Source organism: Dama dama, chromosome 28 (assembly GCF_033118175.1).
Source record: "Dama dama isolate Ldn47 chromosome 28, ASM3311817v1, whole genome shotgun sequence".
Taxonomy (NCBI): domain Eukaryota; kingdom Metazoa; phylum Chordata; class Mammalia; order Artiodactyla; family Cervidae; genus Dama; species Dama dama.
This window is the reverse complement of record NC_083708.1, coordinates 61,159,030-61,447,387: the sequence shown is the minus strand read 5'-3', so window position 1 is coordinate 61,447,387 and position 288,358 is coordinate 61,159,030. Positions and strand designations below refer to the sequence as shown.

General features: G+C 41.5%; 5 protein-coding genes, 2 long non-coding RNA genes and 3 pseudogenes across 13 annotated transcripts in view; 3 read left to right on the top strand and 7 right to left on the bottom strand.

Moving 5' to 3' along the window:
- The first annotated feature begins 70,298 nt into the window (after window positions 1-70,298).
- LOC133048197 (ribosomal protein eL22-like) lies at window positions 70,299-101,211 on the top strand (annotated as a pseudogene).
- Window positions 101,212-112,992: 11,781 nt separating this feature from the next.
- On the bottom strand, window positions 112,993-117,832 carry LOC133048196 (heat shock protein HSP 90-beta-like; annotated as a pseudogene).
- Window positions 117,833-126,202: 8,370 nt separating this feature from the next.
- Window positions 126,203-127,162, bottom strand: LOC133048226 (uncharacterized). Its single transcript, XR_009690975.1, has 3 exons — window positions 127,073-127,162; window positions 126,582-126,672; window positions 126,203-126,301 (listed from the first exon to the last, which is right to left on the bottom strand). It is a non-coding gene; the product is annotated as an uncharacterized LOC133048226 (long non-coding RNA).
- Window positions 127,090-190,276, top strand: NT5E (5'-nucleotidase ecto). Of its 2 annotated transcripts, none has more exons than XM_061131865.1 (9): window positions 127,090-127,443; window positions 155,690-155,912; window positions 159,419-159,607; window positions 177,166-177,363; window positions 178,068-178,222; window positions 181,601-181,706; window positions 182,732-182,881; window positions 184,194-184,394; window positions 188,345-190,276. In XM_061131865.1, exons 1-9 carry the CDS (start codon window positions 127,105-127,107, stop codon window positions 188,506-188,508), a joined length of 1,725 nt encoding a protein of 574 aa, XP_060987848.1. In that variant the 5' UTR covers window positions 127,090-127,104; the 3' UTR covers window positions 188,509-190,276. The 2 variants fall into 2 exon arrangements, with proteins under 2 accessions (XP_060987848.1, XP_060987849.1); XM_061131866.1 differs by lacking the exon at window positions 127,090-127,443 and adding an exon at window positions 143,076-143,324.
- LOC133048004 (POU domain, class 5, transcription factor 1-like) lies at window positions 130,290-134,604 on the bottom strand (annotated as a pseudogene).
- A 4,395-nt stretch (window positions 190,277-194,671) lies between the features above and the next one.
- LOC133047975 (ubiquitin-ribosomal protein eS31 fusion protein) lies at window positions 194,672-195,225 on the bottom strand. Its single transcript, XM_061131476.1, has one exon. The coding sequence runs from the start codon at window positions 195,173-195,175 to the stop codon at window positions 194,705-194,707; it is 471 nt and encodes a 156-aa protein (XP_060987459.1). The 5' UTR covers window positions 195,176-195,225; the 3' UTR covers window positions 194,672-194,704.
- A 2,052-nt stretch (window positions 195,226-197,277) lies between these two features.
- Window positions 197,278-271,896, bottom strand: SNX14 (sorting nexin 14). Of its 5 annotated transcripts, none has more exons than XM_061131471.1 (29): window positions 271,600-271,896; window positions 262,002-262,122; window positions 260,788-260,864; window positions 260,628-260,706; window positions 256,620-256,663; window positions 254,654-254,741; window positions 250,123-250,207; window positions 245,519-245,675; window positions 244,131-244,206; window positions 243,378-243,422; window positions 243,195-243,275; window positions 242,982-243,096; window positions 237,624-237,779; window positions 237,146-237,270; window positions 236,592-236,650; window positions 233,342-233,368; window positions 231,304-231,436; window positions 229,071-229,272; window positions 226,395-226,478; window positions 224,704-224,804; window positions 222,816-222,927; window positions 209,795-209,835; window positions 209,551-209,670; window positions 204,472-204,595; window positions 204,042-204,206; window positions 203,239-203,334; window positions 200,901-200,992; window positions 198,392-198,448; window positions 197,278-197,491 (listed from the first exon to the last, which is right to left on the bottom strand). In XM_061131471.1, exons 1-29 carry the CDS (start codon window positions 271,737-271,739, stop codon window positions 197,453-197,455), a joined length of 2,841 nt encoding a protein of 946 aa, XP_060987454.1. In that variant the 5' UTR covers window positions 271,740-271,896; the 3' UTR covers window positions 197,278-197,452. The 5 variants fall into 5 exon arrangements, with proteins under 5 accessions (XP_060987454.1, XP_060987455.1, XP_060987456.1 ...); XM_061131472.1 differs by having other exon boundaries at window positions 245,519-245,672; XM_061131473.1 differs by lacking the exon at window positions 233,342-233,368.
- LOC133047976 (large ribosomal subunit protein eL37) lies at window positions 247,066-247,428 on the top strand. The gene has a single exon (XM_061131477.1). The coding sequence runs from the start codon at window positions 247,087-247,089 to the stop codon at window positions 247,378-247,380; it is 294 nt and encodes a 97-aa protein (XP_060987460.1). The 5' UTR covers window positions 247,066-247,086; the 3' UTR covers window positions 247,381-247,428.
- Window positions 271,897-274,402: 2,506 nt separating the features above from the next.
- On the bottom strand, window positions 274,403-280,908 carry LOC133048126 (uncharacterized). Its single transcript, XR_009690958.1, has 2 exons — window positions 276,985-280,908; window positions 274,403-276,848 (listed from the first exon to the last, which is right to left on the bottom strand). It is a non-coding gene; the product is annotated as an uncharacterized LOC133048126 (long non-coding RNA).
- Window positions 280,909-285,766: 4,858 nt separating this feature from the next.
- Window positions 285,767-288,358, bottom strand: part of SYNCRIP (synaptotagmin binding cytoplasmic RNA interacting protein) — a 28,638-nt gene continuing 26,046 nt past the window's right edge. For both annotated transcript variants that reach the window (XM_061131726.1, XM_061131727.1), the window contains exon 12: window positions 285,767-288,358. This exon is cut by the window's right edge. The gene's annotated coding sequence lies outside the window, so the exon portion shown is untranslated.

Below are 288,358 nucleotides of genomic sequence, written 5' to 3'. Positions count from 1 at the left end.
TTGTAAAGGAGCCTTCTTAAATACTGAGAAAGGGCAGCAGGTTTCTTGGCAGGGTAGAAATTAGGATTTCATTAAGCGTGTTCTCAGAAGTTGTAAAACCATGTTATGGTTACTTTTCTGTGTTTCTGTTTTTAGCACTGAATAGCAGTAAACAACCAAGCAACCAATAAGGGATTTAGAGACAGTAAAGAAGGTTGAATGCTTGACTGAAAGATGATTGATTATTCCTCTTGCTGAAGGCTTATAAAACCATAAGATGTAGACTCCTGCCTCTAAATTATATCTCCAGCTCCAACCCTGTCTTCTTGGACAGTGCAGCTGAATGTCTTTCTCATTGTGTTACCTGGGCTCTGTTTCCAAAAATCAGTCAACCATATATGTATGGGTCTATTTCCAGGCTCTGTTATGTTCCACTGACATGTGTATCTATCCTTACATCATGTCCACACTGTTTCGTCATATAGCCAATTATAGTCTCTAAGTTTAATCCTGTCTATATTTTGTTTCGTACAGCCTATGGGCTAAAAATGGCTTTTATATCTTTAAAGAGTTGTATATGGTACACAAAGCCTTAAATATTTACTCTCTGGCTTTTTACAGAGAAAGTTGCTAATTTTGTGGCAAGTCTTGAAATTAGCTGTATAATGTTGTTCTGTGTCAGATTTCCTCTGGATATTCTGGGTATATTGCATTCACATACATTTTAAAATCATATTAATTTCTTAAAAAAAATTGCTGAGATTTTGAATGGAATTACATTGACTTTCTGGTCAGTTTGGGGATAACTGACATTTTAAAAATATTGAATCTTCTTACTTCAAGGGCATTTTTTTGCACTTAAAGAAAGCTGAACTTCTAATAAATAAAGTGCGTACCACTAGGGACGGTTAAAAAAATAAATAAAATAAAAATATTGAATCTTCTAGTCTGTAACCATGAATTATCTCTCTATTTACTTAGGAATTCTTTAATTACTCTCAAAAGTGTTTTATAGTTCTCTGTATCCTGGTCTTACACATATTTTGTTAAATTTATCCCTAAGTATTTGTGTTGTTGATATTATCACATATGGCATTTTAAATTTTATTTATAAATTGTTTGTTATTATTAAATATAATTGCAATTGGGTTTTACTGATTACATTGTTTCCTAAATTTGCTAATTCTGGAAATTTTTTTGAGTATTTGTTATGATTTTCTATGTATGTAATAATATCATCTGATAATAAAAAGTTTTACTTCTTCCTTTTCAGTCTGTATTTCTTTCATTTCTTTTTATTATCTTATTGTATTTACTAGACTCTTCAATAGATTGTTAAATAGAATTGATGAGATTATCCCAGTCTTGAGAAAAGCACTCAGGCTCATATCACTGAAGGGTTTCGTTTGTTCATTTATTTGCTGCAGATTACCCTGACATGTTAAAGATGTTTCCTTTCGATTCTAGTGTTCTGAGAGATAGATGTCATATTTTCTCAAATACTTTCTCTAGCTCAAAAAAATACTTGCATTGGTTTTTTTTTTTTTTTTTCTGTCAATACTGTGAATTATATTGCCTGATCTTCCAGTGATAAACCAATCTTACATTCCTGAGATAAACCCTGTTTTTTTTTTTTTAACTATATTTTCCAAGAGTCAATTCATTCAGGTTTATTGCTTTTATTTAAAATTTCTACTGTGTTATCATTCTCTATCTCATTGATTTCCACTTTCATTTTTATTATTTTCTTTCTACTCCTTACTTTGGGTTTAATTTGCTCTTTTTTTCCCTCATTGTTCTTAAGGTGAAATTTTAGATAATTGATTTTAGGCCTTTCTCTTTTTAAAAACTATAAGAATATATAGGCATACATTTCTCTCTAAGCATTGATTCAGCTGCATCCCACAATTTTTCTTATGTTTTACTTTTATTTCATTCCATTAAATTTTTCTAATTTCTTTTATGATTTATTCTTTGCCTCTTGGAATATTTACATGTTTGTTGCTTAATCTACAAATATTAGGTTTTTCAGATATCTTTTTGTTACTGATTTATACTTTAGTTTCATTACGTCAGAGCATATATCCATGTGATTGCTGTCCTTTTAAATTTATTTAGTCTTGTTATAGCCCAGCATATCATCTAAGAGTGTTTCCATGTGCACCTGACAAGAATATATATTCTGCAATTATTGGGTATTGTCTAGGGTCTACTGAAGGTCATCAGTTTTCAGTATGTTCTCTCTGCTCTGGCTCATAGAAACTCAAATGTCTCCCAGCTATGTGTGAGCTATGGAAATTGTTCCATTTAGAGCTCTCCAGCAGCTGTTCTTTGCACAGTCCTGTAGAATTTAACTCTGTGCATACACAAATTAGCATTCATCCAAAGACAGAAAAGGGAACCTTATACAGATTTGGGGAGGATTTTCTCTGCTTAGCACTCTCCTTTCTGTTATTCTTCCCCACAAATTCCAGTGAGCTCTGTCTTCTATTGTTCTTATCCTAGTCTCTTCAACTTAGCAGGATTTTAGTTTTAGTGTGGGCTTTTCCTGCCTCTTCCAAAGTTCCAGAAATTAACCCCAAACAGCCAGTGCATTCATAAAGCCCATATAATTTTATTCAAACTCAGCAGAAAGCCAGTGCCTTCCTAAAACTCATCCTTACTATTTCCTACTCTCAGTAACTTTGCTGCTTATTGTCCAATGTCTAAAATAAGTTTGTCTTGCTTTTTAGGTGTTTATGGTATAGACATGGGATAGTTCTTATATGTGTGCTTTGGACAAAAACTTTAATGAAATGAACAAGCAAGCCATGTAGGTACCTATCTATAGGAAAAAGCATTCTTGAAAGAAGCAAGAACGGGTTAAAATCTCTGAGGCTGACCCATGTGTGACTTAGGTTCTACTATTCCTGCTTCATATTTAGGAGCCCAGGAATCAAAGAGGTTAGCCATCTATCTAATCCCTTTTACAGACAGAAAATGGCAATTTCAGCCCACACTTGAAAACAGTATCTGAACTCCTTCTCTTGGGTCTTATTACCTTCCCTGAAGGCTGTCCTGTTAGTGAAGGCGAGATTTATGGACTATGACTAACAGGTGGAACTTGTTATTCCAGTAAGTTTTATGAGCTGAAAAATATAAATTGCTTAAAAACGTGCTTAGACAAACTCAAGGTTGGTAGATTTGTAATGGCTTATGGGCACCAAGGGACTTTCCAGTGAACGTTTGTTAGTTCTGGGAATGGCACCCTCTCAACACATTTTTCCTCTGCAGTGCTTTCAGCTTGCTTGCTGGGTGGAGGCAGAGCACCTCTCCGACTCAGTAGAGATGAATGAGGTCTGCGCATTAACAACAGCTCCAGAACTTCAAAGTCCAGCGTGCTCCAGGTGCTTTACATGGATTATCTTGAGTCCGCCAACAGCTCTGTGCAGTAGCGTTGTTACACCAGTTTGCAGAGCAATAAAGGAGAGCTCTGAGAAATAACTTGTCAAGTCCATTCAGTTTGCAAGTGGTAGAATCAAGGCTTAATTTTGCTTACCCTGTTTTTGCTATATTTCGTTCCAGTGTTTACTAAACACTAGACAGAAGGATGTTGGGACAGAAGAATACAGAGGGATTATATTTTGAGTCACTTTATCAGGTATGAGACTCTACTTTTTTTCTCTTATTTTTTTCTGTGATTTCTGTGAGAAGGTTAATAATGAGAAAAATAAATGGCAAATTCAAGGAAAGTTGAAGAGACGTGTTTCTCCCCTCTTCTAAGACTGTGGATTTTTGCTGTTGTTGTTGTTTATTTTGTGGGGAGAGATTGCAGGTTTAGGATGATGAATCAGGAAGAGCACAGAGTCCAGGTTATATCGTATGGGAGAAGAGTTATCGTAGATTCTCAGATGTGTGAGGTGGTGTAGGTGCCACAATCCCAGAAAAGAGAGAGAGGCCAGATCCCAGCCAGTCGTGTGTTCACCTACTGCAGAGAGCTTGGGAGAACAGAAAGAACCCGCTACTGGATTTCTTCTGCCCCCGGCAGAGAGGAGAAGGACTGTGTGGGTGACTCTCAGCATCCATAGATAATGTGATCACTGGGAAGTTTTTCACTGTTTCTTTTGAAGCATAGTATTAGGACTGCTTTCAGTGCTTGGGTACAGAGTGAATAAGGAAGAGGACACTGCTTGTTCAAGCTACGAGACATTTCTAGGTATACCATGTGTGCAAGCAATGTGAGAAATCTCTAGAAGTAATAATACTTTTACAGACCAAAGGAAGACATCAAGGTCACTTTTTTTCTTTCCCCACTTATCATTTATGAGTAAGGAGCTTTCTCTCACTTTATGGCATTCCCTCCCTCCTTTTCTTCCTCCCTCTCTCCACCCCTCCCTTCCTTCCTACCTTTCTTCCTCCTCCTTCCCTCCTCCCTTCTGTAATATTTATTGAATTACCTGTTGTGTGCCAGGCCATGTCCAAAACATAGCTACCTCTCAGTGTTCATAGATGTACACCGCAATCTGGCCTACACTACCGTGCCACCACTGAGCTCAGCACCCCTTTCCTCGTGGCAGCAGTCCGCAGGCCGTGCTAAGTGCCTGGGAAGTAACTGAAAAGGATGAGAAGCAGAAACTCACAAGACCCGTTAAAACGGGTCTTCAGCTGGCCTATGGCCTATGAGCAGTTTGCAGATGGACCTGGGATCTTTGACATTATGGCAAAGGAGGGCTGCCCTGGTCCTCCATCATTAATAAATAAGATCAACATCAAAACTGCAAAAACCTTACACATCAACCAGGGGAAAGGCGGGGCAAGTTCATTGACAATGGAATATTGGTGCAGGCTTATTGCTCAATGGCCTTTTTTTTTTTTTTTTTTTAATGTAAGAAAATGCAAAAACTGAGAGGAGAGAATACACTGCCATCACCTGGTCAATTGACCAAAGATAATTTAACTCTAGGCTCCTGTCATTTGAACCATTGATTTTGATTGCATCTTCTCAACATTATCACTTATTTTTTAAAAAAAGATACAAAGTAATTTACAGTAAAATCAAATTAAAAATAAGGTAAAATACAATAACAGGATAAAGAATCTAGTGAAAAGTACCCCCAAAAATATGAAAAAAGTGCCTCTATAAAGTCTGTAGCATTTGCACACAAAACTTAGTTGTGAGCTTCCTGACAACTTTGGAAAAGAAGGAAATGTTAAGGCTGACACAGCTCTGACAGTCTGGTGGAAGGATGGCTGCAAATTATTCAGAATCACAGCCCTGAGCTGTGGGAGAATCTTTCACCTGACCCCCTATATTGGGGCATCGAATTCTATAATCTTGTGGAAAGATTTATTTGCAAAGATACTCCATGCAACTAATGATCTCAATACTGGTATGCAATGAAAATACTAGTATTTCTGTATTCATTTCATTTAATACCAAGCTATATTTTTATTTTTATTTGAATTAGCTAATTAATTTAATTATTAATATAATGATTGAAATTCAATTGAAGTAAAAATGAATAAATGCAATACATAGACATTTACCATAATTCACATAAAATTTATTCACATTTCAAAGCATAAAGTCAAAACATCTATAAAAATGCTACATCCATTATGGGCTTCCCAGGTGGCACTAGTGATAAAGAACCTGCCTGTCAGTGCAGGAGATCTAAGAGATGTGGGTATGATCTCTGGATTGGAAAGATCTGGAGAAAGGAATGGCAACCCACTCCAGTATTCTTTCTTGGAGAATCCCATGAACAGAGGAGCCTGGCAGGCTACGGTCCTTAGTCTCGAAGAGTCAGACACGACTGAAGTGACTTAGCATGCAGGCATGTAGTGAGTATCAAGCATAGGAGAAGGGATGAAGGAGAGAAGAATTATAGACAGAACAAATGGTGAACAGAATTAAAATATGTGGCCCAGAAATATTGCTTTGTCCATAAAAATGTCATTGTTTAGTAGAGTCAAAAATATTCAAATTTGCATTGCAATCACTAATTGCACCATTATCTTTAAAGAGAAATAATTTATAATCTTGCTTAGATTAGTATGTGTCCAGATGATGAAATATTCAATGACCATTGGCATATAATGTCAAACAATTTTTTATGACTTGAAAAATGTTCACAATACAACTTTAAGTTAAAAAAAGTCAGAGTCAAAAATTCTATATTCATCATTATCTAACTAAGAGGATCCTGGAAAAGATTGGGAAAAGTAAAACAAATGTTACCATGGAAAGCAAAAAGGGGAAAATTGAGCCAAAGAATTTGAGCTAAAAAAAAATGAGCCAAAAAAAATTTAAACCTAAGAATTGCCATCAGGGGCTAGGCTAGGACCTTGCCCAAGACCCAGAACCATACCTGGGACAAAACATGTTGGCCAAGTTTCTATGGCCTAGAGCAAGAAGCCAAGGCAGTATGGATTTCCACTTCTCCATTCCTAAGAAGACAAAAAGAGGACTACATCTCCATCATCTTGGCACCACTCTAATGGGTGTCAAGCACCATTTGTTCATGATCTCAGGGGTAATGCAACTTTTTTACTGTCATTTAAACCATGGATTTTGATTACATCTTCTCAACATTACCACTTATTTAAAAAACAGATATGAAGTAATTTACAGTAAAATCAAATTAAAAACAAGGTAAAATACAATAACAGGCTAAAGAACCTAGTGAAACTTGACTTGGGTGGGTTGAGTCTGAAGGTGGAAAACTTATAATACATTTCTGTCCCTGACTTTCTTTGTTCTAAGAAGGCAGCGTCCTAGACAAATGAAATCATCTTAACAAAAACATGTTCAGTTAAGTTCTGATCATTTAACATGACTATGTAGGCATCGTCACATTCTTGACTCCTACTCAGACAAGCATTACATACACCTGGTCCCAAAAACACCCCCAAGATTTCTTTTATCTTTGAAGCTCTGGTCAAGACTTCTTTTTCTGACTTTGGCCACTAGAAAAATTCAATCCTGTGGGACATGGTCGAGGATTTAAAACAAGTTCTTGGCTTTTAGGATCACAAGGTCTACATTGTATTCTTCTCTTTTAGCGTAAGTTCCTCCCATGGTTCTTGGCACCTATCAGATGCTCAGTGGAATCGGTTATTTCTGTAGTTACCAGGAGGGCTCAACAGAGTTCATATGCCATTGCTTGCTCAATTGCTCAACCTAGCTTGTCCAAAACAGAACTCTAGACTTCCAACCCAATGACTTCTTCCTCAAGTTTTCCCTACCTCCACTCAACCAATGGCTCAAACCTGATCCTAAGAGTCACCCCTGACCTTGACTCTTCTCTCCTTCATGTCCAGTCTATCAGCAAATTTTGTTGGCTCTGCTTCCAATAGATCCTAAATCTTACCACTTCTCTTTGCAACACCATCATCGCTCAAATAGACCATGAACTACTTGTATTAGTTTGCTGGGCTGCCATAACAAAATACCAGAAATTGGGTGTCTGTAGCAATAGAAATTTATTTTCTCATAATTACGGAGGCAGGAAGTCCAAGGTCAAATTTTCAATAAGGTTCATTTCTTCTGAATCCTCTCTCCTCAGTGTGTAGATAGCTATCTTCTTCCAGTGTCTTCACATAATCGTCCCTGTGTGTCTGTGTCCTAATCTCTTTGTAGTTAGTATTAGTCACTTAGTCCTGTCCAACTCTTTGCGATCCCATGGACTGTAGTCCACCACACTCCTCTGTCCATGGAATTATCCAGGCAAGAATACTAGAGTGGGTAGCCTTTCCTTTCTCCATGGGAATCTCCCTGACCCTGGATTGAATCCCGGTCTTCTGCATTGCAAGCAAATTCTTTATCATCTGAGCCACCAGGGAAACCCAATCTTTTCTTATATGGACATCAATCTCATGGAAATAGGGGCCATCCTAATGACCCCTTTTAACTTAATTACCTTTGTAAAGATCCAAATACATTCTGAGGTACTAGGGGTTAGGGTTTCAAGATGTAAATTTTGGGAGGACACAATTCTGCCCATTACACAGGTATCCTTGCTTTGATTCTTGACTCCTAAAGTCTGGTTCCCACAGTGAATTAGAGTAATCTTTACGTATCTTGGCACTTCGCCATTCTGAAAATTCTCTGGCGGTTTCCTATTGCACCTGTATTTACACCAGAGATTCCCTGGTGGCTCAGATGGTAAGTGTCTGCCTGCAATGTGGGAGACGTGGGTTCAATCCCTGGGTCAGGAAGATCCCCTGGAGAAGGAAATGGCAACCCACTCCAGTATTCTTGCCTGGAAAATCCCATGGATGGAGGAGCCTGGCAGGCTACATCCCATGGGCTCACAAAGAGTCGGACACGACTGAAGCGACTTAGCATGAGTGACTTCACTTTCCTTACATTTAAGATTTCTTCCTCAGCCTGTGAGGCCAGCCGTACCCTCTGCAAGCTCATCAGTTCTGACCCTGGTCTGCTCAGCATGACCTAAATCTCTCCCCCACGCATGCCTAAATCATCCTCACCTCAGTGACTTTGCACCTGCTGTTCCTGTTGGGCAAAGCACACTTCCTCCAGCTGTCCCTCAAGGCTGGCATCTGCTCACAATCTGGTTCACCCCAGAGTTGCTATCACATTCCTGGGTGCTCCCCTCTCCCTCCTGCCCAGCCAGTGTCAGCTTCAGCATGCAGACCCTACCGAGACCCTCATCCTGTTTGACTTCTTTCATAGAATAATCACTTTCTAAAGTTTTCCAATGTTTAAATTTGTTTTTTTAAATTGTCTACCTCCCCCATATTAATGCAAATTCTAATGTAAATTCATAGTTCAGTAAGTAATATTTATTTAATTATCAAAGGGAACCTTCAAAATGTGGACACAGCACTTTTCTTTTGCCAGTAAACCAGCATTTATTTACTGATGCTCTTCACAAACGACATCATTCATTAAGTCATTCAACAAGTATTGATCAAATGCAGGATGGTAGAGCAGACAGATCAATGGATTCTGCAGTAAGCAGATGGGTAATTTAAATGCTATTTCTACCACTTTGCCATGTTGCCTTTTGCAAAATGTTCAACCTCTCTAAAACTTTGTGAATCTGTAAAATAAAGACTGAAAATATATTTGTCCTTACTTTAAGATGCACCAAAAATAAGGTGGATTGACAAATATAGCAGGATGAACAGATGGAGAGTGTGTGATAAAGCAAGCAAGCAACCCCATGAATAGTCCAAGGAATTCTCCAGGCCAGAATACTGGAGTGGGTTGCCATTCCCTTCTCCAGGGGATCTTCCCAACCCAGGGATCGAACCCAGGTCTCTTGCATTGCAGGCAGATTCTTTACCAACTGAGCCACAAGGGAAGTCCATAAGCAAGTATGACAAAATGTTCATTGTAGATGGGTGGTGAGTCTATGGGTATTCATGAAAAAATTCTTTCAACATTTCTGCATGTTTAGAACTTTTCATAATAGTATATCAGGGTTGGGGGGAGCAAATCAAACAACAATCTTGCAGGTTTGTTTTCAGGATTAAAGGATATGGTGTTTATAAGGTACATAGGCGTGGTTGGAGTGCTATCAGTTCAGTTCAGTTCAGTCACTCAGTCGTGTCCGACTCTTTGCAACCACATGAATCGCAGCACGCCAGGCCTCCCTGTCCATCACCAACTTCCGGAGTCTACTCAAACTCGTCCATCGAGTCAGTGATGCCATCCAGCCATCTCATCCTCTGTTGTCCCCTTCTCCTCCTGCCCTCAATCTTTCCCAGCATCAGGGTCGCAGAGAGTCGGACACAACTGAGTGACTGAACTGAACTGAATGTGGCAAGCAATAGGGAGGGGAGTGGGATGGGTAGATTTACTGTAGCCTTTGCCCTCTAAATAAGGAAGATCTGATCTGATCAAATCAACAGAATTGATCGTGGATGAGTGTTTTCCTCCAAGGAACTTGCAAATAAACTGAATATATTCATTTCTTACAACTGATGTTATTATTTCTTCCTGGAAAACCCAGGCAAAAGAAATGTCTAAATGCAGCATAAAATTCAAGGCAGCCAACTGTCAGCCAGGGAAGACGTGAACAAAATCTTTCCAGGTCACATAGCTGTAGCTACGTTCCAGGCATTCCCTCATTCCCTCAGCAAACTCGCACAACCTTCTGTTCTGAGTCAGGCCTTGTGCCAGAACTTGAGAATGTGAAGGTGACTTTGTGGGGGTTCAGAACAGGCCTTCCCAAGATGTGCCACCTTGACATGTGGCCATTGAGACCCTCTGGACTCAAGAGAAGCTACTTCCACTCCCTTAACTAACCTAGAAGAATTTAAACTGGAGATTTTTCCCAGGAAAAGAGTTCTTTTCAGGGATAAATTTGATCTAAGTTGCTGTCTGTAAGGCAGGGCAAGCACTTAATTACCAAACATGTGCTCTTCTTCTTGCCGCCCTGTGACTGACCCTCCTGTCCTTGAGAGCCCCAAGTCCCTATCCCATTCCTTAGCTCAGGATGGCATTTTTACCTGGTTTTACTTTTCTCTGAACCTCTCACACATGTGGGATTCTCGTACCCAAGAAATTAAATTCAATTTTCTCCTGTTAATCTGTCTCATGTCAATTTAATTCTTAGACCAGCCAGAAGACGCTACAAGGGTGAAAAACAGTTCTTTTCCATCCTAACAACTTGGACACGTGCCAGTTCCCCAGGAGCCCACAGGCTAATGGGGTGGACCAATGCATGTGGACAGATATTAACTATGTGAAGAGGGCCAACATACATACAAAACATACCAAGGGGTGGGACAGAATGAAATTGTGTTGGACATATATAAAAGCTATAAATTCATTCTTATGAATCAAAAACAGAATATCTTTGTTCTTTTCCTTAGAAAATCATCAAAAGGAAAGGCTTTGTGCCTGTTTTCAAGCAGACCATGTCAAACATACCAAAAAGAGCTTTAAGACCTAAGGGACTTGAAAAGAGATTTCACCAAGGTTGTGGTGATAAAATAAGGGAAGGGAGACCCAATGAATACAGAGCATTCATCCTGGGCCAACTCTTAACAGAAAGCATTTCATATAATTCTCACAACAACAGTAGGACATATCACAGGAGGAAATGAGGTTCAGGGAGCTTGGGTGCTCCTCTCAAGCACATGGACCAGAGCTGGGATGCTAACACTAATCTTCCAGTCCCCAAAGCCCATACTCCTTCTGCCAGACTCTCACCTCCAATTTTAGAGAGAATTCTTTTTTTTTTTTTTTTTTTTTTTAGGGAAAGAAGGGCGTTATCATCTTTTCAGGGGCAAATCTATGTCTTGTGAGGTTGCTTCGGAGGTCAGGATAAAGGTCACTGCCCTTGACCATGAGCCACAGTAACCTCTGGAAACTGAGGGGATGAGGTATAGGGAGAATTGAATGGTTGTATCTTTAGGCAAAGGCCCCTCCAAACTAGGGTTTCCCAGGGGGTGTTAGTGGTAAAGAACTCCCCTGTCAATGCAGGATACTTAAGAGACACAGGTTAAATCCCTAGGTTGGGAAGATCCCCTAGTGGAGGGCGTGGCAACCCACTCCAGTATTCCTGCCTGGAGAATCCCATGGACAAAAAAGCCTAGTGGGCTACAGTTCATAGGGTTGTGAAGAGTCGGACATGACTCCAGTAACTTAGCATGCATGCCTCCAAACAAGGCTGGGATTTAGAGCTCTGTTGTATCATTTTAGAGTCTCTTTGGTATTTCTCTTTGGGTTTCCCTTGTGGCTCAGACGGTAAAGAATCTGCCTGCAACGCGGGAGACCTGGGTTCGATTCCTGGGTTGGGAAGATCCCTTGGAGAAGGGAATAGCTACCCACTCCAGTATTCTGGCCTGGAGAATCCCATGGACCATATAGTCTATGGGGTTGCAAAGAGTCAGACCCAACTGAGCGACTTTCACTTCACTTCATTTAGTATTTCTCTGAAGAGGTTCAGGGATGTAGACAACTAAAGAACCCCTGGGTCAGCTGGGATGTAGTCATTGTTAATTGGGGTGCTTAGGCATGAAGGGAGGGTAATGTTGATATGGGAAGGTACCATGGACAAGGACCAAGGCAGGAGTGCTCAAATCCCGTTCTGTCAGTCACCCTCCACCCCTGGAAAAGTACCTAAGGCAGCTTTACACTGAGCATTAAGAGAAAAGCTAAAATTAAAACCACTACTTTGTCAATATCTGATTAAGTATGTGAAGAGTTTTCTGGGAAAGGTTTCTCCAAACCAGCTCCTCTTCTTCAGATCTAACTGAGGGACCAGAATGTCCATGTGGGCTTGCTATGGAAGAGAGAGCTACCCAGACCCATGGGAGGTCCACTTCTCTGAGTGGTAGAGAAGAGGCTGACCTTCCCTGAAGAACTAGACCCATTAGGAGATGTGAGGGCATGAAGAGGAAACATTTAAGATATAGCTTAAATGGTGGTCATGTATGGATGTGAGAGTTGGACTATAAAGAGAGCTGAGTGCCAAAGAATTGATGCTTTTGAACTGTGGTGTTGGAGATGACTCTTGACAGTCCCCTATCCACGTGGAAGTAGCCAGCTCCACATAAATGTGAACAGAACTTACATATACTTTTGTGGGAATAAACTTAAAAAGCAGGTTCAAGCTTCATCATATTTTTTAACATTGAGTACTGGTGACAGGTCATATTTCTGCAATGTGTTGCCAGTCTATATGAAGGATTATTATATAAACATGGAATTTTGAAACATATAACTCTAGAAATAGAACACACAACTAATCATTACAATTTTCCGTGTCCAAATTTATTGTTTGTTGTTTTGATTACCTGAATAGCAAAACTTATTATAATAAACTGAACAATCTCAAAAAAAAAAAGGGAAAAAATAGAACAATTTACTCTGTGGTTTCCATAATTAACAATGATGATCATTTTTATATTGATCATTTCTAATATGAGTATATATGTAAGGTTTGAGGTGGACAACACTTGTGCTTTTATAGCAGATACTTACTTTTACAAAAATTTAAATCCTTTCCCTTTCCCCCTAACTTTCCTATCCCCACTATCATCTCTAGGAAAATATATTAAAAAACCATGACTTGTGAATATCCCCATCAGTTTTTTCCAGTCTCATCTTATACATGTAAATATTTTAATGATATCTTTTGTTTTATAAATTCAACAAATCATATTATTATTTACTCTGATATGCACATAAATGATGCCTAATATTTATTAATATCATTGTGCAACATCATTTGTTAAACTACATTCCCAATGAAAGGTGCTTTTTACTCTAAGAAATAATTTCCCTGTAGAATAATTGCTAGGCCAAATTATATGCAATATTTTAATTAAGATCCACTACCAACTTAGTTTTAAAAATTTCTGCAACAACTCTATGGAAATGAATAATATACTTTCAAATAAGTGATATAACTGAGTCTGTATTACAACTGGGTCTGTTAGAGCAATTCTTGTCTGAAGTTCTTACTACGAGAGAACATTTCACAATAAGGTTACAGAATTCCCAAATGAATGATTTGCTATTTGTTAACCTATATACAACTGTATAACTGCAGACAGAAATATCTTTTAAAGTTATAAGCAATTTTTATTTTGGTAATAACTACCACTTTATAGACAGATAAATTGAGTTTAAGATAAATATTTATTGAAAATTTATAACAAATATATAAGAAATCAACTTCTGAAATACAAGTCACTTTTTCAATGAACTAAGGTATTTGCCAAAGCCTTTGACTGTGTGGATCACAATAAACTGTGGAAAGTTCTGAAAGAGATGGGCATACCAGATCACCTGATCTGCCTCTTGAGAAACCTATATGCAGGTCAGGAAGCAGCAGTTAGAACTAGACATGGAACAACAGACTGGTTCCAAATAGGAAAAGGAGTACGTCAAGGCTGTATATTGTCACCCTGCTTATTTAACTTATATGCAGAGTACATCATGAGAAACGCTGGGCTGGAAGAAGCACAAGCTGGAATCAAGATTGCTGGAAGAAATATCAATAACCTCAGATATGCAGATGACACCACCCTTATGGCAGAAAGTGAAGAGGAACTAAAAAGCCTTTTGATGAAAGCGAAGGAGGAGAGTGAAAAAGTTGGCTTAAAACTCAACATTCAGAAAACTAAGATCATGGCATCTGGTCCCATCACTTCATAGGAAACAGATGGGGAAACAGTGGAAACAGTGTCAGACTTTATTTTTGGGGGGCTCCAAAATCACTGCAGATGGTGATTGCAGCCATGAAATTAAAAGACGCTTACTCCTTGGAAGGCAAGTTATGACCAACCTAGATAGCATATTAAAAAGCACAGACATTACTTTGCCAACAAATGTCCATCTAGTCAAGGCTATGGTTTTTCCAGTGGTCATGTATGGATGTGAGAGTTGGACTGTGAAGAAGGCTGAGCGCTGAAGAATTGATAAAACTGTGGTGTTGTAGAAGACTCTTGAGAGTCCCTTGGACTGCAAGGAGATCCAACCAGTCTATCCTAAAGGAGATCAGGCCTGGGTGTTCATTGGAAGGACTGATGCTGAAGCTGAAACTCCAATACTTTGGCCACCTGATGTGAAGAGTTGACTCGTTGGAAAAGACCCTGATGCTGGGAGGGATTGGGGACAGGAGGAGAAAGGGATGACAGACGATGAGATGACTGGATGGCATCACTGACTTGATGGACATGAGTTTGAGTGGACTCCGGGAGTTGGTGACGGACAGGGAGGCCTGGCGTGCTGCGATTCATGGGGTCGCAAAGAGTCAGACACGGCTGAGCGACTGAACTGAACTGATACCATGTTCATATTTTTATACCTTATTTCACTTTAGTCAGATTTAAGATACCCATGTGTTCATGCTAAATTGCTTCAGTCATGTCTGACTCTGTGCAACCCTATGGACCATGGCCCACCAGGCTCCTCTGTCCATGGGATTCTCCAGGCAAGAATACTGGAGTGGGTTGCCATGCCCTCCTACAGGGAATCTTCCCGACCCAGGGACTGAACCTGTATCTTTTACATCTCCTGCATTGGCAGGTGGGTTCTTTACCATTAGCACTACCTGGGAAGCCCAAGACATCCATATGTATATATTAACATGAAAAGTAAATTTAGAAAATATATTGACCTACAAGATATACGCCAGTTTTTCCCACACTCATGGATGTTCCAGAAGAGATGTTTCCCCACAGCACCAGCCTTGTGAAGAACAAAGACCAGGACTTCCTTAGTTTCTTCTGGGTCATGATTTTCTGATCTTAGCATGAATTTTATGTAATGGAGGGCTATGGGAAAGTTTTATTTTTTAATATTTATTTTTATTTATCTATTTTTTTGGCTGCTCCAGGTCCTAGTTGCAGCAAACAGGATCTTTAGTTGCAGCACATGGAATCTAGTTCCCTGACCAGGGATCGAACCTGGGCCCCCTGCATTGGGAGCTCGGAGTCTTAACCACTGAACCACCAGGGAAGCTCCGAGGAAAAATTTTAACATGAAAGTGTTATTCTCAAATTCATTAAGTTCTAGGATTTTTTTTAGTTTTTTCTTCTACTTTTGGCTGTGCTGGGCCTTCACTGAAGCACATGGTCTTCTCTAGCTGGGGCACACAGGCTCTAGAGCCCACAGGCTCAGTAGTTGCTGCTCTTGGGCTGCTCTGACCCACTGCATGTGAAACGCTTAGTTCCCTGACCAGGAATCGAACCTCTGTCCCCTGAGTTGGAAGGCAGATTCTTAACCACTGGATCACCAGGGAAACCCCAAATTCTGGGATTTAAATATTGAGTCTTGTCATGATTGAAAGAGCAATCTACCCTACCTTTACCACAGCTGAACCTGATTTCTAATTGCTTCTCATGTCACCCAATCAGAACTGGCTACATCATTTGCAAGGCCCAGTGCAAAATGAAAATATGGGGCCCTTTGTTCAAAACTTAAGAATTTTAAGACAGCAATATCAGAGCTTAAAATTAAATGTGGGACCCTTCTAAGCACACTGGCCCCATGCAACCGCATAGCCTGTGTGCCTGTGAAACAGACCCTGGGCATGTGTATTTGAAGTGATCATACCAATTACACATTTTGCAATGGCGAAAATATCATTAAATTGCTTATGTTGGTAAAAGTTTTAGTAGAGGGTACAGGGCACAGTAGACAGACCTCCCCAGTGATCCATGAAACAAGGAGACTGTACTATTGGTCAAGGTTCCATGAACACTTTGTGGTGATGAGGGGAGACAATATTTCAGAGGTTCACCTCAGGTCTATCCCTTGTTCATTTCACCACTGGAGGCAGGTCAGGCAATAGTCCCCTGATGATTTACTCTGAGCATCTCTGGAGCTTCCATCTTCCAACTCTACCATCTTGGAGTTCTTTGCTTCTAGTCACAAGGAGGGGAGAAAGAGTAGAGGAAGCCCTTTGCTCATGTTCTCATTGACCAGAATTCAATCCAATATTCCCAGCCTAACCTCATGGAACCTGAGAAATACCATTTTCTTGTCTGTTCCCCAAAAAAGCAAAGAATTGTGAACATCTAGCTTGACTTTGCTACAGAAATGGAAATATGGAAGTAAAATAAATTCATCAACTACATATTAATTAGTGTTGACTAAGTAGATAGGATTGTGCTGCTCTTTGAGAAGACATTAGAGAAAATATTAGTGTACCTTCTGTCAAAAAGCCTAATGTTTCATTATGGATATAAGACACACAAACACCAAAAGGATTCATATCAAAGGAAGCTACTATATCAGTGTAGCCTGAAGAGTTAGGCAATCTCCTTGCAGGAAATTACTTAAGAGCAAGGATAAATGAAGGCCATTCAAATGCGAACAAGCAAAGGCTTTTTTAAATTAATTTTTTATTGAAATATAGTTGATTTACAATGTTATGCTAATTTCTTCTGTATAGCAAAGTGATTCAGTTATACATATATAAACATTATTTTATATATATCTTTTCCATTATGGTTTATCACAGGATGTTTAATATATTGATATTTTCCTGTGCTATTCAGTAGGACCTTGTTGTTATCATTCTGTATATACTAGTTTGCATCTGCTAGCACCAAACTCCCACTGCAACCCTTCCCCACCCCACTTCGGCAACCACAAGTCAGTTCTCTATGTCTGTGAGTCTGTTTGTGTTATATTTTAGATTCCACATATGAAGATATCATATGGTATTTGTCTTCCTCTTTCTGATTTACTTCACTTAGTATGATCATCTCTAGTTCCATTCATGTTGCTACAAGTGGCATTATTTCATTCTTTTTTAGGAATGAGCAGTATCCCATTGTATATATGATCACATATTCTCTATTCATTCATCTGTTGATGGACATCTTTTTTGTGAATTAAACATTTTGTGAATTTATTTTTTTATTCAAAGCTAACTATAGCAAGAGAGTTAGCCACCATCACTTGCATTTGGCAGGGACTCAAAAGCAGGTGGAGTAGCAGGAAAGTTTCACTGTGGAAAAAGAGGAAGGCTTCATGTATGCCCTGGCTAGAGGCTGCCAACCTAGGACAGCTATAGGTGAGAGAGGTGGACAAGGGACACTGGCTGGGTAGGGGTGTATATTTGACTGTCTCCAGTTGGCCCTAAGTTGGAAGTGAGGGGTGAGGGATGAGGGAAGTGGTCAGTTATGAATCAAGTCTTAGCCGTTTGGGCCATTGGTCACAGGGGTTTTGGATTCCTAGACTGGCTGCAGGAGACAGAGGGCTTATTTCTTACAAGTTGTGGATAGTAAGTTAGTTTCCTGGGTTGCTTTCTACAGATTGTGGGTCGGAGTTCTATTTTTACACATGGTCTGGGTATTATCTGTTTGTGTATTCAGTCTCTCAAGGAAATCTCAACCACAGGACTGAGCTATGTGGATCTTGGAGCCCAGGCCCAGTTTCAGAAAGCTTCAAGTGGGTGTGTATCTGGTTCTAACTTAGCCTCATCAGGAGGTGGCCATGTGTATCCCAGAAGAAAGTCAGCTTCAAGTTTGCAATCTAATTCTACCCCTGATGAGCTCTGTAACTTTCATAGCTGAGTCTACTGGTCTGGGTCTAGTTGCTTCATCAGTAGAAAGAGAGAAAACACACTTGATAAGGTTTTGGACAACTGAAAAGAAATTACTATTTAAAGTAACTGAGAGGGAGGACTTCCCTGGTGGTTCAGTGGTTAAGACTCTGTGCTCACAATGCAGGGGGCCTCGGTTCCATCCCTGGTCAAAGAACTAGATTCCACATGCTGCAATGAAGATTGAGGATCCCATGTACTGCTACTAAGACTCTACAGATCCAAATAAATAAATAGATATTTTTTAAGAAATAATAAAGTAACTGAGAGGGTACTGAGCACTTGCGGGATCTCAAGAATCCTTGGTTCCTCTCCTTTTCCTGCCTCTTTGTTCATGTGCCACCATGAGGAGGTTCCAGTTCTAAGGATTTTCTAGGCGGGAAACATCTTAGCAGATCTAATCTCATCTCAGGTCCAGCTCTGAGGACTCTGTGACCCACAGTGACCTTGGGCTATTGAACACAAACTGTTCCCTTCTCCTGGGCTGACCTTCTCTTGAATATGCAACTCTGGATAAAACGTGCCCTCTGCAGGCCAGACAACATGGTGGATCATGTGCCCCGTGTTTTAGAAGCTTGTTTCCAGTCAGTCAGTTTCACTTGAGGAAAGAAAGACTTCATTAAAGGAGGCGGCCAGAGAACAAAGGAGTCACTCGCTCCCCCAGTGCAAATACCTCCGCCAAAAGGATTTAAAAGGGCCAAACTCCCAGGGCCCCCGCCAAGGTCCAAAGTCACACTATGCCCTTTTGTACACTGACCCTTGAGTGCTCAGATTCATAATGAGATTATTACACCATCAGCTCCCTGGCATCCACTGTTCTGACTCAGAAATCTAGTTCCAGACCACCTGACCTGCCTCTTGAGAAACCTGTATGCAGTTCAGGAAGCAACATTTAGAACTGGACATGGAACAACAGACTGGTTCCAAATAGGAAAAGGAGTACGTCAAGGCTGTATATTGTCACCCTGCTTATTTAACTTATATGCAGAGTACATCATGAGAAACGCTGGGCTGGAAGAAGCACAAGCTGGAATCAAGATTGCTGGAAGAAATATCAATAACCTCAGATATGCAGATGACACCACCCTTATGGCAGAAAGTGAAGAGGAACTAAAAAGCCTTTTGATGAAAGTGAAGGAGGAGAGTGAAAAAGTTGGCTTAAAGCCCAACATTCAGAAAACTAAGATCATGGCATCTGGTCCCATCACCTCATGGGAAACAGATGGGGAGACAGTGGAAACAGTGTCAGACTTTACTTTGGGGGGCTCCAAAATCACTGCAGATGGTGATTATAGCCATGAAATTAAAAGACACTTACTTCTTGGAAGGCAAGTTATGACCAACCTAGATAGCATATTAAAAAGCAGAGACTTTACTTTGCCAACAAAGGTCCATCTGGTCAAGGCTATGGTTTTTCCAGTGGTCATGTATGGATGTGAGAGTTGGACTGTGAAGAAAGCTGAGTGCTGAAAAATTGATGCTTTTGAACTGTGGTGTTGTAGAAGACTCTTGAGAGTCCCTTGGACTGCAAGGAGATCCAACCAGTCCATCCTAAAGGAGATCAGGCCTGGGTGTTCATTGGAAGGACTGATGCTGAAGCTGAAACTCCAATACTTTGGCCACCTGATGCGAAGAGTTGACTCGTTGGAAAAGACCCTGATGCTGGGAGGGATTGGGGGCAGGAGGAGAAGGGGACAACAGAGGATGAGATGGCTGGATGGCATCACCAACTCTATGGGCACCAGTTTGACTAAACTCAGGGAGTTTGTGGTGGACAGGGAGGTCTGGAGTGCTGTGATTCATGGGGTTGCAAAGGGTCGGACACGACTGAGTGACTGAACTGAACTGAACTGAACTTCCTTTGGAGCAGGGAGTCATGGTCCCTCACAGGAGCCTCTCAGAGCACACAAACCCCTATGCTCCCATGCTGCTCCACAGGTTCCTTGCTCCCTGCATTTCTGAGGCTGGAGACACAAGTGAAATCTTCCTCTTCTCTATAATACACTCCTTTCTTTCTCACCCACCAAACATGGCTGGCAGCTCTGATGACCACAATGAGCACTGTGCAAAGAGAACCAAAGTGACTCGCTCCCCCGCAACTCAGCAGCCAACAGGCCCTGAGACCCACTTCAGCATGTGGCTGTGTTTTCTCAGTTGGGACTGGGATAAAGCCTCTTTATACAGTTGTGTGGATTGCACATTGGCATGAGGCTATATCCACCAAGAAGACATTAGACGTCTTTGCCTAATCTGCAGAGCTATGGCAACTCTGAATGTCAAGTTATATGCATTCTACATTCTAAAGTATTAGAGCCAAAAGAAATCGACCTATTTGAAGGCATTTCAGGATGGTGAGTTGCCATCTCCACCAGTCATGCCAACACACGTCTGCATCAACCTGTATATCATTTCAGAATCCAGTGGCCTCGTGTAATGTCAATAGAAGGCAGGACTTGGTGTCAGCTGGACTGGGTTAGACCCTTGGATCTTTACCTTCATTCATTCATTCAACAACTATTTACTGAGGACCTCTTCCATGCCAAGAGTGGGGCAAAGCGTTAGGGACACAACAGTTAATAAAACAGACAAAAATCCCAGCCTTCATGGTGTTTACAAACTATCTGAAGTAGACGGACAATAAATAAAATTAACAAGTGAATATGTTAGAGGGTAGAAATTGCTGTGGATAAAGTAAAAATGGGAAAGGGGATCAAGTGTCCTGGAACAGAGGGCATTTTTATATATGTGGTAGATAAATGGGGGAAGAGCATTCCGGGCAGAAAGAATAGCAAAAACAAAGGCACTAAAGCAGGAGAACGCTGGGCTTGTTTGGGAGACAGCCAGGAGGCCACTGTGGCTGGAGCAGCATGAGGAAGGGTTACCAAAAGTAGAAGATGCAGTTTAACTATGAGGTTGTGAGCTGTCTTGTAGCCCTTTTAAAGCCTTAGTTTCCTCCTCTGTAAAAAGGGACCAGGGATATCATTTCACAGGGAGTGATAAAGTACTGGAATACATGTGGGAGAGCTTTGCACACAGTAAGAAACTGTAAGGTATTTGTAAACTGGGACAGCCACTCTGTCCCCACTCCCATCCTGTGGCCATTCTCATTCCTCCTTCTCCGTGTCCCTACCCAGCCACAGGTACCACACAGAATGGAAGTGTATCATCCCAAATTCTCCCAGAATGAGGTCTGGAATCACCATCCCCATCATATCCTGACTCTGTGGAACATAGAGCTTTCTCACACCCAGTGCTTGGTCGGCTTTAGAGAAGGAAGAAAGGAACTACCCACCAGACACACTTGGCCACCCACCAGCTACTACAAGACGTCACTCAGCCCCACACAGTGCCTGGAACACGGAAGAGACTCAAAGATGCCCAGTGAACTGGATCCAACTGAAGGAGGTTAAGGTGCAGATGAGAAGACAGAATGATAAGAATATTCACAAAACAGAGGCAAAGAACTAGGGAAGGTCTCTACAGACACTGATAATCAGGATGAAATCTGCAGCTAAAACTATAAAATCTGGGTCTATCACAGAAACCCTTGTTGCCCTGTCCAGCACATCAAGCTATACCTTTATGTCAGATGGCTCCTGTGTGCATCTGCTCCCACACTGAGGATACATCTCTGCTGAGGTTGAGTAGACTTACAAGGGAGTTGGGAAACCACCGGAATGGAGAAAATCCCAGAACATCAAGGCTTCCACTCACATCCTTCTACAGAGCCAATCCATGTTTATTGTCTCACCTTACAGGAAGGCTGGTTCCAGCATTTGACCCTCAGAGGGGCCAGTTCCCCACTCATGGTGGGGCAGTGGCCGAACCAGACCGGTTGTCAGCTAAGAGGGCTGTGGCAACCGCCAGGGATGATCCAGTCAACAAGGGAAAGGATGAGGCTATATCCACCAAGAAGACATTAGATTTCTTTGCCTAATCTGCAGAGTTACGGCTTCTCTGAATGTCAAGTTATATGCTTTCTACATTCTAAAGACTCTTCAGACCTCGGGGCGATCAAATTACAAACAGCAGATCCAGATGCAGAATCAGAACAGGAGTGAGGAGCCAGGAGCTCACATCTGGCAAACAAAGGAAACTATAAGTAAGGTGAAAAGACAGCCCTCAGATTGGGAGAAAATAATAGCAAATGAAGAAACAGACAAAGGATTAATCTCAAAAATATACAAGCAACTCCTGCAGCTCAATTCCACAAAAATAAATGACCCAATCCAAAAATGGGCCAAAGAACTAAACAGACATTTCTCCAAAGAAGACATACAGATGGCTAACAAACACATGAAAAGATGCTCCACATCACTCATTATCAGAGAAATGCAAATCAAAACCACAATGAGGTACCATTACACGCCAGTCAGGATGGCTGCTATCCAAAAGTCTACAAGCAATAAATGCTGGAGAGGGTGTGGAGAAAAGGGAACCCTCTTACACTGTTGGTGGGAATGCAAACTAGTACAGCCACTATGGAAAACAGTGTGGAGATTTCTTAAAAAACTGGAAATAGAACTGCCATATGACCCAGCAATACCACTCTTGAGCATACACACTGAGGAAACCAGATCTGAAAGAGACATGTGCACCCCAATGTTCATCGCAGCACTATTTATAATAGCCAGGACATGGAAGCAACCTAGATGCTCATCAGCAGATGAATGGATAAGGAAGCTGTGGTACATATACACCATGGAATATTACTCAGCCGTTAAAAAGAATTCATTTGAATCAGTTCTAATGAGATGGATGAAACTGGAGCCCGTTATACAGAGTGAAGTAAGCCAGAAAGATAAAGACCATTACAGCATACTAACACATATATATGGAATTTAGAAAGATGGTAATGATAACCCTATATGCAAAACAGAAAAAGAGACACAGATGTACAGAACAGACTTTTGGACTCTGTGGGAGAAGGTGAGGGTGGAATGTTTCGAGAGAACAGCATGTATATTATCTATGGTGAAACAGACCACAGGCCCAGGTGGGATGCATGACACAGGTGCTCGGGCCAGGTGCACTGGGAGGACCCAGGGGAATCGGGTTGGGGGGGGGGGAGGTGGGAGGGGGCATCGGGATGGGGGAATACATGTAACTCCATGGCTGATTCATGTCAATGTATGACAAAACCCACTGCAATGTTGTGAAGTAATTAGCCTCCAACTAATAAAAATAATTGAAAAAAAAAAAGAAGAAGACCAGAGCAAGAGAAGCCGACCCAGGAAAAAAGAAGCCCAAGTTACCTGGAGCATGAAATGAGTGTGGGTCAGTCACCGTGGCTTAAAGGGCAAGAAGCAGATTCCACACCAATTTAGGAAACAGGCATCCTTCTAGTCTTCCTCACTGCAAGTGCAGTGATACCCTGTGAGTCCACTTGAGCTCTCTCCTTTCCCCTAGTTACATTTACCCATGCCTATCAAATAATAGAGAAGAGTATGGAGATTCCTTTAAAAAAAGAGAGAGAGAGATATAACTAGGAATAGAACTACCATATGACCCAGCAGTCCCACTACTGGGCATATACCCTGAAAGTGAAAGTCACTCAGTCATGTTCAACTCTTTGCAATCCCATGGACTATAGAGTGCATGGAATTCTCCAGGCCAGAATACTGGAGTGGGTAGCCTTTCTCTTCTCCAGGGGATCTTCCCAACCCAGGCATCGAACCCAGGTCTCCTGCATTACAGGCAGATTCTTTACCAGCTGAGCCACAAGGGAGGGAAGCCACAAGGGAAGCCAGAATTGGAAAAGACACATGTACCCCAATATTCAATGCAGCACTGCTTACAATAGCTAGGACATGGAAGCAACCTAGATGTTCATCATCAGACAAATGGATAAAGAAGTTGTGGTACATATATACACGATGGATATTACTCAGCTATAAAAAGGAACATATCTGAGTCAGTTCTATTGAGGTGGATGAACCTAGAGCCTATTATACAGAGTGAAGTAAGTCAGAAAGAGAAAGACAAATATTGTGTATTAACACATATATATATATATGGAATCTAGAAAGATAGTACCAAGGATCCTACATGCAGGGCAGAAAGGAGACACAGATATAAAGAACACACTTCTGGACACAGTGGAGGAAGGGGAGTGTGGGATGATTTAAGAAAATAGCATTGAAGCGTATACATTACCATATGTAAAATGGATGCCAGTAGGAGTTTGATGTATGATGCAGGGAACACAAAGCCAGTACTCTGTGACAACATAGAGGGGTGGGATGGGGAGGGAGGTAAGAAGGGGTTTCAAGGGGAGAAGACATATGTATACCTAGGGGTGATTCATGTTGATGTACGGCAAAAACCAGCACAATATTGTTAAGTAATTATCCTTTAATTGAAAAATTTTAAAACTAGGAAAAAATAATATTAATTTCCCAAAAAGTCCTTTACACTTGCATGGGACTTCATATTTCACATCTATGTGACATGTACAGCTACGCTGTGAGGTCAGCCCAGCAGGCAGCAGTAGTCCCATTATACAGATGTGGAAACAAATCCCAGTCACACAAGTCCAGTGGAATTCTAACTGGAGTCTGGATCTCCTGGGCACATCTCACTCAACATGGGATTGGAGCTTAGAACTCCTGGACTTCATGCTTAACATGCTAACAGAAACAAAACAATGACTTCATTGCTCATGTATCAGCATTTTGACTGTGCATTTGATAGATACTGGGTTATGCTAACAGAAGGCTGACCTCTGACCAGCAGCTGAAGTGCCCATACATCTGTACTGACTGACCGGCGAACAGTCAGTCAGAACAAGTCTCCACATATATGCATCAGCATACGATATTTGTTTTCTCTTTCTGATTTCACTCTGTATGACAAACTCTATGTCCATCCACATCTCTACAAATGATCCAATTTCATTCCTTTGAGTGGCTGAGTAATATTCCATCGTAAATACAGATGAACCTATTTCCAAGGCAGGAACAGAGAATAGACATGTGGACACAGCCAGGAAGGAGAGGGTGTGACGAACTGGGACAAGCGGACACATATACACTACCACGTGTAAGTTGGAGAGCTAGTGGGAAGCTGCTGTATAACACAGGCGGCTCAGCTTAGCGTTCTCTGATGACCTAGATGGTGTGGGATGCCGGGAGAGGTCCAAGAGAAAGGGGTATATGTACACATGTAGCTGATTCACTTCATTGTGCAACAGAAATACACCATTGTAAAGTAATTCCGATTTAAAAAGAGAGGAAAAAAAGAACTAGTCTTCACTCACCCTCCATCCTCATCAAACAGACAACAAAGGAAACGTTTCATTTTAAAGACAAAGGACCTTAATTTTTCTAGGAAATCTTGAGCCAAAAGCTTTCTGGCCTCCTATGAAAGCAGGCTACAAGGATTCAAACCAAAGGATGAAATATTTTCTCCCCAATTACTACCACACAAGCTTAGAAAAAGGCAGTCATGCTTTCTTTCACTGAAGAAAGAAACATACAAGAACGGAAATATAAGCATAAGTACTCATGTGCTCCACAAAATCCAGCTGCCACCACCACCAAAACACACCTTCTAATTCAAGTAGTTCTTTGAGTGTTTTCTCTCCATCAACATTGCTTTATTGCTCATTAGATCGGATTCTGCCTTCACTAAGGTTGGGAATTTGGGAAGAAACTGATTTTTCCCAAGGTCTGCCCCCTCCAAAGATGGCACATTCATTAAGCTCAATCTTTCGAGACAAAATCATTTAAACACATTTCTGTGGCTTCATCTGAAACATGGGTTCTTCCACCTGCCTTTTCCCAAGTCTGTTTAAGAAAATCAAAACATTGTCCTTAAATAATGCATGGCCCTGAAAAGGATGGTTGTGGTAGAACCAACAAATTCTTGACTTGAGGAAGGCCAATAGAGAATACTGTACTATTTCTAAGATAATTTCTATGATTTTTTTATTATGATTTTTTATTTCTATGATTTTATTTCTATGATTCTGGACTGCTACCAGCCCCCTGTCTCCAGCAAATGGTTTTTACAAGTAACTTGAATGTATACATTTAACACTGATTACTTTCTTTTTAATAAAATACTGCCACATTTAGACTTCCATGGCGTATTTTTGCCTTTATAAAGATATTAATAACTTTTTCTCTGATACGAGTCCCGAGAACCTCTAGGTAAGTGAAGCTGGCATGGGACCGTGACATGTTAGATGTCCAAAGTTAACAGCTATTGGAAATTTTTATTTACTTTCTTCTGTCTGAGTGGACTTAATGCTATCAAAGTTCTGTCTGGCAGCAGAAAAGGGTATAAACTTGGCTACTTAAGAAAAGCAATTCGTGTAAATCCATGGCTGATTCATATCAATGTATGACAAAACCCACTGAAATGTTGTGAAGTGATTGGCCTCCAACTAATAAAAAAAAATTAAAAAAATAAAAAAAAGAAAAGCAATTTGGCCATTTGTGACAACAGCTGCCTGTTATTGCATTTTATTTAATTGGAAAAGGATGCAGGAAGTCTGTGGCACATTAAAGAAACTCAGAGTTTGAAGATCATAGGAATTTTCTCCTCTACTTTCTTCTATAAAATTAACATTATTAAGTAATTTATTGAGTGTCAAAAACATACTAGACACTTTTTAAATTATTTGAAATGGACTGATTTAGAAAAAAATTATGCAAACTCTATAAGAAGGGCTTTCCTCAGACCTTGCAGGGCATATGTTCAACTGACAGGGTGACACTGTCATTAAGACCATCCCCCCCATAGCTGTTGAGTTAAAGCCAAGACCCTAAGCCAGCACGTAAGGCTCTGCCTTCACCCTCTAGTGGGACACTGTCTCCATCCTCTGGCTCTGCCTGGCTCCAAACACTTCTCTACCATTCAGTCTCCCAACAGCAGCAACTGTCTACTGCTCCCCAAGGCTCAGCCCCTCTCATTTCCTAGCCTCGGCACCCACTCTTCCCCCTGCATGGCACTCCCTTCCCGACTGGTCTGCCTAGTGAATTTCTTATCCATTAAAATACAGGCATCAGATCTGGCAATTCCCCTTCTGGGGATTTGGGGATACACCCAAAAAGAACTGAAAGTGGAAACTCTAAGAGTTATAGGCACACCCATATTCATAGCAGCACTATTCACAACAACCAAAATGTGGACACAGCCCAAGTGTCCATCAGCAGATGCCTACATAAAGAAATGGGGTGCAAATATAAAACGGATTATTATGCAGCCTTAAAAAGGAAGGAAATTTTTTAAAAAAGGAAGGAAATTCTGACATATGCTACAAAAATGGATAAACCTTGAGGGCATTATGCTGAGTGAAATAAGTCAATCACGAAAAATAAATATTACATGATTCCATTTTAAGGAATCTAGAGTGGTCAAACCATAGAGACAGAAAGTAGAGCTGCAGTTGCCAGGGCCTCGGGGAGGAGGGAATGAGAATGTATAGTTTACTGGGTGTGGAGTTTCAATTTTGTGAGATGAAGGCTCTGTGGATGGATGGTGGGGATGGCAACACAGGAATGATAATGTATTTAGTAGCACTGTACATTTTTAAAATGGTTAGAGTGGTATATTTTATGTGTGTTTTACAATTTTTTAATTTAAAAACTGGAACATTAAAAATAATTTTAAATGTTTAAACCTCAAGTATTAACATCTCTGTGAAAATATTTCCCACTTCCCAGAACCAACAGAATTTGCCCTTCCTTCCTCTGAGCTCCTACTACACCTAGTACCTAATTAGAATTATTGGTCTCACAAATACCATATGATACCACTTAGATGTGGAATCTAAAACACGACACAAATGAGTTTATCTAGGAAACAGAAGCAGATTCACAGAGAATAGACTTGTGGTTGCCAAAGGGGAGGGAGGGTGGGAGTCTGGGATTAGCAGCCGCAAACTATGACACATAGGACAGAAAACAACATGGTCCTACCGTATAGCACAGGGAACTATAGACAATACCCTGTGATAAACCATAATGGAAAAGAATATAAAAAAGGATATATGTATATGTATAACTGAATCACTTTGCTGTATAGCAGAAATTAACACAATGCTGTAAATCAACTATACTTCAATTTTTTAAAATCTTAAAAATAAAATAAATCTTTTCATTAAAAAAATAAATAATTTGTCTTAGTGTTGTTCTTCCCTCCCTCCAACTGGGAACGCCTTCAAAGTCAAAACCATGTCTTTTTCATCTTTATATTCTGTGGTTGTCACCAGGACAGTTAAATAATCCAAGTATCTCCTTCCCAATAGGATGGCTCTTCTCTATCATGAATTTCTTTGGCCAGTGAATCAATGTGCATTTGCCACATGCTCTTTCCCCTCTGCCAGAGAGTAACTACTCTCTCACTATACCCCAAGTAAAGACTAGATGACTCAGAGTGACCCCCAAGGGACACACAGTGAGAGCAAGAAATAAGCCATGTTGTTTAGACCACCAAGATTTTAGATGCTTTGCCACCACAGCTTGGCTCCACCTATCATGATGGATAAATCCCTGAGGCTCAGCATAATCCTTATAATAGGGCCATTACCTGAAAAAAAAAAAAAAAGTCCTTTAAAGATATGAGTAACTGCATTAATAACTTAATGAATAATAAACTATCTCTACAGGATAAAGTCAAATATAGAGAGTTTAAATGTATTTTAATTCATTTAAACTTAGTTTGTAAATTGAGGTGACCACATTAGCAATCAAGAGAAATAATGTAATGATCTGCAATTCAATCTCCAGCCCTTTATACCATTATTTATTAATTATAACAATAAAAGCTACCATGTATTGAGTTCTGATAGCTGTTAGAGATTGCATTATGAGTTTTACATGTATTTCATCTAATAATTGCAACAATTTTACAGATTTTAAGACTGAGAACTAAAAAAGTTAACTAACTTTCCCAAGACCACACAGCTAGGAATTAGTAGAGTCAGGACTTAGATCTATCACTTTTTTCCAAAGCCCAGAAGAGTTCTTCGTGAGAACTTACAGATGAGAAAAACAAAGTAAAATCAGCAAGGAGAAAACATCACTCATTCATCTGTCTGGCAAGAATAGAAAAGACTGATTCCAACCAATGCTAGCAAGATTGTCAGAAACAGACCTTCTTATACTGTGGATCAGAGTGTGAAATGTGATCATGTTTCTGGAAAGTAAATTGGAAGTATTTACTAAGATACACATATTCTGTTGCCCAGGAATTCCACTTTGGGGAATCTTATGCTACAAAGAATATGCACAGATGTTGTGTGAGAACATTTTTAGTGTCAAAAACCTGGCGGGGGAACTAAGGATCCATTCGTAAGGCAATGACTACATAAAGTTCAATAAGTCCTAATCCTTGAACAGAGCACATAAGATCCATAGTCATATTGCCCAGAGAGATGTCCATGATATATGACTGAGCAAAAGCAAGTGTCACGAAATGTTTATGGCATAATTCATTTTTGTGAAAACAAGCCAAACAAGATCAACAGTAAGAACAACACGTGTGTCTCTACATGGAAGGAATAGCACCAGCTGTTGATTGGTTAGTCATCCCGAGGAGATGAGAAAGGAGAGAACAAGGTCATATTTGTCACTTTTTCTTTATTCAGGTTGAGCATGTTTTACTTGTGTTTGAGATAAAAAAACTAATCTAGACTTTTTTTTAAGATATGGATGGCATTGAGTTTTTTAGATGTTAATCTACATAAAAAGGGAGAGTATATGAGGTCGTTCTTTTCTATTTCTTTCCTCCGCACCACGATGCTGGGTGAGGAGCCCGGCTCCTCTCCTCACCTTCACGCCCAGTCCTCAGGACCAGACCAGGAAGAGCTCTGATGATGAGATTCACATCCTAGTCTGTACAACTGGACCCACTACCCAGTGCCCAGTCTCCTCCACTTGCCTCAGTCCCCTGAAACTAGACCCTGCTCTCCCTTGGGTCTTCCAGATGAGGCCCTCAGACCATTGACTGATGCCCCCATCCCGGAGACAGTGCAACTCTGGTTCCCAACAGGCCAACCTAAGAACAGTCAAAGGCACTGCAGCACTCTGCTGAAACTGCTTGGCTTTTAAAGATGAGGCATTAAGTGCTAGAGAGGGTGTGGGGGGAAAGGAAACCCTCTGACACCGATGGTGGGAATGTAAATTGGTGCCGCCACTGTGGAAAACAGTATGGAGGTTCCTCAAAAAACTAAAACTAGAAATTGCCATGTGATCCTGCAATCCCATCCCTGGGCATATATCTGGAGAAAACACTAATTTGAAAAGATACATGTGCCCCCGATGCTCAGAGCAGCAGTATTTAAAATAGCCAGGACACGGAAGCAACCTAAGTGTCCATCAAAAGATGAATGGATAAAGAAGATGGGATACATGTATACAATAAAATATGACACAACCATAAAAATAAGAATGCCATTTGCAGCTACATGGGTGGACCTAGAGACTATTATACTAAGCAAAGTAAGTCAGAGAAAGACAAATATCACACAGAATCATTATATGTGAAATTTTAAAAATAATCCAAATGAGCATATTTACAAAACAGATTTATAGACATAGAAAACAAACTTAAGGCTGTCAAAGGGGAAAGGGAGCAGGAGGGATGAGTGAGCAGTGTGGGATCAGCAGATACAGGTTCCTATGTGTACAATCGATAAACAAGAAGGATTTACTATGCAAAGCATAGGAAACTATATTCAATACCTTATAATAACCTATGATGGAGAAGAATCTGAAAAAGAATATATATGTGTGTATCCCTGGAGAAGGAAATGGCAACCCCCTCCAGTATTCTTACCTGGGAAATCCCATGGACAGAGGAGCCTAGTGGGCTACAGTCCATGGGGTTGCAAGAGAGTTGGACATGACTTAGCAACTAAACAATGTGTGTATATATATATATATTTTTTATATATATTTTATATTTAAATATATATATGAATCACTTTGCTGTACACCTGAAACTGACACAATATTGTAAATTAACAACAATCCAATTTTTAAATTAATTAATTTTTTTAAAAAGATGAAGCATTAAGGATTATTCCAAACTTTCAGCGGCTAGAAGTAAGGCGGGTAACAAATACCTAAGTATCCTCTTAAAAGGCTAATGTTCCTGACTTATAAGAAGGTCAAGAATTCATCCATTAGAATTAGAAGCAACCTGATTAACCACATCATAAAATATAAACTGCACAGGAAGTGAATTTTGTTTGCAAGGTGGGGGTGGGAATGGGTAGTGATGACAGTAATAATTTTAGAGCATAGCCTCTGCTCTGGAGTCAGGCAGAGTTAGGCATAGGGTTAAAGCACGTGAAGGAGGAGGATGTTGGCCAAAAAATGTTTTTAAAAAAAAGTTAGGTCTGGTTGGTTCTAGTAATCTATTTGAAAAATGTAGGTTAAGTTTCAAACTTTGTTCCATTTGTTCAATAGAAGACCTACACTGAATGTAGTCAGAGAGTTATAAGCTAAAGAACAATTTGAGATGAAATACCAAGAAATAACATCCTCTGTGTTAGTTTCATAGGGCTGTTCCAACAAATTACTACAAATGTGGTGGCTTAAAATGACAAGAAAATTCATTCACTCACCATTTTTGGAGGTTAAAAGACTGAAATCAAGGTGTCAGGGGCCACACTCCCTCTGAAGGCTCTTCCAGCTTCTGGTCCCTCCCAGCAATCTGGGGCACTCTTTGGCTTTCAGTTGGTTCACTCCATCCTCTGCCTGTCTCTTCACACAGCCATCATCCCTGTGTCTTTTGTCCATCCAAATCCTCCTCTTCTTTCCTCTATAAGAACACCAATTGTTGCACTTAGGACCCATCCACCCTAAATCCAGGAGGACTTCATCTCAAGTTCATTAACTAATTTCATCTGCCAAGGCCCTATTTCCAAATAAGGAACATTCTGAGGTTACAGATGGACCTGAATTTGGGAGAGACACTATTAACTCACTAGAGCCTCCAACCGTGAAGCCAGTAAACATGAATACAGAAGTGAGATGAGTCACCTACAGGAATACCCCATTGAGAATGAGATGCTTCCCACAGTTCATACAGGGAGAGGAGTATCTTCCAAATCTCTATAAGGAAACCACAATGTAAGCTGTATATTATCAACTATCTCTATGATTGAGATGTGTATCTGCACAGAAAGACAGGGCTCTTTGATGCCAGAGGAGAGAGAGTCTATAAATCCCATGGTAATTTCTGGTGCCATCCTAGAAAGAGAAGGTTCTGATTACAATGACCATTATTTGTCACCAAGAACAGAATTTCTCAAATTGATTTTCAAGAAAAAGTAAATCTATGGCATGTTAGTAGAATTAACTCCCAACACTCACACATTTGCATTTCAGGGGGAGCCAAGCTAAGCTTGTGGTTTTGGAGAAGACTCTTGAGAGTCCCTTGGACTGCAAGAAGATCAAACCAGTCAATCCTAAAGGAAATCAACCCTGAATATTCATTTTAAGGACTGATGCTGAAGCTGAAGCTCCAATACTTTGGTCACCTTATGTGAAGAGCCATTGGAAAAAACCCTGATGCTGGAAAAGATTGAAGGCAAAAGGAGAAGGGGGCGACAGAAGATGAGATGGTTAGATGGCATCACTGACTCAATAGACATGAATCTGAACAAACTCTGGGAGATAGTGAAGGATAGGGAAGACTGATGTCCCACAGTCCATGGGGTCATCAAGGGTCAGACACAACTTAGAGACTGAACAAGAACAACAAAGCTAAGCACCTGCCCTGGGCCCTCGGTGGCTGCACATGAGGCGTGTCCTGGGAGTGCCTTCCTAGGCAGCCAGCTGTGCTCCTCCTCAACCCCACCCCCTCTCTGCAACCCCTCTACCCCTGCAAATGCGCACACATTCCACGTGCTGACAAACCATTAACAAGAGATCGAAAATATCCAGCCAAGGGTTTAGTCTCTTTCCATCAGTGAATTGAAGGAAGCAGCTGTTCTCCTAAGAGAATATAATTCACCCTAATTTATAACTAAATTACAGAATCTACTTCAAATCACACAATGAACTTCTTAAATAACTTTAAAAATCTTAAAAATGACTTTTGAAAATGTGGCTGTGCTCTGAGGCATTCTGAGTTCCACCTATTTAAAAATTCATTAAAGGTAAAAGAGATTTCTAGGGGAACTTCATTTAAAAGTTGGAACTCTGGGCTTTCTGCACACATACATATGCATACTTGCACAAGTACCATACACCCCTGGCCTGGCAACACACATGCCTTCTCAATGCCAGGCACACCTATTCACAAGCAGGAAGAGGGGGACAGGAGAGAAATGTAATCAAAACCTCCAGTATTGAGAGTGGATACATGTGTATGTACGGCTGAATCACATTGCTATGCACCTGAAACTATCACAACATTGTTTTCGGTTACACTCCAGTACAAAGTTAAAAGTTTTTAAAAAATCCAATACTTACTAAAATTCCATTCAGAGAGTCTTCTCAATTACCCTCACAATTGATACCCATTCTCATCACTGACCCTAAACAAGCTCCAGTAACTTGAAGCCATAGTCTTCTGGCAGAGTAGAGACAAGCTGACCATTAGTGGCTAGTTGGCCAAGGAAGCTGATACCCAGGTAGGATGTGTTTCATAAAGCAAAGTTGTCAGGGATGGGGACAGGAGGGAGACAGACATACAAGGCTCTAAATAAATGTGTTTTGGGTTCATGGATGGACAAATGGATGAGTAACTGTCCCAGGAAGATGGAAGAAAGTTGTTCACATTGTCAGTCCCATAATAAAGTGGCTAATGAGCTCTGTGTTGGACCACAACTTACACGTTTACGTTTTATGAAATGAGACTAACTGTTAATTACCAAAACCCTTATATAATTGGAACAATATATCTTTGGTTTCAATAAGTCACTATGTATGTGTACACTCAGGACCTCTATTTGTATGTGTATTGCTATTCTTTACCAGATGAGTAAGAAGCTCCAATACTTTGGCCACCTGATGCGAAGAACTGACTCCTTAGAAAAGACCCTGATGCTGGGAAAGATTGAAGGAAGGAGGAGAAGAGGATGACAGAGGATGAGATGGTTGGATGGCATCACCAATTCGATGGACATGAGTTTGAGCAAGCTCTGGGAGTTGGTGATGGACAGGAAAGCCTGGTGTACTGCAGTCCATGGGGTCACAAAGAGTTAGACATGACTGAGCAATTGAACTGAACTGAACTGAAGAGTCCAAATACTCCCAAATTTCAGAAAGTTACCCCCTAACTTAATACCTTCTAAGAATACGTGATAGCTGGTCTCTTGCTATTAAGTAAGCTAAGAATATTTTTAACCTCATACTCACGCAAATTCAAAACGACAGAGAACTACTCTTTCTGTGCCCTGGCCAAATGTATAACAGATTTCCAGGTCACAAAGCTGAGACTGGGGATCTGGGGGTGTGTGACGCAGGGCAGATGGCTTCAGCCTTTCTGAATCTCAGTTTCCTTACTATTAAGAGTAGAATAGACTATAATGGATTAGGAAAACTTCTTAAATTATATTTTAAAGTATTTCTATACAGTGAAAACAAAAAGTAGTATGACAATAATCATGTACCTAAAAAAACAGACTTCACAAATGTATTGGTAACCCTGTTACCTGGGATCATCAAAAAAGTCCTGGACTGCATATATCCTGAGAATACTGTAATTTGTACCCCAGTGTTCATTGCAGCCCTATTTACAATAGCTAGGACAAGGAAGCAACCTAGATGTTCATCAACAAAAGAAGCTGTGGTACATATATACAATGGAATATTACTCAGCCATAAAAAAGAATGCATTTAAGCCAGTGCTAATGAGGTGGATGAATCTAGAGCCTATTATACAGAGTGAAGTAAGTCAAAAAGATACAAATAAATATTGTATATCAAGGCATATATATGGAATCTAGAAAGATGGTACTGATGAACCTATTTGCAGGGCAGCAGTGGAGATGTAGGCATAGAGAACAGACTTATGAATGTGGGGCAGGTGGGAGGAGATGGTGGGATAATGGAGAGAGTAGCATGGAAACATATACACTACCATATGTTAAAAAGATGACCAGTGGGAATTCGGTATATGACTCAGGGAACACAAACCGGGGCTCTGTGACAACCTAGAAGGGTGAGATGGGGTGGGAGGTGGGAGGGAGGCTCCAGAGGGAGGGGACCTGTGTATAACCTATCACTGATTCAAGGCAAACCATTCAATATCACAGTAATCCAAGTCTATGCCCCAACCATTAACACGGAAGAAGCTGAAGTTGAACAGTTCTATGAAGACTTACAAGACTGTCTAGAACTAACACCAAAAAAAGATGTCCTTTTCATCTGAACTGGAATGCAAAAGTAGGAAGTCAAGGGATACCTAAAGTAACAAGCAAGTTTGGCCTTTACAAAATGAAGCAGAGAAAAGGCTAACAGTTTTGCCAAGAGAACGCACTAGTCATAGCAGACACCCTCTTCCAACAACATAAGAGAAGACTCTACACATGGTCATCACCAGATGGTCAATACCAAAATCAAATTGATTATACTCTTTGCAGCCAAAGATGAAGAAGCTCTATACAGTCAGCAAAAACAAGACCAGGAGCTGACTGTGACTCAAATCATGAACTCCTTATTGCCAAATTCAGACTTAAGTTGAAGCAAGTAGGGAAAGCCACTAGGCGATTCAGGTATAACCTAAATCAAATCCCTTATGATTATACAGTGGAAGTGACAAATAGATTCAAGGGATCTGATAGAGTTCCTGAAGAACTATGGATGGAGGTTCATAACATTGTCCAGGAGGCGGTGACCAAAACGATCCCTAAGAGGAAAAAAAGGCAAAAAGGCAAAATTGTTTTGTGAGGAGCCCTTACAAATAGCTGAGAAAAGAAGAGAAACTAAAGACAAAGAAGAAAAGGAAAGATATACCCATCTGAATGCAGAGTTCCAAAGAAGAGCAAGGAGAGATAAGAAAGCCTTCCTCAGTAATCAGTGCAAAGAAATAGAGGAAAACAACAGAATGGGAAACACTAGAGATCTCTTCAAGAAAATTAGAGATACCAAGGGAACATTTCATGCAAAGATGGGCTCAATAAAGGACAGAAATGGTATGGACCTAACAGAAGCAGAAGATATTAAGAAGAGATGGCAAGAATACACAGAAGAACTATACAAAAAAGATCTGCATGACTCAAATAACCACGATGGTGTGATCACTCACCTAGAGCCAGAAAGCCTGGAGTCTGAAGTTAAGTGGCCCTTAGGAAGCATCATGATGAACAAAGCTAGTGGAGGTGATGGAATTCCAGTTGAGCTATTTCAAATCCTAAAAGATGATGCTGTGAAAGTGTTGCACTCAATATGCCAGAAAACTTGGAAAACAGCCGTGAGCACAGGAATGGAAACGGTCAGTTTTCATTCCAATTCCAAAGAAAGACAATGCCAAAGAATGCTCAAACTACTGCCCAACTGCACTCATTTCACATGCTAGCAAAGTAATGCTCAAAACTCTTCAAGCCAGGCTTCAACAGTATGGGAACTGAGAACTTCCAGATGTTCACTCTGGATTTAGAAAAGGCAGAGGAGCCAGAGATCAAATTGCCAACATCCACTGGGTCATAGAAAAAGAAAGAGAATTCCAGAAAAACATCTACTTCTGCTTCATTGGCTATGCTAAAGCCTTTGACTGTGTGGATCACAATAAACTGTGATCCCAACTTCAAGAGTTTGGAATACCACCTTACCTGCCTCCTGAGAAACCTGTATTCAGGTCAAGAAGCAACAGTTAGAACCGGACATGGAACAATGGACTGGTTCAAAACTGAGAAAGAAGTATGTCAAGGCTATATATTGTCACCCTGCTCATTTAACTTATATGCAGAGTACATCACGCAAAATGCCAGGCTGGATGAAGCACAAGCTGGAATCAAGATTGCTGGGAGAAATATCAATAACCTCAGATATGCAGATGACACCACCCTTATGGCAGAAAGTGAAGAGGAACAGAAGAGCCTCTTGATGAAGGTGAAAGAGGAGAGTGAAAAAGCTGGCTTAAAACTTAACATTCAAAAAATGAAGATCATGGCATCCAGCCCCATCATTTCATGGAAAATAGATGGAGAAACAATGGAAACAGTAACAGACTTTATTTTGGGGGGCTCCAAAATCACTGCAAATGGTGACTGCAGCCATGAAATTAAAAGACGCTTGCTCCTTGGAAGAAAAGCTATGACAAACCTATTCAGTGTATTAAAAAGCAGAGACATTACTTTGCTGACAAAGGTCCATACAATCAAAGCTATGGATTTTCCAGTAGTCATGTATGGATGTGAGAGTTGGACCATAAAAAAGGCTAAGTGCTGAAGAACTGATACTTTTGAGTTGTGGTGTTGGAGAAGACTCTTGAGAGTTCCTTGGGCTGCAAGGAGATCCAACCAGTCCATCCTAAAGGAAATCAGTCCTGAATATTCATTGGAAAGACTGATGCTGAAGCCAAAGCTCTGATACTCTGACTACCTAATGTGAAGACCTGACTCATTAGAAAAGACCCTTATGCTGGGAAAGATTGAAGGCAGGAGGAGAAGGAGATGACAGAAGATGAGATGATTGGATGGCATCACCAACTCAATGGATATGAGTTTGAGCAAGGTCTGGGAGATGGTGAAGGACAGGGAAGCTTGGTGTGCTGCAGTCCATGGGATCGCAAAGAGTTGGACACGACTGAGAAACTGAACAACAACAATGGCTGATTCACATTGATATACGGCAGATACCGACACAATATTGTAAAGTAATCATCCTCCAATTAAAAATAAATAAATTTTAAAAAAAGGGCCCAGACTAATACTGGATTGGCCAAAAGGGCCGTTTGGGTTTTTCCATAACATCTTACAGAAAAATATGAACAAACGCTTAAGCCAATCCAATAAAAGGTGGAATGGTGTGACAATAGCCCTGAAGAGTATGGAACTCATGTGCTTATAGCTGGAAATTATAGATACAGGATTGTAGGCGGAGATCTGCCACTTGGACCTGGGTGCTTGCAAGAGCACAAGCACCTGGCCAAGAAGTGACTGACTAAAGGGATGTGTTCAAATGGGACTCTGGACTTCAGCTGAGAACACAGAATACTATGTGTCACCTTTTCTAAGAAGAGGTACAAGGTCATTGATGCAGGACTGACTGAGGGCATCCCAAAATATGTTCTTCCATTTAAGTCCATCAACCTCCAGGCTATGAAAGGAAGAGCTAAAGGTCCCTAAGACTGGCAGAGAAGAGCTCTGGTCAGAGAGATGTCAGAGGACTGAGCTTCCCTGGGACTCACACCAAGGGTAGGCAGGTCCAACTTGCACAGAGAGCTTGCCTGAACCCCGGGAGTCTAGTGGACACACCAGCAGGTTAAGGAGAGAGTGTGTGCTGCCCCAGTGGCCAAGCGAGGGGAGGAAATCTTGCTGAGAGCAGCTGACATCAGGCAGTGTGTTTCCCCTGGCCAGAAGGGACCCGTGAAAGAGAGTGGGACCCCAACAGAAAGGCCCTGGGCCAGAAGAAGTACCAGAAGGATAAGCAGAGGACAGCACCAGACAAAGGTATGGTGGGAGATTCCCTGATGGGGAGGATACTCCAAATAGCCCAGATGTGTCCCACATCAAGTATACATCTGCTCAACCAGGGGGTATCAGCACACACCACAAACTGAGCGAGTCAGATCGAATTTTTCTGTCTTGACCTCTCCTTCCTGCCTCTGCTTTGCGTGTGCATAGGCATGTGTGTGTAAGAGTGTGTGCATGCATGTGTGTGTGCAGCTGTCCTTGTGCTCAAGGGATAGGAGACAGCAAGAGAGATGCTGAGCCTGTAGTTCCAGGCACCAGACACGGCAGGGGGATGCTTAAAGGACATGTTAAAGCTTTTGTTTAAATCAGATTGAGCTTTTTGAGAACTTTTAAAGGTATTAAAATTTTTAATTTTATTACTGGAGTATAGTGGTGGATCTGACTGTAAAGAGTCTGCCTGAAAAAAAAAAAAAAAAGAGTCTGCCTGAAATGCAGGAGACCCGGGTTCATTCCCTGGGTTGGGAAGATCCCCTGGAGAAGGGAATGGCAACCCACTCCAGTATTCTTGCCTGGAGAATCCCTTGGACAGAGGGGACTGGCAGGCTACAGTCCACGGGGTCGCAAAGAGTCGGACACGACTGAGCGACTGACAGATCGATAGTTCCTTTACAAGGCTGTGTTAGTTTCTGCTGCACACAAAGCGAATCAGCTGTATCTATGCATATACCCCCTCCCTCTTGAGCCCCCCTTCTGGTATTCAACGTTTAATGCCTAAAAGTGACAGCAAAAACTCTGGAATCTGCCCAAAATATTATCTATGGGTAGGAAAAGGAGATTTACACACACACATGAAAAAAAGTGGTGTGAAAACATAAAAGTATCCTGTGAGATCTACCTTCACCAACCCCAGCTGTTACTAAATATTTTGTCATATTGTCCTCCATTTCTGTCCTCAGATCTTTCTATTCAATAAATAAAATTTAACAAAGTCCCCTCTTCAGTCCCCAGTGGTTCAGCGGGTAAAGAATTCACCTGCAGGAGATGCAGGAGATGTGGGCTTAATCCCTGGGTCGGGAAGATTCCTTCAAAGTGGGCATGGCAACCCACTCCTGTATTCTTGCCTGGAGAATCCCATGGACAGAGGAGCCTGGTGGGCTACCATGCACAGGGTTGGACATGACTGAAGGGACAGCACGTACGCCTCTTCAGAATACCACTTACCTCTCTCCCTCCCCAGGAGCAACCTTCACCCTGAAGTTGATATGTGCTGCTTATGCTTTTTTTTTTAATTTTCTCACAGTGTAATTGTTTATTTGAAAGCAGTATATGGTATTTGTTGGAGATTTTTGGAAGGCTGTCTAAGGTCTTCTGTAAACTGTAATTCTAGACTATAGTTTAGCTTTTTTATTATAGTTATATAACAAGTGAATGGACTTTTTAAATTCTGTCTCTTCACTTATGTCTTATTAATCATGAATGAAATACCGAGGCTCGTGATAGGAGACTACAAAGGAGTTCGCCTGAGGAAGTGGCAACAAGGCAGAGGGTGCACTGGAAAGAAACCACGGTGCAGACACAGAAGGCATCCAGAAGAGGGCGACATCACCTAGTAAAAAGAGTACAGATGCGCGGGGAGGCTTTGGACAACTGGATCCTTACAAGAGGCCTCTGACAGATTTTAAGTGCTAGAAGGTAAAAATCAGAAAACACAAACTTGATCGTGTGAATTTTTGCCCAAGGTCACAAAGCTAGTTAATGTTTACCCTCTTTGACTTCCCGTTCAGCACTCTGGGAGGTCTGTTCACAGCCCTGCACAGAGTACGGCAGACACAAGAAATCAGATGAGCCTAAATCGGATCATGGGTGATATTTACACTAATGATTCCTTGTGCCAGTTGTAAGATCTCATCGTGTTCAACTGGACGCTTGGTTCATCATGAAAATGACGTTAAGGCTTGAGGAAAGAATCAGAGATGATATAATTATAGAATTGGGCTGAAGCAGGGGTATTTTTAATCCCTCCTCCCCAAAAGAAACCTTAAGCTGTAATTCTTTACATTTGTCTTCAGTGCATGTAGATAATGTTTGTGTGAAATATCTGGAATGATGTCAAAGGTACATTCTGTTGACCACCCAGTGGAGACAGAAGCATTAGACAGATCAGGATGGTTTATGCTGACACCACAAGTACTGCAGAAGCCAACTCCATAAACCAGGGTTCAGCAAATAGGCCCAGAGTCTATTTGTGCAATGAGCCTTAATGGAACACAGCAACACCCACTTGTTTACACATCATTTGTGGCTGCTTCTGAGCAGTTGAGTCATTGCCACAGAGACACACAGTCGCTTCGATTTGGTCTCTTAAACCTGCAAAGCCTAAGATACATATACTGCCAGGTCTTTTATTGAAACATTTGCCAACCCCTCCTATAAAGCAATGCCATCCAGTAAAACTCTCTATGGTAATGAAAATGTTCTTTATCTACACCATCCAATATGGTAGCCACTGACCACATGTGGCCACTGATTCCCAGGACTTGAGGCTTATGGGAGTTCTAATGCCCCTGTGACTGTTAACCACTCCTTGAACATTCTGCCCAGACTCAAGCTTGGAGACGCCAGGGTCACTTCCTGTAAACCAACACAAATCAGTCAGCAACTTCTGCAAGACTTCTTTAGGGTTTTCCATCTGACCCCTAAAGTCCCAAAAAATACATTACAAAGCTTTCTAATTCCCAAAGTTTAATTTTCCTGGAAAACAACTGTTGGCTATGGATATTTTCCCGTGAGACTCAACTGTGTTTTAATTTTGAGCTATTAATACAAAAAATATGCCAATGAAAACTGTATCCTTTTTGGAAACTGCTTTCCATTTTCAAATCTTATCTGTGTTATTTTAATAACTGTAAGTTTCAAATTCTTTATCTTATCTATAACATAAAATGTTTAGAGCCATGAAGTCTTAGGTACCATGATTTCTGGGATTCTGGGATTTCTGCCCTTTGAGCTTAGAACTTTGGGCAGAGTCCACACCACAGTGTAAACAGATACTCAAACTCCAAGTCTCAAACTGTCATTGACTGATGAGAATGGATTCCCATAGGAAGCTTCCTAGAACTTAGCTCTACTTTTTAAATGACTGGAGGCAACAGAAAAGTGTACTGCTGGACTTTGGAAGAGGAAGAGGTTGAACCTTACTTAATGGCCTGAAGAATCTGTATAAGAGCCATAAAAATGATAAGAGACCAGGGGAAAACAGAAAAGAGGCAGGGGAACTCCTCCCCAGAGCATTCACTCAGATGAAATGGGCTCTGATGCAGGAAACCAGAACTCCTGGACTGGTCAGATTGATCTTCTCCATCCACATCAGAGCCTGATTGGAAGACTATCAAACACAGACTAAAGGTAGGGCTTGTTTCAGGTAACATGGGTCTTCTATCACTGTAGCTGCGTTTTCAACGAGATTTCAATATGTACCTTATAAATGGAAACCTGGAAGTCAGCCCAACAGATATTCCAATTAGTTTCACCATCCTAAAATTCCTGTGCACTGCCTATTAATTAATACCAATCCTTGTCCCTCAAACTCTGATAGCCACCAATCTTTTTACTGTCTCTATATTCTGCCTTTTTGAAAATTGCCATATAGTTTGAATCATATACTATACAGCCCTTTAATATTGGCTTCTTTCACCTATTAACATCCATTTAAGGGTCCTCTATGTCTTTCCATGGCCAGATAGCACATTTCGTTTTAGCACTGAATAATATTCCATTGGTTGGGTGTACCACAGTTTATTTATTCACCTACTGAGGGACATCTTGATTGCTTCCAAGACTTGGCAATTATGAATAAAGCTGCTATCAACATCTATGTATAAGTGTTGTGTTGTTTTGGTGGGAGGGTTTGTTATATTTTTGTCTGTTCTGGGTCTTCGCTGCTGCGCAGGTTTATCTCTAGTTGAGGTGCACGGCCTTCTCGTTCTGGTGGCTTTTCTTACTGCAGAGCACAGGCTCTAGGGCGGTGGGCTCAGTAGTTGCAACTCCCAGGTTCTAGAGCCGCACAGGCTCAACAGTTGTGGCACATGGACTTAGTTGCTCCACGTCATGTGGGATTTTCCCGGACCAAGGATTGAAACTGTGTCTCCTGCATTGGCAGGCAGATTCTTTACCACTGAGCCACCAGGGAAGTACTGTGTATAAGTTTTTGCATAGACTTAAGTTTTCAACTCATTTGGGTAAATACCAAGAAGTACAACTGTTGGATCATATGCTGTGCTCCTGTTTTAATAGATATGGAAATAGGTCAAAGGAACTTAGAGTCAAAGGCAGAGCGGACTTCCACATTACTCCCTACTTCTCTGCTCCTCTTAACAACCACGGTCTTTATGATTCACCTGCAAATCACCCAGGTTCTGCTTGTTTTCTTTGTCTAATCAACAGGCGTGGAGAGCTTTTGCTTTCATTTGTCTTTCATTTCATCCTGGGTTGTTAAGCCTTTTTCAACTTTTAGTTTAAATTCTCGGAGGGCTTTGCTCTGAGCCTTCGGTAACTGTGTGCATACTTGATTCACTCACAGCTCCTGAGGGTCACAGCAAGACTCACAGGGTATTTGTATTTTTATCAAGAACAATTATTCAATCTTTCAGATCTTCAGACACATCCCTATTAGTATGAATCATTAAGCTCCTTGTTTGCTAAAAATGTACAATTATTGTAACTAGAAATGTACATTTGAAAGCATACAATTTGACTCTAATAAGACCAAACTTGAGGAACATAATTTTCTCTTTAAGAAAAATAATAAGGTTGAAACCATTTTGTAAAAACTTCCTGGCACTATTAGTAGTTGCTAGAACTCCAAATTTTGTTCACCTCACTTTTACTGCACACATATCCCTTCCCTCCTCCAAGTAAAACCAAGGTGTATCTCAACTAGAAGAAAAGCACATCAGATGCCAAGTGCTATGATCTTTTTTAAGATTTCATTCCCCCTCCCATTGTGAATGCAATTGCTACCTTCTAACACAGTGGCTTGTTTGATTGAACACCTGTATAGAGTCCTTTCCCTCAGGTGAGCACCATGTCCCTGAGTTATAGACACCAAAATTTCATTATGCAACCCCTGGATCTTTTTTTTTTTTTTTAATATAGTTGCTTTACAATGTTGTGTTTATGCTCTACATCAAAGTGAATCAGCTATAGATATACAGGCATGCATGCTCAGTCACTTCAGTCATGTCCAACTCTGCAACCCTATGGACTGTAGCCCTCCAGACTCCTCTGTCCATGGGAATTCTCTAGGCAAGAATACTAGAGTGGGTTGTCATGCCCTCCTCCAGGGGGTCTTCCTGACCTGGGGATTGAACCAGTGTCTCCTCCATCGCAGGGGGATTCTTTATCCACTGAGCCACCATAAAGCCCATAGGTATTCATATACACATTCTTTTTTGGATTTCTTTACCATTCAGGTCACCACAGAGCACTGAGTAGAATTCCCTGTGCTATAACAGTACATATATACACATACATATATACATATATATATATACATACATATATACATATATATATACATATACATATATATCTATCATTAACAGACTCTATATAGAGAGTTACATATGTGTGTGTATATACACTATATATACCTGTATAGTGTATATGTAAATCCCAACCTACCAGTTCATCACACTCCCACATCCCCTTTTGGTATCTGTAAGTTTGTTCTCCATATCTATGTCTCTATTTCTGTTTTGAAAGTTCATCTATACCATTATTCTAGATTTCACAGAGTGATATTACACGATACTTGTTTTTCTCTTTCAGACTTACTTCACTCTGATGACAATCTTTAGGTCCATCCACACATCTGCAAATGGCACTATTTTGTTCCTTTTTATGGCTGAGTAACATAAACAATCAACAAGGGATTAATCTCCGAAATATAAAACCCCTGAATTTTTTAACTGAAAGCTCATTAATTTTCACTCATTGTCCTTCATGAATAATCACCATGCAGATTACTTTTAAAATAAGCATCAGTGGGTAGAAGTAACAACAAAATTTTGGTTCAGTAAAGGAAGTGCGTGAGCGCATGCTCAGTCATGTCCGACTCTTTGTGACCCCATGAACTGTAACCCACCAGGCTCCTCTGTCCATGGGACTTTTCAGGCAATGGTACTGGAGTGGGTTGCCATTTCCTTTTCCAGGGGATCTTCCCAACCCAGGAATTGAACCCCCATCTCTTGGGTATCCTTCACTGGCAGGTGGGTTCTTTACTGCTCTGCCACCTGGGGAAGCCCCAATAAAGGAAGAAAGTCTTAGAATTCAGAGCTTTTAAAAAATCAAATAGTCGCATTCATACACAATCAAACTGAGGGATATTCTACAGAACTCCTGGTCAGGGCTTTTCAAAAATGTCAATGTCAGGAAAGAAGAAAAAGTAATAAGCAGAGAATTTGTTTGTAAAAATGAAATTACATCAACTGGATTAACTACAGGCTAGATTAAAGGAAATACAATGCAAAATATTTTGTCAAATTCTGATTTGACCAAAAAAGAAGCTACAGAGAACATTATTTGGAAAAGTGGAGAAACAAGTATAGAAATACAGTTCACATTAATAACAGAAATGTATCCATGTTACATCTCCTAGGGGAGAGTACATTGGTTCCCCAAAGTCATAGGAGGGACGTAGGGTTGGTTAAGGCAGAAAGAGAAAAACAAATATTGTATATTAGCGCATATATGTGAAATCTAGAAAAATGGTACAGATGAACCTATTTGCAGGGCAGGAATAGAGATGCAGATGTACAGAATGGATGCATAGACACAGGGTTGGGGGGGTGAAGTGGAGACTGGGATTGATATACACACACTACCATGGGTAAAACAGACAGCTGGTGGGAGCTGCTGTATAGCACCGGGAGCCCGGTGATGATCTAGAGGGGTGGGATGAGGCGGGGAGGTCTAAGAGGGACACGTGTGTACACATGGCTGAGTCACTTTGCAGTGCAGCAGAAATTAACACAACGTTGTAAAGCAACTATTCCCCTCACCTGAAAACACTCAGCAGTTTGGCTCCAAAGCAGCTTAAAATTTTCCCATCATAAAGGTGTTTAAACAAAGACGATCAATCACTGGAAGTAAAATTACCAATTCAACTCACCTACCCAGGGAAAGCTTTTCTACATGCTACCCAGCTGTAGTGACCTCATTTTGTAAAGAATGTAAAGAAAGGAGTCTGCTTCATAGGCAGGGACAAATATGTATCAAGGATTTATTATGTGCCAGGCATTAAGCCATGCACTTCCATACATCATCTCCTCTAATCTCTCAGTAGAGAATTAAAAGGAATGAAAAACATATCTTATTAGGCAATAAATTAGTGTGCTACAACCCAGGAAAGAAAATGGTTGCTCATTGCAATGCCCAGAGGAGACAAGTCCCCTCACTCCCTGTGCACACTCTCTACAATACTCTTTCAGCTGTCAACCCCGATTCAGCAGCCTCACAGGTTCACTCACGGGCTTCACTCTTGGGTGGTCTCAATGGGCTTGTCTTTTTCCTCAGGCCTGTGGCTTGTCTCCAGACCGGCTTACAAGCCTTAGACCACTGGCACTGAGCTCTGACCCTGCCCCCCACCGTCCACAGCACTGAGTAGATGCCCTGATCCCAGTAGCTGCTCCACCCACACTTATTGAAAGAAATTCCAGTTAGAGGAGGTGAAAGGAGCCTTCACTGAAGAGGGATTCCCAGAAAAGTGCCTCACACAATTAACTCAGCTCTAATTTCTTAACTGGAGCAATGGCATTAAATAACTTAATTAAGCTATTCAAGTAGACTCCAGGAGGCACTGTAGCACCTTTCCTTGCTGCAAAGCTAAAATAACTTTTCATGACTTCATTGAAAACATGTTCCTCAACTCAAGAGCTGCTTCAGTACAGCTCTGCATCTAAATGCAACTCCTGAATTCTACCAGGGGTGCACCTAGGCCTGTTGATTCTGCAGCTTAATTTTTCCAAAGGTTTGTGGAGCCTCCTGAGGATATTGTTATGCTTGTCTATGTTTTTATTCTGTGAGATAGATCTGGACTAGTCCCTCTTCCCCTTGCACTTTTATCCCCCCGCCCCCTTATTTTTATTAGCTGGAGGCTAATTACTTTACAATATTGTAGTGGTTTTTGCCATACATTGACATGAATCAGCCATGGATTTACATGTGTTCCCCATCCTGAACCCCCCTCCCTCCTCCCTCCCCATCCCATCCCCCTGGGTCCTCCCAGTGCACCAGCCCTGAGCACTTGTCTCATGCATCCAACCTGGACTGACGATCTGTTTCACACATGATAACATACATGTTTCGATGCTGTTCTATCAGATCATCCCACCCTCACCTTCTCCCATAGAGTCCAAAAGTCTGTTCCATACATCTGTGTCTCTTTTTCTGTCTTGCATATAGGGTTATCATTACCATCTTTCTAAATCCCATATATATGCGTTAGTATACTGTATTGGTGTTTATCCTTCTGGCTTACTTCACTCTGTATAATGGGCTCCAGTTTTATCCATCTCATTATAACTGATTCAAATGTATTCTTTTTAATGGCTGAGTAATATTCCATTGTGTATATGTACCACAGCTTTCTTATCCATTTGTCTGCTGATGGGCATCTAGGTTGCTTCCATGCCCTGGCTATTATAAACAGTGCTGTGATGAACATTGGGGTATATGTGTCTCTTTCAGATCTGGTTTCCTCGGTGTGTATGCCCAGGAGTGGGATTGCTGGGTCATATGGCAGTTCAATTTCCAGTTTTTTAAGGAATCTCCACACTGTTCTCCATAGTGGCTGTACTAGTTTGCATTCCCACCAACAGTGTAACAGGGTTCCCTTTTGGATTAAAGATCTAAATGTAAGACCAGAAACTATAAAACTCCTAGAGGAGAACATAGGCAAAACACTCTCCGACATAAATCACAGCAAGATCCTCTGTGACCCACCTCCAAGAATATTGGAAATAAAAGCAAAAATAAACAAATGGGACCTAATTAAACTTAAAAGCTTTTGCACAACAAAGGAAACTATAAGCAAGGTGAAAAGTCAGTCTTCACCTTGCTCTTAGATTTCCTAGAGGGACTTTAGCTGCAACCAACAATAGGTGGGGCTTCCCAGGTGGCGCTAGTGGTAAATAAGCTGCCTGCCAATGCAGGACACATAGTAGATGCAGGTTTAATCCCTGGGAAGGGAAGATCCCCTGGAGGAAGGCATGGCAACACTCCAGTATTCTTGCCTAGAGAATTCCACAGACAGAGGAGGCTGGTGGGCTACAGTCCGTGGGGTTACAAAGAGCTGGACACAATCGAAGCAACTTAGCATGCATGCAACAATAAGTTAGCCAGTGTGCAATTTCGGGGTGGGGGTGGGGGCGGCGCTGAAGACTGTTAGATTTGAATCATGTGTGATTTTCTCAAGCACTACAATTAAACCTACTTATAAAAATATGTTGATAATTCGATGTCATTAACACTGACATGTCACAACATACATACAAAAACACATAATGTTGCAACATCTTCCATAGTCATCAAAGATTTAACTGTAATTCCACATGTGGACTTGGATTTACTGACACTGAGTTTTCTTTATTTATCTTAGCCTTTGACTTTTGTAATAATTCTTTTCCTAGGAATTATAAGTGGAGGCAGGTAGGACTGTGATAAACTAGAACAGATTGTTTCATGTTCCTGATCTCATGGAGCTTGGCAATGTTTGAACTGAAATCAAAAGGGGAAGAGGAAATAACTGGGGGATGGGGTGGATTGGAAGAGACAAGAACAGCATTTCAGGGACTATGAACAATGTAAATTATGGTCCCGAGGCACTCACTTCAAGATGTCAATTGATTAGATGCAGGAATCTCCAGAGTCATTCAAAATACAAAGGAAATAAAACATATATTACAATATCCAAGACATGGAAGCAACCTAAATGTCCATCAGCAGATGACTGGATAAAGAAGCTATACATACATATATATATATTCACACACACACATAATGGAATATACTTCTCAGCCATAAAAAGGAAAACATTTGAGTCAGTTCTAATGAAGTGGATGAACCTAGAGCCTATTATACAGAGTGAAGTAAATCAAAAAGAGAAAAACAAATATCATATATTAATGCACATATGTGGAATCTAGAAAGATGGTACTGATAAGTGGAGAGCAGAGCAGCAGTGGAGAAGCAAACATAGAGAACGACTTATGAACACGGGTTGGGGGAGGAAGGAGAGGGTAAGACGAACGGAGAAAGAGGCATGGAAGCATGTACACCACCATGTGTAAAACAGTCAATGGAAATTTGCTGTACGGCTCAGGCAGCCAAAGCTGGGTCTCTGTAACAACATGAAGGGGTGGGAAGAGTGGGAGGTGGGGGGAGGTTGAAGAAGGAGGAGACAGATGTACCCTTATGGCTAATTCATGTTGAAGTGAAAGTTAAAGTCACTCGGTCGTGTCCAACTCTATGCAACCCTGTGGATTATACAATCCATGAAATTCTCCAGGCCAGAATACTGGAGTAGGTAGCCTATCCCTTCTCCAGCGGATCTTCCCTACCCAGGAATTGAACTGGGGTCTCCTGCATTGCAGGCGGATTTTTTATTCACTGAGCTACCAGGGAAGCCCAATTCATGTTGATATATGGCAGAAATGAAACCAGTATTGTAAAGCAGTTATCCTTCAATTTAAAATAAATTAGAAAATAAAAAAAGAAAGGAATGATATTGGGTCATTTGTAGAGACATGGATGGACCTAGAGTCTGTTATACAAAGTGAAGTACGTCAGAAAGAGAAAAACAGATATGATATATTAACAATATGTGGAATCTAGAAAAATGGTACACATGAACCTATTTGCAGGTGAGGAATAGAAACACAGACATAGAGAATGGATGGGAGGATGGGAGGTGGGGGAGGGGGGAGACTGACGTATGCACACTGCCATGTGTAAAACAGATAGCTAGTGGTAACCTGCTGCATCACGCAGGGAGCTCAGCTTGGAGCTCTGTGGTGACCTAGATGGTGGGATAGGTGGGGAGAAGGAGGTCCAACAAGGAGGGGATGTATATACACATAGAGCTGATTCATTTTGTTGCACAGCAGAAATTAACACAATATTGTAAAACAACTTTAGCCCAATTAAAAATATATATAATATTACATAACGTATATATATTATTGTTTCATGTTAAAGTCACAGCTGAGCTCAACAGAAAAGGACATCTTCATATGCCAGAAATGAAGAGGGAACACATAATTATTAAAGTATGCAGTTTTTAAAACCACACAGTCCTTGGAAGAAACTCAGTCAGTTCAGTTCAGTTCAGTCACTCACTCATGTCTGACTCTTTGCGACCCCATGAATTGCAGCACACCAGGCATCCCTGTCCATCACAAACTCCTGAGTTTACTCAAACACATGTCCATCGAGTCGGTGATGCCATCCAGCCATCTCATCGTCTGTCGTCCCCTTCTCCTCCTGCCCCCAATCCCTCCCAGCATCAGGGTCTTTTCCAATGAGTCAACTCTTCACATCAGGTGGCCAAAGTATTGGAGTTTCAGCTTCAGCATCAGTCCTTCCAATGAACACCCAGGACGGATCTCCTTTAGGATGGACTGGTTGGATCTCCTTGCAGTCCAAGGGACTCTCAAGAGTCTTCTCCAACACCACAGTTCAAAAGCATCAATTTTTCAGCGCTCAGCTTTCTTCACAGTCCAACTCTCACATCCATACATGACCACTGGAAAAACCATAGCCTTGACTAGATGGACCTTTGTTGGCAAATAATGTCTCTGTTTTTTTTAATAAACTAGACCTGATAAATATCTTAAGGGATAGCAAGCTCATACCTTTGTGAGAAAGGAATTTAAGCCACAGGCCTCACATGTGTCAAAGAATAGGATGGGCATTCTCTTAGCACTGATTTTCCAAGAATGCTGACAAGCTCAAAAACATTACCTGAAAATCTCCTCCAATATGACCAGGATTGCAGGAAGAAGTGAGCTGACTTTCTCAGGCTCTCAGAGACAGAGATTTCAACAGCTACTCCTACAATAAGAGAGATTTGGAATGTTGAGTCTACACCAGTACATAACCAACCACCTTTCCATTACCAGAGCAATATGGTAATCTGGAGCTCAGAACCTAGTGTCAAAGTTGGTTTGGAAGAAGTAGACTCAGTAGGACTTGAGCAAGAACAACGGTGAAACTTGTCATCAAGAGGACTCTCTAACCCAGGGCATGGACAGAATTCTCTCTAAAGATAACTCTTCCCGAAGATGAATTTATAGACATAAATTAACAGATGCAAGAGGAAATATGAAGCAAAAAGAGAATGTCCAAAAACTCCAAAATATAAGAACTAATAGAGTATCATTATTGTATACTAATTTACAGAGAAAAGAAAATATAAGTATAACTTTTTTAAAGGAACAAACAACAGGTTGACTTGAAAAATGAACCAACTAGAAGCTTCTAAGTGTGAAAGATACAGTAGACAAAATAGAAAGACTCATTAAACTTGTTAAATAATAGACTAGACTCAGACGAGGAAATAATTCATGAATTGGAATATGGATCTGGGGAAATCACCAAGAAAAGAGTAAATATAGAAAAAAAAGTGAAAAATAAGAAACAGAAGTTAGGAATATGGCAGATAAAATGATAAGTTCTAATCTATGTTTAATAGATGCTCTAGAATAAAGGACTAAAAAGACTTGGAAAGAGGAACATTTGAGATAACAGTGGAGAGTTTTCCAGATTTAAAAACAGGTATAAGATGTTGGATAAAAAATACACAAAACCGAACAAAATAAATAATAACAAAGATTTATTTACACATCACTCATTATCAGAGAAATGCAAATCAAAACCACAATGAGGTACCATTACATGCCAGTCAGAATGGCTGCTATCCGAAAGTCTACAAGCAATAAATGCTTTAGAGGGTGTGGAGAAAAGGGAACCCTGTTACACTGTTGGTGGGAATGCAAACTAGTACAGCCACTACGGAGAACAGTGTGGAGATTCCTTAAAAAACTGGAAATTGAACTGCCATATGACCCAGCAATCCCACTCCTGGGCATACACACCGAGGAAACCAGATCTGAAAGAGACACATATACCCCAATGTTCATCACAGCACTGTTTATAATAGCCAGGGCATGGAAGCAACCTAGATGCCCATCAGCAGACAAATGGATAAGAAAGCTGTGGTACATATACACAATGGAATATTACTCAGCCATTAAAAAGAATACATTTGAATCAGTTATAATGAGATGGATAAAACTGGAGCCCATTATACAGAGTGAAGTAAGCCAGAAGGATAAACACCAATACAGTATACTAACGCATATATATGGGATTTAGAAAGATGGTAATGATAACCCTATATGCAAGACAGAAAAAGAGACACAGATGTATGGAACAGACTTTTGGACTCTATGGGAGAAGGTGAGGGTGGGATGATCTGATAGAACAGCATCGAAACATGTATGTTATCATGTGTGAAACAGATCGTCAGTCCAGGTTGGATGCATGAGACAAGTGCTCAGGGCTGGTGCACTGGGAGGACCCAGGGGGATGGGATGGGGAGGGAGGAGGGAGGGGGGTTCAGGATGGGGAACACATGTAAATCCATGGCTGATTCATGTCAATGTATGGCAAAAACCACTACAATATTGTAAAGTAATTAGCCTCCAGCTAATAAAAATAATGGGGGGGGGGAGGTTTATTTACTGCCAAACCACCAAGATTAAACAGAAAATCTTGGAAGCTCCCAAAGTAAAAAGATAGGTTGCCTGAAAAGGAGCAACAATAAGATAGAATTCTTCTCATCAGCCATTATATATGCTTGAGACAATGACTGAATATCTTTAGAATGATAAAGGAAGGGATTTCACTGGTGGTCCAGTGGTTAAGAATCTGTCTTCCAATGCAGGGGACACAGGTTCAATCCTTGGTGGAGGAACTAAGATCCCACACACTGAGGGGCAACGAAACCCATGTGCCGTAACTACTAAGCCCTCACGAAGCTAGAGAAGCCCATACACCACTACCAAGATCCCATGTGCCACAATTAAGACCTGATGCAGCCAAATAAATAATTAATTTTTTAAAGATGAAGGAAAATAATTGTCAGTCTATAATTCTATATCTGGCTTAGTTATACTCTAGGAATTTAGAGGAAACAAAAGCATTTTTCAAACATACAAAGACAAGGAGATAACTTTCCTGAGACCTCACTGGAAAAGACTACCAAAGGATACACTCCCAAAAAATGGATATGAGTAGGTTACACAAAGCCAAGATGGAAGGAAGGAAGGAGGGTAGGAAGGGAGAGAGAGGGGCAGGGAGGAAAAGAAGGGAGTTATAAGTTGTTGGGAAATATCATTTAAAACAAAATCTTCTTCCAACCCAGAAAATCTCTCCACAGAGATAGGAAAGAAAGAAAAAAAGTTTTTTTAATTATCAAATAACCAGTAAACAAGAGTATAATACTCATCACAGGAAAATTGCTAGAGGTCACAAAGACAGAAGAAAATCTCACTTTTTTGTTTACCTAAGTAGATACAACCCATTATATTCATTTTTCAAGATGAAATTGTTAAGCTTACTTTGCCTCATGATTAGAAAGGGGGTTTGCCATTTGGAGCCAGAGGACGACTGAAGTTAGGTGCGTTTTCTCCCAGGTTATTAGCAGCTGTGTTCCAGAGGCATTTTTATCTTTGAAGGCTTTTTCGTGACTCCAAAATCATATCTTGAAATGATTAGCTTCTCCTCTTGCTCAAAAAGCAATTCAAGCTTAAATGTTCAAATTTGTATGTTCAACTCAGACGTTCAAAGCGTTTTAGATTAGTAGTCAGGAGATTATCTTCTTTGTCCTGACTGTGCCATTAAGTGAGCTGTGAGAACTCGAGCAAGTCATTTCATCTCTCTGGCCTGAATGCAAAATGAGGGTGTGAGGCTGAATAATCCCCGGTCCCTCAGCTCTCAGTCTGTATGCCTCTGTTTAGGATACAGTTCAAATCAGCTATGTGTGATGGACTCTTATTCCTGTTCCTGAAGAGCTTTAAAGTAGTTCCATCCTGAAGAACAGAGCTCCTTTCAGTCCAAATGCAAATAATACACATGAGAGTGAGACTCAATGAGCAGCTGCCATCTATTCGGCCCGTGGGTAGTGGCAAAGCATTGAGAAGACAAAATCATAGACTCTGGTTTGATTCCAGAATAAGACTTTGATGTTCACATAGGAAAAAAATCATTAGTGCACCAAACCCTAAAAGTTAGTGTCTTAAAACAACAATCACTTTATTTGCCCGCAATTCTGTGAGTCTACATTTGGCCTAGATTCAGCTAGAAGTTTCATCTGCCGGTCTTGGCTGAAGTCACTCACACAGCTACAGTCATCCGAGAGCTCACCTGAGCTGGACTGGTCTAGATAGCATGAGTCTAATATCTGAAAATTGGTATTGTTGGCCAGGGGGTCTGCGTGTCCCCAGCAGGTTGAGCAGAGCTTCTTCATTTAAAAAAAAAAAAAATCTATTTATTTGGCTGAGACGGGTGTTAGTTGGGGCACACAGGACCTCCGATCTTTGCTGAGGCATGTAGGATCTTTAGTCGCAGCCCAGGAACTTAGTTGTGGCATGTGGGAGCTAGAGTCCTGACGAGGGACTGAACTCGAGACCCCTGCACTGGGAGCTCAGTCTTAGCCACTGGACCACCAAGTCCCTAGAGGATTTCCCTGGGGGTGCAGTGGTTAGGAATTCACCTGCCAATGCAGGGAATGGGGATTTGATCCCTGGTCCAGGAATATTCCACATGCCATGGTACAACTAAGCCCATGCGCCACAACAAATGAACCCACACTGTAGAGTCCACTAGCCATAACCACTGAACCTGAGTGCTGTAACTACCAAAGTCCACTTGTGCCTAGAGCCTGTGCTCCACAACAGAAGCCACCACAAGGAGAAGCTCACACACTGCAGCAAAGAGTAGCCCTTCTCACCACAACTAGAGAAAGACCTCGCACAGCAACCAAGTCCCAGTGCTGTCAAAAATAAAGAAAGGGGAAAAAAAGAAAGTTCCTAGAGCTTCCTCATTTGACAGCAACATTCCTAGAGGGTGAGAGCTCCTGGTCAGGACCTCTTGAGGTATAGTCTTGATTTTTGAATGTCGCACATTATTCCCCTGCCTTCTATGCCTCAAGCAAGACTCAAAGCCAACCAGATTCAAGGGGGAAGAGACGTAGACTCCACCAAAATGGACAGAAGAGGCAGAGGCACATTGCAGGGGGGAGTGAGGGAGGGATTGAGAGGTATTCTGCAAATCCTTTGTAAATAAGTAACCTCATTGATTACAAGCAGCATCTCTAGCCTAGCACAATGCAGGCACTCACTAACACCTGACTAAAGGATGTATGTCTTCAGCTGCAAAAACTTATGGGTCCTTGCCCCTCCTGGGAGACAGTAACAGTGATGTAGATTAAAGATCTTGCCAGTGAAGAATCAGTGGGGCCACCACTGAGTACAAATTCTGGTGCACATCATTAGAGGAGTGGGTTTTCTTTTCCTTTGGTTTGCAGTGGAATTGTCATTTCCCTTTGCTCCGTGGATACAAACCATACTGACATGGAACATTGATACCATAATAATACCTTAATAATGATAGTTATATTTCTCTAAGAGAGATACCACAGGTGAGATTTGATTACCATAGATTCACTTATGGCAAATAATAATAATAAAAGTGAAGAACTAAAGAGCCTCTTGATGAAAGTGAAAGAGGAGAGTGAAAAAGTTGGCTTAAAGCTCAACATTCAGAAAACTAAGATCATAGCATCCAGTCCCATCACTTCATGGGAAATAGATGGGGAAACAGTGGAAACAGTGGCTGACTTTATTTTGGGGGGCTCCAAAATCACTGCAGATGGTGATTGCAGCCATGAAATGAAAAGACGCTTACTCTTGAAAGAAAAGCTATGACCAACCTAGACAGCATATTAAAAAGCAGAGACATTAATTTGTCAACAAAGGTCCATCTAGTCAAGGCTATGGTTTTTCCAGTGGTCATGTATGGATGTGAGAGTTGGACTATAAAGAAAGCTAAGAGCCAAAGAATTGATGCTTTTGAACTATGGTGTTGGAGAAGACTCTTGAGAGTCCCTTGGACTGCAAGGAGATCCAACCAGTCCATCCTAAAGGAGATCCGTCCTGGGTGTTAATTGGTAGGACTAATGTTGAAACTCCTATCCTTTGGCCACCTGATACGAAGAGCTGACTCATTGGAAAAGACCCTGATGCTGGGAAAGATTGAGGGCAAGAGGAGAAGGGGATGACAGAGGATGAGATGGCTGGATGGCATCACCAACTTGATGGACTTGGGTTTGGGTGGACTCCAGGAGTTGGTGATGGACAGGAAGGCCTGGTGTGCTGCGGTTCATGGGGTCACAATAAGTCGGACACGACTGAACTGGACTGAACTGATCTTCTCTATTTGCTGTACTACTCTTTTATCTTCACGAGGAAAAAAAATTATCAAAATCAATCAAATTCACCAAATAGGTAAGAACTTCCCTGGTGGTCCAGTGGTTAAATTCCAAGCTTCCAATGCAGGAGGCACAGATTCAATCCCTGGTTAGGAATTTAAGATCCCACATGCCACATGATTTGGCCAAAAAAAAAAAGGGGGGGTAATGAATGCCTCTTTAGAGCAGGAACATAGCACCTGGAAAAAAGGTGACATGAAAAAAATGTGTGTGCCTCCTAGCCCATGCCTAGACTAGGTTTTGTTAGTTCTGGAGATACTAACAATGTTTTTATGTATGTAAAAATGAATGTTTCTTACTGTTCAAACTGTTGCTGGCTCAAGAAGTACATCTGCCAGGATAATTTGCTCTAGCTACCTTTTCTTTCTGATATAAAGTTATTAATAAGACTTAAACAACCACTTGCTTTGGTTGGGCAGTAGGAGAGGGGTGGGAGGGTAATCTGAATTCAGAAATACTATTCTTCTTTTGGAAGTTTCTTTTAGAAGTTTCATGTTATATTGGCATATAGTTGACTTACAATGTTGTGTTAGTTTCAGGTGTACAACAAAGTGATTCAGTTATACATATATCTATTCCTTTTCAGATTATTTTCCCATATAGTTTATTACAGAGTACTGAATAGAGTTCCCTGTGCTATACAGTAGGTCTTTGTTGATTATCTATTTTATAAACAGTAGTTTGTATATGCTAATGGTCCAAAGGTTGTGGGTTGTTGTTAAACTATTCCTTTTGAATGAAATGCCTTTCCCCTTTCCTCTGCTCAGCTCAGTTTTCCTTCTCTGAACCCACACCCTAACCCACCAAGTAGCTGGCCATCCATCTTCCAGGCTTTTCATTGCCCTCTGCATGGCTGCATTACACACCCATCACACCTACCATACTATCAAGTCTACGTGGTAATCTCTCCCAGGACTTTGAGCTTCCTGAGAAAGATATTTTTATTTATCAGTACAACTCAAGGCATATAATAAATGTTTGATCAATGATTTAGGAAATGATTGAAAGAAGAAATTAACAGATAAGTTAAGAGCAACAGGTAATATTCACTAAACTTCTGAAGCCCTCAGCATGAGCTGACCTCTACTTCTCATCTCAAATCCACAGAACCCATTCCTTTTTGTTTCTGCTTCCTTCATATTTTCTTCCTCTAACACACCTGAAGCAAATTTTTTAATCTATAAAAATTTTTTATGTTACCCTCAAGACAACACAGATGACTTGCTATGAAAAGAAAAATCCCTGTTCTTGACTTTGATTTTTTTTTTTTAACCAAGTGATTACATTTCACCTTTAAACACCTAAATTGTCTCCTATGTTGACAACAGCTGTTGGGTTTACTTTGCCAGAAATGGGGCATAATTTCACTGGAATTCAGAAAGCATTCTGGAGAGACTGGTTTTGTGTGTTGCTCAGTCATGTCCAAGTCTTTGCAACCCTCTGGACTGTAGCCCAGCAGGCTTCTCAGTCCATGGGATTTTCCAGGCAAGAATACTGGAATGAGTTATCATTTCTTGCTCCAGGGGACCTTTCTGACCCAGGGATCGAACTCAAATTTCCTGTGTCTCCTGCATTGTAGGCATATTCTTTACCACTGAGCTATTGGGGAAGCCGCCAGACACTGGTTTTAATCAGATACAAAATCATATCTAGGGAGGATTGTGTTTGTGTGCATGCATGCTTAGTTGCTTCAATCATGTCTGACTCTTTGCAACCCTATGGACAGAGGACTGTGCTTAGTAAACCTTTGAAATTTGCTAATTCATGGTTCTACCACTATGGCTACAGCTGTGCTAGGGACAAAGGAACTGGGGAACTCAAATCAGTCTCTCAAGGTGGCAGCTTCAAGGCACAGAATCTAGGTGGCCGATCCCTAGTTTAGTCATAGACTTACTAGTGAATGTGTCAGCATAGCTGGGTAATAAAAGACCCCAGTCAAAACAACCCAAAACACAGTAAGTCTCCAGTGATATGATTTTGTTTAATAAAATGGAAGAGTTAGGAGATCATGTCTTTGTTAATTTAACAAAGAAAGTTTCTAAATTTCTTGAGGACAGACCTTACTCCACCCTTCTTTATGTCATCATCATCTACCATGACTGGCAGACACAGCATAAATTAGATACCTAGTTGATACTTGTAGTTGAGATAGGAGTATATGAGTCAGAAATTATTTGGAACATAAATACAATAGATGAAGCTAATTAAATCATAAAACTTGGACTGGAATTTGTTGGGTGCCTTAAGAGCTTCAGTTCAGCTTAGTTCAGTTCAGTCGCTCAGTTGTGTCCAATTCTTTGCAACACCATGGACTGCAGCACACCAGGCCTCCCTGTCCATCACCAACTTCTGGAGCTTGCTCAAACTCATGTCCATTGAGTTGGTGATGCCATCCAACCATCTCAACCTCTGTTGTCCCCTTCTCCTCCTGCCTTCAATCCTTCCCAGCATCAGGGTCTTTTCTAATGTGTCAGTTCTTCGCATCAGGTGGCCAGAGTATTGGAGTTTCAGCTTCAGCATCAGTCTTTCCAATGAACACCCAGGACTGATCTCCTTTAAGATGGACTGGTTGGATCTCCTTGCTGTCCAAGGGACTCTCAAGAGTCTTCTTCAACACCACAGTTCAAAAGCATCAATTCTTCAGCACTCAACTTTCTTTATAGTCCAACTCACATCCATACATGACTACTAGAAAAACCATAGCTTTGATTAGATGGATCTTTGTTGGCAAGTAATCTCTCTGCTTTTTAATATGCTGTCTAGGTTGGTCATCAAAGAATTCACACAAAAATGAAAAGCAGTGAAGACAGGAAAAAAAAAAAAAAAAAAAACAACCATGAAACCAAATGATAGAAAACAGCACACTTTGAGAGGAGTCCTCACCAGACTTGATCTTTCTAGCACAATAAATAAACATCCCAGGAACTAGAATAGTGTAGTGGTTCTCAAACCTGACCAATTGTCTGAATTGTGTGCTCAGTCGCATCTGACTCTTTGAGACCCCCTGGACTATAGCCCACCAGGCTTCTCTGTCCACGGAATTTTCCAAGCAAGAATACTGGAGCAGTTGCCATTTCCTCCTCCCGGGGATCTTCTTGGCCCAGGGATTGCACCCTCGTCTTGTGTCTCCTGCATTCGCGTGTGGACTCTACCACTAGAGCCATTTGGAAGCCCTAGTTACCTGGGTTTTTTTTTTTTTTTTTTAATGTATAGATTTCCATTCCTGTTTCAGACCCACTGACTGATCTCTTGGAGACCATGCAGGCATCTGTATAGTTCAGTCTCCCCAGGTAATTCTTTTATAAACCACTCATAGCAACATTGCTTTAGACCAGTGATTGAAAAAAAAAAAAAAGACAAACTTGAAGGCGTACTATGATGGGCTCAATTGTATTCTCCCAAATTCATATGTTGAAGTCTTAACACCAGTACTTCACAATGTGACTGTATTTGAAGGTAAGGTCTTTAAGGAGGCAATTAAGTTAAAATGAGGTCATTAGATTGGATCCTAATACAATACAACTGGTGTCCTTATAAGAAGAGAGAATCAGGACACAGAGAGGCATAGAGGGAAGACCCCCTGAAAACAGGGAGAGGAGAGCCACCTTCGAGCCAAAGAAAAAGGCCTCAAAAGGGACAGCCTTGCTGGCATCTCAGTCACAGACTTGCACCTTCCGGAACTGCGAAAAAATAAACTTCTGTTGGTTAAGCCACCTAGTCTACGGTACTTTGTTATGGCAGCCCTGGCAACTAATACATGTACCTTCCACTGCTAATTTGCCAACTGGCAAATCTGAACAGCAAGAAGATACTGTAAAGGGTATCTTGTGTGAAAAAGAGAGATTATATTTGAGGTGGATGAACCTACAGCCTGTTATACAGTGTGAAGTAAGTCAAAAAGAGAAAAACGAATATTGCATGCATGCTAAGTCGTTTCAACCATGTCCGACTCTTTGCCACCCCATGGACTGTAGCCCAGCAGGCTCCTCTGTCCATGGGATTCTCCAAGAATATTGGAGTGGGTTGCCACACCTGCCTGCAAGGGATATTCCCAACACAGGGATGGAACCCGCATCTTCTGCTGCTCCTACATTGCAGGCGGGTTCTTTACCACTGAGCCACCAGGGAAGCCCAGATGTTGTATATTAACGCATATATATGGAATCTTTAAAAATGGTATTGATGAACCTATTTGCAGGGAGGGAATGGAGACGTAGATGTAGAGAATGGACTTGTGGACACAGTGAGGGAGGGAGAGAGTGGGACAAATGGAGGAAAATAGCATTGACATATACACTCTATCATGTGTAGAGTGGATGGCTGGTGAGAGGCTGCTACACAACGCAGGCAGCCCAGTCTGGAGCTCTGTGATGACCTAGAGGGGTGGGATGGGGGACAGGAGGAAGGCTCAGGAGGGAGGGGGCATACGGGTAATTATGGCTGATTTGCATTGTTGTTCAATAAAAACCAATACAACATCGTAAAAATTAAAAAGTAAAAAAAAAAAAAAAAATTAAGGAAACAGTAGTCCCTCTCAAATAGTGACTAATTGTTAAGCTTCAGTATTGTTTCAGACTTCAGTACATAGAGAAGTTGCTGTGGGAGGAGGGGAAGAGTACAGGAGAGAAATGAGTTCAAATAGAAAAGAAATAATGAAGAGCTGGTAAATGGGAGAAAGGAGGGACATTCCAGAATATGAAAACCATAACCCTGAGGAATGCACTCTATTACAATGACATTATTAGGAAACAGCCACCCCAGGAAGGAAACAATGAAACACGTGCCCACAAACACCTTCAAAGTACATAAAGAACAAAGAGCTTTTCTTGCTCACCACTCAGTACTATTAAGAACTAAGTCATAACCTGCTACAGTCACTGACCAACAGGGAACCCTGAGAGGAAATTAAGATGTTAACAGGATGTTATGTATTTTGGACAATCAGGCTCCTTTGATAGTTAGATGAATATCTCAGGAATAATTTTAATTATTTTAAAATTATTTAATTATGATTATTCTATGCATGGGAAGAGTCTTCCCCAAAGCCCTAAAATCATTACCTTGAGAGGTGCATTCTGTGTGACTAGAAGTGATTTTTTTACCAAGATGAAAGCTTGACTCTGTGTGTGTGTGTGTGTGTGTGTGTGTGTGTGTGTGTGTGTGACTGTACATATTCCCCAGCCAAAAATCACATATATACTGGCTTCTCCCTCTCCCTCTTTGGAATAGCTCCTCAGAGTTACAGAGCAGCTGCCTCCCAGACCATAGTTCTCAATAAGTTCCTTGAATAAATTTAAACCCTCAACTCTTGATGTTGTGATTTTTTTTCAGTCGATAAAAGGTCATATGATTTTTGCCTCTGAGTCTTTCCTGATCAGAAGGAAAGTTAATTTCTTTTATTCATTTAGTCAAAGACCATTTAGTCTACCTACTACATGTTAGAAACCCAGGTGTAGTCTGGCTATGTGAAGATGATTCACACAGGAGCCATGCCATCTAAGAATGCCAGTCTATAAGGAAAGAGTTCTAGGCCTTCCTCAAGGCCCAGTCAGAGGAAGACAAGCTGATACTTTCTTTAGGGGATTTTAAATTCTACAGCCATTGATCTCTCTGTAGAGCTCCCAGGTTTCCAGGCTGGGAACCCACAGGTAATTCCTGTCCTAGAAACCCAAGAAGCACATGTATTTTCAATCACTGTGGCCCCCAGTGGGTTGTGATCAAGAACTATATGTCTCTGACATCCTGACTCTAGCACAGAGTGGTAGAGTACAAAATAGGTACAGTGGTAGGCACAAAGTAGGTGCTCAATAAACATTGAATAAATTAATTAATGGCTCAGACAATCAAATCTATCAATAAAAGAAGCCCGTCTAGTGAGTCTAGAACACATTCCCCATCTCTTGCACCCCAGATCCTTTCCAGAAGCATTTTGCTTTATCAGACTCCCTAAAAAGAGGTCACATATAGAGGAAGTATAGTTAAAAAATAAAATTTCCTTCCAACCTAGAAAACCTCTACACCAAGGTAAAAGAGAAAGAAAACAATCTTATTACTGAATAAAACCAGGAGGTGATACCACAGGCAATTCTCTAAAGGGATTGCAAAGACAGAGGAGTCTTTTTTATATAACTCAGTGGATACAATCCCCTGCATTTATGTGTTCAGGATAAAATTGGTAACTTTATCATATCTTTATAGCTGGAGGTCAGATTTGCCATTTGGAGTCAAAGGGACAGCTGAAATTAGGCCCCTCTTCTCCCAGGAAGCTGGATGTAGGGCCTTACCTTCTTTGATGGTTATATTTCAAAGAGATGTGCGCTCAGGTCCATAAGGGAACACACCTGAGCTGCAAGCTGGCAAGAGGTTCATTTAGCATTTGAACTTAGTAGCAAGGCAGCTCAGTTCTCCTGGAAGCCTCAGGACTGGCCTACCTACCTATATACAAGCACCCTAGAGCAGCCCCAGGGACCACAAGTGTTCTGTTAACCAGGTTTTCTAGTCATGGCCCTGGACGCTAAGGCCAACTCTAAGGACAGAAAGCTGAAACCTCTTTCTGAAAAGCTACTTGATAGCCCATAAAGCACAAATTTTTTAATCTGAATTGCACTAAAAGCCATCATTTATTTTGTCTGATTTTGAGGCCAACTGATGAGTCAGTTTTTCCAAAACTCAAAGTCCTTATCTATAAAATGGAGCTGATCCCTTCCACAGAGAGCACATAAGAGCTATTAAGTACTTTTGTCACTATATTTTTAATACTTATCTATTTATTTGACTGCACCATGTCCTAATTGTGGCACATGAGATCTTTCACTGAAGTGCACAGACTCTCTAGTAGTGGTGCATGGGCTTCAGTAATTGCAGCTCGGGTTTAGTTGCTCCATGAAATGTGAGATCTTAGTTTCCAACCAGGGATCAAACAGGTGTCCCTATCATTGCAAGGCAGATTCTTAACCATTGGACCACTGGGGAAGGCCCCTATTATTACTATTATTGAAGCAAGAGAGTATAGAGGCTTAAAGCACACACTCTGAACCTGCCTGGCTTTCATTCCAGACTAACTTTATCAAAAATCACTGATTATATTCCTCAGTTGCTTCATAAGTAAAGTATTTAGAAGACTGGAGAGCCCATGTAAGAATGTAATCAATGTTAGCCATTATTTTTTTATTCTCATTAGTGCTTCCAAGACACTGAAGTAAACCTTCCATCTCACTCTTTCCTCTTTTCCTTCTATTTCTCTCCTCAGCTTCACCTCCCTTTTGCCCATGGGGATGGAGAAAGAGTGTTACAATTATATCCCACCATGCTTTCAAGTTGTTTCTGTCATTTTTAATTAGGTAGAAACCCCATGACTTGCAGTATCTCTAGACAGATAATTATCCAGATTAAAGTCACCTCAAAGCAAATGGACATAATTTGAAAACCTAAAGAAGCACAAAATTTCACCTTTTCTTTTCTTGGCAGTTTCTGAACTAAAAGAGAAAAGCTTAGCTTTTCACAGCTATTGCACACTGATTACCAGTTGACAGCACTTTTAACAGAGCCAACTATATTCCCAGACAGCAAATGATCACTAATTGTTTTTCAAATATATAACAGCAATCATTCAAGGTGACTGACTGCCAACAAAGATGATGTTCATTATTTATCCCCACTCTAAAGTTCTGGCTTCTTATATGGCCAAGTCAAACCTAATAGACAATTTTAATCATGATTACTCAACAAATGAAGGCCTAAGATCTGGGAGTTAACACTATTGGTTCCAGGACACAGCATAATTTTTTAGATGGAGAGACAGTTAATTCCCATCTCCACAGACACTATGAAAGATATTGGGGCTTTGATTTATATTTGGTTTCAACTAGAATAAATGGCTTGCATCTGGTCAACTAATAGAGATGTTTAAAAATATTGTTTATCTAATACTCTAGTTTGTTAGTGGACCTGATTAGGGTTATTGTTTAGCTGAACGTTGCCCCCACACCTGGTCTTCTGGGTTCTTCTGCAAGAAACCCTGAGGCAAGGACTTCCCTGGTGATCCAATAGCCATGACTCCGTGCTCTCAATGCAGGGGCCTAGGTTCGATCCCTGGTCAAGGAAGTAGGTCCCACATGCTGCAACTAAATCACAGGCGGCAACTAAAAATCCTGCATGCCGTAATGAAGATCAAAGATCCCATGTGCTGCAACTAAGACCTGGTGAAGCCAAATAAATCAATAAAAGTATTTCTTTAGTGCTAAAACAAAAAAAGAAGAAGAAAGAAACCAAGAGGCAATCCTGATTTAGGTAGTTTATTGGAAAGATGATCCCAAGAAACACAAGTGGGGAAAGCAAGGCAGGCCTGGGAGGAATGACAAGGATGTGTGTTTCCACATTAACAAATTGAAAGATATAAACCACATGATTATCTCAGCAGATGCAGAAAAAGCCTTTGACAAAATTCAATGTCCATTTATGATAGAAACCCTCCAGAAAGCAGGAATAGAAGGAACACACCTCAATATAATAAAAGCCATGTTCGATAAACCCACAGCAAACATTATCCTCAATGGTGAAAAATTGAAAGCATTTCCCCTAAAGTCAGGAACAAGATAAGGGTGCCCACTCATAGTTTTGGAAGCTTTGGCCATGGCAATCAAAGAAGAAAAAGAAATAAAAGGAATCCAGACTGGAAAAGTATAAGTAAAACTCTCACTGTTTGCAGATGACATGATCCTCTACATAGAAAACCCTAAAGACTCCACCAGAAAATTACTAGAGCTAATCAATGAATATAGTAAGGTTGCAGGATATAAAATTAACACAGAGAAATCCCTTCCATTCCTACACACTAACAATGAGAAGACAGAAAGAGAAATTAAGGAGACAATTTCATTCACCATTGCAACAAAAAGAATAAAGTACTTAGGAATAAATCTACCTAAAGAAACAAAAGACCTATATATAGAAAACAGTGTTTTATAAAACACTGATGAAAGAAATCAAAGATGACACGAATAGATGGAGAAATATACCATGTTCATGGACCGGAAGAATCAATATAGTAAAGATGAGTATACTACCCAAAGCAATCTATAGATTCAATGCAATCCCTATCAGGCTACCAACAGTATTTTTCAGGAAACTAGAACAAATAATTTCACAATTTGTATGGAAATACAAAAAAACCTAGAATAGCCAAAGCAATCTTGAGAAAGAAGAATGGAACTGGAGGAATCAACCTGCTTGACTTCAGACTATACTACAAAGCAACAGTCATCAAGATAGTATGGTACTGGCACAAAGACAGAAATATAGATCAATGGAACAAAATAGAAAGCCCAGAGATAAATCCACACACCTATGGACCCCTTATCTTTGACAAAAGAGGCAAAAATACACAATGGAAAAAAGACAATCTCTTTAACAACTGGTGTTGGAAAAACTGGTCAACCACTTGTAAAAGAATGAAACTAGAACACTTTCTAACACCATACACAAAAAGAAATTCAAAATGGATTAAAGATCTAAATGTAAGACCAGAAACTATAAAACCCCTAGGGGAAAACACAGGCAAAACACTCTCTGACATAAATCACAGCAGGATCTTCTATGAGCCATTTCCCAGAGAAATGGAAATAAAAGCAAAAATAAACAAATGGGACCTAACTAAACTTAAAAGCTTTTGCACAATGAAGGAAACTATAAGCAAGGTGAAAAGACAGCCTTCGGAATGGAAGAAAATAATAGCAAATTAAGCAACTGACAAAGAATTAATCTCAAAAGTATACAAGCAGCTCCTGCAGCTCAATACCAGAAAAATAAATGACCCAATCAAAAAATTGCCCAAAGAACTAAACAGACATTTCTCCAAAGAAGACATACAGATTACTAAAAACACACATGAAAAGATGCTCAACATCACTCATTATCAGAGAAATGTAAATCAAAACCACAATGAGGTACCATCTCACGCTGGTCAGAATGGCTGCTATCAAAAAGTCTACAAACAATAAGTGATGGAGAGGGTTCGGAGAAAAAGGAACCGTCTTACACTGTTGGTGGATATGCAAACTAGTACAGCCACTATGGAGAACAGTGTGGAGATTCCTTAAAAAACTGGAAATAAAACTGCCATTTGACCCAGCAATCCCACTCTTGGGCATACACACCGAGGAAACCAGATCTGAAAGAGACACATGTACCCCAATGTCATCACAGCACTGTTTATAATAACTAGGACATGGAAGCAACCTAGATGTCCATAAGCAGATGAATGGATAAGAAAGCTGTGGTACATATACACAATGGAATATTACTCAGCCATTAAAAAGAATACTTTTGAATCAGTTTTAATGAGATGGATGAAACTGGAGCCCATTATACAGAGTGAAGTAAGTCAGAAAGAAAAACACCAATACAGTATATTAACACATATATATGAAATTTAGAAAGATGGTAACAATGATCCTATATCCGAGACAGCAAAAGAGACACAGATGTACAGAACAGACTTTTGGACTCTGGGAGAAGGCGAGGATGGGGTCATTTGAGAGAAATAGCATTGAAACACGTATATTATCATATGTGAGATAGATCGCCAGTCCAGATTTGATGCATGAGACAGGATGCTCAGGGCTGATGCACTGGGATGACCCTGAGGGATGGAATGGGGAGGGAGGTGGGAGGGAGGTTCAGGATGGGGAACACATGTACACCCATGGCTGATTCATGTCAATGTATTGCAAAAACCACTACAATATTGTAAAGTAATTAGCCTCCAATTAAAATAAATAAAATTTTTTAAAAAAAGGACATGTGTTTGATGACTGATGACTCCTGAGAGTAGCTAGAGTTCAGTCTTGCTGAGGACCCCCTGAGAAGTAGCCTTCAGAACTATCCCATTGAGGGATGACAAAGCTGGAGTATTTATCCACTGACCCTCATCCTTCATTGGTTAAGGACCGACCTACAGGTCAGCAGATTTCCAGCACATTCATTTCCAGGCATTCATTTCTGGCAGCCTTGCACATGCACTGTACAAACACTTTTGGCTGCAGGTCCTCCTTGCTTTGCTTCTCTTGAAGCAAAGAGACATGAACACTTAAGGTGGGAGGCTGCCAGTGTGCACAAGAGCTGTCTGTTGTGGCTCCAGGTGAACTCAGGGCTGGGGTTCAGTAAAAATCTAGCTGGCACTGAATGAATGGAAAAATAAATATTTCATAAACACTGTGTATATCTTAATGTAAAGTCACCCATCTAGAAAAGTTACATCAATTTTTTTCACCCACTATTCTATTTAACTTACTTAACATATAATATTCTAAGACCCAATTCTGGAATGTTCTAGAATAGAGATCATGGATATTTTACTTTGCAATTCTGTTTAGGACATTGTCAAAGTTCCTGGTTTTGAAGAAGACAAACAGGAATGTGGCAGCTAGTGGCTACCAAGAATCTTTCTCAATCACCTTTCAAATGTTCTTTACGAATGTACACTGACTTTCCAGATCCAAACAGGAAGCCAGTTCTCAGGCTGCAAAAACAACTCTGAATTTCTCAAGTTTTCCAAAAGCCCAATCAAGAGAAACAAGTAATTAACCATTCACACAACCCACATCCTTGACACTCCACCTTGCTCACCATTCCATTCATGCTTCCATATTTTTTTCCTCCTACAAACACCATGACTTTATGTTTCCACAGAGCTGCTGCTCCAGGAGGATCACAGGACTGTACAAACAACTCCAGAATTCTAAATAGCTTCTCTTTATCCCTCACAGCTTCTCCCAAGCACAGTGGGCTGGAAAAGTAGAGGCCAACTTTTAGTGGTGCCAACATGTAATATTTTTAATCAAGCTTAACAAGTCACACAGGAATTTCTTGGGAGAATGTCAACCTTTACATCTTACATTTTCCACATTAATAGTGGGAAGATTAGCCTAAAATCAACTAACAAATAAATACAAAAGGAGTAATAAAACAGAGTTTCTTATCAATTATTATCAACTCCAGCTCTCTTGTTTTGTAATAGTTCTAATTTGACACCTTATATTAAAACAAAGATTCTCAGGTCAGGCTCAGAGTCTTCAAAGATACATTAAAATTTGACCAAAGCTTAGCACAAACCCCTGCTCAGAATGAGACCTTAAATAAACATGAGGAACTCTGGGAAGTCAAGTACACTCTCAAAATAACCTCCAAACCAAACCAAAGATGACCCTGTTTATGAACTACTATTCTGGGGCAAAATAAAAATATGAAATGTGTCCTAAGGATTCAACTTTCAAATTATCCCTGTTTGAACAGTTTCTTTTTTATTGTTTTTTAACTTTATTATGGTGCCAAGAGGAGATCATTTTATTCAGGTAAACTGGGATCTCCTACCAGTCTTAATCAAAAATATAAAACTGCTGAAAAATGAATGCCAAACATTCTCAGGACCCACGTTTTATGACTACTTTCAAGGAACAGAATTTTCAGAATCATGTGAAAGCCAGGAAACCTTGAGCAAAGGGTTTACTAACTGTACCTCTCCTTGGCTACATAAGAAAAAAAAAAAGAAGAAGAGGAAGGAGGACCAAAGAACACAAAAGGGAAAAGCAAAAGCAAAAGACCTGTGAACATGCCAGGTGCAGACTGAGGAAGGTTTGAGTGTAGTTAAAGCAGAAGCGTGGTGCCTGCTTTGGCAGCATATTATGAAAATTGGAACAATACAGAGAAGATCTGACTCATTTGAAAAAACCATAATGCTGGGAAAGATTGAAGGCGAGAGGAGAAGGTAACGACAGAGGATGAGTTGGTTGGATGGCATCGCCGACTCAATGGACATTGAACAAGGAAACAGAGAGAGCTGGACTCCATCTAAGGCCAGGCTGTGAATATTAGGCTACACGCATTAGTCCTCCCAATGGACTCTGAACTTTGTGCCCGGTGTCTATAGAAATGGCATACCAATGGGAAACCAGACCCCCCCAAAAAAGAGCCTCAGGACTTGTACTTGGACTCTCCGTTGCCTAAAAGAATATGCTAATTATCTCTGTAACAGAACAAAGTGGTTAATTCCATTATGTTTATCGGGATATGACCACAGGCCTATTGATAAATATCCACTGTTTATGTAGTCTTCTGACACATGAATCATGGGTTAACTTTGATCATATCTCTCTTTTATCTTGTCCAGACTAGTTTCAAGGAATTTGGGGAGGTGTGTTTGAGCAAGCACACTTAGGGTATGTAAGGTTTTCACACAAACTGGTCGGGGTCCTTGGCTAAGAGGAGACTCTGCCTTGGGCCCGCCAGTATAATAAACTGCACTCCCCTATCTGCATTGTCCTTCTGAGTGAGTTTGTTTCCTGGAACACATGGCTACATTTGGTGCATTGGCTGGGAAACTCCTCACTTTGAGGAGACAAGTCCCATTTGGGACTACTCCAAGGCCTTGTGACTTGAATCTTCTAGAGGGGGTAGGCACCTCGTCCTTCTGGAAGGCTTCTGCTTCTCAAGGCCCGGACCTTTCACGTTAGCAGGTAGTGGACGACAGCAGGGAAACTGAACGCTCAGGTGAGGAGGAACCCAACCGGCACGGTGGAAGAGGGGGCCTGATCACCCCCCCAGGAGGGACTAGAAGGAGCGGGGACCCACAGGAGCCTGGAATAGGCAGGCAGCAGCGATTGCTTGGCACACAGGTCAACGAGCGTGCTAAGGTTTAGGAAGGGAATTTGCGAAGGTTATTTAGGAGGTGTGTCCACGCTGTCTCAGGGAAAATTATTACCAGCGATCGCCAGGGGACTTTTAGGGTAGGAAACTGGTCCCTGTATGCTCATATTCTGCCCTCCCCCAGGAGGTATCCCATCTGCTGTGAAATTCTTGACCCCCTCGGGATTGTCAGGCTAGAAGGAGGGGGATACATAAGTGAGTATGAATTGGCTTTTCCAGAGATGGCCTGGGACATGGGATATTTAACCCATCTATGTTTTCATCTGCACCTGATCAAGCCCACCAAGGCAGAAGGAACTTTAAAGGAGAAACAGTCTTGGGCCACGTGGTGTTCTGGTTTGGCTTTGCTGACTGGCAGGTGAAGACACGCCGATCCCCTTTCTCCCTCTGGGATCTGGCAGGATTTGGACAAGGATGACCTACCCCTCCCCCATACTGGATGATGACGTGCCCGCCCCCCAGTGCTCCACCAGGACCGGAGGCTGCCTTAATGTCTGATCCACGGCCAGGTGAATTTCCTGCAACAGCCGCTGCTCCTCCACCAGCTCTCCCACAGGTCGTAGAGCCGCCACCTCTTCGGGCTCCAATCCCGGTGACAGAAGCCTCTGGCCAACACTTGCAGGATCCGGCTCCAGCTGAACCACCCAAGCTATACCCGCCTCTCCTAGTGAGTACTGACAGGAAGGGGAGGGAGATGCTGGAATTAAGCAGAGACTGCACTCTGCCAGAGAGCTGGAGAGAACAAAACAGAACAGACAAGAGATTTGCAATGCTAGCTGCTGCTCTGGGAAAGTCTATCTCAGGCCCTTCAGAAAACCTCCTCTGCCCCAGGGACAGGACAGTCCTTCAACCGGTCCCAACAGAGGCCCCGGGCCCCGGTACAGCCAAAGCAGTGTGCCCGGTGCCAAGGTTTTGGCCACTGGAAGAATGAATGCCCTAAGGCAAGGAAGGAAGAGGAAGCTCCCGTAGTTGTGGGGCTTGCTGACTTGGAAATTAAATAGGGCTGCCGGGGCTCTTCTCCAGTGGACCACATTCTGTCAGACCTCTCCACCATGACCTGTCCTTCTTGGGTGGCCCCACAGGGCATGGCTTAGTTTCATTGAGTTAGACAAGAATGCGGTCCATGTGATCAGATTGGCTAGTTTTCTGTGGTTATGGTTTCAGTGTGTCTGCCCTCTGATGCCCTCTCACAACACCTACCATCTTACTTGGGTTTCTCTTACCTTGGACGTGGGGTATCTCTTCACGGCTGCTCCAGCAAAGCGCAACCGCTGCTCCTTACTTTGGATGCAGGAGCATGGCAGAGAAGGGAATGGCAAACCACTTCAGTGTTCTTGCCTTTAGAACCCCATGAACAGTATGAAAAGGCAAAAAGACAGGACTCTGAAAGATGATCTCCCCAGGTCGGTAAGTGCCCAATATGCTATTGGAGATCAGTGGAGAAATAACTCCAGAAAGAATGAAGGGATGGAGCCAAAGCAAAAACAATACCCAGCTGTGGATGGGACTGGTGATAGAAGCAAGGTTTGATGCTGTAAAGAGCAATATTGCATAGGAACCTGGGATGTTAGGTCCATGAATCAAGGCAAATTGGAAATGGTCAAACAGGAGATGGCAAGAGTGAACATCAACATTCTAGGAATCGGCAAACTAAGATGGACTGGGATGGGTGAATTTAACTCAGGTGACCATTATATCTACTACTGTGGGCAGGAATCCCTTAGAAGAAATGGAGTAGCCATCATGGTCAACAAAAGAGTCTGAAATGCAGTACTTGGATGCAATCTCAAAATTGACAGAATGATCTCTGTTCATTTCCAAGGCAAACCATTCAATATCACGGTAATCCAAGCCTATGCCCCAACCAGTAATGCTGAAGAAGCTGAAGTTGAACAGTTCTATGAAGACCTACAAGACCTTTTAGAACTAACACCCCCAAAAGATGTCCTTTTCATTATAGGGGACTGGAAAGCAAAAGTAGATAGTCAGGAAACATCTGGAGTAACAGGCAAATTTAGCCTTGGAATACAGAATGAAGCAGGGCAAAGGCTAATACAGTTTTGCCAAGAGGACTCACTGGTCATAGCAAATACCCTCTTCCAACAACACAAGAGAAGACTCTACACATGGATATCACCAGATGGTCAACACTGAAATCAGATTGATTATATTCTTTGCAGCCAAAGATGGAGAAGCTCTATACAGTCAGCAAAAACAAGACTGGAAGCTGGTTGTGGCTCAGATCATGAACTCCTTATTGCCAAATTCAGACTTAAATTGAAGAAAGTAGGGAAAACCACTAGACCATTCAGGTATGACCTAAATCAAATCCCTTCTGATTATACAGTGGAAGTGAGAAATAGATTTAAGGGACTACATTGAATAGACAGAGTGCCTGATGAACTATGGACGGAGGTTCATGACATTGTACAGAGACAGGGATTAAGATCATCCCCATGGAAAAGAAATGCTAAAAAGCAAAATGGCTGTCTGAGGAGCCTTACAAATAGTTGTGAAAAGAAAGAAGTGAAAAACAAAGGAGAAAAGGAAAGATATTCCCATTTGAATGCAGAGTTCCAAAGAATAGCAAGAGAAATAAAAAGCCTTCCTCAGCGATCAATGCAAAGAAATAGACGAAAACAACAGAATGGGAAAGACTAGAGATCTCGTCAAGGAAATTAGAAATACCAAGGGAACATTTCATGCAAAGATGGGCTCGATAAAGGACAGAAATGGTATGGACCTAACAGAAGCAGAGGATATTAAGAAATGGCAAGAATACACAGAAGAACTGTACAAAAAAGATCTTCACAACCCAGATAATCACGATGGTGTGATCACTCACCTAGAGCCAGACATCCTGGAATGTGAAGTCAGGTGAGCCTTAGGAAGCATGACTATGAACAAAGCTAGTGGAGGTGAGGGAATTCCAGTTGAGCTATTTCAAATCCTGAAAGATGATGCTGTGAACGTGCTGTACTCAATGTGCCAGCAAATTTGGAAAACTCAGCAGTGGCCACAGGACTGGAAAAGGTCAGTTTTCATTCCAATCCCAAAGAAAGGCAATGCCAAAGAATGCTCGAACTACCACACAATTGCACTCATCTCACACGCTAGTAAAGTAATGCTCAAAATTTTCCAAGCCACGTTTCAGCAATACATGAACCGTGGACTTCCAGATGTTCAAGCTGGTTTTAGAAAAGGCAGAGGAACCAGAGATCAAATTGCCAACATCTGCTGGATCGTCGAAAAAGCAAGAGAGTTCCAGAAAAACATCTATTTCTGTTTTATTGACTATGCCAAAGCCTGTGACTGTGTGTATCACAATAAATTGTGGAAAATTCTTAAAGAGATGGGAATACCAGACCATCTGACCTACCTATTGAGAAACCTGTATGCAGGTCAGGAAGCAACAGTTAGAACTGGACATGGAATAACAGACTGGTTCCAGATAGGAAAAGGAGTACGTCAAGGCTGTATATTGTCACCCTGCTTATTTAACTTATATGCAGAGTACATCATGAGAAATGCTGGACTGGAAGAAGCACAAGCTGGAATCAAGATTGCCGGGAGAAATATCAATAACCTCAGATATGCAGATGACACCACCCTTATGACAGAAAGTGAAGAGGAACTAAAAAGCCTCTTGATGGAACTGAAATAGGAGAGTGAAAAAGTTGGCTTAAAGCTCAACATTCAGAAGACTAAGATCATGGCATCTGGTCCTATCACTTCATGGGAAATAGATGGGGAAACAGTGGAAAGAGTGGCTGACTTTATTTTTTGGGGCTCCAAAATCACTGCAGATGGTGATTGCAGCCATGAAATTAAAAGACGCTTACTCCTTGGAAGGAAAGTTATGACCAACCTAGATAGCACATTAAAAAGCAGAGACATTACTTTGCCAACATATGTCTGTCTAGTCTTTTTTTAAACCTTTTAAACTGTGGTGTTCATCGCTGCACTATTTATAATAGCCAGGACATGGAAGCAACCTAGATGCCCATCAGCAGACGAATGAATAAGGAAACTGTGGTACATATACACCATGGAATATTACTCAGCCATTAAAAAGAATTCATTTGAATCAGTTCTAATGAGATGGATAAAACTGGAGCCCATTATACAGAGTGAAGTAAGCCAGAAAGATAAAGACCAATACAGTATACTAATGCATATATATGGAATTTAGAAAGATGGTAATGATAACCCTATATGCAAAACAGAAAAAGAGACACAGATGTACAGAACAGACTTTTGGACTCTGTGGGAGAAGGCTAGGGTGGGATGTTTCGAGAGAACAGCATCAAAACATGTATATTATCTAGGGTGAAACAGATCACCAGCCCAGGCTGGATGCATGAGACAAATGCTCAGGCCTGGTGCACTGGGAAGACCCAGAGGAATCGGGTGGAGAGGGAGGTGGGAGGGGGGATCAGGATGGGGAACACATGTAGATCCATGGCTGATTCATGTCAATGTATGACAAAAACCACTACAGTATTGTAAAGTAATTAGCCTCCAACTAATAAAAATAAATGAAAAAAAAAAAGAGGATAGAAACTATCTGTTTAAATGGCTGTTAAGATTAAGAGATGGTTAATGGGTGAACTATTTTTGTTTTGTTTTATTTTAAATAAATTGAATAAAATAAAAAAATTTTTTAAATAAATAAAAAATAAAAAAATAAACTGTGGTGCCGGAGAAGACTCTTGAGAGTCCCTTGGACTGAAAGAAGATCCAACCAGTCCATCCTAAAGGAGATCAGTCCTGGGTGTTCATTGGAAGAACTGATGTTGAAACTGAAACTCCAATACTTTGGCCACCTGATGCGAAGAGTTGACTCATTGGAAAAGACCCTGATGCTGAGAAGGATTGGGGGCAGGAGGAGAAAGGGACGACAGAGGATGAGATGGCTGGATGGCATCACCGACTCGATGGACATGGGTTTGGTAAACTCTGGGAGTTTGTGATGGACAGGGAGGCCTGGCGTGCTGCGATTCATGGGGTTGCAAAGAGTCGGACAGGAGCGACTGAACTGAACTGAACTGAACTGCCAGGGTTCAGAGATGTCACGTCCTCAAGAGCCCATGATAACCTTAAAAGTGAGGGACCAAAACATTGATTTCATGCTGGATACAGGAGCAGAACTGTCAGTAGTAACAAAATCCTGTGGCACCACTGTCCAAAAAGACCACTGCTATAACTGTGATAACAGGAGAAGAGATGATTAAATCGTTTTGCCAGCCCTGAAAATGTCATATGGGGGGGGGGGGGTGGTGAGGGCACCAAGTGATTCATGAATTCCTCTACATTCCTGAGTGCCCAGTACCCCTGTTGGGAAGAGACTTGCTCTCCAAACTAGGAGTACAAGTGACTTTCTCCCCTGAGGAGAGGCTCACCTTCTGGATGAGTACTATGACTTATTTACTCTCTCTCTCATTACCCTCCCGCCCCCCCCCCCCCCAAGATGAGTGGAGGTTGCATGAGCCTCCGAAGGAAGAACCTAGTGGGCCAGAAGAGCATGCAAGAGAGCTAACTCAATTATTCCCTGAGGTCTGGGCAGAAGACAACACCCCCTCCCCCCAGGCTGGCTAAACATCAAGCCCCAGTGATAATAGAGCTCAAACCAGGCACCATCCCAGTTAGAAAGCGCCAGTACCCACTACCGACAGAGGCCTGGGCTGGCATACTGCCCCACATCAATAGATTGAAACAAGTGGGCATTCTAGCAGAGTGCCAGTCGGCTTGGAATACGCCAATCCTGTCAGTCAGAAAGGAAGGAGGACAGGACTATAGGCCTGTACAAGATCTGAGGCTAGTCAACCAGGCTACTGTGACTTTACACCTCACTGTTCCAAACCCCTATACCTTTAGCCTCCTGCCACCAAGGACTAAAGTTTACACTTGCCTAGATCTCAAGGATGCCTTCTTCTGCATACGCCTCGCCCCAGCGTCACAGCCCATCTTTGCCTTTGAATGGGAAGATCCAGTCGGGAGCATCAAACAACAGCTCACTTGGCTTCCCCCACAAGGTTTAAGAACGCCCCAGCCATCTTTGGGGAAGCCTTGGCTTCTGACCTGTACTCATTCCATCCGGAAGAGTATGGATGTTGGCTCCTACAATACAGGGATGACCTGCTACTGGCTGCCGATACCAAGGAAAAATGCTGGAAAGGGACAAATGCACTGCTCCAGCTGTTGATGGAAGCAGGTTACCGGGTGTCGAAGAAGAAGGCACAGATCTACAAAGAGGAGGTAAGGTATCTGGGGTTTGTTTTAAAGAAGGACTCAAGGTTCCAGACCCTAATTGGGTCCTATATACTGATGGCACTAGCCTGATAAATCAGGGACAACGGCTGTCAGGTTAGCCAAAGCAGAAGGGGCCATCAAGACTGAAAAGGGATGGTGGGAATTGCCAAGTGGCAAATTATTGGTACTAGAGGACCTGGCACACACTCTGCTAAGCCAAACACACCAAGCGACCCACCTAGGCCATGCTGCCTGCTCATAGGTTAATGCTGCCTCTCGGGTATTCAGACAAAAACCTCCAGGTATTCAGCTGAAAGGCATGCTGCCCCTTGAACACCTGGGAGTGGACTTCACTGAAATGAAACCTCACCAACACTACCGTTACCTGTTACCGGTCATGGTATGTACGTTCTCGAGATGGTAAAAGCTTTTCCTACCTGGACTAAAACAGCATCAGAAGTAGCCCGGTGCCTGCTTAGGGAAATAGTTCCCAGATTTGGATTTCCTACCAGCATTGGATCAGACAATGGTCTGGCTTTTGTAGCTGATTTAGTATAACAAGTAAGCAAAACTTTAAACATCAAATGGAAACTGCACACTGCATATAGGCCCAGAGTTCTGAGATGGTGGAATGAACCAACTAGACACTTAAAGAGACTCTCCAAGTGGATCAGAGACTGACTGCTCCTGGGTGGACTTGCTTCTGACGGCTCTGCTCAGACTCAGGATGACCCCACAGTCCCAAGGCTATTCTCCATACGAAATTGTGTATGGGAGGCCCCCTCCCATAATAAAACAGGTGTCAATAAATTTGTCTCAAGTAAGGGGAGATAGGATTTCACAGCAGGTGGAACTGGGTAAGGTAATAAATCGGGTAACTAAGTTTGTACAAGAAAGGGTGCTGTTCCCCCTTGGGGAACAGATTCATGAGTTTATGCTTGGTGACCAAGTATGGGTCAAAGATTGGAAACTTGATTCACTAGCCCCTCAGTGGAAGGGTCCTTATACTGTTATTCTAACTACCCCTACTGCAGTTAAAGTTGCAGGTATTGCCCCCTTGGATCCATCATACGAGGGTGAAGAGAGCATACCATGCAGACCCAGAAAATGTTGAGTGGACTGCACAGAGGGACCCTGCTGACCCTCAAGAGACTAAGATCATCCTTAAGAAGAAGGAAAAGAAGGTCCTGGACCAGCCCCTTGAGGATGAAGCCGTGTAATCAACTCCTGCTGCTAGATGCTCATAAGGTTGCTAGTAAAGTGTCAGTCGTTTAAAGTGATAATACCTTTTAAATATTTAGTGTTTTAAATATGTGAGTCAACTTCATTGAAATGTGGTAATAATAATGAACAATAAACTTCTGTGGAAACTCCAACAGAAAAATCTCATTCCTCTGCCATGAGAAGGCAGTTTCTTTTAATTAGCACTGAAACTAGGAGCCACTTTGGTATAATGAGCAAGAACTCTGCAGTTCAGAGGAGAAGGGTAGGATCCCAGAGGGGCTGGGGGGCCAGGAAGCTGTTACAAGAGGCAGCCAGGCAGGAAGCAGCTCCTGAGGGAACACTTGTGTCTTGGTGAGAAAGGTCTTGGCAGTGCCTTCCACACAAGGAAATCCTCGGTCTTCACAAGAAGCTGAAGAGTCACAGTCCTCAGGGTGACCACCTGAAGGTCCTCATAAAAGACCTGCTTTAGCAGAGTATCCATACCCAGAGCTGGCCCCCTTCCCTGATTTATCAGACCTCCATGTGCAGCCTTGGATCAAGGCACAGAAATGTGGCTTTAGCTGTGATTCCTCATGGTCAGGAAATACACGTCTCCAGCTCCAAAAAGAGCCTGCTTGCCTCTCTTCACTGAACAGAAAATCCCTCCTTTCTCAGAGACTCAGGCTGCCCCCACAAGTTGTCCTCATATCCCCATTTGCAGCCTCAAAAAACCTCATCTCAAACTCTTTCCCCAAAGAGAAATGCCAGAAACATCCACATCATACTGTAAAGGACAGTTTGCCAAAAAGAATAGTTTTATCCACCCCTCCTTAAGTGGCCTTTCAAATGTTGTTTTTCTGCCTCTGCTGGGTATGAATGAATCACATTCTCCGGAAATACAACCCGTTGAGTAAATCAGCACACTGAAATATCTTAAGAAATAAAGCTAGTTTGGTTGACTCATTGGATGGAGGCAGCTTTAGCCAAAGACTTGAAACCCTGGAACAGGCATCTTCTGATACTGATTCAAGGTGAGTTTTACATTGAAGCTCAGGTATTTGTCCAAGTGAAAGGGCAAGTCAACTTAATATAGAGCCCTTAATCAGTGACTCATTTACCTGAAAAATTGAAGAGAGTCAAAGTAATCTGGGAATTCAGCTTTAGGAGCAGCATGGCTGAAATTCCTTTTAAAAGAACAATAGTAGGGAGCTACCAAGGAGAGGTTGTATGCAGTTCAGAACATCCTTCATCAATGTGGTGGAAAAATTAAAGAGATTTAGAACTCTGCATCCAAAGATATATATATAGATAGATAGATATAATTATTTTATGGTCACACAGTTTGCCCCTGTGTTTCAAATTGATGGACTAATTGGGCATTACTGGGAAGGTGAGTAAAACTGGGGACAGTTCAGGAAACTGGGTGAGGCCCATCTGCCCTATGCAAATAAATAATACTCCCAGACATGGGAAAGACTTTCATTCCCTTCTAACACTGGAATGCACTCCTGGATCTAAGAATGAGAGGCAGTGGGGTCACAGTGCCATCTGAGAGAGATGGCGTAAACCAAGTTACTCTTCCCGTCTGTGTGTGTCACAGCCAAAAGACACCTGGCTGAGTAAAGGGGGTCGCAAGTACCAGAACACAGGTGAGTGCTCCCCGGCGCCCCCTAATTGATGGAAGGGAATTACAAGTGTCAGTACTCACTGGGCACAAAAAACACACCAAATCACAAGAGAAAATTTCATTTCTTTTCTTAGCTAGAACAATACATCCCTCCAAACCACAATCCCTCAAATTTCATTCCAGTCAATATCCTTTCAGTCCAGTTCAAGCTGTGGCTAGGAATTCAAAATAAATAGTGCTGATTTTGAGAGCCACAAAACTTTGCACACAAGAATAAAGTCAGTTGTTATTGTCAGGGGAAAAACTACATACATCTTTGGTTCAGAAGGTAAAGAATATGCCTGCAATGTGGGAGGCCTGGGTTGGATCCCTGGTTCAGGAAGATCCTCTGGAGAAGGGAATGGCAACCCACTCCAGTATTCTCACCTGGAAAATCTCATGGACAGAGGAGCCTGGCAGGTTACAGCCCATGGGATCACATAGAGTTGGTTATGACTGAGATAGTAACACTTTCAGGGGAAAGATGGGGCTGAAAGTCAAGTAGTACAAAATGGAAAACTTCCTCTTTATAAGGGCAGTCAAAGTGAAAGTTGCTCAGTTATGTCCAACTCTTTGTGACCCCATGGACTGTAGCCTGCCAGGCTCCTCTGTCCATGGAATTCTCCAGGTCAAATTATGGAGTGGATAGCCATTCCCTTCCAGGGAATCTTCCCAACCCAGGGATCAAACCCAAGTCTCCCACATTGCAGGTGGATTCTTTACTGTCTGAGCCATCAGGGAAGAGCAGGTAGGTTGGTCTTAATAAGTTAATGACTGATCAGTTCAGTTCAGTTCAGTTGCTCAGCCATGTCTGACATTTTTCGACCCCATGGACTGTAGCACACTAGGCTTCCCTGTCCATCGCCAACTCCCGGAGCTTGCTCAAACCCATGTCCATCAAGTCGGTGATGCCATCCAACCATCTCATCTTCTGTTGTCCCCTTCTCCTCCTGCTTTCAATCTTTCCTAGCATCAGGGTCTTTTCCAATGAGTCAGTTCTTCACATCAGGTAGTCAGAGTTTTGGAGTTTCAGCTTCAACATCAGTCCTTCCAATGAATATTCAGGACTGATTTCCTTTAGGATGGACTGGTTGGATCTCCTTGCAGTCCAAGGGACTCTCAAGAGTCTTCTCCAACACCACAGTTCAAAAGCATCAATTCTTCGGGGCTCAGCTTTCTTTATAGTACAACTATCACATCCACACATGACTACTGGAAAAACCAGAGCTTTGACTAGATGGACCTTTGTTGGCAAAGTAATGTCTCTGGCTTTTAATACCCTAAGTTGGTCATAGCTTTTCTTTCGAGAAGCAAGCATCTTTTGATTTCATGGCTGCAGTCACAATCTGCCATGATTCTGGAGCCCAAGAAAATAAAGTCTGTGACTGTTTCCATTGTTAACCCATTTATTTGCCATGAAGTGATGGGACCAGATGCCATGATCTTAGTTTTTTGAATGTTGAGTTTTAAGCCAGCTTTTTCACTCTCCTCTTTCACCTTCATCAAGAGGCTCTTCTGTTCCTCTTCACTTTCTGCCATAAGGGTGGTGTCATCTGCATATCTGAGGTTATTGATATTTCTCCCGGCAATCTTGATTCCAGCTTGTGTTTCATCCAGCCTGGCATTTCACATGATGTACTCTGCATATAAGTTAAATAAGCAGGTGACAATATGCAGGCTTGACATAATCCTTTCCCAATTCGGAAACAGTTCATTGTTCCATGTCCAGTTCTAACTATTACTTCTTGACCTGCAGACAGATTTCTCAGGAGGCAAGTTAGGTGGCCTGGTATTCCCATCTCTTTAAGAATTTTCCACAGTTTGTTGCAACCCACAGTGAAAGACTTTGGCATGGTCAATAAAGCAGAAGTAGAAGTCTTTCTGGAATTCTTTTGCTTTTTTTGTGATTCAACAGATGTTGGCAATTTTATCTCTGGCTCCTCTGCCTTTTGAATCCTTGCTTGGAGAATTTTGAGCATTACTTTGCTAGTATGTAAAATGAGTACAGTTGTGTGGTAGTTTGAATATTCTTTGGCATTGCCTTTCTTTGGGACTGGAATGAAAATTGACCTTTTCCAGTCCTATGGTCACTGCTGAATTTTCCAAATTTCCTGGCATGTTGAGTGCGGCACTTTCACAACATCATCTTTTAGCACTTGAAATAACTCATCTATTTGAGGAATAGGTGAGTTGATGGAGGAATTCCATCACTTCCACTAGCTTTGTTCATACTGATGCTTCCTAAGGCCCACTTGACCTCACACTCCAGGATGTCTGGCTCTAGGTGAGTGATCACACCATTGTCTTTATCTGGGTCATTAAGATCTCTTTTGTATAGTTCTTCTGTGTATTCTTGCCACCTCTTCTTAATATCTTATGCTTCTACTAGGTCCATACTGTTTCTGTCCTTTATTGTACCTATCTTTGCATGAAATGTTCCCTTGGTAGCTCTAATCTTCTTGAAGAGATCTCTAGTCTTTCCCATTCTGTTGTTTTCCTCTATTTTTTTGCACTGATCACTTAGGAAGACTTTCTTACCTTTTGTTGCTATTCTTTGGAACTTTGCATTCAAATGGATATATCTTTCCCTTTCTCCTTTGCCTTTAGCTTCTCTTCTTTTCTCAGCTATTTCTAAGGCCTCCTCAGACAACCATTTTCCTTTTTGCATTTCTTTGTCTTGGGAATGATCTTGATCACGAACAGAGATCATTTTGTCATTTTTGAGATTGCATCCAAGTACTGCATTTCAGACTCTTTTGTTGACTACGATGGCTACTCCATTTCTTCTAAGGGATTCCTGCCCACAGTAGTAGATATAATGGTCACCTGAGTTAAATTCACCCATCCCAGTCCATCTTAATTCGCCGATTCCTAGAATGTTGATGTTCACTCTTGCCATCTCCTGTTTGACCACTTCCAATTTGCCTTGATTCATGGACCTAACATTCCAGGTTCCTATGCAATATTGCTCTTTACAGCATCAAACCTTGCTTCTCTCACCAGTCCATCCATAACTGGGTGTTGTTTTTGCTTTGGCTCCATCCCTTCATTCTTTCTGAAGTTATTTCTCCACTGATCTCCTGTAGCATATTGGGCACCTACCAACCCGGGGAGATCATCTTTCAGAGTCCTATCTTTTTGCCTTTTCATACTGTTCATGGGGTTCTCCAGGCAAGAATACTGAAGTGGTTTGCCATTCCCTTCTCCAGTGGACCACATTCTGTCAGACCTCTCCACCATGACCCGTCCATCTTGGGTGGCCCCACACAGCATAGCTTAGTTTCATTGAGTGAGACAGGGCTGTGGTCCGTGTGATCAGATTGCTGGTTGTCTGTGATTGTGGTTTCAGTCTATCTGCCCTCTGGTGCTCTCTCTCCACACCTACCGTCTTACTTGGGTTCCTCTTACCTTGGGCGTGGGGTATCTCTTCACGCCTGCTCCAGCAAAGCGCAGCCACTGCTCCTGACCTTGGATGTGGGGTAGCGCCTCTCGGCCGCCGCCCCTGACTTCGGGCGTGGGGTAGCTCCTCTCAGCCACCGCCCCTGACATTGGGGTAGCTCCTCTCGGCCGCCGCCCCTGACCTCAGACGTGGGGTAGCTCCTCTCTGCCGCGCACCGTTGCAGCCGCCTCACTCATGCACCATCACTTTGCTTCTCCGAAATTTCTAATGTTTCTGTGCTTCTAACTGTCAGTGGTATAAATGCTGTAAAATTCAACGTCTTAACATGGTAGGGGGAAATGTCAGTGACCTGGCCCCTGACTGCAAGCTGCTCTCATCCTGTACCATCCTGGGGTCATATTTTACCCTCAGAACCATGTAGGAGTTTGCTGCTCCCCCATATCATGATGTGCTCACCTCCATGCCTCTGCTCACATGCTCCCCTCCACACCTGTCCCTATTCTTTTCATCTCTCTCAGATCTACTTATCCTTTGAGAATTTACTCAGCTCTTACACCTATCAATTCTCCCTCTCACCCCAGGCCTCATCAGTTTGGGAAAGTGCTCCAGGTCTTTGGAACTAGGTCTAGGGGAACTTGAATAACTGGGCCAGTTGTAAGGGCAGGAATTCAGCTATGAGAAATCAGGTAGCCTTAATCACTGAAAAGAGGTGGAGCCCCAGGGCAAGGGGTCAAAGAGATTCCAGCAGCAGGGTTGGTTTCATTTTCATGGTTAATATTTATTGAGCACTTACATGACACACTCTGCAAAATGTTTTACATATTTCAATTAACTTAATCCTTACAAAGAGGCTATAAAGTAGGGACTACTATTGTTCTTGTTTTATAGATGAGGAAGTTGAGCCATAGAGAAGTTTTTCGATACCTGGTTTCATAACCTCTCCAAGGTCCCTCAGCAAGTAGGTGGTGAAAGCACTGCCTGGCTCCAAGTCTAAGCACCTAGCCAAGGCTGCATAGCTTCCTGCACAATGATTTACAGACATTAAGCTGGTCATAATTTGGACATGACAGCACCTAGATTCATCAGGTCAGCCAAGAGATGAACTTCTCTTTATCCCATAAAGCTGAATATTTATTTGCTCTGAGATCCAAACTCATTAAGCAACTTTTTAATTAATGTTGATACCAAAAGGTACCAGAACTAGTGGGAGGCCTGGATCACAAATATAAATATTCATGTAAAAAAAATTCACACTCTTGTAAATAGATAAAGTGACTTTCTGATTTACAGATAATCTCTCTTGTACCTGATCAGATTGACTCTGCTCAAGACAAAGTCTGCATGTAATGACATTCACTCTGAGAGACCATATTCTGAGCCATAAAACATACCTTAACAATATAAAAGAATAAAAATTATATAATACCTGTTCTCAAACCACAATGGAATTAAACCAGAAATTAATAATAGAAAGGTAGCTGGATAACCACCAAATACTTGAAGATTAAATGATATATTTCTAAATAAATCATAGGCCAAAAAAGAAATCTCAAGACAATTTTAAAATATTTTGAAGAAAATAAAAATGAAAACACAAGTTATCAGAATTTATGGGAGTTTGTGAGAGCAGTTCTTAAAGGGAAATTTATAGCATTGAATGTATTTATTAGAAAAGAAGAAAGATTCAAAATAAATTATCTAAGCTTACACCTTAAGAAACTAGAAAAAGATGCAAAACTTAAACCCAAAGTAAATATACATAAGCAAAAACTTTAAAAAGCAGGGGTGGGGGAGACTTCCTTGGTGGTCCAGGGGTCAAGACTCTGAACTCCCAATGTACGGGGCCTGAGTTCGATCCCTGGTCAGGGAACTAGAGCCCACATGCCACAAATAAAGAGCTCACATGCTACAACTAAAAATCCTGCATGTCACAGCAAAGACAGAAGGTCTCACATGCAGCAACTAAGACCTGGCACAGCCAAATAAATAAAACTAAATGTAAGAAAGAAAGAAAGAAACAAGCTAAAGAGTCATGAAAAGATGTGAAGGAAACTTAAATGCATATCACTAAGTAAAGAAGTCAATCTGAAAAGCTGACATACTATTTGGTTCTAACTATATGACATTCTGGAAAAGGCAAAACTAAGGAGACGGTAAAAAGGTCAGTGGTTACCAGCAGTGGGAAGAGGATAGAAAGGATGAAAAGGCAGAGCACAGAGTATTTTTAGGACATTAAAACTACTCTGTATGATACTATAATGATGGATTCATGTCATTATACATTTGTCGAATATACAAGAGTGAAGCCCAGTGTAAACTGTGGACCTCGGATGAGTACAATGAGTCAATACAGATTCATCAATTGTAAAAAATGTACCACTCTGGTAGGGGAGACTTATGCACATGTGAGGACAAGGGATATATGGAACTCTCTATACTTTCTGTTTGGTTTTGATGTGAACTCAAAGTTGCTCTAAAAAATATTCTATTTAAAAATACCTGGGTTCTATATGCACTAAGCTGAGAGATATATAATACATATCTTAGGGTGGGAAACATAACCTACCTGCCTAATATGTAGAAATAAGTTCAGAGAATTAGGCAAAATTAGGAGACAGAGGAATATGTTCCAAACAAAAGAACTAAGCAAAGTGGAAATACTTAGTAGAATTCTAAGTATTTAAATTTGTTAAGGTTTGATTTATGACCCAGGATATGGTCTCTCTTGGAAAATATTCTATGTGCATTTGAAAAGAATGTGTGTTCTGCTGCTAGATGGAGTTTTCTATAAAAGTCAGCTAGATTTAGTTGGTTAATGGTGTCGTTCAGCTTTTTAATCTTATTGACATTTTGTCTATTTTTTTTAATTACTGAGAGAAAAACGTTTATCTCTCCAACTATAATTTTCATGTATTTTGAAGCTTGCTGTTAGGTAATACACATCAGAAAATTTTATTTTCTTGGTAAATTAGCCTTTTTATCCTTATGCAATATTCCAGGGCTTCCCGGTGGCTCAGTGGTAAAGAATTAGCCTGCCAACACAGAATTCAATCCCTGGATCAGGAAGATCCCCTAGAGAAGGAAATAGGAACCCACTTCAGTATTCTTGCCTGGAAAACACCACAAACAGAGGAACCTGATGGGCTACAGTCCAGGGGGCTGCAAAGCACCAGACACAACTTGGTGACTAAACAATAACAGCAAGGTTCCTTTTCATCCCTGAATTTTCTTTCCTCCAAAGTGTGGTTTGGTGTTAATATGTTCATTCCAGCCTCCTTTTTATTTAGTTTTTGCATGGTATATCTTTTCCCATCCTTTAACTTTTAGGCCACCTATAGTATGGATGTGAAAGTTGGACTATAAGGAAAGCTGACTGCCGAAGAATTGATGCTTTTGAAATGTGGTATTGGAGAAGACTCTTGACAGCCCCTTGGACTGCAAGGAGATCCAACCAGTTCATCCTAGAGACCAGTCCTGGGTATTCATTGGAGGGACTGATGTTGAAGCTGAAACTCCAATACTTTGGCCACCTGATGCAGAGAGCTGACTCATTTGAAAAGACCCTGATGCTGGGAAAGATAGACAGTAGGAGGAGAAGGGGATGACAGAGGATGAGATGGTTGGATGGCATCACCGACTTGATGGACATGGGTTTGGGTGGACTCCAGGAGTTGGTGATGGACAGGAAGGTCTGGCGTGCTGCAGTTCATGGGGTTGCAAAGAGTCGGACACGACTGAGTGACTGAACTGAATTGAAATAGTATTGCATTTGAAGTATTTTGTTTACATACAGCATATAGTTTAAACATGCTTTTTTAATATATTCTAGCAATCTGTTTATTAATTGGTATATTGAAAGTATTTACATTGAGTGAAACTAAAGATATGCTTGGATTTGTTTACCATTGTATTACAGTGTTCTTTTTGTTCTCTTATTTCTCATTTTTCTGTTTCCCTTTCTTGCCGTTTTATTTTTTTGGGGGGGGGGGGACATTATTTGAGCACATTTATTGTTATATTTTATTGCTGTATTGCAATTTATAGCAATAAATATTACTCTATTTTATCTATTTTATTACTATTCTACTCTATTATGATTTTTAACAGTATCTCTCTATATAGTTCTTTAGTGAGTAGTTGCTCTAAGGATTACAAAATATATACTTTTTTACAATCTACTTAGACTCAATACTTTGTCACTTTTATTGCAAACTTTAACACCATAAAGTCCCCCTTCCCCTGCCCTTCTTTTTGCTATAGGTATTATCATAAATATCACATATACTGAAAACTTCATCAGACCATGTTATACTTTTGCTTTCAACCATAAAATGTATTATAAAAAGCCCAAGAGAAGAATAGTCTATGCTATCTATCCAAATATTCACCAATTCTATTCCTCTTTTTCATTCTTGATGTTCCCTGCTTCCTTGTGGTATCATTTCCCTTCCATCTGTAGAATTCAGCAATTCCTTTATTTTACTTTCATCCCTGAAAGTTATTTTTGCTATACACAAATTCCAGACTGACAATTCTTTTCCTTCAGTACAGAAAAATGTACTACTTCCTTTTGATATCTATGATTTCTGATGAAAGAATCATAGTCATCAAATCACTGTTTCTCAAGGAGGGATAAGTCAGGTACTTGGGATGAACATATACACACTACTATTAATATATATGTATATATATAACAGATAACCAACAAGGAACTACTGTATAGCACAGGGAGCTCTACTCAATATTCTGATAACCTAATGACAAAAGAATGTAAAAGAGACTGAATATATGTATAACCAAATCACTTTGCTGTACACCTCAAACTAACACAACATTATAAATCAGTTAGACTCCAATAAACTTAACTTTTTAAAAAAATCACTGTTTCTCTCTAGCTGTTTCAAGAATTTGTCTTTGATGTTCCAGAAATTTAAGTATGATGTGTTTGGCCATAGAGTCCTCTGATTTTTGTCCTACCTGGAGTTCACTCCACTTCATAACTTTGTAGGTATGTGTCTTTCTCCAAATTTAAGTTTTCAAACATTTTTTAAGCATCACATTTTCTTGTCTCCTACTGAGAGTCTGATGACACAAATACTAGACCTTTTGCTATTGTTCCATCAGACCCTGAGGTTCTGTTCTTCATTATTTTCCATCTTTTTTTTCTCTGTTGTTCAGATTGGGTAATTTTCAATAATATGATATCAGGTTCACTATTTCTTTCCCCTATCATCTTCATTCTGTTACTGAGTCTCTCCAGTGAATTTATAATTTTGGTTATTGTGTTTTTCAGTTCTAAAATTTTTCATTTGGTTCTCTTTTCCATCTTCTATATCTGTTTTTAACTTTGTTTCCAAAAGTGCTCATAATTGCTCCTTTGAGCATATTTATAAAATCTGTTTTAAAGACTGTCAAATAATTCCAACATCTGTATTATCTCATCATTGGCATCTGTTGATTGTCCTTTCCAAAACAATTTGAGACTTTCATAGTTCTTCATACTTCAGGTAATTTTGGATTGTATCCTGGACATCTTTAATATTACTTTATATGACTCTGGGTCTTATTTAAATCCCATCAGAGAATGTTAATGGTTCTGTTTTAGCAGGCATTTGACCTGGTTAAGTTCAAGTCATAAGTTTCAGCTCACTCTCTGGGTGTTGTAGTCACAACATCAATTCAGACTTCAAAGGCTTTATGTGCTATTCAGATATGTCCTGTACGTGTGTCACCCAGAGATTATTCTGGAACAAGGCAAGAAGTTTGTCAGCTCAGTTCTCATAGCCTTTGGAAGACTAATTAGGGGCAGACCCACTATGCACAGGTTGGAGACCAGCCCAGAAAGACAAACAATTTCATGGGATCCATTTCCTGATCTCTTCCTTCTCCGCTGTCTCCCTAGTACTGTCTGGTTTCTTAAACCTCCTTTTTTCAGTCCATCAGCCAAAAGCCTCTCGCTTCTGTGACTGAATCACATCAGGTGTTCAAATGACAAGAGGCCAGACAGAGGTAGGGAGAGGAGGTTTGGAACTGCAGTTCCATCAGATGAAAAAAATGAGGGTCCCTCTTCCTCAGAATTTTGACTCCTGCGGTTTTCCACACAGGCTGCTTTGTTGTCATTGCCCCCACCACAAAATTGCCTGGGATCTGGGCTGAAAGTAAATGCAGAAAAAGGAGAAGGAAAAGAAAGAGGGTGATTCCCTCAGTCTCTGAGTTTTAAGAGTTCTTTTCGGCTCCTCAAGCCAGAACTAAAAGAGGTTTCCTGGGTCCCTCTCTGTCTGTTCCATAAAGCTTACTTCTGAATTTTGATGTTATGAGATCAGGCTAGAGATACCTGAGGAGAGAAAGAGAGTAAACAGACTTCCCTGGTGGTACAGTGGAAACAGGTTCAATCCCTGGTCCAGGAAGATCCCACATGCCACTGGGCAACTAAACCAGTAGGGCACAACTACTAAAGCCCATGCACCTAGAGCCTGTGCCTTGCAACAGAAGAAGCCACGGCAGTGAGAAGCCTGCCTACTGCAACTAGAAGAGTAGCCTGCACTTGGTGCAACTAGAGAAAGCCTGTGCACAGCAACGGAAAACACAGTGCATTCAAAAATAAACTAATTAATTAATTAATTTTAAAATATTAATTATTTTTTTAAGGAAGAGGTGGAAGTAGTGACAGATGTCCTCTTCTTGGGCACCAAAATCACTGCAGATGGTGACTGCAGCCATGAAATCAGAAGACGATTGCTTCTTGGCAGGAAAGCTATGAAAAACCTAGACAGTGTGTTGAAAAGCAGAGACATTACTCTGCTGACAAAGGTCCGTACAGTCAAGGCTATGGTCTTCCCAGTGGTCACGTATGATTGTGAGAATTGGACCATAAAGAAGGCAGAACACCAAAGAATTGATGCCTTCAAATTGTGGTGCTGGAAAAGACTCCTGAAAGTGCCATGGACAGCAAGGAGATCAAACCAGTCAATCCTAAGAGAGATCAACCTTGAATATTCACTGGAAGGATTGATGCTGAAGCTGAAGCTCCAGGATTTTGGTCATCTGATGCGAATGGACAACTCATTGGAAAAGTAGCTGATGCTAGGAAAGATTGAGGGCAGAAGGAGAAGAGGGCTTCAGAGGACGGGATGGCTGGACGGCATCACTGATGCAATGAACATGAACTTTGGCAAACTCCGGAAGCTGGTAAGGTCCAGGGAGGCCTGGCATGCTGCAGTCCATGGGGGTCACAAAGAGTCGGACACGACTGGGCAACTGAACAACAACAACAATATATAAATATAGATAGATAGATGTAGACAGAGAGAGAGAAGAGAGGGTAAACTCTCTGCTAGTTTGGTGGTACTTCAAAGTCTGATATTATTTCCTGATCTGCCTACTACTGCAGAAGGAAGGAAGGAGCAATAGGGCCATCCTTTGAAGAGACTAACCAGCCACTTACAGGCAAGCTGACTTAATTCAACCCCTTCAACCCTCCAAGGGGCAGCAATGCATGCTGACTAGTAATCTTCCTTTTATAAGTTCCCTAGGAACATACACTATTCAGTATCCTGAAGGAGATATTCCCAGAGTATACTATACCAAAAAAGGTACATCCAAATGGCTCAGGAGCTGAAGTATAACCAATGCTGTGGTGTGCTGCCCAAATCCCCGCATTGACTCTAAAACACCCATTCCTTCCGCCACTAGGCCTGCTGGGACCTGATGATGCTCAGCGAGTCAGTCCGGGCATTGCCCTGGAAAGGCAAGCCAAAAAACTCACATTCCCCAAGGCCACACACTATCCCTGGAGTTAGCTCACATCCAGGGATGGTCAAGATGAAGAGAACAAAGTGAAAAGCCCAGCAGTATTGATGCAAGGAAGGACAACTCTGCAGAGCCCTCTCTGCTCATCAGAGTTCCCTGGGGAATTAGCTGAATCTTTTATTTAACCCTTTCCTTTCCCCAATCCGACTTCCTTCACTCCCCAACAAGCACTGATTGGAGGACACCCTCCAGTAAGCCTCCTGCACACAAACTGTCTCAGAGTTTGCTTCCCGAGGAATCTACCCTAAGACATGTATTAATACCATGGCTGAGCATGATAGTCCCCTGCGACAAGAACTGGTTCAGAAATGGGCACATGACTCAAATCAAATTAATATGAACTGAAGGGATTTGGTTCTGGGATATTCTGGGTAATTTTCTTACCACTAGAGAGAACCATAGGAAAAGATCATTGCCCTTCCAAACTAAACCTGAATAGGCAACCTCCAATTGCTACTGACAAGTGTATTTTGATCCCCAGGTCATCCAGTCCTAGACCAAAGTTCATACCATGATTGACAGATGGTGAGATGGAAAGAGGCTGAGGCCCAATGACATCACTGAGTCACAAAGCCAATGGACCCCTTTTTAGATTTCTCATCATATAAGCCATACATTTTATCATGGAAGACAGGTGTTTTTTTTTTTTTTTTGGGGGGGGGTCTGCTTGTTTCTGCTGGTGGATGGGTGTTCAGTCATTCAGTCATGTCCAACTCTTTGCAACTCTATGGTCTGTAGCCCTCCAGGGTTCTCTGTTCATGGAATTTTCCAGGCAAGAATACTGGAGTGGGTTGCCATTTCCTACTCCAGGGGATCTTCCCGACCCAGGGATGGAACCTGGGTCTCTTGCATCTCCTGCATCAGCTGGTGGATTCTTTACCACTGCCCACTTGCTTCCAAAGCATCTCATTAATCAGGATGTGCATTTTACTGACTCTCTCTTTCTTAACAGCTTCTGCAGAAGGTTTTCATATTCATCAAAAAGAGCTTGAAAAATCCATAACCAATACAATGGACCAAAAAACTGAACTGTGACTAAGTGCAAGTGGCTGATGATGATTTTCTTTTCCTCCCTTCCTTCCTCCTTCCATTCTTCTTTCTTCCTTTTCCTCCCTCCTTCCTTTTCTTTCTTTCTATAGGTAACTGAAAATACATTCTTTAAAGAATGAAAAAAGGAGACCTAATTGAACAAATATACTTCATGTAAAAAAAAAAAAATCGATACTTGCAATTTGGTTGAGAAAAGTTACCTTAAATTCTGTTTTTAAGATCAAAGTACATCTAAGCCATAACCTGCAATTTGGTATATAATTGGAACTTCTGAAAACTCTCTGTAATAGATGAAGACAGACACCTGGTAATTGCAAAGAGTATTTATACACCTGTGGAGGAGGCAGAGAGAGATTTTTGCAAAATGACTTCAGAAGGAAAAAGCCTATACAAAAAAAGATATAATTCCAAAAGTGATTCAGTTTGCAATTTTAAAGACAAACAATCCATTATGACAACCCAAGAAAAAGTTACTTATCCCAAAACACATAGTATCTTGACTCAAACTCTGAAGGTCAAAGGGCTATGATTTTGGAAGATGAGAGAGGAGAGTTTTAAAGAAGCAAAGGGCTCTGCCACACTTGTCCTGTTTCGAGATTCAAGGATATGACAGTGGAACCCTAGTGCTCTGATTTTAACAACTGTTGAGAGTCTCTTGTGTCTGCTTAATTAATCGTGTTCTCTTCTTCCCTGTGTGCGTGTGTGCCTGCTAAGTCGCTTCACTCGTGTCTGACTCTTTGCGACCCCATAGGCTGTAGCCCACCAGGCTCCTCAGTCCATGGGATTCTCCAGGCAAGAATACTGGAGTGGTTTGCCACTTTCTCCTCCAGGGGATATTCCCAACCCAAGGATCAAACCCACATCTCCTGCACTGCAAGAGGATTCTTAACCACTGAGCAATGGGGGGAAGCCTTCTCTTCTTCCTTAGCACTTGTCATTTTAAAACTGTTTCCTCAAGCATCTAAATACAAAATCTAATGACTCTATCATTATGGATAACAGAGAAAGCACAGGGCTGGACTTGGGAGAAAGGCTTTAATCCAGGGTCCACCCACCAGCGAGTTGGGTGTCATCAGTCACATCACTTTCCTCTCTGGGCCTTCATTTCCTCATCTGCAAAACAATCCCTTTGGTCTCCGTAATTACAGATTTCTGGGGAAATAAGAGGATCTGCATAAATGCTGGAGTGGCAGGTGGCAGTTATAACCCATTCTTCTGTCCACTCCACTCACCTGACAGTTCACAGCTCAAAGCCTGAGCCCAGTTTATAACCTGCAGTATGTCTGTCTGTTACAGGCAAATACCCAAGATAAAAACAACAATCCTCTTCTTCCAACGCTGTATTCAACCTATACTTTACTTCTGGTGGCTTGAGAGCCCACATCATCACTGCAGAGGAAAAATGAATCAAACACCCTTGTTCACTTTCTGTTTCACATTTTAGAAATGATTCCAGTGGTGGCAGTATGTTGAATATGACCGATTTTGTGGAAACACAGGTTAAGGTGGTGATGATTAGGTGCTGAGTGAACGTGGAGTCCTTTGGGGGGCATATTAACAAAGCTGGGTCTTCGAATGTGTAGAAAAATAAATTCAAAAAAAAAAAAAGAAAAGAAAGAAGGAAAAATAAACTCAGTTGCCTTAAGTGCTTACCCTAAACATCCAGTAAGGTTATTGGGCTAAAACATCAAAGACAACCTCATGACTCATAAGACCAGGGCTAGAAGGACTGGCTCAGAAATACAGCCAACATGAAGCAGCGGCAGGGACCCATGGAGCACTCTGCAGGCCACCTGGCCTGGACAATGCCGAGACAGCATGAAAGAGCAGAGGGAGACGGCAGCTGTTCTAGACTGATGCCTACTAAAGAAATACAGCAGCAAATGCAAGGCATTAACCTGGACTTAACATTCTGGAAATGATTTAGGAAAATTGATAATGGACTATGTATTTGATATTATTGAATTACCCTTTTCTTAGATGTAGAAATAATATTATGATTATTGACCAGGAAAGTGAAAATGTCTTTGTTTATAAGAAATGTATTATTTAGAATCATATAGGAATGAAATGTCATGATACCTGTATACTACTTTTGAATGGCTTACAAAAGAAGTGTGTGTATGCACATGTGTGAAGACATTAACAGACAGTGAAACTAGAAGGCCAGTTGTTTAGTCATTAAGTTGTGTCTGACTCTTTGCACCCCATGGACTGTAGTCTGCCAGGCTCCTCTGTCCATGGGACTTTTCCAGGCAAGAATACTGGAGTGGGTTGCCATTTCCTTCTCCAAGGGATCTTCCCGACCCAGGGATCAAACCTGGTTCTCTTACATTGGCAGGTGCACTCTTTACCACTGAGCCACCTGGAAAGCCCAGAAGACCAGTACAAGAGTGTTAATAACTTTGTCCTTTCAATTTTACTCAGATTTTGATTTTTTAATTGAAGACAGGTATACAACCCAACCAGATTTAGAGAGCATGTAGGGCTCCAGGAAGTCTCATGGCTGCATACTCCCAAGATTTTTCCCAGGAGCAAGCTTGTTTCCTGGACTCCTACTAAAAATCATACTAACCCCTGTTGGAGCCAAATACATAACTTACAATTGCTAAGAAAAGGTATGGAGGAAAACATTATAAACCCCGCTTTACCAAGGAGAAAACCGAAGCACACCCAAGTCAGCCACCTCACGAGAGGTCTCTGAGGGAGGCACGTTGATATTCTGCCTGAATACCCTGGAGTCTCTCTGCCCAATTCTGTGTGCCTTCACTCCCAAAAGCTCTCACCTGCCACCTTCTTCACAGGACTAACCTGGGTCTGCCAGAACCTCTGCATCCAGACTCCAAACTCGCAGAGCCCAAAGAGCTAGGGAGTCAATGTCTCTCCAAGATACCCAGACCTACCACTGCCTCATCAGTTTCAGAAGACTAGGAATTCCTTCCATTTCAGCTTTTTTCCCAGAAAATAAATCCTCATCTCATTGTTGCCATTGCACTTATGAAGTTCAACTGCATATTCCCAAAATCAAACCACTTCCTTCCCACACATCCTAGTATCCCACACACAGGCTTTTCGTTTCATCCCACATTCTCTGGGTGGCCACAGATGAGCAGGGCTCCCAGATAGTCCCGTAATTACAGACTTACACTGTGTTCATGTGAATAGCGAGGCCACCAGATGTCTAAACCCAGGACAGGCAACCAGAGGCCTTAAGACACCTGGTTCTTCATTTATTTAGTGCTTATGAATCTCATGGAACATGCTAGGTATGCACTTTCTGAAAGAATCTACCAAGTTTATGATTTTTTTAAATAGAAACCTTGGAAGGGGGCTTGGAGGTCATTCCAGTCCACTTTCAGTGACAGGAGGCTCAAACTTCAGCAGGACAGCTGAGTCTGGATTGTGACCATCTAAGTCATCAAGAAGTTCTTCCTTATGAGGAAAGGGTGTGGTCATTAGTGCTTAGACATTGAAGAATCTATCCTCACTGTTCAGCTATTTCTTGTGCTTCCTTCACGAATCTGGGCTGAATTCCAGGACTAAGACTGACCTGATAACCATTTACTCTCTGTGTTAAGTTCTTCTATTTTCAGGAGGTGATGCCCAAAACGTGTACAGAGGGTACGAACTAAGCGGAGTAGATGCAAGGAGGGGTACACTGCCCTAGGGCTCCAGGGGATCCTTCCCAAGCTATGCAGGTATGAACCTGCAGGTAGCTGGACTGTGTGAAGGCCCCTTGGCAGCACAGGAGAATTCAGATGGAGTTTGTGACAAAAGTTATTTGTCATCAGGTACAGAAGCATTTCCATATTTGATAGTCACCACAGCCATATCACTGTGCAGTGTGCAAACATCAGTTCTGGTTGTTTTAACTGCAGGAGAAATAGAACACAAATACTTTGAAACCATGAAAAAGAGAAGGTGAGAATGAATGAATGCAAACATAAAAGACAGCCCTAGACACAGACATCTACAGTCTCTCTCCCTCTCTCTCTTCACATGCACACACAATTAGATAAACAAGTGAAGTTCCACATCTGTGGCAACAAGAAAGAATTTGTGGTCAATCTGTTTGCCCTCAGCTTTAAAACTTCAGTTCCCTCAGGCTGTGTTTTAAGGCCTTCTAGAGAAAGGCTATTGTGGTTCTTTGTACTGCTGAGATTCCTGGCCAGCCAACTAGTCCTTGACCTCTGCAAAATGTGAAACATTATTTATCAAACAGGGTGGAAACTGGTCAAAGCAGGGAGGAGAGCACTAAAGATAATAATATTATCTAAGAGAACACTAAAGGGGAAAAATCTACCCTGAGCAAGATAAGCCAGGAGGGACACAGCGGCCCAGAGAACAGAGTTTTCCCAGCCAGGCTATCTAGAAAATGCTCCCAGTCCTTGAACCCTAGAATCATCCCTGGTCAGCAGAGCCCACGAGGACTGACACTGAAGTCTTACTCCTCAGTCAACAGCTGCTGTAGGCAAAGCAGGACCAAGACGGCGAAAGGAAAAGGAGCGCTGACTTTAGAGACGGATTCAATCGTGCTTCTCAGCTGAAGTGCATACAAGGTGTTCCACGTTGTCACTCACTCATAAACTGTTTAAAAACAAACTTACAGTTACCAGGGGGAATGGAGGGAGGGATAACTGGGAGATTGGGATTGACATATACCCACTACTATTATAATAAAATAGATGACTAATGAAGACCTACTGTGAGCTCTGCTCAAAACTCGGTAATGACCTACATGGGAAAAGAATCTAAAAAAGAGGGGAATATACAAGCATGCTGCAGTCCATGGAGTCACAAAGAGTCGGACACAACTGAGCGGACAGAATAGCAACAATGTATATGTGTAACTGATTCACTTTGCTGTATGCTTGAAACTAACACAACACTGTAAATCCCATACGCCAATAAAAATTCCTTAAAAGTAAAATCTACACACAATGAGAGATTAACTAAACAAAGAATGATCCATCTGGCCTGGAGGTAAAAACCTGTGCAAATTCCAGGTGAGGATTTCCAATCATCCAGTCAACACAGAATGTAAACCCTCACCAGGAGAGCTCAAAAACTGCACATGAGTGACATAGTTCACTTGTTTCTCTGTGACTCTCCGTCACACCAAACATTCACATGGATCTAAGATTTATCTCCAACAGAACTGTCACAGGAAAGGATTTTCCTGATTTCAGAATGATGCTATTATAACAAGAAAAATGAAATGACCATCAGGTCATTTGCCTTTTCTTGATGACCTCAGAGACAGGAATAATGCCAGGGGCAGCTGTCAAATGTGCATTTAGGGTGATCGCACTAATAGATAACCTAAGCAAATTTAACCACGCCACTGGTTCTGTGTCAGGCATTAGACAACCTGGAGCAGGCAAATGTAGGAAAAATAGCCATGAACCTATGAAAAAATGTGGGAGTGCTTGACCTTCTAGTCTTCTCTTCCTTTCAGGAATGTGAAGTGGAGTTTGTACAAAAAAGAAGCCACTCACAGACACCAGCGTCAATAGAAGAAAGGGCAAGGAGAATCAAGACTTTCAAACTTGACTCTCGTCTCTAAGATAAAGAAGCTGTGCTGAGACTTACACAGAAAGGCAAAAGCTGATCATTGACTTTTGGGAAATTCTTCACAGTCCCTCCTGGTAATGAGGTAGTTGCACTGGATGGAGCCCACCACAATATTCACCCTTGTTTCCAGGTGGTTCTTGTGAAACAGCATAAAAGTTCTGACGTGATACTATGTCCTACGCGAAGATCCTCAGTAAATACACAGTCATTTTCAGTATTTTAATTTAAATAACCAAGAACTCACAACTTTCAATATAGTTTGTTTGCTGTTTAGTTGCTCAGTTGTGTCCAACTCTTCTGCAACCTGATGGACTATAGTCCACCAGGCTCCTCTGTCCATGGAATTCTCTAGACAAGAATACTGGAGTGGGTTGCTGTTTCCTTCTCCAGGGGATCTTCCCAACCCAAGGATCAAACTCACATCTCCTGCATTGGCAGGTGGATTCTGTTATGCCCGATGTCCGAATCCCCGAGCGGGAAGAGAGAAGGCTTCCAAGACAATGCAACTCGCAAAAAGGGAAGTTTATTACTGACTCGAGCCAGGGCTCCTGCCACATCCAACGCAGTGGTGCAGGGTCAGAGAGCCCCGAGCCCCAGCTGTTACACCAATTTATAGGGTGAACATAAGCAGTTGGTAGCTGGCTTAAGCGGATTGGTTACATGTTTGCAAAGCAATTTTATTGGTCCAAACTTTCACAGGCTTTTGTTAAAACTTAGGCGTTCGCGGGCTTTTCAGCTTTCCCTCGATATGTTCCCTTTTGGGCGCCTGTTGATTGGCTGGCTCCAGGCGGCCTGATAGGGGTAGGGAATATTACCATTTCAGGGAAAACCAAAACTTAGGTCCGGGCCGCCTGTCATAGTGTTAGCCCTGGCAGCCTCACAGATTCTTTACTGCTGAGCCACCTGAGAAGCATAGTCTGTTTAGATAAGAGGAAATATTACAATCAACTAACTTGGACTTCAAGGAGGATGCTTCCTAGGTGGGCCAATATGAAGAAGGTCAAGTTCATTAAAATGTGCTAGGAATTTCAACCTTAGATACTCAATTTGCCATGAAAAATACTACTCAGAGTATTATAGCTTAGTATATAGTATAATATATACTAATAATATAATATATACTATAATATATACTAGTATAGTACATAGTATAATATTGTACAATTATAGTATTATACTATTATACCTGCAGATAGTACTTTCAGAAAGATGTATTTTTTAACTACATATTGAGTAAAATTCTAAACATAATCAAAATCTGTTCCAGAAACTCAATATTTCACTTTGGACAATAAAGAACTTTAAAAAGTATAAGTTTAGGGACTTCCCTGGTGGCCCAGTGGTTAAGAATCCACCTTGCATTGCAGGGAATGTGGGATTGATCCCTGGTCAGGGAATTAAGATCCCACATCCGTGGGGCAACTAAGCCCAGGAGCTACACGTGGAGAACGGGCGCATGGCAATGAAGGTCCTACCTGAGGCATCAAAAGTCCTCCATGACACAACTAAGACCCAACTCAGCCAAGTAAATAAATAAACATACTTTTTAAAAGGTATAGGTCCAGAAAGAACTAGTCCGGGTCTCAACAATATTTGTTTTTTTTTTTTAAGAAACAAATAAGACTACCTCAGCAATTGATTCCTGATTATTCTACAAGCTCCAACTGCCCTGGAATATCTTTTCCCCTCTAACCACCTGAGACAATGAAGACCTCGCCCTGTCCTGAATTTATCCTATGATTCTTATACTCATAGCCCAGTGTGCACTATGTGAGGTCACGTTTTTGTCTTGCTGTTGTTCAGTAGCTGAGTCGTGTCTGATTCTTTTTGACCCCATGGACTTCAGCACACCAGGCTCTTCTGACCTTTACTATCCTCTGGAGTTTGCTCAAATTCATGGCCACTGAGTCAGTGATGCTATCTAACCATCTCATCTTCTGCTGCCCTTTCTCTTTTTTCCTTCAATCTTTCCCAGCACCAGGGTCTTCTCCAATGTGTAAACTCTTCACACCCTTATGTGTGAATATGCTTATTAAGAGTTTGATCCCTGGGTCAGGCAAATCCCCTGGAGGAGGACATGGCAACCCACTCCAGTATTCTTGCCTGGAGAATCCCATGGACAGAGGAGCCTGGTGGGCTACAGGCCATAGGGTCACAAACAGCCAGACACCACTGCAGCGACTTAACATGCATGCACACATACTTATTAAGCATGTGCTTCCTTTATTAAGGGCTTCCCTGGTGGCTCAGACAGTAAAGAATCTGTCTGCAATGCGGGAGACCTGGGTTTGATCCCTGGATCAGGAAGATTCCCTGAAGAAGGAAATAGCAACCCACTCTAGTATTCTTGCCTGGAGAATTCCATGGATAGAAGAGCCTGGAGGGTTACAGTTCATGGGGCAGCAAAGAGTCAGACACAACTGAGTAACTAATACTCACTCATTCACTCACTGATTCATTAAGTCTGGGATGGGGTTTGAGATACTGCATTTCTGACAAGCTCCCTGGCCAAGTTGGTGCTGATGGTCTTGGGACCATACTTTTAAGCAAGACTCTTGACTACATTGGTTAAGAAATTGAAAGAATGTGGGCTGATCCCAAAAGCATGGATCTGATTGAATGCTAAAAATGAACATCCTATAACAGAGGTATAAGGTTATAAATTCATCAAGGACAAACATCTGCTGTGGTCATCTCTGTATCCTCCACTACCCAGCACCATGCCTGGTGCATGGTAGATGTCTGTTGGGTAACCGATTGATTAGTGCTACTGGGGGCCCCAGAGAGAGTCCAGAGAACAATGGGAAGTAGAGAAAAGAGTATAAGACAAGAAGGGGAATGAGGAAGGGGAATGGGACAGAGAAGGAAGAAAGCCACATGTGGAGGACCTGATCTAGAATCTGGAACGCTGTTACAGGAGTCCTCTTAGTGACCTCAATGACACAGGAGGCCTAACTCAGTCCAAGGCAATCCCCTGATTCCAGAAAGGTGTGGCTATAAAACAACCTGAGAAGCACCTGTCTGGTTGATAAGAACTTAAAGGAGTGAAATTAATCAAAACCTGCTCTCAGAACATTTCCGATGTCTGTGGAACAAGACACTGACGATTTCTCAAACACGTCAGTTGAGTAGACTTTTCATGCCAAGATTATTTCATATGAGAATTCAGCCTCCTCCAGGCTATTGATTAGACCAAGAATCAACATTTTTGGGGGAGGGAGATAAACAAGAGTTACACCTTTGCTGAAGTGCTGCTGATCTGTATACAATGACACTACCTGATTGGGTAACTGGACAGTCCCTGTAAAACTGGGTTGCTGTGCTCCATGCCCTCCTGGCTTCATTTGAAATTCTCCCTTGCCAGAGATATCCCTAGAGTTATTGGTTGACAAAAATTAAATGCCATAGCCTAGGAGGGCTAGAACACTTGCCCTGTTTTTAGACGTTAGACAGTCCCCTTAAGGAAAGTCCCTGAGGCCTGGCATGATGCAGATGTAATATTCTGATGAATTGTATCTGACAGGCCCCAATTCCTGAGATGCCTGGTACTTCTGGTTTGACTTGGATCGAGTCCCAACCCTTTAAGCTCTTCTGTGGCTCCCAAGTTGCTGGCTATTCTTTGCCCCCTACTTTCTAAGGTTTCCTGGGGTTGCCGGGCTGCAGGGAAGATAAAAATGTGCTTCCTGTTTGTTTCTGTTGCTGCTCAGCACTTGGCACTTGGTCTGGCCGTGCTGCCTGGTGGCTTGAGCTCAAGTCTGAACTTCCCAGAAAAACATACAAACAAAAACATCATTCTTACACTTGATTTTCAAATCAGATTTGATCTGATTTAATGACAAAAGAGGAACATCCTATAGCAAAGAGTTTAAATCATTTGCCCCTGAAATATTTATTAATACAAAAAATCAATCCTACCATAGAGAAAAAGTATATGAATTCCAAAAGTAGAAACAGTACAGATAACATTCTCTGATATCAATACAATAAATATAAATTAAAAGTACAAATACAGCTCTCTGATCATAGAGCAAGCCTTCAAGATAGCGCCAAAGAAAGATAAGAAAGTTAAGAAGTCAACCTGGAAGTTTACTTTGGATCTTACTCATCCAGTAGAAGATGGAATTTTGATTCTGGAAATTTTGAACAGTTTCTACTGGAGAAGATTAAAGTGAATAGAAAGACTGAAAATCTTGGGAAAGTCATTCACATTGAACACTTCAAGAACAAAATCACAGTTGTTTCTGAGAAACAGTTCTCTAAAAGGTATTTGAAATACCTTACCAAGAAACAGCTTAAAAAGAACAATCTTTGTGATTGGCTTCATGTGGTTGCATCTGACAATATGAGCTTTGTTACTGCCAGATTAGTCAAGATGGAGATGAATCTGAGTCTGAGGACTAGATGAAGCCATCCTTTATAGGGCTTCACTTGCTAATAAAACAAATGAAGCATACAAAAGAAAGAAACATCTTGAAATGGACCTTTAGCTTATCAGGGAATAAAAAACATTACCCTGTATGCTAAGCATTCATCTCTTTTATTTAAGTGTATGCTGTTTATATGGTGCTGGCTTTCCTTAAACACTTTTCCCTTTTAAATTTTTATTGGAGTATAGTTAACTTACAATGTTGTGTTACTTTCGGGTGCATAGCAAAGTGAATGAGTTATACATTCAATCGCTGGGATGGGAGGAGAAGGCAATGGCAACCCACTCCAGTACTCTTGCCTGGAGAATCCCATGGATGGAGGAGCCTGGTAGGCTGCAGTACATAGGGTTGCAAAGAGCTGGGCACGACTGAGACTTCACTTTCACTTTTCATTTTCATGCACTGGAGAAGGAAACGGCAACCCACTCCAGTGTTCTTGCCTGGAGAATCCCAGGGACAGGGGAGCCTGGTGGGCTGCCGTCTATGGGGTCGCACAGAGTCGGACACAACTGAAACAACTTAGCAGCAGCAGCAGCAGCCTGGGATGGGAAGATCCCCTAGAGGAGGGCATGGCAACCCACTCCAGTATTCTTGCTTGGAGAATCCCCATGGACAGAGGAGCCTGGCAGGGAACAATCCATGGGGTCACAAACAGTAGGACATGACTGAGCAAGTAAGCACACAGCGCACGTGCACACACACACACACACACACACACACACACACACATACACACACACATACACAACATACACACACATACATACACACACATACACACACACACACACACAGTGTATATATGTCAGCCTCAGACTCCCAACATATCCCTCTCCCTCAAGTCCCCTAGTAACTATAAGTTTTCTATATTGGTGACTACTTCTGTTTTGTAAATAAGCTTTTATTCCCCCTTTAAATACTTTGTATATAAGTAATACTTAAATAGCTTATAGCTAGTGGAATTTCTTTCAGGATTTCTGCAATGTACTGATTTTACAGATGTTCTCAAGTTAAATTATATAGTGAAAAAATGAAGCACAATTTTGGGTATAACTATGTAATAAAATAAATTCTCAAAAAAATAAATGTACAAATACACAAAATTAAGAATGAGAAAGTCATGCCTCGGAGTAACTAAGCTTGTGAGACACGACTACTGAGCCCAGCTGCTACAACTACTGGGCTTTGCATGCCCCAGAGCCTGTGCTCAGGACAGAAGAAGCCATCGCAGTGAGAAGCTCACACTATAACAAAGAGCAACCCCTGCTTAACTGCAACTGGAGAAAGCCCACGAGCAGCAATGATGACCCACCACAGCCAAAAAATAAAAGAAAGAAAAAGAAATCCTAGAAAAAAGAAAAAGAATGAGGAAGTATTATCTAGCACATGGATTGTGTGTGTGTGTCTGTGCTCAGTCGCTCAGGCATGACCAACTCTCTGCAACCCTTTGGACTGTAGCCCTCCAGGAGCTATACTCAATATCCTGTGACAAACTATAATGGAAAAGACTATGGAAAAAAATGTAGCCTCTTGATGAAAGTGAAAGAGGAGAGTGAAAAAGTTGGCTTAAAGCTCAACATTCAGAAGACTAAGATCATGGTATCTAAGATCATGGCATCAGGTCCCATCACTTCATGGCAAATAGATGGGGAAACAGTGGAAACAGTGGCTGACTTTATTTTGGGGGGCTCCAAAATCACTGCAGATGGTGATTGCAGCCATGAAATTAAAAGACGCTTACTCCTTGGGAGGAAAGTTATGACCAACCTAGACAGCATATTAAAAAGCACAGACATTACCTTGCCAACAAAGGTCCATCTAGTCAAGGCTATCGTTTTTCCAGTGGTCATGTATGGATGTGAGAGTTGGACTGTGAAGAAAGGTGAGCACTGAAGAATTGATGCTTTTGAACTGTGGTGTTGGAGAAGACTTTTGAGAGTCCCTTGGACTGCAAGGAGATCCAACCAGTCCATCCTAAAGGAGATCCGTCCTGGGTGTTCATTGGAAGGACTGACTGATGCTGAAGCTGAAACTCCAATACTTTTGACACCTCATGCGAAGAGTTGACTCACTGGAAAAGACCCTGATGCTGGGAGGGATTGGGGGCAGGAGGAGAAGGGGATGACAGAGGATGAGATGGCTGGATGGCATCACCGACTCGATGGACAGGAGTTTGAGTAAACTCTGGGAGTTGGTGATGGACAGGGAGGCCTGGCGTGCTGCGATTCATGGGGTCACAAAGAGTAGGACATGACTGAGCAACTGAACTGAACTGAACTGAACTGAAGACATCCTCAAAGACACAGAGACTACAGAGTTTTACAGATGAAGTCTTTCCAGTCTTCAAGGAATAAATATTTAAATGTTTGTTAACATTTCCAGGGGAAAAAGTGTAAAACTCTAATTATTTGTACAAAACCATGTAACACTGATTCTAAAATATAACTGAAAAATATATATCCCAATTTTTATCTTATAAATATTGACACAAAAACCCTAAATAAAGTATTACAAAATAAAATCAAACAATATTTTAAAAGACCATAACCCCATGACCAAGGACAGGTCAGAATAGCAATGCAAAATTAGTTCAGTATCAGCAAATCATCATGGTTAAAGATCAAAGGAGAAATACAATTTCTTTGCCTGAATATATGATGCAAAGACATTTGTAAAATCCAATATCAACTGTTTTTTAATTTAAAAAGTAGGAATCAAAACAAAAACCCAACATTCTGCATAAGACTAACATTCTGGATTTCAGCCTGGGGCCTTTTCCTTGGGCAGCTCTCTCAGCTGCAGGAGGAGGGGCTGCTCCTTATATCTGCTATTTCTATGTTCCTAAGAGTTCTGTTCACTTCTTACTAGCCAATTCCTTCTTACTCCAATCCTCTGTTGTAGTTAACAGGTATTTATATGAAAAATTCCCTGTTCACCTTATTGTGTGGTTTCTCTCCTTTGACTGATACACTAACCAAAATACCAAATAAGATTCTTGTGAACTGGATACAATTATTCTAAAGCTTTTATGAAGAAATAAACAACTGAGAATAGCTTGAAGCTTTGTGGAAAATGAAAATAATGTGCAGAGATAGATTTGCAATGAAGCTGATAAACTTCAGGGTCCCACACCTGCCTGGTCCACTTTGAAGGCCCTGGGAAGAATCGAGCAATGTATCCATATCGATATGCATGCTGAGTGACTTCAGTCATTTCCGACTCTTTGCAACCCAATAGACTTCCCAATAGCTTCCCAGGCTCCTCTGTCCCTTTGATTCTCCAGGCAAGAATACTGGAGTGGGTTGCTGTGCCCTCCTCCAGGGGACCTTCCCAACCCAGGGATCAAATCCACGTCTCTTACATCTCCTGGACTGGCAGGCGAATTCTTTACCACTAGCAATATCTGGGAAGCCCCCATATGGTTATATGTGTTTATAAAAACTTGGAATGTAATGTATTTTAACCAACTTTGGTTAAGATCTCTATCTCTTTTCACTCCAACTTCCTCTATATAATACTTTCTCTTATGATGGATGGTACCAGAGGGGCCATAATGGAAACCAGATAAGGGAATGCTGACTTGAAGATCCACTGAGTTTAGGTTTAATGGATATATTTATGTGATATCCAGTCATTTTGTATATAGTTAAACTCATTGTTGCCGTCTTTGTATAGGTATGGCTGCTAAGAATATTTCTGCTGTCTGTTACACCAGCTCCCTCAGATTCAGGACATAAAGGTACAACGTGACTATGACAACATCAACAATCAGTTTATTGATTAGGGCCACCATTTTGAAGAAGATACAAGATTAGTCACTGAAATGAAACAACTTAACATGCCCTGAGCTCTTGCAGGTCTAGAAACTTTCTAGAGGTTGATGGACATTGAGAGTCAAACTTGAAGTTTCCTCCAATTTACATGACATTACCAGTCATGGTATGTCTGGTATACCAGACAAGCTATGAAGCTGAAAGAAATTTTATTTCAATTATAAAAATTTATAAACTTCAGAACTATGGAGATGCCTCAGAAAGATAAGAATAGAACTACCCCCATTTGATCCAGCTAACCCACTTCTGGACATTTATCCAGAGAATACAGAAACACTAGTCCAAAAAATATATATGCAGCCCTATGCTCATTGCAACATTATTTACAGTAGCCAAGATATGGAAACAACATAAGTACCTATCAATGGATAAATGGGTAAAGAAGATGTGGTAATAAATACAGTGGAATACTACTCAGCCATAAAAAGGTGAAATCTTGCCATTTGCAACATATATGGACCTTGAGGTTATTATGCTAACTGAAATAAGTCAGATGGTAAAAGACAAATACTGTATGATTTCACTCAAATGTGGAATATAAAAAACTAATAAATAAACAATAAAGAAAACAGATAGACAAAAAGAACATATAGTGGTTACCAAAGTGGGGAGGTGAAGGTAAAACTGAGGTAAAATGTATGTCGATGAAAGTAAATTTTTGGTGATGAGCATGTTGTAGTGTATATAGAACTAGAAATATAACATTGTAAATGTGAAACCTAAATAATGTAACAGTATGAATCAGCGCTACCTCAATAAAATAAATTTTAAATAAGTTAAAAAATTATAAACTTCAATTATAAAAATGTTTCAATCATAAAAAATAAATTTCATCTAAATATGATAGGAAAAAAATGATTTTTTCCTATAGAAAATTATAAAATCATTTGACATGAAGAGATAATCAGAGGACACTGCCAAAAAAGTAGGGGAAATATAGAAAGGTCAGAGGCAATGAATAGAAATATTGCTTTTTCCAGACTTTATGATGTTTGTAGCATTTATGATCATTTAAAACTCTGTAATTTGTGATTTTTTTTTTCAATTTTTCTTTTTTGTACTGATTTTATTTCCATAACTTTTGTATCCTTTTTGCTAAAACTTCAGGTCACACAAAACCGGTATCAACTTGGTAATGAACTAGTAGTTCTACTACATTTTAGTAGCAATAATAATTGATAACTTTGTCAAGACTTAACAATAAAACATAATCAAGACTAAAGCACATATAGAAATTTCTTTTGAGAAAAGTTGCATTATCTATAAATTGGGGAAAGGTAAAACTATTCATGATAGAATTGAGTCACCTGGAAAATCATTTGGGAAAACAGCAAAAGTGAATCCCTACCTCACTCCTTAGACTAATAAATTCTAGTTGGAACAATTATTAAAAATGAAACTATTAAGACTCTGGAAGAAACTACAAGAAAACTTGACTTATAACATGAAACCCAGAACCAAAGGGAAAAACAGATAGACTAGACTATATTAAAATGTAAAAATTTTACATGCCTAAAAACACCAGAAACAGAAGTCAAGGACAAGAACCAATATGTGAAAAAAATATTTTCAATCTGGTACTTAATAAACAATACTAGATAAAGTACAAAGTCCATTCAGACAACACACAAAATATCAATGAATTTCTAGATGCCCAATCTCCCTAACAATTAGAAGAAACACTACATTATTCACAAATGGAAAAAACTGACAACAAAAAAGAAATATAAACTAAACCACAATAATAATTAGACACTATTTTCTTATTAAAAAACTGAAAAATATTTTCTGAAATACTCAGCTTTTGATTAAGACAGGGGAGTATATGGTTCTCGCCACATTGTTGGTAAAAGTGAAAATTGATACAACATGTTGAGGGGTGGCACTTTGAATTAACTAAAAACCAAAATCTTTTCTCACCCAGATGCATGGATAGTAATGTATAGGTTGTTAAGGTTGATAGAAACATTGTCTGCAATACTGAAAAACTGTAAACCATCCAAGGATCTATTAAGAGAAGTAAATAAATTAAGATTTTTTTGTTTGTTTGGGTTTTTTTTAAGGATATTTTTATAGTATGGAATACTAAACAGCTGTTTGTGTTTTGTTTTTTTTTTAAGGTAAAATCTCTGTGTATTCATATGGAAAAATGATCAGGGTACATTAAGTCAAAAATGTAACTTGATACCAAGCAAGATACTGGGGAGCTCCTGGACACAAAACTATTCTGAGTTCCCCAGTTCTTTGATTATAGGAGATTCAAGTGGGGAAGGAAGAGTATGGGAGACCAAGGATAAACAGTCAAGAGAAATAATAGTGCAGCCTTCAGGCAAGGTCCTGGTTTCCCATCAGTACAGAAAACAATATTTCTGAGCTGTTTTGCTGACACTGAAACACCCTCCAGGTGGGAGAAGTTAAGGATTAACAATGGTAAGCTGCCGACAAGCAAGACCCCAAACTGTCTGGAAACTGTAGGCTGATGATGCTGACTTCTACTTATCTCACCTCCAACCCAGCAGAAGAATGTCCACGAGCTGATCACACCCTCTCTGAACCATTCCTATAAAACTCCTCACTATGGATGTGTGATTGAGGGCAATCTCTATAGTCTAGGAGGCTGGAAAAAAGAGTAAGAGGAATAAACTCAGAGGAAGACTCAGAGCTGAAAAATGCTTACTTAGTAAGTAAGAGCCATAAAAGAATTTACAGTACTCCAGTGTTTGGTCTAACATTGACTGCTCCTTTTCCATGAGCTTTCAACTCAATTTTTTTTTTTTTCATTAAAAAATAACTCAAATGGTTAAAAAGAAGTGAATAAGAACTCATTACTCAGAAGATTTTTTCCTTGTTCAGCTTTGGCTATAAGACACCCATCCATCAAAGGAAGTGATAAGTGTATTAACTTGCTCTGTGCAATGGTTACATATTAGTAAAATCAAGGAGAGGCAGTTACATTTAAAATTTTTTAAGACATATAATACATAATAATTCCCTAAAATCCAAATTGAAGTCATGGAAAAATAATTAAAATCCTTAACTATCAAACCTAAGGGGACATTAACACTTCAAACCCCTTTCTTTTTTAAGAGTTAGGGGATTGGATGAAGGATCAGAAAATCATGTGACTTTTTTCAGATAGCTATTATGATTAAAATTGAACAATAGGCTTGAGGGTGAGGAAAGGCACAGTGAAGTGGAAAATTTCTGTTTTTCTCCTGGACAGGTTTCAATATAACTGCTTTTAAAAAATAAATTTTAAAAAAATCAGGAAAAGCACTCTCAAAAGGGAAAAAAAAAAAAAAAAAAAAACCCTCTCAAACTCATTTCTTTATAAAAACAGTAAGTATTGGCAAAAAGAGTCAAAATTAACTTTTTCATTATTCTGGACATTAAGTAAAGGCTTGTAACAATACAATTTTTCTTGTCTCCTCAAGAAAAATGACTCAATCTCTGTAGGAAAAGAAAATCATGTGCAATTTTAACTTGCCCTATTCCCATTCCCACAGTAATCTTGAAATGTAACAATCTTGCTATCAGCAGCAACCTAGAAATCACTGAGGGAGGCAGAACAGATCTGACACTCCCCTGAAATCTCCATTCCCAAAGAACTGTATTTCTATAACTTATCTGGTAGCTCCCTAGAAACCCCCACTCACAGAACTGGTTTTTATTTGACCTAACCCAGCACATTCTCAGTGGAATAGCCTTGCCCCCACCCCAACACCAGTCCAAAACCATCTTTGGGTGGCCAAGCTGGTGGGGTTGGCAGACACTGAGCTCACCTCCCCCACAGGCACACCAAAATCACGATTATTTCCAGAGTTAACGATTTATGACTGGTTGACTAGACTAGAAGAAAAGCTTTTCCACAACTAAAGATATAAAGAAGGAAGAATGAGACAGGTAGGAAGGACAGAGATCCAGTGTAGTCAAGACCCACACACACAGGAGACCTGAGAAGAGGAGGAAAGTCACAACTGCAAAGGTTCTCCCCAAGGAACAAGGAGTTCAAGCCCCAAACTAGGCTTCCCAATCCGGGGTCCCACACAGGGAAGATGAGCTCCCAGAACGTTTGACTTTGAAGGCCGGGAAAGCCAGAGAGCAGAAGGGAACAGCAACTCCACTCTTAAAAGGATGCACATGAAATTTCACATGCTCCGAGCCCCAGGACAGAAGCTGTATGTAAAGGAGTCTGGGTCAGACCCACTTGCTAAACTTGGGGCACCTCCTGGAGAGGCGGGAGACAAGGAGGACCCTCCCTCCCAGCGACATATACACTGGCACTAGCCATTTTCAGGTGTTCATTCTACCATGAGGACACTGTGCTGGCAAGCCCCATTTTGGACTTCTCCCTATAGCTTGTTAGAACCAGAACCCCGACCCTCCCACTGCTAGGTGGACACCAGTCCTGAGATGACCCAGGCCAAGCAGCTAACTGGATGGGGACACGGCCCCACCCACCATCAAGAGGGCTACCGTAGGACCCTCTTGAGCGTCAAGCTGCCAGGGACTCAGCCCCACCCACCAGAGGCCCCAGGATCCAGCTCCACTCCCGTGGGCTAACACTAGCCCCAGGACTCGCCACACCCACCAGTGGGTTGGCACCAGCCCTAAGCTAACCCGGGCCCTGGTCTAACCCACCAGCAGACCAGCAGCAGCTCCAGACACTTTGGGCCCCTCAGCCAGCCTCCCTGGGATTCAGCCCTAGCCCGACCCACCAGCAGGTTAACACCAACTCCAGAAAATTCAAGAGCCCACGGTGAACTATGTTGGGACCTGACCCTGCCTACCAAGGCTATTATCAAAAAAAAAAAAAACCCATGAATATCAAGTGTTGGTGAGGATGTGGAGAAAGGGAACGCATGCGCACTGTTGATGGGAATGTAAATTTGTATAGCCACTATGGAAAACAGTACAGTGATTTCTCAAAGAAATGAAAATAGAGCTACCATACTACTCAGCAATTTCACTTCCAGACATTTACTTCCCCGCCAAAAAAAAAAAACCAAAAACTAAAAACACTAATTTGAAAAGATATATATGCCCACTGTTCATTCTAGTACTATTAACAACAGTCATGAAGGGCACTCCTTGGTGGCTCAGTGGTTAGGACTCCAAGCTGTCACTGCTGAGGTTCAGTCCCTGGCTAGGGAACTAAGATCTTGCAAATCATACAGTGCACCAAAAAAAAAATATATATATATAGCCATGATATGGAAGCAACCTAAGTGTTCATCAATAGATGAATGGATAAAGAAGATGTGGTATCTGTATACAATGGAATATTATTCAGCCAAAAAAAATAATTTCATTCTTTTTACTCATCCATTTGTGACAACATGAATGGATCTAGGGTATTATGCTAAGCGAAATAAGTCAGACAAAGACAAATACTGTGTGATTTCACTTATATGTGGAGTCTCAAAAACAAAACAAATGAACAAGCATAACACAGACTAGTCATAGATACAGAGAACAAACAAGTGATTTCCAGAAGGGAGAGGGATGGGAAGAGGAGTGATACAGGTAGTGGAGATTAAGAGGTACAACCTTCTATTTATAAAATAAATAAGTCACAGGGGTCTAATATACAGCATGGGGAATATAACCAATAATAATATTCCACTGCTTTTGTATAATGATAGATGATAACTAGACTTCTGATCCTTTTATGATGCATAAAAAATATAAAATCACTCTTATATACCTGAAAATAATATAATATTGTAAGTCAATTATACTTAGACTTTAAAATATCACAAACCCTCACTGGCAGAAAAGAATAAAACCAAACAACAAAACCTCAGAAAAATCCATGGCAATTAACATCCCAGGTGCCTATAGCAATAGGAGTTGGGCAAATAAGGGGCTGTTGAACAAAACATTTTAAAAGAAAAATCTGGCGAATAAGAAGTTTTGGGGGGCTTTTAAAAGCTCAACCTACTCCTTGGAATCTAGAAAGCCACCTGCATGTACCAGGCTCTGACTATGTCCAGGGAAGACCTGAGAAGGTCCTAATTTTTCCACCTCTGACTAGCTGCGAGATTCTGCACAAGAAGAGAATGAAGGCTAAGGTGGGGTTGTGAAGGGCCTGTGAGAACACTGCAAGCAAGTCCCGAAATGCACAGAGGACCCCTTGGGGTTCCTACTGGGAACATACTGGCTGGGAGACTCGCTGGCTCAAGAAATTTAAGGACATGCACCTCCAATCATTAGCTGTTCACCAGGCTAACGGAGCAAAGACTTCAGTGGCTGTACACAGCCAAGAATATCGACTCTATAACTAGTCCAGGGAAGTCACTAAAAAAACAAACAGCAACTACAGTGACACCCACAATCCCAAACAGCGACCAACAGCGAACCCTGGTTAGGGGGAGGGGAGGGAGGGGATGGTCTGATTATCAGAGTTTTCACAATACTTTATTTTAAAAGCAGTATGTAACCAACAAGAAAAAAAAAAAAAAAAAAAAACAACTACGAGACGTGCAAAGAAACAGGAGAATATGTTTCACACTCAGGGGTATTTGAAGCACATCAGTGAAGAACTGGCAACCTCTCGGTTCCCCTGCACCTGCAGGACATCTCTTATAATAGGCACCTCCTTGTTTTATTCACGATGTGCTTGCTGGTGCCATCAAAGAACTTTCTCTTTTTTTAGTCTGTTTTAGGGATTTTGATGACTGAATGTTTTCAAAATGACTTTTCTAAGAAAAGAAAGAAAAGAAGAAGAATTGCCAAACACAACTTTTGGCTGAAAAGAAACTCTTTGCACAGATAAAATTCTTGCCACACTTCATCATACAACTTGTCCTGCTACTTTCATGAAAAGGGGACCTCCTCAGGTCATTATCAGTCATCATCTGCTACACAGACCGGTGCTGATAACAGAGACTCCTCAGGTTACCCGGAAGACATTTTTTAGCCCACCAGGCTTCTCTGTCCATGGGACTTTCCAGGCAAGCATACTGGAGTGTGCTGCCATTTCCTCCTTCAGGGGATCTTTTTAACCTAGGGATCAAACCCACATCTCCTACATTGGCAGGTGGATTTTTTATTGTATAGGCAGGTGGATTCTTTATCGCTGAACCACCAGGGAAGTCCTTTAGTTACAGAGGCAAGACCATTATTAGAACCAGATCTCTGAATTGCCACATCTTTTAAAGGATTTTGTCAGGAAATGGAAACATGGGGGAGATGACTGCTCTACCACTCAGAAGAGGGAATCTTTAAAAGCACTTGAACTAAGCTGAAGTTTCCTTTTCTCTATGAGAAAAAGAAACCCCATTCTTGTTTGACTTGCGGGGGAGGAATATCCTTTAGTTGCATTACCTGCCAGTTAGTTACACTTACATGAATGAAATAAATCTTTCCATTAAAATCTCTACAGTCACCATCATGGATGCTATTGAAAAATTATATGCTTTCTCAGCCAAGCTGCTGAGATGAAACAAAGAGAGCAGGACGGGCATCCTTCTAACTTTCTCATAAAAACAGTTTTTACAGCAGTTTTAGGTTCACAGCAAAACAGAGCAGAAAGTACAGAGATGTCACATACGCTCTCAGGCTCCACATACACACAGTCTTCCCCGCTTGTCAACACCCTATACCAGAGCGGTACACCGGTTACAATCACTGAGCCTGCACTGACACATAATTATCACCCAAAGTCCATACTCTGCATTGTTTAACTCTTGGTGTTGTACATCCTATGCATTCTCACAAATGTATAACAAATCCACCATTATAGTATCATACAGAGTAGTTTCATTGCCCTAAAAATCCTCTGTGCTTCACCTCTTTATCCCTCCCTCTACACTAACCCATGGCAACCACTGATCCTCTTACTGTCTCCAGAATTTCGTCTTTTCCAGAATATCATACAGTTGGAATCATATAGTATCAGACTTTTTGGATTAATATCTTTCACTTAGTGATGTACATTTAAGGTTTTATAACTCATTTCTTTTTAGCGCTAAATAACATTTCATTGGTTATGGAATGAAGTTGGTTTTATAGTTCCACATCTTTTCATGGTTTCATAGCTCATTTCTTTTTAGTGCAGAATAATGTTCCATTGTCTGAATGTATCACAGTTTATCTATTCACCTACTGAAGAACATCTTGGTTGCTTCTAAGTTTTGACAGTTCTGAATAAAGCTATTATAAACATCCATGTGCAGGTTTTTGTGTGGACATAAATTTTCAACTCATTGGGGTAAATTATCAAGTAAAGAGATTGCAGGATTATACAGTAAGAGTATGTTTATTTTTTGTAAGAAACTACCATACTGTCTTCCAAAGTGACTATACCATTTTGCATTCCCACCAGCAACAAATGAGAGTTCCTGTTGCTGCTTACCCTTGCCAGCACTTGCTCTTGCAGCATTCTAGATCTCGGCCGTTTCTAAGAGGCATGTAGTGCTATCTCGCTGTTTTGTTTTGTCTTTCCCAATACTTTAATTTCAGAACAAAAAAAACCACAACACACAATTTTCAAACCCCATGTCAAACATGGATAGGGATAGGGCTTGCTTGAGGCCTTTATATCCTGTCTTAGACAGAAGTACAGAAATAAAACCACTAGACATCAGCAGAGGGAACCACGTGGGCCAGGGCCACTAGGGCTGCTGCTGGGGGAGCCACGGGGATGCTATACAAAGGGAGCAGGCTGCCAGTAAAAACTCCTAATCTACTTCTTTCATGTGAGAGGCATCCTCGTCCCCCTCAAGGCGGGGAAGCTCATCAGGAACAGCAGCACTGGGCTCCTCTGCCATCACCTCGTCTTCATCAGTGCCCAGGCCAAGCTTGACTATGCAGTAGATGTGGCTGGAGTGGGTCTGGGCACGCTCAGCGGGAGGCCAGAGGAGAGCAGTGCCGTTTCAACAGCAGCAGCACCAGGTCCCTGACGGCCTTGTGTTTACGTCTGCCTCTCGCCTTCTGCTGCAGGGTCTCCATGATGGGGTGGTCAGGACCGATCTCCAGGTGCTTTTCGGCCATCACGTGGTCCACGGTCGAGTTGTCCCAAAGGGCCTGAGCTTTCATGATGCACTTCATGTTGGCTGTCCGGCTGTAGGTGCTCGCCACAGTGCAGCAGGGTGAAGACACCACCTCCTCTTGGAGATCGTCGCCTTCTCCACCTTCTTAGCCAAGACCTCTTTCATGAGTTTGCAGAGGTTCTCAAACTTGGCCTTGCTCTCCTCCATCTTCTTCTTCTTCTCCTTGTGCTCAGGCAGCTCCAGGCCCTCCTTGGTCATGGAGACCAGACTCTTCCCATCAAACTCCATGAGCTGCTGCACACAGTGCTCATCAATGGGCTCCATCATGTACACCACCTCAAAACCACGCTTCCACACGTGTGCCACAAAAGCAGAGTTGGCAACCTGCTCTTCGCTCTCACCAGTGATGTAACAGACGGATTTCTGGGTCTCCTTCACGTGAGACATGTATTCTGAGAGAGAAGTCATCTCATCTCCAGACTGGGAGGTGTGATAGCGCAGCAGCTCAGAAAGGCATCGCTGGTTAGTGGAGTCCTCACGGATTCCAAGCTTCAGGATTTTAGAGAATGCCTCATAGAATTCCTTATATTTCTCCTTGTCTTCTGCCAGCTCAGAAAAGAGTTCAAGGCACTCCTTAACACTGTTCTTATGAATAACCTTCAAAATTTTGCTCTGCTGGAGCATTTCTCTGAAGATGTTCAGGTGAAGGTCTTCAGAGTCACCCACCCCATGGATGAAGTTGAGATATTCTGGAATCAACTCATCACAGCTGTCCAGATGGAAACACGACAGACACACAGTTTGGTGTTGCTCTTTTCCTTTTTGTTCTCAAAGAGGTCAAAAGGAGCCTGACAGGGGATAAACAGCAGTGCTCTGAATTCCAATTGACCTTCTACAGAGAAGTGCTTTACTGACAAGTGATCTTCCCAGTAATTGGTAAAACTCCTGTAGAACTCACCATATTCCTCCTGGGTGATGTCATCAGGGTTTCTGGTCCAAATGGGCTTGGTCTTGTTCAGTTCTTCCTGATCAATGTACTTCTCCTTTATCTTCTTTGTCTTCTTTTTCTTATCTTTGCCACTATCATCCCCCTCATCTGAACCCACATCTTCAATCTTAGGCTTCTCTTCATCATATTTATCTTCCTCTTCTTTCTCACCTTTCTCTTCTTCAGCCTCATCATCACTGATTTCCTTCTCACGTTCTTTCTCCAGATAGAGTTTGATGGGATAGCCTATGAACCGTGAGTGCTTCTTCACCACTTCTTTGACCCACCTCTCTTCCAAGTACTCTGTCTGGTCTTCCTTCAGGTGGAGAATCACTTTGGTACTCCGGCCAATAGGCTCACCATGGTCAGCACGGACAGTGAAGGAACCCCCAGCAGAAGACTCCCAGGCATACTGTTCCTCATCATTATGCTTTGTTATCACAACCACTTTCTCTGCCACTAGGTAGGCAGAGTAGAAGTTCAAAGTTCAAAGTGAAGTTGCTCAGTCGTGTCCAACTCTTTGCAGCCCCATGGACTGTAGCCTACCAGGCTCTTCCATCCATGGGATTCTCCAGGCAAGAATACTAGAGTGGGTTGCCATTTCCTTCCCCAGGGGATCTTCCTGACTCAGGGATTGAACCCAGGTCTCCTGCACTGTAGGCAGATGCTTTAACTTCTGAGCCACCAGGGAAGCCAAGCAGAGTAGAAGCTCACACCAAATTACCCAATCATGGAGATGTCTGCACCAGCCTGAAGAGCCTCCATAGATGCTTTAGTACCAGACTTGGCAATGGTTCCCAACTTATTTACGAGGTCAGCTTTGGTCATGCCAATGACCATGTCTACCAGAATTGGAGTATGCTCCTGGGGATTTGGGATGATGTCAATTTTCAGCTCTTTACCACTGTCCAATTTGGAAGGGTCTGTCAGGCTCTCATAGCAAATCTTGTCCAAGGCATCTGATCAACTCCAGAAGAAAAATTTCCTTGTTGGAATAGAAGGTATTAATAATAAGAGACATGAGTTGGGCATTTTCTGCCTCTAAGGCAAATGGCTCCACCTCCTCCTCTCCATGGTGCACTTCCTCAGGCAAGTTCAAGGATAGGGATCCAGGCACTAGAGAGCACTGAGCAGGCAATGGCTGCCTCAGGCTCACTTGCCGCAAGAAGGCTGCAGAGGAGTGACTCAAGAGCCTCAGTTCAGCTCAGTTCAGTCGCTCAGTCGTGTCCGACTCTGCCACCCCATGAATCGCAGCACGCCAGGCCTCCCTGTCCATCACCAGCTCCCAGAGTTTACTCAAACTCATGCCCATCGAGTCAGTGATGCCATCCAGCCATCTCATCCTCTGTCATCCCCTTCTCCTCCTGACCCCAATACCTCCCAGCATCAGGGTCTTTCCCAATGAGTCAGCTCTTTACATCAAGTGGCCAAAGTATTGGAGTTTTTTTCAGCTTCAACAGCAGTCCTTCCAATGAACACCCAGGACTGATCTCCTTTAGGATGGACTGGTTGGATCTCCTTGCAGTCCAAGGGACTCTCAAGGGTCTTCTCCAACACCACAGTTCAAAACCATCAATTCTTCAGCACTTAGCTTTCTTCACAGTCCAACTCTCACATCCATACATGACCACTGGAAAAACGATAGCCTTGACTAGATGGACCTTTGTTGGCAAGGTAATGTCTCTGCTTTTTAATATGCTATCTAGGTTGGTCATAACTTTCCTTCCAAGGAGTGTCTTTTAATTTCATGGCTTCAGTCACCATCTGCAGTGATTTTGGAGCCCCCAAAAATAAAGTCTGACACTGTTTCCACTGTTTCCCCATCTATTTCCCATGAAGTGATGGGACCAGATGCCACGATCTTAGTTTTCTGAATGTTGAGCTTTAAGCCAACTTTTTCACTCTCCTCTTTCACTTTCATCAAGAGGCTCTTTAGTTCTTCTTCACTTTCTGCCATAAGGGTGGTGTCATCTGCATATCTAAGATGATTGATATTTCTCCTGGCAATCCTGATTCCAGCTTGTGCTTCCTCCAGCCCAGCGTTTCTCATGATGTACTCTGCATATAAGTTAAATAAGCAGGGTCCAAATATTTGCCATGCCCCAAATTCCCAATTTTGAACTCTGTAATAACTGCATATATCATTACAGAATGAAACACAAAATCATATTCTTTAAAAATCAAGGTAAATCCACAGATTTTCTAGTTTCATTGCAATGCTTTTTAAAAAATCTTTTGAGATGTAAAGGGCCTTCAATACAAAAATCCCCAAATTTGGAAACAACATTTTTGTTAGAAAAAGAAACATTATTTTTAAATCACCACATTGACAAAGAACAGAAACTCCATTCTCTTTCCCAGAATCTAGACTTTTTGCCTTTGGAAGATTGTAAGTGCTTGGTCTCAAGCCCAAACTTCTTATCAAGTCCTTGGTTTCTTCTTATTGACCCCAATTAAATTCCCTTCCTGACTTTTAAACTCTGCCAGGAGTGAGGGGGCAGTGAGGATCATTGCTTTAAACTGAATTAAAACCAGTTTAATTCACCAAACTGATAGAATTTCATTCACAGACCTTCTAGCTAAAATTCATCAAGTACAGGAAATCAAAATGGTCCCATCCATGGTCTTCTTCCCAGAGCAGTTCCTCGTGACTGGGGCGACACCTGGAGCGACACAGATGGGAGGTAGCAGGACCAGGGAGTATACTCCAGTGTAAGACCTTCTGAGGGGTACTTCACAGCCTCCTATGTTGCCAAGGATTCTGGGGCTTTGCTCCATCTCTTAGCTGTTTCCAGTTGAGAAAGCCTGCATTCTACAAGATGAAGAGTTAAGGATGGGAAGAATATGTCCTCTTCTGCAGTTTAAAAAAATAAAAATAAAATTTCTTCATGTCTTCTGCCAGATGGAAAGGTTCTCCTGGCTTGTGACCCAGGGGCAAATCTAAACCCCTTTCATGGGCCCTCAAGGCCAGTAAGACATGGCTTCCACCTCACCCACACCACCCTCCGAGGCATCACATATATGCCCCATAGATATGTCACACAGTTTTGTGATTGCTTTGTTTTGCCTTCACGTATTAGTTTCCCAGGGCCGCTGTAACAACATGTCGCCAGCTGAGCAGCTTAAGCAACAGACATGTACTGGCAAACTTCCCTAGAGGCTACAATGAGATCAAGGTGTCAGCAGGGTTGGTTCTCTCTGAGGGCCATGATGGAAGATTTTGTTTCAGACCTCTCTTGAAGCTTCCGGTGGTTTTCAGGCCATCTTCAGCATACTTCAGCGTGTGGAAGCATCACTTTGCTCTTTGCCTTCAAGTTGATGGGGTGTTCTCCCTGTGCGTGTCTTTATGAAAAACAAAATTTAACTGAGTAAACATCAAAGATCTTATTGGCTCTGTACAAAGATTCATGATTCAAGATTCAAGCAGCATCAACAATCTAGCAGATGGAAAGTTTCCCTGAACAGTTATACAAGGCTAGAGATTTTATAGGCAGACTAGAGTGGGAATAAAGAAGTTGTACTAGGCAAAAGAGCAGATTGTTTGTTGCAAGATGACTTTCCTTAGAGGGGATGGCAAGGGTCTGCCAGGCAGATTACCTGACTAATGTTGGTCAAGCGATTCTTGATTGACTATAGTAAGATTCCACTTCTGGAAGAGCTGAAACTATAATTAAAGTCTTAGTTTGGTGATTTGGGGCTTAGCATAAATGACTGCATTAAGGGCCTGTTGTCTTTTCAAGATCTTCATACCATCTCCCTTCTATGTGCATCTGATTCTGTGTCTAAATTTCCCTTTATAAGTACACCAGTCATACCGACCACGTGTGTGTGCGCATGTGGACAGCTGCTCGGTCATGTCCAACTCTTTGTGACCCCATGGACTGTAGCCCACCAGGCTCCTCTGTGCATGGGATTTCCCAGGCAAGAATACTAGAGCGGATTGCCATTCCCTTCTCCAGGGGATCTTCCCTACCCTGGGATCAAACCTGGATCTCCTGCATTTCAGACAGACTCTTTACCACCTGAGCCACCAGGGAAGCCCTTATTGCCTAATAAGGCCACACTCTGAGGTCCTGGGGGTCAGAGCTGGTGGGACACAGTTCAACCTGGACACTTGGGCGCACACTGAACAGTAAGAGCTTTGAGGACAGGTCTGTCCTGCCGCCCACTTTAGCCCCAGAGCCCCATTAACACCTGTCACATGTGTCAAACATTCAGCTAAGTATTTGCTAATGGGCTTCTCTGGTGGCTCAGACAATAAAGAAGCCGCCTGCAATGCGGGAGAACTGGGTTCGATCCCTAGGATGGGAAGAACTCCTGGAGAAGGGAATGGCAACCCACTCCAGTACTCTTGCCTGGGAAATCCTACGGATGGAGGAGCCTGGTAGGCTACAGTCCATGGGGTCGCAAAGAGTCGGACACGACTGAGTGACTTCACTCACTCACTCACTCACTCACTCAGAACTTCCATGCACAATCCAGCGATTCTACTTCCAGACATAAACCCAAAAGAGGTGAAAGCAGAGACTTGAACAGATATTTGTACAGCACATTCATAACAGCATTATTCACAGTAGCCAGAGGTGGAAACAACCTCCCACTACATATCTTCTTCTATCTGAATTACTTGACCAGATGCTAGCACTTTTTTCTCTTCCAATTCTTCCTCCTCCTGCCGCTCCCCTTTCCCCAGTAAAGGAGGATTTAAAAATTCAGAAGTGGTTATCGTCGCCTTAAAGAGAAAATTATTCCAAGGAGAAGTGAACCATCCTCAGTGCTTACATGTACAACCAGGACTGGAGCAGAACTTTGAGCCTTGGTTGAGGAATTTCCCAATTCAAGTCAGGATCCATTGGAATTTGCTAATAAATTCAAGTTAACCATCTGCTCCTATGAGCCAAGGTTTTCAGATGTATATCAGTTAAAATAGCTGTTAGTTTCTGAAAGTAAAGCAACGGCATGAAAAAAGAAAAAAGGATGGAAACACCTCTTAGTGAACTTTGAATCACATACTCCAGAGGCTCATACTGAATACAAAGGATTAGCTCAAAAACTACTTGAACTTAATCCAGAGCTTTTCCCAAAAACTGTAGACTGGACAGAGATTCAACAGTGTAAGCAAAGATCAAACGAATAAATTCTGGACTATTAAGAATGGTTTGGGGGAAAAAAAAGAAAAAATTTAAGCAATATTATGGCTTGAAACCTGAGTCATTCTCTAACCACCAATATGACCCTTTGCTTAATTCTGTCTTTTCAGAAGGCTTAGATGAGGATTTGGCTACTTAGTCAAAAGACAATCTAGGTTGGTCTGAGTTATACATACATGCTCTTGTTATACTGGCTGACCAACTTTTCAAAACCATTAAAAGAAAAAAAGGAGGTATCTACGAAAAGTATGAACCTTCAACTGCACCAATTAAGTACACAATGCCTGTTGAAGGTTCAGCGACCCCCAACTGGTTTAATTCCCAACCAGCAGAGAAGCTAGCTTGAAAGAAAATAGTAATAAGTCCTGAGGAAAAAAGTCCTATTTGAAGAACCTGATTTTTGCTCCCTGATACCTGAGACCAAAGCTGTCAGGATCACTTACCTAGACCATCTCTAATTTTTGAAACTGGAGGGGGACAAAAGGGTATGAAGCCTTCAAAAAAATTTTTTTACTCCAACTGCTATTTACAAACTAGTGAGTTATACATTGTCATATCTGACTCATGACTAGGTTTAGAAAATGAAGTTAGGTCTCTCATTGTATCTGTCTGAATATATGTATGTCTTAAGAGTAGTCAATATAATAATCAGTATAATACTTTCATTGTGCCTAGGTTTAATATAAGCTAAGATTTTATTATATGTTGCAAATTTGTCAGCAAGGAAAATAACTCAATGTGAAGAAACTTTTAAGGAAAGAAAACGTGATAAGATAAGAATTGTAAAGAGATAATGTAAAGAGATACAAAAAAATGGAATAAGAGAAAGTTCATTGAATAGCTAGTCTCTCCTAAACAAGATAAGGCACTGAAACATTTAACACCAAACATTGTTTCCCTCTTACAGAAGACCTGAAGGTGTTTTGGAAAACTAATGAGTATGTTTGGTGCCATCAGGAGAGGTTCTCTACAAGAAAGCAAATATTTTTAGACATTTTTTCTAAATTATCTAAATTAATATCACAGGTATTTATGTTCATCAATCTATAGAATACTAATATAAATGACAGTTGATGGTTGCTTAAGGAAAGTAGGATGCGTATTCTCAGTAAAGATGGCATGTAAATGGAATTGCATTTTATTAAGAAAAAAGGAAGTAGGTCTGGTTTACAGATGACTGTTTCTGAATGGGCAAATTAAGTGATAGCTACAGAAAGTGAGGAAGGTTTGCAGAAAGCAGACCCCAAGAAAAGAATTTCATGCATGGTACAAGTTTTCTTAAGATGCTGAACTGCCTTTGATAACAGATTTTAAGTTTATTTACCTCTTAAGTGATCTGTTCTGTAATTGGCCTTTGGAAACTTTGGTACTTTAGCTAAATGAATAACTGTTGTTTCACAGTGACCTATGATCCTATCTGACTGAGTGTTCTAAACTCTTCTGATATTTATTGACAAAATTTTCTAAATCAAAATTTAATGAAGTCCTTTGACTTCTAGTTAACTTTGGGATGCTTCAAAGGGCCCCTGAAATATCCCAAAGAGAGATATTAAACTAATTGGGTTTTTTTGGCACATTAAATAACATGGGAAGTATTGTCAATAAGTAATAAATCTTCTTAGGTTATGTTGTTGTTTAGTTGCCCTGTTGTGTCCAACTCTTTGTGACCCCATCGACTGCAGCACACCAGGCCTCTCTGTCCCTCATCATCTCCCAGAGTTTGCCCACGTTCATGTTCATTGCATCAGTGATGCCATCCAACCATCTCATCCCCTGACTCCCTCTTTTCCATCTGCCCTCAATCTTTCCCAGCATCAGGGACTTTTCCAGTGAGTCAGCTGTTCCCATCAGATGACCAAAATACTGGAGTTTCAACTTCAGCATCAACCCTTCCAACTAGTATTCAGGGTCGATTTCCCTAAAGATTGACTGATTTGATCTCCTTGCTGGCTAAGGGACTGTCAGGAGTCTTCTCCAGCACCACAGTTCAAAGGCATCAATTCTTCAGAGCTCTGCCTTCTTCAAGATCTAGCTCTCACAACTGTATGTGACCACTTAGGTTATATTGTACAGTAAATATTAGTAATGTAGATATCCTAGAAATTATATGGAGTTTCTAAAATTCTGAAATGGAGTAAAATGTTATCAGTCATAATTCTAGTTACTGTCTACAAGTGTTGTATGTCACAGCAGTGACCAAGTTACTTTGTCAATTGAATTGCCATCAGATTTTAAATGTGCCTTTTTAAGTCTGTTGTCATTGTGGTTTCACTGATGCCTTTGCAAAAGCACTTCCTTTTTAAGATTAACAGAAAGAACCTTCTGAAGTTTCTAACCTTCAGGACCAGAATGCTGAACTGAGTGAGAAATGAAAGAATCCTAATGGGAAAAAACCTGATAGCTTTATAAAGCTGTTAACAAAAAGAGTTAGTTACAGAAGACAGTGAACAGATGAACATCATTACAATTTTTATGGTTTCCATCTGAAAAACTGTTGGGTTGACTCTGTGTTTTCCAGGTATAAGGAAAACCTTCCCCTCCAACTAATCATGGCTTACAATAATTTGGTAAATTATACATTTGTAAGCAGAATTGAAACATTTATCCTTTTTCTCTATCTGCTCCTCCAGAGATTAGAAACCCTCAGGTTCCCAGAAGCTTTATCACGTAAATTAGGAGGGCTCCCTCACTAACAGGTCAGAAATTTCAAGGTATATTGGGTACCTTGTTAAGGGAGGAATTCACCTAGATCTCTTAAGTCCTTGGCATGACTCTCCCGGCCCAGAAAGGTGTGTTTTGGTTGTTTTTTTTTTTTTTAAGTTCAGTCTGCGACTCCTTCCAAAACTTTCGGCAAAGCAAAAAGCCTATATGATAAATTATAGTTACATAAATTATCAGGCCATGGTTTTTTGAGACCAGACTTATTTTGCAACAAATTAGGTCTTCCCCAATGGCTCATCAGGTAAAGAATCCACCTGCAATGCAGGAGACACTGGAGATGCAGGTTGGGAAGATCCTCTGGAGGAGAGAGGAAATGGCAAACCATTCCAGTATTCTTGCCGGAAAAATCCCATGGACAGAGAAGCCTGGCAGACTACCGTCCACGGGGATGCCAGAGAGTCAGATGCAACTGAGCGACTAAGCACTCAGGTGTGACAGCTGGCTTCCCAGGCGGCGCAGGGGTAAAGAGGCCACCTGCCCGTGCAGGAGATGTGGGTCCTACCTGTGGGTGGGAAGATCCCCTGGAGAAGGCAATGGCAACAGACTCCAGTTTGTTGTTGTTGTTGTTTTAATGTTTTAGTTGTGTGTATCTTAAAAACCTAAGTACAGAAGGTTTACTTTGTGAGTCAAGTATTTTTTCTTTATTTGGGTCCAGGCTGTAAATCATCTTCTTATAGGAGCTCCCTTCTTATAGGATGGTCCAATGTGATTTCCTCAAAGGAGGCAGCCAGCCAGCCTCATTGTGGCTCTTTACATCATCAAAGAGTATGTCTCTTGCTCAATGGTGTGCAGCTAAAGGGATTGTTTGGGAGAAATGAGACCTTGCTGGTGCTGGAGGATCTCCTGTGGAGGTGTGGCTCAGCAGCGGCTCGCCATGGGAATGGGGGCACTGGCAGCAACAATCCTGGAAGATGCCCCTTCACCCACTCCATATTCTTGCCTGGGAAATCCTATGGACAGAGGAGCCTGGCAGGCTACAGTCCATGGGGTCGCAAAAGAGTCAGACATGACTTAGCGACTAAACAACAACAAAATGTGGACATATTTGGTAGAAATTAGGGTAATTTTAGAAAGAAAGAGATTATGTTTCAAAAAAATGTTAAATTACAGTTTTGTTCATGGAGGTCTGCACTTACTGACTCATTTCCCAGAGAGTTCCTTGTTGTTATACTATATTATCGTAAAGGTAATTGAATTACTAAAAGGACACTCTAAGCTTTGTTTCTGAAGCTTATCTCAGTAATCTTTGAATGAAAATCAGATGCCCCAGGACCTGCAAACAGGGCGATCATGTATATTAGAAAAGATACAATATAAAGGATTGTTTCCAAACTGGATGGAACAACTTTTTATCAGGTGCTCTTAACTAGCTCATGCACAGTGAATCTGAAGGGAAATTGACTCTTGGATTAATTCCCACTTCTAAAGGCCCCTACATCAGACTGGTCTATAGAGAGGAAGGCTGACCTCAAACCCACCTTAAAATAAAGCTCAAACAGAGGAAACTACACCCACACCATGAGAAGAAGATGACATCAGAAGTGACAGCTTACCCAAGATGCTGGACCTGATCATAAGATTATTTATAATATTCTCTGGACTTCTTGCTGCTGCTGCTGCTAAGTCGCTTCAGTCATGTCCGACTCTGTGTGACCCCATAGACGGCAGCCCACCAGGCTCCCCCATCCCTGGGATTCTCCAGGCAAAAACACTGGAATGGGTTGCCATTTCCTTCTCCAATGCAGGAAAGTGAAAAGTGAAAGTGAAGTCGCCCAGTCGTGTCCGACTCTTAGCAACCCCATGGACTGCAGCCCACCAGGCTCCTCCGTCCATGGGGTTTCCTAGGCAAGAGTACTGGAGTGGGTTGCCATTGCCTTCTCCATCTTGACTTCTTAGATCTTTGCATATAAATCAAATGTTTTTCTATCATGGACACGATTCTATGCTAATTTTAAAAATCAATCCAATTGTTGGGTTTGCAGCCAATTATCTGTATCTAATACTTCTAGACTACTTTGATGGATTTCTCCATTCCAAGGCTCTAATTGGCCCTAAGGAACTTCATTTAAAAAGAAAGGAAATTCAGTCCTGTTCAGGCTACTTTTCGTATTACTAGAATTCTCTCACCTGGCCAGTTAGTAATACCTGCTCTGATTCTGGCCATAAATATGAATTTTCCTCTAAAGTTACTCAAGCTCAGTCAGAGCAACAAGCAAAAATTCAGCCAAGGAATTAAGGAATAAAAGCTCCCACAATTATGGGATGGGTTTATGTGATTAACACCAGGCTATCATCATTTAAGTTTTAAGGCCTTCCTTTATCTTGAGAACAATTAAATCATACTAAGAATAACCATCCTAGTAACACTAGGAAATTGGGCTGGGAGGCTATGGACTGTGCGGATATACAATTTCCCTGAAAAATAAAGATTGGTGCAGAATAAACTAAGTCAGACAACCTGAGACTATATTGGGCTATACTTAATGAAAGTTCTCGGCTTTTCTTACTTATGACTTTAATAATACTGCTAGCTATGTTATTGTACTTTGCCTGTTTTACAAGATTGTTGTTTCTTGCATTACCAAATGTGTGACAGAAACTTTAATGAAAATAATGATGACTAGGTGATTTAAAGAAGTTGATCAAATCTATAGTTCTATATGCAGTCAATTGGAGAAAGAAATGGCAACCCACTCCAGTATCCTTGCCTGGAGAATTCCACAGACAGAGGAGCCTAGTGGGCTACAGTACATGGGGTCTCAAACAGTCGGACACAACTGAGCAACTAACACTATGTGATCAATGATTGTAATGGTGTAACTCTAGATATGAGAAGATACAACAAGAGGGAATTTTTCCTGGACCATACCAGATTAAGAGAGGTAGGTGGTCCAGAGCCCTTTGGTTACTGTTGATAGACCTAGCCCAGTAACAGCACACTGAGCAGCCCATCAGCAAAATCTCTGCCAGATCCAGGAACGAGCCTTTGGAGCACTGTGGGACGAAATGGTCAGGAAATGTCTTCCAAGGTACAGTCGGATTTATGACCATGAGAGAGCCCTGTCAACTACAAACTGGCACTTGCCATCTACCTCTACAAGGATTAAACCTCGTACTGCTGCAGCTGCTGGCCTTCAACACCCCCTGAAAGGAGTTCAGGGTGGAGAGCAGAAATGAGGCGCTCTGTGTCGGAGGAGGGGGGATGTTGTGGGGAGATGGGGACTGGAAGGACAAGTCTTCAGACAGATATTCTCAGGAGCTGATTTTATGAGCCCAATTCTTGTATTTCTTCACATCTAGAAAAGCACTTAAGTCCTTCATAGTGACGACTATTTCCTGTGACTCGTGAAAGCTTCCAGAGACAAGCAGAAATTTTCTGGAAAAAATAGGGACTTGATTGCATGTACTCTCCCTTCACCAAAATCACATATTCTCCTCCCCACCCCCCCCCCCCACCTCTTTGGAGCAGTTTCTCAGAGCTATTTGAGGTGCTATTTCCCAGGCTATAGTCCTTATTTTTGCCCCAAATAAAACTTAACAGCCCCCCACCCCCAGAAAAAAAACCTTAACAGCCAGCTCTCAGGCTGTGCATTTTTTTTAAGCCAGCACTCCCACAGCCCCCAAAGCACACCGCTGCCCTCGCTCCCTCCTCTCACCTCTTTTCCTTTCCACCTCCTCTCTCTTCCCTCTTGCCCTTCTTTCAAGTGACAACTGGCAACCACGAGCCCACAGAAACAACGTAACCCTCTTTAGAAAAAATTTAAAGAGGCGAGATCAGCGAAGACCTAGAAGCGGAGTGGACCCTCCAAATCCTCCCGCCACCCCCCAAAGAGCAGCCCATCACCGACAGCGGGACCACCAGCGCCCAGGCTCCCTGGTCGGGCCGGGACCGCGACCGATGCCCTCTCCCCGCGGGGAACAACCTCGTCACTGTTCCCGCCCGGAGCGAGCGCCAGCCGCCAGCCGCGCCCGAGCCGCCCCGCCGGCCAGGGTCGAATGGGGTGACCGCGGGGGTGTGCGCCTGGCCGTGTGGGGCCAGCCTCGGGAGAGCCCGCCCCGGCCCGGCCCGGCCCCGCCCGCCGGCCCGCGCAAGCCTCCTTCGACTCGCCGCCGCCCTCCTCCGACCGCCCGTGTGGCTCGCTCTCACCGGCGCTCGCACTCTCGCCACCAGCCGCAGCCATGGATCCCCGAGCCGCGTGCGCCTCGGCGCTGGGACTCCTCGCGCTGGGCGCGCTGCTGTGGCCCGCGGCGCGCGCCTGGGAGCTCACCATCCTGCACACCAACGACGTGCACAGCCGCCTGGAGCAGACGAGCGAGGACGCGAGCAAGTGTGTCAACGCCAGCCGCTGCGTGGGCGGCGCGGCGCGGCTCGCCACCAAGGTGCACCAGATCCGCCGCGCCGAGCCCCACGTGCTGCTGCTCGACGCCGGCGACCAGTACCAGGGCACCATCTGGTTCACCGTGTACAAGGGCGCCGAGGTGGCGCACTTCATGAACGCCCTGGGCTATGACGCCATGGTAAGACCGAGAGCCCGGCAGGCTGGGGAGCCCCCGGGGTGGAGTGCCCGAGCGAGAGAGAAGCCCGGGTGAAGCAGCCGCCGATGGCGAGGCCGTGGGTGGCGAGCCTCGGACCCGGGCGCAGAGCGATGTGGAGAGAAAGCGAGACTCCCGTCGGTCTTCCAGGTGGATGCAGACAGAGACGCCCCTTGGCTGATTCTTCTTAAATGGACTGATGTTGTACCTCCACCAAGAGATTGGGTATTTAGAGGAGCGGGACTCGGACTTGCCAATGAGGAGGTTCAGCTGGGATGTGTAGGACCCCAGTTACCCTGGGCCCTGGACCGAGGTAGACCCGTCACATATCTTTCATTTACTGCTTGGTCTTTGGAAGAAATGCTTTATCTCCAGTTAATTGGAAGGGAGACAAACTCAGGGTCAAAGAGCTTAAGGGCATTATCCGGTCGCCTGCTCCAGGACAGCGAGCAAGACAGAACAGCAGGTCCCAGATCCCTCTGACCCCAGAGCTTAAGCATAGTTAAGCTCACCGTCTTGGGGAGAATCCCAGCTGGACACCTTCTCTGTGCAGCTGACTTTCTCTGTGTCTTAGTTCCTGCCTCTAGAAAACAGGATATTAATCCTGTCTGCTTTCAGAGGGTTGTCTGACACATAGTTGTTGTTTAGTTGCTAAGCAGTGTCCGACTCTTATGCGGCCCCATGGATTGTCATCTGCCAAGCTCCTCTGTCCATGGGATTTCCCAGGCAAGAATCCTGGAGTGGGTTGCCATTTCCTTCTCCAGGGCATGTTCCCCACCCAGGGATCAAACCCGCATCTCCTGCGTTGGCAGGTGGATTCTTTACCACTGAGCCACCTGGGAAGCCCGCTTCAGAGGGTTGGCTGGCATGTGGTATGGCCTCTTTAAAGGTTAGTTATTATTATTACCAGACACTGTCATAGAGGTTTACAAACAGAAATAAAGAGACTTCCCTAGGGAAGCCAAAATGCTGAAAGCACTGGGTTTCAAAGAATTTCAGTAAAACCAGTTTGGCAGCAGAGATGTAGGAAGAGTCCCACCTAAGAGATGAGAGGCTGTTAAAACCTGTGCAAGAGTTGAGGTGCCAGTTCCCCAGTGCTCTGTTAAAGGTGATGCCTTATTTGTTGGTCTGAATTCTAGAAAAGGAGCAGAGAGGAGTGCCACAGTAATAAATAGGTATGACTTTTGTAAGTCAAACCAATGCCCGAGTTTAGCCCTGTGTAAAATACTAGAGTGAAGGGATTCTGTGTGGTGAAACTGGGGGAAGAAATCCTAGGAGTTTTACATGAGGAACAGAGCACAGGGTCCAGGGAGATGTGGTATGTGGATATGGGAAGGCGGGGAGATGTGTGGTCCTGCCTGGGATATAGCAGGCTAACGGTATACTTTGTATCAGAGGAACACAGAGGTCGAAAAAGCACAGTGCTGTATTTCTCCCCCTGGAAACTTGGAGAGAGGAGGACAGGAAAGATATAGGAGGGTAGACTTTTTTTTTTTTTTCCAGGAAAGCGCATTGTAGGGAGATGAAAGGACAAAGAGGTCCTCTCTATCTGATTGTTGGTTTTAAGGTTATCAGGAACACTCAGAGCCGCTGCAATTCAAAGGCTTTGAGCCCCATAGCCTTTGTGTTTATCTGAGCCCCAGCGTTTATCTGGGGGACTTGCCAGCGTCTGGACTGTGCCAAAGACTCAGGGTCTCAAGAATTCTATGTGTGGCCTCTTAGTGTTCTTATCTCAGCAGCTAGACCTGCCTGATGCTTTGTCCTAGGTAATGACAGAATGAATATTTATAAAATTGAATTGTTACTAGCCCGCAGTTACCATTTCCTCCTAGAAAGAATAAACCTTACGTGAGTTTGTTTTGATTTCATCTACAAACCACAACTTTCTAAACCTTTCTTTTCGTGACGCTCTTTTTTCCACAGTTGCATAGACTCCTTTCAGTGAAAAAAAAAGTGGATAATTCCCAGTTTTCCCAAGTGATACTGTTTTCCTCTTTCAGATGAATTAAGCTCACAGTGTTAATCAAGTGTTTATGATAAGATGCTGGGTGAAGCTGAAGCAATCTGCTACAAGTTACAGCCCATCACCGCCAGAAATGTTTAGAATACTCATTGTGGATGGATTTACTTTCTTTTAAATTTCACTCAAAACAACTGGACCAGGGCCTGAGGAAAACTAGGCAACTTATGTAATGTTGGCAGGTTGTGAAAGGGGAGGAAGGCCAAAGGTAAGGCTGGTGGCCAGATAGTATCTCATCAGATTCACTCCCTGCAGGTCTGACAAACATGATTTGACCTGCGTAAAATCTTGGTTCTTGTGATGCTTTAGTCAGGGGTAAAGCTCCGCCACAGTCGCTGTGTTTGGTTTTCCAGTGGCTTTTCAGTCATTCTGCTTACACACCTTTCAGGGAATTTATTGCTGTTCTGCTGTTAAAATCCAACCCCAGCCCACCGACCGGCTGCCACCTCTTGACTCTCAGGAAGCTGGAGATGTCGATCAGGGTGGAAAACAGTCGTGAAAGGATATTCTCAGTTCTCTAGAAACTGGACCTGGTTAGAGGAGCCACATCTAAGGATGCATGCGTTTGGAGCGCAAACACGAAGTGACTAGAATTTAACTTAACCCCAGGAGTTCCCTCAACCTCTGGACCTGAGAGCCCTCGTGAGAACGGCTGGAGGGGCTCTTTTTTTTTTTTTCTTCTTGGTAGCTAGTTGCTTTAGAGTGTTTTGGTGGTCTCTGCTATATATCAACTTGAATCAGTGATAACTGTGTGTGTATACATATATATATATATACACACACACACACACATATATATCCCCTCCCCCTTAAGCCTCCCTCCCCCGACCCATTCCACCCCCCAGGTCATCACAGAACACCAGGCTGGTCTCCCTGTGTTACATAGCAGCTTCCACTAGTTATCCATTTTACACATGGTAGTGTATAATGTCAATGCTACTGCTCAATTTGTCCTACTCTCTCCTTCCTCCGCTGTGTTCACCAGACCATTCTCTATGCCTGTGTCTCCATCCTTCTCTGTAAATAGGTTCATCTGTACTATTTTTGTAGATTCCATATATATGCATTAGTATACAATGTTTGCTTTTTTCTTTCTGACTGACTGCACTCTGTATAACAGGCTCTGGGTTCATCCACCTCACTATACCTGACTCAATTTCTTTCTTTTTTATGGTTGAGTAATATTCGATCGTATATATATACTGCAACTTCTTTAGCCATTCATCTGTTGATGGACATCGATTGCTTCCATGTCCTGGCTATTGTAAACAGTGCTGTGATGAACATTGGGGTACCTGTGTCTTTCAGAATTGTGGTTTTTTTCAGGGCATATGACCAGTAGTGGGATTGCTAGATCATATAGTAGTTTTATTCTTAATTTGTTAAGGAATCTCCGTACTGTTTTCCACAGTGGCTGTACCAATTTACATTCCACCAGCAGTGCTGGGGGATTCTGATAGTGCTGGAGCCAAAGACAAGCTTAGAGACCTCTGGACCCAGCTGCCAAGCAGAAGACTCTAGAGTGAGGACGTCACAAGCTGCTAGTTAGTGTCGCTGTGCTGGTGGAGGCACAGAAGACAGCTCTGATGTACTCACCATGTGAGCTGGGCGGGTTGCTTTCTCTGAGCTTCCTGTTCCCAACTGCAAGACTGGCGGGATCAACCACCACCCCGCCTCTCTGTGTAAGACTTTTGCAAGTGATCCATGAGATGGCAAATGTAAAACTCCCTAGCGCCCTGCTGGCTCAGAGTAAATACTCAGTAAAGGTTAGTTCCATGTGTCCTGCCAAAAAAAAGCGAAAGGTGTGAGTAAGGGAGGTTGGGGTTTTAAGCTCTCAGTGTATCTGATTCTGACTGCCTGGCACAGCCTACCACCCTCCTCCGCCCACTCCACCAACTTTTCTATGTCCCATTTCTGAACTATTCTTTTTTTTTTTTTTACATTTTTTGTTTTTATAGAAAAAATTATTTTTAAATGCTAATCATGTAACATTTTCCATCACGGAAGTGGTTTATATTTGCAAGACTCACTTGAGGTTGGATTTTTTCTTTTTTGCGGTTTGGGCTATTCTTCATGTTTACTCATTGAGCAGACTTATGTGAACCCCCAAAAGCACAGAAGCAAAGGGATTCATCTCCAGGGATGGGATTCTTACCACCAAGGTGGGCTGTGGGGAAGGGCAGCCTCCTTTGGGCCCTATTTTAAGGCCCTGGTCACTGAGCCCACTTTCTGTCTGACAGCCAGCAGCCTCAACCTGAACAGATTACTCCCTGATGCCAGAGCCAGCAGCCTGAGTGGGGCCGTGGCCCCTGACTTTACCTCACCCAGGCCCAATAGATGCCCTTTTGTCTACATGCCTCACCTTCCATTTCCCATGTAGGCAGCCTTCCTCACGTGTTGATGTTTGTGTTTGATTTCTATGTGCGCTTGTAGAACCTTTGTTATAGTTTCAGTTGCTTATACTTTTAAGTTATGCAACTCATTCTGTTACTCAGCTCATTGTTTCTTCTGCCCTGAGCTGGTCCTGCTGAGGGTCTGTCGGTGTCTCTCGGTGTCTAGCATGTACACGCACTGTACCTCATGCTCCACAAAGACCTCCCCCCATTTTAGCTGTTGCTCCCCTTTGATGGGTTTGGACATGGTACACATCATGCTGCAGTTCCACAAATGTGCTGCCCCAAATAGCCTCCTGCAGGTCCCACCTGTGAGACTTTGTCTAGGATCCATAGCCATGGGCAGGATTGCTGGGCACAAGGATGTGTACAGTTACTCAAGAACTGACCACCAGATGACTTTCCTGGGGCTTTCTATTCACCCCACCCGCTCCCAGGCAGATATGACCCCCCCACACACACACATCCTTACCCCTACTTTGCATCATTCTCCAGCTTTCCAAGAGGTGTAAAATGACATCTCACTATCTGAGCTTGTGTTTTTCTTTTCTTTCTTTCTTTCTTTTTTTTTTTTTTAAGGTCCCAGGCTTCTTTATTTAAGAACAAAGTGATGAGTGATGTGGGGATTAAAGTCAAGAGCATCATTGAACTTCACCTTCCCTCCAACCAGTTTCCCCAAACTCCCTGCCCCCACACCCATTGTGTTCCCAATTCCTTTCTTCGTGAATGAAAAACTTAATCCCAAAGCCCTGGCACAAACTCCAGGGTTCTCTCCCTAGCTCTCCCCTTCCTCTGCCCCCCATTCCTGGGGTGAGCAGGCACCTCAGTTTGAATGCATAGGAGAGCCCAGAGCGGTGACAGACACCGAGGGAAAGGCCTCACCCTCAGGGAATGGGACCGAAGAGTACAGCGTAGTGAAGTGAGGGCCCCCGTAGCCTGGGGTACCAAAATGGGGCCCTGGCGCCAGAGGAAAGGATAGGGGTCCCCCTGCGAAAGGAGACCCAGCAGCCTCAAAATCCTCTCGTTGGGAGTAGTCACTGCTTGATCGTTTGCCCTTCTGGCGACGGTTGCAGAACCACACTCAGACCACGTCCTTCTCCAGCCCGAGCTGCTGGGCGATGTGGCTAATTTGCTGCAGGGTGGGCTTCGGGCACTGCAGGAACATGCTCTCCAGGTTGCCTCTCACTCGGTTCTCGATACTCGTCCGCTTTCTCTTCCGGGCCTGCACAACGGTCTCTGCCTTGCATATCTCCTGCAGATTGTCGTTGTTGTCAGCTTCCTCCACCCACTTCTGCAGCAGGGGCTGCAGCTTACACATGTTCTTGAAACTGAGCTGCAAAGCCTCAAAACGGCAGATAGTCGTTTGGCTGAACACCTTTCCAAAGAGAACCACCAGGGTGAGCCCCACATCGGCCTGGGTATATCCTAGGGTGATCCTCTTCTGCTTTAGGAGCTTGGCAAATTGTTCAAGGTCTTTCTGAAGAGCTTTGATGTCCTGGGACTCCTCAGGGTTCAGCTCCATCTTCTCCTCTTCCAGCTTCGCGGCGCCTGCGGGGGCGGCGCAGGGGTCCGGGGAGGTCCCCTCAGAGTTGCTCTCCACCCCGGCTCCGCCTCGCCCTCGGGTTGAGGGGTCTCCAGGCCACCTGGGGGCACCGGCCCCACTCCAACCTGCGGCGCACAAGTCATAGGGCAGGGGGCACGGAGGAAGCCCCCACACCTCAGCGCTGGGCACAACCCCCGGCCCGATCCCCGACCCACCGGGAGGCCCTTGGAAGCTCATCTAGGTCCGAGGATCAACCCAGCCCAGCTCTGACCCTCCCGGCCCATCGCCTCCACTGCCCGGCGGGGCGAGAAGGCGAAGTCAGAAGCGAGGTGTCCCGCCCTGGGGAAGGAAAGCACCCCGAGCCGGGGGCCTAGGAAAACGAGGGATCTCCCAGAGACTGCTCAACACCTCTCCGTGTTTTTCTAATTATTAGTAAAATTAATACGTTTGTTAACTTTATGGGTTTCCTCTGCCCTAACTGCATGTTCACATGCTTTGCTCTTTCTTTATAAATTAGGTTTGCTCTAGTTTTCTTACTTTTCAAGAGTTCTAAGTATTGATCCATAATCAATTTTATTTTTTCTAATTTTTTTTTGGCCTTGCCATGCAGCATGTGGGATCTTAGTTCCCCGACCAGGGATTGAACCTGTGGCCTGTGCAATGGAAGCACACAGGACCTCACAGGAAGTCCCTGCAGTCAGTTTTAGACATTGATGTTTCCTCCTCCAGGGGATCTTCCCAACCCAGGGACTGAACCTAGTTCTCCTGCGTTGCAGGTGGATTCTTTACCATTTTTAGATCTATTAATTTTGCCTGTAGCATTGTCAACTTGTTTTATTGGGTGGGATTTTTAGGACATTAGGCCCAGACCTGGGAGAGAGCATCTCAAGTGACCCTGAGAGAACTGCCTCAAGGAGGCAAGGGGAGGAGCCTGGTTTTGCAACAGAGGGTAGATAGTCTGAACATCAAAAGAGTTATATCAGTTAAAGAAAACTAGATATCCCAAGTCAAGGATTGTAGTGCTTTTCTATGTATGGGAAGTTGCAAGAGTCTGGCTCACTGAAATCATTCCTTTGATGTGTACCTCTGATATCTGGGGCCAGTACCTTTGTTTTCATATCCTGATCTTCCTCAGGGCTCACCCTAGGGAATGGCTGCAATCTGATGGCTGCTAAATAGCAGGTATTCATCTCCTCGAATTCCCTTAGGGCCCACATTGAGGGCTGCCATCTCTGATGACTGTGACATCCCTGTTTACTGATATGGCAGAAAATACTCCATTTTTTAGTGTCTTTTCATTGAACAGAAATCCTCCACTTGGTATAATCAAATTAATTTTTGTTTTTTTGTCTTATGGTTTGTGCTCTTGAAATGTTACATGAGATTTTGGTAATCTGAAGCTTGTCATCCCAAGCACTCATCACTGGAATTCAGACATGAGTACTGTTCTCCCTGCCTTTGAGAGACAGTGAATCTATAACTGGGAGTATGCCATTCAACTCTCTGAGCCATCAATTCCTCATCTGTAAAGTCTGAGGGTCCTCACATCTCTAAACCAATGGCATCCTGAGAAATATTTTGATTCCATTTCAGTTCAGTGGAGGGACAGGAGAATGCGGCAAAGGTGCAGAGGCAGGAATCTGTAAGATGGACCAGCCTGGACCAGAGCGAGGTGGCAGGAATCAGGAGAGATGGGATCGCATGCAACTTACAGGCCACCCTGAAAAGTGTGGGCTCTGCTCTATTGTCATGGGGAGCCACTGGAGGTGTCTGAGTGGAGGAATTGTGGTTAATAAAAAATAAATATTCTGTCTTTGTCTACAATTCCTGGCACATAGCTCCCCAAACTCTTGGGGATACGTGATCAGTGTCTTCTATATGTCAATGAGATGATTGATGGCTGGAGACTCCTAGGCAGCTTCAGAATGAGAGCTGGTGGCCAGAAAGACTCCAGAATTAGAGAGTAGGGACTATTAACCTCTGGGGAGAGGCAGGGACCCAGAGACTGAGTTAATCACCAGCAGTCAGGGATTTGATCAATTATGTCAATGTGATGAAACCGTCATAAAAAGTCCTAAATGGTGAACACACTGAAGTGGTGGCAAGGTGGTGTGCCCAGAGAGAGCAGGGAAGCCCCGTGTACCCTTCTGCTTGCGAACCTTGCCCCGTGCATGTCTTCCATTTGGCTCTTCCTGAGTTGCAGCCTTTATAGTACACCAGTAACCATAAAAGCAAAGTACTTTCCTGAGTTCTGTGAATCTTCCTAGCAAATTATCAAAACTGTGTAGGGTCTTATGGGAATCCCTGATTTACAGCCGATGTATTACAAGTGACCCAAGACTTGCAACTGGCATCTGAAGTGGGGGCAGATGTGGCTCTGAACCCAGGATCTGTGATCTGATGCTCACTCCTGGTGGACAGTGTGTGTGTGCTAAGTCGCTTCAGTCGTGTCCTACTCTTTGCAACCCCATTACTGTAGCCCTCTGGGCTCCTCTGTCCATGGGATTCTCCAGGCAAGAACACTGGACTGGGTTTTACTGGAGGGGATCTTCCCAACCCAGGGATCAAACCCGTGTCTCTTGAGTCTCCTGCATTGGCAGGTGGTTTCTTTACCACTAACACCACCTAGGAAGCTCCAGGTAGATAGAGTCAGCATGGAATTGAATTGTTGGACACCCAGTTAGTAACTTCAGAGACCTGGACAATTAGCTGATATGAGAAAACACTTCTCAGCCACAGAGGGAATTCACAGTTTTGGAAGAATGAACAGAAATGGATGGGAGGGCAAAGATACCAGAAAAGAGGAAGGGAGAAGGGGCTGGACAGCATAGTCTAGTGGAGAGGTGATGAGCACAGACTGTAACTGGGCAAAGAGCTCATGTGCCTGCAGTGCAGAAAGCTGAAGTCTTAGCAGCAGACATTGGTGGCAAATAAGTGTTTATTGCAGGGCACCGAGCAAGGAAGTAAGAGGGAGCCTCAGATCCACTCCCATTTGGGCTTTGAGTTGAGGGTGTTTTTAAAGGGAAAGAACAAAGAAACTGGAATTAATCATCATTTTGTGACGTTTGTTAGTCACAGTTTCGGGAGCCAATAAGTCTCTGGTTTAGGATTCTCAGGCCAGGTAGTCTGTGACTTGGGGGCCTAGTAGAAGAACAACCTGAAATTGTATGTTAATGATGAAATCTACAACAGCAGTTCCTCCAATTCTGGTTGATTACTGTTCTGTTAGCCCGTGGTTGAGGTCGGAGGGGACAGGAAGGGAATAAAGTTTTCAATAGAGAGATTTATCATTAACTTGGAAGGAAACTCGGTTTGGGGGCACTCCAGGTCAGAACTATGGTGATGGGGAAAGAAAGGCTGAATCCACCAGGGCCATTTTCAGTAGGCAGGCAGCATGGCACAGGGCTAGGAGGGTGAATTCGGGGTAACTATCTGAGATCAGGTCCCCTCCCTGCCACTTAAAATCTATGGAGTGTGAGCAGGTTCTTGAATCTCCTGGAGGCTTTCTTTGCACAGGTGTAAGGCGGGTGTGGTCGTGGTCGTCTCCCCACAGGTTGTTGTAGGTTTAAAGGAGATGACGGGGACTTCCCTGGTGGTGCAGTGGCTAAACCTCCACTCTCCCAGTGCAGCAGACCCGGGTTTGAGCCTTGGTCAGGGAACTAGATCCCACATGCCACAACTAAAGATCCTGCATGCTACAACAAAGATTCGGCACAGCCAAGTAAATAAATATTTTTTAAAAGAATTTTAAAGGAGATGATAATGTGTGTAAAGTTCTTTGTACAGTGCCAGCTACCATCAGGGGTCAGTAAGTGCTGACCGTGCTCACCTTCTGTTGGCAGAGGTGGCTCAGAAGGAGCTTATAATCAAAAGATGACTAAGAGGGTTCAAGCCCGGGACATGGGGCGAGTCTGTGGTGTTTGACACTGCATCTCAAGAGTGCAGAGGTGTGGTAAGGTTACCCCCTGACAGCTGAAGCCTCCTCTTCCAGGCTTTTCCTGACTTAGTGGGCATGCTTGTGCCCATGGGGTTGTGGCAGACAGAAGCAGTAGAAAGAGATCTGGAAGGACCTCAGGATACCCAGGTTTTACTTCTTGGCTTTTCCAGCTCCTAGCTGTGTGAGTTTGGGCAGCGGATTCCTCATCTATGAAACAAGGGATTTGGAGGGGTGACCTGCCCGTGTTGTTTCCCAGTGCCTCAGGCCCTGCCCAGCTGTATGTCATGCTTCTAATCTGCCAACACAGCTCAATTGGTCCCAGGACTTAATAGTACTCATGGGTCTAAGTTGGCCTGACAACTCTTGTTTCTCCTCCACAGTTCCTTTCATAGAAGCTATTTCCTTATGGAGGGATGGTTTGGGTCTTCCCCCAGGTACCTCGAGGTGGCTACTGCTTCCAGACAAAGAGGTTCCCAGGATTTTAGATGGAGGGTTATCCTTTTGTAATAGAAAATGATGGCCAAAACGGGAGGGTGATGAGCCCAGTTTCAAGCCTGTTTTCTGTGAGGTTTACTTTTTCAGTTCACAGATACTCACTAGGGGCTTCCCTGGTGGCTCAGATGGTAAAGAATCCACCTGCAATGCAGACCTGGGTTCTATCCCTGGGTTGGGAAGATCCCCTGGAGAAGGGAACGGTACCCACTCCAGTATTCTGGCCTGGAGAATTCCATGGACAGAGGAGCCTGGCAGGCTACAGTACATGGGGTCACAAGAGTCGGACATAACTTGACGACTAAACAACCAAGCCTGTGCCAGACTCTGTGCTGAGTACTTTGGACAGTAAACAAGACCTGCCAGAGTGAAACTTATTGTTCAGTGAGGGGATCGTGCACATCTGACCCCTTCTTAACCACAGAGAGGCTGCTTAACACCTATGAAGGGGGGTGAGCAGGGAGAAGCAAAGCAAAGCAAAAATGACTGGAATTCTAACGCCTGTGCACAAGGCTTCTCCAACTGCAGATCCTGTCTGCAGAAGATGATGCTCAGGTACCACATGTGTCCAGATCGACAGTGGGTGTGTCTCCCCTCCTCCCAGAAAAGCAATCCCTAAGCAAAGAGAAGTCACCTTATATCCAAGTGCTTACAGAGTCTCTCATATCAAGGAAACTGAATTACTTTATCGTTGATAACAAAGTCACCTGGTATTCAAGTGCTTACAAAGTCTCTCATATCAAGGAACCAGAGTTACTTTATCTTCAATAAAAAAGCAGCATGTTCTGGGGAGACAGATTAGTAGTGCTGGTTTGGAAAGCTTGAGAGAGATGTCTGATGGCAGTGTTTTGTTGTTTTGTTTTGTTTAAGCATAGAAAGCTGGTGGTTATTCCTGGAGCTCAGACCTTGAGAGGTGTGCATGTCTGTGGATTGTGGATCCTGGGGTCTCAGTGCTATGTGTGAACAGCCCCACCCCCATCCTGTGGCTGTTGTCCCCAACCCCTGCTTCCTCTGTTCCGGTCTGAGTTCCGCGTCAGGGCTGGTCTGGGCAAGACCAGCCTCAGGCAGGGGGAATGTAAAAGCAGCAGCAGCTTCTGAGCTCATCTTGTCCTAGCAGATGTGCTTCCTTAACTGAAAACGGGAGAAGAACCCGACAAGTCCCACAGCAGATTGGCAGCTTTCCCTGCTTCACTCACAGAAACCTCTGGGTGCTGTGTAAACTCCCTCCCTGTCTGTTCTTCAGCTATATAACCAGAACTTGCAAATCCTCTTGACACTTCTTTTCCTTCACCTGAACAGTTGGCTTTATGGTTTAGTCACTAAGTCATGTCCGACTCTTGCGACCCCATGGACTGTAGCCTGCCAGGCTCCTCTGTCCATTGAGATTCTCCAGGCAAGAATACTGGAGTGGGTTGCCATTTCCTTCTCAAGTTGGCTCTGTATAGAATCCAAAAATTAGCTGGAGCCTCCTAGCTCCTCAGAGATGTGCTGGGTTAGCCAAAGAGTTTGTTTGGTTTTTAAATCAAAATAAAAGACGTTTTTCATTTTCACAAAGAACTCTATTGAACAGTGTAGTCATCATTTTGTTCTACTACCTTCTGCCATTTTTCAGGCAACTTCATAATTCCGTCTTCCCAAAACATTTTATCTTTTTGAGCAGAGAATTGTTCTAGGTACCTTTTACAGTCTTCCAGAAAATTGAAATTTTTCCACTAAGAGAGTTTTGTAAAGACCAAAATAAATGGAAATCTGTAAATGCAATGTCTGGTGGATACAGTGAAGGAATCAGAACTTTGCAGCCAAGCTATAACAGTTTTTGTTTGGTCATCAAAGAAGCATTCAGCCTTGCATTATCCTGATGGAAGATTATGTGTTTTGTGTTGACTAATTCTGGGTACTTTATATCGAGTGCACCTTCAGTTGGTCTAATTGGGAGCAGTACTAGTTGGAATTAATCATTTGGTTTTCTGGAAGGTTTTCTCCTAATAGAAGACTCTTCCAGTCCCGCCATATACACAATATCACCTCCTTTAAAAGAAGATTGACCTTTGGTATGGTTGGTGGCAGTTCATTTCAATTGCCCCACAATCTCTTCCCTTCCACGTTATTGTGCACTAAGCACTTTTCACTGCATATCACAATTTGTTTTTAAAATGGAACATCTTACGTTTCAGTAGAGAATGGCATGTGGAAATATGATCAAGGAAATTTTTTCACTTATATGGAACGCGAACATCAAAGCAATTAACATAAGCAAGCTGGTACAAATGATTTTCAATGATTGATTTGGATATTTTGAATACGTCCGCTATCTCCCACGTGGTATAATGGTGATTGTTCTCAATGTCTCAATTTACTTGCTATCAACTTCAACTGGTCTACCTGACCACGGAACATTGTCCAGTGAGAAATCTCCAGCTCAGAACTTCACAAACCACTTTTGACACGTTCAATCAGTCACAGTATCTTTTCCATACACTAAATAAATCTTTTTTTGCATTTCAATTGCACTTTCATGTTTTGTGAAATAACAAAGCATAATATGCCAAAGATGTTATCCTCGATATTAAAATGTCTACACAAAAATTCACCAATTTAGATAAGTTTTTTAAAAATGCACATTGATATGACAGCTGTCACAATACAAACAAAATTGTTTTCAATGAACCTAAAAACACCTAAGCACTGCTTGAGCCATCTTGGGGGGGAAATGAATAAGCCTTTTGACCAGCCCAGTCGTGAAACCTTCCTGGAACCCAATTAGTTGAGCAGGTATTTTTAAAGGTAATGTTGATGTGGGTATTTTGCATGGTAAATATAAAATGCTGTCTGTTCAGTACTTGTTTGTTCATTCATTCAACAGACACTGAGTTGTGAGTGAACTAGGTTGAGCTCAGGAATCTTTTCTGCCATTCAGTCAGATACCACATTCATCTGCCAGGGACTAAGACTGGGGATGTGAAGCAAACCCAACTCCAGAAGCAGCCACAATGCCTACCTTGTAATCTTCCCTGCTTGTGGTTGTTGCTGAATCTCCCTGAGTGATTGGCAACTAAGCCCTGTTGAGTGACAGACCAGGGTTTCCTCTAATCCTTAAACTATAGGGTGTCCTGCAGCCTTCTTCATGGGATGAGCTAGAGTCTAAGTGACTAACTGAATTCATGTGTTGCAAATTTCTGACATATGGCTCTTTGATGTTACAATCGATTTCTGTGGATTAAAACCAAAATTCTTTTCTTCTGCATCATGCATCCTGTGCTGCTCTTAATTCTTCTTTCCGTTTTTTTTTTTTTTTTCCTTCTACCTGGATTTAAGCCTCTTCTCTTATTTGGAGCATTTCTGACTGCCTCAGCTCTCGTGTCTCCATCCCCACATTTGTTACTTCAGCTGATGTCACTGGCCTGTGAGCTTTCCCTGACGAGTGCCTCAAAGGTGAAGCTCACGCTTGGAGCCCCCCGTCCATCCTCACTGTCAGGCTCCCTCACACACGTCTCTGCGTGTGGTTCCCACTTGCTTTATGCATGCAAGCGTGGATGTGTCACGCTCTCCCTTCCTGAGGACAAGGACCAGGGCTGTGTTACTCAGCACTGTGGAAACCTGGAAGAAACCAGTGGCTTGTTTAATGATACTCATCCCTCTCCAGATGCTTGTTATTTTTTTTTAACATACTCTTTTCCAGTGTGGTTTATCATAGGATCTTTTTTAAAAAACTGTTTGCAGAAGTCTGAGACCTTACTGTATTTTTTTATGATTTTATTTATTTATTTTTGGCTGTTCTGTGTCTTTGCTGCTGCTCAGACTTTTCTCTAGCTGCAGCTACACTCTAGCTGTGGTGTGCAGGTCTCTCACTGTGGTAGCTTCTCTTGTTGCAGAGGACGGGCTTTAGGGTGCACGGACTTCAGTAGTTGTGGCTCCCTAGCTCTAGAACACAGGCTCAGTAGCTGTGGCCCACAGGCTTAGTTGCGCCATGGCATGTGGGATCTTCCCAGACCAGGGATGGAACCTGTGTCTCCTGCATTGGCAGGCAGATTCCTTGCCATTGAGCCTCCAGGGAAGGTCCTGTCATAGGATCTTGAACATAGTTCTCTGTGCCATACAGGAGGACCTTGCTGTTTCTTCCATCCCATACACAATAACTTATTTTTTTGTTAGTTTTATTGAAATATAGCTGATTTGGGGTTTCCCTGGTGGCTCAGATGGTAAAAATCTGCCTGCGATGCGGGAGACCTGCGTTCAATCCCTGGGTTGGGAAGATCCCCTGGAGGAGGGCATAACAACCCACTCCAGTACTCTTGCCTGGAGAATCCCCATGGACAGAGGAGCCTGGTAAGCTATAGTCTTCTAGCTCCCAAAGAGTCAGACACGACTGAGCAAATAAGCATACAGCTGATTTACAATGTTCTTAATTACTGCTGGACAGCAAAATGACTCAGTTATACATATATACACATGTGTGTATACACATTCATTTTTTAATATCCTTTCCATTATGGTTTACAGGTGCTTGTATTAGCAGCAGTTTGGCAGAATACTTAAGGTCCCAGATGCTAAAGCCTTGCTTTGTTCCAGTTCCAGCTATGCCTCTTGCTAGTTGTGGAAGCCCCACGCCCCAGGTTTCCCATCTCTGTAAAGGACAAGTAATTAGTACTTACCTCACAGCACTGTAAGAATTGAATAAGTTAATGTATGAACAGGGCTTAGCCATGTAGCATGAAAGTCTTAACTATTAATATTTCTTTTTGTCATGTATTTTGTTTTTATTTTTATTTTTTCTCTTTCTTGAAATTCCCTTATGTCAAATTCACTGGTAATTTTCACAGTCCTTTGTGGACCAAGCAGGAGCTGTGAAATGCCCCCTTTGAAATTCAGGTACCGTATAGGTGGTTGGTCTCCTTGGCAGATTCCCAATTAGAAAGAGATTTCAAAAAATTCCTTTTTCTTGCTAACTGCCTTCATGAAATCTATATAACGTTCATATGTGCACACACAAGACCCTGAACCGTTAAAAAAACTTTAAAAAAAATCTTTCACAAGCAAGTGTCAGTAAGATATGAATAGAAATGTAAATGAAGACACAGGAAGTGAAAAAGAGAGCCCAACGAAGCGGTGAATTGTGATGCAGTCAGCTAAGCTTCCAAGCTTAGTGTCTGGTTCCCCGTCTTCCAAGCAGTTTGGTTCCTCTTGTTTTACAACTGCCCTGGAGGCTCACACAGTGAAGAATCTGCCTGCAATGCAGGAGACCCAGATTCAATTCCTGGGTTGGGAAGATCCTCCAGAGAAGGGAATGGCGGCCCACTGTAGTATTCTTGCCTGGAGAATCCCATGGACAGAGGAGCCTGGCGGGCTATACAGTCCGTGGGTTCACAGAGAGTCAGTCGCTCAGTCACGACTGACACTGCTGCTGCTGCTTACTGCTCTTTATCAAGTGGGTTTTTTATCCTGTTCTTGAACAGCTTCAGCGGCTCACCTACCAAATCAGAGGTGAGCGTGGGACCTGTTTGAGAGGAGCAGGTGGGGTGGAGGGCTTTGCGGCTCCCTCAGTAAACAGCTGCTGAGCCACTGGTGCCGGGCGCTCGCCTGGCGTCACCAAGGACCGTGGGACGACTGGCGCGGCTGCTGCCTCGGGAGGAAGAGAAAGGCCTGTGAGCCGGAAGCCGCGGGCGCGACAGGTGTGACGGGGCGGTCTGCGGTGGTGGACGGGCCTGACAGGTGTGACGGGGCGGTCTGCGGTGGGGGCGCCACTGCGTGTGAGGCTTCTCTCACAGGCAGCTGACTTTGTGTTCCTGGAACCAAAGGTGCCTGGTCAGGCAGAAAAAAGAAAGGAGGCAACTCAGGGAGATCAGAGAGGGGCTGGTTTAGCATCTGAGCAGGATGGATTTCAGTGGGAAGGGGGGAGCCTTGCAGAGACACCCAGCAGGGCTGGAAGCCGTGGGGTGGGTGTTTGGGGAGTGCATTCCGGTAGCCCCCCAGCAGTGGGCAGGAGGTCTGAAGCCAGAGACTGGCTCAGAGGGTCTCAATATGTCTAGGTGAGGAGCGATGAGACAGAGTGGGGCAGTGGGAGTGCCTGGAGGAGGGGACCCCTGGAGGGGATGGTGCAGGAGCACAAACAAAGGGGTTTCCTGGCTGGGTCGCCAGGAGGGGAGGCCTGTGGGGGACGGGAAGGGAGGCCTGAGGACGAGGGGAGGTCTGCCCTGTGCTACACTGGGGATTGCTCTTTCCTAGCACCTGGAACTACATGCATCCTCACAAGTGTCTCCTTCATGGGTTATTGAGGGCACCTGTTCTGCTGGCTGAATGGTGGGGACTGCCTAGCCAGCAGACTGTGCAGAGCAGGGATCCATGGATAGGGTAGGGAGGGGGCAGTGAGCACCAGGTCTCTCCCAGGCAATTCCATGCAACTTCTCCTGCAGCAGAAGCCCATGTCTCTGCCCCACCGCCGACCCAATTTCAGTATCTGTAACCCCATCACCTGGGTTCAAGCTGGGCTGCCCTGAAATTGGGGTGGGGGATGTCATTGCAAACTTGGGGAAAAAAATCTGCATTTTCTGGTAACACTTGAAATAAAAATACTGCTGCAGGTTGACGCAAACCAACCAAGGATGTAGCATCAGACACTAGTCAGAGCTGGGTCACCGTGACCGCCGCCGCACAGCTTGCTTTATTCAGGGAGGCCTGGTATGTTCTTGGCCTGCGAGACTCTCTCTCTCTGGGTTTTGCTGCTCGCTTGCCTTCTGTGGCTCTGTGTTCTGTGAAAATTATCACTCTGTGGCTGCTGTGTTTACCCATCAGAGGCTTTCAGAACAGAACTCTTTATCAGTCTGCTGCCGGAGCCCAGAGGACTGTGCCTGACCCTTTTTCCCACTGCAGCCCACAGACAGGCCAGCACCGGTGCAGGTCAGAGAAGCAGCTGCTGGGAACCACCCAGGGCCTGAGGACCAGTAACCCGGCCTTGGGCATTCGGTCTCAGTCTCTTTTTCCCTCCTCCTCACCGATCATTTGTTTAGTTGTGTTTTCATCCAGTGGATATTTACCAAGCATTACCCCTGTGGTAGCTACATTTATTTTTTATGTATTTATTTGGTTGTGCCAGGTGTATTTGTCAGATGGGATCGAGTTCCCTGGCCAAGGACCGAACCTGGGCCCCCTGCATCAGGAGCATGGATTCTTAACCACTGGACTACTAGAGAAGTCCATTTTAAATAGATTATGGGACTTGATTAATGCATATTCTTTTTTTTAATTTACTTTATTGATTTACAATGTTGAATTAATTCCTACTGTACAGCAAACTGATTCATTCAAGTGTACATTCTTTTTCCTATTCTTTTCCGTAATGGTTTACCACAAGATATGGAATATCCCTGTGTTATACAGTAGGAACTTGTTGTTTATCCATTCTGTATATAATAGTTTACATCTGCTAACCCAAACTCCCAATCCATCCTTCCCCCACCCTCCTTCCACCTTGGCAAACACAACTCTCTTTGTCCATGAGTCTGTTTCATAGTTAAGTTCATCTGTGTCATATTTTAGATTACACATGTAAGTGATACTGTACAATATTTGCCTTTCTCTGTCTGACTTACTTCCCTTAGTATGATAATCCCTAGGTCCATCCACTTTGATGCAGATGCCATCATTCATTCTCTTTATGGCTGAGTAATGTTCCATTGTATACACGTACCACATCTTCTTTATCACCAATTAATGTGGACTTCAATAACAGAGAGAAATGGCTCTGATCAGTCACTTGTAACTGGAGAATTCAGAAAATGGGAGATTTCTCCATAAAGACTAAATATTCAGCATAATAAGCATTAGTCACTCAGTTGTGTCTGTCTCTCTGTGACCCCATGGACTGCAGCCCACCAGGCTCCTCTGTCCATGGGATTCTCCAAGCAAGAACACTGGAGTGGGTTGCCATTTCCTTCTCCAACTCTGACATAATGGGAGACCGTCACAGAAGGCCAGCGGATGACCACTGACCCCCGTGTCCACTCCCGAGGACCATGAAGGAAGAGCAGGAGGCTCGGGTTCCGGGGCTCTTCCCCGTGTCAGCGCTGGTCCCGCCCGCTCCCACACCAAGGGCTTGGTTTCTCTCAGTCTCACCCTGAGGAGTGTTCTTATTTCTTCTTGTTCATTTGTTTACTCAGCACCGCTGAGAGCATGTGTTTACGGGTGAAGGGAGTAAATGAAGAAATAGCAGCTTCTCTTAGGAAAAGCTTTGAGAAAGAAAAAAAGCTGGACGTGGGCAGGAGGCCTCACAGGACACGGTGGTCAGGCACGCCGGGTCAGCTGACAGCTGGATCTGCTGCAGGTCCCACCTGCACCCTTTGTGGAACAAACATGGTAAAAGAGGGAAAGTCAGGAAGGATGTGCAATTAATTCCTCTAGCACACATTCCTCTCTGAAGTTTTATTTTACTATTGTTGGAAGTCAATAGATTCCATGCTTATCATTATTATCTTCATGCAGGCATGGAGAACAATTTCATCTCAAGTGTCAATCTCTAGTTAATTGACAGTAACTCCCTGCAGAGCCAGGAAAAGAAGAGTTTTGAGATTCAGTTCAAACTCAGTGGGGAAGACTGACTCCGTCAGTCATTCAGCATCTACCCAGATAGGAAAAGGGATGGGGAACTGTAGCATTATGACACCATGTATTTGTTTTTGTTGGGTGGATACTAGGTACTTTCCATTGACTTCAGTATCTAAAAGATGGTAATTGACTGTTTCTTGACTTCCTACTTTTGTGTTCCAGTCCCCTATAATGAAAAGGACATCTTTTTTGGGTGTTAGTTCTAAAAGGTCTTGTTGGTCATCATGAAACCATTCATCTGCAGCTTCTTCAGCATTATTGGTCGGGGCATAGTCTTGGATTACTGTGATATTGAATGGTTTGCCTTGGAAATGAACAGAGATCATTCTGTTGTTTTTGAGATTGCCTCCAAGTACTGCATTTCGGACTCTTGTTGACCATGATGGCTACTCCATTTCTTCTAAGGGATTCCTGCCCACAGTAGTAGATATAATGGTCATCTGAGTTAAATTCACCCATTCCAGTCCATTTTAGTTCACTGATTCCTAAAATGTCGATGTTCACTCTCGCCATCTCCTGTTTGACCACTTCCAATTTGCCTTGATTCATGGACCTAACATTCCAGGTTCTTATGCAATATTGCTGTTTATAGCATCGGACCTTGCTTCTATCACCAGTCACATCCACAACTGGGTATTGTTTTTGCTTTGGCTCCATCCCTTCATTCTTTCTGGAGTTATTTCTCCACTGATCTCCAGTAGCATATTGAGCAGCTACTGACATGAGGAGTTCATCTTTCAGTGTCCTGTCTTTCTGCCTTTTCATACTGTTCATGGGGTTCTCAAGTCAAGAATACTGAAGTGGTTTGCCATTTCCTTCTCCAGTGGACCATATTTTGTCAGAACTTTCCACCATGATCCGTCTGTCTTGGGTGGCCCTACATGGCATGGCTTAGTTTCATTGAATTAGACAAGGCTGTGGTCCATGTGATCAGATTGGTTAGTTTTCTGTGTTTGTGGTTTCAGTCTGTCTGCCCTCTGATACCCTCTCTCAGTGCCTACCGGCTTCTCTTACCTTGGATGTGGGGTATCTCTTCACTTCTGCTCCAGCAAAGTGCAGCCGCTGCTCCTTACCTTGGACGTGGGGTATCTCCTCACGGCTCCCAGAAGTAAAAAAACACCTGGAGTAACAGGCAAATTTGGCCTTGGAGTACAGAATGAAGCAGGGTAAAGGTTAATACAGTTTTGCCAAGATAACGCACTGGTCATAGCAAACACCCTCTTCCAACAACACAAGAGAAGACTCTACACATGGACATCACCAGATGGCCAAACTCGAAATCAGACTGATTATATTCTTTGCAGCCAAAGATGGAGAAGCTCTATACAGTCAGCAAAAACAAGACCGGAAGCTGGTTGTGGCTCAGATCATGAACTCCTTATTGCCAAGTTCAGACTTAAATTGAAGAAAGTAGGGAAAGCCAATAGGCCATTCAGGTATGACCTAAATCAAATCCCTTATGATTATACAGTGGAGGTGAGAAATAGATTTAAGGGACTAGATCTGATAGACAGAGTGCCTGATGAACTATGGACGAAGGTTCGTGACATTGTACAGGAGACAGGGATCAAGACCATCCCCATGGAAAAAAAATGCAAAAAAGCAAAATGGCTGTCTGAGGAGGCCTTACAAACAGCTGTGAAAAGAAGAGAAGCTAAAAGCAAAGGAGAAAAGGAAAGATGTACCCATTTAAATGCAGAGTTCCAAAGAATAGCAAGGAGAGATAAGAAAGCCTTCCTCAGGGATCAGTGCAAAGAAATAGAGGAAAACAATAGAATGGGAAAGATTAAAGATCTCTTCAAGAAAATTAGAGATACCAAGAGAACATTTCATGCAAAGATGGCCTCAATAAAGGACAGAAATGGTATGGACCTAACAGAAGCAGAGGATATTAAGAAGAGATGGCAAGAATACACAGAAGAACTGTACAAAAAAGATCTTCACAGCCCAGATAATCACGATGGTGTGATCACTCACCTAGAGCCAGACATCCTGGAGTGTGAAGTCAAGTGGGCCTTAGGAAGCATCACTACGAACAAAGCTAGTGGAGGTGATGGAATTCCAGTTGAGCTATTTCAAATCCTAAAAGATGATGCTGTGGAAGTGCTGCACTCAATATGCCAGCAAATTTGGAAAACTCAGCAGTGGCCACAGGCCTGGAAAAGGTCAGTTTTCATTCCAATCCCAAAGAAAGGCAATGCCAAGGAATGCTCCAAGTACCACACAAATGTACTCATCTCACACGCTAGTAAAGTAATGCTCAAAATTCTCCAAGCCAGGCTTCAGCAATACGTGAACCATGAACTTCCAGATGTTCAAGCTGGATTTAGAAAAGGCAGAGGAACCACAGATCAAATTGCCAATATCTGCTGGATCATCAAAAAAGCAAGAAAATTCCAGAAAAACATCTATTTCTGCTTTATTGACTATGCCCAAGCCTTTGACTGTGTGGATCACAATAAACTGTGGAAAATTCTGAAAGATGGGAATACCGGACCACCTGACCTGCCACCTGAGAAATCTGTAGGCAGGTCAAGAAGCTACAGTTAGAACTGACATGGACCAACAGACTGGTTCCAAATAGGGAAAGGAGTACATCAAGGCTGTATGTTGTCACCCTGCTTATTTAACTTATATGCAGAGAACATCATGAGAAATGCTGAGCTAGAGGAAGCACAAGCTGGAATCAAGATTGCTGGGAGAAATATCAATAACCTTAGATATGCAGATGACACCACCCTTATGGCAGAAAGCAAAGAAGAACTGAAGAGCCTCTTGATGAAAGTGAAAGAGGAGAGTGAAAAAGTTGGCTTAAAGCCCAACATTCAGAAAACTAAGATCATGGCATCTGGTCCTATCATTTCATGGGAAATAGATGGGGAAACAGTGGAAACAGTGTCAGACTTTATTTTTGGGGGCTCCAAAATCACTGCAGATGGTGACTGAAGCCATGAAATTAAAAGACCCTCCTTGGAAGGAAAGTTATGACCAACCTAGATAGCATATTAAAAAGCAGAGACATTACTTTGCCAACAAGTTCTGTCTAGTCAAGGCTATGGTTTTTCCAGCAGTCATGTATGGATGTGAGAGTTGGGCTATAAAGAAAGCTGAGCACCGAAGAATTGATGCTTTTGAACTGTGGTGTTGGAGAAGACTCTTGAGAGTCCCTTGGACTGCAAGGAGATCCAACCAGTCCATCCTAAAGGAGATCAGTCCTGGGTGTTCATTGGAAGGACTGATGTTGAAGCTGAAACTCCAATAGTTTGGCCACCTGATGTGGAGAACTGACTCATTAGAAAAGACCCTGATGCTGGGAAGGATTGAAGGCAGGAAGAGAAGGGGGTGACAGAGGATGAGATGGCTGGATGGCATCACTGACTCAATGGACATGAGTTTGTGTAAACTGCAGGAGTTGGTGATGGACAGGGAGGCCTGGTCTGCTGCGGTCCATGGGGTCGCAGAGTCAGACACAACTGAGCGACTGAACTGAACTGAATTGATTGTTAAATTCTCATTAGCATTCAGTGCAATTGGAATAAATAAATGAATAGAGATGCAGTCACCATATGAGCACCCTAAAATGGGTATATGTCAGGAATTGCTTATCCACAAAAGGAAGTTAGACATTGTCCTGTATTCAGAATTAATGAGAGTTATAAACCAATGATGGTAACACAAGCTTTCCCTCACTCCTCACTACAGAGTGCTTTTAATCAAAACAAGAAACTCCAAATGGATTCATTCTTCCATTGCTGATTCATATGACCTGAAAAGCCTTTTGGGCCCTATCCTTGCAGAGTTTCTGCAAAGCCTTTCACAAACTATACACAGCAAATGTACATGCTAAGTCGCTTCAGTCATATCTGACTCTGTGCGACCCTATGGACTGTAGCCTGCCAGGCTCCTCTGTCCATGGGATTCGCAGGCAATACTGGAGTGGGTTCCCATGCCCTCCTCCAGGGTATCTTCCTGACCCAGGGATTAAACCTGCATTTCTTATGCCTCGTGCTTTGGCAGGCAGGTTCTTTACCACTAGCACCACCTGGGTTGCAAATGTAAATATTAACAAATGCCTGCAGTTGGGGTTAAAAGAATCTGACTGTGTTCTGCAGAATTTATTTAACAACAGCAGAATTTTGAGTCGGAGAAGAAGCAAATCTCCCTTGTCCTTACATTTCAGTTTGCTTTTAGCTTTAAAACGCAAGCAAGGGAATTCCCTGGCTGTCAAGGGTTAGGACTCTGCACTTTCACCACCAGGGCCTGGGTTCAGTCCCTAGTTAGGGAACCAAGATCCCACAAGTCTCACAGCACAGCCAAAAATTTTTTGAAGTTTAAAAATAAAGAAGAAGAATAAAAGGCAGGCAATATTCCAGGTATTTAGGTGGTCAAAAATACTGGGCTGAGCTAGATGAAGAACGTGAAAAGTCTCTTTCCTATATGATCATCAAGTTTTGTTTTGCTTTTAGTAGTGAGAACCCCAGTATTCTCCTACACCAAGGAGGTGATGACGATACTTAGCTGGGGTTAGACCAGACGCTCTCATTGTGTTCCTATGATCCCAGTGTTGGAGATACTGAAAAAGGTCATTTTGTGAGGTTCAACTCTCTTTAATTACAGAAAAGTGCATTTGGTGAAATTTAGTGTTTGTATTAAAAATATTCAAGGTGATGGCAGGGCTAGAACCAGTGGGTGAATAGGGCTCTCAAATGAACAAATGAATGAAAATGATTTTCGTTTCCAGTATTGGAAATGAAATGTTTGGAAAGCAGAAAAGCGAGAGAGAATGTGATAATGTCCTTTAGGGTCAGGAAAATCACTTGCTTATGGGAGGATTAGAGTCATAAGCACGTAATCCTTATGTGATAATTATGTAATAATCCTTAGAGTGATAATTACGTAATCTTACGTAATCCTGGCACGTAAGAGTTTAGCTCATATCAGGGTTAGTTGGTACACGTAAGCATATGGTACAACGTAAGTTGGTACACATTAGTTGGGCAGGGCAGCAAAAAATCAACAAGCACAAATACAAGAAGGTGGACAGGGTCTTCAGAGAGGACCCAAGAGGGCATAATAATACTGCAATGTCAATTTCTAAATTCTTGTACTGAGGCTTCCCTGATGGCTCAGCAGTAGAGAATCTGCCTGCCGACACAGGAGACGTGTGTTCAGTCTCTGGATTGGAAGATCCCCTGGAGAAGGAAATGGCAGCCCATTCCAGTATTCTTGCCTGGGAAATGCCATGGATAGAGGAGCCTGAAGGGCTACAGTCCATGGGGTCGCAAAAGAGTCAGACATGACTTAGAGATTCAACAGCAACAACATGGTTGCCCTACAAAGGTTCTGTAAGATATAAAGGAAGAAGGAAAGACCACAGGCTTTGTCATGTTGTATCTTTATTGCTCTAAGTTCTACTCCTAGGCAGACTCTCCCTGAGGTATTTTCACATTATTAATAAAAGCAATAGGAACGAATGAAGAAGCAGTGTATTTCACAAGTTTACTGTGTGCCGGCAGGGTGGTGGGAGCAGGTGTCCTCAGGTGAGCTGCAGAGCGGACAAATGGTGAAGCTGATAGATGCAGGGGAACGGGAGGGAGCAGGGAAATTCACGGTCAGAAAGTGGAAGCACCGAGTTTCTAAAGATACGCATTTACACACTTGCTGTGTGCAGGCTTTCCCTAGTTGCAGTGAGCAGGGGCTACTTTTTGTTGTGTGAGGGCTTCTCGCTGAGGGCTTCTCCTCTTGAGGAGCACAGGTTCTAGAGCTCTGGCTCGGTAGTTGTGATGCATAGCATTTGTTGCCACATGGCATGTGGATCTTCCAGGACCAGGGATTGAACCAGTGTCCCTTGTATTGCAAGGCAGATTCTTAACCACTGGGCCACCGAGGGAGCCCTGTCTATGTATATATCAATCAGTCATCATTTATGTATCACATGCACATGCATGCATGCTCAGTTGCTTCAGTCGGGTCCATTTCTTTGCAGTCCCATGCGCTGTAGCCCGTCAGGATTCTCTGTCCATGGGATTCTCCAGACAAGAATACTGGAGTGGGTTCTCATCCAGGGGATCTTCCCAACCCAGGGTTGAAATCCATGTCTCCTGTGTTTCCTGCACTGCAGGCAGATTCCCTACCACTAAGCCACCAGGGAAGTCCATGTATCACATACAGAGGGACAAAGATAAGTGAAAACATGGAAAACTATGAGTAGTCAGGATTTTATTTTGAGTCCTTACTCTCTTATGCAAAGCCCGTTATAGCCAAGCACAGAGGTTAAGAAAGTTGAAGTCAAACAGAAGTGACTCTGGTCCCAGCTCCACTCCTTACTAATTTTGTGACCTTGAACCAGTCGTTTAATGTCTCTAGATCTCAGTTTTTCCCCTCTGTAACACAAAGATAGTAATGATACCAACATCACAGCACAAAACCAGGTTTGCTACAGAAAATCACCTTGCATGATGCTGGTGTGTGGCGTGTACTTGGTCAATACTGACTCGCTGTCATTAACAACTTTTGTTTTATTCATTCATTCCTCTTCCAGAGGAAGCTTCAGTTTAGAAATGTATTCAGGTCACTGCTCATGAATGATAGAGCCAGGCCTGCCTGCTGCCTAGAGGTGGGTGTCTTAGGGAAGCTCAAGGAGAGGGTAAGACCAGACCTTAAAGAGCTCAGGACATTGAACTTTATCACAGAGGAAGTTTAGGTAGAGCCTCTCAGGGCCCTTAAGGTCAGGACCAACAAGTTCAGATTTGCATTTTAGAGAGATGATTCTGGCAGCAAAGTGCAGGTTTAGAGATCACAGTGGTAGCATCTGAAGGCCCAGCTGGGGGGCAGGGGTGGGGGTGGGGGCACCAGGACCACATGCAGGTGGAAGCAGGGGGGTAGGCTGAGCTGGAACTTTTAAATAAAGGGGGAGATGCTGGTGGGAGGTGAGGAGAGGGAGTGAGCGAGTGGGAGGGATTTGGCTGCTCCAGGGTTTCTGGCTGCAACTGACTGGGGAGATGGCAGCACCTTGGACCAAGATGGGGATCCCAGAGGCAGGAGCTTGAGCCCAGTAGGCTTGGGGTGCCTGTGAGACTCTGGGGGGCAATGTCCACATGGCAGCCAGATATAGAGATGCAGAGTCAGGAGTCAAGTTGGGGTTGCAGATGTTCAGGTGGGTGTTGAAAGTGTGGGTGGCAGCGACAGCATTCAGGCAACCCTTGCACACCTCCAAGCACACTCTCTCCCCGCCAGGCAGAGAGGTGGGAAGGCAGCCATGGTCATCACTTTCAGGGCTTTACGCTCAAGTCCAAGGAGGAGACACCAAGGAAGACAAAATAAAGGAAAACTCTAAGTTCAGCTATTGCTGAGTGCTAGCAATATAATGATAAAATGCAAGGCGGCTGACGCATTGACAGTCTTTCATGAAGAGCTATGGAAACATTCATTAAAAAGAAAAATCTGTACAGTTATGCAAGATTACTATGAGTTATTGTAACCTCATAAGGCAGACTTATTTCACCATAGGAAGAAACCATGATGTTCTAAGAATAGAAGAGAAAAAGACAATTACCCAAGACTGGGAGAGCCTTTAAGAGGGAAGCACTTAGGTAAGAGGAAGAAGTAAAAATGAGCAGATATTCAGAGATGGGATAAAAGGCAAGTTCAGAAATTCTGAGTTTGATCAGGGAGACAGGCACATGGGAACATGAGGACACTGCTGCATTCTTTGTGGAAACACGTGCAGATGAGGACATGATGCACATGGCCCTCTGAGCGTGGGTACTGGCGAGGGTCACCTGCCAGGCAGGTGAGGGGCTCTAGCACGGAGGAGGGTGAAGGCTAGAGGTGAAGGTCCCGGCGGCTCAGGGGCTCTCCTTGTGGGAAGGACCCCACGGATGTGCAGGACAAGCTGCTGCAGAGTGGAACGGGTAGGAAGGAGGAGGATGGGGACAGTCAGAGGACACGGAGGTGGGGGTATTCATTTAGATGGAGGGGTCACCAGTCAGCCCTTCCAGGCCTGTTCCCAGATGACCCCCAAAGTGAAGCAAAATCAAGTGTGGTGTATAGAAAGTTTGAGACTCACTGAGTTAAGTACTAAGATAAAGAATCAGCCTTGGCAGCCAGAGCCCATGGGTGGGTGGCTGCAGTACATGGGTTGTTTCCAGGAGACCCATAGAGAAGGAGTGGAAGGCTTTGGGGGAGGTGGCCAACCTGTCCTCTTTTGTCAGCATCACCCTGGGGAAAGATACCAGACATCAGGGTGATAGCTCTGGCTCAGCAGCCGTCTCCCAAGCAGTGAGGAAAGGAGGCTAGAGAGTAAGTTGGGAGTAGGGTGGCTTGTGTTAAAATGTGCCAGCTCCTCCCAGAGTCCTGGCTCGGAGCCCATCCAGAGCCCCAGAGGCCTGTGGTGGTTTCATCCTACTCTTCCTTGGATGTGAAGCTGCTGAGAGTGAAACCTACGGTGACCCACAACTGGCGGGAAGCAGAAACCAATGCTGTGCTATCAGAGTGCAGTCTCCTTCTTGCCCTTGGGATCCTCACCTTCCCAGAAGAAGAAAGGACCACAGAGTCCTAGGGAAGAAACAGTTATGGGAACATGAGGGTATCATGATCCAGGAGATGGGAGCTTCGTTGGGGAGGGGACGCCTCGAGTGTCTGTTCATCACATGACCCCAGCTCCTTTTGCTAAAGTCCTGTTGATTTTAACAGCTGTCCCCGGCATATAGGAATGAAATGATTGGTTTGGTGGATTGAGATGTGGGCTTATGAGAGAAAATCCTGTGAAAGGGCTGGACAGAGCCTGGTAAATGCAGACTCTCAACCTGCCCCAGACCTGGAGTTGGAGGACACTGACCTGTCTGCAGGTGCCTTCCATGCCCACTGACGTCACCTCAGCAGGTGATGCAGGGCCTGGGGTTCTGAAATCTGCTTGGTGGTCTGATTGCCCCTGGGCCTGACCCCAGGGCCCCGGAGTAAAATCTCTGAGCCTGAGAAGGACATCAGTCATACAGTCAGCTTCCTAGAGCTTCGCCAGTTTTCAGAACCCTGTGATAAGGTCTTTTTTTTTTTTCCCCGGCTGTGCCATATGCTTTGTGGGATCTTAGTTCCCTGACCAGGAATTGAACCCATGTCCTCCACAGTGAAAGCATGGAGTCCTAACCAGTGAACCAGCAGGGAATTCCCCAAGGTAATATTCTTTGAAGTATGTTTTTCCTGGCAATTTCAGAGTACCTAATTCTTTTTCTCTTTTCCCTTTCCACCAGGCACTGGGAAATCACGAATTTGATAATGGCGTGGAAGGCCTGATTAATCCACTACTCAAAGAGGCCAAATTTCCAATTCTGAGTGCAAACATTAAAGCCAAGGGGCCTCTAGCGTCTAAAATTTCAGGACTTTATTTACCGTATAAAATTCTTTCTGTTGGTGAGGAAGTTGTGGGAATTGTTGGATACACTTCAAAGGAAACCCCTTTCCTCTCAAATCCAGGTATTTTCTTCTTTTACAGCACTCATTGCTTGAAAATAGATGGCACTAAATCAGAGTGTGGCCTTATTTTTCTGGATGGTTGGTTAAAGTAGGAACAATGTGTGGTGTTGGACACATGTGGATGACATTGAAAAACCAACCTAGTGGTTTCCAGTTGCCCTCAGTAACTTCTTAAAGACACTTGCTCTCCTGCTCAATGAATTGTTGACATAAACAGTATCACTGCTTAATTCAGCACATCCAGAATCTGGTTGAGAAGGCCATTTATATCCAGTGCTGATGCCAGAAGGAGTCATTTATTGGAAAGTGAGAGTCACATAACTCATACCCTTTTTTCTGTGGAACCAGGGAGCCCAGAGCCAGGGTTTTACCTCATCTTCCTTTTCTCTAGTATGATTATTACATGTCTAGTTAGCTCCCTTTTTCATTATCTCTTGTTTTAATGGCTTTGTTGTATCTGGCTCCCTGGGAAATATATATATATATATATATATATATATATATATATTATTGAATGGTCTTGTGTGTGTGTGTGTGATGCAACAGATATATATGAATATCTGCTATATCCATATATACACACATATATCTGTAAAACCCTAAGACCATTCAGAAAACATTTTTGAGCTACTTTTACAGGAATGGTTTGGCAGTGAAAACAAAAAAGTGTTTTTCCTAAATTGCAAGTGAGTCACTCAGTCATGTCAGACTCTTTGCAGACCCATGGACTGTAATCTGCCAGGCTTCTCTGTCCGTGGGATTCTCCAGGCAGGAATACTGGAGTGGGTTGTCATTTCCTCCTCCAGGGGATCTTCCCCACCCAGGGACCAAACCCACATCTCTCTGTGGCTCCTGCATTGGCTGGCAAATTCTTTACCGGTGTGTCCCCTGGGAAGATTTTTCTAAATTATCTAAGTCAATTTTCTTTCCATATTTGAAGAAAAAAGGAAACAAGGGTTTTTGTCAAGAACAAACTGATGAAGGAAAAGGCAGTTAGGAATGTCACGTGTTTACTGTCGCTGTTAACGTAGTTGCAGGCCGTCGGAAACACCGGGGGCGGTGCCCTTGACCCTGAGTGGCCCAGGGGTAGGAGGGGGTCCTGCGAGCCGCGCTGGGCTGCTCTCGCTTGCGGGGACCTGGGGCTCGTCAGGGACCCCAGGTGACATCCCTCCCGCTTGCCTGTGCACGCGTCCACGGCTGCGGCTGAAGTCGCTGTGAAAACGCCGCAGCAGGCACCGTGGGCATCGTGAATGACCAGCTTTTGAAGAGCTACAGGAGTGTTCCTCTGACTGAAAGGGATGTGGCCCCCTGGCGGTAGCAGTCTCCACCTGTGCAGCCTGGCGGTGTACAGGCTTCTCCCCAGCGCCCAGCGCGGCTCCCCCCTTCCGCCCTGCTGCTTACAGTGAGGTGGTCAGCCCTGCGCAGGTTCAGGGCTCGCTTCTGTCTGTGCCCCCGGGGCTTTCCTGCCCAGAGGCGAGGGTGGCGCTTACAGAATGAACCAGTCACCGACACTGTGAGGCTGGGGTCCTGCGGCCCAGTTGCCGCAGGTCGCCCTCAGGTGGGACGCTCCTGCTGTGGGTCCCCAGCGCCCCCCGAAAATGCCTCCCCTGATCACATTTGTCCTCACTCTGGGCCTCCTTGGGAGAAGCCTGAGGACAGAGCTGGTCTCCTCCCAGTGAATATCTGGGACCTAATAGAGGGGCCAGCTCAGGATCTCTGACTAAAGACGTGGACATGTTGAATAACAGAACAGTTATGTGTCTCCATGATGTCTATTCCACCCAGCGGGATTTGAGTTCATTAAAGGTAGAATCCAATTAAATTTCATAAACAAAGTCAGGGAGCCAGGGAAGAGGGCCTGGTGAGTGAAGGGCAGGATGGCCAACTCGGGGGTCAGGTAGACACGGTGAAGACCCTCCTTGGCCCCCTCTAGGGTGTGTGAAGAATCCTGGGGCGAGGGGCATTCCAGAAGTGAGGTCAGAGTCATCTGCTGGGACCCACGCTGCCAAGGGCAGGGACCTGCTTGGGGCCAGCACGCGGGGCTTCCCAGCGAAAGCTGTGGCGTGAACACCCGAGAGCAGGCGGGGGTGGGGCCACCCCAAAGTGCAGGCGTTCAGCTTCCTGCTACGTGGATTCTAAGTAGAGAAAGCTGGAAAGTGGGGTGAGGACTGGATTGTTGGGCTGAGGAGCTCAGCATGATTTGGAGAAAAACATTAGTCAGCAATAAAGAGACTTCAGTAATGGTCCAGTGGCTCACTTTCCCATGCAGGAGGTATGGCTTCCATCCCTGGTTGAGGAGCTAACATCCCATGTGCCTCGTGGCCAAAACACCAAAATGTAAAAGAGACGCTTCCCTGGTGGCTCAGACAGAAGAATCTACCTGCAATGTGGGAGACCTGGGTTCAATCCCTGCGTCAGGAAGATCCCCTGGAGAAGGAAATGGCAACCCAGTCCAGTATTCTTGCCTGGAGAATCCCATGGACAGAGGAGCCTGGCGGGCCCCCCACACCAGGCAGCGCGAGCCTGCAGCACACAGTGACTCTGCCGTCACACCCACACTCACCAGCCGCACCAGCACAAGCTTCAGCTCCCGCTGTGGAGGGGGTGAGCCTCCTGGGAGGGATGCAATCCTCGGATGAGAACCCAATCTAATCAGTGCTCAATGATGCTCTAACACTGACCTTATCCAGTGGACAAGACAGTGTTGTCAATGGCGTCAATTCAAGGACTAGTCGCTGACAAGAGTTTCCAGTTTGAAGACTGTGCTGAACTTGCAAACAAAGTAGCTAATCTTTTTTTTTTTTTAAGTTTTGTTGAGATATGATTGACATCCAGCACTAAGGTGTATAGCGTAATGACTTGGCATGTATACAGTCCAACATGTTTATGTGCTCAGGAATGCTTTGTGTTGACCTAATGGAAGTCTGAATAAAAATACAAACAGATTAAAGAAATTGAGAGATTACAAATCTGAACCCTGCTCAGAGTGTGAGCTTGAACTCGAGCAACATAGTATCATCTGCAGCCTTAAGCCAACAGGCAACCTTGTGTGCCTGTCTTAGACTCTCAGTCCTGTCTGACTCTTCGTGACCCCATAGACTGTAACCTGCCAGGCTCCTCTGTCCCTGGAATTTCCCAGGCAAGAATACTGGAGTGGGCTGCCATTTCCTTCTCCAAGGGATCTTCCCAACCCAGGGACTGAACCCAGATCTCTTGCGTTGCAGGTGGATTCATCATCTGAGTCACCAAGGAAGCCCAATGCACCATTAAGGGAATGTAACTGAGAATATTGATGTGAATCTTTATTGGCTTTGCATAGATATTACACTGAATTTATAAATAAGTTTTGGTCTTAATAACTTAAGAACTTTAGGCAGTAAGGTGTTTTTACTTGATATGCTTATATATATATCATATGCATATAAGCATATATCATATGCTTAAGCAATATGATAAAAAAAAAAGAAGCTATTGTTCATAAGTGTCTATTTTATTTTCTTCCTTAGGACCGAATTTAGTATTCGAAGATGAAATCGCTGCATTGCAACCTGAAGTAGATAAGTTAAAAACTCTAAATGTGAACAAAATTATTGCACTGGGACACTCTGGTTTTGAAGTGGATAAACTCATTGCTCAGAAAGTGAAGGGTGTGGACGTGGTGGTGGGAGGACATACCAACACATTTCTTTACACAGGTAATGGTCCCAGGAGGGTTAGATAATATATGCTGATATAAGTATAATATGTATGAATACATGTAATAATGTATATAAGTGATACACACTGAATAATAATGTGTAAACCTTACTCAAAGAGACTTTTTAAAAATTTTTGTATTGAAATACAGTTGATTTACCACACTGGGTGGGAATGGCTGCAGGCAAGTTGCAGACAAAAGTATGAGTGGGATTAAGATGGTGAGGATGCTGACAGAGATGCCAGCTTTCCTAGTGCAGGTGACTTTGCCATCAAGCATCTGAGAGCCACTTAAGTAATTAGAGACAGGGGAGTTGGCTAGACTAAGGATGCCAACACCAAGAAAACCCCCAATGGAGCAGGTCATTGGCAACACTGGGTGGAGGTTAAGACTCTGGTGTGGATGGTCTGGACTGCTAACAAGGGGTGGGCTCCTGTTGGCCTGACCTCCCTCATGGGTAGGATGAGGGTCAGGATGAGGGTCACTTAAAGCATTGCTGTGGCTTCATGTGTGTGTGAGTGGATGGTGGTGAAGTGCCTCAGAACAGGGTCTGGAGCCCTAGGTTCTCACTTCGGTCATGTCCCAGCTCTGGAATAAGACACCCTCCTGGGTCTTTTGTTAGCTTTCCTCTGAGGCAGCATCAGCGCCTCAGGACACATAGTAAGAACTAGGTATATGCATCCCACCCCTGCATCTGGTAGAGCTGTGGCTTCAAAGCCATTTGACTGTGATCCATAGTAAGAAGGGTGTTGTTCACGAGGACCCAATGCATGCACACGCACACACACACACACTGCATGAAATATTTCCCAAAGCACTTGGGGTGCACCCTGATATTTTCTGTTCTGTTTCACTTTTTTTTTTTTAATTAATTGGCTCTGCTGGGTCTTCACTGCTGCGAGAGGGCTTTCTCTAGTGGCGGCGGCGAGCAGGGGCCACTCTCTAGTTGCAGTGCTCAGGCTTCTCACTGCGGTGGCTTCTCTTGTTGTGACGCACAGGCTCTAGGCTATGTGGGTTCAGTTGTTTGAACATGAGGTTTAGTTGCCTTGGGGCATGTGGGATCTCCCTGCACCAGGGATTGAACCCGTGTCCCCTGCATTGGCAGGTGAGCTCTTAACCACTGGAACTCCAGGGAAAACATCTACTTTCTCACTTTTTAAGTGCCAGTTACCACCCACTTAATTAATTTCTTCATATTATAGCTAGCCTATATTTTGAATAACTGGGTTTTCAATGAACTATGGCCAAAATGGGCAAGAAGAATTAAAGGAATCCGACGCCACCTCTCAGATGTTGAAGGCATTGCCATGCTCCCTCTGACATGCCTTAGACCCTCTGGAGGCCCAGCCGCCATCCGCCGCCTTGGTACACGGCCTCAGTCCGTGAGCCCTGCTGGGCCTGAAGAGGCTGAGTGGCCGTTCCCCGCCTCCCACAATTCTGCAGCCTGTTGTTTTGTTCCATCACTTTGGTTCCAGCCAAGTAGATCCTGCAAAAGAGAATGCATCTTCTGCTAAGGAGATGATAAATGATGAGAGACTGGATGAAAAAAATATTTGGGGATAAAAATTACACTCTTTATCCACGAAGTTTGAAGTAGATAATTACAGTCTTGAGAAAAAAAAATACCTGTAGAGTTCGTATTTTATCTCACATTTCATGATTGCTTACCAAGATTAAATTGTTCTTATAAAAATGTTCAATTTGGACATTCATCATTGTGAGGAATGAACTTAACAATTAAAGGGAATTTTAGGACACAATATGAGGTGAGATATGTTTGCTTCTTTAAATAAATTTTCCCAACCTTAAAAAGCAAACAGAAAACAAAACAACAACAAAACACAGTCCTTCACTAAATTGCCTTGAGAGTTAGCATAAAGTTGGGAATTCCCTAGCGATCCAGTGGTTAGAACTCTGCACTTTCACTACTAAGAGCCTGGGTTCAATTCCTGGTCCAGGAACTAAGGTCCAACAAGCCAAGAAAAAGACAAAAGAATTAGCATAAAGTTAAATATGCTTGATTAATCAAATTAGAGTTAAAATAATGCATCATTTCCTGGAGAAGGAAATGCAACCCACTCCAGTGTTCTTGCCTGGAGAATCCCATGGACAGAGGAGCCTGGCGGGCTGCAGTCCACGGGGTCACAAGGAGTCAGACACGACTGAGCCACTGAACAACAGCAACACTGCATCATTTGTGATTTTAAATCTCCTGAGAACCATTTCAGTACACACAAGACCCAACACACGCACACACACACTCACCTGAAACAATTTCAAAAAGCGTCTAGATTGTACCTGCTGTTTTATGTTCTGTTGTTTAATTCTTTTAAATGCTGTAACCACTTACTAAAGAGGTTTGTCTTGTCCATATTTTTAAAAACTCAGCTTTAAATGAGGCCAAAATGGCCCAAACAGTGCATGAACAGTTTCCCTCTGAATACTGAATACCACTGCAGGTTCTCTGGATGACAGCCACCATGTACATACAGACCAGACCACCCTGGTATTGCCTCACCATTCTTATGTCAGGATGAGGACAAGAGAACTTTCCTGACCAGGTTTGCAAAATGTCAGGGCTACAAGGACGAGGGCTAGAATGCAGATGTCTTCTCTAAAGGAATTAAACCTAGAGTTATAAGCTGGTCTGTGCAGTTGCCTTTGGAGAAAAAAAAGTGAAGTGCGTTCAGATTGAAAGATGTGGCGGGTGTGACAGAGGACTCCCCTCCGTGTGACCCTTGACAGCAGACAGGCTCCTAAGATGCTGTCGCTCTGTTTGCCTCCCACTATTTTAACTGTGGTTCGGATCATGCAAGTCTGTCTAGTTAGCTGTGGCTTTGGTGAGTGTAGGCATGCGTTTCTCCATCTGCAGAGTTAAAGAGTTACAAGTCTTAAGTCTACAATCCCTTCTGTTCAGAGTTTCTTGATCCTATCAGCTTGTGACTGTCACCTCACTTTCATTCAGCAACTTCACTTCTGGAGTCGCAGGCTGATGAGACCTAGTCATCATCCTGAATTGCTCATCCCCACAGCCCTCCTCCCTCCTCCCCGTAAGGCCCTCTCACCTCATTCTTCAGCAAGCTGCCGCAGCCTCACAGAAACCTCAATCTGGTGAACCCTCCACCCCTCCCAGCCCAGCAAGCGCCACTTCTCCTCCTTAGCCTGGGAACACCCATTGCAGACCCACCACCAGGTCTCTAGCTGATTCAAGGAAGACAGGTGCCCAGGACTGTTGAGTGAATGCCAACAGATGTGGCTCCTTTAAAAGTAAAATTTCTTCGGAATTCCCTTGTAGTCCAGTGGTTGGGACTCCGCAGGGGTCCCAGGTTCAGTCCCTGGTTGGGGGACTAAGATCCTACATGCCAGGTAGCACAGCCCCCACCCCACCCCACCCCCCCACACACAAAATTTTAAGAGCAAGATTTCTTTATTTGAACAGTTTTGTGTGTGTGTGTAATAAAGTTTCATTAAAGTATAAAGGAGATAGAGAAAGCTTCTGACATAGGCATCAGAAGGGGGCAAAAGAGTACCCCCTTTGCTAGTGTTAGCAATGGAGTTATATACTCTCCAGTGAATCCAAAGAATGTCTGGAGGTTGTAAAGACCTCACCAGACCTACTCCCATAATTTACATTTTAAGATAACAGAGTTGGCCAGAAGGTTAAATCCAAAGATTGTCCTCAGGCAGGATACATCCTTGTAAAGACCAGACCTACTCCCATAATTTATGTTTTAAGATAACAGAATTAGCCAGAGGGTTTAATCCAAAGACTGTCCTCAGGCAGGATACATTATTGTTATATAATCCTAAGGAATGTAGAGGAAAAAAAGTAAAAAGTTTGTCCTTTCTTCCTCCTTGAATATCCCAGACCTCTCTCTCCTTGGGGACCCCTAGACTTCTTATCAACCTGCCTAGGAAATGACTCTCTCATTCCCCCCTTTTCTTTTAGGAGAATTATGTTGCCAAGGGAAAAGAGGCGTCGTTCTCATTCCATAACTGCTTCCGAGCTGACAAGGGGCGTTGTCCCTAAATTGGTGAGGCAACATATTCTCCTAATCCTCATAGTGAGGATGTCTGATCCAGGGGCTCCAAGTAATAGTTGGAGGAGGCTGTGGCACTCATAGGAGCTCGGACAACTATTTGTAAATTAAAAGCTTTTAGACGGTTAGAAAACCCCATTATACAGTTACAGATGTAAGGCAAAATAGTCATTAAACCAAGTTAAAATCAAAATGAAAAGTCACATTATGTCCATAGATGTCCACCCATTGCAGACCCACCACCAGGTCTCTAGCTGATTCAAGGAAGACAGGTGCCCAGGACTGTTGATTGAATGCCAACAGATGTGGCTCCTTTAAAAGTAAAATTTCTTCGGAATTCCCTTGTAGTCCAGTGGTTGGGACTCTGCAGGGGTCCCAGGTTCAGTCCCTGGTTGGGGGACTAAGATCCTACATGCCAGGTAGCACAGCCCCCACCCCACCCCACCCCCCCACACACAAAATTTTAAGAGCAAAATTTATTTGAACAGTTTTTTTTTCATTAATTACCTAATTTGTGTTGCTTCTGGATTTCATCAAACATTTCTTAAATATGAAATCTGAGCCTTGTCATTGACTTAAGAGAACATAAGTGATTTTAATGCACACAGTATTTTGTTCTCAAAATAAATGAAGTTCACAGTTTTAAGTATAAACAAAACCATGAGGGCTAGTGTTTGTTCTTCCCACTGCAGCCAGCAGCTGGGTATGCACTGTGCAGGGGTGGACCCATCCCTGTTCATTCGAATAAGCGAAGAGGGCAAGAGATTTGGTTGTGCTTTGCAATCATTGTTCATATCATCATTGATTTTCACTCTTACAGTTTAGATAATCTTGCCTTTTGGAACAAAAAAGAAGTCTTATTACTTACTACACCCACAGGATAGGGAAACACTCTCCAACAAAGAACCACTTCCTTTGGGCATCCATAGGACTGAGGCTGTGTGGGTTCAGGTCAACTGGGAGAACCAGCCACAGGGCAGAGGTGAGGCTGGTCGCTTCAGAGGTAACGGCCGCCAGGCACAGGGACCCACTCCTTCCAGGGGTCACAGCTCAGGACCCTCAGTCAACTGCCAATCTCAGTACCAGCATCCTTCATGGAGCAAAACCGGAGCCTTCTGGCTAATGGTTTTTGCAGCCACATAACACTGATCGGTTTTAGTAGCATCTCATGGAAGTACTTTCCAAGGCAAAGTGGGATGAGCCAAGCCCCAAAAGTGAAAAGAACAGCTATTAATATAGAAGAGGATCATGTCATTTGGCAGGCTGAGTTGTACGAAAGCTGATGGCCAACTTCATGCTATGAAATAGAAAGTCTACTCCTATCACAGAGTCAAATCTCTTCCCAGGAGAGAAGAATCTTTTACATTCCTGTTGTTCTGATTTTTCCCTTTGATGGTCTTGGAGGTGGATTTCAGTCCTCTGATCTCTCTGGCAAGCATCAAGGGGTTGTGGAGAGGGCTTTTGCACTCTGATGGATCCAGTCTCCCTCCTGGGGTTGGTCACTGCTGGCTGGCCAACCTTGTGTGCATGCGTGTCTGACTCCTTGCGACCCTATGAACCATAGTCTGCTAGGCTCTTCTGTCCATGGGGTTCTCCAGGCAAGAATACTGGAGTGGGTTGCTATGCCTTCCTCTATGGGATCTTCCCAACCCAGGGATCGAACCCACATCTCTTAAGTCTCCTGCATTGGCAGGCAGGTTCTTTACCACTGAGTCCTCCTGGAAAGTCCTGTACAACCTTGGACATGTCTTAACCACTCTGGGCTTCAGCTTTTTATTTTAAAAAATGGTTGCAATGATTTGACTACCTCAGAGAATGTTGTAGGGATTAAATAAGATCGTATAGTAACAGAACTGGGCCCCAGAGCATAGTGGGTCCAAGAAAAAAATGTCAATTCTCTAATATTCTGTAACATAGGAAAATGTATACAATTTCATTTTAAATGAAAAAGAGGAAGATACAAAAAATTTTTTATAACTATACAGAGTTTTCTTACCCAGATTGTAGTAACTTGACATTTGTATACATATGCCAAGTTGCTTCAGTCCTGTCCAACTGTTTTGCGACCCCATGGACTGTAGTCCTCCAGGCTTCTCTGTCCATGGGATCTTCCAGGCAAGAGTACTGGAGTGGGTTGCCATGCTCTCCTCCAGGGGATCTTCCTGGCCCAGGGATTGAACTGGCATCTCTTACGTCTCCTGCATTGACAGGCAGGTTCTTTACCACTAACACCACCTGGGAAGCCCCTTGACACTTGTAACTCCAAACAAATTTATAAGGTCACTCCTCCCTTTAATGAATGGAAAGACTCTCTATCCTACAAAACTTAGGGAACACTGGAGCTCTTCTTACCCCCTTCCCACAAAATCTCATCATTCCTTGGGGAGCCTGTATTTTTCCTGATCCCCTTGGTCCTAATTCTTTCTTGTCTCTCCTCCATTCTTGCCTCTTTCAAACCAGTCTTCTTATGCCTGAAGCACAGACCCAAATATGGAAAAGTGACCTTTCTTCTTGATCCTTGCGAATCCCACGCAAGGCAGCTTCCTTTCAAGTCTGCCAGGCACTGCAGGGAACCCACCTGGAATAACGCCTCCGAGCCTCCAGCACCTCCGGGCGTGCCTCGCTGGCTGACTTTCTTCCCCAGCCCGCCCTCCGCCCCATCCTCACCTACCTCCCATTCTGTGTTGTGCTGTTGTTCCTCCTGTCCCCACACCCTTTATCCAAGGCTACCTCCTGAAACTCACATGTCTCCCACTATTTTTATGCAAAAAATAAGCTCTCTGCATACACCCCTTCCCCACCCCAGGGACCCTCCTTCCAGGCAGGGTTGCCTCTTCTCCCCATGGGGAGCAGGAGAGGAACAGGGACCCAAGTCATCATTAGGGGAGCCTGTTGGACCCTCATCCTCTCACAGGCATTCACTAGGCAGAAAATGGTTTCTCCCTAGAATGGATTCTGCCACCCATTTCCCAAGCCAACAGACTTCCCTGGTGGCTCAGACGGTGAAGCATCTGCCTACAATGCGGGAGACCCGGGTTCAATCCCTGGGTGGAGAAGATCTCCTGGAGAAGGAAATGGCAACCCAGTCCAGTATTCTTGCCTGGAAAATCCCATGGACGGAGAAGCCTGGTAGGCTACAGTCCATGGGGTCGCAAAGAGTCGGACACAACTGAGTGACTTCACTTTCACTTTCTTTCAAGCTTTGTAAACTGAACCATTAATCCTAAAGTTTGTTAAAAGAAGATTTTCTACAATGTACTGTTCAGTAGGCTTTTATTCAGCAATTCATGGATGGAGCAGCATCCCATCTGGCAGAGAGAAAAGGGGCATGGAAGGACTGTAGAAGGCCAGAGTCCTAAAGACCAAAGGGATCAGTAACAAGGAGGTTGTTGTTCATTCGCCCAGTCATGTCTGACTCTTTGCGACCCCACAGACTGCAGCACAGCATGCCTCCCTGTCCCTTACCGTCTCCCCAAAGTTTGTCCAAGTTTATGTCCATTGCATCAGTGATGCCATCCAGCCATCCTCTGATGCCCTCTTCTCCATCTGCCCTCAATTTTTCCCAGCATCAGGGACTTTTCCAATGGGTCAGCTGTTTCGCATCAGATGACCAAAATACTGAAGTTTCAGCTTCAGCATCAGTCCTTCCAGTGAGTATTCAGGGTTGATTTCCCTTAAGATTGACTGGTTTGAGCTCCTTGCTGGCCAAGGGACTGTCAGGAGTCTTCGCCAACACCACAGTCCTAAGACATCAATTCTTCGGCGCTCCACCTTCTTTAAGGTCCAGCTCTCACAACTGTACGTGAGCACTGGGAAGAACACAGCCTTGACTATACAGACCTTTGTCAGCAAAGTAATGTCTCTGCTTTTCAACACATTGTCTAGGTTTGTCATAGCTTTCCTGTCAAGAAGCAAACGTCCTCTGATTTCATGGCTGCAGTCACCATCTGCAGTGATTTTGACCCTGGGACTTGCTGACATTAGCTTCCCTTCTGTGGAACAGAGGGAGGTCTTGGAGCCTGTGTGTGGGGCCTGCGGGCACAGACTGGGGGGTCTGGGTCTTCCTGTTCTGGGAGAGCCTCACAGAAGACAGGTGGTTCTGGCTTACGACGGGAAGCTTAGCATGAGTGACTCCATCTTGGGACTGATCTGGTTATTTTACAACTTGAACTCTTATAAATATAGCTGTTAAAGTTTTTTTAAAAGGCGCTGTATAGACTCAATTTGAGAACCTGACCTAAATACACAAATGACCAAATGTATCTTCTTCCTTGAAAAGATAAGAAACTGGGAGTGTGATGCTTTGTCCCAAGCAGCTGGGCTATGCTTCTCTCAGATCTCTTGTCCTCAGTTTATAAATTTCTCTCAGGCCTAGAATCTCGTAGGATTGTTGGTTTTGACGGCTCATGTGTAAGGACATTTCCAAATGCTCTGTCATGCCATGAAAGCAGAACTTTGGCTTCCTCACTAGAAGTCCTCTGGGTTCTGAAATAAGCTAGATTCCATCCCAGTTCCCAGTTCAGTTGCTCAGTTGTGTCTGACTCTTTGCAACCCCATGGACTGCAGCACTCCAGGCTTCCCTGTCCATCACAAACTCCTGGACCCTCCTCAAACTCATGTCCATTGAGTCAGTGATGCCATCCAGCCATCTCATCCTCTGTCATCCCCTTCTCCTCCTGCCCTCAAACTTTCCCAGCATCAGGGTCTTTTCCAATGAGTCAGTTCTTCACATCAGGTGGTCAGAGTATTGGAGTTTCAGCTTCACCATCAGTCCTTCCAATGAACACCCAGGACTGATCTCCTTTAGGATGGACTGGTTGGATCTCCTTGCAGTCCAAGGGACTCTCAAGAGTCTTCTCCAACACCACAGTTCAAAAGCATCAATTCTTCGGTGCTCAGTTTTCAGTATGGTCCAACGCTCACATCCATACATGACTACCGGAAAAAACGTAGCTTTGACTAGATGGACATTTTTTGGCAAAGTAATGTCTGTGCTTTTTAATATTCTGTCTAGGTTGGTCATAGCTTTTCTTCCAAGGAGCAAGTGTCTTTTAATTTCATGGCTGCAGTCACCATCTGCAGTGATTTTGAAACCCAAAAAAATAGTCTGTCACTATTTCCATTGTTTGCCCATCTATTTGCCATGAAGTGATGGGACCGAATGCCATGATCTTAGTTTTCTGAATGTTGAGTTTTGAACATTGAGCTTGGAGAATTTTGAGCATTACGTTGCTAGCATGTGAAGTGAAGTGAAGTCGCTCAGTTGTGTCCAACTGTTTGCGACCCCATGCACTGTAGCCCACCAGGCTCCTCTGTCCATGGGATTTTTCCAGGCAAGAGTACTGGAGTGGGTTGCCATTTCCTTCTCCAGGAGATCTTCCTGACCCAGGAGTCGAACCCAGGCCCCTAGCATGGTAGGCAGACGCTTTACCATCTGAGCCACCAGGGAAGTGCGATGAGTACAATTGTGTGGTACTTTGAGCGTTCTTTGGCATTGCTTTTCTTTGGGATTGGAATGGAAACTGACCATTTCCAGTGCTGTGGCCACTGCTGAGTTTTCCAAATTTGCCATCATACTGAGTGCAGCACTTTCACAGCATCATCTTTCAGGATTTGAAATAGTTCAACTGGAATTCCCTCACCTTCACTAGCTTTGTTCATAGTGATGCTTCCTAAGGCCCACTTGACTTCGCATTCAGGATGTCTGGCTCTAGGTGAGTGATCACACCATCGTGGTTATCTGGGTCATGAAGAGCTTTTTTGTATAGTTCTTCTGTGTACTTCTATGGAATCTTCTAGATTCCATATATATGTGTTAATATATGGTGCTTGTTTTTTTCACTTACTTTACTCTGTATAAGAGATGCTAGGTTCCTCCACCTCACTACAACTGACTCCAATTCATTCGTTTTTATAGCTGAGTGATACTCCATTGTATAATGTGCCACAGCTTCTCTGTCTTTTCGTCTGTCAATGGACATCTTGGTTGCTTCCACGTCCTGGCTGTCGTACATAGTGTTGCAATGAACATTGGGGTACGTGTGTCTTTTAGAATTGTGGTTTTCTCAGGGCATATGCCCAGTGGTGGGATTGCTGGGTCTGGACTCTGTGTTTTAACAGGCCACAGTGATAGAACCAGAGGACAGCTGTGTTGTTAGGATTTTGTTTTTAATTTTCATATACAACACTGTTCTATAGTATAAAAAAAAAAAAAATTCTGGTATCTGAATAGCACAGATAAACCTATTTGCAAAGCAGAAATAGAAACATAGACATTAAGAACAAACACATGGACCCCAAGGAGGGGAGAGGGGGCTGGGATAAACTGGGAGATTGGGATTGACATTCACACTCTGTTATGGATAAAACAGATAACTAGTGAGAGCCTGCTTGTCACAGGGAGTGCTCCTCAGCGCTCTGTGGTGATTTAAATGAAAAGGAAATCCAGAAAAGGGGGGATGCATGTGGACGTGTGGCCGGTTCACTTTGCTGCACGGCAGGTACTAATGCAGCGCTGCAAAGCAGCTACGAAGTGAGAGTCGCTCAGTTGTCTCCGGCTCTCTGCAGCCCCGTGAACCGTGCCATCCATGGACTTCTCCAGGCCAGAATACTGGGGTGGGTGGCCTTTCCCTTCTCCAGGGATCTTCCCAACCCAGGGATCAGACTGGGGTCTCCTGCATTGCAGGCGGATCCTTTACCAACTGAGCTATCAGGGAAGCAACTATAATCCAATAAAATTTTTTACAAAAAGAATGCTGGTATCTGGATGGCTACTCGGCCATGACTTAATCTTCTGTGGAGAGAAGAGGGTGGCAGACAGGAGGGTCTCACTCCGTCCCCGCTGTGCCCCACTGAGCGGCCTTTGCCTCTCAGGCGAAGCCAAGCCCTCGAGCCTGGCCCCGCAGTGTAGCGCAGCTCACCAGGGCTTGTTGGAGCCTGGAGATGTCTACTGAGTGAGTGAGCGAGCGTATGAGCCCGTTCCCGCCCTGCCGAGCTCCTGTAAGTGCCCCGGCCGGTCGGGACCGGGTGCAGGCACACGGTCTGGCTCGGACTTCAGGGGGTTTGTGCCCACTCAGTACCATTCAGAGATGCATCATCTCTTTAGGCCTCCAGGTGGTCCCTGAATATCTCAGAGTGAGAATGTGGGCAGTGAATCAAAGCATGTACCACACAGATGGACACGGCCCAGATATGGAGACTGTTGGTGGCCCCTCGAGTCTCCGGAGGAGAAGTGACAGCCGGCGTGTCGGGGTTGGGTGCAGAGGTGACTGAGGAACGGGTGACTCACCTCTCTGGTTGCAGAGTGCTTTTTGACAGCGGCTGGCCTGACTGCCCGGTCAGAGTGTACTTCTTGGCCCACCCACTTCATGGCTTGCGATCCTAGGAGATCTCCAGCGTGCAGAAGATACTCACAGCTTAAAAAAAATTAAACCCTGTTGGTTTCAACCACTGATCAAATCTCTTATTTTACAAATACAGGAAATACATTTAAGTCCCAGGAACTAAGAGTCTCTCCCAAGGTCACCAGATTGAAAGGGAGCTGCACCCAAACGTGTTCTCTCAACAAGCAGCTCATTCTGCTTTACAAACCCCACCCAGCTTGTTGAAGAAATTAGAGGGGAGTTGGGAGCTGGAGCTTGACTCCCCTTGACATATGGATTCCTCCACAGGAAGGGCATACATATCTTGTCTGATCTGAAAAAGAGCTAGCTAAACTACTTAATCATAATCATTCAACCTGCTCTGTGCTCTGTGCTGGGTCAACCCCTGTGCCCTTATGGAACTTACTATCTTAAAAGGGATACTGATGCTGATCAGATTTTTTTTTTTAAGTATGCAAAGAAATTAATCATATATAATTACAAAGCATGCTGTGAGGAAAGAAGTCCATGATGCTGGGCGTGCAGGTGTAGGAGGACCTGACCACGTCTGGGGAATCGTCAGAGTGTCCTGAGGAACTGACATTTAGGCTAAGATCAGAAAAATGTCCAGGAGGTAACTTGGTAACTAATTATCACTAACCTTTATTGAGCATTTGCCTGAGTCAGGCTTCATATGCTTCATTAACTTCTTAAATCCTCCCAGGAACCCTCCAAATCAGGTATTGTTACATTCTCCATTTTACAGATGAATAAACTCCAGCAAAAAAAGGGAAATAATTCACCCGTGGGCCTCTGGTTCTGAGTCTTGCTCTATGTTTGTGACTGTGGAGGTGGGTGTGGTGTGAGAATGGGAGAAGCTGAGGTTGCAGGGTAGAAGGTCCGCATGGAGCTGATCTCTGGTGGCCTCAGCCTGCAGCAGCTTGAAGTGGGGCTTTGGTTCCTGGCCAGAGATCCAGTCAGGTTGCAGCTATGAGAACACCAAATCCTAGCCACTAGACGAGTGGTCAGTGACAAGAACCTGGCCCTTCAGCTTTGCAGAAAATTCCCACAAAGAAGGAAAGTAGTGAAAAAAATAAAGCACTTATGAAAAGGAAAAAAGTGTACTGTACGTATGGATAGACATTGGATAGATTCAAAGAGAGTCACTCCCTTGTGGTAACTTGAATTACTTATATGGGGCATTTCTTCTGGGTTTCCGTTGATTTGCCTGGTTCAGAGTTCATATTTGGTGTATCTCAGGATCCCCCCATACGTGTACATGCATCTCTTAGCCAAGGTGGATTCTACCAAAGATGCCTTTGGGTGTTAGTATCACTTAGCATCACTCCCCTTTTCACCTCCAAGGAGTCTTCCTACACATATGTAGTCAGGGAGGTCTTCTCACTTCTGGAATGAGAAATAATGTGGTCTTTTTTCTTCTATTTGGGCAGGGCTTAGCCTCTTCTTCTGATTGTCCTGCTATTTTCATCTTGGAGTATCTGCCCTGGGGATGATGGGGGGTGGGCGTCTACCTCCTGCCTCAAAGCAGGGCCACATCACGTAGGTCTGGTAGGTTACGATGTTCATGACAAAAATGATAATGTTGCTACAAACCGAATTTTGGGTCTGCTTGCCCCACCATGCAGAAAAGCCTATCTACTAACATCAGGTTGTAGTGAGAGAAAATACAGCATGCATTTGCCAAGTGCCAAGCAAGGAGGATGGGTAACTTGTGTTCAAAAGACCCAAACTCTCCAATGGCTTTCGGGGGACAATTTTTAAAGGCAGTTTTGGGGGTAAGAGTTACAGCTGGTGGACCTTCTTCTGATTGGTGGTAGTGAGGTAACAGTGTGATATTTCAGGAATCTTAATCATCAGTCTTCTGGTTCTAATCGGTCTGGAATCTGCATGCCTGTGGTCAGCATAGAGTCACCATCCTCCACCGGGATGAGGGTGGAGGGAACAACTCAAAGCTATATGTCAGATTGTTACGTACGTCCCTTGTGGGGAAACGAGGATTCCATTCCCCCCACACACACTGGATTATTATTTTTAAGCTCTCGTTCCTTTGCTTGCTTATTTTCCCTTTGTTTCTTCAGCCCCCTACTTCCCTAATTGGTAACTGCTTGAGTCTTTGGAGCCCAGGGAAGGTCTAGGAGACTAACGTCTTTTTCCACAAAAAAGAAATAGGGAACAGGGAGGGACTTTTGTACCTGGGAGGGCGCTGCAGGTCCCTGCTCAGTTTTGCTGTTCTCCCTAAGGCCAGTGATAGATGGCATCGTCCACTCAGTAGGCATGAGTCTGAGCAAACTCCAGGAGATAGTGAAGGACAGGGAAGCCTGGCGTGCTGTAGTCCATGGGGTGGCAGAGAGTCGGACATGACTTAGTGACTGAACAACAACTAAGGCCATAGGAAATACATTAAATCAGGGAATGCACAATCATATTTGTGTTTAGAAAGATCACTCAGGCTGTTTTGGGGAAACTGAAGCAGAAAGAGAAAAAGAAGAGATAGATATATAGACACCAGTTAGGAGGCTGCACAGGGACCCAGGGACAAGATAATGGTGACCAAAGTGTGACTCTTCTGAGATGTTGAGGAGTAAACAGATGAAAGCAAGCACTTCCCAGTCATTTAAAAGAGACTCAAGTCCCTTAGAAGCACTGCTGTGAAATACGCAAATTACCAAGTACCTTAATCCAGTCCTCTTATAGGAATACTGAAAGTTCTTGGGGCTTCCCTGGCAGCTCAGTTGGTAAAGAATCCACCAGCAATGCAGGAGAGCCCAGTTCAATTCCTGGGTTGGGAAGATTCCCTAGAGAAGGGAAAGACTATCTACTCCAGTATTTTGGCCTGGAGACTTCTATGGACTGTATAGTCCATGGGGCCACAAAGAGTTGAACATGACTGAGCGACTTTCACTTTCACTTTGGAAGTTCTTAGACCAGTGCCATTATACATTAAAATCATCACATGGACCGCCTCAAACATTCTACAGTTCATTCAGCCAGGACTTCCCCAGAGGTCCAGTGATATGACTTCACTTTGTAATGTAGGGAGTGTGGTGGGTTCAATTCGTGGTCAGGGAGCTAAGAGTCCACATGCCTCGTGGCCAAAAAAACCAAAACATAAAACAGAAGCAGTATTGTAACAAGTTCAATAAGGATTTTAAAAATAAGCAATTCATTCAGCCAAGTGAAAACTATGCTGAAGGCCTGCTCCCTGGCATCTCTGTGACATGATCCATCCTCTGGGCCACCAGACAGGTACTTGTCAAGGCCAGCACTGGGAACCCCCACGTCGTCCTGAGGGGCTGCTCCCTCGCTGTGCTGGGAAATGCCCGGTGACCAGGGGAAAATGTGACACCTCCCATCTCCTCGGGCTTGCTCCCAGGATTATTTGTTTGCCAAATGGCTGAAATAGAGTTCTGGTAAACCATTTCTCCCCCGCCAAGAGGACAGGCTGGGATCTAAAGACATGTGTGGCTCCGTGTGTGGAGAGAATATTTGGTGCCTGAGCATCTTTGGCTGAATAGAGAGCTGTGGAAACTGTGAACAGTTTCCCTGGACTGCATTTCTCTGCCAGCGGTTTTCTGCGGTTGATGAGTGGAGGGGAAGCAGCGTTGTGGAGAAGGCTGACCTGAGCCAAACTAGACTGGCTGTTGCCTCAGCCACGTGGGAAGCGTTCTCCTGGTTCCTAATTAGATCCATATGAGATGAAGATGACACATCATTTGTTCTAACAAGGCACATCAAGGCCTTTCAAGAACTGGAGAAAGTCCCTGTCCTGCAGGAGCTGGGGGTTGGTGGCTCCTATTTCTAAAGAGCAAGCTGATCTGATAAGACATCTGACCGAATAGTAAAGATTCCAAATTTTTACATTCTGTTTAAGTTCAGATATATTTATGGAAGGCAGAAAAATAGAGGCTGAAACAGTCAGGCTTTCCCTTCTCGGGCTTCCAGGAATCTGCTCGATTCCTTTCTGAAACAGACCAAGTGCCTTTCCCTCCTGGATGGGGGTGTTCTGCGCCACCTCGTGGACATAATGGGAACTGCACTTTGCCAAGGTTCTCCGTGCTCAGAGGAGGAACCCTCCCCAGCTGAGGGGGTGGGGGAGGGCTGCTACACCCCCTTCCTCTGAAGTAAAAAGCAGGCTCCAAGCTTGTCCAAAAAAGGACCACCACAGAACCGATTGAGGATGGTGTGAGCATTAACCTTCCTTGCTATTCTGCAATGCCTCCAACCATCTACAACAGTCCTAGCCACCATCTGTCATGATCTGTGCAAATGGAGATGGGACATGGCCTGCTCTGGATCTCAAGTCAGGTGCTTTTGTAAAAATAAAGTTCCAAGGCTTTTTTCTTTTTTCAGGGGAAGCAAGAAAATGGGAAATTAACACTGGCAGCAGCTAGTTCTGCTTGTGGAATGTTGGTATTTGCAGCTTGTCTGCTCTGTGATTACTGAGGACAAGAGCAAAAGCAGGCCTGGGTTTTTCATAAAACATTCAGCCCAGCTTGTCTTCAGTGAAGAGCGAAGCCCAGACACAGCTTGGAGCACAAAGGCGCAGCCCCTAGCCTTGCACTTGCTTTGGGCAGTGGCCTTTGGAAACCAACTCTTACAGGCTTCTGAAAACAGCACAGCATCGGCTGTGTTGGGCGGTGGAGAGGACAGACGCCGCCGGGCCTCACAGTCCTGTTTGCAGCCCGCCCTCCCTCACAGACCAGCTGCGTGACCTGGACACGAGGCCTGGACACCCCGTACACAGCGGGGGCAATAACAGGAGCTGCCTCGTGGGGTGCCTGGGGGTTAAACTAGATCTAGTCCAGGACTGGCTCCTGGCTGACTCTCGTAACTGGTCCAGTGAGCAGCCAACACGAGCTGAGGTTTCCCGGGCCCTCTGTGAACATCTAATAGGAAGCACTGGTGGTGGGTGTGTGGAGGCAGGTGACAGAAACAGTGGTAGGTCAAGGGTATCTGACTCAAGACAGCCCAAATGAGGTCCTGGTCTCTGTGGAGGTGGGATGGGAAGTGCAGGGTGCCCACAGGTTGCGGCTGCAGAATTGAAACATGCCAGGTGAGGTGCTCAGAGACCAGGGCTCGGAGTCCCACTGCCCGGGCTCCCACCCTCACATGGGCCCGTGTCTAGGAGGCAGTGCTGGGGCGGGTCTCAGGTTCTCTGAGGGCTCCCCTTGGAGACAGAATTCAGAACTTAGCGGGTCTGTGGTCTGGCTGGGGTGGGTGGTGTGTGCGCTGGTCAGCTCCCGGCATGAGTGTGGCCATTCCACAGGGCACCAAGGGGACACAGAACTCAGCAACAAAACCTAGGGACGGCCCTTTGTCATTTTTTTTTTAATTAAAGTATAGTTGATTTACCGTGTTAATTTCTTGTCATCTCCATTAAAGAGTCTAAGCTCTGAATGTGTCTCAAGTTTCCAAGAGGTTGCCATCCTCTCATAAGGGAAAGAAATACACATTTAATGAGTTTCTACTGTGTCCCAGGCATTACGCAAGGGAGATTGGATGTTTCATCCTTGCAACAGCCCCAGGAATTGTTATTTTGCCCATTGTACAGGTGGGGAAGGGCTTCCCTGATGGCACAGTGGATAAAGAATGCCTGCAATGTAGGAGATACAGGAGATGCAGGTTTGACCTGGAGTGAGCAGGCTACTCACTCCAGTATTCTTGCCTAGAGAATTCCATGGACAAAGGAGCCTGGTGGGCTACAGTCCATAGGGTCGCAAAGAGTCGGACAAGACTGAGCAATTAAAAAACTGACAGGTGGGAAAACTGAAGCTCAGGGAAGTGGAGTGACTTGGCTGCTCCGCCTGCTTGAGGAGTGGAGCCGGATCAGGAGAGAGGCAGGAGAGCTCAGCAGCATCCTATCTTTGTGGGCCCCCAGCACCGGGCATTGTGCCCTGGATTTAGGAAGAGCTTAGCAAATGTCTGCTGGGCTGAGAATGGGAGGATTCATGTGCCAAAAGGGCATTCGGAAACCGGGGCAGATGCCCAAGCCAGGCTCTGAAAGACCAGCTGTGTAGAGCAGCAGCTGGGGAATCATTGGTTCAGAATTTGCAGTCACCTGGATGGTGGCCTGCGGGCCCACAGCCAACTGTGAACAAGGCCTGACTTGATCAGCTCTGGGTCTTTCATTGCAGGCAATCCACCTTCCAAAGAGGTGCCAGCAGGGCAGTACCCATTCATAGTCACTTCTGATGATGGACGGAAGGTTCCTGTGGTCCAGGCCTATGCTTTTGGCAAATACCTAGGCTATTTGAAGGTTGAATTTGATGAAAAAGGAAATGTTGTCACTTCACATGGCAATCCCATTCTTCTCAACAGCAGCATCCCAGAAGGTATGTGAAATTCAGGGCAGTGATCCACCAATCCCAAGATTAGATGGCTGGATTGTGTTTTTTTGTTTTGTTAATGTTTCAGGACAATGTTTCTGAAGAAGTGAGTTTCTTCCTTGAGTTTACCCTACCGTCTTCTTGGATAAGGAGATTTAAAACACACCCAGATTTCAGAAGTCCCCATGGGCTTCTCCAAGCTCTCTCAGCACCAGACACTGTCACCGCTTGTTGTGCTTTATTCAGCTCTACCCTGGCAGAGGAGAGCCACTCAGCTCAAGTCCCAGAGGAGAGCTGGGGGAGGCCTGGGATCAGATAGGGAAGGACTGGTGATCAGGGGCCCCGGAGAGTCAGGGCTCCCAACAGTCAGAGGGAGGGGCCAGGGCCCCATAGCAGGACCTCTGACCCCTTTACCTGCCAAGTGTGAGCATCACCATTGCCCCCATATACACCACGAATGCTGTCCCCCGTGGGCCAGCAGGTAGTCAGACGTGATGAGTTGATTTTGGTTCACTTGGCATTTTAAGATCCAAGCAGGACCTTATTTCCAGGAAACAGAACAGACATTCCTAAGGAAACTTCCTGGTCAAAAACCAAAATGTACACAAATATGGTGAAGAACTGTAGACTCACACCAGGTCAGCTGAATGACATTTAAGCCAGTGTGAGATCTGCTTTAACTGCAGGCTGATTTGTTTGTTTTCTTCTAGATCCAAATATAAGAGCAGATATTAGCAAATGGCGGGTAAAATTAGATAACTATTCGACCCAGGAATTGGGGAAAACAATTGTCTACCTGGATGGCACCACTCAGTCCTGCCGCTTTCGAGAATGCAACCTGGGCAACCTCATTTGTGACGCTATGGTGAGTGGCTCCTGGGAGAGCAGGGCCCATGCCACGGGAGGGTGCAGGAGAGATGGGAGGAGGGAGGGAGGGAGGGTGCAGGAGAGATGGGAGGAGGGAGGGAGGGAGGGTGCAGGAGAGATGGGAGGAGGGAGGGAGGGAGGGTGCAGGAGAGATGGGAGGAGGGAGGGAGGGAGGGTGCAGGAGAGATGGGAGGAGGGAGGGAGGGAGGGTGCAGGAAATGGAAGGAGGGAGGGAGGGTGCAGGAGAGATGGGAGGAGGGAGGGAGGGAGGGAGGGTGCAGGAGATGGGAGGAGGGAGGGAGGGAGGGTGCAGGAGATGGGAGGAGGGAGGGAGGGAGGGTGCAGGAGAGATGGGAGGAGGGAGGGAGGGAGGGTGCAGGAGATAGGAGGAGGGAGGGAGGGAGGGTGCAGGAGAGATGGGAGGAGGGAGGGAGGGAGGGTGCAGGAGAGATGGGAGGAGGGAGGGAGGGAGGGTGCAGGAGAGATGGGAGGAGGGAGGGAGGGAGGGTGCAGGAGAGATGGGAGGAGGGAGGGAGGGAGGGTGCAGGAGAGATGGGAGGAGGGAGGGAGGGAGGGTGCAGGAGAGATGGGAGGAGGGAGGGAGGGAGGGTGCAGGAGAGATGGGAGGAGGGAGGGAGGGAGGGTGCAGGAAATGGAAGGAGGGAGGGAGGGTGCAGGAGAGATGGGAGGAGGGAGGGAGGGAGGGTGCAGGAGATGGGAGGAGGGAGGGAGGGAGGGTGCAGGAGAGGTGGGAGGAGGGAGGGAGGGAGGGAGGGAGGGTGCAGGAGAGATGGGAGGAGGGAGGGAGGGAGGGTGCAGGAGATGGGAGGAGGGAGGGAGGATGTGAGGACAAGCTGACAGCTGCAGAACTGAAGACTTCTAAAGATTAACGCCCAAATAGGTAACTCAGGAGGACCTGCCGCACAGCGCAGGGAGCCGGTGCTCTGCGGTGACCTCCGTGGGGAGGAAATCCAAAAGGGGGAGGAAATACGTGTAACATGTGGCTGATCCACTCTGCTGTAAGCAGAAACTAACGGAACATTACAAGCAACTGTACTCCAATAAAAATGCTTTTTAAAAATTAATGCCCAGATAAAAGCTTCGTGTGGATTCACACTGAGTACTTTGGGAAGGTGCCTGAACCATACCAGTGGACCACCCCTGTTTTGTAGAAAGTTTTCACTTTTATCTCAGGTTCAAGAGGTTTGCTAACAAAATAAGCCACTTGTTATATACAAATAAATAATACAAACATTTATTAGAGAATTATCTAGCTTACTTGCAATATACTAACATTAAAAGAAAAGAGAAATAGGAACAGCAGAGGATACATCAAATTGGGCTTTGACTAACAAACAAACAGTGCTGGGAAGTCCCGTGACATAGCACATCTGGAGTTCCAACTGGGAAAAGGTCCAAGGCAGCATTTCTGCTTTGTGGATGAGACTTCAAAGACTGCAGTTTGGGGTTCCTGCTTACAATCCCCAGGCTGCAAACCATCATCAGTCTGCAAGCAAATCTGCAGCCCTGGTATTATGTTAATCTTTTTAATGTAGGTTACATAGGTCTTGTAAAAGACCCTGATGCTGGGAAAGATTGAAGGCAGGAGGAGAAGGGAGCTACAGACAATGAGATGGTTGGATGACATCATCGACTCAATGTACACGAGTTTAAGCAAACTCCAAGAGATAGCAAAGGACGGGGAAGCCAGGCAAGCTGCAGTCCACGGGGTTGCAAAGAGTCAGACACGACTGAGTGTCTGAACAACAATCACCTTTTTTACAATGCTGTTTGCTCTGTTCTGCGAATCTTGGAATGTTGTTAAGTCCCAGTCAATTGGTCCTGGTTGGCCAGATGACTCAGCAAATTCAAAGATCCTCCCTCTGTCTATCTATGGTGGCTCTCAGCCAACCCTCACAGCAGGCATGGCTGACACAGCGGCAGGCAGGGCAGTGTCCAGGCAAGTTAGAAGCAGCGTCAGAGGCCTGCTCCGCTTAGTCTCTGAGGCCTAAACAAGACTATTAACCTCTTTATTGCTGGACAAGAGTGAAGCCTTTATTTCGAGGTGCTCATCTTAAGTGTCTGATTTTGGATATGGCTTTCCTTTTGTAAGATGACCTGACTCCACAAACTCTGCTTCTCTGAAGATGTGGACATAGTAGATAAAACACTTCTGCTTGGGCCTAACAAGGCCAGACTACGTTTCCCTGGTCTGTCTCCTCTTGGCCCTGAGAACTTGGCCTTGTGGGAACAGCCTTCACAAGCAGCGAACGATGACGTGTAGTTATCATGAGGATAGTAAGTCCCATGGTGAGTGAGATCTCACACCCAAAGCACCCCTCCATCCACCTGTCTGAGGGCAGCCCCCAAGGGGCCACGCCGAGCTGAGGTCTCAGGGTCAAGCTCACCACGCCCAGGGGAACCCAAGGGCCTTTGTGCGCAGCTCTGTGCCTGGTACTTAGGATGAAGCCACACTCGATAAAAGTCTGCCAAGGGCTGATTCATGTTGTTGTATGGCAGAAACCAACACAATATTGTAATGCAATTATCCGTCAGTTAAAAATAATTTAAAAAAAAAAAAGAAAAAGCCTGCCAAGTGAATGACAACACTCACACTTCCCAAGGCAGGATCGGCGCTGGCTCCTAAGCGCCATGCGATCCAGGCGAGACAAGCAGCTTGGAGAAGTCAGAGTGTGACTGTGTGGGGCAGGTGTGCAAGGAGACACAGTGCTCACCGCACACGAAGAGGAGGCCCTCCCCCGTGTCGGGAACACTGCCGCCGCGCTGTCCTCTTGGCCGAGACCCCGTGTCTCCCCCACCTCCTCCACCATCCTATTTTTTCAAATGAGAATGTATTCATTTCTTGTCACTAAACACATATTATGTTAAAAAAAAAAAAAGACTGGAACTCCATCTCAGGGGCTGTCTCTGTGTCTCCAAAATTGCCAGCTTGGGAACTGGCTGAGGACCCAGACCAGGATGCCAGGATTCTTGGTGGCCTGAGGTCTAGAGCTGAAAGGGTTCTGGGCTCTGCCCTCAGGAGCAAGTGTGGGGCCTGCCCTGAGGGAGCAGACCGATGAGCCACTCTGCACAGGGGCCCCCAGCCTTTGCTGGGGTGGTGGGGGATGCTTTGCTCAGGGCCCCTGCTCTGGGGATGCAGGGTCTTAGGAGAGGGTCTCAGAGCTGCTGGCTGCTCAGAGTCTGACCTGGGACTGGTACAGTATCTCATTGTTGCTTCTCAGATCATAAAGCTAGTTTTGACAATTGAGAGAGCTCCGGGCACACAGGGGCAGAAGAAAAGCAGCTTCATTTCTGGGAACAAACCCTCAGAAAGAAGGCCCAGGATGACGAGTGTAAATTCCTGCTGCTATTGCAGATTAACAACAACCTGAGACACCCGGATGAGATGTCCTGGAACCACGTGTCCATGTGCATTTTAAATGGAGGTGGCATCCGGTCGCCCATTGACGAGCGGAACAATGGTATGCTCCTGGGCCCTGGCCTCAGCTGTCTGACCAGCTCCCCAAACCTGGCCATGGGCAGCCTTAGCTCCAGCCACAGCCCACGGTGCCAGGCCCCTCAGCTTGGGCTAGCTGCCACTCACGTCAGTGCCCCACCCAAAGGGCACACGCGCACTTGTATTCCCGGATGCGTGTGCACAGAGGGAGCAGTTAGCCTTCGTGGAACCAAGCTTTCCCTAAACTTCTGACTTGGGACTTGCCTGGTGGTCCAGTGGTTAAGACTCTGCACTTACAACGCAGGGGGCATGGGTTCAATCCCTGGTCGGGCAACTACGATCCCACATGCTGTGCGGTACAACCAAAAATTAAAAAAAAAAAAATTTAAACTTCTGACTCACATGAATCATTGACTGATTTATGCAAAATAGTGACAGCTTCCACCTGGATATCTGGAAAGAGGAGGACAAAACTGCCAATCTCAAGCCCTGGACAAAACAGCTGGACACCTTCCTTTAGTGCATTTACAGATATCCTGAATTGTAGCACAGAGTAAAACCAGCCAACCAGACAGATATTCAAGGCACTCCCGTCATCTTCCCTGCGTACATGCATGCTAGGTCGCTTCAGTCGAGTCCGACTCTGTGAGACCCTATGGACTTGTAGCCCACCAGGCTCCTCTGTCCATGGGATCCTCCAGGCAAGAATACTGGAGTAGGTTGTCATGGCCTCATCCAGGGGATCTTCCCGACCCAGGGATCGAACCCGGGCCTCCCATGTCTCCTGCATTGGCAGGCAGGTTCTTTACCACTGACCCACCAGGGAAGCCCTAGTCATCTTCCCTAATAAACTGTCAACAGTCTCAGCAGAGGAGGGCACGGCCGGGGGCCTCCTAATCGCCGTCTTCCCGAGCATCAGGAACTCAGACTCAGCTATGCTGTCCTCAGAGCCTCCTCGTGGCCCCGTCTCCTTTACCTCTGCGGGTCCTGAAGGACACTGGGCTCGTTCGCAAGCCGTGTTCCCTCTGGGCTCCCTGTGACTACCCTCAGGCACGATCACCTGGGAGAATCTGGCTGCCGTGCTGCCCTTTGGAGGCACCTTTGACCTGGTCCAGCTAAAAGGCTCCACCCTGAAGGCGGCCTTCGAGCACAGCGTGCACCGCTACGGCCAGGCCACGGGCGAGTTTCTGCAGGTGGGAGGTAAGTCACCTTCCAAGGCGAGGGGAGGCTCTCCCCTCACCAGGACTTCCCGGCCAGGCTTATTTGGGCTTCACACACCCAAAACCAATGTACAGTCTTTCAGTGGCTATGGACTCCCAGACCACAGAGAATAGGTTGGGGTCAAAGCCCCAAGGCCCTGAAAATGAGCGATATTTGCCAAGTCTGATTTGGACATCAGACGATCTTCTCTGTAGGAGCTGGCACTCTGGGTCTAAGCAGGTCAGCTGTCTTGAGGTCTAGTTTCTATTAAAACCTTAGTTGCTTAAACATTCAATATTCTTTGTAAAAACAAAATAAAACCTTTTTCTGTTCTACTGCCTGGTAATTGTCTGGAAGCATGCAGAGGTTCAAGGGAATGCAATGTCCAATCACTATTAATAAAGACGATTTCTGCGAGGGGCAGCCAGGACACGACATTGGAACCAGGTTCTAGTTCCATTGGGACCTGGGGCAAGTCTTCATTCAGCCTCTCAGAGAACAGTGAGAAAATGTGCCTGCTCATCTTATGGATTGCCATGAAAGTGGAAGGAAAATAAATGCTTCCCAAATTGTTAAGGACTTCTAAAGTGCTTTTGTCAACCACTGACTCCACAGTCCAATGAGTTAAACCTAAAATTAACATGAATAATCTTAATTGACTCTGACGCCATAGTCTGACCTCACTGTTTGTACTATAGATGGTAGACCCCACTGAGAGGTCTGATTGCTTTTCAAGTCTTCCCCCTTCTGGGAAGTTCCGGAGCACCCCACTGCTGGGACTGAGGGGCTGCAGAGGGTGGTGGGGTTCCACCCGCTGCCCGTAGGGTTGCCCAGATATTCTGCATTTTCCAGGAGAGTGCAGAGGGAACAGAGAGAGGCACTGTGCTGGGTAGTTGTATGTTTAGCAGAAGTCACCCAGGCCAAATTATTAACTATTTATTGGTCAGCAAAATGGTAAACATCCTGTACCTCTCATCTGTTCCTCATTTCCCAAACTTACTGAACCAAGTTGCTGGACCGATTAATTCATGATTTTAAAAGGGTGTGGTTTCTCCCTGCAGAGTTCCCGATTGCCCACCCTGAAAGCCAGTTTCCTTCCCAGGGGTTCTCAGGTCTACCAGAAAGGATAAACGTAACCAGATACGGTAGCTGCAGCGTCACTTCAGCTCTCAGCTCTCTTGCTGAAATCTCGCTCAAACTAAATGAAAACTAAGCCGCTGCCCCCAACTCCAGATTTGGGCCAAAATCTTTCTTAGAAAACAAAAATTTTCTTTTGGATTCAGTGAAGACCACAGCCTCATTTCTTTTCTAGGAATTCACGTGGTGTACGATATTTCCCGAAACCCTGGGGACAGGGTGGTCAAGTTAGAGGTTCTTTGCACCCAGTGTCGTGTGCCCAGTTATGAGCCTCTCAGAATGGATAAGGTGTACAAGGTGATCCTCCCGAGCTTCCTTGTCGGAGGTGGAGACGGATTCCGGATGATAAAAGATGAAGTGATAAAACATGACTCTGGTAAGCACAAGTGTCTCTTCCCCTCCCTAACCCAAAGGTACCCAAGAACAGAACAGATCCCAAGAGGGGAGCAGCCCACGATGACACCAGGAAGGCAGAGCCAGAAACCGGACCTGCCCTTACACCCGTCAGCGCACTCCCACTTTGTGAGGAAACAGCCTAGGGCAGTAGAGTCCGGCCCCTCCCCAGCACTCAACCCATCCAGCCACGCCCAGGGAAAAAGTATTTTTACATAAAAAGTGTTTTAAAACTTTTAAAGTGCAGCTAAGCAGCTATTATATTGTGAAATAGAAACGTGTTGCACTTTTAGGTTGGACGTAGGAAACCATATTAAATCATCTCAACTTTTTTTTATTTTGCGTGCGTTGGGTCTTTGTTGCTTTGCTCGGGCTTTTTTCGTTGCAGCCAGCAGGGGGCTACTCCTGGTTGCGGCGCGCACGCTTCTCACTTGGTGGCTTTTCTTGTTGCAGAGCACGGGCTCTAAAGCACAGGCTCAGTGGTTGTGGCACAAGGGCTTAGATGCTCCACTGTATGTGGAATCTTGCCAGAGCAGGGATTGAATCCATGTTTCCTGCACTGGCAGACAGTTCCTTATCTACTGCACCACCAGGGAAGTCCCCAAATCACCTCGACTTTCTTGAAGAAGCTTTTGGTGTGACGAGGTCAGGTAGGCATGGATGGGCTATGCCCCCCGCCCCCGCTCCACTCAGCACGTGTCGGTGAAGCACATCATAGAAACCACCAACTTGACCCCAGGCGGGGGTCATTATACCCCAGCCTCATTTGCAGAAATTCAGTTGAGAACCACTTCCTGTGCATGGAGTACACTGCCAGCACACAACTCCTTCCTGTCCTCCAGGGCAAAACCTAGTGTGTTCACAAGACACATGCACAGCTTCTCTGCTTCCGTCTCTACGGCCTTACCGTGAGGGTCCTGCCATGGTAGCTGCATATCCCAAGAGGGTGGAGGGCAGAGCCAGGGCCAGGGAGAGAGCCCTTCCTGGGAGGAAAGGCGCCGGCTACTTCCAACCATTCCATGAAGGGGATGGAAAGGCAGGCTTAGGTGTCCTCTTGAATCCTGCATGAAACAAAGTTAATGGCTGTGTATCACTCAAGCCCAGACTAGTGAGTGCTGGAGAGAAAGATCTCGCATGGAAGGTTGAGGAAGCTTTGGCCGTAAATGTCCTCAGCCCTCATCATACATTAGAATCAGTTGTGGAGCATTTTAAATTAAATACCAACTTGGTCCCGACTTTTAAGAGAGTCTGATTTACTTGGTTGAGGCAAAAGGCTTTGCAGTGATTCTGACGTACACCCAGGGGTGAGAACCACTGTAGAGAAGGGTTCTTTTTAAGTACTATGGTAATACACTGTTTTATTGAGGTATAATTGAAATATATCACTAGTTTTATACCTAATATTATAATTATATTCTTATAGATATATTATTATAAGTAATATACCTACTATAACATTAGATATAAAACATGATTCCATATTTGTATATATTGCAAAATGATCACCACGTTAAGTCCATTTAATGTCACCTTACATAATGTAAGATGACAGATGTTAGAAAAAGCCGCGGGAAGAAAAAGCCACCTCTAAGGACCGTTGATGAAGGCCTTTATTGGGCGGTCGCCCTCGGGCAGAACTCCCGGCGGCGGCAGGTGAGCGAGGAGACGAAGGGAGTCTGCGAGGTATGAGGGGTGGGGAGGGGTTTTATAGCCAGGGCCGGCGTCCAAGCCAGGTCTTCCCATATTAGGAAGAAAGCGCGGGCTACAGCGGCGGTTGGTGTCCAAGGGCTCCGTGTCGGCACCTGATTGGACCAGGCTGCAGGGGGCCGGCCCCTGGAAGTTTAGCCAGCCTCCGGAACTTGCCTGCAGCACTTTTCCGGGGCATGCCTCAACATGCCCGACCTTTCACCTACTATAACATTAGATATAAAACATGATTCCATATTTGTATATATTGCAAAATGATCACCACGTTAAGTCCATTTAATGTCACCTTACATAATTACAAAAAAAATTTCTTGTAATGAGGACTTCTAAGATCTATTCTTGTATCAACTTTCAAATATGCAATAGTATTAATAATTATATTCACTATGCTATACATTACAGCCTCAGGACTTATTTATTTTATAATTGGAAGTCTGTATTAACTTTTGACTCCCTTCACCCATTTGCATCCTCACCCAGTCCCGATTCCCTCCACCTCTAGGAACCATCAGTCTACTCTCTGTAACTGAGCTTGCTTGCTTTGCTGTTGTTGTTGAATTTATGGTGTTTGCCTTTGTCTGAATTATTTCACTTAGCATAATGTCCTCAAGGGCCATCCATGTAGCTGCAAATGGCAAAAGGTCATTTTTTTAATAGCTGAAGAGTATTCCATTGTACATATATATACACACATCTTTATTCATTCATCCGCTAATGGACATTTGTTTCATTATGCTTCCCTGGAGGCTTAGATGGTAAAGAATCTGCCTGCAATGCCAGAGATTTGGGTTCCGTCCTGGGGTCGGGAAGATCCCCTGGAGGAGGAAATGGCAACCCACTCCAACATTCTTGCCTGGGGAATTCCATGGACAGAAGGGACTGGCAGGCTACAGTCCATGGGATCGCAAAGAATTGGACCCAACTGAGTGACTAACACACTTCCTTATCTTGGCTGTTGTAAATAATGCTGTAATGAGCACAGAAGTGCACATATATTTTCAAATTAGTATTTTCATTTTCTTAGGTAAATACTCAGGAGTGGAACTGTTGGGTCATTTGGAAGTTCTATTTTCAATTTCTTGAGGAGCCTCCTACTATTTTAAACTGCACCAATTTACATTTTTGCACACAATGCACGGGAGTCCCTTTTCTCCCCGTCCTCACTGACGTTTTCTATCGTTTTGATCATAGTTGTTCTAACAGGTGTGAGGTGGTAACTCATTGTGGTTTTGATTTGCATTTATCTGATAATTCATGATATTGAGCATCTTTTCATGTGCTTTTTGGTCATCTTCATTTCTTCTTTTGGAAAAATGTCTGTCAGATCCTCTGCCCATCTTTTAATCAGATTTTTTTGGGGGTAAGCTATTGAGTTGTGTGCATTCTTTATATATTTTGAATTTTAACCTCTTCTCAGATATATGATTTGAGGTGGTACTTTTAAAATAAAAGTCTGTCCAGGTCACTGTGGGTTTGTTGTAGCTACAGGCAATTAGTATTTGTCAGTTGTCTTCTCTTTTGGAAATGAAGCCTCCATTACTTCACCATCAATTATGTGAAAATGATTCTTGAGCAGGCAAGCCAAAAAAAAAAAAAAAACAAAAACCAAAAAAGCAAAAAAGCCACATTCATTTCTCACTAATCATCTTAACCCAGTTCCTTGGTGCACTCACTCCGGAGTGGTTCAGAGGCAATAATGACAACAGCCTTTTCCTTTTCAAACATTTATACATTTACGTGGCTGCTTCAGGTTTCAGTTGTGGCAGGCGGACTCTCTACTTGTAGCACATGGGCTCCAGAGCCTGCAGGCTCAGCAGCTGTGGTGTGTGGGCTACTAGTTGCTTTGAGGCATGTGGGATATTAGTTCCCCGACCAGGGATCAAACCTATGTCCCCTGCAGTGGAAGGCAGATTCTTAACCACTAGACTGTCAGGGAAGGCCCTAGCCTTCTTACTAAGTCATCTCAGAGTTGAGAAGACTCTATTCCCCTGAATTATCCAATATTAGACAATGGGCACATTTCTCATCTGAAACATGAAAAGCAATCAGATTCTTTGCACTTATGATCACCACTGTCCTTGTCTTTTGTGATACTTTAGCCTCACTTAGGAAAGGAGTATCTTATAATCACAAAGGATTTTAGAGAAATACACTGACTTTCCCCTTCTTACTATTAATGAATCATTATTTTTTTCTGTAGTTAAAATAATATATGTATTTTTCTAGGTGACCAAGATATCAACGTGGTTTCCGGATACATCTCAAAAATGAGAGTAGTTTATCCAGCAGTTGAAGGTCGGATCCAGTTTTCTGCAGGAAGTCATTGCTGTGGAAGTTTTTCTTTAATGTTTCTTTCAGTTTTGGCAGTGATCATTATTTTATACCAATAGCCAAAAATTCTCCTTGCCATTAATGGAACTATATTTTTTTTCTCACGTGAGATTCAAGTCGGTTTTTTAGGAACTGGTTTTATGATGGCGCAGACCGTCTTTGCAGTCTCCTAGAAGCTGAGCTTAGAAGGATGTAAGTAGAGACACTGACATCGTCACTCAGGATCAGCAACTTAGTGAACACACAGGAAAAGAAATGAAAATGGGACCTCTGACGAGAAGGCCAGCCATCTTTAGTTTACATATGCAAATTTTAATAAAACTTTATTAACACCTTTAAACCATACACATCATTCTTCTCCTTTATATCCATTCTAATCCACCAAACAATTTATGTTTACATAACTTTATCATTTACAAGGGAATTCTAAGCACATTTTCTTATTTGATGCCCGTAACTTTTGTGCGTGGAAGAAAGGTGTTGTTTTCTTCCCGTATGAAAGATGAGGAAACTAAAGCTCAGAGCTGACTTACGGCCATGCAGCTAACAGTGACAGATCCCAGACCTGCACCAAGGCCCTCTGGCCGCAGTCCCACACTTTCAGTTAAATCGTTACTGTTCAGGATGATATTTAATGGAGCCCCAAATTCATGGAGGACAAGTCTCTGCTTTATTTCTGGCCTCTCTTTTTTGCCTCTCTAGCGTGTGTTACAGGGAGTTTAATGGACTAAACAGAGGGTGGTCTTCTCTTCCTAACCACCATGTACCTCTGAGGAGTCGTGACACGGAGGGCAGCAGATAATGGGAAAGGCCAGGACCTGCCAAAGGCCATCTGGGGGTAGGAGAAGGGGAAGGAAAGACTGGGACGCCCAGGAACAACTTCCATTAGAGAAGAGAAACAGCTAAAGCCCATTTACTCTTGTTACATAGATATTTGAGAGGGAGCAGCAACAGAGTGCCTAACACATGGCATTAACTACTAATAATTTTATGACATTCTATCAGTTCTCCATTTCTTTCCTCCTTCTTCCTAATGGGAAGGCGTCACAAGAAGAGAACCTTCTTAGAGAAGGTGTAACTCTAAACCTGCACCTGTGTCTCCCTAGCAAGATGTACTTATTCTAGGCGCGCACACACACACACACACACTTCACCCCTCCCTCACTTATGGAAAATCCAGAGGAGAGACAAGGTTGATTTTTCATGTGGTCCACCTAAGTGTAAAGTCAGCTCTGCCTCCACATTTGAACAGTCACTCTCAGTCATTCTCAAGCACAGACATGAGGACTCCTGCCTCTGAGTGGGTGCTCAGGAAACACCCAGACGAATGCCATACATGATTTATGTACAAATACTTGCTTAAAGGGGTAGTGGGGACCATGTGAGCCTGCTCATCATTGTATACATGATTCAACAAGAAATGGGAGGACTCACCTTAAAAAAGAGTGAGCAGATAACAGCTGAAGGACTGAAGAGTGAGAATGTTTGTTTTTAATGTTTACAAATATTAGGTACTCCTGATACAAAGGTACTTTAAATTTTATAACCTAAAGCTTGCTGCAATAAAGCAATGCCCTCGGTTCTATGCATATAGAGATTGACCATAAATGAATGCCAATAAGATTGTAAGAGGAAAATGTCAATTGGACTGCATTTGGGCTACATTTTTTATGTTCGGCCAGTAAAATAGGGTAAATCCTATTGAAGCACAAATTTTTAAAGAACATTTTTGTAAGTTTTCTAAATCTGTGTGCCTATATTGTTCAGTGGTTTAAGAAATGACCTAAAATTGTAGGTTCTAAACAATAAAATTGAGGATACACTCTTTGTCTTTGGTAGTTATTTCTTCTCTCAAGCAAATGCTTACAACCCAAGACAATATGACTGAAGGAAAACTCTTGACAGTTCATCACTGGTGTCACTGCCCATGTATAAGCGCCCTGCCGTCTGACAGCCCTCCCTATACCCCATCTTACCCCTCTAAAAATAAGAAAAATACATTCAATTTTTAGGTAGGAAAGAACAGTAGATAAGGGGTATTTAAGACTAATGCGACTTCCCTGGTGCTCCCACTGTGGTGGGCACAGGGGCCCCCTGGTCAGGGACCTGAGATCCTACATGCCACACGGCATGGCCAAAAAAACCCTAAATTTTATGGCTTTTATGTACAGAATCTGTTTTGATGCCAATAATGGTTTCCGAAAAATAAAGACGTTCAAGTTATATCATGTTGGGGATTTTAATTAATTTATCTGAACTGACCTTGCATCTAAGAATCTTCCCCAGTTAACACTGATGATACAGCAGACCGCCTGTTATACCTTCTTGAACAGACACGTAAGTCCATCTGGTGGCAGAACTGCGCTCAGCAGTTTACAAGAGTGCGTCCCCTCAGGGGCTACCTGGCGGCTCAGTGGTCAAGAGCTCACCTGCCAACTCAGGGGTATGGACTTGATCCCTGCGTCCAGGAAGACCCCACATTCTGCAAAGCAACCAAGCCTGTGCTTCACAGCTACTGAGGCTGAGTGCTGAGCTTACTGAGCCCGCGCGCTCCGGAGCCCGGAGTCCATGCTCCACAGCAAGAGAAGCCACCGCAATGAGAGGCCCGCGCACTACAACTAGAGAGCGGCCCAGCTCGCCACAACTAGAGAAAGCCTGCACACAGCAACGAAGACCCAGCATAGCCAAAAATAATTAATTTTTAAAAATAAGTTGGCAAGGCCCTTCCTGTTTGTGAGAGTTGCCAGGACTTGCTTACATGGCCAGGTTCCTGCATTTGCTCTAGTGTAAGTGAGTGAAATCACTCAGTGGTGTCCGACTCTGTGACCCCGTGGACGGCAGCCCCCCAGGCTCCTCTGTCCATGGAATTCTCCAGGCCAGAATACTGGAGTGGGTAGCAGTAGCCGTTCCTTTCTCCAGGAGATCTTCCCAATCCAGGGATCGAATCCAGGTCTCCCACACTGCGAGCGGATTCTTTACCGTCTGAGCCACCAGGGAAGCCCAAGAATACTGGAGTGGGTAGCTTATCGATTCTCTAGCGGATCTTCCCAACCCAGGAATCAAACCGGGGTCTCTGGCACTGCAGGCGAATTCTTCACCAGCTGAGCTACCAGGGGAGCCCCTCGAGGCTGCCCCACAACTTCTTCAGGGAACCTCATCACCGCCTCTCAGTGCTGCACCGGCTTTTCTCCACCTTGTATTATCCCAAAATATGGATACAGTGCTGCCTTCACTGCCAAGAGCAGCTAGCATAATGCTCAAGTGTTAAAATAAAGCTTTAGAGATTAGGCATAAATGGAGGGAATTACAATGCAAAATGAAACTTACAACTCAATGTGAGACAGCAATGCTCCTAAAAAGCATCAGTCAGGGCTTCCCCAGTGGCTCAGTGGTAAAGAATCCACCTGCCAATGCATGAGATACAGGTTTGATCCCTGAGCTGGGATGACCCTGATTGCTGTCCATGGAATTCTCCAGGCCAGAATACTGGAGTGGATAGCAGTAGCCACTCCCTTCTCTTAAGTCCGTTGCTTAGAACCTGGGAGCTGCAACTACTGAGCCAGCACAGTCATCAGTAAATAAATAAAAATTTTTTAAAAAAGAAAAAAAAAAAACATCAACCAAACCCATCATTCGGGAGTCCCTTTTGGGTTCCTTTCCAGCTCTCTTAGTGTCAAGCACTGGAAACCGCAGGGGGACGGTCCTAGGATAGCTTCTGTCTTCTCTTCACACTTAACCTCTGTGCTCTCATTCACTTTTACATTGTAATGCTGGTGACGCAGATTTATACCCCTGCCTAGATCTCTCCCACGGACTCCAGATTCACAAATACAATGGCCTACCTGGCATCTCTAATTGAGATGATTAATAGGCATCCCAAACTTTACATGCCCAAAAGTGGATTCTTGATCCCCCCTCAAAACTGGTGCCAGGCACAATTCCCTTCAGCTCATTTAATGGACCCTTCATCATTCTTATTGCTCAGACTGAACCTTGGAATATCCTTGGCTACTCTATTTTTCTCTCAAACTCACAACCCGTCCATCAGTATATCCTGTTTCCTAACTGAAAAAACTAAAAAGAGGCTTCAACTTCTCAAAAACTTCACAAGCACTGCCCTGATTGAAACCACTGTCATGTCACCTGAGTTACTTCACCAGCCTCCTAAATGAGCCATGTCTCTACGTTTTAAATTTTTATTTATTCATTTATTGGCTACACAGGGTTCTTGTTGCTACGCGAGGGCTTTCTGTATGTGCAGGGAGTGGGGGCTACTCTTCCTCGCGGTATGTGGGGCCACGGCGGCGACTTCTCTTGCCGAGAAGCACAGGGCTCAGTGGTGGAGGCACACAGGCTTAGCTGCCCAGAGGCATGTGGAATCTTCCCGGACCAGGGATTGAACCTGTCTCCCCTGCAATGGCAGGCAGATTCTTAACCACTAGTGAAATCCTCTGTCTCTACTTTTACTCCACTTTAGTCTCTTCTCAACACTGTCAACACAGTAACCAAAGTGATTCTATCACAATATTAGAAAGACAATGTTGCTCATGTGCTCAAAATCTTTCCATCACAGACCAAGTAGAAGTGAGTTATCATAATGGCTTCCAAGGACCATTGCGATCTTGTTTCCCTTCACTTCTCTGACACTATCTACCTTCACACACCGTGACTGGGGCAGATTTCTTTCAGATGGACACACTTCCACTCAAACCTTTGTACTTGCTATTGCTCTACTTGGAATACGGGCTCCCAAATATCTGCATGGCTTAACCTCTCACCTTCAGGTCCTTTTCTTCAATGTCAACGATCACAGTAAGCTGCAACCCTTACCATTCTATTTTCTTTTTCAGTTTAATTTTTTTTCTGAGCACTTGTTACTTTCTAACATACTATATACTATTTTCTTATTTACATTGTTTATACTGTCTCTGTTCCCTGGGCTCCATGTAAGCTTACAAATGCACAAATATATATCCTTGGCACCTGAAACTGCCTGGCACACAGTGACTGCTCAATACACACGTGTATAATAAACTGAATAAATCATGAATAATTCCTCCTCTGCCACTTCTCTCTCACTCTCTGGACTCAGTCCCAAAGCCACACAGTCCTTTTTCTCCAGTATCAGCTCCTCCAGAAGATAATTTCTCTATCTAACCACCCTTTTCATCACGCAGAGCAGTTTGCCTCTTTTTTACTGTAACCGCTCTGCAACCAAAAGGCCAATTAAGTCTTCCCTGAAAAGGATAGCTGCCTTTTTCTAAAAAATAAATTTCCTAGCCTCCTGTCCTGCTCCCTGGATTTCCCAGGTAGCACGAGTGGTCAAGAACCCACCTGCCGATGCAGGAGATGTAAGAGACACAGGTTCGAGCCCATGGACAGAGGAGCCTGGCGGAATGGGGAGGCAAAGAGTTGGACATGACTGAAGTGACTAAGCACGCACCCATGCACCCCCTGCTCCTTAATTCGAAGGTGATTACAGTTTTTCTAATAGCATCCCTTTTCCCTCTCCACTTTTGTTCTTCTACATCAGGGATCAGCAAACTATAGCCTAAAGGCCAAATCCTGCTTGCCACTGCTTCACATAAATAAGGTTTTACTGGAATACAGCCACATCCAATACCTGGAATAATACTTTAGTGTAATTTGATAGAAAAAATCATCATCAAATTTATAAAAAATAGTGAAATAAAAACCATTTGCAATGGACTTAAAATCTTCCAGGGTCCTTAGGCCTCAGGTTAAGGATTTCTCCTCATGTACCGAGCACCATTGCCAACACTAACGTATACATAAAGAGAACAGTCTTTGAAATGGAGTGGAGAGGACTAGCAAGACCTGTTTGTTTGCTCATTCAGTCGGTAATTTTTATTCTAATATTGACTATATCTGAAGTTACAACTTATGTATATATTACAAAGAACACTGGCAAATTAGACTTCTGTTTATATTTTTATTGTAAAATCTAACCGTTTTTAGTAAGTCAGTAAATAATTTTAAAAACATTTATCTGTTTGGCTGTGTTGGGTCTCGCTTGCAGCACGTGGGACCCTCACTGCAGGACCTGACTAGTTGCGGCCCGCGGGCTCACTAGCTGTGGTGCAGGGCATGGGGGGAGTATTTAGTTTTCCCTGGGCATGTGGGAATTTAGTTCCCCCAGCAGGGATCAAACCCAAGTCCCCTGCATTGGAAGTCAGATTCTTTTTTTTTTTTTTTTTTAAATGTTAGCTCATATCTTTATTAACCAATATACAATTACTTGTCTTCTGGTTTGTTGAAACAATAGGTCAGACAACATTTGCCACAGTAATGTCTGTCGAAGTGACTGGCCATAAAAACTCCAGCACCACATTCATCTGAGGGACACTCTCGGCGAAGGCGACTGATTTTGCCATTCTCATCCACCTTATAGTATTTCAGAACAGCCAATTTAACCTTCTTTCTCTTATGCTTGTTCTTCTTGGGAGTGGTGTAAGACTTCTTCTTCCTTTTCTTAGCACCACCACGAAGTCTCAACACTAGATGAAGAGTGGACTCCTTTTGAATGTTGTAGTCAGACAAAGTACGTCCATCTTCCAGTTGCTTGCCAGCAAAGATCAGTCTTTGCTGGTCAGGAGGAATTCCTTCCTTATCCTGGATCTTGGCCTTTACATTTTCTATTGTATCCGAGGGTTCGACCTCGAGAGTGATGGTCTTCCCCGTCAGGGTCTTCACGAAAATCTGCATCTTGGCGGCGGTTCCACCGCAGATGGCGGATCCGAAAGGGAAGTCAGATTCTTAACCGCTGGACCACCAGGGAAGTCCCAATAAAAGATAATTTAAGTGTTTGAACTATTTCTCAGAATCTTCTGATATCTATAGCTTAATGATTATAACACAGACATAATGTCCTTTATAAATTTCAGTGTCTTCTCATCTATTTATCCCTGCAACCACAGTTATTTCTCTAAACACATTTCAAAAGGTAAAACTCATGCAGTATAAGACATACATAAAGATGGATAGTAAGGAAAGTGCAAAGTAAAATATCTGAAATGCACCAGGGGACCATTAAAGGAATCCAGAGTACTCATTTTTGGAAAAAAATACTCCTTTCATGGGGCAACACTGACAAGAGTACAAGACTAGAGACGGATCTGTTTGAATTCCAACTTCACCGCTCTCTCTAACTTCAATATAAATAACAAAAGAGGAGTAACACCATCTCACAGTTACTGGATGGTGAAATGTGATATAAAACGCCTGGCCATCAGGGAATGCATCCAGTTCCTTCCTCTTTTATTATGCAAATGACTTTGTATTTACAGATTTTCATACATCACATTTTCTTTAAATAAAGCTCACCCACTGCTATGGATTTAAATATGTCCTTCTAAAATTCACATATTAAAACCCTAAATCCCAATATGACTATATTTGGAGATGATGCCTTTAGGAGGTAATTAAGGTTAAATCAGCTCATTAACCCAAGAGCATTCGTGGCCTTAAAGAAGAAAAGAACAGAGAAAGATCTTTCTTTCTTCCTACACGGCCACACACAGAGGTCATGTGAGTACACAGGAAAAAAGGCAGTCATTTACAGACCAAGGAAGAGGTCCCAGAATGAAATGTACCTTGTGGGTACCTTGATTTTGGACTTACCAGCCTCCAGAAGTGTGAGAAATAAAATTCTGTTAAGTCACCCCATTTATGGTATTTTATCAGGGTAAGCCCAGGTTGTTTGATACACTCATAAGAATTTTTTCTCATCTAAATAAACAAAATATCACAATTTATAGCAAAGTAGATAAGAATGGCATAAAAGGGCTGTAAATATTTTATTTTTCCAGCCAAAATGCTACAGATTTAAATGTGAAGAGTTAGCTTGATTAATTTCCCACCTGCCCCTGAGAAGTAAGTAAAATGTTGAAGGCTTGGTTAAAAGCACTGATGCACAGAAACTCACACACAGTTTAGAATTTTTAAGCAATTAAAAAGATAATAGAACTACTGGCAAAACCTTTTAAAAATTTTGTAATATCTAAAGACCATTTTTCAAAACTGGGAAAAAAATAACTGAACAGTATCATTCAATTGGTTTCACTTTCCAAATTATATTTAGAGTTCCCACATTATCAGCACTTGATACATGGTTGAACTCAATAAATATATTCTGAATGCACACTACAGCCAATAACCAAACACAGAATGCCCAATCTTGAAAGACAAATATGATTCAGGGAGAAAAACACAGCATGAAAAGAAATTATAAGCAGAACTCTATAGGATGAACCTTTAAAAATAATTATTTCACTTTCCCGAAAGAATACAGTGAATTCATACCTTTCTTTTGGAGAGACAACATAAACCAAAAATCCACTTGACTAAACTGTTTATATAAACTTTTGGATTATAGTTACAGATGTTCAGTGAAATGCAGTTGTAACCACACAATCACAAATATCTGTAAGTAGCCAGTTTTCACACACAAAAGGGTTAAATATAACCTGTCAATCATCTAAGAAGAGTAAGAAGTCCCTTGCTTGTTATGAAAAACTTATAAAGTATGTCTTCTTTACAGACACACAGTTAACTACACAGAAAAATGAGAAGGGGGACTGGAATAAATCTGCTAAAATTATTAACTCCAAATAAGACAGCAAATCAGATCTCTACACTAAAAATAATTATTTTCAAAGTGATACAGTACTTTCAAAGTTATCAGTCTAACTGATTTGCCCCAAGAAGATTATGAATTAAAATATCTCTTTTAAAAACAGCAATAACAAGTGACATAGATCTAAGAAAATTTGGATAAGAGACGTAAAATGAAAGGCAATGAGACCCAATCAGTTTTCATCATTATTAAATCTGTTAGTCTTTATTAAAACAAAATCAAAACTTCAGACACTGAATTACATGATATATACAAGAATATACAAAAGTAAAAGAAAAGACAGTACATAGATACTACAATAGCACAGCAAACATTTCAACTGGTTATTCTACCCCAAATCCAAATGTTTATATCCAGGACGTCACAGATGTAACTTCCTTTTGTACCTAAAGTAAAAATAAATCTATTTAATAGAAGAGGAAAAACAAACAAGAATTCATTTGTGAACTGCCTTACAGTTCCAGTGTATTAAACTTCTAGCCTAAAACATATATATGTATGTGTTAAAACCCGCAAGAAATTAGCTGGCATATGCCACAGATAATATTTACGTTTTAGAGAGGAGGAAAAAAGCATGTGATAGACCTCATAAAGCTTCAAACAGAGAGCTGGAATTTCCTGGTACTGATTACTATGTAAATTGAATACAAAATGTCCGTAACTGCCACCCTGTTTTAATCCACACTGAATACTGCTATCACTTGAAAACTTGTATTCCACAGGTAAATAGTCCAAATCTAGTTTCCTCTATAAAACTAACATTTCACTGCTGTATCACAACCCTGCATAGTTATTTCATCTGACCAAAGGGATTAGTCAAAAAAATAAACAAGGTAAAAAGGCAATGCTCAAAACTCAGAATCTGCAGGACTCAAGGTAATAACAACATCACCAGCCTCCAACTCCCATTCATTCTGTGTTTGTTTTTGGCTCCACACGAGCTCAGCTGCCTTAGGAACGCTCACCCAGCCTTCAGCCTGCAGATGGCCGCCTGCAGAGCTGGGCCCATCCCAGAGACGGGATGCGCACTCTCGCCCTCCTCTGCACAACATCCCATCTGACTGCAATCAGGAAGGCGGGAGGCCAAGGCAGGGGCTATCCAGTGCATACATCCCCAATTCCACTCTACGTTTAAGCATGTTGAATGAAGAAAATACAAAGAGCTATTTGTTAAGGTTGTTAATTTTTAAAACCAGCAGTGTCACAAGGGTTTCCTTAATGTTTATGTCCCTAACTAAACGTCAGGACTCCACCAAAACATACAGAAAGTGCTGCTTTTCAGTTACCTTATTGAGTTCTGGGAACAGTTCTTGTATCACAATGTCCAATAAAACGTAAGTCAGCTAAAATGCAAAAAACAAAGATTTTAAGGAATTAGACAAAAAAAAAAAAGTAGCTTCAACAAGGTCCATAATGTTCTATTTTTAGGATGAGTTTTAGATAGATATGTTTTCACATGTTTACATTTTATTATTATGCCTTGTAATTTATTTGATGTTAAATATTTCATATATAACAACAAATTTAAAGAAATAGGCTTCATACAAAATTTGAAATGTGTTAAGATCTCAACAGAACATGTGAGACTAAAGGCAAAACAGAAAAGGAAAGATATACCTATTTGAATGCAGAGTTCCAAAGAATAGCAAGGAGAGGTAACAAAGTCTTGCTCAGTGATCAATGCAAAGAAACAGAGGGAAACAACAGAATGGGAAAGACTATAGATCTCTTCAAGAAAATTAGAGATACCAAGGGAACATTTCATGCAAAGATGGCCTCAATAAAGGACAAAAATGCCATGGACCTAACAGAAGCAGAAGATATTAAGAAGAGGTAGCAAGAATACACAGAAGAACTATACAAAAAAGATCTTCACAATCCAGATAATCATGATGGTGTAATCACTCACCTAGAGCCAGACATCTTGGAATGCGAAGTCAAATGGGCCTTAGGAAGCATCACTACAAAGCTAGTGGAGGTGATGGAATTCCACTTGAGCTATTTCAAATCCTAAAAGATGATGCTGTCGAAGTGCTGCACTCAATATGCCAGCAAGTTTGAAAAACTCAGCAGTGGCCACAGGACTGGAAAAGGTCAGTTTTCATTCTAATCCCAAAGAAAGGCAATCCCAAAGAATGCTCAAACTACCGCACAGTTGCACTCATCTCACACGCTAGTAAAGTAATGCTCAAAATTCTCCAAGCCAGGCTTCAGCAATATGTGAACCATGAACTTCCAGATGTTCAAGCTGGATTTAGAAAAGGCAGAGGAACCACAGATGAAATTGCCAACATCCGCTGGATCATTGAAAAGGCAAGAGAGTTCCAGAAAAACATCTATTTCAGTTTTATTGACTATGCCAAAGCCTTTGACTGTGTGGATCACAACAAAGTGTGGAAAATTCTGAAAGAGATGGGAATACCAGACCACCTGACCTGCCACCTGAGAAATCTGTATGCAGGTCAGGAAGCAACAGCTAGAACTGGACATGGAACAACAGACTGGTTCCAAGGCTGTATATTGTCACCCTGCTTATTTAACTTATATGCAGAGTACATCCTAAGAAATGCTGGACTGGATGAAGCCCAAGCTGGAATCAAGATTGCCAAGAGAAATATCAATAACCTCAGATATGCAGATGATACCACCCTTATGGCAGAAAGTGAAGAAGAACTAAAGAGCCTCTTAATGAAAGTGAAAGAGGAGAGTGAAAATGTTGGCTTAAAGATCAACATTCAGAAAACTAAGATCATGGCATCCAGTCCCATCACCTCATGGCAAACAGATGGGGAAACAGTGGAAACAGTGACAGACTTTACTTTTTGAGACTCCAAAATCACTGCAAATGGTGATTGTAGCCATGAAATTAAAAGATGCTTGCTCCTTTGAGAAAAATTATGACCAACCTAGACAGCAAATTAAAAAGTAGAGACATTACTTTGCCAACAAAGGTCCGTCTAGTCAAAGCTATGATTTCAGTAGTCATGTATGGATGTGAGAGTTGGACTATAATGAAAACTGAGTGCCAAAGAATTGGTGCTTTTGAACTGTGGTGTTGGAGAAGACTCTTGAGAGTCCCTTGGACTGCAAGGAGATCCAACCAGTTCAACTGGTTGGAAATCAGATCCAACTGATTTCCTAAAGGAAATCAGTCCTGAATATTCATTGGAAGGACTGATATTGAAGGTGAAGCTCCAATACTTTTGGCCACCTGATGCGAAGAACTGACTCATGTGAAAAGACCCTGATGCTGGGAAAGACTGAAGGCGGGAGGAAACAGGACAGTAGAGGATGAGTTGGCTGGACGGCATCACTGACTCAATGGACATGAGTTTGGGTGAACTCTGTGAGTTGGTGATGGACAGGGAGGCCTGGTCTGCTGTAGTCCATGGGGTCACAGAGTCAGACACGATTGAGCGACTGAACTGAACTGATAAGCAGTAAAATGTTAATTGCAGTTATTGTATATAACCTGAACGAATGATGGAATTCTTAATATTTAAGTTTTTACTTTATTTCATGGATTTTTGCTTCCCTGGTGGTGCTAGTGGTAAAGAATCCACCTGGTATATTCCAAATTTCCTATAGTGAATATTTATTTTCAATCATGTTATGGAAAAAAAAAAAGGTAATGAGCAAAAAGAGTTAACAAAAGACACCTTGATTCCATCCGCATGTTTGAATCACTTGCCTTCACTTAGCAGAGCATCACTGCACAGTTAACACGCCAGACACGCCACTGTGTCAGTCACCAAACCAAGCGGACCCGAGGCAAACCGCTTTAATGAACTTTACCTGCTTGTTGAGAACGGGCTGCTGTAAACCCTCAAAAAGAAGTCTGATGCTTTCATACTTGGCTTCCTCACCAATACACTTGACTATCAAGTCTAAACAAGAAAGCCACATGTGAAACAATTTTATATTATACAGTGACTCATCATTTACTGGATCATAAGGCAAAATCTCTACCCTCTCCCCCAGGTATTACGTAAAAACTGTAAGTCAGCATTTCCTAAATCAGTGCTTCAGTAAGAAGCACTTAGAGAAAAGGGCTCTGTGGTCAAGTTAGAGATGCAGCATCATGAGTCCTGAATTTAAAGATTCACAATGCACAAGGCATAGCTGTAAGCTCTCAGGAATGTTACAATAAAGAAATCTACTTATACTATTAAGGATAAAAGACAGTTGGGAAACAATACCTATTTTATTATCCCATTCAAATAAAATAAAATAAAACACTAGGTACATACACTTGTGCATACATATACAGAGATACAAAGAAACCGTCTGCGAGGATCAACACCAGTGGAAACATACCGCTACTTCTGCACAGTGGGGACAGGATCACTTCTACTTTTCACTCTCCGTATTTTCATGTTTGAATATCTTAATATTTTTAAAAATTTAATTAATTTAATTTTATGGTGAACAGAGACTGTCTTCAACGAATATGACCAATTTATTTCTGTATTTTTTGCAAAATTACTACTAGCTTACAGAATAATCTTTTGGGAAACTGTTTAAATACAAGTTTGCTCCCAAAAGTTCTAATTCATGTCTGACTACAAAGCAGTCAAGTATCACTCTCGGTAATAGTCAGTCCTTAGTAAAATCTGTGCTGAATGGTTTCCTCCAAGCAGGAAAAGAAACTTATTCTTAAGTAAACAAGGTGCTCAAGTATTTGTCCTTTCCCCTCCAATCATAATGAAACGCTTAATGTTGTTCAAGGAAAATCTTCATTTTATGTTTGCTTTTACAGGGTAAATCTAACCCTGAGAGGCAAAATTTAATTTATACTAAGTTCAGTAGATCCTTGATAGTTTTCAAGAGAGATGGCCCATAATGCATCTTTGTGAATCCCCTAATTCACCAATACTACACAGAATTTTCCAATTAATATGCATGAAGCATCATGGACAAAAATAGACGATCCTTTCAGATTGTTCAAGAATCACTAAGGAGGAAATGAGTAGAGGACAACAGGAAGGCATGTTATGCTTCCTCACAAGCTGAATCACCCCTTTCCAAATGGAAGTCTTGAAGCAGATGTGACTCAAATTCATGGCTGAGCAAAATTACAATTATTATATTCACGGGCTTTCCATGTTTCTAAATATTAAAACTAAGACAGTTAAAACCATGAATGTACATTACAATATAGAAGGTCACGATATTACATTACAAAGAAGGAAGAAATGACTTCATCATATACCTACAAAAGATTCACTCAAAAATAGCTGTGGTTCACATTTACATTCAGACTGGGGACAGAACTTGTCTTCAAAATTAAGCAGGACCATTCTGAGACTCATTTTTCAGTGATGAGGATTCTCTACGGCATCTTCAATTTTTACTCTATATTTTCTTGCTGGGCATTACCCACTCACACCTGACTCCCATATCTCATCTTATATCATCGCTCCTCCAATTCCAAAACCTGGGTATTTAATTGTTTAACATTGCCTCCTGAATAATATATAGATAGGCTTGTCACATTCAAAATGTCCTAAATTAAGTATCATCTGCTTTGACCCCTTGATGTTTTTTCCTTATACTCACATCTCAGTAAGAGGCTACTAACCATTCACTCAAGCCTACCTCCTTTATGAGAGGGATTCACCCTGCTCCTTTGAGATACTGCATAACCTAAACAAGTTTTTATTATCACAGGTACGTCTTGTCTGTGTGTCTATCTTCCTGCCAGTTTGAGCTGCCCAAGTACAATTTTTATATCTCCTGCACTCTGCTAAGTGCCTGGCACATGGAAGGTGTTCAGTAAATTCAGGATGAATGAATGAATTCTGACCTCTAACTCACACACACTAATGTAGCTCTCCTCATGGTGAAGTGACCAGCAGGACTCCAGCTGTCCCACAGACATACCACTATGATCAGTTTGATTCTAAGTTACTGAGAGAATCTAACTATCGTGTGAGTAGAAACAGCCTTATCTAAAAGTTCTTAGTGTTAACATAAAAACCAAATTCCATTTAATGAATGAGTTAATTTTAACTGGCTCTTATAACTACTTCCAAAATAAAAACTCACAATAAAAATCAGCCTCAGTAATTACTATACATTGTGACCACCAAAGAGTGCTAATCTATATTAAACTACTTTTTAAATATTATACCTGGAATGTAGTTCATCATTCCTTCAAAAGTCTGCTTTGCTCGTTTTTGCTTATCTTGAAGAGAGCGAGGTTCAGTGTTTTCACAAAATACAGCATCTAAAAAGAGACAAAAAAATACTTGCTGGGTTCGAGAGAGCGGTGACATATGCATACACCCAGCTGGTTCCTGCTGATGTGCGGCAGAGACCAGCACAGCCCTGGGAAGCAATTACCCGCCTTAAAATAAACAGGCGGGGCCTCCCTGGGAGCGCCTGCCAGGGTAGGGGAGAGTTCAGTCCCTGGTCTGGGAAGATCCCAGACACTGAGGGACAACTCAGCCTGCGAGTCACAACTACCGAGCCTGTGCTCTGGAGCCTTGCTCCACGACAAGGGCAACCACTGCCACGAGGAGCCGGCTCAGCACAGCTGGAGAGCCGCCCACACTCGCTGCAACGAGAGAAAGCCGAGGGCAGCAAGGACGGCCCAGCGCAGCCTAAGTGCTCAGCCCTGTCCGACTCTTTGTGACCCCATGGGCTGTGTCGTTGACCCCACTGGAGTGGGTTCCCGTTTCAGTTTATTAAGCAGCCATAAATAAATGAATAAAATAAGTCTTAAAAAAAAGAATCTTATAAAAAATTAACAGTTTTTAAAAAAGAAACATTTGCAGGAATTTTTATCTATTTATTATATACAAAGTATTTCCTCATGGTAGTAATACTAATAAAAGCAAAGAAAAGCCAGGCTTCTCACTCTTTGAGATCTAATTAAAATTAAATAAAAATTGAGTATTCAAACATGAAACAAACACATGACGAAATACAAACCTCTGAGAAGTGTTATAAGTGAAACCAGACGGTGCTCCTGAAAGAGCTGTTCTAGTTTACAATGAAGATAGTAATCAGTATACATTTCCAGGGTGTTTTTAAAGAGGATTCGAGTTCCCATTAAGAGATGATGAAGCCAGTCAGGAACCTGGAAAACCACCTGTCCTGAGAAGGATCACACAGAACATTCCATTAAGGTAAATAGTTACCTGAACATTTTCCAATACAAAAATACAAATGGTCAATATTTTATTTTTAAACACTAATAACTTTAATATGTTCAAGACCAATTATATTCTACATATTGAATTCTTAATTTAAAAAGTACCTTCAATTAAAAAAAATTATAATGCAGCAATACGCAAGAGCATTAATTTGCATCACAGAAGAAATATAACATGGGTTTTAACAGTAACCACAGATATCTTACCTACATACATCAGGTAGTCATAGACTCCTTCTACAGTCATCATTTCCATAAAATAATTCTGATTTTGCCTTCTTTCTGTATTCTCAGCACGATTTGCATTATTCTTATACAAATCATTAAAAAGCTAAAGTAAAAGTTGAAATAATAAAAAAAGTTTATTACACAGGTTAATAATAATTACTAAGGGTAAAGTAATTACAGACCAAAGGCATTTAAACTGTGTCCAATCAAAACATAATATTAAAAAAAAAAACCCAATATCAGAGTGGTTAAGATCTGCCCCCTAAATGCCACATTTATACCCAAAATTGAATTAAAAAATAGTAATACTTTGGGGGGTCGAAATATTAAATAAAATCTACCTTCATTTTAGATGCAACAGACAATTCATCATCCATACAAAGAATCCCTTTGATTTTTTTGTATCAAAAGAAGCAAATGAACATTAAAAAGATGCATAAAACCATTAGCACTAGGACTGCCCTGGTGGTCCAGTGGTTAAGAATGTGCCTTCAATCCCTGGGTTGGGTGTGATCACTCCTCTGGAAATACTCCACATGCTATGAGGTAATTAAGCCGTGCACCACAGCTGCTGAGGCCACGCTCTAGAGCCCGTGAGCTGCAGCCAGTGAGCACGCAGGCCGCGGCGCCACGCAGGGCTCTGGAAGCCTGGGCACTGTAGGGCCCACGCTCTGCAACGGGAGAGAAGCCCGGCTCCGCAGCTGGAGTAGCCTCCACGCTCCACGCGGCAGTCAAGACCCAGTACAACCAAAAATAAATAAATAAATTATATAAAAAAACATTAGGAACAGTTGATTTTAATTCCAACATGATTTAAAGATTATACATCACTGTTTAATTAAAGGATGTTTACAGATGAACGTTAAAGTTTAAGCTAAGTTTATTTGGACAAAATAATCAAAGACCTAATGTATATGAAAAAAATATGAAGAATTACTCACAGCAAGGTAATAAAATGCAACTAAGTCTTAGCTCTGCCTACTATCCCAAAAGTATGCCAAACAATCTACCTTAATAATAATCAAAGAGCAGATACTAAGGAACTAAAAAAATGGACAGAAAAGGTAAACAAAACGTTAAAATGGACAGTCGCTGGCATGATGGGTCAAAAAGGCAAAAAGAAAAGGAAAGGAAAAGAAGACAATGCCAGGAATAAACGGGGACACAACCATAGATGTCAGAGGAAAATGAAAAGAAGATATTATTGACAACATAAGGCCAAAATTTTTCAAATTTAGATAAGATGGAGAATTTATTAAAAAGTACAACCTATCAAAATCTGACTCATGAAATAATACATCTGAAGAATATTATAATCATTAAAGAAATTATATTGGTTAAAAAAAAAAAAGAAAACATCCACAAACAAAACTTGAGGCCTAGATGACTATTACAAGCTATCACTATTTAAATAACTAACACTCTACCAGCAACTAAAGAAAACTTAACATAACTTTAATACCAAAACCTGACAAGGATGCAATGAGAAAGAAACACTATAGGCGAAGTGCACCCACAAACATGCAGGTAACCTTCCTAAACTTCATAAAGGATATCTACAAAAAACTACACTATATAATTTAATGGTGAAACACTGCAGTCATTCCCTTTGTATAGCAGGTCCTAGTCATGAATGAAACATAACTGCCCTCATTTGAATCTATAAACCTAAAAGAATTAACAGATATACCACTAAAATTAACACAAGTCTAGCAAGACTTGTGAATTAAAAACCAATATACAACAATCAACTGTATTTCTGTTTACTAGCAATAAACTTATAAAGTGAAAAAAATTAAAGACACCCTTTACAGTAATAAACCAAAGAAGTTCTCTTGAGGAAGAGGGTGGTATTCTTAGAGCTCACAGAATTCCCCATGCTGGGTACTACCCTGGCACTAAACTGAGCTTCTTGCAGACAGGAAATCGATCTGTTTTTCCTTTTTTTCCCAGCCATGCTGAACCACTGTGGGATCCTAGTTTCCCTGCATTAAAATCAAGCTGTCTAATTAGACTGCAAGTGGAAATCTGCTGTATGATGCAGGGAGCTCAAATCCAGTACTTTGTGATAACCTAGAGAGGCGAGATGGGGAGCAAGGGGGAAGGGAGCTTCAGGATGAGGGGGAACCTATGCATACCTAGGGCTGATTCATGTTGATATTTGGTAGAGACCAACACAATCCTCCAATTTAAAAAAACCAACAAAAAAAAGCACAAGGCCTTAAGCACTGGGCTGCCAGGGAAGTCCTCGGGATTTACCTTTATATTCCCAGTGCCCAGCACCCAATAGCAGGCATATAAATAAAGTGCTTGTTTAATGAAAGGATGAAATATTTTATAAGTCACTAAAATTATATCATACTGTTAGGTAGTTAGAATAGGGAAAAGGGAGTCCAGAATGGTGGTGGCTAAGAGACCTGGAAGGGAAAAGCCCGCGAAAATAGAACAAAGGAAGGTCCGAGGACCGGAGTGAGAACCTCACGTAAAACAAACAGCACTCCTGGCTGGCCCAATTTACATAGGACAGGCCCAGGGAGAGAAAAACATATAAGAAGAGGAACCAAAGCTCTCTTCTCTCTCCCTCCCGTGCGCTGCGGCAATCTTCTCTTCATGTCGTTGGGTCGACATGCCCTCACACCTTGAAGATGGATTTTCCTATTATTTTCTAAATAAAATAGAGCTGTAACACTGATTTATCTAAGAGCTATAACACGGTCCGTTTGAGACCTGAGAGCTATAACACGGTCTTTCCAAGACCTGAGAGTTGTAACACGCCGAGGGGGCTTTAATGTCCGTCTCTCCCAATCTTTGTTGTGATGAGACAAAGAACCAAGAAGCATACACTCACCTGACATCTACGGTGCCGTGACTCGGGGTTAACCTGGCTGAAACAACCTCCGCGCGCAAGAGGCCAAGCGCAGCAGGAGCCCGGCTCAGCCAAGCTCCCGCAGTAGAACGCGGAAGAAAACCCAGGACAGGGGAAGGCCCGTCGTGCTGGAAACCGGGGCAGCGAGAAATGAACTCAGCAGAAAGCCCATGCGGCTCAGCCTCAGATTCCAGAAGACCTCCGGTTAAGGCAGGAGGTCCTCGCTCCTATGGCTGGAGGGACATGCCTAACAAAATCTTAACTCCTTTACATTCTCTGTTTCTTGTTTCCTGGAACCCCCCGCAGACAGGCGGGCAGCAGTGGGTGCAACTGAGGGACTCTGGAGAGGCTACTCTGTGGTATGTCCCAAAGGCGCTCTCTGCTGGGCCCCAGTAGCGGTTACCCAAGCCGGTGGGGGTTCTTCTGTCCTTACTCTTCTCTGTGCCAAAAAATCAGACCAATGAAAACTGTGAGCGCCAGTCAGGAATTTAGCAAATTTTCCAGCAGGCCATGAAGGGGATTCCTTGGCACCTTTTTCCCACTGATTGTTCCTCCTGTCCTTCAGCTCTCTCCCTGGATGAGCCCGGCCAAAAAGTAAGAAGTGGATTTGTTAGGATTCAGAGAAAAGCCATGCTTCAGGGTGTGTGCCATTGCCGAGGACAAGGGCTCAGGCCACAGAATGGGCCTGGTTAGGTTTTGCCATAGGGGGTTAATTGATATGCTAATGAGTGGGAGGATCATCCCAGCCATTGGACAATCACCCCACTCCTCCCTCTTTTGACAGTGTCTTAGAGCTGTTCTGCCATCTCTGGGTGTGTCCTTTGGCTTACAGATTGGGGATTAAGGTTTACTTGAATTTGACTTGTCATCCTGGACCCAATTGATTTTTATTCGGTTTACCTTATGCCCTTGGGCTCTGTCATTCTTTCAAAGGTTGTGCTCTGCGCCCCCTTCCCTCCTGTTTCATGCTCCCTTCCTCAGCCTCATCCGGGCCCACAATGTTGCCTCTACAATCTTCTAGAGGGATAACCAGAAAATAGCTGGCCTTGGGAGGAAAATATTGTATAATATCCAACCCCTTAATCCTACCTAGCACTGGTCACGCTGGAGACCTTGGGGACACCCAAACTCCAGCCTGGGGGTCCCAGGAGGTCATCATGCCTCACCCTGCCTGGGGATCTGCACCATGACCCAGGGACGCCTGGCTCTCAGGCTGCTACAATTCTGGGTAGGATAAGCTTCAAAAAGACTCACCCCTTAAAAAGTCCACCCATGAAAACAGAGGGAAGCCTATTAATATGTGGGACTGTGCCCAGTCTCAGCAATAACTCAGGAGCCCAATGAGAACCCCACTGCCTTTCTGGAAAGGCTAAAAGAGGCCCTCCAAAAGTTTACCAGTCTGGACTTAGACTCTTATGAGGGACAGGTGATTTTAAAGGACAAATTCCTGTCCCAATGTGCATCAGATATCAGAATTAAGTTACAACAGCTACAGCAGCAGGACCCTGCTGTCTCTTTAGATGAGATGATCCAGACAGCCACCAACAACTTTTATAACAGAGAACAGGAAAATCCATCTTCAAGGTGTGAGGACACGTCGACCCAAGACGCGCGAAGAGAAGATTGCCCCAGTGCGTGGGAGAGAGAGAGAGAAAAGAGAGCTTTGGCTCCTCTTCTTATATGTTTTTCTCTCCCTGGGCCTGTCCTATGTAAATTGGGCCAGCCAGGAGTGCTGCTTGTTTTACATGAGGTTCTCACTCCGGTCCTCGGACCTTCCTTTGTTCTATTTTCGCGGGCTTTTCCCTTCCAGGTCTTTTAGCCACCACCATTCTGGACTCCTTTTCCCTAACCTAACTACCTAAGAATACCATCAAATAAAAACAAATACATTATAGAAATTAATTCCCAGATTACTGGAAGTTGGTGATTAACCACCTAAGAAAACCACTTTAAAAAATTCCCCAACAGATAAATGGCAGGAGCTGACAACTACAGATTCTTAAGAAACATTTACCCATTAAAGCAAAGAACCAAGCAACTACCTACAATACCCTCCTTATCCTTTACAACTGATTTCCACACAAAGACACACAGTTCCATCCATTTCATCAACACAGAATTCTTCCTTTAAAAGAAAAGTCATAAGTAGGACAATTTCAAACTTAATGGCTCTCTGAGACAATGCATGGTACCTTCTTATTATTTTCTGAAGTAGGGCTGAGAATGGTCAGTTCCGGTTTACTCGGTTTAGGCTTTGGAGATTCACAAGAATTAATGAAATTCATGATGAAAGGTTCCAAATGTTGACCTTTCTGTGGAAACCATGGTATAAAAATAAAAAAATAAAGATTATGATTTTCAGTATCATATAGACAATTAAAATTTACTAATATTTAAAAGTTTATAACTATCATTTTATAGAATGCCCATATTCACCTCTTTCATTAGTTTTCCAGGAACAGATTTTATAATTTTCCCTGCAATTAAAAATAAGATATTAATTTTAAGAAAGTAAAATATATCTCATAATTGCTTGTATGAATACTTCACTAGCTAATTTTAAATACCAAACAGCCAAGTAAAAAGCAAAATGAACCATTTCACACTTAACAAAAATTTATAATAAACATGGTATTCTTAACTGTTTCCAGATACAGCAATTGGGATACTTCAAAATAATCCAGTAGGGTGGGAGGTAAGGGAAGGTGAGAGGGTAACAGGCAGGAAGGCCAGGGGTCTCTAAACAGAGGAAATAGGCTGCAAGTGTCAGACACTTTTACGCTCTCTCTAAAGCAGCAGGAGGAAACCAACAAGTGTTAGATTTCTTTCCCCTTCTCTATACAAATTTAAAAAGAGGTTTCTTTTACAATTCTGTGCTGCCATGACAACACCTGCTTCCACCTGAACTTAACTCTTCTCAAACCTTGAGCTAACCAATGGAAATTTCTTATGGAAATGTTTGTCTTAAGCTATGTTAATGAACTATGTATTTACCCTAGACTCTGTCTTCGAGTGGGTTCCCCTAAGACACAGAGCCCACTTGACAAACCAGTATGCTTTAGTCATGCAACTGTTCTCTTAGGCTTCGTTAAAGAGACTGTACTGGCTTGGAAATGGGCCTTTCTTCAAGATCCATGTCAATCATTTTATGGCCCAGGACAACTCACCTTGTGCCAATGTTATCCCAAAATGCATGTTGTGGGTAAGGGGCCTGGTGCCATTCTCTGAGTTTTGAGACATTTCCTTTCTCTAACTAGCAGCCTGCTAGTAGCTTATATCATCCGGCGAAAGACTCGCAGGGGGCACTCTTTCTGCCCCCTTCTGATGTCTATGTCAGAAGCTTTATCTCTTTTATACTTTGTAACACGAAAGCTCTCGTCACTGGCCCCGAATTGAATTCCTCTCCTCCGGAGGCCAAGAATCCCAGCGTTTCCCACAGCTCAGCGACAACCTTTCATCTTGAGGGCTAGTCTGGGATTCTTCGAAACAAGGTAAGGATGCTTGGAGCTCTGATTCTTTGTTCCCCACAAGCGCGTTTTCTGCTGAACTTCACTAACTCTACGGTGTGCCTGTGTGAATGAATGACACGCCCCGCATGAAGCAAATGAGGAGCTCTGCTCTGCTGTTTCAAGGTGCCTCGTAATAGACTGAAGGCAGCCCCAAAAAGGGGAGCCTTGTCGGGAGTTTATACCAACCTGCCAATGCCAAGAGACACCCAACCTCCCTGCAAGGGGAGCAGCCAGAGACGGACGAAGCGCGTGCACCGAACTCTCCTTTCTCGGCCAAACTTTCCAGTCTCTTTGACCATTTCATAACTTCTTGGGAATTAGAATCACTAACCTAATCTATCAGATCACAGACTTTCAAAGGACTTGTGATCTATGCGTACTGTTACTTAGGTTCCAAACTTAGACTGGCAGTCAGGAAGCGCCTAGACTTGCTAGGAGTCGAAAGTTCGGAAGCTGGATGGTGCTCTCGCTCCAAGAGCACTTCTCAGGCTAAAGGTTACTCAGGCAGGAAGCACAGAGGGCTTCTTCCTTTGGTAACGCTAGCTCTCAGGGGACCAGAGGAGGCTCTCCGGTGGCTTTTGTCCCAACTCCTTAGATACTGTTTCTGTGGAATCTGTGGGGATGAACTGGAAGGACTGGCCCGAAACCCTTGAGGACAAAAATCACTTTTTCCTCACTGGGCAGCGCTTCACCATCTGTCTTGCTATCGCTTATACTGGTGCAGTGACACTTGGAAGGAACACCTTGGTTTTATGTCTGTACCGGTCTTACTATGGTCAGGAATATATCCAGGATCGTGCGCAGGCACTCGGGAGACAAGTGTTTCCCCCAGAGGTCTTAACTTGGGAGCCACTCCGGAAGGTTACTCTGATTGCACCCCGGGTGGCATCAGAGGCAAGCAAGGTTTTAATGGTGAAGAGCTGGACACTAGTCTGGGATGCCATCAGGTCTACCTCTGGTGCATCTCCACCCCGCCTCAGAGGGAGAACTGGGAGGGACAACTACGGAGCCTGGGATAGTAAGGGACAGACTACATCTGACCAGGGAAGGAAAGCTTCAGTGTAAAGGCTGTCTACACCCACATCTAGAGCAGGGAGGGACCCCTCCGGTAGAAGGATGGCGCTGGTTGCTTTTTTCCTCTCTTACAGATGGGAGCTAACAATTCTAGCCTCACTCCTTTGAAGTGTATCCTGAAAAACTGGGCTATATTTAATCCCCCGGGCTTAAAGAAGACACGCCTGATCTTCCGATGTGAAACTGCATGGCCACGGTATCCACTGGAGGATGGTGAATGGTGGCCGGTCAGAGAGTCTCTTAATTATGATACTGTTTTACAGTTTAGACTGGTTCTGAAAAAGGAAACAGACAGAACGGGCTCCATCTTGAAAGCAGGACTCCCATCTTGGGCTGGACTGTGGACTTTGAGCTCTATGCCCATTATCTATGGAAACGACATACCAACTGGAAAACCAGACCTCCCTGGATGGAAGAGCCCCAGGGCGCATACCTAGACTCTCCATCGCCTAAAAGAATAACCTAATTATCTGTGTAACCGAACAGAATCATAAATTCTATTATGCTTAAGGCGTATGAATCACGGGTTAAATTTGACTGTATCTTTCTTTTCCTTTGTTCAGACTAGTTTCAGAGAATTTGGGGAGGTAGGTTTGAGCACGTACACTTAGGGTATATAAGGTTTTCACAAAAAGTGGCTGGGGTCCTTGGCTAAGAGGAGACTCTGCCTTGGGCCTGATGGTATAATAAACTGCACTCCACTATCTGCATTGTCCTTCTGAGTGAGTGTGTTTCCCAGAACATGTAGCTACAACAGTTCTGTAGAACACAAGGGAAATGGGTAGAAGTAGCATATGTGTTACCCTTTTTCTCTCTGCGAGACATGCCAGACTTATGTCCTAAGGGCATATGTAGATTTGGATACGAAACCTTCAGCTCCCTCCTGTGCTCCTACTTTGCCCCCGTATCTGGGGCTCCAACTGACCAAACTGCAAGTCAGGGAACCCCCGACCAGAAGGGTTGCCTTGGTCTTGGCAAAAGCTGAAAATGAAATTCAAGTTGCCCTGGTCTCAGTAAAAACCCAAACTGAGACTCAAACTGCCCGAGTAGAGACCCAAACAAGCCCTGTCTCAGAACAAACTTAGAATACACTGGTTTCCACAGAGACTCAATCCAAGTAAGAGAAGCTCAGACGGCAAAACTAAGGGTGAAATACAGGATGAGAGGGAGGACACGAGAAAAAGAGATTAAAAAAAAAACAGGTTCCTCCAACCTATCCCTGGGATTATTTGCACAGAGAAGCCAGAGAGGCCGAGGAACAGCCACACAAGCTGTTGCCTCTTCATGAAGCATCCACCAGGAGAAATAATCAGGCTATAAGAGTTAATAAGCCCTTATCAAGAAATACAAAGAATCACGGAGGATCTGAGAGATTATTTAGAGGACCCAGAAAAATATATTAGAGCTTTTAAGAGTGTTACTCTGCTTTACAATCTTACTTGGAAGGATGTGATATATATCCTGGGACAAACACTAACTCCCGACTCAAAACCCCAAGTTTTGGGGAAAGCAGTTGCCTGTGGAGATGAATGGCTTGGTAATGAATCAGTAGGGAAGACGGAGGATGAGCTAGCCGAGCTCCCCACCAGGAATCAGGTGGTCCTAACTACAGAACCAGGCTGGGACTATAGGGTGGCTAAGGGAGGTGGGGTCAGAGTCATTTTGTCAGATGTATCCTTGAAGGACTCAGGCAAGCATGTGCTAAGACTTCAAACTATGCCAAACTGGCAAACACAGAACAGGAAGGGAAGGAAGGTAAATTCCTAGATAGACTGAGGGAAGCCCTTCGCAGATTCACTGAGATTGATCCCAAAAGTGAAGAGGGAAGAATGATCTTAAAAGATAGATTTCTCACTCAGTCGGCTCCAGATATCCACTGTAAGCTATTAAAAAAGGCATATGGACCAAATCAGTCTTTAAATAATCTGTTGCAATTGCCTCGGACAGTCTATTGTGGCAGGGAATATGAGGAAAAGAAAGGCAAAGACAAAGGAACCGGTGGAAGCCCTTGTAAGAGCTGTCAGAACCATTGTTAAACAGCCTGAGAAAAATGCCCAGAGGGACCCAGGTGAAAAGGGACAGGCTTGCTATTACTGTGCAAAGGAGGGGCACCTCAAGCAGGATTGCCCTCAAGCATCTAAGTCACTCCCAGCTCCATGTCCGATCTGCAAGGGACCACACCAGAAGCGTAGGTTTCAGGGGTCGGACTCTCAAGACAATCAGGACTGAAGATGCCAGGGGTCCCCAGACAAGCTCCTGTCCTAATTATACCTGAGGAACTCTGGGTATTAATAACTGTGGGAGGGCCAATCTGTCAATTTGCTTTTGGACACTGGGGCAACATACTCTGGGCTTACTGAAGCCCCGGCCCACTTTCTCCCCAGTCTGCTTCCGTAATGGGACTGTCTGGATGAGCCAAACATTATTATTTCAGTCATCCTCTAAGGTGCAACTAGGACTCTGTGCTATTTTCACACGAGTTTCTGATTGTGCCAGTCTCCCTCACCCCTTTTAGGGAGTGATATACTGAGCAAGGTCCACGCCTCTGTTTTCATGAATATGGAACCCTCCCTTTCTCTCCCATTAATTAAACAAAAAGTAAATCCTAGAGTATGGGCTGATGGAAAATCTGTGGGTCGAGTACAAATGCTATTCTTGCAATTGTGAAGCTCAAAGACCCGCACTTATTCCCACACAAGAAGCAGTATCCACTGAAACCTGATGTTAAGGAAGGGTTAAAACCCATCATTGAGAATTTAAAGGAGCAGGGGCTATTAATTCCCCATAAGAGTCCTTGCAACACTCCTACTTTGGGTATAAAGAAATCAAATGGTAAATGGAGACTAGCTCAAGATTTATGAATAATACATGAGGCTGTAGTTCCTTTACACCCTGTGGTGCCTAATCCTTATACTCTATTGTCTGAAATTCCTGAACGAGACAAATATTTTTCAGTCATTGATTTGAAGTTTGCTTCTGAGTTAAACGTATATTAAATCATCCTCTACCTATGACCCAGATATTCACAACCCAGATAATCACGATGGTATGATCACTCACCTAGAGCCAGACATCCTGGATGCGAAGTCAAATGGGCCTTAGGAAGCATCACAATGAACAAAGCTAGTGGAGGTGATGGAATTACAATTGAGCTATTTCAAGTCCTAAAAGCTGATGCTGTGAAAGTGTTGCAGTCAATACGCCAGCAAGTGTGGAAAACTCAGCAGTGCCCACAGGACTGGAAAAAGGTCAGTTTTCATTCCAATCCCAAAGAAAGGCAATGCCAAAGAATGCTCAAACTATCGCACAATTGCACTCATCTCACACGCTAGTAAAGTAATGCTCAAAATTCTCCAAGCCAGGCTTCAGCAATACATGAACCATGAACTTCCAGATGTTCCAGCTGGTTTTACAAAAGGCAGAGGAATCACAGATCAAACTGCCAACATCTGCTGGATCATCAAAAAAGCAAGAGAGTTCCAGAAAAACACCTACTTCTGCTTTATTGACTAGGCCAAAACCTTTGACTGTGTGGATCACCACAAACTGTGGAATATTCTTAAAGAGATGGGAATACCAAACCATCTGACTTGCCTCTTGAGAAAACTGCATGCAGGTTAGGAAGCAACAGTTAGAACTGACATGGAACAACAGACTGGTTCCAAATAAGAAAAGGAGTACGTCAAGGCTATATATTGTCACCTGCTTATTTAACTTATATGTAGAGTACATCATGAGAAACGTTAGGCTGGATGAAGCACAAGCTGGAATCAAGACTGCTGGGAGAAATATCAATAACCTCAGATATGCAGATGACACCACCCTTATGGCAGAAAGGGAAGAAGAGCTAAAGAGCCTCTTGATGAAAGTGAAAGAGGAGAGTGGAAAAGTTGCCTTAAAGCACAACATTCAGAAAACTAAGATCATGGTATCTAAGATCATGGCATCAGGTCCCATCACTTCATGGCAAATAGATGGGGAGACAGTGGAAACAGTGGCTGAATTTATTTTTGGCCGCTCCAAAATCACTGCAGATGGTGATTGCAGCCATGAAATCAAAAGACACTTACTCCTTGGAAGGAAAGTTATGACCAACCTAAACAGCATATTAAAAAGCAGAGACATTACTTTGCCAACAAAGGTCTGTCTAGTTAAGGCTATGGTTTTTCCAGTAGTCATATATGGATGTGAGAATTGGACAATAAAAAAACCTGAGCGCCAACGAATTGATGCTTTTGAACTGTGGTATTGGAGAAGACTCTTGAGAGTCCCTTGACTGCAAGGAGATCCAACCAGTCCATCCAAAAGGAGATCAGTCCTGGGTGTTCATTGGAAGGACTGATGTTGAAGCTGAAGGTCCAATACTTTGGCCACCTGATGCGAGGAACTGACTCATTGGAAAAGACCCTGATGCTGGGAAAGATTGAAGGCAGGAGGAGAAGGGGACGACAGAAGATGAGACAGCTGGATGGCATCACCGACTCAGTGGACATGAGTATGGGTAAACTCCGGAAGTTGGTGACGGACAGGGATGCCTGGTGTGCTGCAGTTCATGAGATCGCAAAGAGTAGGACACGGCTGAGCTGAATTGAACTGAACTACCTATGACTTTAAGACAACTGAGAGGATTTTTAGGAATCACAGGCTACTGCTGCATTTGGATTCCAGGTCATGGGGAACTTGCCCAGCCTTTATATAAACTTATAACTGAAACTCAGCAGGCCCAAACCGACAAACTGGTTTGGTCTCCAGATATTCAAAGGCTTTTTAGGGCTCTTCAGACTGCTCTCCTGCAAGCTCCTGCTTTGAGCTTGCCCACAGGGTCAGAACTTAATCTGTCACTGAAAGAAAAGGTATGGCCTTGGGAATTTTGACACAACCCCAAAGGCCTTATCAGCAGCCTATAGGAGTGTATTCTTAAACTCTAAGGTTAATACTTGGATGACAGACAGTAGGCTTTCTTAAATATCAGTCATCGTTGTTAGAAGGACCAATAACTAAGCTTAAATTCTGTGGAAATTTAAGTCCTGCCACTTTCCTTCCTGAAAAGGAAAATGAAACACCTGATCACGATTGTTCCCAATTTCTTTTTTTTTTTTTTTATTTTTTTTTTATTATTATTATTATTTTTTTCCAGTGGGTTTTGTCATACATTGATATGAATCAACCATGGATGTTCCCAATTTCTAACTTAAAACAATGCAGCTCCGGAAGATCTGATGGATACCCCATTAGACAATCCTGACACAGAAATATTTAGATAGCAGTTCTTTTGTTCAGGATGAGAGTCGTAAAGCAGGTTATGCGATGGTGATGACTGAACAGGTTTTAGAAGTGAAATCTCTCCCCCAGGGAATGAGTGCTCAGCTAGTGGAGCTTGTGGCTCTGACCCAAGTTCTAGAGTTAAGCAAAGGGCAGCGAGTAAATATATACACTGATTCTAAGTATGCTTATTTGACTTTACATGCTTATGCTGCAATATGGAAAGAAAGACAATTTAAAATGGCAACAGGAGAGCCTATTAAGCATTTCAGAGAGATTGAGAGACTTTTAACTGCTATATATTGTCCTAAAGAAGTAGCCGTTAGGCATTGCAAAAGACACAGCAGGGAAGGGAGTAAAGAAGCCCAGAGTGTCAAGCCAAAAAAGGCTGCGCTTAATGAAACCCCTTCACTGCAGACGCCCTGTGATCCTGACAAGTCCTATGGAACAGGAAAAACCACAAGATACTGAGGAAGAGTTAGAAAGATGTGAGAAAAGTGGAGCTAAGATTACTGATAAATGATGATTACAGTCCAAGGATGGATGATTAATAATTCCTGAAAATGCTCAATGGAAAAGTCTTCCTAAAGCCTTGGAATTAACTAATTATGTAACTCTCAGCTTTCCAACAGGCATTAACGGAACTCCAGAAAGTGACTCCTTACCCAGCCTCTGAGTCAAGTAAGCCTCTATCTGAGCCAGGAACTGAGGTCCTGATAAAAACACTGGGGTCTGGGGGCCCATCCCTCGAGCCCCTCTGGGAAGGCCCTTACCAGCTTATTCTTTGTTCTCCCACGGCTGTCAAGTGCCAGGAATTGATTCATGGGTACTTTACACTCAAGAGGTGGCACCCTGACCAGAACTAAGTGAGGTCATTTTATGTCTTTACTTTCTATGCCCTGACTTTGTACTTTTCAGATGGGCCTGATAATCTACGAGCGCCTGCTCCTGCTGACTCCAAAAATCCTGAGTCTGCCATCTGATCCTCAAGACAATGCCTTCCTGTCCTGGGCTCACTCCTACACCGCATTGCACAATCGGTCTAACTGCTGGGTCTGTGGAGCACTCCCCTGTTCATCAGTGGAAGGCTTCCCGTGGTGGGCATCTCCACTTCAAGGAAAGGACTTTCTCCAAGTCTGCAAATACCTTCCACAACAACATCACCTGTGATGCCTCTTCTTGATCTGATGACACCTAACAATCCTAAAATGGACTGGTGCAACACTTTGTACTTTAACTATGAACACAATGTGACTTTTAATTTTGATTATACATTGTCTTGGTTTAATGACTATTTTGCTACACATAAGAAGGTAAATGAGTCTAGATCTGTGGCTTTTTACCTGACGTTTATCAAACATGGGATGAGGTTATATGGCCAACTCCTGGAAAGGGACATCTAATATCTAGCGCTCCCATATGCTGGAACAAACAGAATCATGCCCAGAAGTCAGCCAACAACTTAATTATAATGATTGGAAACAACTGGGATTTTTGCTGCAGGAAACATGCAATGTAATCATTCCCGCGTTTTCCAAGCCCAGTTCAGGTCCTCCCTTTGCCTGGCCAGGCACTAATTGGGACTGGAGATATCAGTCACGCTGGCTTGCTCCAAATGGGACCTAGGGGATATGCAGCTCTTACCTCTGGGCATGGCTTCCCCCGGCTGGATATAGGGAGATGCACCCTAGGTCTAGTTTTTACTCACAGCTTTGTATTTTCAGAGCTTCCAGAGAAGCCTGCCAATTTACCACACCTTAGAACTCGCTGGGCAAGGTCCGCTTTCCCTGAATGATTCTTTGGCTGCAGTATTTGTTCACTCTCTGGGAACTACAGATGTCATGCTACAAGGGGATGCCCCAACTAACTTCACTCAGCAGGCTTTACAAGATTCTCAAAAAGCTACTTCAGCTCTTACTGATGAACAAATACAAATTAGAAAGGTGGTTTAACAAAACAGATTGGCCTTAGATATTCTGACAGCTGCACAGGGAGGGACTTGTGTCATTATTCACACCCAGTGCTGTACATATGTACCTGATGTGAGCACTAATGTTACTCACTTTACTAAACACTGGAACAGGATAATTAAGGCTATGGATACTCTTGAAACTTCAATTGCCTCACTTTAGGAGATGTTAGCTAGTTCCCCATGGTGGAAAACTATCCTAACTGCAATAATCCTGATCGTTCTGGGTTTTTTTTTCTGTTTGCTCCCTGCATCTGTAACTGCGTAGCTGGGTTTGTTTCCAGCTGCACGAAGGCTTTTAAGTTACAAATGGTTGCTCAGACTCCTGCCACTGCAGCAGCTTCCTTCAACTACTGCTTGGGGTCCCTGGATCAGAGACCCTCAGTATGAGTGTTAGGAGAATATGCTGCCTCGCTAATTTAGGGATGACGCCCCTTATCAGCTCGGAAGCAGTTACAGAATGAGAGCAACGCCCCTTTCCCTAGGCAACATAATTCTCCTAAAAGCAAAGGGGGGAATGAAAGGGAAACAGGCAGGAAGGCCAGGGTCTCCAAACAGAGGAAACAGGCTGCAAGTGTCAGACACTTTTTCTCTCTCTCTAAAGCAGCAGGAGGAAACCAACAAGTGTTAGATTTCTTTCCCCTTCTCTATACAAATTTAAAAAGAGGTTTCTTTTATAATTCTGTGCTGCCATGACAACACCTGCTTCCACCTGAACTTAACTCTTAAACCTTGAGCTAACCAATGGAAATTTCTTATGGAAATGTTTGTCTTAAGCTATGTTAATGAACTATGTATTTACCCTAGACTCTGTCTTCGAGTGGGTTCCCCTAAGACACAGAGCCCACTTGACAAACCAGTATGCTTTAGTCATGCAACTGTTCTCTTAGGCTTCGTTAACGAGACTGTACTGGCTTGGAAATGGGCCTTTCTTCAAGATCCATGTCAATCATTTTACGGCCCAGGACAACTCACCTTGTGCCAATGTTATCCCAAAATGCATGTTGTGGGTAAGGGGCCTGGTGCCATTCTCTGAGTTTTGAGACATTTCCTTTCTCTAACTAGCAGCCTGCTAGTAGCTTATATCATCCGGCGAAAGACTCGCAGGGGGCACTCTTTCTGCCCCCTTCTGATGTCTATGTCAGAAGCTTTCTCTATCTCTTCTGTACTTCAATCAAACTTTATTTCACAAAAGCTCTGAGTGATCAAGCCTCATTACTGGCCCCAGACTGAATTCTCCTCTGGATCTTCCACAGCTCAGTGACAACCTTTCAAAGGACTGGAACAAGCCAAGTGTGGTGACTTTTGAAGGGATGAAGAGTTCATTATACAAATTTCTCTAATGTTATGTACATATGTAATTGTCCACAAGAAATGTTCTCAAAAGACATTAAGCAATGGTGAATATATAAATGTATCTAACTTTTGCATTTAATCAAAAGGAAAAAAATATCTAAACACTGCTACAACATTTAAATTGGCTATTTGAATGGTCTGTATTCTTGATTTTAGACTAATTTATATATTCTAATCCAGTTTGCCCGAATATTGTCTTGATCTTATCTCCAGGTTCCTTTATTATAAAATATCAAACGTGATTTTTCTCAAGCATTTACAAATGGCTGTCAAAATGCATCAAAGTTGATTAATATAACTTAAATTTCTTTCAGTACAGTTTGGAGAAAAAGCAGATTCTAATGGCAGTAACAAAAGGCGTACTAATGAAAACTAAAGCAGAGACTGTTTTACAATATGAAAACCTCCAAATCTCCTGCCTGGCTATCTCTCCTTTGGTACCCCCAAAATTACTTCCTTGCCTCAGAATTTCCAAAGTTCTTTAAATCACGGTGTTTCATCCTGTGCTTCTCTCCTCCACATGCTCTTCCTGAGCCAAAGTTTTTACTCAATCTGATTTCAAACAACATACGATCTCTATTCCAAGCTTTCTGCTGCCTCTACTCCTTTATAAACCTTTATGAAACTCAACTGGATTCCATAACCTCAGTGTAAGTTTAGAACTGTGCTGTACTTAGTCGCTCAGTTGTGTCTGACTCTGTGACCCCATGGACTGTAGCCCACCAGGCTGCTCTGTCCACGGGTATTCTCCAAGCAAGAACACTGGAATGGGTTGCCATGCCCTCCTCCAGGGGCTCTTCCCAACCCAGGGATCGAACCTGGGTCTCCCCAGTTGCTGATGGATTCCTTACTGACCAAGCCACCAGGGAAGCCCAGGTTTAGAACCACTCTAAGCTTATTCCACATCTCAGCAACAAACAGCATTCGTCCAGCTATATGAACAGGAATCTGGCTCATATTTGATCATTTCTTCTCCTTCACTCAAGCTGAGTCAGTAAACAGGTCTCCCCATCCTTGCTCTTGAACATCATATACGGCCTCCCTGGTGGTTCACTGCTAAGAATCCAACTGCCAGTGCAGGAGGTTTTCGGTCGGGAAGGCCCCCTGGAGAAGGACATGGCAACCCACTCCAGTCTTCCCGCCTGGAGAACCTCATGGACAGAGGAGCCTGGCGGGCTACAGATCATGGGGCAGCAAAAGAGTTGGACACAACGTAGGGATTAAACAGCAACAACAGCCGTTACATATAACAAAATACAAAATATTCTTGCATCTTCTCTCAGTAAGACACACACTAAATATTCTGCCTGAGTTATACGTACTAATTTGGAGAGATCTAGATGAAAGCCAAATTGGCTCACTTGTAATATTTAATTTATTCCTTAGGTTTTATATATATGTGTGTGTGTGTGTGTGTGTGTGTGTGTGTGCACACACACATGCACACACTCTCTTAAAATGGGGCTTCCCCAATGGCTCAGTAAGTAAAGAATCTGCCTGCAATGCAGGAGACACAGGAAATTTGTCTAATGACAAATGACTAAATGACAAAGCACAGCTTTAAAGCACATACTTAAAAATGACACTATACAAAATGTAATTAGAAATATTGCTTTTCTTCCATTATGATCTTTAACACTTTTATCCAAACTTTTCCAGCTTATTTTATTGCTTAGTCTGAATTAAACTTTATAAAGGAATCATGCTGCATACATTATTTTGTGACTTTGCTTTTACCCACACCATTCCAAGCAGCTACATGCTATAGGTATTCATTGCTCTAAGTAGTCATTTTGTGAAGCTACTATAATTTATCCGTCTACTCTATTGCTGATAAACATCTGTATTATTTCCAGTTTTGGCCAACCCAATACCATAAACAATGCTGCTAAGAACATTCTTAAATATAAATATAAGATTTTCTAGAGTATATCTCAGAGACGAACTGCTAGATCATTCAATCTTATACCAAACTGGTTTCCCAAGTGGTTTTCCTTTTTCCTTTAACTGACTTTATGATATTTACAATTATTTTTCATTGATTTACAATATTATACTACTTTCAAATGTACAACACAATCATTCAGTATTTTTATAGACTATACTCCATTTTTAAAAAGTTACAAGTGGTTTTCCAATTTATATTCCCATTAATAGTATATAAGAAGTCCTTCAGAGCTTCATACAGAGCTGCACTATATAAATTACTTTTCAAAATTAACCTGAAAATGCTGCTTTTTGTCCTTACAGTTTATCATCCTCTATATGATTCTTTAAATTGACTTACCAAGATTTACATCTGGTAGTATCTTATCAAGAAACTGTGTTTCCCCACCATTGGGAGAAAGAAAATCTGCCAGAAGTTGGCTATTACTCAATTCTGGATGTTGCAGAAGTTTCTTGATGAACAAAAACAGAGAAAAAAAAGGAAGGGGGGGAGGGAAACAGTTTTAAAAATCTAGAAGAGTCACGAAAATGACATTAAAATGATTTTTTAAACCAAGAACAATTTTAAATCTTCAAAAGCTGTTTTATATTCAGAATAACAAGACACATTTATAAAAAGATGACCACAGAGCAGGTAAGACCCCTACAGTCTTACCCCTAACCCTACAGTCAGACATGAAAGGGTTTGAATTCTGCTCTTCCTTTGCTCAGTAGGTGTCCCGAGAGAAGTTCCTATATTGCCTAAGAGTCAGTTTCCTGAGGTGTAGAATGAAGATAACACTACTTACTTCTAGTATTGTTAGATAAAGCATTTTAACTCAGTACCTGACACACAGGAAAGAAGATTAAACATTAGCTAATATTATTTCTCAGTTTCTCAACTATGGTACAAGTATTACAATATCATACATCTTTCTTGATAATTAAAGGAAGTTGGTATAAAGGGTTTTGCAAAGAACTAAATGTGGAAATGTGAAATAACTTGGACTCTGTTGTCTGATCTTCTTGCAACACTATTTTCTTACAAGATAAAACTGACGTTTTAAAGCCAAATTTAACCCAGTCTGACCTAATATTCAGTTCTGTAACTACGAAACAGTTACAAAACTCTTATGAGCAGAAATCTATATAAATGAAATACCAGTACTGCAACATTTAACTCCATATTACTGGAAAGTATTTCTTCTAGAAAGAGTTTCTCTTGTTCTTAGAAAGAATTAGTTGGTTCAAACAACAGGCTAATGATATCAACAAAGAAACAGGCTAACACTAGCACATGCTGTGTTCAGTATGTGCATACAGTAGTTAATGCATATTTCATATTTTAATTTTCCTACCACCAAAAAATTAAATAAAAAATACTTTCTGGATTGAAGTATTCATTGGTTCAAATACAGAAAATAAAATGTAAATACCCCTTTAAAAAAAGTCCTTTTTATGGTTACTAAAAGGCATCCAAATTTAACTTAAGAATTAAAATTACAAAACTGCATGTCCAAATAAAGGAGATTTTTTAAAATAAAACAAAATCATCCATTCTTTGGTCTTAATCACTTGATTAAAGAAAAATGGTCTTTAATTTTAGCCAAGTCTCAAGTAAGTAACTTTAAAGCAGACGGTACCAATAATGGAAATATCAATTACATTGTTTATACAACACAATGTACAACGGTACCAATAATGGAAATATCAATTACATTGTTTATACAACACAATGTACACACTGAGAAAAACGGAATTCAATTCCAAGTGGTGAATGGTAGAGAGTCAGAAGATTCCAAGTAGCTGGAAAAACATCTATGATTGCAACAACAACAAAAAAGTTGAGAAATAAAATAGGAGGGGAAAATTCCAGAGTTCAGAAAGTGCTAAGCACAAAAATCAAACAAAAACTAAGAAAAAAATAACAAAAACAACCTAGTATTCTTAGAATGCATTTACTCTTTTACATCAAACTTTTTCTTTCTTCCTCTCTCTCACTTTCTCTCTCTCCCTCTTTAACTTCCCACAACAACAATATAAGACTTATTTCCTCTAAGAAAATAACTGGTATTTCACTGGTTATCCATCTTTTTTTAAAAAGCACACTCTTGACAATAATTCATTTCTACATGGGAAAAAATTTTTTTAATAAAAGAATTCTAGAAATCCACATTGACAGGTTACTTGTGAGGCAAAGCAGAAAACAGACAAACTAGAGGATGTTTTAAATTAAGTTGGTGCCATACCTGCAGATACTCCTGGAACTCTTCTCTCTTAGACTTTAAGAACTCATAATTTTTAGGGCCAATGATCCTCTTAGAAGGAAGCTGAGCATCAGGAAATGTGCCTGAAATTAATATATATGAAAGTTATTACTATACCCTGCTATTATTTTAAAAACCTTATAGTTTACACTGGCAAGTTCAGATTCACAATGCTGCCTTGTAGAGATGTGGGCATTATCCCTTAAATAATTTTGACAAAGTTAGAGACCTGCTTTCAAAAGTCAGAAGACAAGACCAAACAACTTGAGTTTATTAATATCCACAATATTATCACCTGTTGTTGACAAAGATCTACTTAGCCATCTACACCAGCAAAAAAGCTTCCAAAAATTATCATGAGATTATTTTTAAATTGATGGGATTTTATTAGACAAAATCCTGCTAAAAAAAATATCCACTATCTCATGGGGGGAGATGCAGCATTTTGCCAATGCTATATAAACTTAAAAACAAAATTTAAAAACCATGAACATGTTTTCTCAGATAGGGTCAACTCTGAAAATTTTAGTACCAAAAAGGAAAAATACTGTTGGGAAACAATCAACTTTGGTTGATCTAGGATTTTAAATTATGGAGATAAACGATCTTTACTCAACTCTAAATCTAAAAGAAAAGTCTCAGAGAAAGACCAACAGAAGGATAGCACTGTGTCAGATGGACAATGGCAGAGAAAACCACGTAAGGACAAGTACAGACTCAAAACCCAGGGGAAAGGCAAGGAGCGGGACACTTTGTTTTTTATCTTTCTATAACCTCCTTGTTGTGGGTTTTACTCTTTTAGCAGGGTACAGTTTCTTTCTATAATCTCCTTATTGTGGGTTTTATTCCTTTAGCAGGGTACAGTTTTCAGAACCAACCTGAATTTGGATCAGGGTACACGCCACAGAACTTTTCTAAAATAAAAAGATTCCAAATACACAATTCAAACACACCAATTCACATATAAAACAACTGGAAATACTTCATGACTATAAGCCTAATATTAACTCCAATAAGTGGACAGAGAAGAGAGACTAAGAGATTTCCCTGAGAGGCTAAGACTCATTGATCCTAATGCAGGAGGCCCAGTTTCGATCCCTGGTCAAGGAACTAAATCCCACATGCCACGACTAAGACTAGGAGCAGTCAAATAAAATTGTAAATATTAAAAAACAACAACAACAAAACAAACTGAGAAGAGGAAGAACTGAAAAGAAAGAGTGTTCTACTTTTCTGATTGAGCTATATGTTTTTAAAACATATAACTATAAGGTTTTGGTGTTTTTTTTTTTTTCCGTATCTAAATCTAAGAGTGAAACCAAAATACTTGCTAGGTTGCATAGCAAACACATTTACCACAGAGGAATATGGCAAAAGAACAGATGGCAGCTCTAAAATGCCTGCTTTAAATCCTCTACCACTGTCTTAAATTTTAGTATCATTGTTATTTGAAAAGCAATAAATTTTCATTGTAAAAACTTTAAAAATATAAACAGCAGAAACAGGATAAAAACAGTACACTCCTATTATCACCAGTAGTGTACACAGTGTCACGGCTACATTTCCTCAGTACAATTACTTAAAATTAGAAAGTAGCTTTAGAAAGCTGGCTCAGTGGCTTTCAGGAAAGCTAATGTTGAAATGTAATGTTTTATATAAAAAGGACAACATACCATGAAATTCTGTTAGTTTTGATTCAAGTACATAGAATTCAAGATATCTTCTATAGACAGACCAATGTTCAGGCTCATGCCCAACTGTAAAATGAATGCACACACACTGAGAAATAAGCAATTTTACAAACTACTATTAAAAGAATGTACTATTTATAACAGTAAGTATACAAAGCTAGAAATTATCCCAGTCTTAATAATTTATTATTTCTTGGGAATTCCCTGGGGGTCCAATAGTTAGGACTCTCTGCTTCACCTGCAGAGAGCATGGGTTCAATCCCTGGTCAATGAACTAAGATCCTGCATGCCATGCCAGGCCAAAGAGAATAATAATAATAAATTATTATTTCTTGGCTTCACATTATTAATATATTTTGTCCTAGAAGAGCCTGATAAATTTCAGCTATTTATGAGGTTATCAAAATAATATATATATTTTTTCCTACAACATTATCAAGAGAATTTATAAACTTCAAAAAAGCATGCAATTATGCTTAATTTTTAAATGTCACAAAAATTATGTATTTAATAATAATTCATAGTCAGTTTTGGAGCTCTCAAACACCGACTGTCAAGAACTAATACTGCACAGAGCAGCACTATCAATAGAACTTTCTGCATTTCTGAAATGTTCTCTATTATCTGTACTAACATCATAGCTATTAGTCACTTATTGCTATTGACCACTTGAAATGTGGCTAGTGTAAAAGAAACTGAATTTTTAATATTAATTTAATTTTAACTGCCACATGTGACTCGTGACTCAAAAACTGGACAGCACAAAATAATGGTTTAAAGAATGAGTCCTATTTCAATCCCAATTCCCCCATTTACTGACTATGTAAATTTGAACACTTAACCTCACTGTTCTTCCCTGGTGGCTCAGTTGGTAAAGAATCCAGCTACAGTGCAAGACATCCAGGTTTGATCCTAGATCCAGGAAGATTCCCTGGAGAAGGAAATGACAACCCACTCCTGTATTCTTGCCTGGGAAATACCATGGACAGAGGAGCCTGGCGGGCTACAGTCCATGGGGTTGCAAAAGAATCAGACACGACTTAGCAACTAAACGACACTGTGCTTTAGTTTGCTTATAATAAAAAGAATTGTACCTATTACGTTAAATAATCCACCTACAGAGCTTTCTGTAAGGCGCACAGCACAGAGTAAGGACCCCAAAAATGTTAACAGCAATTATGAGCAACTCATGTCATTCAAGCTTAAACCTGGAAATGCAATGGATTGAGTTAACTAAACCCACAATAACTCAGAACTAACACTTATATTCAGAAAAACCAACCTGATACAGTCACAACCTATCAAGCAGATACTGCTTTTCTTCTTGAATACTCATCTTAGAAGATCTATATTACATTCAGTTTTGGTGTTTAAAACCCTGAAATCGGCATTCTGCTATACATCCTGCTCACAGCATTCTCCCTGGGCTTCCCTGGTAGCTCAGACAGTAAAGAAACTGCCTGCAACGAAGGAGAACTGGGTTCCACCCCTGGGTCGGGAAGATCCCCTGGTGAAGGAAAAGGCTATCCACTCCAGGATTCTTGCCTGGAGAATTCCATAGACAGAGGAGCCTGGCAGGCTGGAGTCGGACACAAACAAGCGACTATCACTTTCACTTTTCACTTAAACATATAAAATCAATGCAGCATTTAAACAATACACCTTTTTTATCCTTCATAGGGCATGGCTTCCCAAGGGCACACTGTATTTTTAGTAAAAGTCTGCAGCACAGCTGACAAAAATTATCTTAGAATACAAGTTTTAAGATAACTTCATTTCAATTTTATGTTGAATTAAGCCAAATTTTAAAAAATAAAGCAAAAAAAAAAACAACAAAAGACAGTTGTGCAAAGGGCAGAAACAAAAGTAAATTCCCAAAATATTTTAAAGTATATCACAGATAAAACTTTCAAAAGGAGGGAAAGGTTACTACATGCTTACATAAACTTATTTATATTGGGGGGGAGGTCCAAGATGGCAGTACAGGGGATGCCAGATTCAGTACCTCCAACAGACGACAAGCCAAGTCTACAGCTACATGTGGGTCATCTCCCTCTGAAAAAGATCTAAAAACCAGAAGAACTGCTTCTCCACAACAAAGGATAAAAGCACCATACTGAGATAAGTAAGAAGGGCAGAGACACAGTCTTAGCAAAAACCCTATCCTCAACTTTTTAAAAAATAAATAAGGGGAATTATTAGCACTGACCTACCTTCATACTATCCAAGTAACTGGAAATAATAATCACTTCTCCACTCCTCTCACAAACCCATTTCCTAACAGTACCATGAAATTTTTTCCTTCTTTCCTCATAGACTATTCCCTCTTCCTGAGATAAACTTTATAGCTTTCTGCTCCCATTCCCAAAATGTGCTCACTTTTGATGTGTTTTTACTTATACAGACTGTCTCCTCTCTGGGATAAAGCCCAGGGTGGTGACTATTTATCCCGCTATGGAGGCTGTTTATCCCTGTCGCTGCTGCAAGCCACGGCTGAAATCAACAAAAGAAAAAAGACAGCAAAACATAAAGAACACTCATAAGTTGTGTTTGATCATATTCTTATCAATTACTATATGCCCCAACAATGAAGGAGAGATGCTGTCTTAACTAAATTGGTTTAATATATAGTGCTATATGCATTAATAATAATAATACCTGCTCTTCTATCATTTCTTTCAACATCAATACAAAACACTGGTATTCTCTCCTTTTTCTCCTTCCTTTCAGAGGAAGTATCTTCAAAGAAGTCCACGTATGGAATGCTGATTTTCCATGCAGCAAGGTTTCGAGGGGTATTAGGCGTGTTCACAGCTTCCACTGGAGAATCATCTTCCATTACAACGATACCTTCTTCAATCTGAAAGAAAAATCATCAGAAAAAATTTAATATTTCCAGGACCTTTATACCTACAGCATACGAGATACAACTATAAAGCAATGTGCCCCTATAAAGCCTATAATTTGTAATACTTTTAAAATTAAGTGATATCAAATTTTCTACTGAAAATGTAAAGATAAGAAACTAACACTAGCAAGTTACTAGAATCGACTTCATGTTTTGTTATATCAGGTGTATATGAAAATTCAACAGAAAACAGATACATCAGCAATTACTGGGAAAGATTAAAAATACACAAATATAGAAAAATATTTAACTTTGGTAATAACAAGTAGAAAATTATTGTACTGATATCTTTCATTTAGAAATGCATAATTTTGTGATAATAACCACTGACAGAAATTGCACAGACAAGCTGGAAATATATTGTACCTGGATACAGCTGGTACGAACCTTTTGTAAAGCATTTTGGCAATACATATTTATAACAAGCCATAAAACAGTTTCGATCAAGTAATCCCATTTCTGGGAACTTAAAGAAAGTATTTATTCTAAATAATTTTTTAAACTGCGAAAAAGGCACAAGCAAAATACATTCACTGCAGCATTAAATAATGTAAAATTGGAAAAAGGTCTGAAAGCAACCTATCTCTATAGAATTGTTTTCTGCATCTCCTGGCTTCAAAAATTTTAATCATATGAATGTTTAAAATAAATATTCTTTAAAATATTTTTGAAGAAATATTATTTTTAAAAGAAAGCAGTGTTACACATGTTCTAGAAATATACATGTAGAAAGAAAGGAAAAAAATGTACTTCATTAAATTGGAAGAGAACCTCCGAATTGACACGTAATAATATCTGGTCACCTAGATATCTCTGATTCATGTTAAAGGGGGCAAATTTTACAGACAAAACACAATCATCTTGAACACACTTTTTTAAAGGAAATTAATCTTGTAGCACTTAAGAGAATACTGAATAGTCTAGTCAGAGTAAACCAGTAGTGAGAGGTATTTCTTTCCAGAATTCTAGCTCCCTACCTTCACCCTGGGTTGTATTCTCTTCCCATACCTCTCTTCTAAGTAAACTCTTTTCCTCCCCCACAAAGTTCCCTGGCAATGATCCCCTTTTCTGTTTTGTCCTAAAATGATTCTCTGTCATCCCTAAGAAGACTGTTAGTGATCTTAGGAAGACTTCTTAATGCTCTGTTAAAATCAAAAGTGTTCTAGGCCTAAAAAATGGAACTATAAAAATAGTAAGTGTTGGTTTTGGCCTTTTAGGGACAAGGCTACAAGGCTACCTTCTTATAAACTATGGTGTCGGGAAGAAAAAAAAATTATGATTTCAAACACAATCTGGTATATATTTTAACACATAATCTAATAGGAGCAACAAAGGAGGGAGTGTTCAGTTCTGCTTGAGGACCCAGGTAAGGTTTATGGGAAGCAGCTGGATTCTGAAAGATGCATATGAATTTTCCAGGTAAATCAAGGGGAGGGAGGAGGCATCTCAAGCAAGGCATCACATGAAAAGATACAGAGAAATAGCATGGAGGGTATAATGTGCTTAAAAATCAGCTGGAATCTTGTTAAAATATAAATTATGACTCAGTAGGTCTAGGATGAAGCCTGAGATTCTGTCTGCTCTGGTAACAAGCTCTTAGGTAATGCTGATCATGCTGATCCACAGATCACAGTGTGCGTATCACAGTTTGTGTATTAACACAACTCCAAATGCCTGGCTAATATGGTTAGGAAGAGGTAAGATCAGGATGTGAAGTAAAGGCATAATCAAAATATGATAAATTGTTTGACTATTAGAAGAATTATCACTGTAACAGAAACCATTCCGGCCTTAGTAAGCAGTAAACTCAATGCTCAAAAATTTTTAAATTAGATTAGCACCATGGATGGAAAATACAAATGAAGTCTGAAGAAAGAAGTAAGATTAAAAAAGAGGGAAAATAACAAGTAAGCACATCCAACTTTTTATGCTATTTTTAAGTCTGAGGTTATATATACATCAAATTGAAAAATTCTTACTTACAAAGTCGTCTTCACCTTCAGCTAAACCATAGTTAGGCAACATAGCTCCCTCCATTGTAGTGCTCTTGAAGACGCCTTTAATCTTGCTGCCTATTCGGCTAATTCCAAATGATTCTCCTCTCTTCTGTGTGCTCCTAAATATGAAACAAAAATGTATCAAGAATATGGCAAGTTATTACATTATCACACCAGCCCAGCTTACTGTAAACAATAATAAAAATAGTTGCAAAAAGGGTAAACTGAAGGTATGGCTAAACATAACTTTTTGGAGTTCTCAGTCATAGATTAAGTCTCTATCTTCACAATCAAAAGTAACAGTATATTTAAAGTTTAAATTTGAGGGGATGAATAAATGGAACAATACGTATTAACAAACATTTGAAATTCACCTACTCTTTTACCTTAGAGTAGTAACTGAACTACAAAGTATAAAAGATGAGAGCCCTCTAGTGGTACATACTTCTTTTCTTTTTTTTTGCTTTTGTTATTTATTTATTAATTTTTTTCCCAATATTTCTAACTGCCATTCAGCTTTTGAAATAATAGGTTAAAAAAATATGGTCAGACCAATGTTTAAAATAGACTATACCATTCAAACTGTACCCACCCAGGTGGTGCAGTGGTAAAAGAATCCACCTGCTAATGTACTTCTGAAATAATTCAGTGTAACAGAAAAACAAAAAGACTAGCAAACTTTCTTAGTACCTCATTTTTAGGTGGAACAAAAAAATTCTGAAAATGGCTGAAAATTTTTAAGCAAATTTCAACTTTATAATCACATAAATGATACTCAAAAGAAGAATGAAGTATAAAATGTACCTTACATTATTTCAAAGTAATAACAAGACAAGAAATAAAATGCCAAGGGAAAGGCTAGCAATGAACATAAAAGATAAAAGCAAATGTAGCCTAAGGAAGAAGCCTGCTCTGTCTTACATATTAAATAATGGTTTTGCAATTTTTTTCAAAAGTGAATTTCTAAAAGCAGAAATAGCTGAAAAGCAACAACAAAAATATGCCAAAAAGCAGCAAAAATTTCATTCATTACAGCCTACTGCTTGTATTTCAATAAATAAAAACATAACTTTTATCCAATTTAAAAGTCATGCTCACTATGTAATACTGCCCTTATAACAGACCTCCAAATAAAAAATGACTGTTTTATAATTCAAGAAAGTTGGTTTTGAACGGCTTAACTTAATTAATAGCTACTATTCATGTAAGAAAATGTACTTATAAAAATAATGCAACAATTAAAGAAATTCAAGTAAACTGATCAAGTTTCAAATGCACTAGGTATATGAGTGATATGTACATTTTATACACGTTCAAGAAGTGAAGAAGTGAATCAAACTTATTTTAAAACTGGAAAAACTCTAATAATAAGTAGTAGTAGTTGTAAAAAGGATACTTAAGCTAGAATATTATTTTAAACAAGCATACAATTTGTTTTTTTAAAAAATCCAAAATTGTAAACACAACTTTCTGAAAGAAATGTCAAAAACAAATATGAAAATATTGATAAAATATTATAATCTCCAGAATCTAGATAGATTTTGCTAGTCTTTAGAAACTAAATAGATTATAAAACAATTTGGACTTTTTGAACTATACTTTTTAAATATCTCACTTGTGATGAAGCCCAGAAATACTGAAAAAACTGTACTACTTGCTTTAAAAAAAAAGTTCTTTAAACACAAGTAAGTCTAAATGTAATTTAGCAAGATCAATACCATTTAAAAAAATGAGTCAACAGCTTTAAAAGCTGAATACTGGCTTTTTCATTTTATTTTTACACTGACATTTTTATTTTATAATGATATATATCATGTTATTTCCAAAATGAGACATCTAGAATCAAAGTAGAGGTTAATTTTAAGAGATATCCCAAATAGCTGATATAAAGGCAGTAGTTGCATAGTGTTTCTTTTCTTTTTTTTTTCCCCTTTTTAGTTTTACTTAGGTTGTTTTGGGTGTATGTTTTGGAATTAAACAGATAATTTATACAGAAAAGAATCACATGCTGTCTCAAGACTTACCGAAAATCATCCAAACTTAGGCTACCTCTGCAATAACAGATATGTGAAATTATATAAGGAAAAGATAAAGAGAAAGCCCAGACATTAAACAAGTTTCACTTTAGAACAATAAAACAAAATTCAAGTTTTAAAAGTTACACTGATGGATAACATTCATCTTGACAAAGGAAAAGGCATTCTTAGGAATAACATGATAAAGGAAAGAAAAATAAAACACAATGGCTCTTTTGGGGGAGTGGAGTCTGAATTCTAGATAATTTAAAAAATTTAAAAACTCAGTATGTCACAAAATAATTCTGTATTTTTTGCCCTCATTTAGGCAAACTATTTGTTTAATACAGTCGAAAATATTCAGAGACTAAGCCACCAAAAACTTGGCAAAAAACAAACGTGTATTTTCTAACATGGAATTCATGTCTATGGGTGCAAGCTCAACACATTTTTAGTTTGAATATTTTTTAAAATATGTCTTAAGCTAAGAAGCAAAGTTAACAAAAGATCCAGCCTTAAATATTTTTTAAGTTATGCTCTAAGTATAGAATGAAACAGAATAACATTAACATGCATTAAAATTTTGCTTTTAAAATGTAAATATAATAATAAATGTGAAAATGCCTAAACATTCAGGAAAATTTAACAAGATACACACCAATGCCTTGCTAATCTCACAATTAATATATATTAGTGCTTGGTCACCTGCTTTTAACGTAGGCATAAAATGTATGAATATTTTACATATTTTCAGTCATCTAACAGCTAATTAGTAATGCTATTCTAAATTTTCAGTGAAAGAATGTTAAGAAAGTATTTTACTTATTCTACAAAAGGTAAATGAATAATTGGGCATCCCTGGAGCAGAGTTGTGACAAGACGGATAATGTCAGAGTCAGGTTAATATAAAGAAAAACATACTTTCTAAGGCCATAACCATTACCCAGAATGAAAACAACCCACATTTTCTTCCTATTAAGTTTATATGCTAAGTCAGCAAAATTAGAGCCTCAGTATTTTGAAGACACCTAGGTGTTCTCAAAGGGGCAAAGGAACCTTTCCATTTCTGAGGTTATGACCCTGACTTACATTTAGCTATTCAGCAAGCTTAGAAGATCAAAGAACCACTTTCTCTTAAGGAATCCAATAGAGGAGTTTCACTATCAGTGTGAGACTCCAAACATCCTAAGTCCATATATAAAAATAAATAAATAAATAAATAATATTTTAAAAAGCCGCTCAGTCGTGTCTGACTCTTTGCAACCCCATGGACTGTAGCCCACCAGGCTTCTCTGTCCATGGGATTTCCCAGGCAGGAATATTGGAATTGGTTGTCATTTCCTTCTCCAGGGGATCTTTCCCACCCAGGGAAGGACCCACGTCTCCTGCATTGCCAGGTGACTTCTCTACCACTGAGCCACGTGGGAAGCCCTGTGTGGATTGGATAAAGAATGCTATTTTAAACAGTATGCATGGGATTTGTGTTATATAAATTAACTATTACACAGTTGCAATACATAAGTTCTTAGGGAAAAGTAAAGGAGTAACACTTTAACAAAGAATCATAAGCATTATGTCCCACATTTCAGAAAGCTATGTCCCACCTTTCAGGTGGCAGCTAGTGGTAAAGAATCCACCTGCCAATGCAGGAGACACAAGAGGCACAGGTTCCGTCCATCTGAGACACACGGGTCACAGAGAGTCGGACACAACTGAGTACTGGGGCAACCCTTCAGAAAAATTATTACATGTATATTACATATATTGGCACATTATGTAAAAATTAATATTTAACATTCAAAAAAATTCAAATCTATATATTCTACAACCCTTAGTTTTGTCAAAATATGTAATATAGTCTCCCCATGGCTTAGGTTTTCACATTTTTCATTATACTATTTTTAAAACTACTCCATTTTCTGACCTATCTATTTCTCTCTTTGCATCACATCTCCAATTTATTTATGTTTATTATTAGATTATATTTTATTATATTCTATATAATATAAAATATATTAAAGTAATATATATATTATATATAAAATATATTTATAAATATTTATAAATATATTTATAATTTATATGTTTAATACATATATAAATATAATATATATAATTATATGTAAAACATGAATATAAATAAATACATAAATATTTATAAATATATTATAAATATATATATAATATTGTATTATATATAATATATAATTAAAATTGCATAATATAAAATGAGAATATAAATATATATTATATATATAAATATATATTTATAAAAATATATTATTTTATATTATATAGTATATAATATATAAATATATAGTAACATATATAAATAAAATGTATAAATATAATAAAATATATATTTATAACATATATTTTATATTTTTTTATAATTTACTAGGTTTATTACTATTGCTCTAACAAACTGGGCTTCCCTGGTGGCTCAGATGGAAAAGAACCTGCCTGCAATGCAGGAGCCTGGGTTCAACACCCGGATCAGGAAGATTTCCTGGAGAAGGGAATGGCTACCCTCTCCAGTATTCTTCCCTGCAAAAACCCATGGACAAAGGAGACTTTGGGCTACAGTCCATGGGCTTGCAAAGAGTTTGACATGAGAGCATACACATAGACAAACTGGAAGATGTTGAGAGCAATGTGAATATCAATTCTATAGATTTACATATTTGATATCTCTGTCAATTTTGTACATATACAATGTAAGGAACAAATAAAGACATTAATTATCCAATTTATAAATGGATAGAGCACCTCTCTTACACTGCCTTTATTAAGTCATTTAACTGCACATCTACGTTTCCAGAAAGCCAAGAAGGGAAAGAGAGAAAAACCCTTCCACATTTGTAACCAGTGGGTACTCTAATAAACATCACTCTCTGGGAAAAAAACAAACTACTCTCTAAAATGCACTTATCTGTGGATTTCAATTATGCATGCAGTCCACAGTTTCCAATAAAGCAGGTAATCCAGCACTAATATGTGTTAGTTATAAGATTAACAAAGCAATGATGTGCATCTTGTTAAATTTTTCTAAAAGAATGTCTGGCATTTTTACATTACTGTATGTAATATGGCTCTACAATTCCTTAGTAAAGTATCTGGTTTACTTATTCAGCAATGAAACCACATATTCAAAGAAAAATAGCTAATAAAGATAATGATGCTATCACAGAATGATTAGCATAAAAAAGAACCAAAAAAAAACAAAGCAACAACCACATATACGATTGGATATACCTACCTGTTGAATTTTGAATTGCGTGTTGGTGATTCTGCACCTCTTAAAAGTTGTCTAAAATACTTAAAACATAATTATGATTTATTAAACCAGTACTTGATATTGAAATATGCTATTTTACCTTACTACTTTCGAGTTTACAGAAAATATTACTTAAATCAAGTGAATACAATCACAGTCAAATAGAGCAAGGATTAAGATATTGCAAATGGAGGTATTCAAGTCATCTGATTTCCACAAGTAGGTAAATAATATACATACAAGAATTGGGTTTCCCCATCACCACTACAAAGCCACTCAGATGTATGGAAAATCAGATAGACCAATTAGGTAGCAATCTACTAGTCACATACACAAACATGGTTTTGATATTAAGAAATAATTTTATTATCAGTTTCTAATCTCCATTAAATTATGTAGTGCAAAACAGCATTCATTTTCTTAATTAACTATATTTTATTTTCCTGTTTATTATTTGAATTACTCATGTAATGATATCAAAGCAACTAGTAAGTTTTAAAGAAAAATCATCACACAACATTAATATTCTGACTTACCTCATCACTGTGGCAGAACATAGGAGTAAACACATTTTCCAAGAGAGAAAGTACATGTTCATATGCTTCAAAAAGACATCTCATAGTTTGAAGTTTCACAACATCTATATATGGGCCTTCAGCAACTATTAAAAAAATTATATTGCAAAAATTATTTATGAAAAGCATAAATACATTATGTATTAGTTTAGAACTCATTACAGTGAAAGAGCAAGCACCACTAAAACTGTTCTGCAGAAAATCCACTGTAAGGTGTAAATCACAGCAGAATGGAGAATTAGAACAACCTCGCCAGCTCTGGCAAGTATTAGTTACGTGAGCTGTGAACAAGTTTCTTCATCAGAGCTTCATCTTGTCAGTAAAACGGGATAATGCCTGCCTATGTATTTCACACAGCTGCTGCAGTAAGCAGGGAATACATCAGAAAACTATGAAAAGAGTAAAACAACTACAGAACTCATCCTCATCTTTTACTTACTTTTTTGAATCTCTTCTACAATGAAGGGATCAAATCGAATTTTGTCAATACTTTCATCTAAACAATATGTTTTATAAATCTTTTGCAACTCTTCATGAAGAGATAGCATTTCATCATTTGATAACTCTGGTCGTAAAATTCTGTCATTGAATTCCTCTAGCAAATTCAGAAAGAAAAAAAAAAAAAAGATTTTCATAGAATAGAACTATTCAGTGAAAACTTTATACTCTCAGTCTAACTGTAATGAATATCAAAAGTGGCAATTATGAGTAATCTATTCATCATTTTAAGTTTTTAAAAAATATTTAATTGGGAGCAATAAAACAACTACTAAGATGAAACAGAAGCTAAACAATCAAATATAATATATACGAACATAAAATGTGTAAATATTTGCCTAGCAACATAAATTTTCTAAAACTTAGAATAATAAACATATTTGTAAAATTCACTTTAAGGAACATATTGGCTTAATTTCTTATACCAAGGATCTTTAATATTCTGAAACCTGATTCCCTAAATAGCAGTGAAAATTAAGGCTCTTTTTAGTCCCAGTCAATGTTTTTAAATAGTATTTCTTCCCATCATGGAAGCTGTAGACTAGTGACAGAGCTCAGAGTCTTTAACAAATCAATTTTTTCTAAAGAGACAGAGGAGAGCATTAAAAACCCAAAATACTGACTGCCTTTTTTATCACAAGAGGTAATATCGGAGCTTACCCCTTAATTCTTAATTATCCAAACTGAAACACAAAGAGAAAAGGAGTTTTTCTTTCAAAAAAGAATAAGAAAAAACTAGAACAGAACATATGAGATCTCTGGAATTATAGCAAATTCATAAAGTTGGAGTCTCAAAAAGAAAGGAGAGAAAAAAAATCAGGCACAGTATTTGAAGAGGTAACAGCCGAGCATCTTCTAAAATGATGAGAAACACCAACCTACACATCTAAGATTTCTAGGAAAGTCCAAGCGGAATAAACTTTTTAAAAACTACACATTACAGTTAAATTGCTGAAAACCCAAAAACAAAAAGAAAATTGCAAAATCAGGGAGAAAGGGTTATATATATAGGGAAACAAACATAAGAATGGAAGCTAATTTCTCCTTAGAAACAACGGCGCTGTTCAAAAGACAGTGAAAGAATGACATAAAACGCTGAAAGAAAAAAAACATAACCTGAAATTTTTTATTTGATGAAAATATCTTTTTAAAATGAATACAAAATAACAAATAACACCTTTTCAGACATACAAAAGCTAAGAGAATTTACCTCCAGCAGAATGGTGCTGTAAGAAATGTAATAAAAAATATTTATTTCCGCAGAAGGAAAATGATACAGAAACTGGCTCTGCAGAAAAAAAAAAAAGTAAATATGCCAATAACTATCAGGACCAAAATATGTGTGCATGTGTGTGTATGTTAAGACTGTTGCTTAAGGAAGAAAAAGCAATGTACTGTGGAGTTTCATAGCCTACACAGAATTAAACTATACAGTAACAGTCACATCAGACAGAAAGGGAACAAACCAAGGTATACTGAGCTTCTTACACTGTTCCTGAAACAGTAAAATATATGTTTAAATGAAAACTGTGATAAATAAAGGATGCACAAGGTAATCACTGATGATCACTGAGCAACCCACTAAAAAAAACCCAGAAAATGTCAATAGGGAAGATAAAATACTGAAAAAATGCTCAAATAATTCAAAGAAAGGCAAGAGAACATTAAAAAAAAAAAAAAAAAATACATGGAACAAATACAAAACACCAAGACCAAAGACCTAACAATAAATATGCAATAATTATATTAAGTGGAAATGCACTATACACCCCAATTAGAAAATAAAGATTATCAAACTCATTTTTTAAAGCAGTATTCAGCCCTATGGTATTTATAATAAACGTTAAATTCTTTAATTATATAGAAAAAGGTAATACAACGCAAACTCAAGCGTAAAGATAGTATAACTATATGTTAATATCAAAGTAGACTTCAAGACAGAGAATTACCAGAGATAAAGAGCATTTTATAGTGCTAAAAGGATAGATCCATTAACAATCTTAAATGTCTCTGCCCCTAATAATAAAGCTTGCAGTAGATCAAAAAAAAGTTAATAAATAAAGGGAGAAATAGCAAATCCATTAAGAAATCTGAAAGAATATATAATATGTGAACACAAGCCATCAATTTAATCTAAATATTTACAGGACACCACCCAACACAGCAAAATAGATGTTCTTCTCACATGCACATGGAATATTCAGACAGATCATATGGATGGGCCATAAAACAAGTTTCAATCAAGTTCAAAGGACTGAAATCACACAGAATATGTTGTATGATCAGGACAGTATTAAATGAGAGATCAATCACACTAAGATATCTCAAAAATCCCCAAATTTTGGAGATTTAGCAATACACTTCAAAATAACCCAAAGGTCAAAGGATAAACCACAGGAAAATTTTAAAATATTTCAAACTAAATGACTATAAAAAGCACAGCATATCAAAAATCTTAGAATTCGGTTATAGCAACTCATAGAGAGAAATTTATAGTTTTAAGTGATTATATTAAGAAGACATGTGTACAAATTAATCATTAGTACTGTCACCTTAAGAAACCATAAGTACAAACTAATCACAAGGTAAGAAGAAAGGAAATAATAAATATGAACGCTAAAACTTAGCAAATCAAAAATATTTCAAAACTTTATAAACCACTAGAAAGTACAAATTACCAACAAAGGGGATATCACTATAACTCCATAATAAAAGAAAATTAGGAGTAATGTGGTGATTAAATAGGTTGCTGAGATGCACTAAAAGCACTTTAAAAATCCACTGTTCATTCATGATAAAAATTCTCAGCAAACAATAAACAGAAGGAAATATTCTCTATCTACTAAAGGAGATCTACCAAAAAACCCCAGGCTAATATTATACATAATGGTATAACACTAAATGATTCCCCCCTAAAGCAAGGATGTAAGTTCTCACCACTTAGATTTAGCATCACACTGAAGGTCCTAGCCATTACAATAGGGGGCAAGAAAAAGAAATAAGATGTAAACATCACAAAGGAAAAAGTAAAACTGTATATTCACAGATGACATGATTGTGTATGCAGAAAATCCTAAGGAAATCTACAAAAAAGCTACTAGAACTAATAAATAAACTTAGTAATGTCACAGGATACAAAGTCAGTATGCAATAAATCAATTCTATTTCTGTATATAAGCAACAAACAATTTAACAAGGTATTTTAAATACCACATTCAAATAAATCCAAAAATAAAGACCCACAGTGATAACTATGAAACATTTTTATGGAGAGAAATTAAGAATTAAATGAATGAAAAAACGCCCTATTCATGCACTGGAAACCTGAATACTGTTGACATGTCATTACTTCCCAAGTTGAGCTACAAATTCAATGCCACCCCAATTAAAGCATTGAAGCAGGTTGTGTGTGTGGAGGAAGCAGTAGGATTGTCAGTCTGATTGTAAATTTTATATAGAAATGCAAAGAACTTAAAATAGCTAAGGGCAGTCTTTAAAAAGAACTAAGTGGGAAGACTTAAACCACCTGATTCCAAGAGTTACTACACAGTCAAAGCAATCAAGACTGTGGTATCGAACAAAAAAGTAGACATATGGATCAATGGAAAATATAATCCAGAAACAGACCCACATATGGGTCTTTGTCAAAGATGCCCAAGTAATTCAAGATGGGAATGAAACATCTCTTCAAAAAATGGATACTGGAAAAACTGTATATCCATACAGGGGAAAAATGAACCTCCACCCCTACCTAATACCAACCTATAAGTTACTTCAAGATAGATCACAAACCTGTATGTAAAATATAATAACTATAATACACCTAGACAAAAACAGGCAAATATCACCTTGACTTAAGATAGGTGAAAGCTTAAAAAAGTCTTTCAGAAGTCTCAGAAAGCATGAAGCATAAATTAAAAATTGATACATTGAATTTCATGAAAGTTTAAAAGTTCTGCTCATCAAGAGACACTATTTAGAAAATAAAGACAAGCCATTGTCTGAAAGAAAATCTTCATAATACTTATATCTGAAAAAAAGACTCATATCTAGAATATTTAAAAAACTACTGAAATTTCTGACAAAAGGAAAAACAATTCAGTAAAAAACAGGCAAAAGACAGCAATTCCACGAAGATATTCAAATGGTCAATAAGCACATGATAAACTATTCAACTCTGTTAATCATTAAAGAAGTGCAAATTAAATGCACAACAAAATTCTACCATATACCAACTAAAATGGCTAAAATTAAAAAGATAAACACCACCAAATTTTTATAAAGTTGAAGCACAACCACAACTCTCTTACCTGTTGGTGGAGTAAAACAGTACATACAACCCTCTGGAAAACAATTTAGCTGCTTCTTATAAAATCAAACATCCATCTACCTTGTGACACAGCAATTCTACTTCCAGTTATTAAACACATGCCCAACAGAAAGCCCTGTGCAAGAGTGCGCGCCGCAGCTTTACTCATAACCGCCCCAAAGTGGAGGCAGTGCAGATACCCGTCTACGAGAACGAACACAGAAAACGTGGTACCCTCACACAAGAGAACACTACTTTGCAATAAAAAAGAACAAACTACTCATCTACACAATAACATGAATCAATCTTAAAAAGCATCACCCTGAATCAATGAAGGCAGGCCCAAAAAGCACATACTATGAGCTCCCATCTATGTAAGGAAACCGTGCAGGAAAAAGCACGCTGTGGAGAGAGAAATGAGGCCAGTGACTGCTTTGGCAGGAGTGGGGGCGGGAATCAGCTGGGAAGGGCTCTCAGGGGGCCTTCTAAGGGTGATGGGAATGCTCCTGATCTCAGTAAAGGTGTAGCCTATATACAGTGCAGATTTGTTGGAGCAATTAAATGTATATTTAAATTTTATTTGTTTCGCTGTGTAAATTACACGTCAATTTTTTTCATTATATATTTTTAAAAATTATGTGCATTAAAAAAACTAATCTTTTCAGAGTCCATACAGTGCCTCAAAATCCAATAGCACAAGATATTATAGAACTTCTAGTCAAAATAGAACATCTTGATTACTTAATCAAAATAATTCTTAACAAAAACTGACAAAATGCTCATGACCAGGTCTTTAACACAATTTCATTACTCTAAATTTTTAGTAGTTTTTTTCTCTGCTAAGAGGATTTGGTTGAAGTCAGTTATAGATTATGTTCCATTGTGGAAAGGAGTAGACACTGGCAACTACAACATCAGATCTGATCTAAACAGTCAAATATATGACAAAGTTTAACAATGGCTTAAGTAAAGTACACAGGTAAGCCTCACCCACAGTCAGACAAATTTGCAACACGTGCACTGCTCCTTCTTGTTTCAGGAAGTTCATAAACCGAAACAAGAGATCTTGTTGTTCTCTGATTTGCTTCAATTCTAACTTCAGCACCTTGATACAACATGGGAAGAAGATTAAGTTAGAGCTATATAAATACGTGATAAAATTGTTTACATCAAAAGTAATAAGTTATTGCTGAAAATACTTACAGATGGTTTTTTATTTCTAGGTTCTGCAAATTTCTGCAAGAATGGAACTAAAGGGGAAGGCGGTTCAGTTGCTTTTTCAGGCTTTGAAGAGAGAATTAATTCAGTCAATTGTCATTTGATTTTACAAGTATATATCAAACTTCAATGCAATCTGAAATATTTTATAACATGTTCAATACTCACTGGACTGTCATCTATGAAGATGATAAGCAAATGATTCACAGTATCCTAATGGAAAATAATAAACATAGATCAAAATAATTTCATTAGTGTATTCTGCCCTGAATTCTGAAAGCTTCTATCAGATTATGAACGTTTCTGGAAAAACGACAAAGCAGAGCAGTGGCAAAGTACCTGTACTTATGCAACACAGAAGAACTTTTAAAAAAATCTACAATACCAGGTTCTCAACTTTTGTGGAAATGGAAAAAGAAAAGTTATTCTGACTTTGGCATTCAAAATGCTTATAAATTATCCCTACTTCTTCAAAATCTTACTGGATCGAAAGTAAAAGCAATTCAACTATCCATCAATAGATGAAAGAACAAAATGTGACATATATCTATAATGAAATACTACTCAGCCTTGAAAAGGAAAGGAATTCTGATATATGCTACAACATGCATGAACCTTGAGGATATTATACTATGTAAAATAAGCCAGATGCTGCATCATTCCACTAATCTAAGGTAACCAGAGTAGTCCAGTACATAGAGACAGAAAACAGTCAGGATGCAGAGTTGCCAGGCACTAGGAGGAATGGAGAATTACTGTTTATACAGGTACAGAGTTCGATTTTGTAAGATAAAAGGAGTTCTGGAGACAAGCAATGGTGATGGCTGCTCACCATTGAACTGTACATGTAATTTAAGATGGTAGATTTTACTTTATATGCATCTTATCACAATTAAATAAAAAAATTTTTTTACATCTTACTGGATCAGCTAGGAAATCCAAAGAAGGGAGGAACACCGAACCAGAGAGAATCTCTCTCAAAAGTAAGGTCAGCGATCTGGAAAAAAGAACAATATTGTACATATTTAGTGATTTACATCAGCTCTCACATAGGAATCTTGTTAATACGACTATGATTCAGGACATCTGGGGTCTGCCCTGAGAGTCTGCCATCTCTAACAAGCCACCAACTAATGCTCACACTACTGGTTCAGAGACCACACCTAGATTTCTTAACTGGTTAAAAGGAATACTATTAAGAGGGAAAAAGCATTTCCTCAGTAGGAGGAACTTGAGTGAGCATTAGAAAAACTCTACCTCAGAATATTAAAGTATATATTTATATATATTATTTTATATATATTATATATATGTGTAACAAATTAATAAGTAAAACTAATTTTAGTAGTATAATTACTGCGTGATTATAATATTTAAATCAATAAAACCATTTTTAAACTAAATATTTTATTTATTTAAAGTGTACCACTAAGAATAAGCCATGGTTGGATGTACAGTGCAGCACAGGGAAATACAGCCATGATTCTGCATGACTCTAAATAGAGTGCTTCCCTGGCATCTGAGACAGCAAAGCGTCTGCCTCCATGGCGGGAGACCTGGCTTCAATCCCTGAGTCGGGACGACCTCCTGGAGAAGGCAATGGTAACCACTCCAGTATTCTTGCCTGGAAAATCCCATGGACAGAGGAAGCTGGTAGGCTACATACAGTCGATGGGGTCGCAAAGAGTTGGACATGACTGAAAGACTTTCACTTTCTCTCACTAAACAAAGTATAATATATGAAAATGCTGAAGCACTATGCTACCTGAAAAGAGTGCTATAAATTAACCATAATTCAATTAAAGTAAATAAATAAAATAAACCATGGTCTTTATCTCTAAGGACCGTAAGAATAAGAGCAACAAACTTTATAGAATAATCTAAACATGCCCTTGCAGGAACAAGGGAGGCTGGCGGGACTAAACGACCTTTAACTGTCCTTTCCAAACTAGCCGTATAGTTTGTCCACTGTTTCTGCCATGAGTCCCAGTACGGATGTCGTTTCAAAGGAGCACCAGCGGTGTGACACAGTATAATGACATATAGTAAGAAACTTAATTTTTATGTTTATCTTTGATTTCCCACGATCAGTTTCTAGGAAAAAACTGTTAGCAATACAACATATCATGAATGTTCAGTGCCTAAAATGGCATTTTAAGACCTGATAAATTATATTTCTTAAATGGAAAAGTTTTCACATCATAGGATAACCTAAAGTTTTAGTGTATTCCTATTATGATCAAAAACAGCAATATACACCTGGCATGGTATGTAAATATTGCTATGACATTTTCCAGTCTTATTTATACCTGCAGTCTGTTGCTTTAGGAGGTAAAATATAAGGAAAAAGTAGTTCGGTAAGTTTCCTTAAATAATGTAATTCATCTCTTCGACTCCTCAAAGCCACATGAAGCTCTGGACCATATTCTTCTAAAGCAGCTTGCTGTAAAAACTCTGTATTTTCTACTATAAATACAGATAAGAAATAAACATTGGAAGAAGTTAACAGCAGTAAATAACTTCAGCCATTTCCACTAACAAACAGAAAATAATTTAACACAGCCATTCCTTTCTTAACCTTCCTTTCTTTCCAATATGTATTCTACCGGGAAACTTTTCCACAAAAAGAATGTAAAGAAGGTAATTTTCCTCTTTGCTGGAAGTTTTTAATTTATTCAAAATGAATTGATAAAAAAGCCCTTTCATCCTTGGTAAACAAAATTTTAAACTCAGGTCATTACAACTTATATTAAAATCAAAATTTTTAAGTGGAAAAAAACAAATAAAACGTCTTCCAGCACGCACAAAGCTTCTGTTATCAAGCATTACATCTTATTCATCCTCTGCAAATATTAAAAAATCCTTCTTAAAGCTCTTTATTATCTCTTCTTTCATGTCTTTCACGTCAAAATCAATCAGGTAACCCTTTAAATTATAGTATAGAAACGGGCTTCCTTGGTTAAGTTTTGCATCTTCTGCCCATAGTATAGGACAGAAAAGGTATAGAACTGTATACAGTGGAAGTCCATGAAGTTAGATTACTTACTAAACGTTAACTGATGATAAACGTTACACTAACAAAAGGTTTTCTTAAAGGCCAAGCACTAAACTAATACTTCAAAACTTAAAAATAATAGTATTGCCAATACTTTTTTACAGACCTCAAAAGAGTAGGAAAAAGAAGTCATGTTTTCCCCTTGCACTCTGGGCCAAATTTTAAAATGATGAAGTCTGTGAAGGGAATCTTAACTCTAATTCAATGGCATTTATTTTTTACTATTTACTTCTATTTCTATTGAGAGAATGCAAGCCCATTTACCAAAAAAAAAAAAAAAAAAGGCAAAAGCCAATACATACATTCCAAAGGTGTGAGAACTAAGAAGGTAAATGAAGGTTACCTGCACCAGAGGTACAAAAGCAGGACTGACAAAGATGGATGTGGCTTTCATACAAATGCATTTTATTTTATAATTATACAACTGTTTACCAAGCATTCTGCCCCAAGTATTCGGGGTACAGGTCTTTTAAAAATTTATATCATAAACAGGAATTTAAAATAAGAAGACTAAGCTGTGCTAAATTCCAGTTCTACTTACTAACTGATGATCTTAAATAATATAATCCCTTTGAGCCTCAGTTTCCCCCTCAGTAAACAGTCATTAAACCGATAACACTGAAAAGCTTCCATGTAAAATGCACAAGTAATTATAATATTTGATGCAATTAAGCATTTACACATAATATATAAATTCAATCACTAGACTGGACTCTACTAAGATGTGAGATTTTTGTAGTCTTAGCTAATGGAAAAATTTAAAAATCAGGCAGAAGATAAAAACATATGGAAGAGCTCTTTGGTCTCGGCGGCAGAAGCAAGATGACGAAGGGAACGTCGTCGTTTGGAAAGCGTCGGAATAAGACGCACACGCTATGCCGCCGCTGTGGCTCTAAGGCCTACCACCTTCAGAAGTCGACCTGTGGCAAGTGTGGCTACCCTGCCAAGCGAAAGAGAAAGTATAATTGGAGTGCTAAAGCTAAAAGACGAAATACCACCGGGACTGGTAGAATGAGGCACCTAAAAATTGTATACCGCAGATTCAGGCATGGATTCCGTGAAGGAACAACACCTAAACCCAAGCGAGCAGCTGTTGCAGCATCCAGTTCATCCTAAGGATTTCAACAATCAGTTGCGCAATAAATGTTCTGGCTTTAAAAAAAAAAAAAAAAACATATGGAAGAAGAAAACCTTAATACAAGTAGAAGCAAAATATAGATGCTGAAAAACAGGGTATGAATTAAACCCCACTAATCACCAGTATACCTCCTGCCTAATCAATGGACAGTTTTCAGACCATGAAAGGAAAAGTTCTCAGAATCCATGACAGAAAGATTTCTTTAGGATGAAAGACTGATATAATAAGGCCCTTCAACTACTACTGAATTTAAATTAAACCAAGGCTTCTAATGTATGTATTTTCAACGTGTCTAAGGATGACAGAAGTACTTACATAGAAAACCTCTTTGCAATTCCTACTCTCAAGAGGCAGATAAGGAGAGAACACCAAGACAGTAAAAATGAATATGGATAAAGAAGTTAACCTTTAATTACTTCCTGAGTATACAAAATTGTGTAGCCAAAAATATTTAGAAAACAAATGCATGCATGAAAGAGAAGAAAAATCAAAACCCTGAAAATCTTCTTACACGTCTAATTCACTGTTATAACATTTAGAACACCAGAACCTTTGGACAAATTGGAATCCTCCTAATACTTAGGTCTTTTAATTTTATGGACTTCATTAATTACTAATACAATGTCATTAATGAATCCAATCTAGCATTTTATGGTGATTTTGTAATTGAGGACCATTTTTTACATGAATAGTGGTAGCAAACTAGCAACCCTTCTCTTGCAAAGACTCAAGGATAAATTTCAGCACTCTCAGAAACAAAACAACTTGGAGATTTTATTAAACTGATCGATTCAACTAAAAGTAGAAAGATGAGTCTGTTTATTCATACCCTCAGTTCAAAGTGTTTGTCTATAAAAAAATTAAGACCATATTAAAAATAATTTTCCCACACAAAAACTTGCACACGAGTGACCAAGATGTCCTTGAGACAGTGAATGGGCAACTGCAGTACATCTAGACAACAGAATGTAATTGAGCACGAAAAAGAAATGAGCAATCCAGCCACAGAAGGCATGGAGATCCCTTAAATGCATAATTCTAAATGAAAGAAAGCAGTCTGCAAAGGCTACAGTATGATTCCATTTATGGAATTTATGACACTTGGAAAAGGCAAAACTGTAGAAAGAGTAAAAAGATCAGTGGTAGTCAGCGGTTCCTGGAGGAAAGAGAGAGGGATAAAACAGGTGAGACACAGGGGGCTTGGGGGCAGTGGAACACTCAGTGTGATACTGTGATGATAAACACATGGCATTAAGCATCTGTCAAAATCCACAGAATGTACAAGAAGAGTAAAACCTTAATGAAAACTACGGACTTTATTAATAATGTATCAATACTGGCTTATCAACTATAACAAATGTACCAACCAAGGCAAGACGTTAACAATCGGGAAGAGGGGAAACATACGGGAATCTCTAAAATATCTGCTCAATTTTTCTATAAACTTAAAACTACTCTAAAAACTAAAATTTACTAATTAAAAAACACATTTTCCATATTTTTTCCTGACAGTAAAGTAGCCTTAACGGAGTGACTACAATCTTCTGGCGTGATTTTGCCAGTGACAGGACAACAATTTTAAAAGTTAATTTTTTTTTTGTTTAACATTTAAATTATACATATTTAAACTTTTCTACTTTTTAACTACATTGAAGGTAAAACTTCTTAATTGTTATATAAGACAAAAACATAAGAGTTTAAACATGTAATATAAACTGGTTCTCGTACCTGAGGAATGATTCATACCAAATGACAAATAAACTAATAATTTAACTTCCACTCTACCTAGAACACAATTTCCTCAAATATACTGTGACTATATGAATTGATGTTATGAGAAGGGAGAATCGGTTCCAAGCTCAAATGGGTCTAGGATGTTCCGGGTTATACAAAGGTAAAGCTGTATCTTTGCTGCAAGACTACTGAGAGGTTTTGGACTGCTAATACTTACTGATAATTTCCAGAAGAGGAATACCATACATCGTAATTACCAGTCTCACAAAGAACTAAATATAGAGTATGTAAGTAATTTTGCTTAAGAAGTATACTTCAGCTTGATCTAAGAGCAGGAAAAGCCCCAAAGGAAGATTTCACTTGTTCAGTCAGCAAACATTTGATGAGTATGTATTATGCACACATCATGACAGCATACAGCCCAGGACACATGTGAGGGACTGAAAACGGGGCATCCTGGCCAAAGTATAGCACACGCTGAGGGACAAGAGTAGACCAAACAACTTAACGACACAGGAAAGGATTTAAATATAAGACAGCTTTGACTCCATAGCAGTTGCTAATTTTTTTTTTTAAAGTAGGGAGGTAACAGGATTGTGGTATTGTGAAATTAACATAGTAACAGTATACAGGATAGGCTAGGTCAAAACTGTTGAAATCATTAAGGAAAAAGGAGAGAAGACTTGTGAGAGATACCACAGAGGAAGTAACGAAGGCGGCAAAGGATCCACTCAAAAAAAAAAAACAGACAAGGTTCATCAATAATATACCTAACAATTAATGACTGTACTTTAATTTTCATAGATTCTTGAGTTCACACAACCACTTGTATTATTAATAAATTACTGAAAAGGACTTCAGTTGAAACACAAACTCTCACAGCATTTATGAATATATCACTTAATTTATTAGTACTCAGATATTTAGGGAAAAGTTGGCATATAAAAACAAAATCACTCAAACTTCGGAGCAGGAAATTGTATTACCTTTCTGACTGGCTTTAACAATCACTTCTATATGCTTCATTGCTGCTTTTAATAGTTTCTTGGTGATAATAGATGGAATATCCACCTAGAAAAATTCAACATTAAAATAAAAACTTTTAAAATAATTCATCTCTAAGTTACAGTGGCAGGAACACTATATTTAAGACATTGGGACAAAGATCTTAAAAATTAGCTGTACTGAATGAAGTAAGTCAGAAAGAGAAAAACAAATACCATGTATTAACACATATATATGGAATCTAGAAAGCCAGTACTGGTGAACCTGTCTGCAGGGCAGCAGTGGAGACACAGGCATGGAGAAAGACTTCTGGACAGGGAGTCTGGGGAGGAAAAGGGAGGGTGGGGCAGACGGAGAGAGGAACACGGAAACATACACGCTGCTGCTGAGTCACTTCAGTCCTGTCCGACTCTGTGCGACCCCACAGACGGCAGCCCACCAGGCTCTTCCGTCCCTGGGATTCTCCAGGCAAGGATACTGGAGTGGGTTACCCTTTCCTTCTCCAACGCATGCATGCATGCCAAGTCGCTTCACTCATGTCCAACTCTGTGCGACCCTATGGACAGCAGCCCACCAGGCTCCTCTGTCCACAGGATTCTCTAGGCAAGAATATTGGAGTGGGCTGCCATTTCCTTCTCCGAACATATACACTACCGTATGTAAAACAGACAGCCAATGGGAAGTTGCTATATGACTCCGGGAACTCAAACCGGGGCTCTGCAACCATCTAGGGGGTGGGATATGGGTAGGAGTATCAAGAGGGAGGGGACACATGTACACCTAGGCTGATTCATGCTAATGTTTGGCAGAAACCAACACAATATTGTAAAGCAATTATCCTTCAATTAAAAATAAATAAATTCTAAAAAAATTTTGTATTATTAGGAATCTTTTGAAAACGTAATTTAAAAGCACTTTACATTCTTAGACCATATTGATTATAACTTCAGACAGTTTTACTATCACAATAATTAAAATATACCTTAACAGCCATACTTTATACACTAAATTTTTCCCATGAAATTAGTGTCTTTATTCTTGACTTATTTCTTTACTGTATTTGTTCTAAATGTATTCAAGAAAAAAATGTCAAGCAGCTTATCATTCCTTTGAGGTTATAAATTTGTGTTAACTAAGGCTGCTTGAAAATAAACTTTTCATTCAGATTACAAGACAAATCCTGCTTTCAGGATTCTATTTTGGAATAATACTAAGTTTCATTTTTCCCCACAGGCAATTTTCAACTTAAAGACTGGAAACTATAATGACTAGGGTAGGTTAATAAGTGAATTAGAAGCGTACATGAATACACATAAAAGAGACAGAAAATAAAATAACTACCAAAAAAAAAAAGCCCTATGAATTAAGTAAATCACCAAAAGCATGTCTATTAGACTTCAACAGGCTTATCTTCCATCACAAAGTTCAACACATTAGAGTCTCCCTTTATCAAAGGCACGAGAAAATTGCATCCCAACAGTGTTATTTTGTGTTAACTTTTCAATTATTTTTAAATTCTTCACTAAGGAAGAGGGAAAACATTACAGTCTGATCAATCTATTAAGTGTAATGACTCATAAGCCCCCAATATTAGTGATTTACTAGTAAAACCCAGAGCAGTTTATAGGTATCTTTCAGCTGTGAATACCAAACATGTTCAGAAAGGGGCTGTTTCTGCTAGCAATATGCCTTTTTGCAAAATAATATTACTCTTCATTTACCCCTGCCCTCTTGGTACTCAGTGATTATAAATTAGTTCCATATTTGTCAAATAAACAAGACGTCTTTGTTTTCAAGTATTTTGTAAAATCTCGTCTTCTGAGAACACACGTGAAAATTTTCACTTGCAAGTTTCATTTTAGAGACTTCAGGTCAAAGTCAAAATGAATAAAACAATCAGTTTGTCACTAAACTTCGATTTAAAAAAAAACACTGTGGACCTTAAATGATTGTGTTCATTATCCCAAAACCCCCAAGTTACATTATTCAGGCAAGGTTACCAAAGATAGAACACTGTACTAGGAATAACATGACCCAGGCCTAATCTTCTGCCCATCCATTACCTCTGACACTCTGACAAAGAGTATTACTAACCTTCTACAAAATGAGTACGGTAAAGACCCACTTATCTCCCAGAACAGTATGCAGATAAAATGAAAACATATATAGCATAAAATCCAAAAAGTGGCAAAATATTTGGAAATCATATATTTAATGAAGGAAATATACCCAGAATAGATAATAAACTCATATATCTCAGTAATTAAAAGACAAATAACTCAGTTTAAAACATGGGCCAAAAATGTTAATATACATTTCTCCCCCCAAAAAAGATATACAAATGGCCAGCCAATAAGCATCTAAGAAGATGCTCAACATCATCAGCCATGAGGTGAAGTGAAAGTCGCTCAGTCATGTCTGACTCAATGCAACCCCATGGACTAGACAGTCCATGGAATTCTCCAGACCAAATACTGGTGTAGGTAACCTTTTCCTTCGCTAGGGGATCTTCCCAACCCAGGGATCGAATCCAGGTTTCCTGCATTGCAGGCAGATTCTTTACCAGCTGAGCCACACAGGAAGCCCAAGAATACTGGAGTGGGTAGCCTATCCCTCTTCTCCAGGGGATCTTCCCAACCTAGGAATTGAACCAGAGTCTCGTGCATTGCAGGCAGATTCTTTACCAATTGAGCTTTCAGGGAAGCTCCATCAGCCACAGGGAAAGGCAAATCAATGCCACAATGAGATATGACTTCATGTCCATTAGCATGGTTAGAATCAAAAAGTGAAATAATAATTAGTTATGGCAGGGATGTGGAGAAATCAAGACTCATACACTGCTGGTGGGAATGGAAAATGGTGCACTCACTTAGGAAAAGAGTCTTTGACAGTTCCTCAAAAAAATGGTTTAAACATAAACCATCTAACCCAGTAATTACATTTATAGGTAAAATCAAGAGAAAGGAAAACAAATATTCCATACACATTCTCCCCGCAAAAAGACTTGTACACAAACCCCATGGTGGCATTATTCACAATAGCCAAAAGGTAGAAACAATCCAAATGTCCACCGATGACAGACAAATAAACAAAATGTGGCATATCCATACAATGGAATATTATTCAGACATAAAAAAGAATAAGTACTGACGCAGGTACAACAGGACGACATGAATAGACCTCAAAAATATCATGCAAAGTGAAAACAATCACAAACATTATGCTAAATGAAAGCAAGTAATCACAAACACTATCGAAAGGGTTTCACAGTTAACATGTACTATATTCAGTCAACCAACAATCTCGTCATTGGACGTCAGTTTTCCTTTTCAGTCTTCCTTATTATAAGGTATACTGCAATGAATCTTTGAATATACATGTTTCCACTCTATTTCTTTAAAATATACTAAAAAAAATGGAATTATACTTGAGAGTACAGACACTTTTAAGTCTTTCAATAAAGATTACCAAACCCCCTTCCAGGGTAAGTTATATCAATTTGAACGTGTACTTGCTTTCCCTGTTTCTCATCACTGCTAAACACTATCATTCTTTTTTCTTTCCTAACCTGATAGGCACAAGAATGGTATCTCATCAAAAGACAACGTATTTTCAAATATTAACTGGCACTTTTATATTTTTCTTTTGTGAACTACTTATTCATAATTTTTTGCATGTTTGCTACAGTGGTTGATTGTATTGCTCATTTCTCAAATAGGTATAGAAACATTTAACAAGAATTTATCTTTATTACTGGCAGAGATACAGATCACAAATTTATTATCAGTATGTTCAATATATAGAACTCACAAGGCAGTAGATAAGTATTTGTGTCTACAGTCAACACAGTTAAGTATATATACATGTGAGTGAGTGAGTGAGTGAAGTCGCTCAGTCGTGTCCGATTCTTTGCAACCCCATGGACCGTAGGCTACCAGGCTCCTCCCTCCATGGGATTCTCCAGGCAAGAGTACTGGAGTGGGTTGCCATTTCCTTCTCCAGGGGATCTCCCCAACTCAGGAATCGAACCCGGGTCTCCTCCATTGCAGGCAGACGCTTTAACCTCTGAGCCACCAGGGAAGCCCATATATATATATGTAAAACCTTAAACAAAATATGGCTTGAAATTTTTTTAAAGCATCATAATCATTACCATGTAGTTAGTAAATTCATCTAACAAGAATATGACTTTTTTTCTACAGTTGTCTTTTTATCTCTAATTGTTAAAACCCAAGATATCCAAACCTTAAAGAAAGCAAAATTGATCAGTTAATCAATAGTAATCCATTCATCTCTTAATCTAAAAAAATTAAAGGTAAAGAACAAGACGAACACATACAGCATGTGTGCTGAGTGGCTCCAGTCACGTACACTCTGGCCACCCCATGGACTGTGAGCCCACCAGGCTCCTCTGGCCATGGGGTCCTCCAGGCAAGAATACTGGACTGGGTTGCCATTTCCTTCTCCAACATATAGCACAGAAATTCCCAAATTCTCATTATAAATATATACCTTGTGAATCCTTCGAATTAAGACAGATGCAAAAAACCGTAATATAATTCTCAGCTCATCAACAAAGGACTCATCATCTGTTACATCCCTTCAATTGAAAAGAAAAGCAAGCATTTAGAAGTTCAAAGAAATACACAGCTTCCCTTTCTAGAAACCAAGAGAAGTCTAGAACTGACTCTTTTTCTATTTACTTATGCTATTTTTTAACAAACAGTGCATTATATTATGGAACAAAAGAAGAAACAAGAAAATAAAAATCTCCCATAATTCCAGTACCAAGACATAATTATTAACTAAATTATTAGATTTCCCTGCAGACATTCATGTGTACGTAGTCATATGTTTAAGATTTTTAAGATCATTTTCTAAACATCATCAAAGAAATATCTAAAAAACACAATAATTTTGAAAAGAAACAATTACACATAAAAGTTTGAATTAAATATTTATAGATAAATAATGTAAACTAATTCCAAAAGTAAGAAAAAAAAGTGTGTGTTCTATTTGAAAAAGAAAATAAATTGAAACTCAAAATGTTTTTAAACAGAAATTTTGACAACCTTCTCCTGAGTTTTCCTATAGCCTTGAGGTCCCTAGAAGAACTAGGACACTTTCCTAATCAAAGGCAAGATAGAAAGGTATGTATAATTTTCTGAACTAGAAGATGATGCTGTTAAGTCCCTTGAGAGAATAAAGAAGATAATTTTGTATCAATCATGGTTCCCACTATTAACTCCAAGGAAGGGAATATCATAGAATCAATAGCTATACAGGATACACACTAAGAAATACAGCCCGATTTTACATCTGAAAAGTTATAATGTGGGGGCAGGGTGGGGATGGGGTGGCAGTGGGGGAGTTTCACAACAGGATTCATTTTATAAAAGGCCTCACAATCAATTTACTTAAATGACAAATGCCCCATGTTTAGGACAGATGCCAATGTAAAAGTTGTATATAAGCTATACAGGCAAAAATAACATATTAAATGAGTATTAAATTTGTTTTAATTCACTATAGAGCAACTCAACTACTAGCATTTTTCTTTCCCGCAGCCACATAACTCAGCTTGTGGAATCAGTTCCCTGACCAGGGACTGAACCCAGGCCCACGGCAGTGAAAGTGTTGAGTCCTAGCCACTGGAAACCAGGGAAATCGCCTATTAGCATTTTTAAATTAGGAAATTCAAAATATACTGAATCACTCTAACATTAGGGAAGATATAATTAAATATTATAAGTCATATAGGTGTAAGTGTTCAAATATATAATTAAGTACATGATGCTTATGTAAGGGAGTGTTTTATTAAATGATTTCTGATTGTTAAATCAGACTTCTTTTTTCCCCCCAGATCTAGAGCATTTTCCATATTCCACTGAGCATAGGGGATTTGTACATCCGCATCAGATACCAAAAACAAAGCTACTTTGGAACAAAACATTAATTTTCCAGGAAGTCTACTGAAATTAACGTTCAGTTTAATTAAATACCTGAATAAAATTTTTTCTCTAAATGTACAACTAGTTCAAGTGTAAAAAGTGCATACAAAATAGTAAATCACTACAGTTGGGAGTCATATGGAACTATACAAGTTACCATTCTTTCAAAAGGTAGCCTAGGGTTTTTCCCTCTTTGCTATCACTAAACTGTTAATTGATTACCTACATTAATGGTTCTTAAGAGACCACTGTGCCTCCTAGGTAAATTTGGCAATCTCTGAAGACATTTTTGGTGATCACAACCAAGGGGAACAAGGAGTACCACCAGCATTCACTGGGAAAAAGTCAGGGGTGCATTAAATACCCTATAATGTACAGTATAAGGTCCCCATAACAAAGAATTATGCGGCCAAAAATATCAATAGTGCCAACACTGAGAAATCACAATCTATACTAAAAATGCATCATTAGCACACTTAATGGGATTCATTATACTACAGAAAAAAGGTCTTATAGGAAGAACTTACCTGTACCAGGGGTAAACAAAGTTTTCCAACACTAATTCAAGAACCTGCATAAAAATTATTTTTTAAGAAAAATCAAGTTATTTAATTCTGGGAAAATAAACTCTAATACTAAGAAATATATAATAAAAACTAAGCTTAGTATCCCAAATATTGACATCTAGTATCATACATGACAAAATGTCTGTCGACTTCACATGGCTGTGATGATAAAAAGGGACATGTGGGAAAACACTCTGAAAACCATAAAACTTCATTAAAAAGAAAAATTACTATCAGAATGACACACACATTTTAAAATATTTCCAGAATTTAAAAAAATAAATAAATCTAAATTGTTCCTGATTCTGAAGATTCACTGAACCAAAAAAATTCGTGGAAAGAATCCTATTTCTTCTATGAAATTATTCTAAATTCTATGGAAAGAAGGAAAATAATAGGCCAGTCTTTTGCACTCCTAATGCCCTCTCTAAGTCAGTACTCCCAGGATAAAATGAAAAAACAAACATATAAGACTTAGGGGACTTCCCTGGTTCTGGTGGTCCAGCGGTTAAGACTCCATGCACCCAATGCAGGGGGCACAAGTTCAATCTCTGGTCAGGGAACTAGAGTGTCAGTGATTATCTTTCAAGGGAGGATAGAGACTAGACGGGAGAATGAACAGGACTTCTGGGTGCTAATGATGTTTTTGTTTCTTGATCTGAGGGCTGGTATACGAATATGCTCAGTTTTGTGAAAACTTTCTAAGTTATATCTAAAAAAGTTACAAAACAAAAGAACCCCTTGGTGTTAAACCTTCAATTTCTTGAACCTGGGTGGAACAGTATAATTTTTAAAAGGACTTGCAGCAGTGGGCGTTAACTTTAAAAAGCACTAGGGATGAAATGTTGTGAAGTAATTAGCCTCCAACTAATTAAAAAAAATAAAAATAAAAAGCACTAGGGAGGTAATGAAACAACATCTAATCTGACTATATACCTTCTCTGGCTCAGTAATGAAGATTGTGGACTCTCTACATACTCAGGCAACAAGATTTGGGTTTTTTATTACAAAAACTAAGCATCAGTGATATCAGCTGGAAAAATAAGATGCATAGAGACAGGGTTAGGACACAGAGAGGAGACTAGAAAGCTTATCATTAAACATTTCATCTTACATTATTCCCCAAATCCAACCAGAAGTCCTACTGATTTTACATCCTAGCTCTTTTCTACATCTTCTCACCCCTATATATAGTCTCTAAATCAGTCTCCCTCCTTCCAAGTTAGCTCCCTTCCATCCTCCATAAAATTGTCAAAGTGGTCTAAAGTAAGTATTTGACCACATCACACACCTGCATGAAACCATCAATATAACAAACCACACATCAAAATAAGAAAGGTGGAGCTGCACTGACTCTGAAAAGGCAAGAGAAAGCAGCATGCCAGCAGCTGTGCCCTTCTACTCCCTTTTCACCTCCCACTACCTCCTGTAGAGAACTGATGCTTCTGAACTGTGGTGCTGGAGAAGACTCTTGAGAGTCCCTTGGACTGCAAGGAGATCCAACCAGTCCATCCTAAAGGAGATCAGTCCTGAACATTCAATGGAAGGACTCACGCTGAAGCTGAAACTCAATTACTTTGGCCGCCTGATGTGAAGAACTAACTCATTGGAAAAGACCCTGATGCTGGGAAAGACTAAAGGCAGGAAAAAAAGGGGACAACAGAGGATGAGATGGTTGGATGGCATCACTGACTCGATGGACATGGGTTTGAACAAGCTCCGAGAATTGGTGATGGACAGGTAAGCCTGGCATGCTGCAGTCCACGGGGTCACAAAGAGTCAGACAAGACTGAGTGACTGAACTGAACTGAACATCCTATAAGTCACATCTGAAAACTCTCGTTACACAATTTGAAAATCACTGACATCTGTGATCAATTAAACATCTTCAGCATGGCCTTTTAAGTCTTTTGATGATCTGATTTCCAAAGGGTCATATAAAAATTGGTTATAAACTAAAGCAGTCCTGCATTTTAGACTGAGTTCTGCTACCAGCCAGCTATGATACTTGAGAAAATTATTAAAATGCTCTAAACCCTAGGTTTGGTAAAACCATCAAAAGTAGCACCTATTTCATAGGTTACATGAATAATGCAAGTACAGTGATTAGCACGATATCTACTATATAGTAAGTATTGAAAGTGTTAATCACTCAGTCGTGTCACTCTGCAACTCCATGGACTGTAGCCTGCCAGGGTCCTCTGTCCATGAAATTCTTCAGGCAAGAATACTGGAGTAGATTGCCATTTCCTCCTTCAGGGGATCTTCCCTACCCAGGGATCGAACCTGGTCTCCTGCACTGCAGGCAGATTCTTCACCGTCTGAGCCACCAGGGGAAGCTGTATAGTAAGTGATTGATAAACACTAGCTACTAGAGCATGGTCTCTTCGTTGCCCACATTCACCTTCACATTTCACCCTCCAGCTTACAGAACTGTCCACCCAGTTTCAAAGCCTCTCTTTCCTTCCAAAAACTCTTTCCATACCCTGGAACACCCTCTCCCTGTCACTATCAGGCTTGCAGACATCTAGTTACACTTCCTGACTGCCCCTCTCTGCAGTTATGCACTTCCTCCTCTGTCCTAATGACATACCTTGTATGTTCCTTCCATAACTGACCGCATTACATTATACTGCGCATGTCTATTTATATGCCTGCCTCCCCTCCTAGACCAAAGCTCCCAGAAGAAAGGAAGCATATTTTATTTCTTTTTATTCCTAGAAAGTAGTCTAGTTCCTGCCTATAGCAAGACCTCAGAAAATGGTTTTTAAATATTAGAGCTAATATTTACTCAACACCAATACGTGTCAGGCACTAGTTCAAAAAATTACATAAGTTCTTTCAGATTTTATAAAGAAATAAAGTGTCAAACTACTACAATTACTATTCCCCTAGAAGTCTTGTCTTCAAAAGACCTCAAATCAGCATTCTCAAATAGAAATATGTCAGCCACATATATAATTCCAAATTTTCTAGTAATTATACTTTTAAAACAATAAAAACAGGTGAAGTTAATTTTATGATCTGTCTTACTTAATCCAATATACCCAAAATATTATCATTTTTAACATATAATCAATGTAAAATATATAGTAGGATATTTTACATTTCTTTTTCCTTAAGAAGTTCTCAAAACCCAGTACGTATTTTACATATACAGCGTATCTCAGTTAGGACTAATATATTTCAAGTATTTATTAACAGACACATGTAGCTAGTTGCTACCATATTGGAAAGCACAGTCTTAAATCCAGGAATCTGGAGGATGAAAAAGAGTTTAGAGAAGAAATGGAAAAAGGAAAATGCCAATAATTCCGCATTTATGCAGCACATTTTTTAGCCAGGGAAGGATTCAAAGTGGAAAAAGTGACAATTAGGCAAGACTCAGATGTCTGATGCTGCTCTTCCACTCATCAGCAAGGAGTTTAATTCAGTGCGAATTTGTCAGATGCCAACAATGCACCTGGTCCCTGCACTTGGTGCTGGGGACAAATGAGATCCAGTCCCTGCCTTCAAGGACTTGACAGCTTTCTCAGATGGACGGTGAAAACAAGTCTCTCAGAGAAATAACTAAAGATGGTATGTTACCAAAAAGATACATATAAAATGTGACTGCCACAGAGATAAGAGATCACGCTTCCTATTCCTATATTATGCAGAAACAGTGAAATGTATCCTGTTCTCTGCTCCATTCTGGTTATTTCTCCTGCCATATTATAAAAAATGACTATTTCTTAAAGAGATAAACAGTAACTAGGTAAAACTACTTTCTTTGGCTAAAATGTCCATTTTTATTAGATATGGAATTAAAAAACACTTTTGGCTTACAATTCAAGTTGTGTAACAATCAACTATCTAACCAAGAATTGATTAGGTGGCATTTATTAAAATGCTCCATGATTCCACTTCCCATAAGTATTTAACATGTTCTGCTTGGGTACACACAGCAATATTAATTAAATCAGTTACCTCTGAGAGAGACGCATCAACCTTAGAAGAAATTTTCAGGTCTAGCCATGGCTGGTAGTTCTCAAGTAGCAAGGAAGGCCTAAAGAAAATCATACAGTTAAATTGCCTGAAAACCAAAACTTAATGGAAAGGATCAACAAATTAAAAGTGTTTAACTTACCTATGTCGCTTACATTTCACCTTACCACAAACAGCACAGCTACGACCTTGAGGAAACAATTCCTGAAGTCCTAATTGCTAAAAAAGGGAAGTGGGGAGACTTGTCTTTACATCACACATCATATTTACTAAAGAGAATCAACTTTTCAAAAACTTGTTAATCAGTGTACAAATTCAGAGGACATGATTTTTTTTTTTGTCTGCTTTAACATTGAAACTATTCTTTACAATAAATAATTCTTGCTATACCAAACTGCCAACAGGAGAAAAATAGCAAATGAAATGCTTTATAACAACTAAGCGAAATTTCCAAGCTTAACATTAAAGTCAATTGCTACACTCACTTATTTAAAAAAAAAAAATCCATCTATATTTGAAAATGATACTCTGCTGCAAAAGTATAAGAAAAAATTATTTTCTATTTCTCCAAAACCTTTAATCAATGAAAGAGAACATATGCGATAACTAGTAAGCTTCCTGACCAAACATGGGGCACCACTTACAGCTCTATTTCCTCTGAGCAGAAATATCAACCAACCTAAGATGAGGGACTGCATCTACTTGAAGAATTATCACGGCAGACTTCAAGATATCCCACTCAATCCTGATCTACACTCGTGGGACTTTACCTACCAGAGACAGACTCAACACAGTAGCACCTTCATCAAAGTTCAGATATACAAAACAAATTATTTTGGTTAAGCAAACTGCCTGATTATTTGTTTCTATGAAGCAAACAGACATCCATGGAACAATGAGTTCCCAAGTTGCGTCTGTGCCTCAGGATCACCTGGAAAACTTTCAACAAGTACTAATTACAAGGTCTTAGCCCAGAACTATTCAATCAAATTCCGGGGTTAGAGCCCAGGAACCTGTATTTTTGTAGATTCCTTAGGTGATTCTACTGTGCAAGCAACTTTGGGAACCTCTAATTTACTGTCCTCATAGTTAATGTGAAGTTAGAGGACACTAAAATTGTGGACCCAATTTTCTGAGAATTTTGAATTTTCTCTTTCTAGCTCCCCTAGAACTATACACTTTAAAAATGTACACAGATGCAAACTTCACTCTGAAAATGTTCTGATGTCTTCCATTATTAAATTACAGCAGATAGCTTTCTTAGAAATCACTGCTTTAACATGCTTTCAAGAATAATATCAAACAGCATAGAATCATATATACTGACTCTCTTAAAGATTAGAACACATGTTTTACCTTAGGTTTGTATTTTATCATGAAGAATATATTTGGTAACAGAGAATCAGGTCCCAATGAGCAGTAAAATGTGACAACTCCGGCAACAAACGACCAGAAGATCATTAAAACATGAAGATACCTTAGAAATAAATGAAGGCAATTATTAGAACCAAAAACACATATAAAACTAATCTGTGCCTTCATTGATTTAAAGAGTATTTAATTAACCATCTCCAGTATCAGGCTGATGCAATTCCTCCAGTCATGTTTTCTGTAATATACTTATTAACTGTAAGAATATTATAATGTTTGCTATCAAAAGTATATTTCATTTAAAGTATAAAGAAGTATAAATCCCCAATATTTCATAACTTGGCACCTAGGTGGTCATGTTTAACTAGCCAATACTACATTTTTCCAGAATATCTTCTAATGATAGTGTAGTATTCATACCCCATCAAAATTCTGATTATTTTGCATTAAATCAAAACAAAAATTGCACTGCGGGCCCACTGAGTGCGACACAGTACTAGGTTCTGGGGACGTGGTGAGAACAGCGCTGTGTCTGTCTGCGTGGGAAGCACTACCCAGCGGGTGTAGCAGGTAAGGAGATGAGTCCAACACAGCGTGCGGATGTGTTCTCTGCTGTGACAGAGGAAGGACGCATGATATGAGAGCCCTAAGGCAGAAAGCGCAACTCAAACTTAAGAAAAGCTTTTTGCAGAGAAAACTGTGTCTCTGGAAAAACTTAAAGAATGACTAGGAGAAAACCGACAGAAGAGGACAGGGTAGAGGAATGAGGGGAACTCAAGCTTGAGAGAACAACGTGGGCTAAGGAAGATCTGTGCATAGTTCCAAGGAAGAAGTGGCCTTGAGATGAACCTAAAAAAAAAACAAGCCATAGGCATATGACTTAATGTCAGTAGGTCACATTACCGTGTCGCAACACAGTCAGTCCTCACACTGCACACTCTTCAGTTACCATGGTTTTGTGAAGCACCAGCCCCTCAACAACTCTAACCGTGAGTAAGGACACAGAGTTCAAACTCTGGTGCCAGCTCTTCAGTTCACAAATCACTACACAGTAAGAGAATGAAGCCAAGCCACAGAGAGAAGCGGGAAAATCAGGGAGATGCAAAAAGTATTTCAAAGTTTCTGAGGCACAGCTACTCCCCAGTACTGCACTTACATAAGCATCCAATGATTCCCCTCTCTGCCCAACCCAGAGAGAGATGAGTTCCTCTCATTTACCATCAAGAGTCCTGAGTAATACCCAGGAGACAATGAACAGCTTAACAAGATTTTAAGAATTTTTAAGAGTTTTAAGAAGGAAAGCACTATCATCAGATTGTATAATCAGAAAACCACTCTGGCAGCAATACGGAGCATCGTCTAAACTGGAAACAAGCAAGCTAATTAGAAAGCTGCTGAAGCAGTTAATCTAGGAAATCTATGGATGGCCTGTAGAGACTTAGAGATAAAAAGAAGCTGACTGTTTTGAGACACCTAGGAGGAAGAATTAAGAGGACTAAGTAGGGGAATTCCCTGGTGGTCCAGTGGTTAGGACTCCACACTTTCACTACAGGGAGCAGGGGTTTGAATGCTGGTCGGGGAACTAAGATGCTGAAAGCCAAATAGCTGGACCAAAAAACACCTGGCTGTTGTGTTTTTGCTTTTTTCTGCCACTCTGCACAGCTTAAGGGATTTTAGTTCTCCAACCAGGGAGAACCAGGGATCAAATCCAGGGTCTCCACAATGAGAGCTCAGAGTCCTAGTCACTGGACCACCAGGGAATTCCCTCAAAAAACAAAGTAAAAAAGAGGACTAAGTAGTTGATTAGATATAAGGAGAAGAGAGAAATAAAAAATCAGTTCCTTTTGGACATGCTGAATTTCAGGTTTCTCAAGATGCACCAAGCAGAAATGAGCTGGACATGACTGAGTGACTTTCACTTTCACTTTCAAGATGTGCCAAGCAGAAATGTTCCATAACCAGCCAGGTTTTGGGTAGTTTACATCTCTGCAGAGAATACTGGCCTAGGATAAAGGTTTGGGAATTACCAGCATGAAGATCACTGAAGTCATGGCAATGAATGTCATGACCAGAGACAAGCTGCAAACTGAAAAATGAAGAGAACATGACATATTTAAGAAATAAGCAGAAGAGAAATCGATAAAGGAATCTAGGAATTAGAAGAGTTGAGAAGAAAAACAGGGGTCAAGTCATAAAGGCTGTCAAGATTTTAAAAAAGAATAAGTGAAGAAAACATTTCAACAAGAATGAAGTAATTAAACATGATCAAATATTTGTAAAATAAAGTAAGAGAGATGGAGAAGTGTCCACTGGTTTCAGCAACAAGAGAGATACTGATGAACTAGGCAAAACAATTTTAGTAGGATGTAATATGCAGGTCAGGAAGCAAGTAAGAACTGGACATGGAACAACAGACTGGTTCCAAATAAGAAAAGGAGTACGTCAAGGCTGTATATTGTCACCCTGCTTATTTAACTTATATGCAGAGAACATCATGAGAAATGCTGAGCTAGAGGAAGCACAAGCTGGAATCAAGATTGCCGGGAGAAATATCAATAACCTCAGATATGCAGATGGCACCACCCTTATGGCAGAAAGTGAAGAAGAACTAAGGAGCCTCTTGATGAAAGTGAAAGAGGAGAGTGAAAAAGTTGGCTTAAAGCTCAACATTCAGAAAACTAAGATCGTGGCATCTGGTCCCATCACTTTATGGCAAACAGATGGGGAAACAGTGGAAACAGTGACTGACTTTATTTTTCTGGGCTGCAAAATCACTGAAGATGGTGACTGCAGCCATGAAATTAAGAGACACTTACTCCTTGGAAGGAAAGTTATGACCAACCTAGACAGCATATTAAAAAGCAGAGACATTACTTTGCCAACAAAGGTCCGTCTAGTCAAGGCTATGGTTTTTCCAGTAGTCATGTATGGATGTGAGATTTGGACTGTGAAGAAAGCTGAGCGCTGAAGAATTGATGCTTTTGAACTGTGGTGTTGGAGAAGACTCTTGAGAGTCCCTTGGACTGCAAGGAGATCCAACCAGTCCATCCTAAAGGAGACCAGTCCTGGGTGTTCATTGGAAGGACTGATGCTGAAGCTGAAACTCCAATACTTTGGCCACCTGATTCGAAGAGTTGACTCATTGGAAAAGACCCTGATGCTGGGAGGGATCGGGGGCAGGAGGAGAAGGGGACGACAGAGGATGAGATGGCTGGATGGCATCACCGACTCAATGGACATGAGTTTGGGTAAACTCCAGGAGTTGGCGATGGACAGGGAGGCCTGGCGTGCTGCGGTTCATGGGGTCACAAAGAGTCGGACACAACTGAACGACTGACTGACTGAAAAGACTATTTATAAATAAGACTCATTATGGTTGGCGTAATGGATAGACAGGCTCATGACAAAGCATATAAAAATACTGTAAAATGTTAATCATAATTGATCATTTACTATAAATTTCAACACTGCTGTATATTTAAAACTTTTCATCATAAAATATTGGAGGATAAAGTTCTAACAGATTCAGGGAAATCTGAACAATGACTAGATATTTTAAGGATGCTAACAGCGTTTTTATTGTGAAATGGTATTGTGAAATGAAATTTCCCTGGTGGTCCAGTGGTTCAGACCTTGCCTTCCAGCACAGTGGGTATGGGATCAATCCCTGGTCAGGGAACTGAGATCCCACATGCCTCCAGGCCAAAAAGTCAAAACAATAATGTAACAAATTACAATAATGTAACAAATTTTACATAGAGACTTTAAAAATGGTCCACATCAAAAAAAAAAAAAAAAAAAAAAAAAAAACCACCCTTAAAAAAAGAATGAAATGGTATCCTGGTTATGGAGAAAAACAAACACTCTTGGGAGGTCACTGGTGGCCTAGTGGTTAGGATTCTGGGGCACTGCGGGGTCCGGGTTCAATCCCTGGCCTGAAAACTAAGATCCTGCAAGCTGCATGGCACAGCCAAGGAAAAAAAAAAGCTCTTATCAGCTAAAGATACCTACTGAAATGTTTGATACCTACTGACTGACTGACTAACACACACATCAAGTAAGAAGCTTTGGGGGCTTCCCTGGTGTCTCAGACAGTAAAGAATCTGCCTGCATCGCAGAAGACCTGGGTTTGATCCCTGGGTCAGGAAGATCCCCTGGAGGAGGAAATGGCAACCCACTCAAATGTGCTCGACTGGAGAATTCCATGGACAGAGGAACCTGGCAGCTTACAGTCCACTGGGTCGCAAAGAGTCAGACATATCTGAGCGACTAACACTCATACACTGAAATGTTTGGGCTTCTCAGGTGGCTCAGTGGGTAAAAAAACCTGCCTGCAACGCAGGAGATACAGGAGTCTCGGGCCCGATCCCAGGGTCTGGAAGAATCCCTAGAGAAGGGCATGGCAACCCAATTCAGTACTCTTGCCTGGAGAATCCCATGGACAAAAAGGAGCCTGGAAGTCTATAGTTCATAGAGTAGCAAAGAGTTGGACACAAATGATTATGTATGCACTGAAATGTTTAATGTTTACAGATACAAGATCTCATGTGGCATTTCCTTCAAAATAATTAGGGACAGGAGTGATACTTGGCTTTGAACTGATCATTTTTGAAGCCAGGTGACAGGTATTTACAGATTTCATTGTACTACTCTATTTTTATTTTGTATGTGACTGAAGTTTTCTACAATAAAGTTTTTAAATGAAAAAAAGAAAAAAATCTATTAAAAGACCATAAGAACAGATCTGAATGAATGTGGAAAGATATGTTCATGCATGAAACCATTAAATATAGCTAAGTCATCAATTCTACCCAGATTAATTTACAAATTAAATAAAACTGCAAATTCTTTCCACTCTTCACATCAAAAGCAGGAATCTAATTTCCTTCCCCTTGAATAGAGGCTGGCCTTAATAACTCACTCCTAATCAAAAGAATGTGGCAGAAGTGAAGCTACCTAACTGCCAAACTTTCAAGGTTAGGTCATAAAAAAGATACAGCTTCCAGTGGAATCTCTTCCTCACAATACTCACCCTTGTCACCCAACACCATGTGGGGAAAAAAGTCACACGTGAAACCATACGTAGATGTTCTGATGAACAGCCCAACTGTATATAAAAAACATACTACAAAACTATAACACTGTCATTTGTTTTTTTTAATTTGGTTCTGTTGTAGAAAAAGAAAAATGGACAAAAGAAACAGAACACAGAGTGAAAGACCCATTAAGCTTGGAATCAAAAACAGTGTAGTGTCTGGGTTCTGATCCTGGACATGACAAAATGCAAAGTACTTAATCTCTCTGATTCTTGTTTGATTTACCCCCTCTATAAAACGGGGGTAATAATAATAATACCTAACTCACAGGGTTGTTGTAATAATTAAACAAGTTAATTAAAGTACTTGAGAAGAGCCTGTCTTAATACTGCTAAAGTGTATGTAAGCCAACTGTGGTAACTTAAAAAGTAATAAAGAAAAGAATAATAAAATACATTAAGAAGTGGCTCCATATATATAGAAAAGGCTACAATTTATAAGATAAAATTGTAAATTGCAGGGAAAATGACTAGAATGTTAACAACAGTAGTCATCTTTGAATGGTAAATTTATGAGATTCTGAACACCTTTCAGTGTTCTGACTTCTTTATAGTTTAGGGCTTCCCTCATAGCTCAGTTGGTAAAGAATCCGCCTGTAATGTAGGAGACCCTGGTTTGATTCCTGGGTTGGGAAGATTCCCTGGAGAAAGGAAAGGCTACCCACTCCAGTATTCTTGGGCTTCCCTTGTGGCTCAGCTGGTAAAGAATCCGCCTGCAATGAGGGAGACCTGGGTTGGAAAGATTCCCTGGAGAAGGGAAAGGCTACCCACTCCAGTATTCTGGCCTGGAGAATTCCATGGACTGTACTGTCCATGGGGTTGCAAAGAGTCAGACACAACTGAGAGACTTTCACTTACAGTTTATATGAATCAATGTTATTTAGAAAAGTATTAATAAGTCTTTTTCTTAATAATGTCTTTTTAATGTAATTTTTAAAAGCTTGGGCTTCTAAATCAGAATGATCAACATTAGAATCCCACTCTGCTACTTACTATCTATGAGAAAATTACTGAACAACTCTTAGCTTCAGTTTGCTCATTTGTAAAATGGGGCTATAATCAAGGCCCTACAAATTAAAACTACAATGACCTCCCACGATACACTAAGTAAAATGGCTAAATTAAACCTATAAACAATATTAGACAAACTATAAAACATTTTTGGTGAGAGTATAAATTGGTATAATAACCTTGGAAAACTGGCAGTACCTACTTAAGTTAAACAAATGTATATGTTACAACTAAGCATGTTCATTTATGGGCATATACACCCAAGGGAAATAAGTACATATGCCTACTAAAAGAAATGTATGTTAGAATGCTCACAGCAGCATTATTCATAATAGCCAAAAATTATAAACAATGCAAATGCCTTTCAACAGAATGGACGAAGTGTGGTATAGTCTCAGTGGAATACAACATAATAACAAAAAGAATGACTACCAATATATGCAATAATATGCATAAATCTCAAAAGGAGAGCTGAGAAAAAGAAACCAGATAAGAGGAGACCACATGATTCCGTTTATACAAGTTCAAACAACACCACCGATGATCGTCACTGGCAACGGGGCCTTGTGGGCTGAACCTGCTTTACATCCAGGCAAGCGGCGGTGACATGGGGAATCGTGTTTTATAATTCACAGAACTATACAATTACACATGTGTTATATACTCTTCCATAAGTTGTATCTCAAAAAAAAAAAAAATCACTGAGGCTAGTAATAGTACCTACTTCACAATGTTGTGAAGATAAATAAGACAAAAATAACTGTTTTTGTGCTGAGCACCATTCCAAGCATGTTCCATGTATTAAAACCCAGTTAAGGACTTCCCTGCTGGAACACCACACTTATGGCAGAAAGTGAAAAACTAAAGAGCCTCTTGATGAAAGTGAAAGAGGAGAGTGAAAAAGTTGGCTTAAAGCTTAACATTCAGAAAACTAATGTAGGCTCCAGTACTATGCACATTATACAGATGAGGGGACTGACTCAAATAAAAACTAGATTACTTACCCAAAGTCATATAACTAGTTAAAGGAGGAATGAGAGTAAAATTCTTAACAGTCAAGCTTCAGAAAACTTGCAACCACATCAATAAATTGCCTCAATAATAATGAAAACTCTTAACATAATAACTAGACCAAAGTACTTACAGTCACCTATTAACAGTATTGACATTACCATTATTATTAGGATTAACTTAAAATATTCTTTATAATACTCAAATATTCAATCTTATGACTAGCAAATCTATATAACTGTATATCCTAATCATATGCTAATATATTAAAATAATACTATAAAGATGAAATCATATATAATTTGAAATACATAAAGTATATTCCTCTACTCTTCCCACAAATCAGTTACAATGGTCCAAAGGTTATATTCATTTATCTTTCCACAGATAAAATTCTTAATTTTATTCATACTGAAAGAAAATTTTATATGCTAAATAATATCATGAGTGATTTTTAGGAGTTAAAATTTCAAGACAATAAGAGAAAAGTTATTTTTAAAAGCGTACTAGTCTAAGTTTAACCACATACTAACCAGGGGAGTTTTCTGGGGAGGTGTGGGGTTGTTTGTTTGTTGCTTTTGTTTTCTTTTTGGCCATGCCATGAGGCTTGCGGGATCTTTTTTTTTTAACTTTATTTTAGTTGATTAATAATGTTGTGACAGTGTACAGCAAAGTGATTTCAGTTATACACATCCACATAACCATTCTTTTTCAAACTCTTTTCTCATTTAGATTGTTACATAATACTGAGCAGCATTCCCTGTGCTACACAGTAGGTCTTTGTTGGTTATAGCAGTGGATCTTAATTCCCTGACCAGAGATCACACCCAGGCCCCCAGCAGTGGAGGTCCAGAGTCTAAGCACTGGACCACCAGGGAATTTCCAACCAGGGGAGATTTTAAACTGAGAATTTCTTATAAAGTTATTTCTAAAAATTAACTGATGAAATGCCTGTGTAAAAATCATTTTTTGAAAATATGTACTAAGCATATCTTCTCATTTTTCTAGTTCAACTACTACACCTCCAATGGTGCCATGTATACAAAAACAATTTCATTCATAAATCCAACCACTCAGAGATAACACGTGTTATTTCCTTCTTTCTTTGCATAATACAAATACAGGGTACAGAGTTCAGATGTTATAAAGACACTGATGCTATCCTATGACTCCTTAATAATATAGATGCTGGATGCTATGATTAAGCTGAAAACCTCAGCAATCTAGTTCAACCTGTTCCTACATAGTTGTCCTACCTGGAACACCTAAACTGAGCTGGCACCCATACAAGATAGGTAAAGATGCCTGGACAAAACAATCATATAAAGCTGGCATATCTTTCATACTACACCTGTTAATCTGTCTTGAAATACTTTCCAGATGATTAAGTAATTAATAGCTTCCACTCTCTTAAGGATTCCACGTCCTCCATACTCAATCATTTTACCATCACAAAGTACATTTTCCAATAACATTAATCGCAGTTTAAACCTAGTATTATATAACCCAGAATCAACTAACTTAGAAAGCAAAGCGACGAGGGAAGAAATCCAACTTCCACACAATCCCAAGAAACGGTTATCTTAGAACAAAATCAATTTACCAAGTTTCACGTGAAAGTTTCCCCGATCCTGTGCTTGGGGACCAATATCTCCAGATAAAGAGTAATGTTGGTTGCACGCTCAGACCATGAGAGAAAACATGCAGGTGGTATCGCTGACAACTGCTTCACATGTCTTTCCACCAAAAGCAAATCTGGAAATAATTCTGAAATAATTTCGCCTCTACTACCTATTTCATCGCTACCGCTTCTAGAAACAACAGAATGAGGACATCGACCAGTTGAGTTGAGGCAGAGCCTTCCGCTTTCAAAATGTCAACGAAATTAACCAATTTTACCTTTCAGTCTTCCCTTTAGAAATATTCTAGGGATGATGGTACTATTTTGCTTTCTGACTTCGAGTCTACAAATCTTTGCGGTGTTGTAACCAACACCACTCGTTCGTGGGAGAAAGCCTAGGCTGCGATCGCTTCATACAGGGTGGGCGTGTGCGCGCCGGGCGGGGAGGAGCGAGGGGAGTCAGTCAAAAGCAGACCGCGACCCGACCTTGCAACCCTCCTCCGTCAGCTGACCGGACCGCCCTGAAAGATTTTATTCCTCTGAAAAGCACAGACGACGGAAGCCCAGGTTTTAAGAAATGGGTGAAGACAAGGGAAGACTCGGGGCCGGGTGGTTGAGCAGCGAGGCCTTGGGACCCGCGGCACCCGAGCCCAGCCGCCCGCACTTCCGGGCCCGGCGCCCCGCCCGGCTCCCCCGGGCCGCTCTCCCAGAGGCCCCCGCAGCCCGCCCCACGTCCCGCAGCTGCGCAGCCCGACGGTCTCCGCGCAGCGACGTAGCACGGCCCGAGCCCGCAGCTTCGCGGGGGCAGGGAGCAGCTGCCCGCCGCCCCTGCGCCGCCACCTTACCTGTTGAGGAGCAGGGAGGCGGCGCTGAGGCAGAGCAGCAGGAAGCAGAACAGCGGGTACTGGCGACAGATCTCGCGTCCCACGTCCAGCCGCAGACGCTGCTTCAGCTTCTCCCCCATCGTCCGCACCCAGGGCGCCATCTTCGTCGGCGTGGCTGGAGCTGTACTAAAGACTGAGACCGAGGTCTAGGCGACCCCCATCTACGCCCGCGTCTCCACCCGCCGGGGCGGGATCGCGGAGCCAGACCGCCGGCGACCCGCGGACGGTCAGCCGGCTGCAGCCGCCCAAAGCCCCGCCCCCGAGTCCCGCCGCGCGTGCGCGGCCACGCCCCCCGTCGGCCTGCGGGGAGGGGACTGCCGCAGGACGTGTCCGACGTCACCCGGCGGCGCAAGGCCCACCGGGTCTTTACCCCTCCGGTCCGGACCCTCGCGCCGGCCTCCCGTGGAAAGCCCCGTTCCCCGGCGGCCGGCCCTTTGCAGAAATCGGGGGGAAGCTGCAGCACCCAGTAACCGTCTGTATTGCGGAGGAGAAACAGAAGGATGTGCCCGAGCACAGGAGAAACTGCAGCCCCCTGCAGCCACCGGGCCCTGCCTGCGGTACTCCGGGAGCTCGGGGCCGCTGGGGACTGTAGTCTCTGGGACGCGTACCCCCAGCGCTCTGCACGCCTCCTCTCCGTAGTATCTGCTCTGCGTGGGGACAGGCCCAAGCTTTGCGAGACGCCCCAAGGGGAGGAGGGGGGGGTACACCTCTCAGCCCTTATTTTCCACGGGCCGCGCGCGGGTGAGTAGAACAACCCTGGAACATGGAAGAGTCAAAACCACCGGGTCACCATATGCCTGCGAGGAAGCATCTTTTACGTGCTCACGGGCGAGGTAGACTTCAGTGCGCAGCAGCCCCGCGGGCCTAACCAAAACGTGTGTTTGGATGATACAACTTGGCAGGTTAAATCCCTCAATAGAGTCTCTTTGGGCTTTCGCTTTACCAAGTGATCACATTTCTCAATTTTAATTTCTTTTTTCTCCACTACTCTGACAGATAAAGGAAGACAGTATCCTAATAAGATTTATTTAGTTGGTGCGCTAAGCAGTTTACCCTTCACACATTGAACTGCTGATATAGGTACTCTGGTTTTTCCCATTTTACGGCTAGATTACTGACATTACTAAGGCAGAAAGGAACTTGCTCAGAATTATACAGCTAGCAAAACCAGGCTTACAACTATTCTAAAAAATCCAGAGCCGGTTTTCCTGCTGCCTTTTCTTTCTTTCTTCGGAGGGTGAGCCTCCAAAGTGCAGAGACAGAATGTTCAGAAATTGTTTTTTAAAAACGTAAAAAGGTGTATGGACAGCTTAATATCTTCCCATGTTATTCCGAATGCATGGATCATCTTTAATTATGCATTATTTTGCTTCCAACGTAGCATCTATTAGTGATATTTAATTTCACTGATATTACTAACCTTGATCACAAATTATACACATTTCTAATCCTTTTAGGATCAACATCAATAAAATTGCCGAATCAGAGTAAGAACATGATAGAAACTGTCAAAATCCTACCTAGGATGGTTTACCAGTTCCTCAATGGGATGTAAAAGTATCAATTTCACTGATCTTCATCTTTTGGTTATTATTTAAACTCACATCATTAATACACACTGTAAGACTACTCTGTAACATCATTGGAAAGCTTAGTGCTTGTTTTAAATATTTTGAGGTACATAATAATTAAATTTCGTTTTCAGCCTTTTTTTTTTTTTTGGTATCGTTTAACTACCTATAACCCCTCTTGTTTTTATTACCAAATTTTAAACTTTTTATTTTGTATTGGGGTATAACTAATTTTAACTAATTAATAATGTTGTGGTAGTGAACAGGGAAGGGACTCAGCCATAATATACGTGTATCCATTCTCCTGCAAACCCTTTCCCATCCAAGCTGGCACATAACATTGAGCAGAGTTCCATGTGCTATACAGTAAGTCCTTATTGGTTATCCATTTTAAATATAGCAGTGTGTCATGATCTTTCAAAAATCCCTAACTATCCTGCCCCCACCACAACCATAAATTCACATAACCCATTTATATGAACATTCTAGGGCTACTGAAGTATAAATAAAAGGTGTATGTTGAATCAATCTGCATGTATCCAGTACCTACTGTGGACTTGAGTACTTTATACTTGGGTAAGTTACTTCATCAAACTTTTCAGGAAATTCTATTGCCCTTTTTTTCTGTTTAAAAAACTTGCTTCTATATTTGTAAGCTCATTCTGAAATTCCTGTTCAATTTTTCACTGAGAGCCACTGCATTTTAATGATAAAATATTTTGTTCTTTCAAATTAGACATCTTAACATCCAACTCCTTTCCCGTATGGTTTTCTTTGCAGGAGCAATTAGAGTATAAGCTAATTAGACAATAGACAAATTTAAATCTTCATATTGCTCTTAAGCTCAGAAAAGGAAAAAGTAAAAATAAATTCCTGCTATAAGAAAACTCTATAAAAATCCACACTCTAAAAAAAGAAAAAAGATTCCTATGGATCACTTAATCTAATGAAATAAAATTTTTACTCCATTAAATGTTTTTTCTTTACATTATGGCCTAATATCCATGTCTGCTTCCCTGGTGCTCAGCTGGTAAAGAATCCACCCCCAGTGTGGAAGACCTGGGTTCAATACCTGGAGACGGGAACGGTACCCACTTCAGTATTCTGGCCTGGAGAATCCCATGGACTCTATAGTCGATAAGCAACTTTGACTTCACTTCATCCATGTCGGCAGTCATACACAGAGCTTGAGATTTCTTTCCAACTTTTTATTAAAAGATATGAACTTCCTGGGAACTTCCCAGGTGGTCCAGAGGCTAAGACTCTGCACTCCCAATGCAGGGGGCTAGGGTTCAATCCCTGGAGGGGGCTAGATCCAACATGCTACAACTAAGATCCCACATGATGCGACCCCCGAAGCAGCCAAATAAATACGAAAAAAAAAAAAAAAAAAGATATGAACTTCCTAGTGAGGATATGGGATATCCATAATCAATCCTGGTTCGGAAATCAGCTTCACCTTCTACTAGCAGTTTCATTGAGCACAGTTAAAACTTGGTGTATCTCAAACCCAACATTCTCAACTCTAAAAGTTACATTCCTCAGAAGTCTTAAGATTAAATTGGGTAGAAAGTGGCTATTATTTAAAATGCTTAATACAAAAAAATATTTTATGGATTAACATGACAAACAAAAAAGCCAAACCAATTAGCTTTATTTGGATTGTAACCACCTAAAATGACAATGACATAAAATTAAAGCTGTAAGATAGCTTGAAAACCGAAGTCCAAAAGTTTGCCGCCTGCCCTCGAGTTCCAGACCTGCACTGTGCAAGTATTGCAGCCACTATGCATTATGCTGCTACTGAACACTTGAAATGTGGATAATTTGAAGAGATGTGCTGTAAGTGCAAAATAGACATCAGATTTTGAAGCCTTAACATGAAAACAATAGTATCAACTATCTCAACTTTTTCAAAAGTTGATTACATGTTAAATGGTATTTTGGAAATAATGGGCTAAAAATTAACCTCCTCTTTCTTACTTTTGTAATATAGCAAGTAGAAAATTGCAAATGTGGCTTGTACTATATATCTACTAGACAGTGCTACTCCAGACTAGTATTACTTGTGGAGAGTCAGGACAATTAAAGACATAAATTTTTTATAAATGCCACGGTTATCACATATGCTAGTGGTACATTCTCAAAATATAAATAGTAAATGGTTAATAGTGCGTTCATCTAAAGAGCTCATAAACATCAAACTACAATATCTCCATTTTAATGTTTATTAAATTAGCAAATAAGTGTAAGGCACTGTACTAAATGTGGTGGCAGATAAAATGATTTAGATGCTCTCTTGCTGACCTCCAAAGGCTTACAATCTAGTGAAGGAGACATGTCACATAAGAAAAATAACGTATCATACAGGGCATATTTATATATAAAGGCTGTAACAGCTTTTTTTTTTAATGACAGATGCTGGGAAAGGGAAATTTTCAACTGGTTGAGGATCAAGAAAGTCCTCTGGGAAGACAACAATTTGAGCATACGAGGATTTATCTCTTTGCTTTCACTTAATTTTCAGAAGTGATGCAGCACAAGGCAAAGTATTTAAAATGCTTCAGAAATTTGAAAAGATGGTGTTGACTACTTGAATCCCTTGTGACTAGGCCTACTTAACTCTGATGACCCTGAATATACACCAGACTTTAACTGTAGAGGGCCACTGTTTGTGTGGCATCTGAGTGTGTAAAGGAGAAAGGAATACTTACCCCTTGAAGCCGTTTCAGCCTCTCCCTGTCACAGTTGCCTCCTGTAATTTGGAGTATGTTCTCCTATCACAGGATTGGCATTTCCAACCCCAGTTCCCTGCCCCCCCACCCCCAATCTCAAAGCATCAATGTTCTTGTTTTACCTTTTGTGGCATTTTTAATGTTACTTTTAGTCTTAATTTTACATTTCATAATAGCCTCATCTCCCTACAACCTATCCCTATGTATCAACCTCTGGATATGATAGCTGTAAAAGGATTAATTTGCCTTCTATACCTCACAAAATGTTCCCTTCCTTGGTTTTCAAAAGAAAGAACTCATTACGATGGAGAATATGCAATTGAAGGAAGAGCATTAAGGAACTTTTCGATGGGAGTTCAAGATGTAAAAATGCAGCTACTTTCGTATTTAACCAACCCCCACTTTCTTGTGCAGTCATGAAGACAGACATCCAACGGTTAGATATGAAGAACTACTACTTTACAGAACCAGTGGATCAAAGAAATACTCTGGGTAAAAGCTATCTAGGCTTGAAATTCTGAGCTGTCTCCTGTTTCTTAGCACCAAAAATTAAACACTTCATGTTTATCATCTTATTTCTAAGATATGTTGGAATAACCCTCCTCTCAAACTTCACTTTGATGTTAATAGATCATAACTTCAGAAAATATAAATTATTAACTGATTAGAAACTGAAAATATATTCACCTGCCTGTTGATAAGGTTTTCCAGGTAGCATTAGTGGTAAAGAATCCACCAGTAAATGCAGGAGATGGAAGAGACGTGAGTTGCGAAGATGCCCTGGAGTACGAAAGAGCAGCCCACCCCAGTATTCTTGCCTGGAAAATTCCATGGAAGAGGAGTCTGACAGGCTACAGTCCATGGAATCACAAAGAGTCGGTCACGGCTGAGCACACACGCATGCCTGTTGGTAAATATTAAAGGTTGGAAAAGGCCCTTATAATCTAATACTGCTATTCTTTGTATAAGATGGTCAATGTTTTCTTGTCTAACTAATGTTTTTTAAAAGTTAGTTTTCCTTTAAATAAGTAACACTCCACCTTATTTCTTATGTTGACTAGGCAACGGCTTTATATGCAGATGTTTAAATACAGCTTTCAACTGACTTCAGTAACTTGAAAATATTTTGTAAAGTCTTTGTAATCATTCCTCTTCTTTCTCAGTAGCTGTTTTCTAGAATATAAAAACAAAAGCATTTTGCCATGGTACCTATAAACCACATGCAATTAGAGTTGGTTCAGAACTGTGAAGATCACTAATACTGGTACTTCAATTCCAATTCTAGAAGGCTGCTAACAAGTAATTAAAATAAATTTTTATATTCCTTTCATATAGATAGAAACTATATTGTATTTGATAAACTGATTCCAATTTAAAACATTAAAAAAAAAAAAACACCACAGCTCCATACAGTGTATCTAAATAGAAATCTTGAACAGTTAAGTAATTTTGGAAATTTTTATTGAAACAATTTGAAAATTGTCCCTGTATATTGAGTTACCATTTAATTTTTTCTATTTTTAGCTCAGAACAACACATCTCAAAACAGTCTGAATTCTGAGGATTATCAAAGTCATGTGGCCTATATGCTTTGATTTTGTGAAAAGTTCAAGATATGTATTTATTCAATATAATTGAATTATCCAGATGTTCAGTGAGCACTTCTCTTCCATTGTTTAAAAAAAAAAACCACCAACCCATATAACAAAAAAAAAAAAACAGCTCACTTTCAGTTCTGTATCTCCAAAGACTAAGAAAGCTTCTCCAAGAATGCCCACAGAAACACTGATGGCAGGGTTGGAGCAATTTTTGCAAAGCCTCACAGTTAAAAGACAAACAACTGACACCTACCTAAACAGACCTTTACATGTCCTGGATTTTCAGATGTCGGTGATACCTCATATATTATCCCTAAATCAGTGTAAGCCTATGTATTCGCTCTCTACCAAGTTTCACAGCCTCTTACCACTAGCAGCACAGTCACGTCTGACTCTGCAACGCCACGAACTGTAGCCCGCCAGCCTTCTCTCCCCATGGGATGGAGTCTCCAGACAAGAGTACTGGAGTGGGCTGTCATCCCCTTCTCCAGGGGATCTTCCCCACCCAAGGATCAAACCCTAGTCTCCTGCACTGCATGCAGATTCTTTCCTGAGTCACCAGGGAAGCCCCGTAAAGCAGCCTATGAAACTGCTATTGATAACAGCAGAGGATGGGAAATGGTAATGAACACGTAACACTGTTGACAGAAAATGAATTTGAAGGATAGTAGCAACAGTAAATGTAACTATTTCTGAAGATTCTTCTTGCAATTATGAAGCATAGAAATATCGTATTTGCAAATATTGTCAGATTTTTCAACACCACAGTTTTGCTCCTTCAAGCAGAGGTTCATAAATTTGGGATTTTGACTTACACATAAATAGCTGTTACAAACCTGTAGCACAAGCAATAAAGGAAGAAAAATCAGCTAACGGCCTTGTATTAGCTCCAGAAAGCCAAGATTTTTACTGTTCTAACTGTTCCTCAGGGATACTTTGTGATCATTTTAATTCACCTGCAGCAAGGAGACTTTACTGTTTTCACTGAAGAGGATTTTTGACCACTTGGCTTAGATGGGTAGGGTGGGGACACCCATTAGGTAAGATACCAGAAATGTGAAGTGCACCAAAGACAGACAACGCTAGCAGTTTGTTTACAAGGCGAGACCAATGGAAATTTAAGACCAGAAGGATGAGCTCAGGCCAAATTATAAAATTTTAATTTACATATATGGCTTGCAGTTTACTTCTACTAGACAGTGCTATTGTAGAAATAGATATGGAGAGTGGTTATAACGTGCCACTTACACATCTGGAAACACTTAAAGTATTTGTAAATACAAAGTTCAATCAGACATTAATTCTCAAAGGGTACAGCAGGACTTGGACAGAGGATTTTCAGGCTTATTTAACAAGTCATCGGATGTAACTGTGTGGTAAGTTAACAGTATATAACCACTGACAGGGCAAAGCGCTCGAACGTGTACAGCGAAAAGCTGACGAGGCAAACCTGCATAGAACACAGATTAATCAAGTCCTGACATTACAGCAGGAGTCCACACAGATGTGACATGCAGCTGGAAATAATAGTTGAGATCAAGAAAACAAGCATAGAAGGAAAAAAGGGCAATAGAACAGATAAGAACAAGATAGTCACAGAGAGAACCGGCAAAGCACCAAGGAAACTTTCCAAGGAGAGTGACTCAGGGTGTCAGAAAAGTGAAAGCTTTTTGGGGACTTTACTGGAGGTCCAATGCAGGGGTTGAGGGTCCGATCCCTGGTCATGGAGCTAACACCCCACATGCCACACTGGGAGGCCAAAAATTTTTAAACTTTTTTTTTTAAACCCTTTTTGGTTATGCAGTGCTGCTTTTGGGACCTTAATTCCCTGACTAGGGATCGAACCCAAGCAGTGAAATTGCCAAGTCCTAACCACTGAATCATTAATTCCTTAACGCTTGTAAAAAATATAATTTTCCTACTGGGCTACTGATTACCTGTGAACAGTTCTTGAAAATAGAGGGGAGAGGAAAATCAACTTAAAAGAGTTATCATTCCCAAACCACCAAGCTCCCTAGGAAAAGGTGCAATAAAATGCTTCATTCTGACAATAAAATATGAATACATGATGTTAAAGACAGTTTACTGGGAATGGGCAGGAAGAGGAGATTGCTGATGCTTACGAGAACATTTACACTCTGTAATTTCTAGAAAATGTATAAATCAGTATCAGTAGGAGAGCAAATTTGGGAGGCTAGTTTCACAGTTACACTGTCTTCTGTGTCCTGATCAGCTTAACAGCCTAACACCAAATGAGTTTTGCCAAGAATTTCAGAACTGAGAGCCCATAAGTAAATGAACACTAATTCTAAAATTTTAAAAACACAAGTTACTAACACAAAAAAAGTAGACTCATATTGCTCATTTTGATTTATATCTGTTAAACAGGTTGACTCTTAACTAGTAAAATGTTAAGAGTAACTTAGGGAATTTGGGGATAATTTGAATAATGCTCTATGAACTAGGTAGGGTTTGATAGTCTTCTTCCTCAGAACATACAGCTTTAAAATTTTTTTTAAAAAAGAAAGATTTGTCCTACCCTCTCAGATAACAACTAAGTAAAATAAAAATGTGCCAGGAAATGTTCATAACATATAAGGTATTACAGGGCAAATGATCAGCAATGTACATTTCCTATATTTTGTAAAACTAAGCCTTCACAAAAAAATGTGTAAATGAAGCAAAAAATCCTCTAGGCAGAGTCTTTTTTTTTTTTTTTAATACAAGCTGTATCTCATAGAAGAATGTAAGCTTGCAAATTACTGGGTTGGCCAAAAAGATTTGTTTTTCTGTAAGATCTTGGGGGAAAACTCAAACTTTTTGGCCAATTCAACATCACAATTTAACAGCATCTCCTTTTACAGAAAAGTCAGAACCAGAGGTTATATTTATGTGTGCTCACAGTTCCTTTCATTAAATGTCTCAATGATTTAGGAAAAAATACCATTTTTCACCTAGAACTCTTGGGGAAATAAGAGGGAGTATCTATTAAGTCATTGAAATTGTGAGACAGTCTTTTGCTTTAACAACCTATAGTTCTCTTAAGTTTACATAAAAGTGAATATAACACAGGCTACATCATTCTTACTGGAATGCGAAAGCCACTATAAATGCAAGAGATTAGTGGGTCTTATCTCCATCGCTTTTTAAGTCTGGGTACACTAGCTGAAAACTTAGCCAAGATTTTTGGCATCAAAAACCCTGAAAGTCAGTTTCTCCCTTGATATCAACTAAGTAATATTTAATATAATAAAACCTATTAACAATGGTCTCAGGGAGGCGTTCCCTTGGCAGTCCACTGTTTAGGATTTGGTGCTTACACTGTTGTGGCCTGTGTTCAATCCCTGGTTGAGAAACTTACATCATCATAGTGCAGCTCAAAAAAATGGTTTTAATACTTGGAAGAGGTCCCTAACAGGCAAAAGGATCTAAAATATTTGAATTGCCTTAAGTGGAAAAATTTAAGGATTTAGACCCTCTCATCAGCAAACACAGCATGACAAAAGTGTAAAAAAATATATTCTACAAGTAGGTTAACATAGACTCACCAAATCCCAGAACATCAAATTTGGAAAACGTAGGTTTGAGAGAGCCCTGCCAAAATATGGAATGTAGTCTCATTAACTGGTAAAAGAACATACAGGAAGGTACGCTGTATTAAATGTAAATTGGATGGAGGAAAAAAAGGAAATGGGAGTTCCCTAGTGGTCTAGTGGTTAGGATTCAGCTTTCACTGCCTTGACCTGAGTTCAATTCCTGGTCAGGAAACTGAATCCACAGGCCGAGCTTAAAAAAAACAAAAACAAAAAGGTTAAAACTAAACAATCCTGAATGGGTGCTTCTTCCATGTTCAGAAATTGTATGCTTAAATTAAACCTATTGTACTATTCCCCTCAAAAAGGTCTTGCAAAATAATCTGCCACTAAATTTGCAACCTTAGTCACAAAATGTCTTCTATATACCCATTAGCATACTAGGTGCTATTCTCTTTTCAAGTAAGATTTATTCAAACTTTATTCCTAGACAATTTAAAAGAGCTGTGATACAGAGATTAAAGTGGTTTCTTCTAATAAATCCAAGAGTGTACACCATGCTGTTGTATTTCACTTCTATTTTTAAACTGACTTTATTAATTTGCACAAATTAATACAAAAGATGAACTGACATTGTTCATTCTGCAATCAGAGGATTGACTATAAGAAAAGCAGCCAATTTTCATGGCAAAGATGAGTGACAAAGAAAAGGCAAAACCTCAGGCTCTCAAGAGTGGAAAGGGAAGAAACTTATGTGCCTGAGGGTTGCAGGCCTGTTTTCAGGGTCTACCCCCCTCCTCAAAGCAAGTAACTTGCCTAGGAGTCTGTTTTTTTGTAGTCTGCCTGTAGTCAATTGTAGTCTGCCTACAATTGAGCCCTCTTTTCTGGCTTTGGAGAGGTAAACTTGCTTGCCTGCCAGCTCCCAAGGAAACGAAAAAAGGCCTGTTAGCCCTTGTGTTCTCACACACACAGAACTTACAGTCAGCTGTCTCAGTGAGCAGGCCCAGAACACCAGGTCACTTTTATCAATCTTTCTTCCATATTATAAATACAAAAAATACAGTCACCAAACATTTGAGAAAAATCAAAAGCACAGAAAAGTGAAGTATTTCAATGCATTCTATTACAAACTGGTTATCTTTCCAAAAATCTACAGATTTCAAGAGTGAGCAAGACAGTCCATATATAAATAAGAGGTGCCTACTCTACTGCTGGAATTTAGTCAATAAATGCTCTGGGGAGGAAAAGTCAGCGACAAAAGAATATAGACAGTTAATAGGAATTGGGAGATGAGTAAGTAATGTGTGCTGTTTCACCATACAGTGAAGAACAGATACTGAAACAGGAGTAAGTGGGAGCCTAAGTGTAGTCTGAGTAATGACAGTAATCAATCAAACTAGTTCAGGGGAGGAAAAAAAAAAGAGAACCAGACTAAGCCAAATGTCTCACAAGGGGTTAAAAGAAACAACTGCTTAAACGTAGTAACTGAAAGATATGAGGTTAACTAAGAACTAAAGACAGGAGTCATTCGTCTGTTAACCGATTAGGGGGTAAGCAGAGAAGTACTTTCACATTCTGCGCTGGATCTTATTTTCCAGGTACAGGATTTAAAATTTTCCTTTGAAGTCCTATCAAGTTAAAATATCAACTAAGCACATTTAAGCATAAATACCATCTTTAATGCATCACTACTCAAACAAGTAGGTATTTATAGTGAGAAAATGCGTTAAATTCAGAGCCTCCCTTCTCGAAGGGATTTAATTTTGAACCAGCAACCAAGATTCGTTATTAAGACTTTTCAGACAGATGCAACCATTGCTTTATTATAAAAATTTTTTCAAGTATGGATTACTCTTAGTAACAATTGTTTTCATTATGTTAATGTATAGTTACCTAGCTTTCAAACTTTTCTCAAGTATGACTACTACTTTCCAAAGCATTCTACATAAGAACTAACAAACTTTATGGACTCAAAACTAGACTCGTAAGCAGAACAAGCACTCAATCTTGAAGTACCCGTTTCTCATAAACGTAAGTATAGATGGGACTTGGTAGGCCAATACTTTTTGTTCAGCAGTTTGGAATTAAACTGAATACCATACCAGCATAAAGAGATATTGTTGGGCTGGGCTGTCTTGATAAATAGATATAAAAAAAAAAAAAATAGATATAAATCCCAGAGCCAACTGCTCCCTTCAAGACCTCTTTAAGGTCAAATAGACAATTTAAAATATGGATCTTCATGATCTTAATTTGCCTTAAAATTTAGTATTCCATGTTCATTAATTTTTAAAAGCTTTCCAAGTTTTAAGTGGCTCAAAATTTTCAATCCCTTTTTCAAGTTAACAAGCCACAATTAAGCCAAATCCAGCCTAATAAACTAAACTGGAAATTCATTTCCAAACTAAAAAATACTTTGAAAAGTATTTTTAAATGCCTGTCTAGCACCATTAATTCAGAATTCCCTGCTTTGGAAGGACCTGTGTTCTAGGAGGCAAAAGAAACCCCAGACACTGAAGAGCTAACTAATTAAACAAGTACTGGCAGTAATTTAAACAGACTGATCAAAGGCACTGAGCAGCAGAAAGGATAAGCCGCAGAACCCACGGTCGGGCACTTAACTGCTGGCGCTGTCTGTGCTCACGCTAAATGGGTCGTCAGGAGACCAGGAGACCAACCAAGATTTAAAGTTAACTTTAGAATGAAAGTTTCCCACCATGTTTTAATTCTATTTATAAATGAATCGGCAGTTAGGCAGGATTTCTAAAAGAAATTACACCTGTCAATGTTTCTGAAGGAATCCTAGGAATTCAACTTCTGCAAATTCATGTAAATTTTTACTATTTCAAGAAGTTTTACCAAAACTACACTGTATATTACATGTGCCTGTGGCTGCAGAGAATTGAAGTGTACTCCGTTAATTTCTGGATGACCTTTGACACATTGTTCATTTACCTCCAAGCTCATCCCAAACATTAAATAAACCAAGAAACAGTATGTATGCTTTGCTAATTTCTCCTGATGTGTCAAAGGGAGCAATTTCAGAGGCCTAATTTCTGACTCCTCCCAATTAAAGCAACACGAATACTATCCATAGTATTTTTAAAGTTAAAAATAGTTTTTAAACTATTCTCTTGAAAACGAAGTCATTAGAGGATTTTTAAACTCATGACTCTTTTAACGATTCTGTGTTCAAATGATGCAGTACTGGCATTTTCTAATTCCCATTAGAAAAAAAAATCAGGACACAAGTTGAAATGCAAAATTGTTATACGACTGGCACGACTAATCAAATCTCTTCATCTCATTTGAAATTATACAACAGAGCCACAACAGATGCCAGACCTCTTCTGATGTCATGTATGTGTCTATAGCTGGAAGACTGGATTCTGTAATGTGCAACGCTCTTCTACACACGTGTCACTATACTGTGAACAAAACCCTAATCATGTTTTCTCAATCTGCGGTAATGGCTGGTCCACATCAAAAACTTTGTCCTCTGCCTTGTAGTAGCAGTAACTGGTTGTAGTTCATAAATGACTTTAAATGTAAATTCCCTTAGGTAACCCCAAAATAAGTTAGTTATTTGGCATAACAGAATCCTTTCAGAACTAAAGTCAAGAAATGACCACTCAAGAACGTTACAGACAGCAACTTCAGATTAGAACTTGTTTTAAACCACTTTACAAAGTAAAGAAAATCAGATATTCACTGAAGCTTATGGTAAATTATTCTAAAATAAACCTTATCTTGATTCTATTTGCTTGTGTTAAAAAAAAACATTTTAGAAAACTACACTTGAAGACACTAATTTCCAAAATGGTTTATTGGAAATTCTCCCCCATCCAAGAAGTCTGTCAGCAGTCTTGATTATCAACAAGAAAAAAGTCCTAAGTTTGGCACCTGCACAGGGAGTCAAATCGGCAATGGAAATGGTTTTCAAAACCCTCTAGTAGTGTTTCAACAACTTTTCAGTATAAAACTTCCGTGACTGTTCTGAAATGACAAAAACTTTTTTCAATCATCAGTATAAACTGTAGTAATCGTAACACAATTAAACTCTGTACCTAAAAGGATCTTCATGAAGTGACCAAAGCTATCACCCTCCCAACAAGAAATCCTAGGGCTGAGTCAAAATCTGAATGTATTTATAAGTTCCCCATTCTTTGATAATGACTTGCCAATTTTGCTTAATGAAACACATTTTAAGCTGAATTCACCTACCTAACCTCATTTGCACAGTCATCTAAATGTACATTAAAGCAAAACAGTTTGTTCACGCCACTCTCCGGTATTACTTACTACCTCAAGTACTCATTTCCAAACCTTCAGAGTGGTAAGAAAATGGAACGCTGAATGGTGGGGGCATGTTACCAGAAAAGCGGAACCAAACTACCATCAACTTCTTGAGTCCACTGGCATGTGTGTGACCAGAGTATTTTCATTAAAATTGAGTGGAGACCAACACTATACATTTATCCTATACATCATCTCCCTATCATGTGCTTCAATTAGGTATCTTGGGGAATCTGTTTTGGTATTACCGTTGGCTAGTTAGTTTGAATGTATGGATAATTAAAAGACGAAAAGACCTCTAAAGATTCCAAGTGTCTATTTAAAAAGCTGTTAAATGAAAAACGATAAAATGGAGGACACCCACAATAATTCTTGGACTCCTGGAGATCCTAAGACATGCTACAAAAATAGGTCTTTATTCTTAGGAAAATATAGTCAGAGCTAGCTTCCTTATGCTATACATAAAATCTTAACATCAGAGGCAGTACAGATAGTACAGATAGTTTTTGAACTGATCTCCAAACAAGCACAAACCCACTACGTTGAAAAGAACAGGTAATTTTGAGGTTTTTGGCAAAAGACAGTACTTCACACATCTAATCCAAATCAAAGAGCCTGCAGACAGTTTTCAGTGAGATAAAAGGAATGAAATAAATATAAATTCTACAGATAAATAAATGTAAGAGAATTTAAATAAGCTAACAGAACTAATTTTTTTAAATAAAAATACTAGTCAGGTACAAGCTTTTGTTTCTCAATGCCAGACTTCTAGATGTTTATCAGACTACTGTTAATATCATTAAAAACCTAATCTTGGACCAGGGCATTAGTTTTAATACTATTTTGCATTCATAAAAAAATCTTTTTCTTTCAACTGAATGCTCCTGGCCCTGAAAAATATTTTAGGCATATTACTGAAGGCAGACTGTGGTACTAATAAAACTTGTATCTTAAGTACTTTTTTAAAAAGTGACAGACAAAAAAGTCCATCCACTAATTTGCCCACAGTTAAAAATGTCTTTGAACATAGGCTGATAATTATCATCTTAAGAAAAGTAGTGGCATGCCCTATTGAGTGGTATGACTGAGTAATTAATACTACACTTTAAAACATCATCCCCAAAAGTCTGTTCACTCTATGTATGGTAATTCTTGATTCATTTTAAACCCACCAATGAATTCCTATGGTCAGATTAAAAGTTTATGGTATGTATCACTGGGAAGAAAATGACCATGGTGGGTATTCTTGAAAAGCTTTAGGAAACTGAGCAATCATTTACTCTAGGGGGGGGGTAGCTCCCTCACCTAAATGCAGAAGTCCTTCTACTCTGTAACTTTCTCCCCTTAAATAGACTCTTACGTCATGCTCTGTTTGGTCTTTTTTTCCTGTGTTTCTGAACAGTGACTTTTGGCTTAGCAGTCAAAACAGCTGTCCTGAATGTGACAATTTTGCCCATCTAGCATGATATTCACCCTCATTAAATCTTTTCAAATAGATTCATACAAGTGAATACCCGAGGTTACCCCATCAATCCATTCCTATGTATGCTATTCCTATTTTATCATGTAGAAAGTGTAAATCATTAAATCAGACTTGCAGTCATTGGTAGATTTCTCATGATGCTACAACAAAGGCCGTCATGAGTGTGCAACCGCTTTCTGTGCTAAACCCCCCATTCATTTCTAACATCTGATTCAATCACAATGCTGGAAAACCTCCCACAAAAAGCATGATTGGGAGAATATATCTAACACAATTTTCTCACAAAGCAACTTTCTGAAAACTGATTAACTAAAGTGATGATCACTTTTGATTGCCAAGTAGTCTGCAGAAACAAAATCTTGCGTCTGCTTTGGTTAGGTAACTCAAGTTTTGTTTTGTTTTCAACAATCAGAATGCTTTAAGGATACATTTTCACCCCAAGGAAGGGACTTGATTCTTGGATTTAAGACCCATTCCTTGACAATTATATACAAAATTTCTTTTAACTTGGTCATCTATCCATTCTTTGAAGCTGTCAAAGCCAAGAACCCATAAACAAATCACAAATATCAATAACCTACATTAGTTAACATTCCCCTTTTTAACATGTTGACATTTTTACTAAAGGATTAGTTATTTTTGCATTTCCATTTCTCATATCCCATGACATTCCATAAAAATTGCATTATTGCTTTATAGGCCACACAACATTCAAAAGTATGTTTATATGCATTGCCTGTTTTCCTTGATCTGATAAGAGTTTGATACTGATTTTACTACAGAAATTTAAGTTTGAAAATACCAGTTAGTATTTCTTCTCAGTACTTAATTGTTCACATCACTAATCACTACATGCATATTTAGCTCTGATTATATTGCTCAAAAACTGCACCCATTATCAGAACAGTGCAAATGATTATTTAATTTTAAAAGTAATTATAATGGCTTAAATTCAAAGTTAGTCAAATGAACACTGTCAAGTAATTTCACTTGAGTGTGTATATATTTAATCACCACTGTTTACATTACCCATCAATTCTTCACAAATTTTTTTAATATCAGTTTTTCCTCCCAAATCCCCAAACTAAGAATGCCAAATAGCCTTGGAAACCCACAGCTCCATATTTTAATGTTTTCTTAAGAACACATTTGTGAACTCACAAAAATGTTCATCTTTCAACTTTGACAATGCAGTTCTTACTTAAGTCAAACAAACCTGTTCTAAAATCCCAACAAATAATTCTGAGAATTAACTTAAACACCTTGACAGTGTCCCTTAAAAAGGGTATGACAGTAAAGTGCCAATAGGCATGGCAATGGCCTCTTTGATGGGATCATTTAACTCCTTGGACCTGGGAAGTGCCAGCACCAAGGATTACACTGAGATTCAATTTTACTGAAGGCTACATTTAGTTTACCCACTTTCCACAACCTATTACTCATTTTATGTTAGAATGAAATGTAAATGTTTTGTGTAGCCCTCAAACTTACACTAAGATTTGAG

Bases quoted from the DNA above. Each gene is read 5' to 3' on its own strand.
- NT5E (XM_061131865.1), top strand. From the start codon at position 127,105: ATGGATCCCCGAGCCGCGTGCGCCTCGGCGCTGGGACTCCTCGCGCTG. The intron at 127,444-155,689 runs GTAAGACCGAGA...CCTTTCCACCAG, and splicing joins CCCTGGGCTATGACGCCATG to GCACTGGGAAATCACGAATT. The intron at 159,608-177,165 runs GTAATGGTCCCA...CTTTCATTGCAG, and splicing joins CAACACATTTCTTTACACAG to GCAATCCACCTTCCAAAGAG.
- LOC133047975 (XM_061131476.1), bottom strand. From the start codon at position 195,175: ATGCAGATTTTCGTGAAGACCCTGACGGGGAAGACCATCACTCTCGAG.
- LOC133047976 (XM_061131477.1), top strand. From the start codon at position 247,087: ATGACGAAGGGAACGTCGTCGTTTGGAAAGCGTCGGAATAAGACGCAC.
- SNX14 (XM_061131471.1), bottom strand. From the start codon at position 271,739: ATGGCGCCCTGGGTGCGGACGATGGGGGAGAAGCTGAAGCAGCGTCTG. The intron at 260,707-260,787 runs GTAAGTTAAACA...GATTTTCTTTAG, and splicing joins GTGAAATGTAAGCGACATAG to GCCTTCCTTGCTACTTGAGA. The intron at 244,207-245,518 runs GTATAAATAAGA...TCTTTTTTCCAG, and splicing joins CCTAAAGCAACAGACTGCAG to ATCGCTGACCTTACTTTTGA.